Source organism: Numenius arquata, chromosome 2 (genome assembly GCF_964106895.1).
Source record: "Numenius arquata chromosome 2, bNumArq3.hap1.1, whole genome shotgun sequence".
In the NCBI taxonomy this organism is placed as follows: Eukaryota; Metazoa; Chordata; class Aves; order Charadriiformes; family Scolopacidae; genus Numenius; species Numenius arquata.
This window is the reverse complement of record NC_133577.1, coordinates 23,154,568-23,442,925: the sequence shown is the minus strand read 5'-3', so window position 1 is coordinate 23,442,925 and position 288,358 is coordinate 23,154,568. Positions and strand designations below refer to the sequence as shown.

The following is a 288,358-nucleotide window of genomic DNA, read 5'->3' as shown; positions in this document are numbered from 1 at the left end:
CATAATTCAGTCTACATGCCCACTGAGTCCTTGGTCTCTCTCAGGACTGCCAAAGGCGCTAATTACTGCCAGGGTTCTTGTGCAGTGTGCTTGTTCACTAGGACTGCAAATAACATCATTGCCTCTATTCACAGAGATGAAAAAGATTTCTTTAACTCTCTAGAAAGGCAGGATTTGGTGCAGTGATTTGAATAATGATGTTCTATATTGCTTTACTAGTCCTTTCACTCAGTCACAACTATGCAGAGCCAGGAGGTTTCATCATTCACTGAAGAATACTAGCTTTGTAAGTAAAATAAGTTTTTCAAAGCAAGGATAGGGTAACAGTCAGAGCTTCCTAACCCACAAAAAATATGTTTTATTATTGAGTAGACCCTTCTTTAAGGGAACTTAATTTCAAAACATATTCTTTTTTAGTATGTCAGCCATTGCTAAATATGTAAATGGAGCTTTTTGTACTCTTAAAATAGTCAATTTGACAAATGTAGATCAGGCCTATAGGGCTTGGTTTACAAGTACTCAGCTTATGCATTTACATCTATAGTGAAATTTCGTGAAATTTCCAGTGATGGAGAGCCCACACTAAGACAGAACTCCAGGTTCAGTCTTTACTATTAGAAAGATTTTCCCTAATGATCAACATACTCCTCTCACGCTTGTCCACTACATGCATAGTGAACCCTTAGAAAAGTCTGTTCCTCTCTTCATTGCAGCTATCTTCTAAGTGTTTGACAACCATTTCGATGCACCTCACATACCTCTTACTGGTCCAAGGCACGTTCTGACCGCTGTGCTGTTATGGGATACAGAAAGAGCTTTCTATCCCCTCTCTCTCTTTAGCACGTCAATCATCATTTGGTCTTGTCCTTATCTTAGTGCACACAATTATCTTACTCCCTTTTGTTTGCCTGTTTGTTTTTCTCCCTCACCCTCCTGAGCTTTGTGTTCACTAAACTGAACGACTGCAGGGACAGTGGGATCATCATCCTTGGAGATAATCAGAATTTGACTGGAGAAGACCCTGAGCTAATGACAAAACCTTGCTTTAAGCAGGTGATTGGACCAGATGACCTCCAGATGTCCCTTTCAGACTAAATTATTCTGTGATTAATATTTGTGGCTTGGAACATTTAGGATGAACGTCCAGATTAGCCTTTACAAATGTATCAGCTGCTCCACATTAACTGCCAAGCAGCAGATTACATGTAATGTCCTTCTCCTCTCCCCATGACAGATGAATCATTATCTCACTTCAAGTGAAAGGTGTGACACTTTACAAAACCTAGTGCAGTGGCACTTGTTTCTGAACAAGTATGTCCCAAGGTTTAATTGGGTGAGGGAATTACACCTTCTTTTTTCATCATTTGGACCTGGTCACAGTCTCTGCTTCTGATTACCTATTCTGATTGATTGCCGCTGGCTTTTTCCATCTCAGATTTTAAATACATTTTCCTTCCTCCTCACAGAGGCTGCTCTGCTCACAAATATTCATGTATGTAAGCATTCCCACCTACAGTGCTGAACTGGCCTCAGCATTAGCCAGCATGAGTTTTCTCCTCCCTGCTTTGTGCTTTCCAGAGGCTGAGAACACAGCAGGAACGATGGCTCTCACTCTCTTGGGTGACTGAGTCACTGGTTCAACTAAATGAAACTCCATTAATTATGAAAGAGTTGGCAATAAATAAATAAACTCTCATCTGTGAAGATTTGCTTTATTCAGGTTTAACTGTAATCAATTGCTTCTTCAATAACTGTTAAAGGAACAAAATTTCATGTTGCAACAACTATACTGGAGTGCACAGCTTTTTATTGCTGATTGTATTTTAGTGGATGAATATATGAATAATGGGCCTACTATCTGTCTAAGAGCTCTTGTCCCTTGCTCCCCAAATATCATTATTTTAGTTTAAAATCTTCCATATTTTCCCAGTAAATAACATAGCTCAGGATTTTAATGCGCAATCCTCTCTTTTCCCACACATCATGGGTATCGTAATGCAAGAGAGGTGAGTGTTGTGCCAAAGAAAATCTGCATTTCTTTTCCATATTCACCCAGCTGGGACCAATCAACTATTGGTTAGAAAATTAGATTGGGAGTCTTATAGAATATGCTTCACTTTTCTAAATAACTAGAACAGGAATGTATGAAGCTGAGCTTAGCAAAGAACCATCCTTGACTGCTAGCTTTCTGTTTTTACTGTGAGCTATTCACTAATTTTTAGTTCTAAGAGCTGATTAATCATAGAGAATGACATCTCCTGCTGCTAAATTAGGATTAAAGAAAAATATCTCAAAATAAAATTATCTTCTTCACTGTCCTCCTCTCTTTATATGTACCAACAGATCAAAATATCTCTAATTTTTGTTTTGAATTTGTCTTATGCAAGAGATACTTCAAAGAAGTCCCTTTTCCATTGTATTGAAGTCCCAGGAGTGAGAAGATTAATATAGTCTTATACTGCTCAGTAGAGGATAGTTATTTCAAAAATATCTGTGCTAGAGGTTCATTTATCCCAACTTTTCCACTTCTCTCCCTCTTAGGGCCTTTTGTGCAACCACCAAATATTTGAAAAAATTTCCAGAAAAAAAATAATCTCCTAGACCACCTTTTTTTTCATTTTTTTTTTTTTTAAGCTAATACGAGTTTGGAAATATTTGTACATTGGGTCACCTATCAGAGCGAAACTGAAGAATGGCAAAGTTGTCAACACTTTTGAAAGCTATGTATCATCCAGCCACACAGCTTCCATTTTTTCCTTGGTGGGCAGAATCTGTCAAGAATAAGTTATTACTCTGAGAAGAGGGAAGGAAAGTGCTGAATGATGCTGCAGACAGTGGCATTTCATGCTAGTCAAAACCCCAGTATCACATTATTATTTCTGGAGAGGCAGATGAGGTGTGCAGCCTTTTGGGGGACAGCAAGGATGATTTTCCTCCCTTGACTTGCACATTGGCCACCTGATCGTGGGATCTGCATTTCCTGCTTGGATTATACTCAGACTCCAGGGAGGATATTCACAGTGCTGGAGAATGACAATTGGTCCTGACAATTGGTGACATGAGGATAAAGTCCTGGTCTCAAGCTTGAACCATAAGAACTCACATTTGTTATTAAAATAGTTCTTGTCAGAGCTGCTAGGTACATCTTACAGCAAGAACCTCAGAAAAGGTAATTTATTACTGATGTGTTTTTAATAGAACAACTGTCTCTGAGGAAATCATTGATCATTGCGGCTAATGACCAGAACATGATATAGTTTAATTAATAATTTTATTAGCACCAGCTAGCCATCTGAAAAAGAGAATTTCCCTGACCTTCAAAGGGATTTCTAATCCATTTAGAAACTACCTATGGTATAGCTGGACAAAGAAAAGCCAAGTTTCAGGGCTCAGAAAACTTTTAATGAGAACCCATTTGGATTCAAAATGAAAAATCATCATAGAACCATTATATGTAATTCACCATTATTTCTGTGTGCAACTACAGTCAGTGAAACTGGAAGATCCCACCCCCCGCATACAAAGTATATGTATTTGCAAAGGGGAAGAATTACCTCTATGGCCTTTATTTACAATATGTTCTTGCTCTATTGCCTGTCTCATTTTAAGCCTTTAAATAATTTGTTTGCGTATCCCCCTGAACAGACAAAAGAATAAGTACGTGTCACACTGACATTGAGTCAAGCGAGAGAGCAAAACCAGGAGAATAGAAGGATGCCAATAAAAACAAAAGACAACCTGTTGGTCTCAATGTAGAAGGACCTCACTGGAACAGACACGGCTCAAAGATGATCTCATACGTTTACTCATTGCGTAGTTAGCTGGTGGGATGAGCTAATTGGCTGATACTTCCTTTGAGCAGAACAACAAAGATTTGGAGAATGTAAAATTAAAACATTTCAAATGTATTTGGCAAAACAAGGCAACAGGTCGAGGACAATGAGGCAGAGCAGAAGAAACTGGAGATATAAGCTCTGAGGAATACAGAAGTTTAAAGCAAAAGGCAAGACAACAATACACTGGAAAGCAATGGAAATGTTACTTCATACAAGCAGCAGAAATACTGTAAATCCAAGATAATTGCAGGTACATTAAATAAACCAAGAGAGAACAAACATACACCACCTCACATAGACTACTTACAATGGTAATAGTCTCTGCACATGGGACAATGCAAGAACACAATGGATTTATTTATAGGTGTCTACTCTAAATTATAATGGTCCTTATGTAGCCTTAGCTTATTATCTGTCATGCTTTCCCAACTACATTTTTTCCATATTACTATGGTACCTTGAATTCCAGTAGTGTGTTTTGAGAATCGGCTGGAAAGACTACCCCAGGAGAGAGCAGCAGGGTCTACCCAGGGACACCACCTTCTTCCATGCTGCGACTGTGTCCATGGGCAGGCAGCAGCTGCTGTGTATATATTGTATCTATTTCCTTGTTTCCTTTTTACTTTAATATTAATACTTCATTAAAGTAGTTTAGTTCATTCTAAACTTATAAATCTCCTTATCTCTTCCTCTCCTCTCTTTGGGGCAAGGGGAAAGGGCCATCTGTCATTCTGGTTTTGGCCAATTCGGCCGAAACCACGACAAGCCCCTGTGGAGCCAACCAGACCATGCACATCTGCCCTGGCAGGAGCCTACAGAGCTTGGGACAACTCTTTTGCATCTCTCCCATCAGGCTCCAAAATGCAGGCTGACATCCCTTGCAGGCTGCCATCCAAAGCAGCTGCCTAGGCGAAGAGCCAGCTTTCCTATAAGGTGAACTTCAATAGCACTTGATTGTAGGTTCCTTCCATCTCACCACACTTCATACAAAGTAGTGAGAATATGCACATCCTTCTTCTGTTTTCCCAAAACTGTTCGCTATCCTGCTTCCCCACTCCCCCTCAAAATGGCTTGCCCATTTGTACATACAAAGACCAGAGGCAGGGCTGGACGCCTCTTCCTGGGAGCATTAAGTCCCACAGTGCTCAGCAGGGGGAGAGAGAGAAAGAAGAGGTCTTACAATCAGATCAGTAAGAAAAAAAGTTAAAGAAACTACTACAGTCTGGGGATAAAATAGTAAGTTATAAGCAGAAAAGAAGTAATCAAACTGAAAACTCCTCCAAACACAGCCACCTCCTTCAGTGCAGAAAGTCTGGTCAGATAAAGTATTTCAGTTAAATGCATTACGAAGACAGAAAGAGAAAAGGATTCAAATGAGGCACCTTCCCTGACAGGTCTTGCCTTTGACTCACAGATTTGAAATGTATCTTCTGCTCCCTTACTTCTCACAGTTTTCTAGACAGTAAATCTCCCTTTGTTTTTCACCACTGCCCCTGTAGGAGTGTCAGCTAGCACTGTCTTCCACTTTGTCTGATCTTTAATTAGTCTCCTTGTCTGACATATCATTCCTGTCCCTGTGGTTTGGTTTCTTCAGCACAAAAGCAAAATGTGAAGGCCTCTGCTGTGGTGAGCTTAACTCTCTCAGAGGAGTGGGATTTAGACCTCTTTTCCTACCCACTCCAGAGGCTTGCACCAAGGCAGGTAGAAACCTACTGCCCACAGCTGCAGCACTGAAAACCTGGAATGCACGTGATCGTGCTCCTGTGCAACTCAGAAATGTCTGAGATGAGGACAAAAAAAAAATAAATAAAAAGAATAACCACACATGGAGACATCGCAACTGCTGTTGTGTCTCATTATAATATCACTTCTTTGCCTGGGAGGAGTGAGGAGCTGCTCAGAGAAGACCCACAGCAGGAAGCCTTTGGGAAGCATTTGCAAGATGACAACAACCCAAGGATGTTGGCTGGAGCAGATGGTGCTGTGCTTGCCTTCGGTATGTTTCAGCAGATCCTTGGAGGGCAATCGCCCTTTAAAATGATTTGCACAATATGGCCTGGACAGATACTTTCTCCCATTTTCCAGCCAAGAGGCCCTGCGAGGCCAATGAAGAAAGGAAATGAACTTCTTACAAGATTTTTTTAATCACATACTTAGGGCAAGATAAGCCAGGCCTGTGAAGAAGAGGAATCTAAATGAGCACAACAGTGACATCCAGAGGGCAGAGACCTGCAAGCAGGACTTTGCCAAATAGCAATCAGAAAATGAAACAAAAAAACCCCGCTTGAGGTAGGTTTCAAGCCCACTTGACAGTAGGCTTCTCACCCGCACAAGTGCTGCATTATCTACATATCTGACTCCTCGGGAAAGCAAGGAATAGGGGACATTTCTTAGATGTAAAGGACTAACATAGCCCTCCTTCTGTAGGGCAAACGGAGATGCATCTTTCCCCTTCTCTGGAGATTTTCAAGACCCACCTTGATGCAGTCTGAGTAATGTGCTCTCGGCAATCCTGCTTCGGCAGGGGAGTTGGACTAGATGATCGCTAGAGGTCCCTTCCAACTCTGACAATTCCATGATTCCTACAACAAACAGAGCAAGAGTGCACGAGGCACAGCACTACACAAATAGGGTTGTTCCTGGAGTAGTTTCAGCCTTGTGAGGTGACTCAAGAGAGCTGGAGCAGCACTATCAGTCCGTCCAGAATTGCCACCTCTGCTCCAGGTGAACAAACCCCTGCTCTTCTGTCTGCAGCGCTGGGCATGTTGTGAGCTCTTTCTGCAGCTGTGGCTGCCTGAAACGGCATTTTGGTTTCTCCCCAATGCATTAGTGGTCTCTGCGTCTCTCAGTCTCTTAAGCTATTCCCCTGTCTCGCCAATTCCTCTCTCTCCCTCTCTTCTGAATCTGTGATTCTACATGCTTTTAAACAATACAACTCAAAGTTGTACAGAAGCATGTTACTGTTTTTTGCAGTTTTCACCAGGAGTAACTAAGCTTGTTTGTGCTAAGGGAACCTCAAGACCGGGGGATCCCTACCATCATGCACTTAACGCATGGTGTTCCTGCTACTACAGGAGCCAGGATTTCAGACAACTTCTACGTGCAAGACAAAGAACACTGTACATGGGGTAGGTGCGTAGTACATGTTTGACCCATCCAGATCAAACTGGGATGGTATTAGATCAGGCGAGACTTACTGTATATGGCAGCAGGTGAAAAGGTTTGGGTACAGCCCTCCTGCAGGGCAGGCTTGAGCAGGCTGGGTTCCACTTGTCTGCAGGCTTAGCAAGGCTTCTATTTGCTCAGGCAGGAATAGAAATCCCAGAGGGGGAGACCATTATCCTATTTACTGAGTCATGATGATTCACTTAGCATTCAGTTTCCATCAGATACAGCAGCTCCTGGAGTTTTAACTAAATCTGTTTCCATCCTGCTGTGACATCGGTTTCTCATTGGTTTATCCAACTTCCCAGAAACTTCCACTTTCTGAGGCAAGAAAGCAAGTCTGGATGCTTATTTATTTATTGTAGCTACATTTGGATAAGCTTGTTTTAAGTGTAAAGTACAAGGAGACTGGGGGGCAGGGGGAAGCGGTGAGGAAGGGGAGGATAAAGCATGCTGTATGGTTAAAATCTGTAAGAACTACTTGTCTTGTTTAGAAAAGGGCTTTTATGTCATTGAAGGAAATGTTCTAACCCACCACAAAAACAACTTCAATGAAAAAGATCTTGAAAATGCCCTTTTTAAAAAATTCAGCTACCCTAAAGCCTGTAGCCAGTTACAGAAAGGGTCTTCCTGACGAGGGGACCAAACAGACACCTGTAACCCAGAGTTAGTAAAGGGCAAGGGTACGGCTACCACGCAGGTGCCAGAGGCAGCAGAGATGCACAGCGGCTGCAACCCTGACCAACTCCGTGGCAGTAACCAAACAGCTGGGAGAAGAGAGTGTGAAGATTGAGGCTGAAGTAACACAGCCAAGTCTCCCTTACACTGACCTGGATGAAGACATCATGTCAAGGAGAGACTCCTCTCCCTAAAGCCCAGTTTTATAGAAAAACGCATGCCCAGGATCAGCAGGAGACTGCGGCAGAACCGTGGCTCTTTCCCTCCACCTTGAAGGTTGCCTCATGCTCCAGAAGTTCTCAGTGGGCATCTCACTGCTGCCGTGCATCTCAGACAGACACAGGCGTATTCAGAGCACATTACTTGCAAGTGTTTAGGAGGATTTCCACTTTCAGCTGCATACTAAATCCTGCCCCCTTTGAAGTCAATGAAAATTCCCACAGATTTCAGTGGGATTTGGATGTCAATCCATAAATCCATCTCTCCCCCATTCAACTCAGAAAGTATGGTTTGAGCTTGAAGACACAATGAATCATGATTTCTGCTGAGCAAGAAAGACATAACAGTTTAAAAGGATTAAAACGCTATACATCTAAGCTGTGTTCCAGCCACATTCCTTGAAATAGATGCTACTGTCCCACTTCGATATATCCTTTCAGGTTCTCCTTACTCCTGTCTCTGAGGAAGGAGGTTTCCCAGGAACCCTTTAAGCAGTATCAAACATTACCAGCCATAGGAACGAGCTTTCTGAAAATAGTCTATGGTGAGTAGAAGAACTAATTCCAGGAGGAAGCAGGTTAGCACCAATAGCATGTTTCCAAAATACATTTTGGCAGCTTGAGTGACTTGATCTATTTTTCATGGCAAAGCAGCAGCTTTAAAAAGTGACTTTAACCTCTGCTCATACAGCTGGTGTATGCTCCTCAGCAACTATGGATCCTGCAGGCTGTAGTGCTTCAGAGCTGGGACAGACTCACCAGCAGGGATTTAAGGTGTCTGGGTCCTGGCATGGGAACACAAGATTTATGAATAATTCATGAGGGGGGGGGGAAAAACAACAAACCAAACCCAAACACCTATGCCAAAGCTCCCAAGCTTCTTAAAGAAGAGCTGTGATGAGGAAAGTCGTAAGATCAGCAACAGGTTCAGCACTCAGCTCTGCAGCAGGACCTCCAGGCATCGTGTATTTGCTCCAACCTGGTGAAGCACAGGAGATCTGGAGTCTCTTCTGAGAGCTTTCAAGCGTCCCTGTATGCCTGATGAGAGACAGAGGACATACACCTTACTGCTCAGTGAACCTGCATTTTCTTGTGCTGCTGTATCTGTCCATTCCAAAGGGCAGTTGTCTGCAACCGCTCAAGGAAGAAGCGCCTTGCATGAATTAACCTTTTTTTTTTGCTGTGGGGTGTATCAGAACTAGTTCTTTTTTTCAGCCAGCTTTAGTTCCAAATATTCCTCTTCCCTGGTTTTACCACTTTCTGTTTTGTTTATACTCATTCAGAAAAGAAAATTTAGGGAGTGCAACATCCCTTAATTTTGGTAAAGTAGGAGAGATTTTGGTATCTCTTTCTATGGCGAGATTTTCTCTAAAGGGCTACTGCCATGGCTAGTGAGTGGAGGAAGGAAGCAGAGAGAGAAGGTTGTTTGGCAGTTTGCAGGCTGCTGAGTCCTTTCCAAAAATCAGAAGCTGTCTGCTGCAAGGGTCAGCAACTTCCCTGAATGGCAACTGTTCTGGATTTGACTGTAACTAGTAGGAAAGATCTGTGGCAAACTGGATTGGAAAAGCCACTTAAGTGAAAGTAAGTGCCAAACCGGCAAACTTCATGGAGACCAAAGAATGAAGTTGGTTGTTCTGCTCTTATTTGTTGACCCTCAACAAAGCTGATACAACAGCTAAACCAATAAAGAGGGAAGCATAACCACACACTCCATCTAGCTGCACAGGAAACTCTTTAAATAAGATTTTTGAAGTTAAACATAATTAAGCAGAAAATATCAAATACAGGCCATATTAATGACAGCTCTAAAATACACGGGTACTTGGAGACAAATCATGATGGCTAAGTCACAAGAGGAGCTGACAGGGAGAAAAAGCGAGCTGAAATATAATTCAGTAACATTGTAATTTTGAGAGAGAGAGGAATTATGCCCAGAAAAGGATGAATTTATCATATCCTTTTTGCTTTGGTTTTCACAAGAAGAATAGAAGGTAGGCTTTCACAAGAAAGCCAGATACCTATGCATTGTTTAACACCTCCTTTCTTCAGCTGGCCTACATTCCCTCCTCTGATTACCTGAGGTGCTGGATGGCATTCACCCAGGAGTTACTACAAAGACAGCTAACATGCTCTGTGAATAGTCTTAGAAAAACTCTGGAGGATAGGGAAGGTCCCATAGCAATGTTTATAATGCTTGCTCTTCCCATCAAGTTATAGTAAATAAATGCAAAATAAGAAGGTCCTGTAAAATTATGCGTTAGTCACCTTAACTGTGACAGGAGAAAGGCCAAATACAGATCTATTTAAACTACTATATGCTATTGACTTGAGTGATGGATAGCAAATAAGCTTCTAAGGAGTGCAGACCAAAGCTTAATCCTGCCTAGGGGCAGGATTAAAATTCAGAGTGTTTCTCCTATTTATCAAGCTCAATCTCAAATCAACAAACTGGAACTGGTTTCAAGAAGTGCAGAATACCACACCACAGAGGGAAGGAAAGGAGATGACCTGTGCTCAAATGGAGGGGGAGGGCTCCTCTGGGCTGTGAATACAGGGATAATACCATATTAAACTGAAAAGGCAGCAACAAAAATGATGTTGTTAAAAAAAAAGGGTAGATTCATTTTAGGTACGTGAGACAAAGAAAGATCATTTACGAGGTAAGGGAGGTGATTATTCCTCTACTCAGCACTGGATGGGCAGAGACAGTAACGTGTCGGGTCCTGAGGAATGCGCACTTTATGAAATGCGGGGAGAAACAGAAGAGTCTGGATCAAAGGTTCCGTAAGATGACTCGTAAAGAAAGGATGAAAGAGCTGGATTTGTTTAATGTCCAGAGGAAAAGCAAGACAGGAACAGAACAACAGTCTCCAAACATCAAAAGAAATTTTATCAAGAGACACAGCAATCAATAAATTATACTCTGTGCCCACCTGGGAAAGGAAGGCATTTAGTTGAATTTGTTCTTAAATCCATTACTATTGCTGTAAAAACGATAGACATCCGTCAAGGATAATACAGGCAAAGCTAATGGCATCTCAAAGCAGGGCAGCAGGCCTGTTGACATGTCTTTTGGAGACCGATTTCTGTGATTTCAGTAATTTTGATTACATCATTTTATCTGTCCTCGGAACATTATTTCTTCTAAGTGCCCACACTACAACTGCTAATAACAAAAGCAGAGCTCCCTTCCCTTTGAAACAGCTTTTCTTTACTGTATTACTGTGCATAATGACCATATCATCAAGTGTCAGCAGGACTAAAGGTTTTCTGTATTTTAGTTCCCAAGCATTGAAGCAACAGACTTACAGTTGATAAAAGTAGCACAGTTGTTCCTTCTGCTAATGAGGGGGAAGAAAAAGGTCAGCATCAATACAGAGGAGAAAACGCTCAATATGAAGTGCGAGGATAAAAGTAAATGTTAAAGGCAGAAATGTAGATAACCAAAGTTCCTTAGCAACCCAGACTGACAAGCACTACAGAGACATACAGTAGCTCCCCAGGAAAGATGTTTCTGTTTCACTGAAATTCATTAACACCATCTCTATCCAGGCTTAATAGTTAGTTATTTTAGCTTCTTCGCATGAAATTCACATTCACATTCTCTTTTGATTCCTCTATTAATTGAGATATCTATGCAGCCGTATTAAAATATTAAAAACTATTTAACCTGGTGAAGAAGTTACGGTGAATGTAACATAGAACAATCCATCATCGTTTCCTACAGCACAGAGAATCTTGTATGATTTTTGCAGTCCTGCTCCTCAAACTTGTCTTCACTTCCTCCACCCTCTCTCAGTAACTGGATACCCTCTAAACATGACATCTCTCCCTCCTCTCTGAAAATTTGTGGGTTTTCTCCATTGAAAAGAAGAAACCGTTATTTTGAGATAAAGATCAGAGCTGGTAGCTCACAAAGATTTATTCATTCAGACATCAAACATGTGCCAGGAGCCTTAGCTGGATAGGAGGTATTCAGCTGGAGATAGCTTGCTTTTTTGCCTCAAGCACAAGCTCCTTGACACTCAAGAACTTTGCACGACCACAGAGTCTGATTTTCTATGATCAGAGAATCAGACTTCGGTTTGCAGTGCATGTCATCTTCCACAGTGACATACTAGTGATAAAACATCTTCTCTACAAAGACAGACAGGCAGAGAAGAACCCAAAGGGGAAATTTCTTATGTGCTTGGGAATGAAGCAGGAACTGCCAAACCTAGGTCTGTTCTGCTCTGGGAAAGAACAGGCTCGGTGATATTTTGATATTGAACCAATAAAACGTTCAGGATATTGTTGAGCCAAAAGTGAGTTGGGCATGGCTTGGAAAAGGTTCTGAAAGGATTCACTTAACAAGTTCCTGAAGAGAGAGCGCTGGATTGGAAGTAGGAAGGGAGCCACTATGAGTGTGCTGAGCCACACGAGGAGAGAGTAGGGTTCAGTTCATCCCCCTACAAGCACTGAATTTTTCTTGATGGACAGAGTGAGGAGATCAAGGTAGGAAAGAGACCTGGCTTTGCCCCTTACTGACCTCACCAGGCACCCCACATTAAGAGTAAATAACAGTGGGTTTACTACAAAGCCTGCATGGACAGAATCCAATTTTGTGCTGTCAACTATGCTATAAAGAAATGAGCACTGACCTTTAGTCCCATCTCACTGCCACCCCAAATCTGACCTAGATGATTAAAACCAAGAGACACAGTTATGTGTGAGCTGAAGGTCAGAATATAAAAACCATCTATCGGTGGCCAGAAGTCACAGCTTAACAAGTGCCTTGTGATGCTGTTCTCCGAAGAGTTCCTGATACAGGCTGCTGACACTGATCCACTACCAGGAGCATTTCAACACCCTTGACTTGAGGCAGACGTGACTTCTCCAAGCATCAAAAAGAGCAGTGTCATTTCTCAGTTGAGGTTACACCTTCCCCCAGGACTCTCCTTAGCGATTACAATGCAGAACAGTGGCTTACATAGCATAGTGTGGATTTGGCAGGTTACCAAATCCTGTGGAATTAATAGGTTGTTTTTTCAGCTTGATGCTGAAACAGACAATGTGATTGATTGAACCAAAACGCTTCATTTCATGTTTGTATCATGTGCCTCTTCTGCAAGGCAAGTAAGGGTGGATTGGAGAGGGGAAACTAGCAAGAGCTGCTCTGAAAAGTTGGATGTCAAATGTCCAAAGTTACACATGCCAAATCCAGCAACGGACTGTTTAAAATTTTGTCTCCTGCATTTACTTTAGAACTACTTTTTGGGTTGTTTGTTTTGGTTTTTTTTTTTGTTGTTGTTTTTTGTTTGTTTGTTTGTTTTTAACTCTTGTAATTGTTTTGTCATAGAAGACTCCAAATCATCATGTTTGGGGAGGGGGAAGTCTGTGAACTTCATATAACGGGAAACTGTAAGAGAGCTATTTCTTCATTTCCCCACATTAAAGAAAAAAAAACCTACCAATTTTATTAAGTAAAATTATTAAGTTATTAAGTAAAAAGACATGCTTGAGCACATCTCTAGTATTCCCTCATCCTGATTCAAAACATTACTTGATAGAGCAGAAGTAATATTCACTAAAGTCCCAGGGCAACCAGTTCCCACACCACTTGTGTCCTTTGTGCAGCCAACAGTTCCCAGACTACAGGGGATGTCAGCATAATTTCAGAAACATCTGCAATAAACATTGTCATGTTCCAGAACAAAACTACAACCAGGCAACAGTTCTCTTTGAACAGGGGCACATTAAGGGACCTTGAAGTTGTCCTGCACAATGGTCAAGAAGGACTCAGAAGTATAAATAGTTCCAGAACTGGTGAACTTTTTAATCAAATATGACTAATGCAAACTGGTTACAGTAAATATAAAGAGGAGTTGTTGTGTAGGGTGTCCTGCCTGTGTAGTCGTCATCTGCTAGAAGATGTTAAGTTAATGATTGGACTCTGTAATCTTGAAAGTCCCTTCCAACCTAGACGACTCTATGTTTCTAATATGGTCGGTTCCACTTGCGTAATTTCTATTGATGAAATTAAGCCATGTGCACCATGAAATTAAAGCACTGAAATGTCATCTGCTTGTGTTCCTGCAGACTTTAAGTTCTGATTCAACTACACCATTTCAGGAGGAGGCAGCATTTTCAATGTTATCATTATGTCATTCATGAAGAACTATTCAGATATTAAGACTGAAAACAGTTTCACAGCTATAATGGTACAGTCTCTACAAACAAACGCGGGAGGGAAAAAAGTATGTTTGTTATCTGGACAAAAAGGTAGCAACAAGAACATCTAGGTTCCTGCCTCCTCAACTGAGTCATAAGCAAAGGAATCAAATCTTGTTCTTGAAACATTACCTCCAAAAAGAAAAATAAAAGAAACAAACATCACCTCCCACACACCCCATAGGAAGAGAGGTATCAAACTGCAGATCAGAAACTTACAATAAGGAGCACTGGAGGGGGCATTAAATGGAAAGCTCAGAAGCCAGCCACCAAAGTAGATAAGGATTACCTGGGCAGCGGGAGATGGCCGCATCAGCAGGGAACCTTTGTGTCAGGTTATCTCCTCCTGGGAGAAAGGGAGGCCAGTTGTCTCTGCCAACACCAGGAGATGAAGAGGCTCTCTGAAGAATGTGGGAGGGAGCATGCTAGAGTGCAAGCTCAGCTGTTGCTCAGCAGGATGTCCTAAAGTAAGGTGCTGTAACCAACTGTGCATTAAATGCGTGCCATTTCTGCCAGCTTGGTACAAGTCAAGTATTCCACTTGCACCACATCACCACTCCCACTGCTGGCAACAGGAGACAACATCCTGCACAAGTTGCCACGTATGGCTCCAGCTCTGATACCCACTGCCTCCGACACTAACACCTGATGAGACACACACTTTCCTCGCACGCTCCTGTCTCACTGCCAAAGAGCAATCTCATTGCTACATCAGGCGCTTCCCAAGATGGACACAGGCTTCAAGCTAGCCAGGATGTGTGCAGCACTAGGCCAAGAGTCTAAGGCAAGACAACAAAGCATACCACCATGGATGCAGTGGTCTACAAAGGAGAAATCTTAACTCCTAGATGCTTCGCTGTGTGCCTCACCAAACTCAGGGCAGCAAAATGCAGCTGGGCTGTGTCCAGACAGGGCTAATGGAGGCTCTTCTACATTTAGATGCTGGCTGTGCAGGAAGCGAGGAGAATGAAAGAGATATTCATATCTTTCTGAGCACAGTCCTGTGCTTCCAGAAGAGTATTAGAGGTTGTGCTGGGATGCAACACAGTCAGGTAACTGCTGATAAAAATACAAATACCAAGGGTAACAGGACCAGTTTCTCCACACAGGCTCAATACTGTTTAGTAACAACAAACCGAACAATTCATAAAATATACATATATACACACATAGGTCCAGACTGTACGTGGTTATCCTCTTACGCACCACCTCTCTGGGTCAAGATTCTCCTGTTTCTGGCTGCTACGAAACTTCAGCCATCAGAGCACAGAAAGTCTCCTGTAAAAAGTTTCACAGCACCAAGGGCTTTGGAGAGCCTTGGATCCAGGAGAGGCCAAACAAACAAGCTGACCTTCAAGAGAAGCTATTGCAGTGTGCTTTGCGAGGAATTGCAGAGCACCATATTTAGAGGGCTAGCCAACAACCTGTCTTCAACCCCAGAGCAGATAAAGATGATGCAAAGACATGATTTCTGAGTATCCTAGGCACTTAGCATAGCAAAAACAAACAAGCAAACAAAAAACCCCTTTGCCCTGTCACAGAAATTAGATTATTTTGTTTGACAAACTATTTAATTTATTACTATTCCATATTTCAACTGATGTGCTAGCTGAGTCACCACCATGGCTGTCTAAAAGTGCCTATAATACGCAATAAGGAAAAAATGTTGTTTTCAAGAACAACAAAGTATCTGGTTGTATGAGCAGGAGCAAGAGGGTTTTGGTTTTTTCCCCTTCAAAAGTAGTAACATAATTCTTCCATGGCAGGCATTCACTGGGACAAAGTTCTTGAACTCCAGCAAATGGAAGTTAACAGATATATACTTATACTATATTCCTTGATATATCTTGCCTACGTACCTAAAACGTTGTAATACCAGGACAAAAAGAGTTTTCAGGGCCACCAATAAGGCTAAATTATACCAGCATCCATGATTTAAATGGTCGTCCAACAATGCACCTCTGCAGTTACAAACCCTAGGTGCCTAACCTAACCTCTCAGCTAAGGGAAGGCCACACAACAGGAGCAGTCTCCAGGAAAGTAGAGAAATTCAGTTGCTTGGCCTAGATGGGGCAGAGTATCTGGGCTGAGGACATCCTCCAGAACAGACAGTAAATCACAAGATATCCATCGGTGGGAAAAAAGTTGTGAGGAGCTCAACTGACTGGAGCTGTAACACTGAAGGTTGGCCAAGATCTGCTGGTAGATCTGCTTCAGGTGACAAACTGTGGAAGCCAGCAGAGCTCGAGGCACAGTCTGCACAATGCACACCACTTACCAAGAAAGCCACTTCACATTTGCTTTTGCTGTTCTCTTTTGTACACTCCTAACCAGACACTTGTACACACTGGTTAAAACAAGAAGTTATCCCACAAAATGCATAAACACACTGATACTGGTTCAAATGTTGTAGGTTTGTGTCACAGGAACATTGGCAACTCTCAAAGAGACAATGCTGTAAGGCTTTCAATGAAGCTCTGATTGCAGGATCCCACTTTATGCCATCTTACGCCTAGATGGAAGGGACTGATCAAATAACAACAAAGAAAAAAGGACAAGTCTGGAAAAAGCCACTTTTAACATGTTCTTTAATGACTTATGGGTCCATTAGTACAAGCCAAGGAATTCCCCCTGATATGGAGCTTCCTGCTTATCCTACCTGCTTGCTTCGAAGGTATCTTGTTAGGGTTTCACACATCGCTCTACCAAGAATCAAGGAAATGCTTTCCAAAGGAGCTAACAAACATATGAAACGCATAAGGAACCTACACCAATACATGGATCTGCAAGGGTCATGAGAAGAACTTGCATTTTCCCCGCTTTTTGCTGTGTGCTAACGTGAGACAATGCTGCCTGTTACAAGACCAGGTGTTGTTTATCTCAGATTCTGCTGCTCATCCTTCTTCCCCTGCACAAGCTATAGCCAATACCATGGGAGCTAAATGCCATATGGAAGTGATTTCTGTTCTTTATGAGATCCTCTTGAGAAGAAAAGGAATTAGGATGGTTAAAACAACACTTGGAGAGCTTTATGCCTTTCCACTTTACGGTTAATTGATATTCAAAAGACCACATTTGTCTGTAATGCCGATAAAAAAAAAAATAATTGCAGCAATCTAATACCAAAACTAACCTTCTGACTATGATGTGGCACTAGCAGAAATTTAACTTTTCTTTTTAGAAGTTCATGCTAAAGACTCACCTTTTTCATCAGTCCAGAATGCTGTCTCTGAGAGTGCCAGGAGACAGTCTATTTCTGACATCTATTATTGACATCCTAGCAATACATAACAGCATTTACCTTGTAGTTACATACGTATGTACCTATCGGACAGAATGCTGCTTATAAGTTGACTAAGAAGAAATTTATATATTGTTTCTTTAAGACAAGAAGGTGCGATGTCCACATTTCCAGCAGTCACATACGCACTCAATCCATATGAGACAGTGAACTTAACTAATAAGGTGTTTTACAAATCCAAGCACAGCAACTTCTCTTTGTCATGAAAGTGCATGTGGACATAGTGATTTGAATACAGTAACTGTCAAGCTTCCCAATTACAAGTACTGACATACATAATAAAAAGTGATCTCTATCATCTGGTGCACTTGAAGTCAATTACAGAAAATGGTGGCTCCAATTACCGAGTCATAACCTTCAAAACTTGATAGCAACTTTTACCACGGGACAAAAGCAAAGTGTTAGTCAGAAAGGCTAGTATTAATTGCAGCCCTGAGGAACAGATCCGAAAATAAGGGGGGCCTTTTCTGATGGAAGCTGATGGGACATTTGCCATCAGAAGGCAGTGGCTGCAGGTCTTTGGCGGTCCGTAACCAAACACAGCCCATGGCGGGTGCCCCATGGAGGTGCAGCCATATCACCTCCTTGTTACAGGCATTCAGAAAGGTTCCCCTGTCCGGCTCTGGGGGAGCGAATAACTGATCCACTATGGTAAGATCACCTTTTATGAATGCACACCTTCCATCCATCACTTAACGTTGTTCGACTGTCTCCCGCCCCATCTCTCGCAGCTTCTAGGAAATACATTTGGATGAGATGGGTAGGTAGACAGGAATTCACTACTCACTGACAGAATTATCCCCAAATATTTGAATTCAGTCACACAAAGGACTGCAAGTTTTCAGCTATCGCTTTTCAAGACCGAAATTACATGCTGACACAGAATCCTATGGGATAGCTGAAGAAAGTGCTAAAGAAAGCGGCGTCTGTCAGACTTTCATTGCACTGCATCCTCACCAGGGCTCGCTTCTCAAGCCAGCTTTATGAACTGGTGCTGACCGTGTTTAATCCTATGTGCTAGCTGCTCTGCTATACGCTGTAGCACAAGCATTCAATGGGATGGTGCATTTTGGGTAGCATCACACCTTCTTTGTTTCACAGTGAGAGCAGGTATCTGTGTGGGGTCAGCACAAGTGCTGGAGCACAAGGTTAGGAGCGTAAAGACTCCGCCTGTATTCTGCAAGCAGCTTCTGCTCACAAACAAGGGAAGGAAGGGAATACAGGCTGTCCTTGAGGAAGATCTTTACAATCCCTCAAAAGAGCTAGGAAGAAAAATGTCATATGTAAAATATCACCATCCTTGTCTGACATTTCTGGCGAGTCTCACAGGCAAACAGGAAATAATACTGCTACCCAAAACATAATTTTTAAATCGAAGTTGCCAGTTATTGCAGCATTTATCTGGAACCCACCTGTAGCCCTCAAAAGACTATGTTTGCACCAGCTCCTTGACATTATCAACTTGTGTTATTTGCTGCCTCCCGAAATGTCAGCTGCCTAACCTTTCCAGGCTGTTCTTACACTCAGTCTGCTTTTCCAAAACTCATTAAGTATAGCAAAGACCTACAGTCCTCTGTAAATCTTGCAGTCATGCCAAGCTGCAAAGAGAATACTAAGATGTTTGAACCATCTCAGACTTTGTGCACTTCTGATTCCTTGCTGCAAATATCTGTCCTTATTGTTGAGCTGTGAGAAAAGGAATTTTTTTTTTTTTTAAATAGTAGCACTGTCTATATTTACAACTAACCAATTTTTTTTCACAATCAAAAGTACTCGCTAGCTATACAGGAAGACACTCCTCAGCAAAAGTTAGCTCAAGGCTGGTGACTTGGGTTTCCCGATTTCCTCTAAGCTATTGTTTTGTGCCTATTGTTTACATTAATCCCCAGTACAGACCGTCTGGCACATGTCACTGGGCACTCTGCAACTGTCAAAAAAGTTTCAAGACTGCTGCTACATTATCAAACAGGTTGATATTAACAGCAGATGCTAAATACTATATTCCAGATACTGTGCAGTATTAATTTTCTGAAGGGAAAAGACTACAATTAAAATTAAAGTGGATTCCTGCAGTACAATATCCTGCTTTTTGTTGTTGTTGTTGCATAAAGAGTAAGTAAACCAGGGTTTGGTATCAGTTCTCTAGAACTGATTAAAAATAAGCAAAACCCCAACAAAAAAAACCTACCAGCCAGTGAGTTTAGTTACAAAACACTCCTGCGTATTGTAATTGGGGATTATTCTATCAGTAAATTGTCACACATGGGATGGTGAAAGGTTTATAATCAACAGCCTGAGGAAAAAGAAATATATGGTCTTCCTTCCAGCATTAGGAAATGTTATCTTAAAGAGGCAAGGTATAAATTACTTAAGTTTCAGGTTATTTCCACAACTAATGAAATGCAGTTCAAAAGTTATCTCACTTGTCAGTTGTGCATCAACTAATAGACAAGTTACCAGAGAGTTAAGACTTCAAAAATTCGGGCTCTGTTTCATTCCTTTCCATCTCCTTATCTTTCTCATAAAAATATTTAAGAAGAGAAGATGACGACTCAAGGAATTAAGTTCTAGTACCTGAATCCCTCTCTTGTCCTTCATCAGTGGAGCTGGACCACTAATATATTTTGGCTTTCAGTGGATGCAGGTCTCACATTGTGCTTCCAGGTAGATTTTACAGATAATGCAGCACCTTTAATTTTTTTCCTTCACTAGGGACATCAGTCTACAGTCAACAGGCTAAATATAACTAATCCTCTAATGATCAGAGAAAGGCACTTGAGTGCTAGTCAGAATTTGCTTTGTGCTGTCAGAGGAAAGGCAGACCACCGCTGGACATGGGATTAGGGCATCGATTTGCATGGGGGGAGACAGCAGAAGCATCTCACCCTAATCAGCATGATAGTTTGGCCATAACCCTTCCTATAAGCCTCCCAAGAGAAGCTGGGTGTCTGGCTGACCATCTTTTGTTTTCATTTTCTCCAGGGACACCAGTGTGATAATTTGGGGGGTGGGGTGGTGCTTATAAAACCCCACCTGAGGTCTTCAGGGATTGTGCTTGGGCTAAAACTGCTGGTAACCACAGCGTAGTGGCTCTATCAGTGCTCAGCAGCAGATTAAGTGACAGCTGGGTAGCTGGTTGATGGATAGCAAATGCCTAATGAGGCAGTTAAACATCTAATTAAGCACCTCAGAGGAGCTGAGCCCAAGTTTAGCCTAACCCAGCTGATTTTGCCTGGTGGAAGTTCACATTATCAGCCAGTCCAGGATAACAGAGAGGACAGTAACCTCTAGCAGTAGAGGAGAGGCAGAAACATGCAGTGGTCAGCATTTGGAGTAGGGTATGGATATAGGTAGCTCCAGAGAAGGTAGCACCTCTCCACAGCCTCAGCTCAGACCTGCTGGTGCCTTGGCTGTCTCAAACCTAAGTGATTAGACAGGGACCACCTGAGCATTTTCATCAGCTGGGCTGTGGCGAGCAGAAATACTGTCATCAAAGCAGCAAACAAATTTATTTTGCAGACATCTTCAGGCCAGCTTTTAGCTGGTCTTTTAGCCCACAGACCTCCAGAGTCAGTGCCCACAGTGAGCTGAGAGTCCCCACGCTCAGCAGAGCAGCACTGTGGTTTTACCTCCCATTCCCTGCCCTCTCAGAGGGAATAGGCTGTAGCTTAATGAGAACTTCTCAGCAGCCGATAAGGTCCATTAGAAAGTTATTTTTCAGTATGGCTGCCCCCATACAACTTAGATAAGTTTGACTGAGCTGATCCTGAAGGAGTTTGCTCCATAATGAAGGCTTATTCCCCGTGAAAGAGCAGGCTTAAGTCTATTTCCCCCTAATTCCCATTTGTCTAAGCATCAAAGTGATTATGTGTATCATTGAAACAACTCAACATTAGGATTTCATAGATACCATGGCTGCAGTTCAGCCACTCCTAGTAAATTGCAATAACTGGAAACACATGCCACCCTCTGAGAAATAAAAATAATTTTAAAAATAATTACTTTCACCTTCAGGTTTCAATTTTATTGAAAAATCACCTGTGGAGGATTTAAAAATCCACCTTGAATAAAAGCAATTACTACACACAGGCTGTGAATCTTACAAGCTTTGCCCTCCATCTTGACACCACGGAGCTGTGTCTAGCTTTTTAAACTTCACAGCTTATACCTGGCATTTTTCTAGTATTTACCCTACAAGTAAAACAATGAGGTCATTAAGCTCTGGGTCACCTCACAGTGTTTCAATCCATAGGAGGAAAAACTTTATCCTAAAGTTTCAAACAAGACAAAGAAATGAAGAAAAGTGAATTTGAACAGCTTTTCAGCCTGCAGTACTCGGCAACGTTATCCAAGCTGGCTGCCCTATGTCTCAGCCCAAAAGCTTATGCTCCGTACTGAATATACCTTTTCTGCAAGAAGGCATTTCAGAGTGCCTTCCAGTTGCTGGAATGGTGGCACTGGGGAGAAATTCAGCATTCTTGCAAGCTGCAGTCATTCAAAGGTTTTAAGGAAAGGGTATTCTTAACTAAAGAGTGAAGCAGGTGCAGAAGTTCTTGCAGGAGGATGGGGCCCAAGACACAAGGGATCCCCTTCAGAGACCCTAAACTGTTAGATTTCTAAATGCTGCAGGAAGCTCAAAACCCTGCAGCAAAGTAAGCGTGCTGACCTTGTGTGGCATCTCCAGACCTGGAGCCGGGAGACCGTGTTGAGATACAGGGAGGTCGGGCCTGTCCCTGGTCTTGCACAAGAGGCAAGAGCCAGATTTGCCACCACCTCCCTCGTCCACAGGCTTACAGCCACGCGTGGTGTCACTCCCTTTCCAGGGCTGAAACCTGTGCTGGAGACAAGCAAATGCTGTAAGGATTGCAGCCTGATCACAGAGCTGTAGCAAATAAGCAAGTTACTTATTTCTTCCTGTTGTTTCTTTTAACCTGCAGAATTTATGATTTATTTTTATTTTATTTTAGGGTACGCTGTAGTGCAGGGTACACTGTAGTGCTGCCAAGGTGGAGAAAGCAAACTTGTGTTGGGTTTCCTGAGGCTGACCAGCACATATTATGGCAGCTAGAAGGGGTTGGGCAGTAGTAAACACACACATTTTGTATTATAGGTGAAGGGAGAATTCAGCGAACGTATTTTATGAGAAACATCTGCAGGAACCTGATAATAGAAATTATTAAAGTCAATACAGCTGTGGTTTTGTGGGGTTCTTTCCCCCACCCTCCCCAGGCGTGGAGATGTTGCAGCTTTATTAACAGATGTCTTCACAATTTTTAATAATATTCATAATTACTAACTCAGATTCATGGGGCTGCATTTCATGAAATATTTTAATACAGGCAAAAATAACCTCAGAGACTTACCCAGCACTTTGTTGCAATTTATCCTGACAGCTAGAAGATAACATTCAGACTAAAATTCAGCAATAACAGCTGAGATAAAACCAGAGACCTCATGAACCACAGCAAAAAGATTTCCTATCCGCTAATAAAAACTTCGATGGCATCATTAGAGGTAACTAAGATATGGATCATGCCAAAAAAATATTAACATTTGACTATACTTACTATTTCTGTTCTGAAATATAGTTTCCAGGGATGCAGATGCACCTTAACCATTACTATTTCTGAAGAAAAATGTCTTTGGAGAGAAGGAAGACCCTTGTAGAACATCGGGTGGCTCCTGCTCGACATTAGGGGGTGCATGTTCTCTTTTCCTGACTTGGACACAAGTTCGATGCATGACCTGAAGTAACTTCCCTTTGTTCTTTGTTCCCTTTGTTGTTGGTTTCCCCTTACATCCCATGCTATGGCCCCCTGACTGCTTTAGCTACACTCCGCTAGGCTCTTTCCAGCTTTTTGATCTCTCCCTTGAGCTGGCATGGGGAAATTGGTATAAATTTGCACTTAGTAGTCTGTCAGCTGTACCGGGCTATGCAAGAGAATGCAAACTAGACACACTTAACTAGAGCCCAAAAAGTCTGAAGGCCTTTTAGGGAAAGGGCTCATTAAACACGCCTGGTCACTACATTCATTTGCCCCAGGTAGCATCCTCTAACACTCACATAATTAAGCAGATGTGATGAAAATCAGTCCATTTTCCAAGCCTGAAGTTACAAGGACACATGACTTGCTGGTCAACTGTCAGAGCAACAGATCTGAACCTGCACGGGAAAAAGCGTTCTTAAACATGATGCATTGAATTCAGGGCCTGTTTAACAGAGTCTATTTATGATACAATGGGTACATGTATGAGGCACCTATTTCTATGGGCACCTCAATTATTGTTTTGGTCCTTGAATAGGATTTATTCAAGAGGCCCTTTACCAATAGACTCCAAGCACTGTGTTTAGAAATTCCCCTTAGTTTCACTATCAACAAGCCCAGCTTAAAAACAGATGTAGTTATACTAGTTTTGAACAGGAAACTTGCTTAGAGCTAATAAAATGGCAGTGGTTCGTACAGGGCTGAAACAGATTTCCATCACTCACATAATTAGCCGTACTCTGGAGTTTGCGCAAAACACAGATATTTAAGCAGCAGTTTCTATGACTACCATCATTCTGCTCATTATCTCTGAAGGATTAGCCCAGGGATTTTCTTTAATAGGTGCTAAGAAGGGAAAGTCATGATGGCACACTACTACTTGGGGTATGATGGATGTTAGAAGTACAATGAATTATTTTTCAAGAACACTACTTTCAAGACCCTCTGGATGTTTGTGCTTTTGGCTCACGACCTGCCATTTATGAGCCTGCAAGAAGCTTTCCAGAGAGAAAAAAGGGAGCAGAGTCCAGTACTGCAGCCTAAAAATGGTTCAGTACATTGTGTGCCTTCACCTCCCCCAGCCTCACTGCTCCAGCCACAGCACAGACAGGGAAGATCAGCAGACTGAAGACCTGGTATCTAAGACTCTACTTACAAAGAGCTTTAATTTTATTAACTTTTGGGAAGCAGCTGGAGGGGACAGAGGAGATTTCCTTTAAGAGTTAGAGGACCATAAAATGATGAATTTATTTCTACCAATTTTGCTTTTATGTCTGCATCTGTGACAAGAGGGAGTTGGTTCCAAGGCTCCAAGAGGATCATTCTCTGCAGAGCCAACTGAAAAAGGAGCTTCCCCCTCCCTGAGGAAACCCCTGGACTTCAAAGTGTGGTTTCATTCCAAAAATCAGACTGAAAAACAAATATCTTGGAAACTTTCACAAAAAGAGGGAACAATTTTGTTCCAATGTTATTAAAAAGACTAATTGAGCACTTTGTAACTTTGGTTTTGATACTGAATTTTATAAATCAGGACATTGTCCAAACATTCAGAGAAAGTCAACAAACTTACATGAGAAGCCTCCTAGTGCAGTTTTTTCTTGAGTCCTGGGTTTGTGGCCAAAGCACCAGAGAGACCTTAAAAGTATGGGCCAGCACTGAACTGAAGCTGAAGTCTGGGTCAAAACTTGGGTAAGTCTTTGGTTCTCTGCACAGCTGAGCTTGAAGATCTCAGAAGCAGCCCCTCTGTCTTGCCCCAAGGACAGAATCATGGCACCTGGATAATAAGTACTAGGTGCAAAATAGCTCAGGACACAATTGCAGGCTTACTAACCCAAGTAGAAAGAATGACACATTTCTAGATGCTGCTCACCGTATACTGAAACCAAGGCTTACGTGACTTTTACTACTAGCATTGTACAACTGGTAGAATGCCCAAAGGCTTTCAAACAGCTGCTGAAGTCTGAAAGGGAAACTAATGGCATTGCAAAGTGCTGATAAGAAAATTTGGTTCCTTCTCTTCTGTAATATGAGCAGAATTGACAGGAGACTAACTCCCATTAAACTAGTTGCAGCCATTCTGTAGCTGGTTAAACAAACAAAAAAACCCCACCAAACCCAAAACAAACAACAAACAAACAACAAAACCAACACCAAAAAAACCACCACACCACAGACGCCACAAATCCCAGAATATTAGTTAAGATTTTAAGAGTAGTTATATATTTTGGAGAGTTTAGAAGTGCTGCAGGAATTTCATAATGGCTTGAAACATTAAGTTATACCTTACGTAACTGAGCATTAAATACAGCTTTGTAGCACCTACTTCAGTACGATCACAATGGTACCATACTATAACATCATTAAAATCTCATCAGAATGCAGCCCTGTTGTGCTCGAGACTTAACACTCAAGTCTCTGGGGGGAAACGTTTCCTCTTGCTCTCCATACGTCAAGGCAGAAGCGAATTTTTAAGGAAAGTCTCTTTCTTCTTGGTTGTTACCATGCAGAAAACAACAGAGTTTTCTTATGTAAGGGAACCTCTCCCCACTCCCCAAACACTGATAGAAAGATACTGACTGTAATGCAAGGCACCCCAGTCTTCCAAAAGAACATACAAAACAAAGACCTGGTCTCAAATCTTCAGTAACCTAGATGAGTATGTCAGCTGAAAGTTCAGCCATCTCTTAAACTTCCCTGGACCTAGATCTGAAATTGATGCTTACAATAATCAGCTCTGGAGGCCAAGAGATGGCCCTTGCTGCTGCAGGCCCCAGATTTAGCACATGCAGTCGTCCTGGCAGCCACAGGCAGGAGGGCAGCAACGCAGCAGCCGTAGCTCTAAGAACATATAATCCATGGACAAGCAACTGCAACCACACATTCCTAGCTTAAACTTCAGTCCTACACCTCTTTGCTTTTATGTACAGATAATTGTCTTCACACTTATTTCCCAACAGCAGTTCCTGTTATTATTTTCCTTTTTTTTTTTTAAATGTACCTTTAAGAAGCTTAGATCACTGTAAATCCCCCAGCATGGGCAATAAAACGCACTGTAATCTCTCAAACAATTTAAGACAAGTGATGGATGGCAAATGAACCCAGCAGCAGATGAGCCCAGTACCCTGGGTTCCTTTTGTGTCACTGTTAAGCAGATTTGGAGAGGCATCGTGTTCCTCTGGTGGCAGGCTGCATCTCTAACAGGGTAAACTTCAGTGTGCTAATTGGCACAGACTACAAATTGGCTGCTGGTGTGTACCTAAAAGTTCTGGGCAATAAACTGAATTAAGTAAATTTCTGCATAATTCCCAAAGAGATTTGGACTGAAATCCTTAATCACAGTTTTAACAAAAGATCAAGAATTCTGTTTACTGTCATTATCAGTTCACCAGTTCTGTGATGGCTTTTGCCTACAAGTGTTGGGGGTCACTCTTGGTTTGACTTCTGTGGTGCAATATCTAGGCCATGCTTGCATCTAAAGGGAAGGAAAGGCGGAGAAGTCAGAAACACAACAGAAAGAGAGGAGAAGGAAATTCCACGATGCTTTTGCGATGTTTCAGAAAATCCGTCTGTCCGGTGGAAGTGGCAGGAGGGAAAGCACAGGACTGCCTGCTTCTGGGGAGCAAGAGACTCCCTGCTTCTGGGGAGCAAGAGACACATACAGGTTCTGCCAAATGCAGAAGCCGAAATGTCCTTTCGGTGGCTGAGCAGACGGATGATTATAGCTGCAAGTACCACGTTGGCCTTAGCTAAGTCACCTCAGCACTTTGCCCCCACTCACTGTGTCTGCGCGCCCAGCAGATGGACAGACACTCCAGCCATCTGTTTAAGGGCTTCTTCTGGATGCTGTAGAAAGGAACATTTTTGGAAATAAAAACTTCTTCATGAGAGCAATCTCTCCAATTGCCTTTCTACATCCTTTCCTTTCTATAAAGCTGTGCTTTAGAGGAACAGAAACATATATAACCTGACCAAGATCACAAGGCCAAAGCCCCAGTTTCATGACTCTGCTTTGTGTTCTAGCAAAACAGTATGGTTCAGCTCACATTGAATAAACAACACTCGTGGCCTATATGCATACCAGAAAATAGCTAGTTAATTCCCTACATTTTTTTCTTCTTACTCATTAATTCATTTTTTGGGAAAAGATTTAAAGCCTGTTTGGTTTGTATTCTCCTGCAATAAAGCTTGGCTGTCTTGTTTGGAGAAACCTGTTCTCCTGAGTCGCTAACACCATTCAAGACATGCCCTTGGATCTACAGCACTTCAGAGAACATCACTGTAGTACCAGACAGAATACCTGACACTACACATCTCTCTCTTACTCTCTCCTCACACTCCTGCTCTCTCCTTTTATACTGACAGCAGACTATGCAACAGCCTATATATTTGTTTTCCACTACCGATGTTACCATACTCAGAATCTACCGAGAAACGCTTCTTTTTAAGAAACATTTTGCTTTCCCTCAGGCTGGCCTTGGGTTGGAAGGTAACTTGCTCCCCAGCGCGTCGAGGCATTAGCAACTTAGACATGCAACCTCCCCCCCCCCCGCCCCATCCATAGGGGCCCATTTTTCCCCATAAACAGAGAATCTCCTTTCAAGACAGAGAGTCTTAAGACATTATTGGTGACTAATGAATCTTTATCACAATATTCTAGGCAATGCTAGTCCAGATGATGACAAAAAAAGACCCTTTTAACAACAATTTTTGATCCTATTTTCTATATGTTGTAAAATAAAACTCTTACACATCTTTTGTCTTTCAGGAGGAGAAAAGAGATTGTGACAAATTGGAGTCTCTCTGTAATACATCACTGAAAGCTGATAGATTAGTTCCAATACTGATTAGCTCAGTACTAATAAGTGCAATTATTATGTTTTGTATAATCTTCTGGACATCTCTTGGCATCTCTGGGATGACAAGAGAATAGACTTCCTCCTCTTTAGTATAAGCTTATAGATAAGAACAGATGTCATACAGTTTTAAAAAACATTCACTGATAAGAGTAAACTAATCGGAAAGAGACAAAAGACCAAGTTTTCTTGTGTATTTCTTCTTAGTAAAGCACCCCAGGATTAAGACAGACAAGTCAAACAAAGAGTTCAGCAAAAGTCCCTTTTAAGACATCTACCCCTTTCCCTTTTAGCTACAATAAAGATTTGTGTTCATCAGAGAAAGAACCAAAACCATAATGCATGCATTTTTCTTTAAATGCCTTCCTAGAAGCGACCACAAGTCATTTTGAAACCAAAAAGCCACGAGAAGCTGCTAACAGTTGAGCATCTCCTCTCATGGAGCAAGGTTATTCACCATGGGATAACAAAGACCAAGGCCAGGTGAACTGCACAAACACAACACAGCCAGGAACAGAAGAGATGATGTGCACAAATCTAGCTTAAGATGAATAATATAAGCATTTAGAAGGCTGGCAAAAAAACCCCACCAAACCTTTTGGAGAAATGCTGGCCCATACTCATCAGCTATATCAGCTATCAACACCATCCACAGGCAAGTGGCACAGAGAGGGCAGGAGAGGCCACACGTGGTCACTCTGCCAGCAAACACCCAAGCGCTCACCTGTATTGTCTTTGCTGGGGGAGCCCACGCTGGGCAGAGCACGTGGCAGTGCCCAAACACAGCTCCCCCACGCACAGCCCCACTGTGTGAAGCTGCCCCAGCCACGCACCACAGCATGGCTCCCTGCCCCCAGGTTTGGGCTCCCCTTCCGCTGCTGACAGCCCAAACTGGGAAAGGCATCACCGAGTAGTAACCACCACTTTTTACTAGAGACTTGGCCCCCTACCAGGGTCAGCAGTGTGGAAGGAGGGAAGAGTGGGAGGACTAAACTCAAGACTGTACATGCACTTGTTTAGGCTGACAACAAGGTGAAGCGTTTGGGTGGCTGGCTGGAGTGTCTCAGAGGAAAAGTAATTTCGAGCAGTCACAGAGGTGATAGGGAAAAGACTAGATATCTTCCAATAGCTAGTAAACTTTACTCTGATCCTAGTTGAACTGATTTGTTTCCAGACACATCCGCAATTCTGTACACCCTTCCCTTATAAATATTGTCAGTGTTTCCATAGGAAAAAATTCTTAAAGAGGAACCCCTTAAAGAGGTTTAAAAAATTGTTTTTTGAAAGTTCCTCCTACCCTGGAGAAAAAGATTGATTGTCATATCTTGATTTCTCCGCTTTTTAAAAATTTACATTTCAAAGAACAAGCCAGATAGCAAGAACGGAGTCCACAGTAGCATCAGCTTAACTAAAACAATTATTGAATATTCATTTTCCCTCTTCTCCCCACAGAAAGACTGGTACTGCTATAGCAGTTCCGTGATGCGCATGCTGAGGAGAAGAGCTCTGCTGAACTCTAATTTCAAGTGAAAGAGCATCTATCGCATTTCTGTGCTTGTTAGTGTAATTATAATTCAATATTTGCATTGCAATAAAGCCTAAGCAATCCCACTGAGATTCATTCTCCCACACAACATACAAACATGTTGTCATGACCCCAAAAAGGGCTGGATGGTTGCCAGTCCCACCTTGCAGAAGCACACATGATTTAAAAGCTTAGTCTTCAACAATGTTTTTGTCAAGACTGGCGTATCTGCCACTAGCACAAGGTCCTGAACTAGAGAAGGTGAAATGAACAGGAACAAGAGCTTTAATGTGGTTTTTTACTGTGCTCACGCGCAGACTCTGCAATCAGGTCCCTGCAGCGATCAGCTGAAGCCAGCATGGTCCAATACGGAGCACGTGCGGATCCAGGCACCAGGCCAAAGCCCACTCCAGCGGATACAAGCGCACTCATTTCGGCTGGAGAGCACCATCTCTGTGCTCACCAGCAAGCCAGCAACTGCTAATGCTTCTTTCACTCTTCCATGCCCTGTCCTACCTTTCTCTCTCTAGAAATTTCACTTTCTTAATGTTTGATCTTACAGCATTTCTAAAGAGGCAAAACACCAAACCATAAACTGTAACTATTCCTATCCGAGGCCATAAATTAGGAAGGGAGAATAAATAAATAAATTGCCTTATCCTTTGAGGAGATGTCCAGCTCAGAAAATATTATTTGGTACTTTGCAGGCAAATAGTATTTTTCACTTGTTACACTGCTGTAGCAGAAGACCTTTCAGAACTTTAGTTATTTGAAAAGCTGTGGACACGGTGGGTGTTTACACATACTGACACACAGCTTCATGTGCATGTACAAACACATGACTCTGTGTGTGTGTGTGTGTACACAAACATTCACATCCCCTTTTATACTCAAAGGACTGAATGCAGGCGATGAGAGCCCAAAAGAAGCAGCAGAAAAACAAAGTCACAAAAAATCCTCAGCAGGGGATTGCTGGAGGAGTTGCACGGCTGCCCTCATACCTTCTGCTGGGATACATGTAAGACTGGAACTCCTACAGCTCAGTAAATCCCACCAGGTTCAGTGAAGCACAGAAAACCCAGAGACTTTCCAATATCCACAGACCCAAGGACTTACTGGGGACTAGAGATCAAGGACTCCAACCACAGCCCAGCAAGACTGGTACACATACCTTGACCCTCAAGCTGAACGCAGCCCACACTGAGCAACATAATCATCAACTGTGTCAACCCTGCCCACCAGCACAGACCCAGGGGCCAGTAAACCCAACCTTGTTTCAATTAGATTAATTAATTACTACTTTGCAGCACCTTTCCCTCAGCTGGACCCTGCTGTTGCTGGATTACTTCACACTGACTAGAAAGAAAATTTGTGCTGCAAAGAAATCTGCTTGAAAGTATTTGTATTTACGCTGAATAGCAATAGTCAAACAACAAAAAGATTACCTTGCCAGCAGCTGAAGGATTGCACAGCGTTATGCAGGGGTGCTCTCCCATGGTTTGGCTCAGCTGGGAGCACAGGAGAAAAGCACCAGTCCATTTCAGAGATCACAGACTTACTCCCCAGTTAATACTCATATTAGTTCCTGCTGCATTCAGCAAGACCTTTCCAGTTTCAGCTAGTGATGAAATCAGAGTCCTGGAAAAACTCACCTTTATTAGCTGTGTGGCAGTGGGGACAGAGGCTTTGCAAGCCACTTGCTGTTGTTGGTGCCACGGCTCTCCATGAGTCCAGGGCCAAGCCCTGCCCTGGCTCCAGCTGCAGCCATGCCAGGGCTCTGCAGCAGCTTTCGTGATGCAGGAGTACAGGTGGGTTTGCTAGAGAGGAAATGGGGCAGGCTGGAGGCCATCCAAGGACCTAAATATCTTTTCCCTTCTCTGCAAACTGCCTGGGATAAGTCAGGGGCAGCCGTGGGAGCAGCTCAGCTCCCCCTCCCCACTCACTACCTGAAACGACAGCCCCATTTTCAGTCCAGTTTTCAGTTTCCCCATCCGTTGGTCTATCAATGGTGGGCTCAGCACGGTGCTCAGTGTTGGCATCTAGGCCACCACCTGCCTTTTCCTGTGACCGGTGCAGGCTCTTGCAGACACGATGTGACATTAACCCATGAGTGAGTCCAAGTTAGTTGCATCCAGGGGCTGAAGGAGGGGAAGGAGTCAGTTTCTCCTCCTCAAGCTTGACTGCCACATTTTGAGTAACACCTCTCGCACCTGGCTAATTGACTCTCTTTAAATCATTTTTCTATAAATAGAAACATAAATATTTAAATCACTTTTCTATAAATAGAAGTATAAATATAATGCTCTTCTGCTTTGTCATATTGAAATAATATCACCAAGTGGTTTAGAAAACAATAAAATGTGTGCAAATTTGGGGGGGGGGGGAGGTTTGCACCAGGAACACACCCAGGGTGGTTTCTTACATCGGCCTTCGTCATGCACCGTAGAAGTCAGTGACATACTTGCTGCTTCTTAGCACCATTTTAGGGTCAGAGTTTTACTTTGAGCAGGGAAGATTCTAGTTCGCCTCTTGACATCATTTCAATTAGGTTGCGTGGCAGAAGGCACACATTGTATTATTAGACAGCAACATTCCCATTTTAACAAAATAAACCCATCAGTACCTTAAGCAGAAAGTTTGCATCAGGTGACCAGCCTATTCCATTTAATAACACTCACCTTCCCCCTGTAGACCACTAGCTGGCCTCTGGCAGAGGAAGCTTGGGAAGAGCCTTTATCAGTTTTTTTAGTGTAAGGTCTTTTATCACGGGGACAGAGCAGGGGCCTGTTGAAGACAGCTGGCCTAACCTGGCTTGGGACTCTTTGCCTTTAAAGCCTGCTAGTAAAAAGCGGTGATTCTTTAAGCCATAAGGTAGGTAGTCAAAAAGCATGATATCTGAAATCATTCTACAGGAAAAGGAGAGCATTTTAGAAGACAGCAATAAATATATTGTAGAATTACTGGAAAGAGAATCCAAATCTCATGATCATTTAAATGAGCTGTTTCCCATCATTCTGACAGCCACAGAGATACAGGGAAGCAGAAGAAGGTGCTACTGGTCTCTATGTTGTTCCTGTCAGCCATGGGGCTTAACTTGATCTTTTTATTTATTTGCACCTGAAGAAAATCCAATTCTATAATGTTCTCCCTTCCCCTGAGAGGAATAAACTGCATTTTTCCCACGTAGATGGCAATCAAATGTCAATCACAATGACAGCTGCGAGCCCTAGTAGTTCTTAAACAAATTAATTTCATTAATAGCTAATGATTCTCTGTTGTGAAAATGCACCACCACGATTTAGATTCTGCGTATCTGACAGAAGACACAGGCTTTTGAAGTGGTCATGAATACCACTACAAAGAAGCAAGTAGGAGTACCAGTTTCATCTGAACAGAGGTTCTTGTTATAAACGAACTTAATAAAAAATCCAGTGTTGTTTTTGTTCATTTGAGAAACAAACAGCTTTTCTCAGATTTCAGCACTTTGTCAGAATTTGAGTAATGAGTGTTCCTCCTTCATGTCATTTTTTTTTTCTGTTGCATCTGTGGAGACAACTGATCCTTCTACATCTTCTCACACCAGCTACCAGCAGCCCTCCAAAGGTTCCCATTAAGGGCCCTCCAACCTCACAGCGCTCATTGACGGGTCACAGCTGGTGGTTCAGAGTATGTTTCTCTCCAGTTCTCTGCATCAGATGCAGGAGACAACCATACAACCAGTGCACAGCACAGGCACTGTGGCTCGTGCCACGGGGCTGCCTCCACCACAGAGCCCAGTTTTGGAAGCAGGAGGTGGCTCATTCATCTCTCAGTGGCCTTTTCTGTGGCCACATAGCTTGACAAATACCAGAAAGAGATGTGCTTTTGCTGTTACCCAGTTGCATTTGACTTTGCACCTTCTAGCCTCTGCAGCACTGTTTTAGCTGATACAAAGCTCTTCATTTTAGAAAACAACTGCTGGAGGTAGACTGTGGAGCAGCTTGAAGTCCTTAATTTTCTCCCTTCCTCTGAGATAAATAAACTGCATTTTTCCCAAAGAGATGATAATCAAATGTCAAAGCAAGGAAGGACTGATTTGTTATAATCCCAATACAAAATTAAGAAAAAATTAAGAAAAATGTCTTAAAACCTTAATGGTGTCAGACTTCAGGTTTAGAATTAATAGAAAGGGATACATGTTTATGTACCTTATGGTTCCATTTTAAAATTCTCTGTTCCAGGATATTGTGGAGACCAAAAGTATATCTGGGCTCGGAAAAGAGAGCTGCAAGTTTCTTGTGGATGCAAGTCCAGCCATCGGTAATCTTAAACACAGTGGTCAAGAAGTAGTGTCAGGTGCAAACAGGGTAACACTCCTTTTAGAAGTTACCTTGCCCATCCTGCTGCTCTCAGGTAACCATGTAACTCCATGTTTTCCACATACTAGCCTTTTCTTTTAGTCTGCTCTCCTTGAAAAATGTTGCGTCTTTTATCAGGGTCAGGGAGAGCCAGATAAATCTGTGAATCCCAGCAAGTGCTCCATCAAACCTTCAACTTTGCTGCAGCTAATTACCTCGCTCCGGCACTGAGTTCTTATCAAGGCTCTGCATTCCTTTGCAAATAGGGGAAAGGATACGCTGCTATTCCTCTGCACGTCACCCACATCCACCAGCTCTGTGTATCTCACTGCATGCACAGAGGATCTCAGTAGCGAGTGTTGTGGAGATGGTAGTTCTGCCATTTAGAAATGCCACCTCCTCCTTTAGTAATATACCACCAGGGGCTTTACATCACAAGGGAGGTAAGACATAACACTTGCTCGTTGAGCACTGGCCAAGGGCAGCTGGGGGGCACTGGGGCAGCCCCAGCCCTAGGAATCTCCATCAGGTCCCAGCTGGCAGCCTGGGCAGGCACAGCTGATGCCATTCATTTGTTACCGCCTCATACAGTGTTTCTAGGTGCATTGGGAAGAAAAATGTCCTCAGATAACACTGGGCTAAAAATGAACCGATTCTTGCAGTCTGTATCCATTCTTTCGTAAGGACATTTTTTCAAGAAGTCATTAATTTTCTGCCTACTTAGGTCACATGTGTTAAATCATGTGCTCAATATATGCATATTTTAAGTGAAGTGAGAGGAGGTAGCATGGGACAGCAAAGGGAAGAAGAAAGAAAAGAAGTTCATAAAAACCAAACCACTTTATTTACAGTAGCTCTGAAACATTTTTAGAAACTTTTCAAGAGAGCTTAAGTAAAAAAAAAGTGCTACATCAGCGTAAACATGCAAGAGTTACATAACAAGTATTTTTCACTTGATAATTGTGGAAAGGTGCATTTTAATATCTCAAATTAAGACTGTGCTGTGATGCCATGTGAACCTATTACAAGGTGCTTAGGAAAGCCAGACTGCAGGGCTTTAACATTTGCAAAAAAGGAGTCCACAAGAAATGCCCAAAAGAAATCTCTTCCTTAAAATAATATGATTTTCTTCTTCCAGCACATCTTCAATTATCTTAGCACTCAACCATTTCCAAGCCCTTCCTAAAAAAATATCGTTACAGATAAATTTTTAATTAGCTCTCTAAAAAGACTTCTCTATTACAACACAGAAAGTGCTGTAACTTACAAAGAAGCCTTGTAGAAAAGCTGTATTTCTTTTCATGGTCTTCATCTTATGCAGTTAATCACATGCTGCTGAATTAATTCTCCGCATTGTACACCTCTGTAACCTAACCATTAAACCATTTTCCTCTGGTGCACACACACTGCACTCATAACTCTTTGCACACCACTGGCTTTAACTAAACAATCCAGGAATTGTTTTTACACGCATCAGTGAACCACTTCACAAATCTAGTAAGTCTCGGGTCAGGGAAGGTTGGCAGCATCTGCATACTGTGAGAGTGACAAGGCAACGCATAATTTTTGACGTTGCCTCCCACAACAGCACCTGCAGCTCCGAAATGAGCTGAAGGTCTTGGCTCGTGGCTGTGGGCACGGGGAGGCTGCAGGAGGGGGACAGGGTGGTCTTGCCTTGTCGGCAGCATCGACTGCTCACCAGCCGAGCTGCAGGAGGAGCAGGACTCACAGAGGAGATGGAGTGACTCATCCCCACAACAGGCTCGGTCACCAGCTGGCTTTGGGAGTCAGTGCCAGCAGCACCCGGACACCAACAGAAACAAGTTTCAGAAATACTCTTTTCCAAAAGAAAGGAAACTGCTGGAAGTTCAGTAACAGAAAAACCCTTTTGATGTTTTAGAGCTATGTATTTGTGACTAAATTCAGTCAGATGTGACAGATTCCTTAATCGTGTACCAGAGATTCACAGTGAGACCAGATGGTTGAAGGGACAGGCTTTTCCACAAGAAAGGTTGTCAAGCTGTTTGCTTCTTCAGCAGAGAATAAAAATGCTTCATGAGAAGCACCTGTGAGAAAGGAAACTGAAAAACAGAGTTACTACGGAGCAAAGAACCGCAGAAGACACCTCACAAAGTCGGCTGCTAGGAATTCATAAAGAAAAAAAGAGTGTGGAAAACATGGGAGCATGTGTATCTCCAGCATTTGGAAAACACTGGGAAAAAAATAATAATTTTGCACATGTTTGGAAATGTGTAGTGAGACCCACCCAGGGAGTGCACTGAGGCTGTATAGCAGGAGCCAGCATAGGTGGCAGGGCAGACTTCTATTGGGGGCACACTATCTGCAAGAGCAGAAACATCCAGATTAACTTTTTCACAAGAAGCAAATTACATCCAGATGAACCCAGGGTCTGAAAAAAAAAAAAAAATTGAGGAAAAACCAGAAAAACTTCAGATGGATCTGAAGGATCGAATTCCTACTATGGAAATGATTTGATTTTGATTTGAGAAAACAAACAAGCAAACAAAGAAATCACAGCTTAAAGGAAGAGTCTGTTACATCTCTGAGACAAAGAGCTAATATCAGATTTATTTAATTTTTTTAAAGGGTACTTATGTTCTGGATTTGATTTAGAGAATTCATAGAATAAAAAACCCCAAAAAAGCACACACAGTTAATTCTCACATATATTTAATGGGACAGGTGGACTGGGCATAGAAAATTAAATTTTTAGCACTCCACTGCCCAGTAATTCATGTTACCACAAACATCCTTTGTCATTAACCCTACAAATATTTTTAAAAAGCTTATTAACTGCACTTAATAATTAACCGAATTTACCAGCTGCAGCAGAGAGAAGTAGCAAGTCATTAAAGTAAATATTTAGGACTTGAAATGCTTGATAAATTCAATTGCATCCAACTAGCAGGACATTCTAATTGTTACGTTTTAAGCTCAATATTTTTAAACATTTTTGATGGTTCTGGTACATTCCCCCTAGATAAGGAGAGTTCAATATCCACTTCCAATATGCCATATGGGAGCAAATGCTGTTACAGACTACTCTGTGGTTTAATTTCTGTTCCTGGTACTTTTTTCCCCTAGAAGAAAGTATCACAGCTTCCTGAAGGAATACAGGGCAAAGTATCTATTGACAGTGTCTTAAAAAGACAAGAACAGATCTGAATGAAAGGCTACAGGAAGCATTCGACGGGGCTCAAGGAGCGGAACTGAAATTTGAGAGATATCTTGAAGGTCAAATAGTACAAAAAGTACCAAAAGTATTGCCAGGAGAAAGCCTGGAAATAAGATGCTACTAATCCAGAGACACGCAGGCATAGTGAACTCTGGAGGAACATTCATAGTGGTCTTGTCAGCCCATGTTCATCTCCATGTCCTTGTACAGAGAAAAGGAGCTGAAATGTCCTCCCCAGAAGGGACTTCTCTACTTTGAAAGGCTTAAAATGAAGCTATCATCCTTGTATGCTTTTACACCAAAAGACAGAGCAAGTTTTCTACAAACACCTCAAAAAACAACATAAGGCAGAGTGTATGTGCAAGAATATGATGAACTTTGGGTGTGAATGACATATGCCCCCAGAATACTTACTGAAACGGAGTGCTACTGCACACAGGCACAGAGGCATATTCAGTGGAAAGCAGTTCTGGCAAAAAATGGCCATGGCAATGCAGCATGCATACAGAGGAATTACATCTTGAGAAAACTGGCCTTTTTCAACTGTTAGTGTACAGTTTATACATCAGCACTGTATAAACCGCAACATTAGCTGCTGATGGCAGACATGCTCCTAAAAGCACCTGATCAATCTGCTCTTGAGAACCATACAAAAAATGACACAAGGCATGCAACTGCCATGTGTAAGAATTAACTAATCACAGAAACAACGTAGAATGTATTTACAGAAGCAATAACAAGAGACGAGATAGTTGCAGAAAGTCGTTTAAGCTTATTCTCTTGGGTTGCTGTGCAATTATATACCAATCCTATATTACCAATTCAAATTACCATGGCTTTCCGTAATTGCTGGCTTGCTTTTTATGGGCAAGAGAAAAGTGCTGCTAGAGGCACTATAGCCTGACCTGCTTCTAAGGACACAAGAAGGTCACAGCGACATGCAAAACATAAAAGAAAAATAATGTGATCTACTGTATTGGCCAATACTCCATTTTCTCTGTCATCCTATGTAAGACTTCAGCATAGGAAAAATATAAGACAGGCTAGTACCATGGTCTAACAGTAGTACCTGCATCTGCTTTCTTCTAGAAATAAGGATATGGAAGAAGAATCCATTTTCTGGAATATGTCCACAAAATGAAGTAAATTTGAAATTCTTGCAGAAACCCTCAAAGGACTGAAAAGCAATAACAACCAAGAGAGAGAAATAAATGCCTCTGAGAGGAGCCAGGACACACAGTGTACCTGCAAGGCAGAATGAGCACCAATAAGCAGCCTGTGGAGCTGAATGAGTTTTGCAACACAACAGTAACATTAGATAACTTTATGTTGGTAGAATGGAAAGGTAGTAAAGAATATGTATGGTTTCTTCTAGAGGAGCCAAAGGTTAGGAGGCAGACCTGATCCGAACTATTTAGGCCAGGAGATGAAGGCATTGAGAGAAAGGAAGTGGTCTGAGCACTCGGTTTCCTCAAACAGACCCTTGCCAAGTTCTTTTCTCTTATAAACTGTATTTAAAGTCGCCTCCTCGAGCCTTGCTCCCAAACTCATAAAAAAGACATTGAAGTAAATCCACATCTCCTGTATTGCAGACTGGGGCTTCAGCAAGATGACCTCTTTCTCCTTCGCTAAAGACAGATAAGTCTTCACCAAAAGAAATTTATGTGGAAGAGGGTAATTCTGCCATTTTCCGTTTAATAATCCTGTCCATATTTAAAAGCCCTTTACTACCCTTAAGCGATTCTCTTTAAATCACAGGGAAACTAATCAGAAAATTGAGATAATTAAATCTCACTGCATCTCCTCAAGCCATTTTTAATCTCTGGAGGATGCAGCTACAGCTAAAGGAACTTGGTCAAGACTAGAGCTTTGCTCTTTAGGAGGCCCAGTCTGTACTCCATGCTTCTCTGCTTTAACTTTTAAGCTTGCTTCCTGGGATTGCTGCACTAGTTAACGTCATTACCTAATCTTGTATATAGCAATAGTAAAAATAGGTAAGAATGAAGTGCATGGATGCTTCTCAAACTTGTCCCTATGCTGCCCCAGCCATTTCTAGATGATCAGGAGTGTGCAGGAAATCACACTTTTCATTATATTAATTGGTGAATGTCCTGGGGAAGAACTGCAGTCCTGAGTGATGTGCTACAGGAAATCCTGCTTTAGCAGGGGAGTTGGACTAGGTGGTCTCTAGAGGTCCCTTCCAACTCTGACAATTCCGTGATTCCATAATTAAGGAAGAGATAGAAGATTTTACAAAGCACGGGGAGAAGAGAAGGGTCACTTCTTTACTCCAAATGTAACGTATTCCCTTTTATTCCATGCAGCTGCCCTGCTGTGGTTTCATCCACTAACTACCCATTAATTAATAAATGCCTGTATCACCACAAATTTTAACAAATCTTCCAGTTAACCCAAGTCTCAAGAAACGATAGCAGTTGATTTAATTGTAACAGTATACATTGGTGACATCTAGTGGGCACAAGAAACTTAACAACAGTCAAATCATCTGACTAATTCAGCATATGAAAATAATTTTTGACTTGCACTACATCTACAAAATTTTCCCTTCAATCTCTTAAGCTTAATTTCGGCATTGGCATGATATGAAATATACAAATTTTAACCCAAACCTAACATCTTACAGTTTTAAGCTCCTCCAAATATCAAAAATATTTTAGGCATAGCCATCTATTACTTGCCTTCTCTCCTTTTCCACACCAGGACTTCTTGCTGACAAGTCCTCTTGAAGATCTTTTAAAAAGTGCAAGCACTCTACTATATCACAAGTATTTTTAAAATAACAGGCTTTTCGGGAAGAAAAATAGTCTGCAACATTGTCAAAGAGCATTAATTTCTTTGCCATAAAATTATGCTTCTTGCAGGTACTTCCACCTTCTACCTGTAGAAATTAATTCAAGTGGGCCATTTAGATGAGAAATAATAACTGTAAGCAATTGAGCTCATCTTTTGAATGGGTGCTTGTCCCAGGGGATGGGTTTTTGCAAGTATTTTGACTTAACATTTGAGAAAGGAAGCTGCACAGATTCTTTCCTATGCTAGTCCATTATTTTTTTTGGCAAGTGATGAATTGAAGTACCTGTAGAGGACCCATCCTGGTGGCAAAGGCTGTTTCTCTCTCAGGAGTGCTGCCTCCCCAGCTCTGGTTGTTGTCTTCCAGCCTCTCCCCACCTGCTTCCCTTTGGAGAAGAGGAGTCTCTCCAACCAAACTGGCAGACTGAGAAGAAATAGCCATGTGCTGGAAGGAAAATTGGCTCACTTTAACTTGGACAAGAGAGATAGAAAGTCAAGAGCATAAATGATTTCTACCACTTCTTCTCAGGATTCAAGTCTCAGCTTCTTTTTACAGCTACACAGCACTACCAAGACTGCCAGGCTTTTAACCTTAATTATTAGTCTCATATTCCCAGACATCCTGCACAGGACTGAAGCTTTAAGGACGCTAGAGACCTTTATGCAGAGACCAAAAACGCTTAAAGGCACTTTTTAGAACTTTTTGGAGCTACAAGGCTACATCTGTGGCAACGTCATGCTGCTTCTATAATTTTTTTTATGTTTAGGGATTTGTATCTTATACTTCAGTGCACTTCTTCTCAAGAGGATTATTCATAGAGGCACTTTGAAAAGGTTTTAAAAAGGAATTATAGCAGCAAGACAGAAAAAACAGGCCTCTCCTCCTACTTGTAGCCTCAGATCCCCTATTCAAGACAAGGGTAGTGGTATTATACACCCACCACTGTGGCAGAATAGAGTTCCCCTCAGCGATGATCCAGGGAAAGAAGCTGGACCCTTCACCCAGCCACGCGTGCCTCCTATTTCCCTCCATTCCAGAGTCGGGCCCCTGGGTCCCCTGCAGCAGCCACCAAGCCAGAGACATCCCTTTCTTTGCAGTCAGCAGATGGTCTTTCAGCTTCTAGTCTGTATTGTTAGGGCTTTACCCCCTCACATGAGAACTGCATCCAGTCAACCTTCAATTCTTGCCCAGCCAATTTGTTTGCAATATGCTCCCACTCTGTACAATCCCAGGGAAGAGACCCTGAACTAATGCTGCGGAATTTCTCTTTCACGGTCATCCTCCCTCAAACCACAAACGCCCTGGTTCAGCCAGCTGTGATTGCAATGAAGGAAGCATTAAGAAGCTCAGATACAATTATCCCCGGGTAATCCTATGATACCATATGTAGAAGCAGGAAGACAACCCTGCGAGCTTTGAATAACAAATGAAAACAACCATTTTTAAGTCAATTAGTTCTACCACGTTTCTAATGCAATCCTAGTTTACTTAATTATCTCACTTGCAAAGGTGGGTTAATTAATAATCCTGCTGCAATGCTGCATAAACATCATCATGCCTATTATTCATGCTGGGTAAAGGAATTCTGATTTTCTTTAACTGCTTTTGGTTTTGGTACATCATTGTATGCAGTTCTTAATAGATTACTTTCTTGTAAGGGTTCTTATCTTACAGTTAAATGCTCAAATAGTTAATGACCTGGAGCATAAGGTTCAATGTTCTACACTGAAGCTAATCAGCCTGATGATCCTTAATTTTCCAAGTGCAAAGACAACCCTTTTATTCAGCTGATGTTGCTGTTCCCAACTACATCACTGAGCAGTCGAGGAAAATGGCATTGTGCACATTCCCGTGATTACTGGAGAAATAAGGAGTCTAACCAGGCTTGCTAATTGAATAGGTTAAAGTTCAATTTTCCCCCTAATCAGCAGGAACAAGCAGGTGTTGAATATTTATATTTGAATAGAAGACAGCTGCCCTCTTCTGCCATACCCACCATCAGTCCGGAGCAGAGGAAAGAAGAGGCAGCATTTACGTCTGTCTGCTGCCTTGGGTATTAAACGGTGTTGAAAAGATTTATTTTGGTATTTCAATTCTCAGTTAAGGGAAGCAAACACACACACTAACATGCAGTTCTTACAGCTTTAAGTTGGTCAAAAGATCTATTGCTTTCAACTAGTCTTACCCAAAAGGGCACAGCTGATGAGAGGATTAAGAACATGATCAAAACTTCTGAGACTCTGATTTTGGCCCCTGTCCTAACAGAGGTTCCAGTGGTACGGGGCAAGTTACACCTTCCAGTTTTCCCCACCCAGAGAGTTTGGAGACACACTTATGTTGGCTGGCAATCTTTCTCATCTGCACTTCCATGTTTTATTTGTTAGCAAGTTACTTGCCATAGAGGGAGGATGTGTTTGACCTTACTGGTTATACTCCATTGAAATATAGGCATCTTCCATTCAACTTTGTCCACAGGTCTACAAGATGGGAACTGAAAGGTGCGTTCTTTTGGAACTTTTTTTTGCCCACAGTAAAGCCCCAGCATTTCTACATCCCAGCAACTGCAGTTGTCATAATTTGGACAGTCTCCAAGGTTCACCAAGGAGAGTGGCTTAATCTTGATTTCCTCTTTAGTCTCCCAGCAAGCTAATCTACTGCAAAAAGTGCCACTGGGCAAACTTCATCTCCGGTAGCTGGTTTTAAGTTCATGAGTTTGCAAGATATCACTTTTCATTTACTAGTTCTCATCCACTCCTTATGTGATTCAAATTACATCTGAAAGTTGATTATAGTAGGTCTTATGAAAACTAGAACACTTGTCCATCAAAATGAGCACGTGGCATGCCAAAGAGTGAGTAACTGAAGGATCGTTAAATCCAGAAAATCTTAGGCTTCCATGACACCTTCCAAAAGGCATTCATAACATTGTTTAAAATCCTAAGACAAATGTACAAGGCTGAGGGCACAAAGGAATAACAACAGTCATTGCTGAAATGCAATCAGTTGTACCTTGCAATATACTGGTTCAGCTATCAACTCTCTACAGTAGTTCAGGGTAAGAAGAGTAGAATCTGTTTTCATGACCAGTAGGGAATTAAAAATATGCTGGAGTCTGGCCAGGATTTGAATGCTGTGTTTCTACCCTTAAGAAAAGGAGGTTAAGAAATTAGTTTTCAGCATCTTATCCAAAATACGTTCTCTTGAAGTAGAAGATTCCTCTTAGGAATTATTGTGTCTTGTGTGAAAAACACTTGGAGCTTTTGACATCTATCCATATCAAGCTCTTGTGTGATGAACTTTATTTCAAAACATTCCATTAATAGGAAAATCACTTTTATGAAATCCAAGGTGGTACATGAAGCTCAAGTAAATACACGGTGTCCCTTTAGGACACCTCTAGCTTAATAAAGAGGCTTATAATTTCTCAGTGATGGGAAATCTTTGGGATCCCACAAATAAATCAAGGACAAACTGGTTATCAGAAACACACTTTGACAAAAAGTTTTGGCTTTGACAGTTTTGCTTTTTTTTTTGCTTTTTTTTTTTTTTTCAAAAAAAGTGTTATTGAAAAGTCCCAATTCGCTCTGCTTCTAGAAGTAACTAAAAGCAATTTATCATTGAAACAACAGAGACTGGCTGTGATTTCCTGCAGACCCCTGGTTGCCTGTGAATGTCTCGCCATTTGCGTACAAACACGGCAGGCAGGTTACAGCCACAGGAACACTGAAGGCTGCATGCTCAAACATAAAGATAATAAAAAAGGTGACTATTAATCAGTAGAGACTTTGCAGAAAACATCTCAGCTCTTCTAGGTGGTTAGCTTTAAAGGCAGAGAACTGCATTTTCGCTTGTTTAAAGAACTGACTCTTGGCATCACAGGGTGCTGCCATGCAGCTCATCCATCAGCTGCTTTCCCTTGGAATTTGAAGCTGGAGGCTTTAAACCACACATGCTTTCAACCTTACTTCTTACCTTTTACTTCTCATATCTCATGTTCATACCCTTAAAGCATGCAGATACTGTGGTGGTGAATGCTGGTAGCGATGAACCGTTTCTCCCACTAGCTCTGCAATGTACTACTGCACGATCCATATTTTAGGGAGATGAGATTTACAGCATAGCTTTAGGCATTCAATTTCTGTAGCTCCGTTATGAGCCAAGGTTTCCTATACCAGCCTCCAGAGACCCATTCAGAGGTCGCTCTTCTTCCAATTCACAGCAAGTACTTATTTCGGTATACAATGAGATGCCTAAATTGCATCTCATTGTATACAGAAATAACTCTTCTGCTCCCTCATCCTTATGTTTCACATTAATTTATTAAATCCTATCTCCAAGGTAAAGCTGGAGCAGTTCCAAGAGAGAATGCTACTGTGAAAAGCAGCATGAGGAACTCATCCTGACATTTGGGCCAATAAGCTGTAATATTATTCTTCTTTAGGGAATATTTGCATATTTGCTGCCCCCTCATAAATGGGGAGCAATCAGGTAATGCAGCTTTACAAGAGTAGTATTAAGCAGCAGTGGTTGAAATACAGAGTCCTTTTATTCAGACAAAGGAGATTAATTTAGGGTGGAGGAGAACAATGTAACAGTATTTGCTGTATGAAACAGGAAATCAATACCAAGTTTTAATAGTTTTGGCCAATCATTAGAATCTTTAAAAAAAAATGCACTAAACTTTGTGTAATTATTTCCCTAATGTGGCAATTACTGGTTAAAACATTGCAGGCAGTTGTTATTGGAATTATTCCTTACCAAAGTTAAACTTTAACTTGCAAGGAACCTGTGCTTTGAAAGTAAAGTATGTACAGCTGCAGCGTATTCAGTTCCCAGGCTAAGAGTTAGAGCTCCTCTTTGTGTGTAAAGTTAAGGCATTAACTCTGCTGTAGCTGTTGTTTACCCCTGAAACATGGTGCCTTTGATCACAGCTCTCTAAGTGCTTTACAGAAGAGGATGTGCTCATCTTACAGACCAGAGCTACAGTGTAAGCTACAAAGAAGTGAGGTGACTCGCCCAAGCTTCACATGCCAAGCTTCTCCTGGAACCAGGGTCTGACCTCCCGTTTGTACTGCCTGTAGCTACAACTTTCCCACTGAACTCATTCCACTGAAAACTGCAGAAAAGGAAAGCTATTTTAGAAGACGCTGTTCAATGTTAAATTTTTAAGACAAAATATTGTAAGTGTCATAAAGTAAAAAGACAACATACATTTTAATCAAAGGTAAGTTTTCAGAAGCTTACATCCAATTGACCTTTTAAAAATTTGTAGAGCTCCTAAATTACTTGAATTTTGTAACCCCAAATGCAAACTAAACTAGCTGCATTGATCCAAAGCAATTCATAGGCACATTTTTTAAATCTTCCTTGAAACAGCACTGTTAATTATTGTTGAAAGTAGCATGGGAGAGGTCACCAAACTGATAACACCTATATACAGTGGTTTTAACTCTTTGATATCGGACACCTCTGGGGACAAGCTTACCTAGACAAGCTATTAGACAAAGACTCTCCATCTAGCACATTGATTTCTTAACCGAGTGAGGAAGATTTTAAATTAGGATCGAATGAGGCAGTTGACGAAGGCACACAGGAAAATAATAATAAGGCAAACTGGACATGGACCTAAAAATGAGGAGAAACACACTTAATTATAAATATAGTCATAGTAAATCAAGGAGAGAGAAGAGTGGATGAAACTACTCTTAAATGGCTATATAAACCCATAGTAAGGATGAGGAAGAGCTGAAAGTCTTTATACAATGAACAAGATTATGAGTCAATTAGCATAATTTATGAGAATTATCATGACCAGAATACAAATCATGAAAGAAAACGCTTATTAAAAATGGAAAACAGATGGAAACATTGCTTTACTTATCAAAGAGTCATATAGTTGCTCAGTAGTCCAAAATACCGTAAGAACTACAGTTGTTGAAAAAAATCTCTGTGAACTTACTCCAAAAGGGGACACTCCTCAATCTCCCTTCCCCAAACTGACAAAACTAGACTTCAGCACCTGATGGACTTGAGTATAAGCAGAAAAATATAAGGGAAAAATAAGTGAGAAACTTTGGATCAAGGGCATGGCTTCTAACTACTTTAGTGTGAGATAAATGAAATTATAGAAGATCACTGACTTGGGTAAATCCTGAATTCTTTATTGATATCAAATACAAGGCAAAAGCCTGTAGAAAAAGAAGTTTGAAAATGGCAAGAGTACATGGAGACAAAATGAGGTGAAACTGGAAGGAAACCCCAAAATAAGTCATATTATAAATATAGTAGTAACTATATTTATAAAAATATAATAATTTATATATAATATAATTATATATATAATATAAATATTTATAAAATATAATATAAAAAATAAACAAACAAAACCCCACATGAAAAGGGGTGATACAATTCCCAGGAGGCGAAGCCACCGCCTCATTAGTCGATGCCAAGGAATCATGAGTATTATCTGATTTGCATCAGTCTTTTGCAAAAGTGTCAGATGTTGAACGGTTACTAGCACAATTACGACCAACAAGTAAAGGTAAGACTTCAACCTAAGTAGGTAAAAAGCAGTCTAGAGAAAGCTTAGAAAGTGGAAAAAAAATTAGTAATTAGCTGGGCTTGATGAACTTTGTTCTGAAGCCGATCTGATTAGAGCAGTCATTTCCAAGAACCACAGGAAAGCAAAAGACTGGAAAGAACAGATGGTGGTGTTTTGATTTCTTTTGTATGGAGGTGGTACATTATGAACTAGCCAGCTCACCTTCCATTTTCCTTCAAATGTTTGAAAAGACAATCAGGACCCTTTGAAAGCACCTCAAAGATGACAAGTAACAGCTACTATGCGTTCAACAAGACTTAACAAATAAACCTGATTTCTTTTTAAGCCAGGATAACAAGCCTTCTGGCAATGGGAGAAGCAGCAGGTGTATTTTGACCATGACAAGGCATTTAACACTGTCACAGATGATGCCAAGGGCTCAGCTGGAGATGTCTGGACACTGCTTTGCCTCCCTTCCAAATTGTGAATGTAACAGAGAGCGATCCAATTTCTAGGACGTTATTCAGAAGGAAAGCTTGGAGGAACTGTATAGTTTACCCTAGTAAAGAAAAGAATGAGATGGAATATGATAAACCTAGAGACTGTTGGCAATAAGGACAGAAACAATCTGTTCCCTTGTCATCGCAAGTAAGTACTTTTCTCATGTATGAGCCATGTTCTTGGAGCATCAGCCAAGCCAGTGCTGTAAAAAACTCAGTTTACGACACAGTGGAAAAACTTCCACTTAGTCATGTTTGGCAATGCACAACTGTAAAATTATTCTGCAGTGTATTCTACAGGATCAGCCTTTTATTCCTTAACAGACAAGCATCAACAAGTCAGGCAACATATCTGTGAAGGGACTAGTGTAAGGGAATGACACTGGTTACTCTAGAAGGTTTGACAAAAGGAGGCCCCTGGGAAACAGGATAGCCATCTCCGTTAAATCATACTCTAGCTTTCCTCAGAACAAACACTTACCTTAAACTTCCTTTCTGAGCCCACCAGCACATCTAATATTGGAAAAAACACTTAATTGCATCAGCCATTGAATTGCTGTTATGAGAACTGGTGAAGAACAGAAGACCATAAAAGTGATTTTTTTTCTTCCTGATGCTTACACATGCCTGTAAACATGGGAGACCTGCTGCACACTGAGGCGTTTTCACAATAGGGGATCACTGTCAAAAAGAGAAAATGAGCAAACATCTTGGTAGTGCCTCTTACCACAGAACAGAGCTGTTAGATGAAAGCTGATTGATCTATGGGATCGATCCATCCTAAGAAGTATTGAACCAAGACCCTGGGCATAGTTCCAGAAACAGAGAGAAACAGGTTTCAGAGAAACAGATGAAGAAAAAGACCCCGGAAGCACAGCTGCACTTGTGAGAAAGAACAGATTTGAGTCAAGAGTGATGCTTTGCCTACGTCCACTACAGCAGAGAGAAGGCATTTTCCCGCCCCTCGTTGTGGTAACTACACTGATGCGTACACCCTGAACAACATCAGAAGAAATCTGCAGGACGTCTTTTGACATCATCCACAATGTGAAATCAAGGTTCAAGCATACTGTAAATGAAAAAGGGCAATAAATAACTGATCTCTAAAATATAATACAATTGGTCTCCTGTACACTTGTCATATCTGTTACACCATGGTGAACTAATACTTTCCAGTTTTGATCCTCTGAGTTCCTTTCCAAGGAGAAAAGCTAATTGGCCTGCATTACAAGATTTAGATATGGATATATTTCCATATGCAGTATGTGCATCATTAATCTCATTGCTTCGCACGCTCAGTCCTGAATTGCTACTTTTAGTGTACTTTATATTACAATGAAGGCTTTTGTGGATTACAGGATCTCCTGGCTTTTTCACTGTTAGCAGCATGATAAACTTGAATTGGACTATATAGAGAAAAGGAGAAAGAGGAAACAAAACTTTCTTACTTGGGCTTCTTTTCAACTGTAACCCAGCTTCATCCTACCCTAACTTACACAGGTATTCCGAAAAAAATTCACCAGGTGTCAAAAAAAGTAAAATTCAAAACAAGCACTACAATCATTGCAGACAAAAATTGAGGTAATTCTTTTTTTGAAAAGCATTCACTATATATATTCATGCTATATAGACATTTACACAGTGTTTTTTATCAGAGAACTACCGTCAGCAATATCTTTGGGGGAACATATAAGCCAGATGCCCCTATTTGCGTCACATACAGCTAGAAAGGGGGAGCATTGTCTGTTCCTCTTCCTTCAGGACCCTGAAAGTGTTAAAAAGATTGTAAGGTAAAGGGGGAAAAAATACCCTAGGAGCATATTTACAGCTACAAGAGAATCTATCTTTCCTTTTAGTATCTACAAGTACATAATCTGCAAATACTAAGAGCGCCCCTGACTTTCTGGAAGGGATTCAGAACCCTGTTTTTAAAAAAAAAAAAAAAAAAAGTCTCAGGCACACTTTTCTTCTAAATATACTGTGCGATACTCAGTACAGCTGTATTATTATTACTGATATTGATATTAATATATTTTATTATATGGCATATATATATTACATGGCAGCTCTGTAGGCCTGAGAGAAGCATATATTATGTAAAGCCCCCCAAACTTACTGAAGTGATGACAGGTGATGACCCCATGCTACGACCACTCTTAATATGCCTTACATAGTTACCTAGTGTGATGTCACTGTAGACAGTATCTGTTCTTTACATCTTCTAGCTACAGATAATGACAGTGCGGGTTTTCTTCTTAATAGTCTGGTTCTATAAACCAACAGAATTTGCTTAACCAGAGAAGAGCAATCAATAGTTGAAAAACCCCCAAACTTAAAAAACATCTGAAATATATACTTTCAGTGGGTCTACACTGGCTGAGGTACAATAAAGAAAAAAAAAAAAAAAGGGCTTGATACTGATGCTCATAGGCCACATAAATATTTGTTATCTAGCCCGCTTCACTGAAAGCTCTATGCAGGCATGTCTTTATAAGATTGGGCTTACAGCTTTGAACTTTGCTGCACTGATAGAGACTTTGCTGTGTCCTGCAAAGGACATCTCCCACTGTGCAAATGGATACTTCTTCTTCTCCTTACTGAAAGACGGGCTAATGCACCCATGGCATGATGAGGGAAGAGGGAAGTTCACAAAATAAGGTGTTAGAAAATATTACAAAGAAAGTACTGGCTTCATTTGCCTAAAAAAAATCCCAACCAACCAAAAAACCAAAATACCAACACCTCCAAACCAAAAATCCAACAAACTGCCCCCCCCCCCCCCGCCCCCTGCAAAACCCCACAACAGAAGTATGTTATTCCTTACTTGATGCTGAATCAGATGCAGAATGTATTTATAAACACTGGTTGGCCTCCTCTAAGATACCCAGCCAAAATTGTAAAAGCATCAAAAGAACTATTATGGTCACATGAAAGAAAGAACAAGCTTCTACCATATGTTTCTGCCCACATCAATTGCAAGAAATTACAGGAACATTCATGTTACTGTACTGGATAATTAATCTTAAAGTAACAATTACATTCTAATGTTCCAAGAACAGGCGGGCCATAGCCTATAGTTCCTGGTTATTCACCAGAGAACTCCTTCATATGTATTAAGAAGGCATTAAAATATATTTTTCAAGAAGATTCAGGTCACTTTGCAATACAGTAGCTACAAAACATTTATTTTTTAAATAACAACATTTAAATCATCAGGTTTTGTAAAACAGCAGTCAAGTGTTTATCTTAATCTTTGTAGTGTAAGCACCTTCAGTATTATGCTAAAACAATCAACATAAATTATTATTTGGTCAGGCTATTAACCTACATTGAAATAAATATACTTTTAACCAAGACAGATTGCTTAATGCACACCAGGTTCCCATACCTTTACAGAAAGTTTCTCTGGTAGCAAGAGAAATACAGACTGTGAAACCATGATTGCAATATTTTTTTCTTTTTCTGTTTCTAATTTCAGTGAAGACTGGCCTATAATTTTAAACTATAAAAAAAAAATAATTATAAAGCACTATAGACCATAGCTTAAAAAAAACCTGCATCACATAAGAGAAGTATTTGAGATGGCTTACCTAAACTGTTTCAGAATAAGAGGTGGAATACAAACTCCTAAATTAATTACAACGCACCGGGCTGGTCATATCATAAGTCCCACTTTTATGGGAAATTATCCACTGAACAGAAATAGAAATCTTTGTTTAATTACAGGAGAGATAAGCCACTGATAAGTGAAAACAATACCACTCACAATGGGCTTTTTATGCTGACACTATTGATTACAAAACATAGGGTGCAAAATTCAACATTTAAAATTATATAAACCTTAAAAGTACAGAACAGAAGTTTACAAGACAAAATACTTCAGCACCTGAGATTTTCCTGTAGAAAGCCTAACAGACATACTTTCTTCAGAAACACGTAATACAATCAACTCCTTTTCTCTCAGTATTACACAGGAATAATTGATCAAGAAAGAGTTGAAATATACCTAATGCTCCAAAATTCTAATTAAGCCTTGAAGATAAATCTGCTATCAAGCTCTAAGCAAAATTTGATCTATGTGCATTACCTAACTGACTTGACTTTATGAAAACATTTGTATTAAAACTGGAATAGACCTGATCTATTGCAGTGTTCTGATGAAATTAAAGTTTAAAGAAAAGACAAAGAACAGTATGGAACTTGAATCATGTTGACAAAGAAATATGAATACTGAAATCGAAACAGGTTCAAACAAAATGTAATAACTTAATCTGCTATGCAAGCATTTAGTTTTACAGACAACTAGTGGTTATGTCTTTACTTTTGGTAAACTAATACTTTAAGGAAATCCTTTTCTGTTTTCACTTTGAGAGTTGGGAAGTTGCGTTTTCTGTGTTCTGCTCTGTGATTAAGACTTGGTGATTTTCTATGTATCTGTCATCCCCAACGCAGCCACCATACTGCACACCAGTCTTAGAACAGAAACTTTCTTTTTTAATCCCTTGGTTTTGAAACTTTAAGCAACTGTGTATTCTATTCAACAACTGGACTCCCAGACACCAGAGCAAAGGTGAAGAAAACACACTTAAAGGTCTCAATAAAACAGTGTTCTGATGGAAACATAGTAGTTTTATTCTAACATTATCTAATTTTATTTATGAAGACTATTTAAATGTCAAATGATATGCAAAATTGAGACTTCAAATACTGGAGTATGAGGGATATTCCTTTAATTCAAGAAATGCTTTCATCAGGGAAAGTATACTGTGCATTTGGTTTTATTTAATCCCTTAGTGATACTGAAAAAATTAAACTATCAATGTTATCAAGGTTAAGTGTTCCTCTCTCCACAATTAATTACTTGGAATCTTCTGGAACCTTTCTGTCACTGAAAACCAGTCAAGCATAGCTTTTCCTTTAATTCCTATATGTGAATAACTGGGCACTCAGTAGTAACTTTAGGAAGAAAAGCTGCAAAACTATACTGAAAGACTTAATATTAAATTATTGCAGTTTTAAAATTTGAGTGCAGTAAAATGCACCGTTGGCTCACTTAAAACCAAAACCAATCATCCTTAAAATCCATCATCTTTCCTCAATACAAGGTGCAGCAGAGTTTAAAAAACACGAAGGGGGGCAAACCCCTCCACCACAAACAAAAAAATCCCAAACCAAGAATATTGCTTTCAGTGCAGTGTAGTCTTCAAAAGGTTAAGAGTACAAATATTTACGTTCCAGTGTATCCTTACCTACAAAGAATGTTTCACATTATAAAGTATGTCAAATACCTTTAATCCAATCGCAATACTGAAGTGTACCCTCTCAATTTGATACGGTGCCTGAAACCTAAGTGTTTATACAAGCAGTGTAACTTTCTGGAGAAACTAATGCACACAGTTGAAAATTCTCACCAAAAACCAAGGGCAAAGACTGTGAATTCAGCTGCTGGTCCTTAACCAACTTCAGTATCAAATACCAAAAAGTAACCAGCTACTTAACGAGGAGTGAACAGAGCCTCCTACACCAGCACCTTACCTTAAATCCCCTGGCCCCCTCCCTAATTCTACAGGCCACAGAGGCAAGCTGCAGACAACAACTTCTTAGGCAAATCTCTTCTTGATGGAACACGATCTTCCTGGATGTTGTTCATTTTGAGAATGTGCAAAAGTTAAATTTCTAGCAGAACCTCTCAAACCTAAAGAAAACTTCTGTGGCACTGCAGAGGGAAGTGGGCATGTTATTTTAGTTATTAAAAATATACTTATAAAGTTCACCTAGAATACTATTCTGCAGCATTGTGCTTTTAGAGTTACTAGCTGGGATTCCAAAGAACATTTGAAAAAGGCACCTACTACGCTTTCTTAATTAGCTGCCCATTTTAATAATTTTGGTACTATTTGTCACAGTACATCAGAAAACAGCAGCACAAAGCATTAGATGGACAAGAATTTTATATTTGTTCCCCTTTAAAAAGCAAACATTTTCAAAATGAAAGGCACTCACGACAGAAACTCTCTCTCCAGTTCATATATAGATGGCCGACAAGTTTTGCTCTTCATTCTACACAAAGGCACAGTACAGTCTCTGTTTTGACCTTCCACATCGATATCAAGTAATGAGGGCATGTGGCAGTTAGTTCTTTCCTCAGTATCTGGCAAGAAGTTAACATCTGGATCTACATTGCCCTCTAAATATTCAGAGTCTTTAGAGTTTGGCTTAATAATACGTGGAATAATCTGCCATGCATCAATTTTATTTCTTAGAGAAGAAGGTCGAGGCCTTGATATAATATTGACAGTGCTTTGCTTTTCAGTTGAAACACCACTGTGATTGCTTCTTTGTTGAACAGACGGAGAGTGCAGACTTCCAGTAACTGATAGAACTGGTAACGTAGAGACATCATCGGTTGAAGCAAATCCATTAGCTAAGGGAAAGGAAAGGCCAAACAAAAAAAGACAATTTAACTATCTGACTACTTGATTTCTTTGCCATTTGTAAAACTGGGTTGCCATAAATACTAGTGGGTTTTTTCCCAACCAGAAAAATGAAGAGGCTCTTACATTTGTGGGGAATCTTCTAAGAGAGGACCAGCAGTGCTCAAATAACATTTTTGCATCTACACTCTCTCTTAGAGGCCATAACAATTTATTTTACTGCTCCAAGAGAATTCTAGAGAGAAAGCACTAACTACCTAGAAACTGGATGAATGTTAATATTGGAATCTTTTTATCAACAGCTTAACTTAAGGATTCGTGAACTTGTGACATAACTTCTAGCTCAGCAACTACATAATGCATGCTCCTCACATGGTCTCAGTTTATTTCAGCCATGATGCTAATAATGTACGTTTCAAAAAAATCAAGTTCTCATCAACATGAAAAGACCAGGGAAGCCTATTTTTGCCATACCTGAGAAAAATAGATATTGCCTTAAAATAAACCATCTCTTCCCCCTTAAACCTCCCTACTCACATTTCTAACAGGACATTACTCCAAATGCTGGTAGTTTATTCAGGAGGGCCTACCAGCATACACTTATGGTGGCTCAGCTAACACATTAACAGTGTAACAAAAATCTTAGCAACTCATTAATGAATGATTAGTTCCCCTATACTTTCTGTTTCTCTACTTAAAAATTTCCTACATTTTAAGTTCTTAATCACCCACCTGTGGTCTGAAAATTGTTCCCATCGGATAAAGTTCGTCTGTGACCCAACATACTTGACTTTGTCGAGGAATCATTTGGCACATTTTGAGATTCTTGTTTCAGACCAAGATTAAAAGGCTGATTTTTCAATTGTGTAGAAACTGTCTTATGAGCCAGCTGCGACCTTTGTTCTCTCCTACTTTCAGAAGCTTCAGATGAAAAGTCATCAGTGGAACTACATGGACCACAATCACCAAGCACAGTGCTTACAAACGCATCTTCACTGTCAGACTGAAGTAGGCATTTTGTGGAAATGGAGGGCATAGAGAGAAGATTCACAGTATTTGCAGCTGGATTTAGGGATGGAATACTCATTTCCTCTTTCTTGGACTGCAGTCTTGTAGGGCTGGCACTCCTGCGAAATTTTGAAGCACGCTGAAATATTCCATCACGCTTCTTCTTCTCATCTTTAGGCAAGAGTTCATCTGGGCCCTGCGATTTGTTCAGCCTTCTGATATCTAAGCCCAGGGCAACAGATGCAAGGAGGACAGCACACCCATACAGCACTGAATCAGTCTTCTTTTTCTGCAGTGTCCTGCTCAGACTGTTTGTAGGTGTCATTTGAGGAGTACTATTTGTAGAACTAGCAGAGGTTCCTTCTTCAAAGCTCTCATGTTCTACTGTATTCTCTCCCTGATCATCTTTCCAAAGAGGTAGATTAATATAGGCCTGATTCGGCAACTTAATTGGCTTTGGTCTTTTACTGTCCAAACCTTCAGGGAGAAGTTTCTTATCAGTACAGACACCTATAAAACATTACAGTACACTTTAAGATTGCAGTTCGGCTATTTTGCTACTGCATGTCTGCATATGTACACCATTATTTCCTTTCACATGCACAAGTATTAATCTTGAGGTATACTGTATGCCCCCTTTAGATGCAGTCAGAAGCTCAGAGACTCGCATTGTAAGATTCAGAAACACATTCTAACTCTCAACCTCTTCAGGTTCTTTTGATAGTCTTTAAAATAACAGAAGTACCGCTCTGCTACAATTTCATCTTTTTGGTATCTCAAAAGCAAACTCTATTAGAAGCAACTTGCAGATCAATCTTCCTGACTATGTAAGTTAACTGTAAATAAATTATTCCACATCTGAAAGACATATCTTTATTTTAAGGGAGACATAATGTACCTCCCAACCTTCATGCACTCAACACAACTGAAGAGTAGATATTGTCTTTGCGTTTTCCTGTGATATTTGAGGATTTGCAACACTTTGGTAGTGCTTTTCAACTAACATGGAAAATATTTTCGTGTATGGATTACAGTGAAGTAATTTACTATGCAAACTGCCAGATAATATCTGGAACAGATTCTTTACAACTTTTTCAATTAAGCTGTGTTCCAAAATCCAGTGCATTATTAGAAATTTTTCCAATTAATACATTAGGCCATGGTAGTCCAGAGTAAAAAGTAAATTTGACATCTCATATGTAATGACAAATAAAATGGATGGTATAATTTGACTTACATGTGTTGTTTCACTATAAACTACTGAATGTTACAGAATAAACACAAAATCTTTGAAGTTCAAATATGTAAACTTGTATGTAGAGGTTTATTGTTAAGCTAATAAATCTATAAAACTACTATTTGTGAAGCCTTGATTTATACCTCTGCCAGTATATACGAAGATGAAAATGCCTTTTTCCTAGGGAGGAAAAACACCCGCAGCAATGTCCAAGCATTTTACCATTTCCTCTTCCAGCTGGCATAAATCTAGCTGCTGGTATGGAAACCACGTTATATGACAGGTTTTTTTCCTGACACTGGTAACTTTTTTTTTTTGCAGATAAGAGAATCTGTTGTATAGAAAGTGTGTGCAAATTTGAAAATTATTATGAATATTGTACAGTCATAGTACGTTATAGTAGTAGACATAAAAAGCAACATACAGCTATTATGTTCCTTATCCTAAGAGGATTAACTATGCTTTCCCTTGTGATCTATCTGCAAATAAACGTTGCCTAAAGAAATTTAAGATTTGAAATTTACAGATTTTTTTTTTTTCTTGAACATTTAGAAAATAAGTCTCATGTAAAAAACAGGAAACTAATATCTGGGAATACATAAGGGCATACAAGTTTTTAAACAACTAAGCATTTTTTTGAACAACTATGCAGAGCCCACTACCAATAAAAATCATTAATGATCACTTAAATATCAAGACAATCACTGATTTAGATATTTCTTTTTAGAAGAGGATAAAATGTGGTGACTGCAGACCTCATATACAGATCAGCCTGCAACAAGAGTTAAGAAAAAATATCTCTCTGTGGTACGGCTCACACATCATGTGTATTTCTTGGCTGCTAATGGTGGAAATGTAAAGATGTTAACACATTTTTTTATAGATAGGGTTTTTTTGCACAGAAAAATAATTTGTAGCACAAATACTCATCTAATAATCTGCATAATCCTTGAGGAATTAAAGCAATACAATTTATAACAGTGGAGGTAGACAATGCCATTACATGGCAACTTTCACTTTTTCAAAAATAGCTCTTACCTTGGTCCACAAATAGTGAAGCTAAGGGAACACCCTTCTGATTTTTCATTAGAAGTGTTGACCAAGGGTTGCTGCCATCTGAAAGGGGTCTTATTCTGAAATAACAATAGTTATTTTGATATTACAGAGTACACCAGGCTTATATACACTTTGACAGAAAATTACTAAAACACCTTTCGTTTTAAACTATAAACATATAGTACATAAAACTTGAAAACAGTAAAACTTTTCCAAGGCAAAAAAATTGTATGTAATAGCACAGAGTCATATGATTGTAAATTGATGCATGCCTTCTATCAGGTATTCCTTAGATGAAAATTTCAGGCCTAAAAAGAAAGCCAATTGAAAAAGGGCCTCGACTACCCATCAAAAAACTGAAGTTGGTTCAAAACCCGGGCAACAGTTTCACTGTGAATAAATTATTCACAAAGAAATTTTGTGAATATTGGAAATTAATTAAACATAGTGACTTTAAAACCTACAAAAATATCATAAAGCCATTTTCAATAGATGGTCTGGAATCAAGTACTGCCACAGGTAAATAAGCTCTACCAAGAAAAAAAAAGGTGCTATAAATAATTACATATACTGCAAGAAACAAGGAAAAGGATCTTGTTTCAGAAAAACTGCTCATCTCCAGTTTTGAGGAATCAGAAAAAATAATCTGAAAGCAAAGGTGTCCAACTGATTTTCAGAACCCTTTCACCCTGAGTTTGTCAGTGTAAATGATGTCGCTGGTGTGAGCTGTGCTTCAGATACACAAAGTCAGTCTTGCTGACTCATACTGGAAGCGCCTACTGGGGGCCATGCCTGTAGTTCCTCAAGTCAATGTGAGGAAGGGCAAGAAAGAGACAGGTCACAAATGTCTGGTGTGCATTAGTAGCTCAGCATCCCAGTATGTTCCAAGTCTCAAAAAACAGAGGTAAAGGGTAATAGATAGGAGCCAGTAAAACTTTAAGATAAGTAAGTGTATTATTCTCAAGGCTATGTGGGGGAGCTACTCATTATTAATGTAATTCCTAAATTAATTAAAAAGTAGGACCGAGTTTTAGCTTTAACTAGAGACTGCAGAACTTCTCTCACTCGCTATACCTATGTTAGTGATTCAGTTACCAAGAACACTTAGTATTATCAAACAAACAAAATGCAGTAGACATACTTGTCCTTACAATCTGCACGATCCTTTGTTTGAACTGAACTTGGTCCCCACGTACAACCTCTCTTTTTAAAACTTCTCTTCACATCTTCAAACTCTTCTTGGTGATAAGTTGTGCTCCTTCCCCAAGTTCTGTTGCTTTCATCTGAAGTTACTAGAGATTGGATTTAAAAACATAAACAAAAAAAACCCCACAAGTAAATAATATTTCTAAACCCAAAATATTTTGACAGAGGAGAATATTTTCTCCACTGCAAAACCATTTTGACACAGACACACAACGAGCAGTAGACAAAATATTTTTTCTTTTACAAAAACAGGCACGCAAACTACACCAGTCCAAAAAGATGAGCAAGCAAGAAAAATAATTCATGAGCTGACAAGAGACCCAAATTAAAGATAAAGCAGCAAAAAACAAAAAATCATATTGTTCATGCTTCCTTTAACTGAGAACCTTATATTTAGATAATTCAGACAAGTGAGCTAGACTGAGCACTTAAATTCCAATGAAGAAAATGTATGTTGTGAAACAATTGCTATCAAATGAAATACAATATTCCAATTGTGACAATGATTAATATTTTCTTTCTCACTACACCAAAACAAATTATACTTTTAAAGTGCCTAACCTTCATTAAATGCTTAGTCTGTCACTGTCTCAACTGTTACATTAAACAGAACCAGCACCTTTGAAACATAATGAAATCTTGCCTTTTTTCATAACCCCACTGGGAAGTTCATATTCACTTGTGATATCTACATCTTGCTGGTACACATATACACTGTTTCTTCGGCCATTAGCTGTGTGTGTATCTGTTTTGGGAATCACTGAGGAAAAATTAAGAGAATGTAGTAGAGATCTTAGTCAAGTTGATTTCAGAAATTGAACTGTTTCCCTTTTTATATTTTTATCTTTGGGTCATAAAGCCCAGATCTATAAAGGCACTAAGCATCTTTTGATAGTGGGTTTTTACTGTATGGTTTAGAGGATCCTCTTTCTATGACCAGGCTCAAGCAAGTAGATTTTCATATGTAACTAACTGGAAAAGCAGCTTGCTATCAAGGTAGCATGCTTACAGCTATGATGGAGAGACCTTAAAGAAAAAACAACGCAGCCAGTTATAACAGCATGATAAACGAGGTGGCATTTTCACACCCGTGGCTCTTCCGCTCCCATACTGCACAGGAGTACGGTACTTCTCCTCCTGCCTCACCACACACCTTCTCCCCGGCACAGCTTTCTCTCTAGTATGGCACTCTGCCTGCCGCCTTTACACGCACATTTTCAACCACATGCCAGGACCTATGGAATATATATCTTACTGGTTTTCCGCCTCCCTTTAAAACAATGTTCAAAATCAGCAGAATTTGTTCTAATAACAAGATTTACAAATAACTAGATTTTTGTTTTAACTTAAAAAACTTTTAGATTTGGAAGCTAGACTCGCTCATGACAAAGCAATCAAGTAACCAATTTTTAGATATGCCTGTTCAAATCGCCAGTATTTGAGCAAGTCTTATTGAAACAAAGGCACTTTGAAGTTAAATCAAGATAAAACATTATTGTGGGAAAGAGAATTTATTTTGCACAGGTGCGGATGGGCGTGGAAGCTAAATTGTTTCAGCTAGATACTCCTGAGATATCTGATAAGCTGTTAGCTTAAGCCTAGGGATCCAAACTCTGAAACAGAAGTGTACTACTTAAAGGAGAGCCTTTATGTTGTCCTGTATGTTCTCGTCCTACAAATACAAATGCCTGCTCAAACAAAATAAAAAGAAAAGAAAACTCCCTAGCAGCACTTAGCACATACGCAAGGAGTGGCACTGCTCTAGCTTATGTAAGGCTATGCATTTAAAAAAAAACCCCAACCCTCAAGTTTTCAGAATAATGCCAATACCCGACAATTGCTTCATTTCCAAGCACTTCCATACAGAGCAGGAAGAATCAAAGATAAACAAGACTGTCTCATTTTATATGCAATTATGACATTTTACTAAGAAAAACCTTTCTTACCTTTCTGCAGTAAAAAAAAAAGCAACCAACCATAAAAACCCACCACTCAGTTTGAGGTCAGAAAATCTTTATCACCACAGATACTGTATCAGGTAACCTCTGAAAAAGACTTTACGTAATTTTCCTTCCATCTCAAATTTTCATTAAGAAAAGCAAGACAGGGTTTGTCCACCTCTCTCCTTTATCCATAAGATACAGGTAGTAATGGTGTTCACCCAGGAAACTGTATCAGTTACAGTTCAAACAAATAATAAAGTTACTGCCAGAAAAGATACCAGTTCTCCTTTAGACATTAATAATGAAAAGGATTTCGTAAGGCAGAGGTATTCCAAAGGAGATGAGAGATCTGGTTTTTATCCAAACTTTAAATAAAGTTTCAGGCTGGTTTAAAATAAAAATAAAACCAAAATCTCTATACTAGCTACAGAATGGTAAGCAGAAAAAGAAATCCCCATGCATTTTGATTTCCCCTACTCCTTATTTACATCTGATACAGCCAGAGTGTGAAGTAATTTCCTTCAGAGTTGACTACCCTTGCAAAAGAAGATAGTCACCGTCCATAAGCAACAAGCTGGAACAGGTTCCATTGATTTCATACAGAGAGAGAGGCTTAAGGCATTCCACACTGAATATGGATAATTGGACAATCTACTTTGCATAATAGATCAGACAGTCCGAATGCAAGCAGTGAATCCTCTAGGAAATGTTTTCTAACTCTACACATCATTCCCAAACATAAATGTGGGCTTCACTGCAACCGTATGATCCGTTTTCTTCCATATTCATGGTACCTCCACTACAACTTCCCTTCTGCCATCAGTATACATGGAATAATGTAGACTACAAGCATACCCACAATTTTATTTTTGTTTCTTTCTCTTGTTTTCAAAAAACTAAAGCAAGCTTCTTTATTTTCTCTGTTTTCTCCTGGGTTTGTGCTGCTTAAAGCTTGCTTCTGTTTTGTTATAAGCTGAGTTGCTGTCTGATTCTTTAACCTTTCCTTTTTACATGACTCCCTTATTCTCTGAATATTTTTTTTATTGACAGTCCATAACTTATTTCCTTTATCAACTCCAATACCAAATAAAAACTTGTTTTCCATCTTACATGGGTTCTAAATGTGATGCTCTGCCTTTTGCCATTATAAATTTTGAATCTTCATTGTTTTATCCCAGTCAGTTTACAAATGAGTTCCTGAAGTTACTAAGGAAAGATATGATTTAAAGCATTCATAATCATGTTGAATTACTGAAAATCAGTCAGCATTTTAGCAAGATTAGCCCTCCCATCAAAGAACAAGTTGCAAATGTTAGAATGAGTTAAGAGACCTGGAAATCTGTCAGAAATCTGATGCTACTACCAGTGTTTCAGTGAGTATATGGGACAAACAGTCTCTATTGACCAAATGGTGGAGACTTACACTGTATAGCTCGAAGACGAGGAATTATTGTGGGACTACTTGATGGACTAGAGCTGTTACTGTTTAAACTCCTCCTCTTATCCAGATTGGGGGAGGCCTGCACTGTTATTTTGTGCTGGAAATCTGTAAAACAAATCAGTTTTAATGTTCTAATTAAAAACTCTTCAGGACATTATACTTCTGTACTTAAAACAATTAAAACTATATAATGAATTAGACTTGACAGAGAGATGTACATATTAAAAACACTGACAAACTTATTATCTAAATTGTTACATTAAGAGCTAGAGTCAAACAGGCAGAATTTCACACCTTCACAGACACCATATGATAGGTTTGCAGTAACATCAACAAAAGCAGGTATATCCAAGTGGACCCAACAGAGACACATTCACATCACAAGCTGTTGGTTGTCACAGAGGGAAAGAAAAAAATCTCAGTATTTCATCTCAAATCAATCAATATTCACGGCAATCAGATTTGCCTTATGTTTTTAAAATGTAATTCATATGCAATGTAAAAAGCAGCATTAACAAAGAAGTCACATTTATCAACATGTCAGAAAAACAGGACACCAAACGACAGAATTACAAATATTTATAGTAATGTAGTAAAAAAATAACAACAACAAATATTGGCAAGTAGTAAAAAAATTTATGAAATAAAATTTGATGACATGCCCCTCTCTAATCCCCATCATGAGTGCAATTAGATTGTATGCTCGTTTTATAACAGAAGTGTCTCAAGGACAAATTCATCTGGAGGATTCTGGACAACAAAGAGCTAAGTGGTATTCTGAATAAAACTTATCACTTTTTCAAGTTAAATATGAGCAGAACTGGAAACAAAGGACCAATTACTTAGTTTAAGCTTGTGATCCAGCATAAACCAATTTAACATGCTTGTCTTGGAGGCTGTAGTGTGATTTTTATTTTATTTGCTGTTATTATTTTTAAAGTAAGGAAAAACAAGCTTATTTCACTAGTGCTGAAATAGTAACTCTAAATATTATTGCCCTCTGTCTCTTTCCAACTACCAGACAGCTATCATTTGATCAGACCTGTATTAGCACGGTGTTAAGCTCTTACTGCATTAGTAATAAACTGACTGACTTGACCTGGAAGACACTGAAAGGAAGCCCATCGACACCAGAACACTGGGTATCTCTACCGAAGGCTTCTCAACCATTGGCATAACCTTGAATTTCCGTAGTGCCATCTCGTGGCAACATTAAAAAAGCACCACTAAGCCTGTCCCTAACACTAAAAAAACCCTGACTCTCTACAAACACACCTGCTTTGCAAAGGGGCCATTTTAACGTGTTCATGGGTGAATTAAATGCTTGAACATTCAAATTATACCATATCTGTATTCTGAAATAATATCTTCTGTTGCTATTGCAGTGTTTTCTTGCAAGAAGCAAGACATTAAAGATTGTAACTGCTGTGTTGTATTTGTGACACCAAGAAGCACGCAATATGGATCTACTGCACTTGTACCTCCAGCCTTTACAAGCTGCTGTTTTTCTGCAAGGTATTTGCAAGTTTAGGGCAAACAGCGCTAATATTTGATCATGTTAGAAGGTTTTGGGATGTGATAAAAAGGTACTTTTTAATCTGCACAAAAAGAACGATAGCAAAAATCTGAACTTCGAATCAGTCTTAAATTGTGTGGCTCCCATGCTAGTAACCTTTCACTCCAGATAAATGGACTTCTAACTGAAGATTCTTCCAGCTGAAATGAGGACTACTTCATAAGAAAATGATATGTGAAAGTTGTTTCCTTAGGAACAGAAAAACCAAAAGGGGGCTATACAATTCTTACCATACCCTTTCACACTATTAGGGTAGAAGGACCCGGCAATGAATTAAAATGGAAGCCAATACTGAAAACATTAACCACGGAACTGAAGCCTGCATATTTGATCATTACAAACCTGAAGGTAAACTAATTCTGTGTCCATCTTTAAGTTTTAACCGGCTTCTTTTAAATTTGCCCTTCCTCTTCTTTACATTGGGTTTCTCTTGATTTAACTGGAATATCATGATATTCAGCTCACGCTCCAGTACATCGATCTCACGCTCCACTAACTGTTGCTCACGGCGCTTAAGTAATTCTTCTTGGGATTTTTGCTGAAGAGCTGCCCTTGTCAACTCCTCCTCTCGTGATCGAAGCTCCTGAAGATAAAATTCACACAAGTGAAATGAAGTAATAATGTGAAAGTTGTATTAAAGAATATATAGAGTGCACTGTAGGCTGTTTCCTGATCTATTTTCATGATGCACTATATACATGTAACATGACCATACGACCTTCCGACAGTCCTCCATTCTGCATAAGCCAAGATTCTGTATCCAGATGCAATCAAGCATGTTCTTTTAGCCATTTAACTTGAGCCACTTAAGGCAGGTAAGCACTGGCAATGGGGACAAAACATCCAATCAAAGATTATCAGCTTACAGCCTAGCAGAAAACGTGCTCCAAGTACTTCACATCAGAGGCTCTTTCAGAGAATGGGGGCTGCTCATAGTTCACAGCTCCTACGCACTAACATAAAGCCAACAACCTGACAAATACACAAATGAATGCCTTTATCTTAAATTTTCTAATCTCTCCTGTTTTTCAGCCATATATTAAGTAGCACTTTTCTATCTGGGAAAGCAATCAGTATTACACCAGATGAGGATTAGTGTAATAGGATAAACTAAGTAATAAGACAGAAGACAGCTGTTTCTTAATTAAAATCTAGCAGATATCTGTACATCAAACAGCTACTAACCACTGAATTGCACCACATAGACTCTGCAACCATCCATCCCAAAGAATAGCTCTTCTTATTCCTTTAGTCTTTTTTATTTTGGAGAAGGAAAAGCTTTAGTGAGGAAACTAGTTAATTTTTAAGGGTAAATGAATCCCCAAGACTAAACGTAACATTGTCTTAATCCTCAACTTCCAAAATCTGTTAAAATATATCTGAAATTTAACTAGACCTTGCTTCATAGTATAGGGCGTATTATACCTGAAACAGACTTACCCAGAAGGGTTGTAGTCAGTACTGCTAATAAAAGAGACTACAGGAAAAGGAGAAGCTACAATGTGACTGATATTGTATGTTTCTCACTATATAATTTTTTCAGTTTTACATACGATTGTGTAAATTCTACATAGATAAAAATGGAAATTCAATTCAAAATAGAACCAGCATTTGAAATTAAACTATCCTAAAAGTCCTGGATATATAAGAATCTAATTCTTATTTTTGTCACTGCACAATCTTGTAATAGTTTTGGGGTTTTTTTAAGAGCAGATTGCCTATTTCTGCTTATCAGTATCCAGCAATGTTGTATGCCAGCACAATTCCTTATCATGTACAGTGAAAGCAAAAAACAGTAGTAAAGATGTATTAGGAGACACTGCTGAATATCCATCTCTTGTTGTCCTCAAATCCAGGTTCCACAGAGCTCAGTAACAAAAATTGTGGGCCTGTACTGAAAAGGTAGACAGTCTAGAAAAAGTAATAGTGCTTCCTCACTGAGAGATTAAGTATTTACTCTTTTCCAAATAAACTAATTAAAAACAGACTTACTGCAATTAGTTATGCAATGTTTCTACACCACTCTACAATTAAAACACCCATTGTAAGGAAGCTAGGAAAGGATTCTATATTTAAGGTGCTCAAGAACGTTTGTCAAAAGAAGATTGTGATCTCTTGGAGTGGGCGTCACCATCACTCATTTACACCAAGCCCTTGAGGAAATTCCTCCAGCTACATTCCTCTTTTACAGGGCATGAGATGCCATGCAGGGGGGGTTGTTTATTATTATTGTTATTATTGTATAAATACTTCATAGACATTACTTTCTCCCTAGTACCTGACAGTAAAATTGATAATGTGCCAGATTAGATAAACCCGTACATATGAAAACCTTGTCTAAGTCAAAGTTACATGCTTTCATTCTTAAACAAGTTTACCTAATTAGGGCAGATGCCTTTGGAGATGCGTTTACTTTGGCATATGAGAAGTAAATTTCATTTTATCTTTTCCCCTCTCTAACTAAGCTTAACTCACTTTTACACCAAAAACATAACTCTTCTTCCAAAGCTTTGCGCTGATTTACTTAATCCTAAACTTGATTTAATTATATTTTTCCTCAGTAGGAAATCTCATACTGGACTAATGCCTCCAGAAAATAAAAAATAAAAAAACAAACCAAAAACTTGAATGGCAACGCCTGTTGCAATTGCTCCCAGAGTAAAAAGTGGAAAATGGTTGGTTGAGCAGTTGCTGGAGGGGCAGAAAAGAAAGTTATGCAAGCTGTGCCAAGTAAATGCAGTGGCTGGTGACCATATGACAAGAAAAGAAGGAAAATCTCTACTCTCTGTAGAGGAACTATAACCCATCTGAAAAGGAAGAGATGTGACAGCTACAGAGGCACACAGCCCAGCTCCAGCAACCTGTAGGCGCACTGCAGGCAGGGCAGACACTTCACAGACAATACTTATCCAGTATTGTGAACTGAAATGGAAGACGGAAAAGCAGAGGGTGGGAGAAAATAAGATAAGAAGTACATAAGATTATTATTGATGATACTGCAATCTTAGTGGTGATCAATAAATTCTGATACCACATATGCTCTGTAATGTCACACCAATCCCTTGCCAATAGTCCACAAACAGCCATTTGTGACACTTGAGGAGTGAGAGACAAAGGCTACTGACAGTGACTTGCAAGGTGAGAATGTAGTTTTTGATTTTGTCAAAGTTAAGTGACTATGTCCTTTATAAAGATTTCCTCACGAGCCAGTGCATCTCCATTCTCTTCTTCCTCATCTATTACCACTTCATGGAAAAATAACAACAAATATATACTGGACAATAATTATACTGCAAGAAAGACCTGCAAAGAAGGAATCTGTTTCTACTGGAAGCGCTTCTAACAGGGACCCAAGAGGACACCTGGCCTATTACAACTCTTACCTTTATCAAGTTTCTAAAGGAAAACATAAATGTCAGGGTGATTAAAAACTAGTTGAAGGAACTAAAAGAGAGGTCAAAGAGTATTAACAGTGAGCACTCATTTAGCACAAACATACCATGATATGAGAATATGGAAAGAAGATCAGTGACAAGAATCTGGATAATAAACAAGAGAAACTGGATTTTCTTATTCATGAGTACAAGTTTGACCTAATTGATCTTATTAATATTTGGCAAGAAGATTTCCAAAACTGCAATACTGAAAGAGATCAATATTATCAGCCAGTTCAGGGAGAAGTGAGATAAAAACACTATTCCACTTTTGGAAAAGAAGCCACATGATACAGTCACATAACAGGATGAAAAACTTTCATTCACACAGCTCAGGAGAATTTTCAGCAGCAGCTGAAAATTTGCAGTGTTTATAAAGTTTAGCTAAGGGGTAAATAAACTCTGGTTTGTTTGTTCAGTGATGTATTCAAATATCCAGGAAAAAAATAACACATTTTAAAAAGAGCTTACATGCCAAATTTACAGATCTATAACCTGTTTTCTTTGGGGAGACAGGTATGGATATGTTCCTTTTCCACTGCCTGTACTTCTTGAATGAGCCATTTATATGATAACCCTCACTTACTACAATAACATTATGCTTCCTGTCAAACTTAACATTTCACTTCAACTGAAAAACCTCCAGTTATAGTTTCAGCATACACAACTGTTTATTGGGGGTTTTTTTTTAAGGAAGAAAGGGGAAAAGCAACATTGTCTGAAAGTTGAGAAAACCAGTATTCAAACCTTTTTTCTAAAGTACGTTTGCTGCAAGACAGTTAGAGGGTTATCTTAAAATACTGTCCAGAAACTTGTTAATGGAATTTAAGAATAGTACATCCATCAACAAGAACAGGCAAATTAAATTAATAATGTCTTAATGGGAGAGTAAATAATCTCTTCCAAGCAGTTTATCATCTCAAGTGTATCTCCACTACTAAATCAGGTTTTCAGTCTTATAAGCCACAATTCAAAAGTTCAAAACTGCTCTATTACATGAACACACATACACATGTAACCTTCCTTCACTGCCACGCAATTGGAAAAATCAACTTACTTTTTCCTTGGTCCTCAATTCATTGAATATCTGCTGAATTTCCAATTTCCAGTCATCTTGCATGGAATGGAAAGACTCTTGAGGCATTTCAGTCATAACTGCCCCTTCGATGGCAGTAAGCTGTTCAAGAATTAAGGCAAACGATGGTCGGATATGAGGGTCCTGCTCCCAGCATTCTAGAATTTATCAAAATCCCATCAGTTTATAATAGTACATAGAACTTTTTGAAGAACTGCATGAATTTCAAGTTACTTACTACTGTACTTAAAGTTCTAATGTGTTCCCTTTACCTGCAAGGCTTCCCGAGTTCCTTTGCCATTTACAGAAGTGACACCTACCTATCTGTACTCAGAGGACTGTTTTAAACTAATACTCAATTTTTTTTCATCTCTATCTTTAGGAGCTGAAATAGCAAAGCTAACAGTACTGCACAGAAGGGACACATATAAAAGGTAACGAAATTCCTGAAACACAAGGCAATAGCCATTACAAGCAATGTATATTTCTCTTTTAAGTATTTCCAAACCATTTTTGATACTCAGGAAGAAACAAGGAGGGGAAACCGGCGTTTGCAATTCTTCCCCTTGGGATTTTAATCTTGATCTTTTATTGATCTGTAGTGTATAATGCAGTTTATGAAAATCAAAGCAATTTGAATATAAAAGGAAATCAGTAAAACCAGAGCAAAAAATGTACTCTGTCAGTACTGAAGAACTTATGTGGTGCAGTGATACCATATGACTGTTCAACTGTCTGTAATACCAGCAGTGTGCTGTGTAAAGAAAAACAAAATACTTTGTACACCGGACATTATCAAATGGGGTGTTTATTTTGCAACCCCATGACTATTACAGGCAAGGATACATACACCCAAACCACGACTATTTAAATACAAAGGAAGAAACAAAATAGATACCTTTCATTAGTTTTGCAAATGGTTCAGGGCAGGTGGATGGAATGGGCAAAGTAAGCTTATTGACAGCAACTCCATAAGCCACAGCAAGGCCATCAATGCCACGGTAAGGAACTTCTCCTGTAAGCAGTTCCCACAGCAACACTCCATAACTACAAAAGGTAATTTTTTTAACAGTTATTCTTTGCATACTGACACATTGTCTACTCAAGAACAAACAAGTATCTGTCCAACCATGTACTGAAATTCATGAGGATTTTCCATGTCAAAGGTGAATGCCTTTAAGAGTCAGCTCAACTTTAGTCATCTTGCACCTTTCCACTAATAGCGATTAACCAAATTGGATGTGACTCTGACTGGCTCGCACTCCTATTCAAAATGTAGCCTGAAGTCAATCTTATAGAAATGTAAATCTCACTTAAAATCAGAAGTCTGAATGACAGGAACACAAGCAACCTTCTCTCCCCCAAAAAACAACCAAACAAAACAAAAAAAAAGAAAACAGCACCAGAAAAGCCTCAGCTTTGTTTGGAAGTTTGCATTTCTAATCCCCTGTGTGCTTTATAAAGGCCTGTTAACTTTTCACTTCCCATAGAAGATGCAAGAGGATTGAGAAACGATTACACACACAACTAATTTCTCCATACTAGAAAAAAAAGCAACCTCAACACCAAAAAGCCCCACTAAACAAACAACATTGTCTCCAGTGAACAGTGGTGGCATGAAGAGATCTTTTCTCAGCATCAGGTACAGAAATCAAGAATCACAGGAATTCCTATTGCACCAATGTTAATCATAAGAATTTCTGCTATGCTCTCCAGTCTAGAAGAAGAGCTGGGTGTTGCTTTTACCTTCTGTGTGCCCAACGCTTGGCTTGCTCAAATGATCCAAGCCCCTACAAAGGGCTGGGACAGAACACCCATTGCTGTTGGTCTAGAGTTCCTATTCCACCACCACTGAAATGGAGAGTTTTCACAGTCATTTTTGTAGAAGCAGGAATTTTAGAATGTAAGCCTAAAGTGGACTTTATGACTGTGTTTGGTTCCTCCCGCCATCTCTTCCTGCCAGGGAACCACTATCCATAGAACAAGGACACAAAGGACAACCTATTGTTGCTTTTGAATAGTAAAGTGAGCAGGCAAAGGTAAATAAACAGAATACAAAGTATTGCTCTTGCCCTTTCTCTCCAGGTGTGTGAAGAAACTGCCTACAAGTTTTGCAGAACTGGACTGAACTCTCCTACATGAGGAGAAATGCCCACAGCACTGGGAAGGTAAGGGCTATGCACCTCTTCCCTTACTATGTACCCCTTCGTACTAGAAACACCACCTCAACTACAGCAGATGTGACAGGGAGAACACCACACGCTATTGAAGTTTTTCTATCACTCTCTCCTTAATGAGAAAAAGTCATTCAGCATTATACAAGACCTCACAACATCACTTTAATAAATAATAAGACAGTAAACTATGCAGTAAGAACATGAATGTCAGCAGTGTTTTGTTTATCTAAGAAGTTTTGCCTATCATAAAATCTTAGAAAGCTAATGAATTTGTAGTGCTAACAGTTAATCAAAAGCTGAGGAATATGGTCTACTCCTAAAAAAAAAGAGAAAATAGAATTAAAGAAAAAATAAAGTCTTGTGCTTCTTAATAATTTCCTCCCAATTTTTTCCAGTCTAATCTCTGCACTTACTTGTATACTCAAGGGTAAAATAATGAATTCCAGTTTTGTTTTAAACCAGTGGTACTTCTGACAAGAATGAGTACAACACTTCCTGCAGCACATACACTTAATGTGTGATCGAGGAATCCTACTGAACTCTCATCTGTGTGCTTAGAGAAAGTGTAAAAATAATGTCATGCTCTTTCAGCGAGGGTAGATTGTTCTTAACTCAAGGAATTCCCTTGCTCAGACTAGTCTATGCATATTTTAGCATGAACTCTGAAGTTAAGCAGAACATTAATTTAACTAAAAAGAAGTGATCTTTCATAAAAGTTGTGTCATGCTACTAGCTTCAGTTGCATTTACAACTCAAGCCCTTAAACCTAAGTAGCTTTCAACAGTGCCAAGAAGGTGGCTGTAAAATTTTAAACAGACCAACACAGTAATAGCCTGAAAGTGTCTCTTTTAATGAAAGCAGTCTTAGTATCACATATCAAGAGCCAGCGCTGTGGGGGGAAACCTGTGGGGAGGAACCCTAAAGACATTCTAGACCTGCCATGCTGGAGTTTTTGGGAGGTACTAATCTATCATTATCTAAAACAACTACTTATTAACTCTCTTAGCTACAGGAGTAGCTACTTTGTGCATTAAATTTCACCAGCCCACATACAGTTGTCCTACATATACAGTCAGAGCTTCTAAGAAATAGCTTTTTTTAAAAGAGCAAAAGCCATCTTCTTTTCCATCTTCATCAAAAGGCAAAAAATACAGGCATATAGATCATACAATGATCTATAAATTTTTTTAAACCACGAAAACTAGTACACTTTCAAGATGATGTCATTTTAAGTATTTCGATTATTAAAAATTATTGTCCTGTCCTCAAATGTGATTTAAGCCTTACTAGATCTTATTGCAGCAATAACTTGCTGTTTTTACATATTTTTAAAATTGATCAAAATGAAGATATTTAAAGTTCTCAAAGTTTATTTTACTCTACAATTCATCTTCTGAAGCAGAAGTTACTAAGCATGGCTACGTGAATCACTTCAAAATTATATGAACATGTCAGGCAAAAGCAGCTGCTAATTCTGCTGTACAGTAAGTGTTTCCCAGCTCTGTCAAGAGCTTGTGCACTAGAGGCACGCGTTACTGTAAAGACCACTGCTGAAGCTCATCATCATCAGCACTTGGAAATCTGGGCGTATTTGCACTTTCAGACTCCAAACACAAAACCAAGACTGATATACCGCGAAGAAATGTGTGATGATCAATGGAAGCGTAGGGCTGAAAGAGTAGAATTCTCTTTCAAATTCTCAGAATTTGGAAGCATATGCCAAAGAGTAATAAATGCAGTAGTTATAACCCTGGTTTGGGAAGCAGAAGGATACATGCAGGGCCTGGAAAGCACCAGTTCTGCTATCTAGCATGACACCCAGGAACACGCAGCCTGGAAGGCTCTGCACAAAAATACTCCCACTTTTCTGAGCACTGGCTGATTCTGGAAGACTAGCTGCAAGCGTGAGTACTTGAGCAGCCTCAACTGCACCCCCTCCCCCTTTTTTTATTAAAAAAAACCACCTGCAGACTTTTTTTGGAGACTCAGTACTCTGTATGTGTAACTAAAATTTAGAATTTTCCTGAAATATATGGTGTTCTTGTCTTAGAGACCTATACTCAAATTTGTAAACTAAATGCTTTTTAAAACAAAAACCACTCCTATAACCAGGGTATTCGTTATTTGCTTTTCTTTTAAGGAAAGAGAAAAGATAAGCAACAGAATAGATCAAGGTGCAGTAAGCAGAAAATCTTTAGAAGCCAAGAAGGTCTAAACTATATACTGTACAACACAGCCCTTCTACTTAAAAACCTCTCCTGTTAGACGTCCATCATTGAGCTAAATACTTACATTTTTACAAGAGAGGCGTGCAGGAGAGAAGGCGAAGAAGAGAAATACTGTAGGTTCCAAAAATGTAAACTAATGTTGCAGCAGAATATAAAATAATTGCACCAAAGCATACCCCCTCAGATACCTAAAATCACAGCAACAAGACTGGACAGGACCTGTAATTAAGCATGGAATACAGCTGATTAGGGAAACGCCTACACCCAACCTCCACCCCGCAAAAGAAAAAAATGTAAAGAAAAAAGGATGAAAGAATGGAAAAAAAGAATGAAGCCAAGGATGTTTCTCATCTGGGCATCAACTCAGTCTGATGTAAACAAAATGCTGAAAATCAGTTCCAGGCACAAGAAAAATGGGTGTCACAAAACAGCAGTGCAGATACAGAATCATCCTGAGAATACCAAAAGTATTACTTCATGCTGTAGAATATCAGGCATCTAAGCAAAATAGGACCTTATTTAAGAATGATACAACACAGAACATGCATAAGAAGGCATGAAAAAACAGATTAAAGTCCTCCCCTCCTTCCCCAAATAGCTACCTTAGATCCTTCAGCAAGAAAACGTTTCAAAAAGAAAGGAAATGTAGACTTTTCAGGGTGAGGCACAGCAGCTTTTAGAGCCTATTGTGCAATCACTGTTTTTCCTCATTCACAAAACAGAACTAAATTAAAACTAAAGTTTAAATTACCTTTCCACAATACAAGTATCCCACAGTACACCACTCAAAAATGCATCAGTATTGATAGTCATATTATTTATACGATCCACAATAATGTCTTTAATGAGAAATTCACAAATTTAACATAGGGAGTTCCTCACCTTTAAAATTAGAGAGCAAGTTAGAACAATTTTGTGCTGAACGCACTCTCCTCGCTCCAGCTACTGGAAGCAAAATCTTTCTATATCTTTATATAACATAAAAGCTTAGATCTGAGGCTCACTTTTAGGCATGATCACATTCTAGATTCCTAAAAACCAGCACTAATTTAAGTTAGCATTTGCCAAAGTTCTGGTTTGCAGCTTATTTTTATTTATCAGCATATAAGCTAATAATGGATGGTCACATTTCTTTATGCAGAATGAGACTTTTCAGACATTTGATATAAAGTACACATACCAATATGAAATCAATCATATGTTAATGTATCAACAGCATATGGCCGTTCATATTTAGACTCCAGATAAAATACTTAGGTATTTTAATCAACAGATATTTTAAAGGCTTCTCTTAATGAGATCTTGCTTTCTTAAAAAAAAAAAAAATGTAAGTTTTTCCGTAATTTTCCCTCCCCCAATTTGTAAGTCATTAATAACTAAAAGTAGGTCAAATGAAGTAGATGCTGAGAAATTAATATGTTTTTTAAAACACCTACACTTGCCATATGCTGAGGCAATAACCTAGGAAACCACCAATGTAACACAAAAATTCATTCAAAAACCTTGACATAGTTCTACTGAACACGGTCTTCAGCAGACAAACTTCTTACCTCCAAATATCACTTCCTTTAGAAAACATGGAAGACTTGATAACTTCTGGAGCCATCCATGCATAAGTGCCTGCTGCACTCATTTTGGTTGTTCTGTGCCACTCTCTAGCCAGACCAAAGTCTGTAATCTTCAGAGTTTTATTACAAATGTCATCATGTTCCATCTTCTCTAGCAACAAAACTGCAAAAGATTGAGTTTGCAAATTAATGCAATGGGAATCAAAACAAAATATCCAGTCCTGTCATAAATTTCACATAAACTTGTATAGCACAGATAATTGTGTACTTTAAATATTGTGAAAATGTTATTGCAATATTTATAAACATGAAAAAGGCTTTTGATAATTCTAAGCTATTCTAAGCTATAAAAGCAAGAAATGTCTACATTATCATGAGTTCTTTATGCAAGTGTGTGAGTAGATATTAAACTAGCATAAGAAATCCACTGTAAAGAGATGTAAAGCACACAAGTTTAAGAAAGCCCAGAATCCTAACATCCCACAGACAATGACCAGCTGTGAAAAAGGTACTCACATTATGTTAATGTATAAAACTCTTAATACTGCACCCAATCCTGGTTCCTACTCATCTCAGAAAGTATGTAACAGAACTGAAAGTGGCACAACCAGCACATTCAGAGCTACAAGGAATGGTTAATAGACAAGGAGTCTTCCCCCAGGAAAGGAAACAGTTGAGAACACAATCTCTAAGAACACCTACGGAATGAAGAAAGCTATAGGTAACAATTGTTCACAGTTTCTCAACACAAGAAACGGACATCATTGAGCAAAATCAGCAGATAAGAATCAAACACGTGGCAGTTGTTCACACAACACACAGGTCGGTGAACTTTGGAATTCTTGGCATAGTATGTGAATACTATTATTTTACATAAATTCAAAAATCACCTACACAAATTCACAGAAGGCAACTCCATAAAGAGCATTTACATCAAAAAAAGTAGGTTTAAGTTCAAGAAATCCACAGGCCACAAATCAGTACAAGCTGGGAGACTACAAAGCAGGGGACCTAGCTTGGTTTGAGAGTCCCCAAGTGGCAACAGCACACTGGACTTGGATCAAATCCATGTTACGCTATATCCACTGCATCTTCGTGGATGTTAAAGAGTAAATTATCTTTCTTTTGCTGTTGCATCCTACAGTGCATATTCAGTGTCTGACTTGTTCATAACACAATAGTACTGGCACAGTTGTAACACACCTTCACAAAATAGTATTAAAAGAAAAGAGAAGTGAGTTATTGTGTTAGAGCTCACAAGGAGAAAGACAAAAGATTCAAAGGGATCACTATTAACACACCATAATTTTAATTCCATATTCAGTTCCTCTGTCACTGTCTGTTGTAGTTAGCTTTAACTTTCTGTTAGAATGATCTCCTGGGACAAAGATCAGAGGTTAAATTACAAATAAGAACAATCATAAACGCGTGTGTTTTCCAACTGTATGCACAGCAAAATACAGTACAGGGAACCCATTAATAAAAGTGCAGATGAAGAAACACCTTCCCTTACAGAGCAAAAACCAATGACCTTGCATTTGCAATTGCAAGAAATCATTATTACTGGTACGGATTAATTACACTCTTACAAATATGTCAAAAAGGACATAAAATCCAGATTAAAAAAAGAGAACCTCATTCCATTTTCAGTAAGCATCTTAACACAGAGTAGGAGAAATGAAGGTGAAAATGTCATAGATAAACCAGGAGCTCACCAGTCAGCGCCACCAAAACAAGTTAAATTAATGCAAGAGTTTTTATACTTTTATACTTGAATCAAAGACCTATTGTTTGCTATGCCATTTCAAACATGTTCAGCAGAATTCCTGACATTCCTTGTCAGTCAATGTGACCGAAACCAAAAACAGTCAGTCTTGCAAAAGGTAATAACTGGCACGTGGCCAAGTTTCATCCTAGAAAGGGACAACATTTCTTCGCAGTTCAAGCTTCCCTTTCCGGCCAGTAGCCAGGAAAACAGCAATACTATACACAGATTACTTAGCAGCTGGGTAGTAAAAATACTCGGCATAGCTGAGTAGTGCTCTGTAAGCGCAGTTCCCTCGCAGTAGCCTAGCAACCTTTACTATAGCATCCTTCTGCCATTTCCACAGCTTCCTGGCCCTTGCTGGCTGCTAACCTGTGGGAAGTCACTTTTACAACACTTTTACCCTGTTCACTCAGCCCTCCCTTTTTGTTTTTTAAATCCCTTAAATTGCCTTTTCAGACTCTAATACACCTGCAATATTAACAGCCAGTTAAGCACTTTCTGGTTTACTTTAACATTTTTCAGACTATTTCTTTTCCACAAAGAAGAAAGTTCATACTTACATTAGCACTATCATTCTGACAAATGCAGCCTAAAATATTTAAAAGTACAAAGCCTATTTGAAAATAAATTCAAACCTACCAAAAAAAAAAATAATATGGAATTAGATCAGGAATGCAGAAGTACAGGGAAATCATATGTCCACCTCATTTATTTTGACATAAGCAAAATCAGAGACTATGACTATTTCAGAATCCAGTAAAAATCTAAGAGAAGACTAAGTTGGATGTGAGAAGACTACTTCGTGCAAAATAGCCTAAAACTTAATTTTGGACTATTATTCAAACATTCCATGTGCTACAGCCAGAAATAAATGACTAAATATTTTAAGGTTGCATATGTTTCCTACCAGTTACACCATTTTCTACTTAATTCCGAGTTTAACACACCTCCCTTTGTGACTCTATCTTTCTGCAATGAGATCAAGGGGAAAAGAAATCTATTAACATCACAGCAGCAGAGGTTAGGGTGCCTTATACCAGGTGCTCTTTGAAGGTAAGAGACAGCACATGCCCAGAACCATTTACAGCTAGGGAACAAAGGGAAGTTATTGCATGTTATTTTCAATAATTCAATGAAATATAAATCAACAGGTTGAAAATAAAAGCAAAAAATTCTTAAACCAGAGAGAAAAATGAAATAATACAAAAGCTATGTGCTAAAGTGGTATTGAAATCAGTGGATATGATTTTATGCATGTCCAAAAGATTAAAGAAACTTTTGACAATGCAGCAAGCATAGATGAGGATTCTAACAGCATCCCTAACAACAATACTGCTATTTAACCATACAGATGAAAAAAAATGTTGCAGTCAAGTTATCTAAGGTAATTAAAAAGAACATGGAAATCCAGCATTACTCATCCTTGCTCATAGAAGGAAGTAGCTCACAGAATTATGAAATAATTTAGTTTGGAACAGACCTCAGGATGTCCAACCCCTGCCACTCAGAGTAGGACTAGTTTTTTTAAGAAGTGTACATCTACTATGAAACTTTTTAATGAATTTGTAAAGTTATAGCACTATGACAGAATAAAAGTAAACATTATCAATACTCAAAATTACTGTACTCAACTACAGCCATTAATTTAACTTAAATGTAATCTTACAATAGTTTTCAAAGGAAACTAATTAAGGACAGCCATTAGGAACAGTAATTAGGCATAGAAAAAGCAGCAAAATTACAAGAGAGTTACATTACAAACAGCTCATGTCACAGTAATCCCATTTTGTCCTTATAGATGGTTTCTTGAAAAGGGTTAAGGTAGCAGACTGGAACAGATGTGAGTACGTTTTAGGAAGTTTAATCATACAGACTATTGAATAAAGACTAATCAAAGAATTCTGCACAGGAGTTGTATGAAGGAAAATCTTAAGAGACAAATTATCAGGATAAAGAGGTATCACCACTAGGAAGCATGTTTCCTTCACATCCAGATCTGCAGTCAAAGGACAAGGAGCGTTTCAAGAACTGACAGCAAAGTCAGAAGATACTGCCCACTCTGAAGATAACTAGATCATCATACTAGAAAATATGCAAAGTCGAAAGGAATCAATCATAAAACTTACAGCTTTAAAGCAGGGGTGAAGGAAGAAGGCTGGCTATTCTGGCTAACAGAAGGAAAAGCAAAAGAGCAGCTACACACACGCAACCAGCTCATGCACTTCTAAAAGGCACAAGGAAAAGGCTTTTTTAAGTCAAAACAGGGAAGTATAAATAGAGTTGTGCAAAGTGTGAGACTTCATATGAAATACTGGATGACTAGAACTGCACGTGTTCAACAACAGGAACTTAAACTCGAACAGATGCAGAAAATACAAGTGGAATAGTTAGGAACCTGTAATGTGTTTTATTTAGATAAATCGAAAGAGCTTGTCCTTTCTGCTAGGCTAAACAAATGTTGAGAACAGTTATGAGAACAGAAGTTAGCTGTATCTAGAAACAGGATGCAGACCTACAGCACCGGTGCTCTTATCGATAAAGGATTCTCCTAGATGCCCTGGCTGATCCATCTTAGTGGTTTGCTCATGATTAAACTCAGTTCTAGATCTGGAGCTACGAGGGTGGAGAAAGGCTATATCAGATTTCAAGATACTGCCTCTTCTCCCACTCCGCTTTTGGCCCTCTTCTGCAGTGTAAAGCACAGTTTACTCCTCAAAAAAAAGTCACAAGATCCAACATATAATCCTATCAAACCTAATGGTTCCTGAAATAGCAATGCCATTAATCTTTCCTGCTTTGTTTCTGCATTATCATAGTTACAGCTGGAGTCTTTTTCTACTAATCTTATGGCACATTGCAACTATTTTATGGCGTAACAGTATGCAGATAAGATGTTCTGCACTTCTAGAAACTAAAATCTATCACACAGTTTGCCCAAGACTGCAGTGGAACTGGACCTGCTGAGCCAGCTGGTACTTCCCAAGTCCATGTTCCTCTAACGAAACCAAAACCGGCAACATCTCTCTGCCAAACCACTACTGTTCCCATACAAGCTGTTCTCCTTCAGGAAAGGCACAGAATTTAGGCTTGAACAGGAGGCAGAAGTCCCAGTAAAATCCCACTCAAATGCTCCCAGTCCCCCCTCCTTTTCCTATGCCATTCCCTTTCCACCACTCCATCTCAACACACTTTTCCCCAGCAGTAACACTGGCTTTGGGCTATTGAGAGTGAGAAGTAACAGAAGAGCTGCAGCAGCTCAGGTTAAAGATGCATAAAGTGGAACTCCAGGCCTGGTCAGATTTGGAGAAGAGCTGCCTTCTCTGCTCCATTCTCTTTTCTTGTGACCTTGTGTTAAAATTCTATTCGGAAAAAGAAAAAAACAAAAAAAGTGAGAAGCAGAATATGGACAGATAGGCTGTAATTGGTGAAGAAATAACAGAAAAGAGCACATTTAGATAAATCAGATTCCTGGGGTACATGTCCGCCCTATCAAATTCAGACAGGTCCAGAACTCTCCCCCCAGCGCTTTCAGGACTAAGCTGAAAGTCTAGAAGGAACTGAACGAATTTATTTAAATTGCAAGCATTTTGTTTAAAGCATAATTTTAAATAAGAGACTCATATTCTTGCCTCGGTTTCTCTTCCTTTTATTTCTTAAAATTCAGGTAGCTTAAGAAACAGTATTTACAGCAAGCCTGAGGGAATCCTGGACAGACCTTGTTGGCAGCATACTCGGGAAACCTCCACCTAGTACTAAGCTCTTCAATGCTACTCTTTTAATGCAGGTTATTTCCTACAGTCCTGCTTTTCTTTTTGTTACTAAAAATTATAGATTATATTTCTCCAACTTATCTGTCTCAAAGTCCCCAATGAATACAATAATTCAGTTGACAAGCTTCTTGAAATCCAAAGACTTTATGCAGTTAAAATCAGTTTTATTTCATAACACATTCCAGCACTTTCAGGTGACCATTTTCAATTATTAGCCATTTAAACCAATTGAGTAAACAAGGTATTCTGAGAGAAGCCAAGTCAAAGGATTGACTTGGATACCTTTTTAATAGTTTAGATTTACTGAATTCAATCTTTTAATGTTTAAATTAAAAAAAACCCCACATCCTGAAATATTCAAATCCCTTCTATCCCTCCTATCTTCTTTATACCTTCTAGTATACGCTCTTTATAGTCTATATTCTGTTGCTACTAAATATAAAACGTTAAGCAACCATATCTTCTTGAGTTAGTTATTTGCCACCAACTCCTGCTTTCTAGCTTACTTACAATTTGCTAAATAGCTATCATGATTTTTTACAAATATAAGCTATTTAATAGCATAGCTATTTAAGTTACTATGACTATAGGTAAGACTGTCTACGTGCCCACTACATTTACCACCACTGATAAAGTTATTCTTAGAGAATACCAGAAAGAAAAGAAAGATGTTATACTGTACAGCTTTACCTGCCAATAGAGACTGTCCTGACAATGCCGCTACTGTCGTATGTCCCCCCCCCGCACCCAGTCAGTTCCCTCTCCAACTGTTTGCAAGTGAATCTGGTTCCTGTTAATTCACTAAATCAACATGCAACAAAACCAGCAGGGCAACCTTGTATCTTTACCTGAGAACTAAGAGGCAGAAAAAACCACCTTATTAAACACTGCATATCCAGTTAACAAAGCACAGTATCTTGTAAACATTAAAAGACCCACTTCCATTATTTGGAGCTGTTGTTTGGTTCTGACTGTAATTTGAAATTAAAATTTGAACACTGCTTATAGAAGCCATGCCCGGTTTTTAAACTGCAAATTAACTATCATCACAGTGACAACATAAACTGATCAGGACATCTTCAATACACACAAAAGACACATTTGCCTATACAGCACTGCTTCTTCAATACCTTGCTTTTCTCCTACAGGTTCTCAGGATAACAACTCATATCCTCATCTCAGTAGCCAGTATCTGTCAAATTGCAATTATCTCACTAGGTAAGTTTAGAACTCACCATCAGCAAGGGAATTTCATGCTTTAAATGCTGATTACATATGCAGGAGGCATCTCTCTACTTTTTATTAAAGGGATACTGTGCTCCTCTATCATCTACATCTCTTTACAGCAGGCACATAACCATTTCTTAATTTTCAAAGTAAATTGAAAGCAATTCGACAGCTTGTTCTTAAACATATTTGTCGAAAAACTTCTAGCTTAAAAAAAAAAAATCCTACCTCACAGGAGCCAACACATTAAAAAAAAATCCTGAACAAAGTGTTCCCAATTGGAAAGCCAAAACAAGACAAAACTTGAAACAAAAAGTCCTTGACAGCACACATTGACAAATACACACCAATCCCACAAGAAAAGCACATCCCATAGTGGGACACGTGGCACAAGAAACCACCAAAGCATGAGAATGACAGGGAGTCACCTGGCTGTCTGGAGGAAACGAAGGGAAAAGAAGAGAGAGAAAGAGGGATCAGAGATTTCAACAGCTTCAACACACCTTGCATCACCATTTTCTTTTTTTTGCTTTTACTTCTTTAATAACCATTATTAAAGCAACTTTGGGCAAATGGAAACTTGAGAGAAAGCAGCAGTTTTAACAAGTTATTGGCACAGCCTGCAGATGCTGCGAGTTACTTTACTGCCTGCCGTTTGTGCTTCACTTGCTGTTCAGATAGTTCTGTAATGCAAAACAGAAATTTCTATTGTGCCATAAGAGGAAGTACCAGAGGTAACATGCATTTATAATTAGACATTCAAATAATCATCATTTAAACAGTAAATTCTGAAAACTGGGTATTGCATCATAAAAAAAAAGCAGACTGTACACTACATGTTCTCAAGTTTTCTGTTTAATAAAATATTAAGCTTAGTTCTCCTATTGAAATAGTACATTTAAGAAAAGTTACCTCATTCCAGCAATTCCTCCGTAATTTTACAATTACATGAAAATTAGTCAACACTGAAACTTAGCTTTAAAACTCAAAACACTCAGTTATGCAGCACCAGGAACTTCCATACTTATTTGAAACAGCAATTACTTTCTTTTCTGCTTTGTTCTTTGATTGCTATTAGTTTTTAAAAGGCAGCTATGCAATAAAAACAGCGACCAAAATGCAGGCAGATTAGAAAGAAATGCTAAGAATAACTAACAGTTGTTCTGTAGTAACAGTTAGGTGGTAATCAGTCTTTTTTGACTAAGATATTCTTCTAGTTTCAAACTCTACAGAACAAAATGGCTGTGTATCCATTCCTTAAAGAACACCACCTTTGTTATGAAATAGTGATTTATTTATTTTTTAAGGAACTTTTTTCTATTCCTAAAAAAAATAAATAACACAAAGCAAGGCAAACTAAAGCTATTATACTCAAACTGCAGCAGGAGTCTTGGCCAATAGATAATGCATCAGGTACAGTTTCCTCCATCAGAAACTTTCAGAAAACATACTCATCCACTCCCTTATTCCAAATTCAAGACGTGGCCATTCCCTTCAAAACAAAGCAAATCAATATACGCCATGCAACATACAGAATTTACCAGGGCAATGCAGCTGCGGTTTATAGTCTCAAAAATGGCATCCAGGGGCAAGAGCTGAGAGAGGTTACCTTCCTTCGGAAATAAGTTAACTTATCTATCATTAGTCAAAGCACTTTTCCAAGATTTATTTAAAAAAATCCAAGAATATTTCATTCAAACTCGTTTTGGATTTAAATTTTTTTTTTTTTTTTTTAACTAAACAGAACACGACTTGATGCAATTTGATATTTCAAGCCAGTCAGGAGAATAAACGGCTTCTGAATACAGGCAAGTACTTACATAGTTGGCATACTTTTTCTGATCGTAACATATTACACTTGGCAATTACATACTTCCTTGTTGCTTTATTTTTTTCTGATCTATATCAAGGTGCATTTGATGCGTTGAAATTAGAATATTTAATACACAAAAATACCACTTCAAAATTAAAGAAAGTTTAGAAGAGTTTAATATAAATGTATAGATACATAAAAAATTTAAAATGCATTCTACCTTTAAAGGTGACTTATTAACCAAACTGAAGTATAAGGGTGTAGGCCCATGTCACAACCAAGACCATAAGAGCTGGCTATCATTAAAATACTTAACGTTAATCTCCTCTCCAGTTATAGCCCCTCATCCTCACACCTTTTTTCCCCTCGCACTGAGTCTAGCAACTGGTAGTCTTGGGAGACTCAACTAGCCAGATAGTTCAGCAGAAAAAGAAGTCCGCAAATAAAACAGCTTAGAGTAATTTTCTGCTGGATCCCTCAGCTGATTTGACCCAGACCAATTGACCATGCAGCAGAGATGAGTAGATTCCACTCACATGTGGAAGTGGGGAGAACATGTGCCTGGAGATGGGTGAGGAAGCCTCCTCGCACAGCTAGCTGCTAAATGAAGCCATGCATCACCTGCTGTAATAAGTGAGAATTCATTTCAGAATTAATAGATCTAACCCTTTTACATCTAGTTTTAGTCAGGAATGTAAAGATAGAGTCCAGCTTTGCTACTCTTCCCATTATAAAATCACCTTTGATGAAATTTACTACTGAAAAGAACCAGTTGAATAAACCGAAGACAAAAAAAACGTTCTCCATTCCTTTGAAGACGCCTGCTGCTATGAAACCAAACAAACTCTGGTGATAGATGCTTAGTCAAGTTTAGTCATTGAGTTCCCTTAGAATCTCATCAGTTAACACGAAAATCCTTTAATATCATTTCTATGAGGAATTTTAATAGGTTACACTCCATAAAGAATTCTGACTTCGGTTGTCAGTTTCTTTTATATGGAGTATTTGAAAGAGTCTTATTGCTTTAAAACAATTGTTACCAAACAACCTATTTCAAAACAAAGGAGAAAAAACAAACAAACAAACAAAAACCAACCAGATTCAATTCTTGAGCCCACTTTTTTTTTTTTAAATACAAAACTTGGGAGGAAAAAAATAATCGAAATATATTCTGTGGGGTAGAAGGATTCTTGTGTTCCACCTTTGCAGTTTCTCCAGTAGCTGAGGAATAGCCCCCAGGACTGTGCATTTCCAAGAAGTCTAATCTTCTTTAACAGCAAAGGCAAAACACTGATTTTGAAATGAGAACTCTGCAAACTTGGCAGCGCTCTCTTTCTCTTGGGAGGAGAAAATGGAAGGGAAAACCTGCTCTTTCGACTCAATAATTAGTGTAACATTCAGTAATGAGTTAAAAAGTACGTTTTTTTTGCTTTTTACATAATACATGAGGATACAAATGCCATTAGTTTCAGGAAGAACAGTAACATCTAATCCTAACGGAAGAGAAAAATCACAAAGCTGCCTAAACATTTGGAACTAAAATATAACCAGTTCCAAGGGTTAATTTGTCCCATAATAAGCCACAGCAATGAAGCAGTTACTTCTGCATTTTCGAGCAGGAGGGCCGGCTTATCAGCTCCAAGTTAATAGCACACCTGCCAAAACACAGATTTTAGTCACTATGAAGAGAACAAAGCATGATTATGTAGCCAACGCTGGCATGTCTAGGACTGATTTAACTGGAGCTATGACCCCACACACACAAAAAAAAAAGGTTAAACTTGGCAGGAAGCTCCAAGAAGAAAGAATACTTCTGTGGTGACATTATACAAGTATGTAACTTTTCCATCTTACCATATATAACCCATGACTTTAAGATGCAGTAAGTGGGTCAAAATTTAAACATCTACTTACTTTCAGTTGTTGATCCGAGATAAGCTCTCAGTAACATGGTCAAGCAAGGTAAAAATGGTGAAATTAGTTTTAAACTGTCAATCCAGGAATGTACTTTTATGACACCAGTTGTTATTTTGGTACTGCTACTATAGACAGTCAAGTTATTTGGTATTTAATATATATTATCTGTTTTTACGTATATCCTTTTATCCATATTCTTGTTGACTTCAATGCCATAAATTTGCCTCTAACCAAAACCCCAAAGCTCAAAAATAAAAAAAAAACAACCACTGCACTTTTTAGAAGCTATTAGACCTATTACTGAAGGTCACTGGGATGAATTTTAATGCTTTAAATTTTAAGAGAACATCAGAACTAGAAATTCAAGGACAGAAACCACCCGTGCCACAAACACTCCTTGCAAATGTTCATTGTACAAGGCCATCACGTTTCAGAACCTGAAACACTGAAGCATGTTTAGAAGAAAGTTTATACTTAGTGATAAGAAAACTTACAGATTGCAAACAAAAAAACCATTCTCTTCTAAGGTCAAAGAAACCACAAAACAGCAGCCAACGTCCAAATACAGTTCAATGATGTGTTACTTCCCTATTCTTCTGAGGTTGCAGAACATAACGTTGCAACGGAGCTTTTAACATTTGGTAAAAGGGTCCAAAGGCAGGCACTGTGATTGCAGTCCCGGGGGGAGGAGTGTAGGGAGCTGAGCTTTCATGTAACTGAAAAACTCAGTTATATCTCATATTTTTCTAATGCTAGGCTAACACTATCGATGCCCAAATCCCAACTCCATTTTGCATTCTATTTATTTAAGCACAGTATCTCATTTCTTAAGTTTTATAGGCAGCAGTTAAACTTATTTCTCACTGTTTAGGGGAATTAACAAAATTGTGTAAGTATTTTAACAGCTAATGGGAGGTGTTTAGCTGCCTGTTTTCCCATTGACTTCTATGGAAATGGGTTGGTTGCTCAGTGCAATTTTGAGAGGCAGGTAAGTATGTGACCATATCCTTAGGGCATTGGCTTTCTAAAAAAAAAAAAAGAAAAAAAGAAGCCAAGTAATGCTTGAAGTCTTCAAGCATTTCAATTTATACTTTTTCAATTTATACATTTTATACACTTCAATTTATAATGCTACCCCCAAACAGAACTCTTCTTCAGCAAAGATGGTCAGAAAATGTGACATACAGACTAGAAACGGGACTCCTCAAGTTGGACATGAAGAGGTCGCCAGAAACCTTGGTGCAAACAAGCCTCGTGCAGAAACCTGCTAGGGAAGAGTCCAACAAGAAGCAAGAAAAAAGAAAAAAACTTCCCACAGCTGTAAACCAGATCACTTGGTGTCTTACAGTGAGAGAGAGAACAAAGGCAGGGAGAGGAGAAAGACATGAAGAACCAAGTGAGATCCAGAAAAAGATCAAAGTAAGATTATTCTTGAATTAATAATCCTACTTATTAAAGATGCAGAGTCTCAACACCAAATAAGGTGCAACTCTACAGTTGTCAGATGGACATGGTTGGGGAAATATTAAAATCAAAGTCGGTATTAAAAAAGAGTTATAAATAGGGACATTAAAAGTATAAAAAGTGTATTCATGGGTTTTAAATTAATTATACTACTTTTAGCTAGCACTTCAGCCTAGAATCTTGTTTTCAGCATTAAGGACTATATGTAAATATACTTGAGACTTGTTAAATTTGAGGGAATTTGTTCTAAATTAATGAGCATTTTTTTTCACCTGCTAATGTCCAGACTTGAGATACAGAAAACCATCAAATAAATAGCTATTGCAGTTAAGTCTTCATCTACAGATAAAACAACTGTTGAATTTACTCCTCCTCTGAAAACTTGCAGACTGTACAAACAAATATTGTGCTACAGAGTAGTTCACAAAATTTAATTTAACAGATCTTAAAATCACTAAGTTCCTGACTATTAATTTTAAATGCTGGAATACATCCTTCAACTGGAAGTTAGTCTCTGCAACATTTTAGTGCTGCAGCTACTACTTTACTTACTACTTTAGTGCTACTACTGCAGATTGAGACAACTGCAGCAATCACTTACTCCAAATCATTCTTTCTTGAATTCCAGCATCTCTTTCTGAACACGAAATATACATCATATTTATATGCAGCAAGCAAATATATCAAGTGAATATAAAATAGACATGGCACAAACCATTTCCTTTGATGAACTGGAAAAAGATACACTATAGCTCAAGGCTGCTAAGTATTTGCTGCTCCCACAGAATCCAACAGGCCTCCAGGGTCTCTAAAAAAAATAAAATCCCTATCTACATAGTCTGAGCACACATCAAATAATGAAACAAATTACCGGCAGCAATGTTTTATGAAACAAAGTAGAACATTTTCAAGTGACATAACTACATTCGAATGAAAAACTTACTAGAATTCAATGGCATGCTAACTTTTAATAGACCATAACCTTCAAAAGAGATGCTGTTTCCCAAACCGATGGAATTCTGCAATCCAACGATGGTTTGCATGAGGGTGGTTTGATTTTGGGTTGTGGTGGTTTGGTTCTTTTTTTTTTTTTTTAAGAATACTAAGTGGATAAAGTTATTAAAACTAGAGCTCTTTCCTACTATACATTTCCAGATGCTTCAGGATGTATGACCAGTTATTATGTTGTAATGCAGCAGCATTATCTTTACAGCAAAACACAAAGCAGGGCTACTGCCACTCATAGAGATGGGATAGGAAGCTGGTGTACGTGGAACAGTTTCTAGCTTTATGCAATTTAAGTAATTAAGAACAGCGCAAAGCATTTAAGTGCCATGACTTCCTATACAAACACAGCCTGGAAAACTACAGCACAAGAATTTTAAACTGCTAAATAACTTCTGGCCCCACTATTTTATCTGACTGACATTAGTCAAAGCGATACCATGTTCTCAGAGATATGGTTCCTATGTGTTTCATGAAAGTCAGCTGCCTTACAGAAGAGGAACTTCAGTTAGTTCTGCCAGAAAAAAAAAAAAAAAAAAAAAAAAAAAGGTGTTTGCTCCTCTCCAGACCTCAGAGTCCAGCCAGTAGGTGCTTAGCAGCTAGCCAGGCAATACAAGTAATTTCAAACCAGCATACGCAGCCTGCTATGGGAGCCGGCAGGAGTGACCCAGCACTGGAGGTGGGCACCCTGAGACAGCCAGGCTCAGCCCAGCAGGGACACTGGGGATGTGGAAGGAAACAGAAGAGCAGAAGTTCCACGAATGAGAGCACCACCAGGAGAGGGGGATGCAAAAGACACACACTTGTAGAAAAACAGGGGTTTTTTTTTAGTTTTGTTACAATGTAACAGGTGAGCAGTATTTGGCAGGTCCTACTGACAGAAACAATCCCAAATTTCACTGCCATTAAAGGACATCTTGGAACTATATTTTGCAGACAAAGAAAGGTTGCTGAAAAGCCACCTCTCTTCTCCCTCAAAACTACCAAAGACAATTGTAATATAATTTCATTTTTAATTTTCTTGGCAATTGTACATTAGAAAACACTGATTTTTTTTCAAGCATTTCAAGCAACTAAGCAATCCTTACAGCTCTACTTGGTGATGCGGGCGAGTATTCCCTCCTCAAAACAGAGCCAAGAGACAAATTATGCACCCCAGTGATTTCAGAATAAATAAAATCCGTTCAGAAGATGGCAGATAGGCTTAACTCTAGTTTCTTTCTCTTCCTCTCCCCAAACAGCTAGGCTAAAGTTGCTAGGTGATGAAGTTAGAGGGAAAGCAGTTTTTATGAGTTCTTGAAAACTTATCCATCTTATTGTAAAGGTGTTTAACAGCATAACTTGAACAATTCTGCTGCAAATAACCTGTAAGAGCAAAGAACCAGCGATAATTTGTTCTTGCTTTTCTCAAACTCCAGAACACCTTCCCTCAACAAAAGCAACTGATTCAACAGTTCTGTCAAACACCACCACACTTTCTTTTGAGGTTTTAAACCAAATGATTTCTATTTTCTGACTACTTTTCATGAGACTAGTTTGAAGAATGTCACGTTAAAGTGGATTGTCCAATTGCAGTTTCACTGTTCACCGCATGTTTGATTCCTTCAGATTTCAAGTATTGCTCTCATGAGCAGTGTCACATCCATGGCCTTATTCAACAAATCCTTGAAACTCAAGCTGCCCTTGACGATTTCAAAAAGTAACATAAACTCAACACACTTCAGAGAGCTGAGGGCTGCAAAGGCTCCTGGGATGTTGGAGGAGCTGGTGAAAGCCATAGCAAACTGAACCCTGCTCACATATCCATCTACAACAATTGAGTACAGAGTACTTTATCAGTACTCTGTTAGTACACATAATCTGCACAGAATCAACTTTATGCTTTACTTTGTATTCATGGATGGGTCAATGCCGTAAGCAAGATAGTCTGAACTTTCTGTAACATTTCCTACAAGTACGCAAAGCTGCTGCACCAGAGATAAAGTGCACTTTTTTTTTTAAGGCAGAAGTACTGCACAGTCTGAAATCAATCCCAGAAACATAAACCTCTGCTTTCTCCACACTAGGCTTCAGAAAGTAAAAACCTTGCACACTCTATCTGAACATATTCCTAACTTTCTTCAGAATACTAAAAAAAGAATCAGGAAAGGCTGCACCGAGCCCCTAACCAACCACAGGTCTCCTGCCTAATGCGGTGTCCTTGCCCAGAAGAAAGCAATTTGATTCTGCCAGAGCAAAAAAGCTGCCCTTTCAAAGAGTCAGCAAAAGAGCTGAGATATGCTAAAAAGACACACATAAGTATTAGTGTCCATTCTTGTAGATGAATTAATGGGGTTTTATTTTCAGTAAAACTTTTATTTTTCATTATCAGCTGGCACACTTAATCAAGACTAAGTTTGTACTCAGGAGGTACAGTTAAGAATGTTCAAGTATTTTCACAATTTTTAAGATATCTGCTTTTCAGTCAAAGTATCATTTCATTCAGAATTCCCTGGCCACCCACAAAGGTTTGAAAAACTTCAAATTTTCTTTCAAATCTTTTCTTCCTATTTTAAATAAAGTCCACCTCTTAACCCTTAATTTTAGATTAACCTATAAAGCAAATCTAAGAACTGCTTATGAAGAATATATTATCAAAATAGACCATGTTCTATTTCAGATAAACTTCTCACCATGTCACCTGCACAAGCTTTTATAAAGCACCCACAATTTGCAAATCAACATTAGAGGCCATGGTTACTATGTTTCATTTTATCACACATATCTAAGGCTAAAAATGTTCTTTACATCTTTGCTTTGTCTACTTCTGAATAACCTCTAAATATGAAGTTAATTGTACATGGACTCCAAAATTGAAGAAACTCTGCCACCAACAAAACTCAAGAGAGTTACCCCTCACTTCCTTGTTCAGCCCTCACAACCAAGTCTGTTAGTTTTTCTTCCCAATATAGAAAATATTTGCATATCTTTTTATTTCCCTTTTCTTGCTTTGGCGGAAGCAAAAACCTTTTCCCACCTCCTAAAAGGAGCCCAAGGAAACTTGTGCATACAAACCTAGGTGGTCACTTCTCTTAATAAAACTGCTGCTCTCATGGCTCTTCTGTTTGCGGCACTTTCTCTCCAGTTGTGTCAATTTGGCATCAGCAAAACCACAATAGATATGCTGTCCTATAGATCCCAACTCCAAAAAAATGCTTGGAGAGAAATAACACACTTGCCTTTAAGACGTTTGCTTTGCCTATCACCTGCCAACCACAAGCCCAGACATATATCCTTTCTTGATCAAATATACTGGCGGAAGGGACTCCCTTCCCCTCACTGGATAAAATTGGTTCCTGCCTATTTGCTAAGAAGTAGTTTGGTAAGCATTCCATACCACGCCATGTTAAGGGCATTCATTTTTCCAATTTGTTGTCCAAGGAAGAAAAAATTCTTCTTAAGGAAAATAATTAAGGTAGCACAAAACTGATACATTAGTATACTACCTAGAGATGCTTAATGGAGAGCACTGAATCACCACCACTAGCAGTCCATGGAAAGCAGCAAAGAGCGCAGCAATGAGCGATTGAGGAATGGGTGCTCCCGGATCCCTGTCTGCAGCTATCGCCGCTGCTGAACTCCTACTATCCATCGGCCAACCCTGGCAGCTTTCCACTCCCATCGTGTAAGACTGGAAAAAACTGTAGTAAAAGAATGAAGTGAAATCTTCCATGAACAGATGAGTTAACAGAATAGAGGATACTGTCATGAGCTGCAGTCATTTTAAATTCAAGTTGTTGAATTTAATTACTATAGTATATCGTACCACTAGTGCACCATTGTCTTCCAATGCTATCATTTAGTTGAATGATCAAGAGACAATATTCTAGTTAGCATATTCAATACTGTCTTCAAGCGTCACTAAGAAATACGGGTCAGAAAACTAAGTAGCTAAAAAGTTAAGCTAAAAAGTAGTAATGGACGCAGTGAATAGGCACGTATGCTGAGGTTATAATCAAAAGCATATTTTTAAAATGCTCTGCCATTACCCACATACACAGAAATGATAGTGGTAATCAGTGCACAGCAGTCACCATCTCAGCTCTGGCTGATATACTAAACCACAGGGTTATGAATTTATTTCAGATACAGACTTTGCCATTGTCACCTTAGAAGGCTTAGCATGCAGCAATCCACTTTGTCTAAGGAAAGCCCCTAAATACTCAAGGCACAGCAGCTCACTCCAAACAGAGCCACAAACTAGGAGAGTACAAGCTGCGTACAGACAACTTGCTAGAAATCAAGGTGTTGGCAATGACCCTAAAGGTACATTCCAAGAGTTCATCATCTTGCGGTACAAATAGAACCACAAATGTAGCTGAGCTAGGTCCTTTCTTTATCAAACAAATAGTGAAAGTATTCTCAGGAACAGTCCCATGACTAAGCCTTGTCTTAACAACCCATGCATGATGACCTTCAAGACATGCTGCAAAGACCTTTTAAACAAAAGTGTTTCAAACTTGAATGAAGCTTTTTTATTTCTACTGGACTACTTAAGGACTCTAAACTGGAAAAAAAAGAATAACATATTGCTGCACATTTGTCCCATTCAGAACAGAAAGGAAACAGTGTAGAGGTGGCTTCAAACATTTATGGAATACCACTTTCAGGTCACCAATTCAAAACACAGCTATAATAGCAAGTCATAAACACCTCTATTCTGGTAAGCCAGCCTTCCAACACCACAGCTTCCAAAATCTTAGATGCTCTTGTATTGACAGAAGGACCAAAGATCCATTAGACCTGAACTGAGCAACACCCTCACTCTTTTCAGGTAGTTTTGCCCATGCCAATGGCTGAAAGGAAATCTGGCAACTACACCAGGGTCTCTACTGGTTTCAAGCTACTGACATTTCTGTCTCGGTGTTCGCTAAGTGAGTGCATTTCAGCAATGCTAAATCCAGAAACACATACAACTGCTGGGCATTGAAACAGAAGCGACACCCTTATTAGACCTTTCCAAGACACTTGTTTTACTGTAACTTTTAAAAGAAGTTAGGACTATGCAATGCATCCGAGTAAAAGAAGTCTCGTGGATTTGAGATTATGGATTTTATCACTTTTAAGGGATACTTTGCTTTTAAGTGAGCTCTGGCCCGAGAGGACAGGATTTTGCTCTGCCTGCCTTGCAGGGGGAAACCCTCTTCTCCCTACCTTTCCACAACCACTCCGTAATCAGCTCACCCCCACGGCAACTAACCCGCCGCCGGCCCAGCCTTCTGCCATAGGGTGCCCAAGTTGCGACACCCATCTCCCGGTGAACACGGGACTCCCGGCCCGGGCCCGGCCGCCCGTTTCCTGAGCGGACCGCCCCCGCACCGCGGCCACAGCAACGGCCAGCGCCACCGCGCCGGGCCGCCTCAGGCGAGCAGGGCCCGGCGCCGCGCTGTAGCCCGGCCGCGGCAGGCAGAGGGCCCGGGGACCCGCTCGCCGCCGCCTCGCCGCCCGCAGGCCCCTTCTCACCACCCCCGGACGGGACTCACTGTTGCTCGACTTGAGGTCCCGGTGCAGGATGGGGACGATGGCCTCGTCGTGCAGGTAGAGCATGCCGCGGGCGATCTGCACCGCCCAGTTCACCAGGATGTGCGGGGGGATGCGGCGGCCCCCGCGGGCGGCCCCGGCCCCGGGGGCGGCGGCGGCGGCCAGAGCCCTGTTAAGGGAGCCGCCGCGGGCGAACTCCATGACCAGGCAGAGGTTGGGCTCCCGCAGGCAGACCCCGTGCAGGGCGATGATGTTGGGGTGCCTCAGCATGGAGAAGAGCTTGGCCTCCTGCCGCACGCTCTCTGCCGTGGCCGTGATGTCCTCGTCAGGGTCCTGCCGCGCCGCCTTCACGGCCACCTCGCGGCCCCGCCAGGTGGCCCGGTACACCTTCCCGAAGCCCCCCACGCCTATGATCTCCTGCAGTTCCAGGTGCTGGAAGTCGATCTCCGTCAGGCTCCCCGTGGGGTCCTCCCGCCCGCCGCCGCCGCCGCCGCCCCCCGCCGCCCCGCCGCGGGGCTGGCGGGTCACGTAGTTGGCGGGGAAGATGCCGAGGCGGTGGCGGATCTTCCCCGCCCACCAGCCGTCGTCGCCGGACACGGCCGCGTCCTGCGACAGCACCTCCACCACGTCCCCCCGCCGCAGGCTCAGCTCGTCCTCGCCGCTCGCCTCGTAATCGTACAGCGCCGTCCACAGCGGGCACGGACCCCCAGCGCCGGCGGCCGCCGCCGCCCCGGCGCCCGGCAGAGCCATGGCAGCGACCTCAGCCCCAGCGGCCACCAGCCCCGCCGACGCGGGGGCGCCCGCCCAGCCGCATCCTCACCTGCCGCCACCGCCGCCGAGCGGGAGCCGCGGGAGGGGCGGGGGCGCCGGGCAGGGGGAAGGGGCGGGGCCCGGGGAAGGGGCGGGGCCCGCTTGGGCCCCGTCGGTGCCGCCGGGCTCCGGCAGCTAGGGCGCAAGCGCGCGCGGTGAGAGGCGTGGCGGTGCCCCGCGCCCTCCCTCCCGCCTCCACGGCCCGGCCCCGTGGGGATTGGCCGCCGGCCGTCACGTGGGGCGGCGGCGGGAGAAGGGGGGGAGCGGGCAGGCAGGTAGGTGCCCGCGCCCGCCCTCCCACGCGCGCAGACTGGCAGGCTCCGGCCGCCGCGGGGGGAAGGTTAGGGGGCGGGGTGCCGGCGGGCGCTCGGCTGAGGCGCTCGCGACGGTCCCGCCGGCCGGGGGAGCGGGCGGTGTAAGGGCACCGCTGGGCCCACCCCGCCGCTGGTCGCCCTGGCCCCCCGCGGAGCCGGGGAGAGACCACGGTCTCCCAGACGGGCCGCGGACGCTCCGTGCAGGCCGCCCGCCCCGGCCTTTGTCCCGTGGGGTCGGCGGAGCAGGTCGAGGGGTTCGTGCCTCCGCCGGCAGCTTTTCCTTCGTTGTGCGGTGTTGGGGCTTTACCAGAATAAAACCCGAGCGGTTTCTGAAGAAACCAAGCTTCCTCAGATCGTGTTTCCTCTTCCACTCGCCTCCACCGCTCATCGGCTCTTTCCCGTCCTCGCTGCCCCATCCGCGCACGGGCTGAAAGAGTCCCGGCTCCCTGTGGCGCGGTCGCGCAATCCTTTCGTGAGGAGGCTGCCTGGAAATAGCCAACGCTGTGTGTATTCTATTTCTGGATAAAGATTTTCCTGGTTTTAGGTGGAAAAATCGTATCACTTGCTAAACTACAGTAGTCGTTTCGTTGGAAGTTGGGGGGAAGTGCGTGGGCCGGGGACGTGCTCCCCTCACCGCTGTGGGAAGCGTGGTTCACAGAGGAAGGAGATGCGTGTTCATCCTCGGCGCTGATCGCTCTGTGCTGCGGCACCTGCGGTTCCGGACGCGGCTGCTGCCAGCAGGAGCCCTGCGGTGGACAGAAGAGGCTTGGGGAAGGTGTCAAACCGCGCTGCCAGGTAGAGTAACCTGGCGTGATGAATGCCTCTCAGCTTCTCGCACAAAACCCCGCACCCAGAGCACTGTACATCCCCGCATAAACACAGAATTTGCAAGTGTATATCACAGGACTAAGGCTCCAACATAAAGACGGTAATTTAAAAAAAATAAAATTACACTATCCAAAAATCATAAAATGTTGTTTATCCCACAGTCTGTCTATAGTTGTACACACAAGGCAAAAAGAAAATTACGCAGAAAATGACTTACTGAACCGTGTTAACCAGAAAGAAAGAATGCCGAACCAGCATGTCTATCGAGTCTTTTCCCATTTCCTTTAATATAAGAGAATGCCTTGCAGCTATTCAGAGAGATAATTACAAACCTTTTCCTTATCTGCGTATTTGCCTTATTATAAAAGCCATAAAGTATGTTGTAATACAAGCATTCTGCCACACAAATTCCACCTTGAACTTTATCTATTATCTAAAGGAATCTGCAGGAACTAATTAAGTGTGGAATGTTTTGGGTCAGACAAGGTATTGGTTGCAGTATATGAAAAATTTAAATATTTATTTAGAACTATTATTTCAAAATTTGCTCTCTGAAGTACCATTATCCACTACCAGTTGTTCCACTCGGATTATTCTTTGTTCAGTGTTTCTGCAGCACCTAGCGCTCTAGGATCTCGGTATAAAATTGCAGTTCTGGGAGTTCTAGGAGTGCTAATAATGTAAATAAAGTTGCAGAGAACACCGTGAAGCGCCTGTAACTTTTCTGATGGCACCACCTGGTGGAGTTACTGCTGAGAAGAACAGCAGACAGAAGGCAAAGCTTTCAGCTCAGTCTGTCATTGGCATCTCTTGAGAGAAAAGTGGCCCCATTTTTCATCTTTGGCACTCCTGCACCTGTAGGTGTAGAACTGTGCATCTGTGTTGTGTCCAGAACACATATCCTGAGCTGGAAATTACAGGAACCCTTCATTCCTGCAAGTACCTTTATACCAAAAAATGTTTAGTGTCAACATTATCCAAAGATGAGGAAGAGTTGAAAGATTTGAGTGATGAGAGGACCTTAGTAAGACCCAATGTTATATCAACTCCAACGAAGCCTTCATCACCTAGGGCCTCTAAGTAATAACCTACATGAGTTAAAGGTCTCAAAAACAGAATTTGAAGAAGCTTTTCATTTTCATCTTTGCTTATCCACCTCTCTTTTTTTGAAGCTGTGCGTGCCAATCTTTTTAATTGCCAGTATGCATATGGAAAACAACTTCAGTAGTTTCTGAAAAATTAACATTTTTAATTACCACACATCAAAAGTATTATTCATAGCAGCTATTGCACGTGCTTCAGTCATTACATTTGCGTTAACAACTTTGTCATCTTTGAAAAGAATTTGCAAAGGGTAAAATAAAAAAATTTCCACGCAACAAGGTTGAGGTTTAGGTAAGATGGAGTAGCACAGAAGTCACTGCTGGGGCTGTGCCTCCTCCCTCATATGGACCAAGAGACTTTGCCGCTTACCAAGGATGCTCCAAGCAAGTACTTGTGCCCAGTGACTACAGATCCCGTGGCAGACATCTGAGAGTGCCAGCGCCACCGCCATTCCTCCCCTGCTCCCAGCCACGGCTTCGTACTGCTGTATCATCGCTCCCATCGAGCCAACGCAAGCATCCAGCATGGCCACATCACCTGCGACACCAGGAAGGGAGCGGAGATGTGATTCATCGGCTCTGCCATGCATCTTTGGTCTCTCAACCTTTGTCTAAAAAATCCATAAAAAAGCACACCGAAACAGTGTGTATAGTCCATGAAAATGGAGGCAGAGTCAGGAACAATGACAGTAAGGTAAATTGGGTCAAGAAACATGCAAGCTGCTTCCATTTCTTACGTGCACCCTTCACAAAACTAACTGCAGTAGAAGTCTACGCGTGTGGGAAAGTCCCCAGAAGGAGCTGGAGAGACGTACAATTGAAGTTCATAGCTATTTTCTGATGGCGGAGGGTGAGCAGGAGGGAGTGCTGTGCACCGTCAGGTCTGGTGGTCATGGACCAGCCTTCCACGCCTTCCTTCAAGGGGGTCCCATGGGGCTATGCCCTGTATCCTTATGTCTCATCCTTGGCTGCCTTTGGCCTCCATCCTCCATTTTGGCTCTGCTCTCCTCCGCTTCACACACCTGGGCTTCCTCCACCCCTCATCTACCTCTTGACACTGCTAATTTGAGGTCAGCTGCCATGAAATTCTTTAACGCGAGGCAGACTGTGTTTTACTCTAAACTCATTATTGAAGCAAACGGAATGTTTATTACGGAATTCCCCCACCCGCCTGCCCAAAATACAGCTCAAACCAACACAAAAGGGTCAAAACTAAAGCTCGGGCAGAGCTCAAAGCTCAGACACTCCTGATGTATCAGGCAACATAATAACCGGCAATGAAGTCAAGGCGGCGGGGGTGTGACGTGACCGATGAGGGGAGCAGCCCCTCTCCCGCGCGTTTTTCGCACCTGTGAACCACCCCCGCGGCCGCCCGGGGCGGGACGCCGCGCTGACGGACGCCTCCGCGCCAGAACTGTCCTCCGCACCCTCCCCGTGGCCCGGCCCCTCTCCGCCCTGCGGCCTCCCTGCGCTGCCGCTCGCTACCGGCAGCCAGGCGCGGCCCCCCCCCCCCGCCACGGGCCCGGCAGTGGGGGCGGCACCCCCCGCACCGCATCGCGGCGGGGACGAGCGGGACGCCGTGACCGGGGGTGGGGGGGGCGGCCCGTGTCGGTGGCGGCGGAGCTCGGGGTGGGGCGGGCGGGATGCTCGGAGTCGCGGGGCACCATGGGAGAATCCGCGGGCGCCCGGCATGGCGGCGGCGGCGGCGGGCGGCTGAGGGGCGGCGGTGGCGGCGGCGGCGGGGGACGGCCATGGTGTCGCCGGCGGCGCGGCTGGTGGGGCAGGGCGCGTGGGCGGCGCTGACCGGGGGCTGGTACCACGACCCGGAGCAGGGCGCCTTCACCAACAGCTGTCACCTCTATCTGTGGCTCTTCCTGCTGATGCTGCCCATGGCCCTGCATCTGGTGAGAGCCCCACCGGGGCGCGGGGAGAAGGGGGGGGGGATGAGATGGGGGTGTTTGGGGGCAGCCGCCAAATCCAGCCCGGAGGCAGAGGCGGCAAGGCCGTGAGAGGGGGAATACACTGACCTCCAGTGTGTGTGTGTGTGTGTGCTAAAAAATAGGCAAACTGGGTTTTAGGTGAGGGTTTTGTGTCTAAAGGTTAAGGGGGCAAGTACTCCGGGAGCGTTAGTCTGGGGCCGGCTCTTAGCCCCGCTGGGTAGAGAGGGTGAATGTTGGCCTCTGCAAATGCTGAATGACCGTGGGGACGTTTGTTAAAAAAAAAAAAAAAATCCCTATTAGAGACTTCCCTCCCCCCCAAGTCTGCTCTAGCCTTACCTGCTGAGAAGGGTAAATAAATGGAAAAATCCAAATATCACGGAATTAATGTGCCTTGCTGAATGTCACTGGTGAGTCACATGGCTTTTTGTGACATGCAGCTCCCTTTGTGCTGAAATTTAAACATTGCAAATAAATAATTTTAATAACTAGAATTTGTTTGCTAGACTTGAGAATGATTTTCCTTGGAAAGTTGAAACTTTTCCTCTATTTTTCTGTGTTTTCATACCGTGTGAGGAAAAGGTTAAAAGTATAGTTTGCTGGATCATTGCATCTGTTCATTGGTGTGCTCTTCAGTGACTGTAGCTTAATATTGCTTCCACTGGAAACAATTTCCAGCCCTTTGGTTCTCACAGTGACTCAACTAAATTCTGAACTAAGTTACGTAGAATTTTGGGGTGTTTTATTGAATAAAATTTCTAAATAGGTCTCTTCACCCTTCGTGGTCAGACACTGGCCTGATTTTCAAAAGCAAAGAGCGTTCACGAATCCTCTGCAATCCCAGTGAAAAGCAAATGTATTTTTAAAAATCAATTGGTATACTGTGTTTTGTGGCATGGATTGCAGTGAATTCCTGTAGGCATGGCTCATGGAGTTAATGAACCAAGATAATGAGATGCTTTCTTCTGATTGATTGCTTTTTTCTGATTGGTCTGTTGCCTATGCAAACCAGTAAGAGCCTTACACTGTAGAATTGATTGTCAAAGTGGTATGTGTGATTAAAAAGAAAAATAAAAAAAAAAAAGTAAAGGTTAACTTTTTTCCAGTTGATGTAAGTATGTATCTGAAAGAATACGTATTTCCTTGTGGGAAACATCTGAACTAGTAGCATGGAAGAAGGCATGCAGAGTTGTACAAAAAAACACTGGATACAAAGATTCTAGGACAGAGTTAGGGTAAAAGACATTATTTAAAGTGAAGGGGAGAAAACTTATCTCCTGAACTCTTAGGCTTCATCTTTGCCTATCTAGATGGGCTTGCTTTTTCTGCAGACTGGCTGACTTTCTGATGAATCATCTGGTTAAATGCAGGACTTGTGTTCCTGAGCTAATGTATTGCTATGGGAATTCTTTATCCTTGATAAGAATAATGAATTTATTATGCTGGCTGCTTAAGAGTAATGATGTCCTTAAGTATTTGTTTTCTTGCTTTTAAGTGGTTGAGCTTTGTAAACATTATGCAAGACATATTCTTGCTACTTAGAAACTTGAACCTGCTTTTTAACTAAAAGTTTTCTTTGGGGACTCTTATTTATAATACTATATTCAGTGATGGTTGGAGTAATATTTATGTTACACACTTGACACCAATAGTTTCAGATTCAGGTAAAGCAGTCACTGACGTTTCTTGAAATGGCAAAGTCAAAACAACTCAGAGTACTACTCTAAAATTTTCCTTTGCTTGGGATAATCTTAATCACGCTTTTGTCAAAGTCAGACTCTCTGAAACAGTTTGATTTCAATGAAATGGCAAAACTTATCCAACTGTTTTTAGATTTTTCACAGTGCCTCACAGCAGAAACGTGCTGACAGTAGCGTCAGGAAGCTTATAGTATCAAGTTGTGTCTGTTGTGAGGATTGAGGATTTCATTCTCTAGCTTTGTCAGCATAGCTTACTTTCATACTAATAGTTCTGTTATTAGCTTCCCCACCTCTGGAAATGCAGATCTGAATTTCTGTCTCTTCATTTTCTTCTCATTTATCCTTTGTAGTAGTAAATATACAATTAAAAATGTGCATTGGGTATTACTTGAAGCATCATTGCTGTTAAAATCAACTTTCAAAATTGTAATGAGATCTCTTCTAACTTTGGCCCTGTCACCTCTCATAATAGATTGAGAATTAAAGTTATCTTATTCCACCGAGCAGTCCATTGTTCCTAGGTGTTTTGTGCATGAAAATAGTGGTAATCGTTATACGAAGCCACTGGGCTGAATTCCACCCCAGTGAAATACCAGTGAGGCAGAGACGCAACTTTGGGACTGCTTGTACTATAGCTTATTTTACAAGCCACAAGACAATGCGCATCCACGTTTCGGTGAGTCCCCAGAATGGCTTAGTGAGTGTTTCTTCAGCCTTTTGTTGGACAGGAAGCCCTTGAACTTAACAGGGTTGTTACTTCTTATGCATTAGATCTCCAAATCATGCTGTGATAGGAGAAGTACAACATGGCAGTATAAGGGTGTGGGCACATAAATTAGTCAGAGGTAAACTGTAATAAAACTTGCAGCGTGTCAGCTGCTTCCAGTCCCATTTGGCCACACTTTGCCCCACTTTCTCTCCCTGTAAAAGTAAGGATATGTATACCCTCACAAAAGAGAGGTAAGCTATACTGTACTTCCTGTATTTATTGTGTGGTGGGATGCACACTTATACCCCTGGAATTTTATTTGCTACCTACCCATGTTTTATAGTGTGTGATGGACATCTCTTGGTTATTAATTCAGCTAAATTAACATAAAAATATTTTCCTTTGGTTCCAGTGTTGTATCTCCTACCCGTATCTCTGCAAGCCTGTTTGTAGTGGCTGACTGCCTGTTTATTTGGCAGTTCCCTCGTTTGTGTTCTGTAGCACACCAAGACAGTAAGGCTGCAGTGGTGCGGAACCGTCTTGCTTTAGATGCCTCAGGTGCTCAAGCATCAGGTGGGATACGTCTGGGTCTAATCAACTTTAATCATTCAGTCCAATTTACAAGGTGTGGCATTTCGTTCAAAGGTTATATGCCTTCATATTAGGAAGTACATACCTCAGTGACCTCTGCCTTTGTGCTACTCAAATAGCATTAGTAGACATGTGAAGAAAAATTTGGCCATTCCTCTGGGAGTAATCTCTGGGCGGGCAGAAATCCCAAGCAAAGGCCCTCCCTGCATGGGCAGATCAACTCTGTTGCATTGGCAGTAGTAAGTCAGGCCACATTTGGAACATGCCAGCCTGCATTTCTGCCTGTGACCCCACACTGTTCTAGTGCAGGGTACAACAACAGAAGCTATTGGAAAACAAAAAGTACGTTATGGTAGAGTTTTTAATTGGGCAAGAGCAAAGAAAGCTAGAGCTACAGCTTCCACAAAAACTTCTGGGATATCATGAAGCCTGCTTTCTGATGAATTTGTATTTGTGGATGTTTTTTCTTTTCTAGCTTCTAATAAGATGTCAGCTCAACTGAAGCTTTTCCTGTCACTGGGGTGGTATTCAAAAGGTCAGAGAGCTGTGTGGGTTCCTCTCGTTAACGCAGGAGGTGTGCTCCTGTGACCTTGTCCCAGTGGGGTGTATTCTCTCAAAGTTAGTTGAAAGTAGCCAAAGAATTAAGAAGTTATTCAGCAGAGGGCATGGAGAGAGAAGATGAATACACAGACACATGGTGTGATTATAAAACCTTGTTTCCATAGGAAACCAGGCTAATTATAACTATCGTGCATCAAAAGTGAATCTATCATAGAATTCCTCAGTGGTCTATAACTTAATTCCTCCTTAGCTCAGGCAGATTTAATCGTTTTCACCTATTTGTACCTGGGAACACCAACTGCTGTCATATGACACTTGCACCCTTATGCAAGAGGCCTGATTCAGAAAATTGAGGGCTTTCCATTCTCAGCTTCATCTTTCTCCTAATTCCTCATGTGGGCAGGGAGCAAGCTGCTGGCTTATACTACTTAGCTTGCCCAAGATTCAGAATATTAAGGATGCGCTGGCCTTGCCCATCGGCAGGCTTGGGATTGTGAGCATGCACGGCACATATGTAGGGGGAAGCACTGTATGTCTTGGGCAGATGGGCAGGGAGATCACAGACGCACCTCTGGTAGGTCTGGTCACAAGGCAAGGATGAGGACATGCATCCCTCAGCATTTGCTAAAACTGGCCCTTTTTTCCACTTAGAAATCTAGGAGCTTCCTTTGATTCTCTCTTGTAGCATGCTCTATGCACGCATAGACTGCACTACTGGAAGTCTATTTTTGTTGTGTCCTCTTGGTGTTATTCATATAATATTTATTAAGCTTTATGAATATCACCTATAGAGCACTTTTCTAGTGGCTCATTCTGAGCTGTTATTTAATGAGTGGTCAGCCTGTGCTTTTTAGTGTATAGTTGAAGAGATTGCTTGGAAAGTGAACAAATCTCTCTCTTAAATCATTAGAGATAGTTGGCTATCGTTCTTACTGAAACCAAGCAATTTTTAGCTTGTGTTTTGCAAATACATTAGTCATGAAACACAAATTCTTCAAACTTATCCACTAAACCATATACCCTGAAAGCATGGCTGTGCAAACTGATCCTCTTTCTGGCTTGGATTCCCTAAATAACTGAAGGGTATGCTTAGTTTCCGTATATACATACTACCACAAAGTACTCTTAACAGACTAAGCCTCAACTTGTAGAAAGTAATGTCTGTCTTATGGGAGATAATTAGTAGTACCTACGTACTAAATAGCTTCTCCACTTTTGTGCAATGGATTCTTTGTATATGAATCACAATAGTCATAAGAAAGGATTTTCCTGCAAATTTTCACATGTACATTTTGTAGGTATGAAGTCCCATTAAGCCAAAAGCAGCTGCAGAATAGCAACCCTCTTGCTTGTAATAACACAGAAATGATTCAACGTACTCGTTTCGACATCAAGATAAATGCAGTGACTTGTTTTAGAGATGAAGTAAGTGTGCCTCATTCTCTTTACCTGTGTGGTCAGTGTGGATTATTAATGAATCTGAAAAGATTTTTAATCTTTTACATCCAAAGGCTCCTTGACCTGCAGTGCTAATACTTAAAATGATATATTTAGGCCCAAAGTAAAAACCATTCTTAAAAATTAAGTTCAGTGGCCTTTTAGCAAGTCCTGAGCATTGAAAATCTTCCTTCACCCTAAACCCCCTCCCCCAGCCATGCTACAAATTGTGCAGGGATATAGTAATGCTCTGTTTAAAAAACAAAAACCTGGGAAGAGATTAAACTCATTGTGAGACTGCAACTGTGTGACAGCAATAAATAAGGGCGTTCCATGACTATAACGATAAAGGCTTTGGCCCTTCAATTATAATGGCAAATGTCCATTGCTATGATTTGCCCTTTACTATAAGTAAGTATTTACATATAAAAATGTTGTTAGTATGGCATGTCCATGAAAGAACTTTACAGACTATAGTAGAACTGTAATTAATTTTAATGACCAAGAAATATGGTGCTCATTACAGATCAGCAAACAGACAGCTGCAGATTAGCAATTACGAACTTCAGAAAAAGAATTCAAGAGGCTGCTTCTCCAAATGCATTTTATTAATTTGTCTTGACTAGTCCTGATTAATTATTTAAAATTCTTCAGTGGTAAAGAGACTTGGGAACATGTTGCGTGGTGCTAGAAAAAGGAGATCAAACTACAGCATTTTACTGTTAAATCATAACCGAGAAGCGGAGTAAGATGAAAAAATTTTTCAAAAGGGATTTCCTGTTTGTAGATAACTAATGTTTCATTTTGTGTCTGTATTTGTATAAGTTCATAGTTCAGGAAAGGACACAGCTGCGTTGTCCTGGGAATGCAGTATTTTAAGAGGATTTACAATGTTTATCAATTGTGAAATTTTACTGATTTTGTTAAATAATATCCACAGCTAACCAAGAGAAGGATAAATCGTGGAAAATGGTTTGAAATTTGAACAAATCCTTAGACTTTTTTTGTAAGCAGAACTCAAGTATACTGTATGAAGATGTGCTACTTTTTGTTGCAAAACTCAGTAGAGGTACAGCTAATAGACAGTAAGGAATAAAGAGCTTGAAAATGACTTTAAAAATTTTAGTAGCATCTTCTCGAAATAAACTGTTACGATTATGTTTTTTTTATTTCTTTCTGTAGGCTTTTCCAGCAAATGCAGTTACAGTTTTTGTGTACTGCAGCTCGGTGACAGTGTTCTTCACAGTAATAAAGGTGATCAGTTACCGTCTCCACCTTATGTTTGATAAAGGCGAAGTAATTCAACAAAAGATCTCAAGAAAAAATGGAAAGCAATGTAATGATACAGAGGTCCCAAAAGGAAATACAGTTCAGCCCTCAAATCGTAGGTAAGGTTTTCATTGCACGTTGCTGGTACATTCCATAAAATAGATGAGTTTGCACCATGGTCCTGTATAGCAGAAATACCTGCTGACTGTAGGAAAACTCCTTACAGTTGTGTGAGGAATGGCACTTGGAAAAACTTGCTTAGTGCTTTTATTTGCAGTGGCTGCAGCATGCTTGTGGTGAAGCAGGCAGAGCTGCACCTGATTCAGTGGTGGGGGGCAGCAGCTGGGCATGATGAAAGCAGTAGAAAGAGACCTGTTTGGGAGGTTGTAAAAGATGCTGGAGAAAAGACTTGCCCAGAAAACTTCTCCCAGGTTAAGTGCTTGCTCTTTCCTCTTCCTGCTGTGCTTACCTGCTGGGAAGAGGAGAGGAAATGACACACACCTGTTGGTAAAGAAAATGCTTTAATATCACAGCTTTGAAAGCCTGAGCTCATGTTGCCTTTGTGTGCTTGTAGTAACTTCCCTCTCAGATCAAACCTAGATGTGCAAGTTGCTTTTCCCCCTTATGTTTTATTGTGACTGTCTATGATGCTTCTGTGGTTTTGTTCATGAGGAAAGCTAGAACCACTTTCATTTTTTAGTGGTATTTGGGTAGGTGTTTGTAGCCTCTCTACCGATAAGCTCAGTACTATGTCTTTGCTGCAAGTAAACAATCAAAGTCAATAAGGCTTCTTCCAGGTTGAGATGGTATTAAAGGTAAAAATAGTATTGGCTTAAAGACTAGTACTGGCTTTTTCCAGATTTATGATGTGTAGAATATTCCACTGTAAACTTTTCAGTATAAACGGAGACTTCTCTTGCTGGTTTTTCAAGCTTGAGTCATACAAACAAATGAAGCTGGCAAACGGCTTCCAGTGTTCCCAAGAGTTATGACAGATGTGAAAAATGCTGAAACAAGGTACATCCAATAGTGACAGCAGCATAGGAATGTCCAAACAAAACTTAAGCCTGTATAAAAGAACTTACTTTGGGTATTTCTTGGTGCATTCATAGTTACTGCTGCTAGCTCTGTGCAAGCTAAATAGTATCACGATTGTTTGTGTACCTCTCTCCTACTGCTCTGCTGTGTCTTTCCCCGTGCACATCTGTGCTGCACTCCTGGCAGTGACGTTGCTGAGAGTGTCAAGGTCTGCCTGCATAAAGACTCTTCTGAGAAACGCCTCTAATGTGTGTCACTAACCATACAAGGTTTTTAGTTTAGATTGGGTGGTGCCTTTCAGTCTCTATTTCTCATTGGTTCTCACCAGCTCACAAAGCTATTTCCTCTTTACAGATGTCTGATACAGTAATTTAAGAGATTCATTAGTTGTTCTGGGCTGTTTGGAATTTAAACAGAATCTCAGTGTTTTCCTGTTCACTGGCTAATGAAATGAATGCAGACTTTTGTTATCCTGCCTTTATTTTGGCTAAGGATTAGAGGTAGAATCGTTTAAAAATTTAGTGTTAAATCACATAACTATTCCTCCTAGGAGGTCCTAGGCAAAACAGCCCATTATGTAGTACTTGATCAGAGAATAGAGAACTTAGTATTTTGACTAGATGGATGACAGAAGTTTTTAAACAGGCCCTGGTAGTTGGCAGGTTGGTTGAACAAGTTTTTGAAGCCAGCTAACTACAAAAAAAAATTGCAGAAAGGTGACTGAGACTCCCAGGTAAATAATTTTATAGCTTACATACAGCTGTAGGGTTTTAAAAATAAGTTATGTGTGTGGGGAAACCTAACTTCACAAACAAACAGAAAAGCCCAAGCCCACACTTCTTGACATTTTGCTGTCGTGTCAATTTTTTTTTTAACTGAATTTTTGTCATATTGTACCCAAGAAAGAGAACACGTGTTAGTTCTCATTAGTAAACCTTGTCCAAAAATACTTGCTTGTATCCATGGAAAAGCTAGTAGAAAATATGTGTAAAAAGAGTTAGCGGATAGTTGAATGCATCCGCAAAGGAAGTGATCAGCAAGTTGCCTATAACATGTAAAATTAGCAATGGATGTATGTTTGCCTTGACTAAAACCAGAGGAACAACTTATTTTGTGGTCTAATGATTGTAGTAATACACATTATGTATTGCATTTCAACTAGTTGTTTGATGGGAGGCTTGTAAATAAACAGGCAGTTAGATAAGCAATATGTACACTAGGGTGCAGTCAGAGGATGTAAAAGGCAAAAAATGTGAAAAGAGTGTTACATGTCTAATGAGAAGCCCCAAACTGCATTTTGTGCTGATAAATCCATGGGCGTGTCAGGCAGGCTAAATGACATTATACATACACAGGGAGTTTGAAGAGATGTCATATATTTCTCATAGCAATGCACTACTTCCTAAGACACAGAATCATTTTATATTGAGGGATTGTTTATTTATTTATTTATTTATTTTTAGCAAGTTGTCTTGGAAAGGAAAGAGGTGCAAAAGGAGTTACAGTATTTTTTCAGCCTTGTACTTTTAGCATTGGAGGGGAAAAAACGTGCTGTAACTTCTTTGTGCTGTGCTACTTCCTCCTATTCTGTTATTATTCCTCAGCTTCTTCCCCAAGTTCACTGTGATCCTCTGTGGTAAGAAGCATGGCTTTATTTTTCATTTGCTTCCTTTTCAGCGATAGCACCGGGGATAACGGTGTCGTCAGTGAGAGCAACCAAAATGACTCTACCCAAACAATTCACGACAGTTCGAGAGTACAGGCTCTGCACTCGCAGAACTCGCCTGGAGTAATGGTCAGTGTGTGGTTTTCTGTAATAGTGTCTTTACTTCATGTGGTACACAACTTACCACACAGAGTTTTGTATTGCCAGGAACTGATCACATGAAGTGTAGGTCTGCCCTGAGGAGGAAGGGTCGTTCCATAGTTCCGTACATCTACTAGGTATAGCACTGCTGTCAGTCAGCCTTGTCCTAGAGGTTTGGGTTTGCAAAGCTGAAGCTGGTATACATAATTCTGCAATTCTTAGGAGACGTCTGTGTGCTCTATCGGTACCAAATGGCCTTTGCAAATCTTGCCAAGAGAACTAGTTTTCGTGGCTGCTTTGAGAGAAGTCTAATGCAATCTGAGCAGCTTCTCATTGCCTCAGAAGGGATCTGCTCTTGGAGCATTAATAATTTGGTTTTGTATAACTAAACTTATGCTTGTAAAGTGAACCCAACACATCTCTTGAGTATTTAAACAAAGCATAAAAAAAACATTATTTAGGAGATGTCTACATGAGGTTAAAAATACATGTATGTGTATTCCATGACATTGGCTTTCTAAATCAATAGTGTATGAAGTGATGAAGGGGGTGTATGTAGATGTTATTAAAGAAAAAAGTAGGAAATAACCATGAGAAGGTTGAAGAGTTAAGTATCCAAAAATTAAGAAACAGAATGAATGCCGTCTATGTAATCTTAAGCTACTCCCCACGTATACTGTGATAAAATCTTTAATTATGTGATGCCATGCTATTTTTTCTACAGGACTCCTGCCTCATTCAGTGCAGAGGATGGTTAGTGATCTCTGAATAAGTAGCTATTTGATACTTCATTCTGTCTTCATATCCCTCCACTCCCACCCTGTGTCCCTATTTACTGCGAACTGTTCAAATCCTGGTCTGAATCTGAACTATTTCTTCATTTCCTGGAGTGTTTTTACCTTTTTGTAGCATCTGTGTGACTCACAGACATTAATAGCTTTCTTTTATGAGGTAAAATATTTTTCACCTTGTTTCTGTCCTAGTCCCCAGTATTCTGGTATTTGTCCATTCTGCAAACCCATTTCTTCTTGACTCTTGTCCAAGAAGATTTGCCCACTTCCGAATATATAGGTTGGGTCTTGTCAAACCTAGTCTCCTATTCTTGCTGCCCAAATACCACCATGAAATTTTAGGAGATAATTATTTCCTCTTGGTTTTGGTGCCTGTCAGCAAGAAGAGAGCCGCGCTAATTTTTCCCAATAACTTTCTTCCTAGTTATCCACTTAGGCTGTTGAATTTAGACTCTTGAAGTCCAAATTCAAGTATTGTACTGTGGAATGTTGTGTTTAGTTTTGAGCTCCCCAGTCAGTTCCCACAGACATTGACCTGCTGATGAGAATCCAGCAGAGGCCACCAAGAGGACTGAGGTACATGATGTATGAGGACAGACAGACTGGGATGTTTTAGCCTCTGTGAGGCTAAAATCCTTTGTAAGAGTAGAGGAAGACCTTACTTCTGTCTTCAGCTTCCTTCCTATGGAAATATATAGAGAAGATTGAGCACACTCTTAGAGGTACCCAGTGACAGGATAAGAGACAGTGGCTGCAACTTGCAGCCGTGGAAAACTATGATTAGATCAATTGGATTTAAAGGGGTTTTTGGTGTGGTTGTTCTGTTTTGCTATTGGTTGGTTGGTGTGGTTTGGTTTTTTTTTGTTTTTTTTTTCCCCCTACCAAGAGAGTGGTCAAATACTGGAAGAGGTTGTCCAGAGAGGGTGGTAAAATCTCCATCTTTGGAGATATTCAAAGCTCTGCTGGAGATGGCCCTGAGCAACCTGCTCTAACTGTATCTGCTTTGAGTGTGTGTGTATGGCAGAGGGGATTTGGACTAAATGACCTCGAAAGCTTGCTTGCAATCTAAAAGATTCTATGATAATTTAATGGCTCTGTCCTCTAGTTTTCCATTGAGAAATTGTTACCAAGTACTGCAGACCAAACTTTTCATTTTAGTACTTTGGAAACATATAGCTGGAAAAGTAAAACAGATGAACACATTTATTTCTTAATTATTAAAAAAAATAATAATCTGGATTAGGCACTGCAAAATGTTTTTTTAAAAAAAAAAAGCTTAGATTTTTCTTTTTCCCCCTCCCCAAACATCACACACAATTGCAATGGTGCAATTTGGAGCATGACTGTTCTATAACCATCTTCCTCATCCACCCCTTGCATTTGCGCAAGGTACACGTCCAAATTTCAGTGATGTTACCAAAGCAACTTACCAATGCTGTAATTAACCTTTGATTAGATACCTATTACATTGATAGATGTTTTTTCCAGCGGAATTTAATAAATGTCCATGCTAATTTTGTGTGTTTCTTTTTATTTTTAGGACCTGCCAACACGGGAAACTATTGAAGATCTCAGAGGTATCCTGAAGGCTTTATGAATCGCTTTAAACCTTTGTTTAATCATTGCTTGCCACAAAATGAAAGTGGCACAGAGGACCCCGTGGCAGGTTCTTTTGTGCCTCATGTTAGGAGATGAATGGAAAAGCTCGAACAAAATCTCAAGGGGAACAGACTAAGCTTTCTTAGCTATCAGCCAAGCTGTTTAGGATGCAACCTTTTGGTGACAGTGCAAGTAGCTCTCCTCATTTTGACACAGAGAGATTGAAGAGCCTTCCCCCCACATTCTTGGGAAGCTCCGTGCCTCTGGAAAGCATTGAACCAGGAAGCCAATGCTCAGATTACATTTTAAAGCCCTTAAACGTTTTCTGACTGTAGACTCCTGTTGTGATTGTTGACCTTTAGCTCGGTAGTGTATACTCCAGCACACCTTGCTTTGCCTACAGATCCAGTGCTTGAGATGTCTCAATATATCTCAGTTTGTCTCCTTTTTATTAAGGTTGATTGCCATAGCCTGTGGGACCATTTAGGAATTGCACAAAGTGATGTAACAATCTATGGCCACGCTGGCTTATTCTTTCTTTCATCTCTGTCTAAGTGGGGATGATTCTGAAAAACATTTTAGTTTTGATATTAGCTGTTTCTTAAGCTATTATGACTATTTAAATTAAATAGCCATGCTGCTACACCTGTCTTGACATGGAAGGATTCCAGCTTGCTTTTATAGTATCTCACATGTAGCTAACAAAACAGATCCTTGCTTAGGAACTGTTTTTATCAGCTACATCATCTGTGCTTCCTTTGCTCTGCTTTGGATCAGATTTTGCTAGCTAAAGATCATACTTCAATAATGAACAGTGTTCGTGTTTGTGAGACCTAACTCCCAGACGTTTTTTGTTAGGTGTTACGGTATTAGAAGACCAGGCTGCAACACCAGTTTCATCTACCTCACCCTGTATCAAAGCAGATAAATTACCTGTTTCTACAGCCTCTGCTTCAGGTGCTTCCACATCAGCAATAGTGACAAAACCAGCTGCTGTGGAAACACTTTCTGATAATGGAATAAATGAAAAAGGAGGGAACGGACAGCTATATGGGCAGCTTGGATGCCAAGATATTCTTGTGGACAGAGATGTAGCTAAAAACTTCTCCAATATTTCTTCATCACAAGGTGATATTTTAAGGACTGGAATTTCTTCAGAGCCATGGGACAGTGAAAATTCAGTTATTTCAGACCATTTGAGTAATCCTAAAAGCTACAGAAGAGAGAAATTACCAGATGGGTCACCACAGACAGGCTTTATCAGTAATTGCCCACAGTGCAATGCCTTTGCAACCAAAGATCCTGAGCACATGGGAAGTTGCTGCAATGCTGGTAATACCCATGAGGACCTTGATTGCTCAGACAGTGAGACTGCTGTTGCAGTTGTGGACAACTCTCTTCCTGGAGACCAGCTGTGTGAGCCCATTAAAATTGTCATCACAATGAGTACTACATCAAACACCACCCTCAGTGACCTAGCGGGCTCTGTCCACTTAAAGGCTCTGGGAACTGAGAGAACAAGCTCAGCCCTCGAATCTGGTATAGTTACAGCAGGGCGGCCAAGTCAGCAAACCAATGAACAGCTCAGAATCCCCGTTATCACTTTTGACTTGTCTGATGACAGCAAAGATAAGGCTTGCCCAGAAGTTAGTGAAGGTGAAAGAACTCCAGAAAGAAAGGCAGAGTTGTCATCCAACCAATGCTCTGGCTATGAATCGGGTGATGCAGTGAAGGAGCACAGCAACCCAGCAAATACTGCTTTAGAAACTAACACTTGCTCAGATCCAAATAAGGAGACTGCTTCTGAAAATGTGCAGACCGTGGATTTCACTTCTAAGGAGGACCCACAGAACCTCGACCCACAGTCCTGTAGAGCTGCTCATGAAAAGAGGCACGTGCGGGTGCTGAGCGTAGACAGTGGGACAGATGTACTTTTAAGTAAGAATTTCATGGAGGTATCGGACAAAGAAAAGACCTTACCAACTTCTAAATCAGATCTAGAGGCTAAAGAAGGACAGGTGCCCAATGAATCTAACTTTCTAGAGTTTGTCTCCCTTCTGGAATCCATTAATACCTCAAAGATGAAGACATCTAATCAATCCACTGTCAAAATGGAGACAACAAAGGAAAATGGGAACGGGCTTGTTGGAGGTATGATGCATGGTTTACAACTCTTTTTGGAATAAAGAAGTTTTGACTAGTTGCATTATTTATAGCAGCTTAGCCTGAGATCTGCAGCAGGACAAATTCCCAGAGAACTGGGTTTGCTAATAGGGCCAGGGAAGGACTGGGCTTAGTGGGACAGGCTAATTTAGTGGAAGTGTGATAACGTCAGCTGCAGTTCTTTGAATATTTTTATTTTCTTAAGGATTTGCCTCTGTAAAACCTAATGCTAACCTCAGTAGGTGGTATGTATCTATGTATACCGTATGTATCTAGTATTCTGTACTAGAATATATGCATATGTCAGGCCTGAATTGTTGGAATACCAAAAATACCTTAAAAAGATGTGTAATGTGTATAGCTATGGCATTACAGCTGCCCTTTTCCATCGTGCCAGGTGCATGTTGGAAGAGTTGTCTATCTGTGCCTGTAAGTATGTAGAAATCTGAGATTGTCACTGGTGATGATTCAACTTTTAGCTAACGTGTGCACACACAAGCATTCCTAAACTTCCTGCATAGTTGTGGGTTGGTTTATAATTAAAATAAAATGAAAAAAATCATGTATTTGTTCTCAATAGATAAGAGCTCTGATTTTTAGTTCCTTAAAACTAAAATATTTGGGTTTTAAGAAGGAAAGTTTGGTAGTTGTTTCAATGAAAGTATTTTAATGAAAAGTGGTATCTTCCCATGCAAGTTCCCATTTAATCAAAAGGGCTTTTTCTTATAATAAAAATAATCTCGATTGAGTAATTCTAAAACCTATATGCAACCCAATTTACAGCTCTTATATAGAAATATCTGGTTTTAATCAGCATTCTTGTCGCTGTTACCTAACTCTGTGACTGCTTTCTGTTAGGAAGGAATATTGTTTGTAGTGTCTTTAGCAGCTCTCTAGGCAAAAGTAGCAGGACTGTTTCATGAGGATGCGAGATACAGTGCAGTGAAGGCAGGAGCATCCTCAGGGTACTTGCCTGAGGTTACTTACTCAGTGCAATCGGTTTAAAAGATCTGGGCCAAAGTGAAATAAGACAACCCGTATCTTCCCATTCTCCAAAATGTATGGTTTACGTAAACTGTAAGGCTGTTCTAAGGCAGCCTAAGAGGATGCATTCTCAATACCTATTTTGCATGGAAGCTAAGAAACTTAATTGCACTCAGCAGAACAGCTTGGCTCTCTTGTTTTACAATGGTGTCCCTGTCCTTAGACAGGCTCTAGGGAATCTGTACTCCCCTGGCTTGTTGCCACAAGAGCCTGCCATTACATGAAAAACACACAGCTGATTTCAAAGTCTGTCAGCTTTTTTTTTTTCAAAATTTTTTTTTTTCATTCACGTTCACAAACGTGAATTTCATATTGTCATCTTGTTTTAAAAAAAACTGAGTAGATAGTTTTATTTTCTTGATGTCATCTACCTGTAGATTCTCTTTACCTTTCCCTTTGCCTTTCCTAACTCTCTTTCCTCTCACCTGTCCTATTAATTACATTAGACCCATATCTCGTTCCGTCTTTCACTTGTGTCCTTTTTACCTTCCACTTTATATTTCTAATCCCGTGCCTTCTCTCCCCCTGTTCATCCCTTCTCAGTGTAGCTACTCTACGTCCCACCTGTGCAATCTCCTCATTTTCCTTCGTCTTCACTGCTTCTCTCTTGTCTTTCCCTCTGTTTTCCTGGCAATCCACACTGTTGCTTTTCTAGCCTTTTCCACTTTCCTGAGCTTGCCTAAAGGCGTTGCCTCCCCATGGCTTGCATTCACTTCTCCTTTATTTGCCCTCCTCCCCATTCCCATGACAAATTTTTCTCCTCCTGGGCCTGATGCTTCTCCTCTGGCCTCTCTTACCCATCTCTCTCCTGCCTTCTCAGGCTGTTTGTTCTGCAGAGCAGTTTCTGTCCTGCTCTATCGAGTTTATCAGCCTGCCTTGCTGGCTCCAGTCCATAGTCCCTGGTTTCCCAAGATGTGTGCTGGGCCAGCCCTGCTTTCCACCCCAGCCAGCTCAGCCGATGCCCTGCTGGGGCTGGAGAGCCCCGCCAGGTCCCCGGGGTGCAGGGGCTCGGGTCTGGGGTCGCCTCCCTGTGCAGCACAAGCAACAGAACGAGGGTCATGGCAAGCAGATCTTGATCTTTGCTACTCCTCAAACTTAAAAAGGAGTATTTAAACAAGAATTTGACTTTTGTGTGATGTGATTTAGCTGGAAAAGAGAAAAGAGAAAAATTTCAGAGGTGAGTTTTTTGGTTTTTTAAAAATGCAGCTAATCTGCAAAGGGCTTTCAGACACGTACCCTCAGATAATATGAACGGGGAAGATTGCTGCATAGAAGAAAGCAAATGGGTGATCAGAATAAATCAGACTCATAGATTCCACAGTGGCAAAAAAACCCAACAAACCAACACTTTATTAACATGTGTGTAGTTATTATGCTTTAGATTTGGCAAATGAGATTCTTACTGGAATCCAAGATCCTGAGGAAACAGGAGAATTCTGCGCTTCCCTCAAACTAAGCTGGTACTCGAAGTGACCCGAACTGACTGTCCTATTTTCTCAAGTCCATATGTTTGTGAGAGCGTGAAGTTGAGCTGTATACTTGTATAATGAAGTGTCCCTGCTCATTTTTGGCGTGGGCCCAGCAAGTGCCACCCTGGGAAAGGAGCGGGCCAGGAAGGGGGATGCCCTGCAGGAGTGGGGATGGCGGCTGTGGCTCCTGTCACTGCAAGGTGCCTCCTGCACCTCGGGCCCACGCTGTGGGAAAAAGGAGATTCAATCTGAACTCTTTAAGCTAGGACGAGATAGTTCAAAGGCAGTTATTTTTAAGAGGCTTTCTTTTCTAGTCTAGTCAGAATGTGCTGTTTGCTAAAATAAATTACTGTCATTACTGGCGGCTTCCCCACAGTAGGACTGGATTTTAGGAATGAGAAAGACTCTAATTTGTTTACAGCCTTGCAATTACAAATATGCTTTAACAAAATAGCATCTTAGAACAAATCTGAATAAACATTATTCCCACATTAAAGTGGTTGTTAAAAAAAAAGTGTGTGTATGGGGAATACAGAGCAAGTAAAGCAATGCACCAGTTGCTTTGAGGGAGGAGGTTGGTTGTGTTTGTTTTTTGTTCTTTTAACCTTGCAAACCGCCTAATTGGCAAAAGCTAATAATAGATGCCTAGTCCAAATGAGCATGAAGTGCACCACACAAAGGTGTTTATTAGGCAACGTGAGAAACTTGGCAAATTCCTGGAAAGCTGGATATTCAGAGCTGTGTGTAAGAAAGCTGACATTTTGCATAATTTAGAGAATGTGCAGAAATGGGCTCATCAGAGCAGCCTTGCAAGTGAGTGAACGTCATGTGTGGATCTTTGTTATGAGTGCTTCTTCCACACACTTGTGAATTGTGTGGAAACAGAAAATACATCGTCTTGACTATGTAAGCCTTTGCCAGTAAATAGCTCAGCAAAATGCAATACAAGAAAGTTAAAGACTTGCTTAGCACTACTAAGGATGCCAGATTTAATGTTTAAAAAAAGTTGTCTGTAAGGGCTTTTCTGTTGCCACCCCATCTCTTCTGGATCGTGAGAAAGTACCACTGACACTGTTGCTAAAAATGACTTTCAGGCCAGTATCCTTTCAGTTTTAAATCAAACTTGCACTGCCCACGTAATGAAAGCATGTGGAAGGGCAACTGCAAACTTTCTTCAGTCTTTGAGATGCGTAAGGAAAGCTGGGTTTATTGGGCTGTCTTGGGTTCCTCTGACATGCCTGGAGCTGAGTAAGAGCAGCTCTCTATCAGACTTATGCAGGGCAAAGGCTCATGTATGTCCCCTTTGGCACAGCTGATTTGTAATCTAGGACAGGTATGTTATCACCCAGGGAGCGAAGCCCACCTTGGGAGCGGTGGGGACCGGTGCAGGAGAACATAAACCAGGACTGTGTGGCCTGAATTTGGATGTTTTGCAGGCTCTTTTTAGAAAAGGTACTCATCATTCTGGGCAGTGCACTAACCGCAACCTCGAGTGAGTTCTTCTGGATCCCAAGCAATTACCCTTCTCCTATAAAAAACTAAAACATACTCTTGTAGATATTTTTAGACTACTCAGTTTTTTTTTTCTTCTGCATGTGAGAAAGAGGGGTATTGCCTGCCATATAATCATGGGGAAGAGAGATCTTGTGCATTGAGTCACCAGCCCAAATGACAGCCGTGGTGGAAGGCAACAGGAGGGGAGTTTGCTGGCAGGCAGGTAGCACCAAGGACCTCGGCCTTCTCATGGAGCGGCTGTGTGCCATCCCTGACTTATGCCAGAGAAGGACCATGTGGCGTTTCATGCCCCTCTTTGGATGGGGAGCAGAACTTGGTTCTCTAAATGTGATATTTGATGTGTAAGGCTTGACGGGTTGAGATTTTAAAATTTCAGTCGTTAAATCAAAGAGATAATAGTATGTTTGATAAGGTTGACACCTGTAAAGAAACTATGAGGTTATTTCAGAGGACTGTAGTCTGGCATAATTGTTAGGTATAATGCATTACTACTTACCTGAGACTTCAAAAACGTTGATTTTATTCCCAGTTCTGCTACTGGCCTAGGAGATGGTTTTAAACAAGTTACTCGGATGCTTAAGTCTCCCTGTCCTGTAACAGGTACAGTAAGTATCACTAGTTTTTCCTTTTGCTTCAGGATTAATGTGGTAATCCTGATTAATGGATAATCCCATGTGCTTCTTCATGCCCATGTTGAACTTTTATAACAAGTCTTGGACTGTGTCAGGTTCCCTGGGTGCTCACATTGTTTGCTGGGTGACCAGCTTTAGTATCAGATTTTTCTTTTAATGTATTTGTTGCCTAATAGGCAAATATAGGTTGAGAATAAAGTACATAAGCTAGATGTTTCTGCTAAAGCCGTCAGTGAAGAAAGGGTTGGGAATGTCCTTAGGGTATATTCTCCAGAGATATGCATGGGACACTTCACAATTTGTAAAGCTTTTGTTTCCTGTTGGTACAAACACAAGCATAGAGTGGCCAAATAGGCAACAAATATATCTTAAAGTGAAACTTCCTATTGTGGAGTGTAGTGTTGTGGAAGGAAGTAGATTCTGTAGCAGAGCAATTAATGAACAGACGAGACTCAAGCTTAATTAGCTTAATGCTGCTTGACCAGATTTGAAACCAGATGGCATTTGAAATTATGACAACAGTGGCATTTTAACTTAAAGGAGTGAGTTGTGGAGATTGGGATAGGGATATACAAGTAAAAGATGAGGAAAAAATGTCTGGGAGACTCTGGAGAGAGGGCACAAAATAATAAAAATATTTTGGAGAACATACAAGAGCAATAAAATTTCATTCTAATTACCTAATAATAAGGCAACTTTAAAGTTGAGATACACTGACAGTCAGTTATTGCAATTACTATGTGTACAAAGGCTGCTCCATTTCAACTGTAAAACTGTTTTCAGCCTCTTCCCAGTATGGGCTTAAAGGCTTGTCTACAAATATTTGTGATAGCTAAAAACTGTTCCACAAACAAAAAAGTTACATGGCAAAGGAAAAGTTGGTAGTGTAACTGCATTTAACTTACGAACTTGTTTGTCAGTGTTGGGATGTTACATTTTTAAGTAATGTTGCTATGCTGATACAACTCTTTTAGTGCAAATAAAAATGTTTACAGGATGTATCTTATACCCCTATAGGGCATATAAGAAATGTTTATCTTGGTAAGGCCTTCACCAGGATAACTAAAGGATGTATCTTGTGCTCAACAAAAATACAAAAATGATGTACACACCAAAACTTGGTTGTTTGTGCAGGGTTCTTCTGAATCACCCTTCCCCAAGCCTGACTTAGCCACGAATCCTGATAGTTACGCCTCAGAGATGAGTCATGTGGCATATAATTTCCAGATAAATTATGAAGTTACTTACAGAGCCTGGGTCTGAGTCTGGAGCTTCTGCAAGCCCAGCCGTGTGTATGCCAGAAGACATGTGGCTTGGGGTAAGTGGCTGTGGTAGGAGGCTACAGAGGAGGTGCAGGTACACTGCCACATTGTGCTTTTTACTCTTCTCTTGCTCTTGGAGAGGATTTTTCCTCATAACTTGAGCTTTGCCAGCACAATTTGCATGCAAGGAGCATTTGGTGACGTAGAGCCAATTATGTACCGTGGCAGAACACTCCTAGTCTAGACACCTCTGTCTCCATTTAAATACTGAAGGTGTAAGTCACCTGGATGAAAATGAGTAATAATCATGAAAACCAATCATAAACCCATTGTAGCCCACCTTTCCAGTGCTCCAAGTACTCATTACCATGCTGTTGTTTAATTGGCATATAAAGCCTGCAAGAAGCAGTACGTTTATGTTTTTATTATTATGACTCTTTACCACTGCAGGGAAAAGAAGTCTACAAGGCTTGTGGTTTGGAATGGAAAAGAGAGAGGCATTTTCTAAAACCACTAGATAATCAAATTAAAAAAATCTTTTTAATTGTTCCAGCCCTAGAGCTAGTTTTGGGCAATATGGGACCAATTAGATTATTAAAACCACAGTTTCTGATCTCTATCAATTATTCTTACAGCTTGAACAGCCCAAGCCGTTAGGAAGGTGATTTCGATTAGGTGTCTGTAGCTCCATCACCTCCCTCAGGTACAGTTACATCATTAAGGGGATGCTTCAGTAATGCTGCAGTTAAATAAGGCACAGTTTCTGCATAAAATGGAGTTTAAATCTTTAATTAAGAGAGGAAAAAAGTGTATAGTGGTGTCTGCTCCCTTCCCTCTCCCCCCCCCCCCCCCCCCCCCAACTTCCCTAAGTAGAAGAAGGTAGGTCTGGAAATCTATTGAATTTTGTCTCCACGCACAAGAGATACAAAAGATTTCCCTAAACCAAACTTATGCTCTTTGTATTTATTGCACAATAGTCGGGATCCGTGGTCGACATGTGCTACAGAAAGAGAGCAGAAGACTCAGAACATTGGCAGTGTTGCAGCGAGATCTTTTTTTTTTTTTTTTTTTTTTTTTCTCCTCCTTCTCATGGAAGCTGAAGAAACGCTGCTATTCCAAGCGGGGGTTACAGTGTCTTTTTCTTTACTGCCCCTTCCCTCTTGCTTATGGTGCCCTGGTTGGTGAGTGTCTGGGGCCCCAATGGGACTGGTCAGGCTTGGTGCTGCTGCTTGTGCTTCATGTGACGGGCTGAGACCTGCTGGGACGAGATGTGGTGGTACAATTAAAGTTGTTCTTACTCTTCTGGATTTCGCCCCCCTCCTCCCCAAAGTAAATGTGAAGTTTCTGCAGTGAAAACTGGTTATGTGCGAGTGTCTGAGGCTTTAGGGTGTTAGAGGGGTGTGTCCTGTGAATTGAAACTGGTGTAGAGATGTCTTAACTCCCAAAGGTGGGTTTGTTTCTAGAGGTAAGATGTTATTAGATCAGCTGATATAGTTGGAGGAAAACAAGACATGATCTGGAAGGTCTGCATATCCACAAGTTCACTTTCTTCAATTATTTTAGTTGGCATAATAAAAGATATTATGTCTCTGCAAGCCTTGAATCTGTTTTATCCTTAGACTATCTTAGCTATGACACCACTATTTCTTGACTGGTGACTCTTGCAGGTTAGGATGGTAACTGTACTGGTACGAAATATGGTTTAACAAGTCGAATTTTTTATGGGGGGATTTTCTGTGTTTTTTTCTTGGTGATTAAATTTTGAAGGTGTTTGAACCTTCAAAGTGTATTGCAACTATTATAAAGTAAGCAAGCATAAAGCAAGTATTGCAAGAAGTCTGGTAAGTACATTTCAATACATCTTGCTTAGTGCAAGAAGGTGCAAGACTCACTGAGGCATCTTCAAGAAGCGCCACAAAAACCTTTTTTTTTTTTTTTTTCCATTTAAAGCATGTAATTGTGTGACTGCACATAGTAGTGATGAAATCATTTAGTTGCACTTTAGAATCCTAACAGATAATTTTTTTAGTTTACAGTCAAAACACAGTTGCAAAATGTTTCACTGTTCAACATGAATGTTAGTAACTAAAAGAGATTAGTTCTTAAAAGTTGTATGCATATATATAAGTAAATAACATACACGTGGAGAGAGGTAATATATATAATTGGTATTCAAATTTGTATTCAAAGTGGTAGAAGTCAGACAAGTGCATCATGTATATTTTAAAATCTATAGTTCTGTTTTTTCAAAGCAAATGAAAAATCTGTGAAATGGTTGAGCCAGTTTTTCCTTTGTTCTCAATCAGGTGTGCAGCCAGAGGGGAAAAGGGATTAGACAGCTACCTGCTTTCCTGTCCAAGAGCTCTGTTTCCTTTGAAGGTGCTGCTTTGCCTTTTGTAAAAGGGGAACGGGCCAGTGCTTCTGCTTTTCTGCTGCCAGTATACACAGTTTAGGAACAAATTATGGCCCCCAGGGAGGCAGCCTCTTACCATTCTAGGTTAAGGACAGATTGCTTCCCTCTGAAACAATGGGAGAAGCAAAGCAGAAATTCTCTCTAGTTTGTCCTTTGCTTCATGCAGCCTATTCTTGAAACAGCCCATTCACGCAGCCTCGAGTCAGAGTACCTCCTCATCCAGATTTCTGTGGTTGTATTGTTTTAAGTAACTTTAATGTTTTCCATAAAACTAGTAATTACTGCAGTGTGTTAGCTTTTCTCTTTCAGATGGTCTTGTTCAGTAATTAATAAAAGAAACTCTTGACAGTCATCTGTGGAAAGTGGCTCCACTTCACTGCCCTGTTTTCCAGATAGCCAGTCGATGGAGAGAAAAGAAGAAATGGTGGGAACAGAAAAGCACTGTGAGCAACTTCCTAAACAGGAAAGATCAGATGTACAAAGCCAAGATCGTGCTAGTACTAGTCCGGTGCTACCAGAGTCTGCCAAATTTGCAGCACTGTAAGGCCAGTTTACTTTACAATTTTGTACTTCAAAGATATGATGTAAGCTGTTTTGTTTCACTGAGTAGAAATGACATAAACTTTTAATTAACCTCTCTTTCTTTCTGTTTTATTGAGAACAAGAAAAAAGTTCCTCATAGTAGTTTTGAAACATTTTTGTGTCAAGTTACCAGGGCAGCAGGCAAAGGCAGATAATCTACCGGGTAACTTCTCAGCAAGACAGTTCTGTCTTGCAAGTAATAAGCGGACCTGAGGCGTCTGTGCAAGATGAGCTATCTGTGGATGCAATGCACGTGTTCATAGATGAAAATGGTGAGTTTCTGTAGTTGAAATAATTACAATGTGTGAGGAAATTTCTAAAGAAACTTTAGATGCCCTGGGACGATATTTCTCTTGTCTGTTACTGATTAAATGTTTTTCCAAGCGCATGAAAGAAAATGGCTTAGTAATTTGAAGTCAGATCAGCAATAACCGGAGTTTTCAAAAGCCACCAGCGACCATCACAGACCTGAGGCTTATACACTGCATGATGTTTATTTTCCAAACATTGTCCTCAAAAAATGCTGGCTAGGCCAGAAGACTACTTCTGTCTTTGCAGAAGAATCCCTGGCGCTTCCTGCCTGATGAGAAGTTTTGCACTGGCCTGCCTGGGATAAATGTTCCCCTTTTTTACTGTTTGTTCTTCATTTGGCTCAGACTGAACTCTCTCTGATAACATGGTCATTGCTCTTGTTCAGAGTCATGGTCTGCTACCCCTTTCAAGAGAATTAATGAGTGACTTAGTCTTGCCCCATTCCTGTGCTTGGGATGCTGCTGCTCTACAGCTATTCCTGGAGGCTGAAGCTGTAATATACTTGGTGGTGGTTTGTTTGAACTCCATGCGGTGCCCTGTGAGCTACTAGTCCGCACCTCTGAAAGGCAGCTGTCCCAAAAGCTGTGTTTCCCTTAAAGTTGCCTCCAAAACTAGTGTGGAATGAGTGCTCATGGTAGCTGTTCGTGACCCCAGAGAGACTTGGGTTTTCTGCCAGTTTCTCCTGGTGCCATTTGCAGCCCCTGGTGCTCTGTGGGCCTAAAAGCAGCAGCTGCCAGTCAGGCAGATGGCATGACCTGGGTCAGTGAGCAGCGACCCTTCACTTTCTGCTGCTTATGCAAGGAGGAAGTAGCAGTGGCTACACTTCTAGCAGAATTTTCTGCTGCTTTGTACCTCCTGGCCTCACTTTTGTGAACTGAAAGAAAAAAAATCTGGTGATTTCACAGTTTACAGTGAACTTACATTGATAGGTGGGCTTTGCATTTACTTTATGTACCTTTTTAAATTTTCACTGTGACTTCTGTGTTTTGATTGTCTTGAGTTTTCAGTTGTTCAAATATTAATTTGCTTTCTGAATCTAAAGTAAGCCTAGTGCACAGGCTGAAAATGATGCCTGACCTAAAATGTTTTACAAATTTTATAAAACATACAAATGATCATATCACTGAACTATTTTTTTTTTCATTTGTATTTTCTGAAGGGGAAATTCGATCCTGTTATTTAAAGGCTGGCTGTCAGAAGGAAGGAAATTTTCGACATCAGCTATCAAATTGTGATTGTATTTCAAATGCTCAGTAAGTAAGCCCTTATTTTTAGAAATGTTAAAAGTTTTCATTGCTAGAAGCTATGAAACTGATTGTAGCTGTGAAAGATGCGTATGAAGAGAATTACTGGAGAATAAATATGCTCACCTATTCTAGAGACGTCAAAGCATGCATTTTTTTGTTCTCTGCTAAACAGTGATTGGTTTGTAAGAATATTGATAAGGAAAACTGAAAAAGAAAACCAGAACTATGCGGTGTGCTTTCGCTACTTTCTGGGATTAGCCAAAGTCAAGTGTGGCGATTATAAGTAAGACTGTAAATAAAACAAAGTGAGTGGGACCAGTAAGGGTTATCAGTTATTCTCTCAACCTTGTCTTGCTCGCTTCCTGTGCCTGTTGGGTCCTTTGCAGATTTTTAGTGCTGTCAGTATCAGCCAGTGACACTGTTTCCTATGGATTCTAGCAGCAGAGCCTTTCACCTTGCATAAAATCTCTAATGATAATTTGCTGCTCTGAAAAGGTATCTGAACTGTTTTCTTTTTTCAAAGATCTTTTTGGAGTGATCCACGTAAATCCCATATTCATGACTGAGGTTTCCCTACTCTCCTATGTGATCTGTTGTTGCGTATCTGTGAAAAGAATTTTAATTATTCATCAGGGTTTTTTTATTAAATGATTTTGTGGTTTTTATACTGTTGTACAGCATTTGGAAAAGTTGAGTTGGCGTTGAAAAGGGTCATTGTTAAGAGTAAATATTATTGTTCAAGTGTTTGGCTTTCAGTCGAGACTTTTGAACAGCTTGGGACCATGTTAACAGTGTTAGCATTTTGGATAGAATCTTGTTATGAGAGACATGAGAATAATGCTTTTAATAGTCAGTAGGTGAAGAATAAAAAATAATAATAGTTTGAGTTCATCTACAGTAGAGATTTGTGTTTGTAGAGATTTGTGTTTGGCACAGCCACCCCCCCACCCCTCCTAAACAACCTGTTAAGAGTTCAGCTTTGACCTTAAAATCAAACATTTTTCTTTGGGGCTATTTAACTCTTGCAACTCTGTTTCACCTTGCACAGAGTACTCCTCTCCTTCCCCATCATATAACTGTGAACTTGAATGTGTCCTAAATTCAGAAATAGTTTACTGTCCCCTGACATTTATTAGTTAATCTGATTTTTATCAAAAGAACAATCTTCCTTGTCATATAAGTAATCCTTCTGAATCTGTCTTTGCCAGTTTGCTAGATGCTTATGTGATGTCTCTCTACTATGTTAAGTACTGTTTTTTAGTTTGTGGTTTGCAGACCTCCAGGGATGTGAATTATTTTTAAGGAGTCTGCTAAACATTGTTGACAAAAGCAAGTTCAGATAGTCTTTACAGCCGTTTACATCCATTTAATTTCTAAAGATCAGCACCTTTGCCTGTAATCTCAGAGTACAGTGATAGTTCAGACTAGGGAACAAAACAAGGCAGCAAAGACAAGTGGGTTCCCAGGAGTGTTTCTGTATGGGAGTCAATGGGAAGACAGGACATGAGCTTTTGCAAGAACAGAGCAGCATGAAGGAAAGTACAAAGCAGAAGTTCACAGTAAAAACAAGGAAGGAAGACAAGGAAGCATGAAGCGTGCCCAAGTTGGTTTTTGCAAGGGCAGTTTGTAATATGATTAGGCTGAAGAGATTAGTGAGAGCTAGAGAAAACAGAGGGGCAAATCTTCTTTAGTGACAGTTGAGGAATGAGGCATCTTTCCTTTGCCCTTTCTCCCCTCCCCACCTGCAAGCATGCATATCACTTATATCAGATTAGTTTCTTGTCCATGGTTAAAGGTAAGCTAAATAATCACAATTATTAACTAATAACCTTTATATTACTGAAGAAAAAGGCAAATAGAATAAAATAAAGCACACAGCGTAATCAATGATTGCTTCAGTTACAGTCTCTTCTGTCTGTAGAGAGTTCTCAACAGAAATTATTCTCTTGAGGTTGAGCCCTCCTCTGGTAGAGATGTTCAGTGTGTGAGTAGTCCAAACTGACAGGAGATGCTGCTGTTATGAAAGGATATTAGAAGAGAGACATGAAAAGCACCTCCGAGATGTCCTTAGCCCATCTCCCAGCCTATCAAAAATCATGGCATCATAGAATCATTCAGGTTGGAAAAGACCCTTGGGATCATAGAGTCCAACCATCAACGCCACTCTACAAAGTTCTCCCCTACACCATATCCCCCAACACCACATCTAAACAACTCTTAAAGACATTCAGGGATGGTGACTCAGCCACCTCCCTGGGCAGCCTCTTCCAGTGTCTGACCACTCTTTCTGTGAAGAATTTTTTCCTAATGTCCAAACTAAACCTACCCTGTTGCAGCTTGAAGCCATTCCCTCTTGTTCTATCGCTAATTACCTGTGAGAAGAGACCAGCACCAACCTCTCTACAATGTCCTTTCAAGTAGTCTCCCCTCAGCCTCCTCTTCCTCAAACTAAACAGTCCCAGCTCCTTCAATCGCTCTTTATAAGATTTATTCTCCAGGCCCTTCACCAGCTTTGTTGCCCTCCTCTGCACTTGCTCCAGCACCTCGATATCTCTCTTGTATTGAGGTGGTTAACTAAGGAGAAGACAATGTCAGTATTTCTTCATGAGTACCTGAGATGATGCAGAAACAATGGCTTTAGGCTTGGTGTCTGAATCCATTAATGAGCCATCCAAATTAGATTTTATGAGGTCAAAGGATGCAGGAGAAAATAAATGCCTGGACATAAGAGGTGGCATCCTCCTTGAATAGGAGGGATAGGGTTTTGATCTCAGGGAGCCCAGATTTCAGAATCTAGAATAAGCTTACGGAGAACAATTGATAGGTCTGCAGTAGATGTGTATAAGCTCTTAAAACACTTTCCACCAATCATGCTCGCTTTATAGCGTTAGGACTAAGCTGCTTCTAAAGGGAAAATGTCAAACTGAGTTGAGCCAGTGGGGTAACTGTGTGGATGTGCACGGATCGTAGCTTGATGTTCTCCTCTACAAAGTGGAGACTTGGCGCAGGACAGGTGATGGCAAGAGGCCACTTGCTTTGTGGGTATTGCTGGGAGAAGCACCAGGGTGCTGGCTTGCTTGAAGCTGTGACATTGCAGCTGGTAAAGGGGACAGGAATTTTGACTGGGGAGAGTATGAACTCTGGCTAGTTTGTCAAGAATAATGTCTTAAGAATTGGCCATAAATAAATACGTTTTAACTAAGCTATGCAAAACCGGAGAAGGTATTTAAATATTAGTCAAAAGAAGCCAATAAATGAAGCCTTGAGGGAGATTAACTAATGTTTCAGGATCTTAAATTCAAATTATAACTTGCTATTTCTGTCTATTGAGTCCTACTATTGTCTGCTCCAGTAGTAAGGTCTTAATTGGTCCGGCATTTCACAACAGTTTATTAGGACCTGAAATTAACGTAGTATTTCTATGGCCTGTAAACATTTTATCTTATCTTCTTGGTATGGCTTCTGAAATCCATTTCTCACAAATCATGCGAAGTCTTAACAATGCTGCTCTGTCACAGAAGTGATGCTGTGATACAGTTTTTTGTTTGTCACTTTTGCACACTTTCTGCTCTTCCTTTGCTTGTTAAAGGCCTGGGTGGACAACCCGAGAGAATGAAAATGGACTAGAATGTGCCAGAGAAAGCAGATGTCCAAATCTGAAGGAGTCTTGTGCTTTTTTCCTTCAGAGGCTCTTTGACATTGGAAGCAATACTGTTTGAGGGAATTGACTGGATACAAATATCAGCGGTCATCACCTCTTTGTCTCTGCAATGTTGTGAGATGATCTCTCAAGTATTCTCGTTTATCAATGTTAATATATATTCCACTAGATTATAATTTTTCTTTTTGTTTTTTGATTTTTATTGTTTGTATTTTCAACTGTAGTAGTTGGTCTAATAACAAATATTATGTGTACCTGCAGTCCTTGTCCCGGAAATTTTCAGAGCTTCTTAAATGTACCATAAACAGTCACATATTAATAATTAATTTTAAAAATACTAATTTTTAAAATTATCCTTTAATTCTGCCAAAGGTTACAGAGAATTCAAATTGTTTCACATTATCTCTATATTTGTGTCTCAACAAATTGTCTCTCTGTGGTCCAGCAGTCCAGCTTTTAAAATATTTAAAAACTTAAGTTAGCCAAGTTAAATTTAACAGAGGTTTTTATGTTGTAATGATCACGAAAAAAAAGATAATTCCTTTTCCATCTCAACTCTCACTTTGGCAGGTGATACTGAGTTTGATAAGTTATTTAAATGTTGGCAGGTAGCTAATCAATTCCCCAACTGTTGTTCATATAAATACCCTGACCCCACTTTTGTCTGTTATCTTGTCAGCAACACCTCTTACCAGCAGTCTCTGTGGAATGGGTTCCCTGCTGAGCTAATTGCCTCCAAATTTGATACTCCCATTACCTTGCCACCTTCACCTCTAGTTATAAATTGCTTTGACAAGAGAAAGTGTAAACTGCATTCTCAGCTCATGGATTACCTTAGACATTAGTTACAGAAGGACCGTTTGAATCTGTTTTGGAGTGAGAAATTGGAAATAGCTTTCTCATCCTGAACTCCATTCTTCTTAATGCCCCATTGCATTAAGTTCTTTACCAGCTTCTGTCTCTCTTACAGTGAATCCTTAACATTTCTATGCCATGTGGTTTGGGTATGTGCTTGGCTTCTGGGAAGGGAGATAAGGATGAGAGCTCACATTTGTGTAAAACGGGTGCCTCATATAAGCATGAACTGCCTTTTTGTGTGGTTAGTTTGACTTTTCACCAAATGTTCACTGTTTAACATCTTACCTGTATAGAACAGTTGCAATTTCAAGTTAAAATTCTCCCCGTTAGATTGGCCGTAAAAAGTAAATCCCACAATCATTAACGATAACACATCCATAAAAATATGAGGTGTAAGGATGTACAAATTAAAGCATTGCTAGAAATATATAGCTGTTTCCTGGCATCAGGAGAAACAAGTTGGAGTTAATAAATGTCATATAAATAAGGAGGTGTCACTGACACACCTTTTCTGTCTGCTACTCTATGACAGAAAGCAGATGTTTCCCGGGAATGTCTTTACTTACCTTGAATGTCTCTTGTAATTAAATAACTAAGTCAGTTTTGATAAGCAGTCAAACAGATAAATGTGAGCTATCGTGTTATCCAGTTATTTCATGTAAAGTGACTTATAAATTTCAGTGAAAGCCTAAACTCCCAAAATTACAGTAATGGTAATAGTAGGATTAATGATTTTTCCATGATTTGCATGATCCACCCGTATTAGAGAGGCTAATTGAGCCATAAGTTATGGATTAATGCCAATATATAAACTTAACAGCAATCATATATTCTGTGCATACTTGCTGTACCAGGCTAATACATTTTTAAGCATTTAACTGCTTTTCTAAATGTGCTTTCTTTTCATGCTGGATTTCTTGCTTAGAAGGTTGAGCAACCTTAGCGTGTATGTACATACATATTGAAGAAAAATGTGTCAGTATTTGATACCTCTCAGTAATGTAGCTTTCCTCAATATGTGTTTGAAAAACTGCCCTGTCTTTCTTAATGACTTGAATATAAGAGGTGGGTCTATAGGCATATTATCCTTCCTGGTTTTACATCTATAAAAAAATCTGTTCAACTAATGTCGACTGTTGTAATTTCTTTTCCCAAGTATCGAGTACTAAAATAAAATACTGCCTGAATGTATAGCTTACAAAATTTGAATATTTGATCACTCTTTTTGATGATGAGTGAGGCAATCACTTTATAATTCAGCGATAGAGCTCAGAACCCCCTCCTTATCTTCTTTCACAACTTACGTTGCAAAAGATAGAACAAGTAAGCTTAAAATAACCTTAAGGGCACTAATAAAACAGACTTTACTATTTTGATAGTTTCTATGCAGTTTTGCTCCTACCAAGAACGTGTTCCAAATTTTTACTGTGTGTAAAATTGTGGTGTTAGTCATGAAAAGGAATAGTGTTTGGAGAAACCTTGGATACAACATCCAATACCAAAGTGTAATACTTAGCTATAGAGTTGTTAAATAACTGGCTATATTCACATGATAATCCTTGAAATGCTCTAATGATTACACATTCAGATTACTTGTTCTTTCTTTTTTGCTGCTTCAAATAATTTTGCAAATATTCTCAATCGGGAATGAACTATCATGGTACTTTCATGTTACTGTTGGGAGCAGATCACAGGTGTGATAGCATGATGGTACTGTGAAACTTGGATATTTTCCTCCCTGAATTTTACTGATGATCTATCACCGTGGCCCACCCCTGGAAGTGTTCAAGGCCAGGCTGGATGGGACTTAGAGCAACCTGGTCTAGTGGCAGGTGTCCCTGTGTGTGGCAGGGAGGTTGGAACTGGATGATTTTTAAGGTCACTCTTAACCCAAACCATTCGATGATTCTATGATTTTTATTGCAGCATAGCATTTTGCCAGCTCATGTGAACAAATTTAGTTTCAAGAAGGGCCCGGTTTATTTCCAAAAAATAGTTCGCATTTTTCCCATGCTGTTTTGCTCAGGCAAATTGCAATCTGTCTCTGACGTGTTCTTGAGTATTCAGATCTGAGATGAGAACCAGGTCATCAAAGGTCCCTGAAAAGCTCACTCTAGATAATAGTATTTATGGGTGTTTGAGCACTCTTCTCTGCATCCTTGCATTTGTTCCCATTTAAAGCACGGAGCTCTTTGGTGTGTGTGCAGATACATATGTGCTGTGGTTAACTACAATTCAAAAAATACAGAAGATGGTCCACACACAAAATTCTGATGTGGATATATCCTTACCAACCCGGGAATGTTCTCTGTGTTAGCTGAAAAACTGAGGTGTGTGTAGCTACAAGGGAAAATGTTGGGTTTGGGTTTTTTTTTTTTTAATTTATTTTTGTGTGGAGGTTTTTTTCTTAAGTAGAAAAAAAGCTAAGGGCTACGTTTTGAGGCTAGGCCAATTCTGTCTCTCAAATCAAGTATTTGATCTTCTAAAGCCAACTGGAGTTGTGCCCACACAAGCTGTGGAAGCATTTGGCCATTTATCTTTCTTTCAAGAAATTCTCTGGGTTTTAGAGAATGCAATTTATAAGAGTACGGCTGGTATTCTTCAGCCCATTTCCTTCTGTGTTAAATTCCTGAGAAGAAAAACATATTGAAATTCCCAGTTCTGTGCAAGATGCACATTATACATATGCATTGATTTTAAAGGGATAGAGTTGGTGTCCGTTCAGAACAATCCAAATTTTTACCGACAGCAATTCAACTTTCATGCAAAAGCATTTGATTAATTTAAATGCATATTTAGGTTTAAGTGCTGGACCTCTTGTTGCAATTTGTCACTTCATGAGTCTGGCAACAGTCAGCCATAAATTGCATCAGGAGGCTGCTGTGCTGCATATGTCTAATAGAAGCTGGAGTTTAAAATAAATATGTAAGATAGGCCACAGGATTGGATGTATGGCATGCAGCTGAAATATTTGAGAACTGGAGCAGAAAGAATGATTCCCCAGCCCTGAGAAAAAACCCATCTTTCTATCTTAGCTGTAGATTCTCCTTCCTGCCTAAGTGCCACTTTGGCTTTCATGTGAAATCGGTTGTATATGTACACACCTAACTTGCTTTTAAAAATACACTACCTTTTAAAAATCCAATTATTCTAGTTTGAGCCTTCTCCTGCTTTCTTGGTAATCTATCTTTTTAAATTTAATATATATAATTATAATTAAAATAACATATTTTTATGCATGTATAGAATTGTATTTATGTATGTTTTATTATTCCATGTGGTTCATCCATACCAGTATAATTCGTGCATTCGTATTGTACTTTGCATGTTCTGTCTGAGCAATTGATCCTCTAGACTCCTCACTTTTTTAGTTGAGGCTCTGACACTAAAACCAGGCTTCGAAAAAGTTACTTTGAAGTCTAAAATGCTTCATATTACAGGTAGAGAACTCCATTAAGAAAAAAGTTTTCTGCTTAAACTTTTTTGTTTGTTCTAAGAATATTTTTTTTGGGGGGGGAGGTGGGAAAACAGCAAGGCCAATAGGTTAAAAAGAAGTAGTTGCAGCAAACTAAGTACTAACAAGTACTAAGAAAATAATTTAAGTAACCTGGCAGTGTAGCTGTGGAATGCTAGTGTTTCTGGCCCTGGGTAAAAGAGAGAACTTCAGATCAATGAGTTAACTTATTTGATTTACATTCACATGCCTGAATAAGCTGTTTGAGTGCATTATACTATATGAAAGTATCTATTTGAATGCCTTAGCAGTTCTGTATGTCTTCTGCATAAATCCATTAATACTTTAGGATGTTCACCACAGGAAAACTCCCTGAACTTTTAAGGTTTATTCCTCATAGGAGAAAATGGACTTATAAGTAGATATTTTCTTAAATTTATTTTTAGTGTTTCAAAATGCCATTTTAGAATGACAAAATACTGTATCACTAAAACAGCATTGTATTTCTCAGCAAGGTGACCAAAATAACAAAGATCACCCACTGCTCTTGTAATAGGCTGCTGACTTTTAAACGTTTCCTAAAGCTGCTTGGCAGGTTGTGCAGTTCTGCAGCTGAGCATATTTTGAATAATTTGAATTGAATGTGACAAATATTATAGAGTTCCTTTCGGGATTCATTGATTTCAGATGAGCTGGTCACTTGAGTGTAGTGCTGCTTGAACACATAAATGAGCGTGGTGTGTGCACGTGCATGCTGAAAATGATAACGTTTGAATTATAATAAAGCCATCAGTTTTTTTTCTGAAAAGTACTCTTTACAAAAAAACTCGGTAGCATTTTCCTTTCTGCCTTCCTAACTAGCTAGGGACAGGAGGAAACTGTCGTGTTAGCTTGGCCAGTTAAAATCCTTTCCTGTATTTGTAGGGTTTTTAGCCCCTCTCTCACTCTGAACACAGTGCGGGCAAGTCAGTGTTTTCAACAGAATGAAACTCAGAGATTAGAGGGGGCCGTGCTGCCACAGGATGGCAGCAAAACCCTGCTCAGGACCAGGAGTTTCAGTAGTCCTTTAGCTTTTGCGACTGGCTTTTATTCCCTCTCCCCACTCCTTTCATAAGGAGAGCTAAACTGGATGTTTTCGAAGACTCTGGAGATAATGGAACCGTGGGTGCTGTTAATGCATTAATTCCAGTAAAGCTGCATCTTCTCAAAATGCATCCTCTACTTTATTAGCTAGTACATGCTCTTTGTTTTTAAAGTTAGTACATTTATCTTTGCTCTGAAATTTAATAGGCTTACAAATTATCAATTTACATGCTTGTTATCAATAAAAAAAAAATATCCAAATACAGAGAAGTAAGGGTGTACTGAGTGGAGCCCATTCTTACAATGCCTAAGTAAGACGGCGTGCTTAGCTTCCTGCCTTCATACTGCCTGCAACACTACTGGTAACGTGCTCGGCAAGGATTTTCTGTCCATAAGCAGTATCTGACTTAATAAACTTAATATGTACCACTGCTCATTTTGTAGTCCATTGGAAAACTTCAACAGTGATCTTGTACCCTTTTCTGTCTGTTATGTCAGTAAATCAGTACATCCAGCTTTCCCATTCTGTAAACTGGGGTGTTCTACCTTACTATTGTTAGGGGTTATCCTTGCAAGTTAAAATAAATGCCAAAAATCCTCCCCAAATCCTGTTACCTGAGTAGCAAAATGTGAACAAGATTTAAGAGAGATTTCATCTGTTAGCTTGAGTTCCCCTAAGCAGTAATCACTAAGGGAAGTTAAAATATGCATTCTAAATTAACTGTATTCTTTATGAAACTATTAATTTCTTACCAAAAAAGTGGAGATTGTCTCCTCTTCATGTTTTTTCCATGTTTGCTATGATCGTTTGTCACGTAATTATCCAGTATTAATGCTGCTTTCACTTTTGCATATTTCATATGCAAAATTATCCAGTATATATTTTGTAATTATCCGGTATTAATGCTGCTCTCACTTTTGCATATTTCAGTTTTCTTACATACTTTTAAGTTGCTTTTTGGTTTTTTAAGTCTTGCTATTTAGTAGTACAGCTGAGAACTGTAAATCCTCTGCTGCTTTAAAAGGCAATATTCACAAGCAGTGGATTTAATCTCAGTCCTGAATTGTGCAATACTGCGGTCAGATTAATGCTGGCAGCTTTGTAGTGGAGACCTAATGAGCAATGAGTAAAGGCGTAGCAAGAGACCTGTGTGATGAAGTGTAAAAGCAATTGTGGACATGAAATAGCAGGGAGGCCATTTTAGGTGAGAAGGATCAAAGTTACTGAGGTGGTGGTAAGAAGACAGCAGCAATGGCATCCAGTGACGAAGGCACCATGGGGGAGTTATGGGTTGCTCTTGATCCAGTATTTTCAACACTTTGTACCACAAACTACCATTTTGAAAGGGCATTTGGAGTTCCTGATGTGTTTTTAGCACCAGCTGGCTCCTATACAATCGGGTTGCTCAGGTCTCAGTTCAACAAGCACTTTGAATGCACCAGGAACCAATAACTGCCCATTGGATACACAGGAAAGGAGCTTCCCAGCTCTGAACTTCACTCTGGCTCTTCAAATATCACAGCCATAGCTGCCTTGACTTGAATGGTGTTTTAGTGAGTATTACAAATAGCTTTCAGCTATACTATTATCACTGTGGATATTTGTTACAAGCTGTTACGCTTTGTAGTGACCCAGGCAGCTGCCTGAAGCTGTCTAGTGGTTTTGGGCGCATGAGAACCAAGAGGAAGGTGCTTTGTTAGTGTGACTGTTCTGATGCTGTTACAGGGTTCCTTATCCTTTCTCCTATATGCAGGTTAAAATAAAATTTAGCCGAGCCCTACAAAACCACTTTATTAAGTGGGAATTCTTAGTAATTGTGTGGCGTGCCTGTATAATGAGCTTACCTTGAGAGGAGTTCAGACTCAAGGCTAGTTAATCCTTAACAAAGGGGACGACTTTGGCTGGGTTGCATTTGAATGGCTGGGGCCAAATTGTCAGCTGTATAAGGCAACTGTCACAAAATAATTAGAGAGGGAGAAGGAAGATTTTTCCATTGCTGTGTGGTTATACTAAAACATTTTCACTGTTGTATGATTGCTCAACTAGCTTATGTTTACTCAGTGTTCTTACAAAACTGAATTGCGAGCCAAAAACAAATTCCTGACTTTACAACCAGTTATCGGTAGAGGGTGCTATGTATCTTTTGCATTCGATCTGCACAGGTTGTATGTTTATCAAAGATATTTTTAGTTGTTAATTTATTATTCAAAATTTAGTTCAATTATACCTTTGCTTACATTAGTGGTGCAGTTTAATGTAGTAGATCTTGATAACATTAATTTGATTCTGCAAATGAACAGATTTTCTATTTAGCAAGATTCTGTATTATACTGCGATCAGCTCTGTTGTAATGATTTTATGATTAGAGAGTGTTTGCTCCTATTTATATGTGGTAATAAATTTGTGGAATCTAGTTTATAGGCTTACAAAAACACAAACACCACCATCGCGTTTCTTACTGGTATTTGCTGTCAGTGTGATAACGATGTCATCAGACAAGATGTGCAGCTTCTAAGTAGCTGTGCAAGCGATTCAGCATCAGGGGGATAGCAAGTGAATGTCAGAAGGAGGTTGTGTGGAAAATAGGGATCAGGAGGAAAAAAACCAGCAACCATGAGCTGAGGGGAACAGAAAATGAGGAAAGAGTAAGAAGAGATAGAGATGGGGCTGATGAATAAAAGGCAAAGGAGGTAGATGAAAGCCAGATGACTGCTTCTGGTTTTGGAATTGATGCTTTGCTAGCTCTGCCTTCCCAATTTCTTTGCCATAATTGCCTTTTCAGGCCTATGAAGTTTTTGACTTTTTCCCACAGTCAGTGTCCTAGCTGCTTGCGGACTCTTCTGCTGGTTGCTGATAGGTGGAGCTATGATTTTTTTTTTTTTTTTTTTTCTGTAAACAAAAAACAGACTATAGGCTCTCTTGGCTTTTAAGTTATCTTCAAGTCTGGTGGGAGATGATTTGATCTCTTAAGTTTTTTCTTGGAAGAAATCTTATGAGTAAAGGAATTTTGATTTCTGAGAACTGATAGAGCAGAGTACCAGGGGAATGTATTGGCCTATCTGTCTGTCCTTCTGCCATTTCCATTTTTGGGAATGTGGGAAGACAGATGTGGTCCAATCCAGAAATACTCTTGACTCCACTTGGCTTTTGTAGAAAGACAGTTTAAAGATGCAGAAAGTTATTGGAGATTAACACTTCATTTAGGAAGGCGTGAGCAGCCACTGTTCTATTCCTCTGCTGTTTTGGGCAGGAATTCCCAGGGTAGCATTCCTGCATATCTTGGGCTACACTTGCGTTTGTTTTTTTTTTTTCCTGCTGTGAACAGGGAGTCCCAGGATTGCACCCACAATGACAAGGAACAGGACAGCTTATCCTGAGGAAACAAACAAACAACAACAACAAAAAAAATCCATTGCCTTCCTTCAAGCTGGCCACAGTCACACTTGAGTAGGGACCTTCAGAATATGCAAAAAGCATGGCTATCCTCTGTAGTCCTTATATGTGGGAATCTTCCTCCTGGGAGGCATGCCTCTAGACTACCTCCCCTTTCTGCCTGCCTAAATCTGTTGATTGAGGTCCAGGATCTTGGATCTGTTCGTTCTGTATTCTTTTGTTATTGACTGCTGACAAGGTGCCGAACAAGATCCACAAAGCAGATACGTTCTTATGGAGGGCTGCCTTGTGGCTGGGACATCAAGTGGGTTGCGTTGTACCAAGTCCTCATTTCCTAGTACAAGGGAACATGACAGCTGTCCTGACTCTGTGGAGCAGATCGTGCTTCTGCCTGTAGCAGGAGGAGTGGGGAGTGCAGGGGAAGCCATTAGGGTCAGGAAACATGGGGTACTCTCATTTCTGCTCAGCTGATATTTCTGCTGGAGTGGCAGATGGTGAATATCAGATCTGTGATCCAAGACTGATAGCAATCAAGGCCTTCAAAAAACTGAACTACCTGGCTTGGAGACCAGAGGCAGGATGGCTCCTCTGTGGGGCTGCTGGTGTTCCTGTTGGTCCAGGAAGAGCTAGCAAGTCTTGGAGGGGAGAAGGAGAAAGGGTCTGTGCACTTTAAGCTGTTGATGTGGCTCTTCAGCCCTGCTTCGAAGTAATCCAGGCATTGAACCTTATCCCAGCTCAGCACTAGAAACTGTGTCTCAGCGGCCAGTTTTGTGCAGGACAGCCGCAAGGCAACAAGGGTTACGTGACAGGCCTTGGGAATTGGTGCCCAAAGGCAAGGAAGGTTGAGTTCACTAAAATTAATAAGGTGGCTTGGGGACAACCGCAGGGTGTGCAAGATGAGTTTTATTCTCTGCCCTACCGCAGACTTCCTGGCTTGACTGTAGGCGGATCGCTCTAGTTTCCTCCTGCATGTCTTTCCTTTATGGAAAATAAGAGCAATAGGTACTGACTACCTTGCATGAGCACCGAGGTGCTTTTACCTCATGCAGATGTGAAAGTAATAAGAGCCCAAGGCAGGCATCCAGAGGCAGGGGGGTAATGAGCTCAGAGCAGGGCGCCTGATGTATAAACCCCATTTGGAAGAGAATAAGCAAGGAGTATTAAAAATAGATCTCTTTCCCCAAGTAACAATTATTTCATTTCAATATAGTTCTTGCTGAGACGCAGTCAGTCATGTCACGGTAGCACACCAACAGGTATCGCTGCTGTAAGTGCAGAAGCTTTCCTCAAGTACACTGTTTAAGTGCTGTATCCACAACATAAAGCAGGAAACACAGAAAAAAAAAAAATATATATAGCATCTTTCTCGGGGCCCTCCAAAGGTGAGTTTATGCTCAGTATGAGGGATATCTGAGCTAGCCTTATGTGAATTAGCTCATGTATTGCTGTCATCTTGCTAGGGCAGAAGGAAATTCTCGTAGCCTGAATTCTTAGTAGGGTAAATTAATACTCACCAAATTCAGTGCAGGTGAGGCCAGACTAGCTTGGTACATAAGTGAGCTTGTTTGAAAGCTAATCCAGGATCTCTGCAGTAGCTACCCTGCAGTTTTGCTCTGTAGATAGGCAGCTCTTGACCTGAATTATCATCAGTGGGCAGAAAAAGGCACTTCTGAAGTGTGATTCATTGTAGGTGTTCATCTCAGGGTAAGAAAAATTAGGATACAGAAGTATCTGCTTTTCTGTGGTGGATGTAGTAGACCACGTGTATCTAAATTTTGTGTGTTAACTGCTTTGTGGGCCTGGGCTAGATTTCAGGTATGGAGGTGGAAGGCTTCATGTCCTGGAGCCAACCAGTAATGTAATTACAGGCTTCCTCTTGTAATGTTTTAGAAGTACTAGGAAAATACTGTTTTTTTTAAAATGGTCTCTTTCCTTTCTCTTCTCTGTGCGCAGTGAAATACAGTTCAGCTCCTCTAGTACTACCACTTCAGAGAGCCAAGAACCATCTTCCGGAGATCAAGCAGCAAGTGCTCTTCAGCAGCAACTCCTACTGATGGTGGCACGAAGGACCCTTTCAGAAAGCCCACGGGTACATTGTAATATCTCAGTTTCTAGCATTTTGATAAACAAATGCTGCAGGCTTGTTCCTGAGACAGTTTTGTTGATTTTTCTATACTGCTTTGCCCGGTACTGCTCATGTGGGAGAAGATGTATTTTATGTTGATGGATGTAATTCAGCTGCTTTCTACTGACACCGAGTAGTGTCCTAGGGGAGTACTTAAAGACTCCATCACCTAAACAGTTGATCTTCTATCTTCCATCTTATTTCACTTGGAAGAAAGATGACACAGCTGTTAAGATTTTAGACACACCACCAGCTTTTAATAGTATGAAGCATTTACTCCAGATTCATTAGTATCCTAAAACCTCATCTCTGGTTTCGGGGAACCAGACTTCTGGATGGCTGTTGTGGAACATCACAGCCATCTCTTCAATGCAGTTAGTAACAGAAAAATGCCCTCAGAATTTATATGGTAATATGTGGACATACTTGAACTTTACAGTGTTTGGGGTCTGTGACCAATGGCTTAAGGCTGTAATCTGTTTTTACGGTTCCTTTTATAATAACTTTAACCTTCTCTTTTCTTCCATGGCAAATTCTAGCTTGATATTTATGAATAACCTTAAAATGCCAGTTAATTATCTTTCATCTTAGATTTTGCACAGGAACTTCAAGCTAGAAGCAACTTGTTTGAAAGAACTATTTTAAATGAAAAATCAGGAAATTGTCCTGAATTGTGTATTTCAGATTTGGACAGAGACTTCCATGTAACGGCTAAGATGTTTTCCAGATATTTATAATCTTGTAAACTGCCTCTAAATTAGAGAACAATTATCATGCCTTTTTTTTTTTTCTTTTTCCTCTTCCTGGAAAACCACACCATTAAAAAGCGAGGCATATCGCTCAAGATCACATAGCAAGTTTGTAACAAGGCCAGGCAGTAATTTCAGAACTTCCTGGTTTCTGAATTTTCTTTTTATTAAACATGAAATTCTGAGCCTGTGTAAGTCAGAAAAACTTTTGTCATTGATTTCAATGAAGCTAGGGTTTCAGGCTGTCTCTGACACCATATAAATTTATGAAGTGAATTTTTATAAGCCCTTTATGATAGGAGGCACAATTAGACTTAGTGACTTGCTTAGGGCTGGTCAGAGGGTTTCCTAAACACAACTCAAATCCCAAGTATTGCCTCAAGTAATGGACTTCATCCAAACGTTACAGTTCTTCAGGAGCCAAAATGTTTGCTGACGCACTCAGTTAAATACGTGTTAAGCTGTTCTGAGGACTGAACAATCAGATCTTCAGGTGTTTTTAATGGACTCTTTGCCACCATTTTGATATTTTTTTTTAATTTTATTCAGTTATAGTGAGCAATCTAGATTAGATAAGTGAAGTTAATGATTGCAACTGATGGGGTTTCACATTACTTTGTGTTGGAAAATAGGACTCCAGAGAAACAAAACTGTGGCAGCAATAGCAACTGTAGTGTTTTAAAATATATATTTTCTTTAATAATGCCCCCACTCTATTATTAAGCGACTTTTTAAGGTGGTTATAGAGATATTAAAATTTGGAGTACCTAAACTACTTTTACATTTTAAAATCAGCATTGTAAAAGGGTTGTAATCAGTCTCATGGCTTTTAAATTACCTGGAATTGTTCATAAATGAAAGAATGCCAAACAGCCCGGCATCCCCTTGCATGTCGGAACATTCAGAAACATGAATGAGTTACTGTCCTGTGCTGATAGCAGCTGAGCTACATGGCACTGCGTGACTCTGCACTTTTAATCAATTGGAAGCATGAGATAAAATGCATAAACTTTGAATTTCTTTCTCTCAAGCTTAAGCTAGCCTGTTCTACCTCATGTTTCCCAGTAGAATGAGGATATCAGTGGGTTGGTTCCCAGCTGACACGCAGCAATACATTGTCAGATGTAAATTCCATGTAAAATTCCTCTTCCTGGAAAGTGAAGATTAGAAATCATTCCAATAATCTGAGAGAAAATTTAAGAGTTCCTTTGTGCAGGTGGACAGGCTGTTTAAAAAAAACCTGTGTTTTGGTAACACTTACAATTCAAGATGATGATCAATTACTTCACACAGAAATCTCCTTCTCTGACTAGCAAACTTAATCTAACACAAGTAATTCTAATGTAAACGTTGCCTAGAGTTCCATAATAGGATATATTTAATATGTAATGTTGATTAATTATCTTTAACAATGGCAGGGCTAGAAGGAGGTTGAAAACCACTAGACTTTACAGTCTCAAATTCTTCTTGAATGAAAAATAAGCAATTTTCCCTCTCCCCCCATATAATTGATTATTTGTGTACCTTGGAAAGAAATCACTACTTTGCAGAGGTTTTTCTGTTCAGTTGTCTAGCTTTGCAGGCTTGGCTGATGGTCTGTAGATAATCCTCCCTCCCCACAAGTGTTGGTGAAGGAGTGCAGGTGTAGAGTTGGAGATCTGAAATGCTGTAATTCAAACAGACACGAAGAAAAGACCTTGGAATCTGGCAAAAGCAATATTCAAAAGGATGGATTTATGATTGTGACGGAAAGATTAGACAATCTTAAAGTAGTGATGGTTATGCTGTTTGTGCTTGTTGGCAATTATTTTTTCCCTGCTCTTGCTGTTCTTGAGGATGCACACCTGATGTGTTATTAGAAGCGTCTCAGGCTGTGTTCTGAAAGGAGAGTTGATAAGTCATGCCTCTAGGCCTTAAAGCCTAGATTTTTTGGTTAAAAACAAGGATTTGTCTTATGTGTGGGTTTGTGTTGTGCTGAAATTAGTCTGGTGCATGGAAAAAGTCTTCAAAAAAAACAAGCTTTAGACAAGCAGTAGATCGGGATTTAAAAGTAATTATTTTTAAATGAATATTTAGCATTTATGTTTAAAACATATTATCACTGTTGAGCTCCACAATTGATATAGCTTCTGTCTATCTGCAATAATTAAGTTGGTGTGATATTTTTATTTCTAATATGAAATGAAGAAAAGAAATATGCTCCCACCATCCCTTTTAGGAAAAAAATAATCTGCAACTTCATGGAAATTTGGCCTTTTAAAAACCTGTTTTGCTGCAGCCATATGTCAAGTGAAAGAGTGTTTTGTGTATTTCTGGTTTGTTTGTTTTTAAAGCAACCCAGCCAGGACCCTGAGGATTCTTCATGTTCTTCAGCACAGCGGAAACTAAACAGGCAGTTTTACAGATTTATTATATTCCCTGGCAAATGGATTAAAGTCTGGTATGATCGTCTTACCTTGTTGGCGTTGTTGGACAGGTAAGCTTTTTTTAATGCAGCTCTACGTAGTGTTACAATGGGTGGCTCCACGGGTTCACAGGGCAGTGCAGACCACTAGAGAAGGAAAAAGTGAGCGTTGAATTAGTGTCTTATATTCAGGTTGAGTAGACAGATGCTTTGCTTTGCTTTACATTGAAAAAAATGTTTTTCTTCAGGGTTGGATTTGGTGGTTCTTGCTACCCTTCGTCTTCAAGCAGAGGCTTATTTGTGTGAGCACCAAGCCTGTAGAATAGTCTTTAAGTTGACTCTCAGCTGTTGTATCAAAAGGTTCTGAGCATTCTGATGAGAAAATCAGGCTTTTGTGCAAAAATACAGAAGTGGAAGGGTCCCAGTGTATTGTAAATCAAGTACTCTAGTCTTTTTAAAAAAATAAATTAGAGTGATATTCAGGAGGAGATCTTTCAGCTGCTCCCTCGGTTCCAGTTCAGGTTTATTTGTTCAGAGAAAATTTCTTGTCTTGGCATCTCTCCTTTTCCAAGTCCCTCAGTTTCATTTGGCATCGACTCTTCAGGCAATGCCCTTTGCTATTAGACCTCACATGATAATCTGCTGGACTGCTAGGAGTTTCAAACATGTTAGTTTACATACCTAATGGCTGCTGGCTCTCCTGTCTCTGCTTTTGGGTGGGTGCTATGCCATATATGTTAATGAGTTCTACAGCAGAAATTGCAGATGAGTTTTATATGCTGCAGAAATCAGGCTGTGTAGTCAGGGAGCTTGGGTCCAGAGCAGGTACTTGCTTATCTGTGCTGTCTTATCTCTGTGTTTCAATTGCATGGAAAGCATCTGCTGATAAACTCTTTTGTCATAGCTTGAATATTAACAGTATTTTTTATCTCAGCTTCTGTGTTCTAATACAACAGATAACACGAATAAAACAGCGGATGATAAATTTGGTCTTTCGTCTATTCTTTGTTGTCAGACCTATATTTTTCATTAAATTTATTCCCTTATTATAAACTTATTTTATATATATATATATATATAAACTTATTATAAACTTATTTCCACAGTTAAAAGTGATTGGGGTTTGGTTTGTGTTATTTTTTTTCCATTTGCTAGTTTGGTTTGGGTTTTGTTTTGTTTCTGTTTAATAAACATATACTTGCCTACATTCAAATAAGCTCCACTGTGGAATTCTGCTTGGGAAGTGAGATTGGAAGGTGCTGGACTTCAGTGCATATGCTTTTTTTCTATATGTTTCAGCTGTCACTGTGGATAAGGCCTTTGGCATGATGAAGTACTGATAAACATGGAAATGGCAAATGGACCTGCCTTGCTCTAATGAATATATAAATACTTCTCATAACACTTTTATTCACACAGGACAGAAGATGTAAAGGAGAATGTATTTGCTGTCCTTCTAGTAGTTCTTGTTTCACTTCTTGGATTCCTGACTCTGAATCAAGGCTTCTGTAAAGACATTTGGGTTCTGTTGTTCTGTCTTGTGATGGCCAGCTGCCAGTATTCTCTCCTAAAGGTAGGACACAAGTTCATATCCATTTGCTGAACTCTCTAACTTCTATGAAGGCAAAATTCCTGTAAAAAATTTTTTTTTTCTGTTTTGTTTTTAGAGCGTTCAGCCCGATCCTGCCTCACCAATACATGTAAGTCTCAGCCAGTAGAACAAGTCTTTCTCCTTTATTATCACTTGCGTACTGTGAAACAGTTGGCTGTTCGGTGAAACACCAGGTATAAGTAGTTTGCTGTTCTGGGTGATTTATGAAAATGAGCAAGGTTTTGTCTGTGATTTTGAGACTTTGTGCTACGTTTAATTACTTTTAAGCTATTTGAATTTATCACTGCTATTAAAAAAAAAAGTGCTCTTTGAGCTAAAATATGCAGTAAAACTAAATGCATCAGAACTACTTTGCTGAGATTCAATCCTATGCAATTAGATAAGCTTTTTCTTTGCTTTCCTTTAGAAACAGTGTCTGAAAATAGTAGAAGGTCCAGATTAGCACCTCAGTCATCGGTCAGTTGGGGCTTTAAATATCTTTTTTGGTTTTTTTTTTTGAGATTGAGGATTGATTTTTTTTTTTTATTATTTTTTTTTAAATCTGGTATTGCAGACGTATTTCTCAGTAGTATTAGCCCATCAGATTAGCTCACAGCATTTTCCCTTTGTTATAATATGGTCACAATTTCTATGCTTGTGTCCTGAAGAAATGGTCAAATCTGTGGGTGAATGCAGGCTATGAGGATATTTGTGGTTGCCGTTTGTCTGTTGAGTATATGTGAGAAACTGCACTCTGACAGTGACAACCACCTTGCAAGGAACTAGTTCCTTACCCAGGTCTGTCCTCACTATAGGACTGGTTTAGCAGCATCATCCTACAACTGCGACCTGACCCCTCCGCCTGTCACAGTGTCTCAGTGGTTTGATTTGCAGATCTTGGAAGACGTTTCAGTAGTCACAAGGTCCCTCACCTGCTTTTACACTGTTTCTTAGTTGCTCATGTTTCTTAGCTCTTTGAATGTTTTTGATGGCCCCCCTCTCTTCCCTCAGAGTTCAAAGCCAGCATGTTGAAAACTGCGGGTCTGCTGGATTATTTCCTTTTGGCAGGGAGCAATTTCTTTTGTCAGTTTAGAGGCTAGAAATACAGGCTGAACTTGAAATTGAGGTTATTTACAAGTGCATGCTATATGTTTCACTGAGATGGATTTCAGAAGATTCTTAGTTTCTTTTCCACGCCAGTTACTATGCGGGGAACTTATGGTATTGTTGGTTGTAATGCATTCACAGGAAATACCCGTCTGCATAAAAAGTAGGAAAGGGTAACAAACAGTAACATTCATATTGTAGGGTAATACTTTCAATACATTAAAGAAATGTTCCTACCTCAGTAAAAAGTTGGGTTTTGGGGGACTAAAATGATATTATTTGTCAGTTGAACTAGCACATGTCTAGACATAATAATGTGAACTGTAATCAAATAGTTTGCACTTATTCAGACATTAGTAATATGTACATTTGTTTAAAGTGGGTGGCAAGCAGGTTAATCAAAAACTTCATTATAAACCTGTCTAGCCTGTATATATTATAGTATTAAAGACAATGTAGCTAATGAAGCTTAACCAGAACATTTTTTGTGCAGAATCCAGGTTTGCATTTCAGACTCCCACAATCCTGTTACAAGTATTATTCACCATATTGTATTCTGTGTGTTATGTGGCAGGGTAGCAAAGGAACAATAGGTGTATTCCCATCTTCCATATGCTTTCCTAGAACTTAGTTTATCACAAACATTCTTGCAAACTTTTTGGAGCACTGTGCAGACTCCAATGGAAATAAAATTTAGAGAGCTTTTCCAACGGAAATAAAATTTAGAGAGGTTTCCCACAGAGGGTTTTAAAGGTGGAAGGCATTATAGATCAAGTTAAAATAGAAGATTAGCTATTTCTACATTATATCTTTTTAACACAACTGGTATTTGTAAAGGCTTGTTTGAGCTAGTAAGCACCACGAAAAACAAGACAAGGCGGCGAGAAAAGATACTCCATGTACTGTTTCATAATTCATGTGACTACATTAAAATTAAAGACAATAACACCTCTTGATGTTAATGTGAGGATGCAGAACAGCAGAGGGATTAAAGAATGATCAGTACCATGTCCAAGAATGAAAATGCTGATGAGATTTTTCAGTGTGAAACAAACTGAAAAAGACACAGATTTGTACACTGAATTAATTTCTATTCTTGGATCCACAAGTAGCTCCTAATATCTTACATCATCCATGCTTGTCAAGGATGTTCCAAAATTCTTCCCTATCTCCCACATGCAGACTTTTTTACTGTTTGATGTGACTTTGTCATTTCTGGCCTATAACATTTTGAAAGAATCTGCTTTAAAGGGACCATCCAGTGATTCAGAAAGCACAGTGTCCAGGGATGCACAAAGCTTTTGCTCTGAACTGCTTCCGAGTGCCAGTGTATTCACTTCCTGGTGTTGAGCAAGAGCTTGCTGACTAAACCCTATAAAGTCTGGTACAACTTTATCGCAGATAAGTTTTTCTTGCCACATACCACGCTGTGACAGCTATGGTCTCTGAGTTGAACACTGTATTATCTGTATACTGTCATTGTGGTGAGGGATTAATTTCAGTATACAGAGAAGAACCTATCTAACTCAGCTAGTGTTTTGAACTTTATATTCATTTATACTCATTTTATTGAATTGGGATAATAGTTCTGTTTTGATCAGCTTTGGTGTTTAAACGGGAACTTCCTGGGCTCTAGTGCTGCTAGTGCTGGCTACTGGTTGCAGGTTTAGTACTGTCACCTGCCTTATTTTCCTGTCAGCCTGTGCTTTAGCCTTTCCAGTTCTGGTCCCTGGGAGCTGGTGGCCTTTAGTTGCTGTTCACACAATGGTACTTGGTTCTGGGATGGTGAAATTCCAGAACAGCCTCCTCACTGGAGTTGTGAGGAGAAGAAAAAGTCCATCCCAAGTGCGAGTTGTATCAGTTTGTTAACAGCAGAATATAGGTACCAATGACTGCAGGCTATTAAATTGAGAGATCTGAGAAGATCCTTGTCATGTGCATTTCAAGGTTTTAGACAAGTGGGTTTGCTTGCAGAGTTTCTTGATACTGGTTAGAGGCAGCAGCAGACTGGGCAATGAAGGCTGGGTTTGTGGTAAATGGCTATATAGAAGGATCATGAGAACCCGTCTGTAAGTCTCTCGTAAGGCACCTGCATAGCTCAGGATCTAGCTCAGGTTTACAAAGGCATTTGAGCTCTGAAAGACTGCAGTTATACTCATAATAAGATTTACAGAATTGCTTGCATAATTTCATTGTCTCGGTCCCATTACCTGCCAAAGCAGAGAGCAAACTCAGTTGGGTAGCTACCATAGGCAGTTTCATAAATCCCATAAGGCACTTCAGAAGTATTTTTAATCTGTCCGTGTAAGCTGTTCTGTAGAACCAAGCATACACACTTTTCTTTTCTATTAAGCCTTCTGTCTTTTCCCTATTGTATGTCTGCATGCACAAATAAAAAAAATCACGAGATCTTTCTGAAATTTCCCCATCAAAACGCTTTGCAGTCAAAAGTGCTATTTTACCAAATGGAAGTGTTTGTGAAATCATTCTAGGTTTGTTGAAAATCTTCATATTTTTATCAAAATGAGTTGCACCAATGCTGTGTTTGTAGAATATGAATATGTTTCTGAAACGCATTCATGAGAAACAGCCTGAAAAAGTCAGTGATTTTTTTTGGCAGGCTTAAGGGAAAAGAAGAGTTTTCACTGAAACTTTTATCAGTGGAGGAAAAAAATGATTGTTAAACAAACTAGATGTAAAATATAATTGGAATCTTTCTTCATTATTTAAATTATTCTGAAGGAGGATGGAGAGGGGAGTAGTTTCACCAACATGATTTTGGTTTTGTATGTCAAAATTTGATGGGTTTGTCTGGTACAACAAAATGAGCCCTGAATATCTAATACCTTGTCAATAAATTGCACTGCCACGTGCCCAGTTTGGTGAAGGGCTGTCTAGCTTGGCCTGTCAGTGGCAGGCATAAGAGGGCTTCACACTTTCATTTTGTTTCTGAAGCTTTGAAAAGAGGAAATGTACTGTCCATCCCCGGGCTGGGGCTTTCAGGAGGTGATGCACCGTCCCAGTGATCTTCCCTCTTCTTGAAGGTGTCTGCTCTTGGCCTCAAACCAAACCTGTCCCGAATAACCGCCCTCACACAAAGGATGTAAATGACAGTGAAATACAGCGCTAAAAATCACAGCAGTTCCTCTTTCTTGTGTTGCCTGTTGCCCAGATGTGGGGTCTGGAGTCTCATTCAACATCCCAAGCAGTGTGACAGCTGTGCAGCCAGTCTCCTTCCGAGTGCATCGCCGCTCTTGTTTTCCTCCTGTTGATCCGATTAGTAGGCAGGATTTCCTTTCCAGGATTCTGTCTCATTTCCCACCGCCATCTGAAAAATAGGGAAGGTAGTATTTGCTCACATTTTGAAGGCTTATGAAAGCTGCTTCCACAGTTCTAACTAGCATTATTGTTGTTAGCATGGTAAGAGGGATTTCTTTAGAAGTAGGAGTTAAATATGCACTGTAAACTGAATTATGTCAGTGCTCTGCCTGGAACTGAAAGGTGCGTGGAGCTAAACCTCTGGTCTTCTAGTCATCAACTCTTACCCAAGTGCCTTCAAATAATTACCATGCAAAGATAAAACATGGGTTCCGTAATTCCAGAGATAAGACAAGAATGTAACATCACGATAAAATGGTCTGGAGTGCGCATCAGACTATAAATCATTAAGCACTTGTTTAGATGCAGTATTTACTGGTTAATACTTTACTAAGGCACAGCTCGGATAAATGAACTGAGGTTTAAAAACAGCAAGAAAGTAACATTTAAAGTGATTTTTTTGTTGTTTTTAAGTCAGATTTTTATCTTTCTAATTATCCTTTGATTTTTTTCATGGACATATGTCCTACTTGGAGGAAAAAAAAAAAGGGCATTAGTAAAATTGAAACTCTGAATAAGCAGCTAGGATTTTTCAGTCTGACTTGATTCATATTCCATGGATGTGAGGTGCAATAAGCCCGCTAGTTCCCTGCAATCTGCCACCTTGTTAACTGATTGATCCCAAAAGGGAGTACAGATCATTTAATAGCAATGCTAACATATGAGCTTGGCTGGCAGCCAAACAAATACGGCTGCTGTTTCAAATCAGTAAGCAGACTCGAAAAAGAAATGATCTTTCATTGTGCTCACTTAAATTATATTTTACAAATAAGAACAGTTTCATGGCAGCTTTATGCAGGGCAAACTTGAATCCTTGTCACTTTGCTCCTGACTTTTCACACTCAAATCTTTTCACTGAATTTCACTGAATTTTTAGAGTTGGAAGGGACCATAAAGATCATCTAGTCCAACTCCCCTGCTGAAGCAGGATTGCCCATTTTGACTCACCAGTGTCTAAAATGTCTTATTACCCTTAAGCTTGCTACCAGGAGAACTGTTAAGATTTTTCTTAAGGGTCTGTTATTTTCCCTGGTTAACAACCCCACAGCAGTGTTTTGTAGGATTAGTGCAAATCAATCGTGTGAGAGATGTATGAAAGATGTAAGATAAGGATCCTGCCACATATTAATTCCTTTGGATCATCATTTCAAAGTTCTGCGTGAGAGAGAGACCAGAAACTGCTGATGAGTGTCACCCCCTCCAGGAGGGACACTGATTTGCTGTCAAGTGGTTCAAATCAACAAAAAAAATTTAATTGTATTGGTGCTAAAAATCAATCTCCATACCTCAGACTGCACCTAGGAGGTGTTTTCCTATTTTTTTTACTCCCCCAGATGCAATTAAAAATTTTGTATTTCATAAAGTTAAAAAAAAAGCCACGCTACCTGAAGCAGACATTCATTAAAATAAAAGTAATATGGACAAAAATTCTTCTTCTGTTGAAAAGAAAGGTTCAGACAGATTGAGATTTATTTTTTCTCTTTCCACAGAAAATGACTACTTCTGCAATTAGTGTGTTTTGGAAGGTCCAGAAGGTTAGATTTTCAAAAGCATAAATGATTGTTGGAGTTAGTCTTAACTGGTTTTTGTGCATTTGAAGGTCTCCTCTGGAGAAGATAAAATACCTTGTAGCATTTTTATTACTAATTAGTATGTATAAGTCATTAAAACATTTTCTCTTGTCTCCTGACCCCCTCTCCCATTTGATGCAGTGCATTCGGTAAGAGAATCAATGAAAAACTGAAATACTTTTTTCTTTTTTTTTTCTTTCCAGGGGCACAATAAAATCATAACCTACAGCAGACCTGTGTATTTTTGTATATTATGTGGCCTTATTTTGCTGCTAGATGCTGGATCTAAAGACACAAATCCTCCAGTTTATACAATGTATGGCCTGAAGCTCTTTTCACCTAGATCTCTCCAGTCAGCCCGAGACCATGTAATAGGTGAGTCAATATTTTTCCTAGGACTGTAAAAATGAATTAAGCATTAGCTGGGGAAGTCTGTGTTTTCCCATGTTGGCAATCAAATGCATGTTATGGAGGCACAACTCTAAGTCAAATTGATAGAAACATTTGGAATGACTTAAGACAGGCGTTGGGGGGGGGGGACAGCTGGCAACCTTCCCTCCCGTAAAAGGAGTTCTTAATGAAATGAGGCTCGTAGAAAAGTCTCTGTAGAAAAGTAACAGTCACTGATATTATTAAAAAGACATCATCTGTGAAACGCAGTTAATCTTTCTAAGGGTTTGTCTGTGTGGAGCACTTACTGCAGAATAAGCTGAGTTTTAAATTTAATGCTTGGAAGCTAATTAGTCATGCAAAGTCCTCAGACGGACATTCTTCCACTCATGAAGAACATGCGTTTTCTTGGTTTAGTTTAGGTTAATCTTGCTGTCCATGTGATGAGTTAGTGTGGAGCAGCCACTCCGTAGTAGCTCTTCCAACCTGTTTCCTTCTGGAATCGTACCCAGAGGTGGCTGAGGACATTCAGGTATTGCCCCAAACCAGGACTGATGATCCTTTGGCACTAATTTGGAGTGGCCACAGCTGGAAATACCCCATTCTGTCAGGATGCTTCTTCCTGTTACACATTGCAATCTGTAGCTGTGGTGCTGTGTCACACATACAAGTGCTGAGCTGGACTTGGGTCATGGAGTGCAACACTGTTCGGTACGGAGCAGAAAAGTTAAAGTTTACTGCAAAAGCTGTGAAAAGTTCCCAAGAGCATGGTGGACCAAATATGACCTATTGGCTTGTGAATTTAGAACCAGGAAAACCTACTGTGGTAGAGGGAAAAACTTTGTGGTATAGAGTGTATGACCTTTGAGGTCTTTGTTCACATTGTGCTTGCTTTTTGCTGTACTTAAGTCAGGCTATTGCTGCCTGAAAGGCATACTATTTTTAGGAAAGCCTTCTGGTCCTTTGTATGGGTTCATTGACTCCCAATCCTTCTCACCAGAAACAGGGGAATAATGAAGACCTGCATCTCACTTATTTTCATTAGCTTCTTCCATTACTTTCCTATGGTCTCATTAAAGTTTCTTCTTACATCTTATTTTCTCTGCCTGTCAAAGGTGAACAGTAAAAATGCTGATAAATAATTCAACAAGAATCTTAAATGACTCTTGGGATAGAGATAAATGAAAAACTATAGCAACCAGTATAAGAAAAAAAAGTGTGGTTATAAATGTGCTAATTTTGGCTGGCCTCAAAAGAGATGGTGGAGCAGGTTCTTGAAACAGCCTGGAGGGGGTGGGGGAGAGAGGAAATACAGGCTCATCTCCCCATTTGGCGTCTGTTTAATGAGAGAGGGGGAATAAACTATTTCCCTTTTCTTGTCCCCTCTTCTTATGTTGCCAGTTCTGGGAGCTGGCATGTCTGTGGGTGTGTTTGTTCAAGTGATCTTTGGTGTCGTGCTCTGGCAATTCCTTGCTTTGTCTCTATGGGAGCCCCAGCTGCTGGCTGCCATCAATCCTTGCAAGTGTTCATAGTGCAGCTGCTTCCCTAAGCTATGTCAGGATCCTCCAGCATCTTGCTGCTCTTTAAGTACAGGTTTCCTTAGGCACTGAAGGTTTTGGGTAGTATTTGTTTTGGGAGGGAAGTTGGCCCCACTGAATACCAGCGGAGTGTTGCTATTGTTTTGTGGTTTTGCCCATTTGCTCGGTATTTTTGATAAAATTTTACTGTTTTGTCATTGTATGGTGACTTTTTAATTTACATTTTGCTCATAATTTATTGTAGTATTCAGAGTTGATGTGTTGGGAAGTCAAGGGATTTTACTATACGCTAAAAATATCGAGGAAAGGATAAGTTTTCTATTTCAGGTGTTTATTATGGTAAGAAGTGGAAGTGATGGAAATCACAGAAAGGACTTGCCAAGGAACTAGTATGACGCTGCATAGCATCCTATGATAAATGTTTTGAAACAAGGTTATAAAAGAAAATCAGTGGAAATTTGTTAGATATGGAACCTGATTACTGAAGAAATGTGATTTTTAACAGGTCTGATTCTTTGCAAACAATCTATTTAGGATCTGATTCTGTTTTATTTCAAATTGATGGTGGTTCTGTTATTGATTTATGTTAGTTGGGGGATCGTGGCTTTAATTCATTCTAACTATGGTTTTAATCTTGAATTTCTTATTTCATTTGACCTTTTTGCTAGATTAGCATATGCAGTAAGGGCACAGAGCCAACCTCTGGTCACCAGGTGCCACAGGTGGGGTTAGTTGACTAAAGTAGTTCTGTACTTAATGTATGATAGTTTTTGTGATGAAACCATTTAAGCATCAGAGAGGTAAGTGAAATTATTTGGCAGGTATCTCAGAAGAGTAATTATCAGGTGGTGGCAAAACCCTGTGATAGCAAGTCCTGTGCTTGCTACTTTCAGCAATGACTGAGCTTCTGTCAAGGGAAGAAAGCCTCTGTGAATGTTAGCCTCTGCTATGTTCAGGAGGGGAGAACAAGAAGACTTTCTCACTGAAATAATGCGTTTTTTTTTTCCCTGTGAAAAAGCATGTATTATTACATAGCAAATGGACTAGTACTCAGATATATAATTTATTAAAAAAATAATAATATTCTAAACTTCTGAAATGTTTGCAGTGACATTGCCACTGAGTTACCATTCTACATTTCTCAGAAGACCCAAAGTTTCCAAAGTCAAAATTTGTGTTTGCCCTCCTACGCTTCTCTGGTAGCTACTTGTTTAGAGGAAGCCTTCAAACTCCAGTGTTAAATGCCAGCAGCTCACAGGAGCATCTCTTAGTGGTCCAGTTATTTAAGGTGCTGTTCTGTATGGAAATGTGTGATGCTTAAACAAATTCTCTTTGGAATTCATGATGCAATTCTAGCTGATTAATTGGTTACTTTTATTGTCTGTTTCCCACAAGGGAAACTACTGCTCCTAAATTCAATCCTTTTTTAAGTGACAACTGTTTATTTTCCTTTCTGGTGTACTCCTTTGTGCAGGATGAGATAAACAAAGCTACCTTAGCTAAAGAAGTTGTTAGGATTATTCAAGGTATTAATAGAGAGAGGGTTAAGTGAGGACATTGCTGTCCAGCTTTTCCAACCAACTTTTCCTTCCTTGTTTACATTCACCTCTATATATTTTGATGTACTGACAATGTAATGTCTCTGGTCTTGTCCTTCCTTCCCCTGCTCTTATTCAGCTTTTTCTGAAGTTGCTACAGCAAAGGCAGTTGCTTGTACTGTAAGTCAGTAGTCTAAGATGAGTTCTGGCAGTTTTGCAAGTCCTTTGCCTGAGGAACAAGATCTCCTGTGAGTTGCAGCTGTGGGTTTTTGGAACAGTTGATCCCATGGGGAGTCCACATGACCTGCTGGGCAGTTTGCTGTCGTGCCATTGTCTGTCTTTGAGTGGTCCTTGCTTGGCTTGATATGGCTTGGTAGAACATCTGAAAGAAGAGCAGAGCAGAAGAGGAGATTAATAATAGCACTTGCATGTAAAAGATTGAGAAAACAGTGTTTCCTCATGTTCTTACATATGTATAGCTTGTGCCAGAGGCAGGAAGTCGTGATGAAGGATGCATTGTGAATGCAAGTGTACTTAAGTGAGCCTTGTCTGTGTTTAACACTTGAATATGTCATTTTTTTTCTCCTGTGTTTGACTTCCTTGGCAAGATTTACAATACTAGATAGTAGTAGCGTATAATATGATGAAGGTAAAAGCTGTCAGATCAAACTCGGTGTATTGTTTTATTTTAGCACAAGATGCATTAGTAAGAGGAGCTGGGAGTAAAATGTGAAATTAGCATTCAAGAAAGCACAACTCCTATTGTTACCTTCTTAAAATTTGACTGGGGTGGGAAGGGGAATAAGTTGTACTAGTGGTTTGTTTAACTAACTTGCTTTTTATGAGAATGAATAGGAGGAAACTGCAGTCTTCCTAGCATGTAAACTAACAAATGCATACTTGTTTACAAGGAATAGTGGCTGACACATCTCTGTCCTTCACCATGCAGAACGTTCTGGTACTAGTACAACGAAGCAGTAAGAATATGATTAAACATGTGCATGTATCCGTGAAGGTTTACTGTATTGGAGACTTGAGTCAAGTGTTTTTAGATGCTTTGCTAGACAGTTGTGCTTAGCGTTTTCTAGGATGGAGCTAAGAGTATATGGATGGGAAGGAGGAGACTAGCAGGACGATTGCCTGAATTATTACTCCTGCTTTTCCTTGACTGTAAGGCAGCCATTTAAATGAGCACTTCTATTTAGAAAGAGAGTATGTAAAGATGTCAGACTGGGGTTTACCCTTGAGTTTCTTTACTGTTTTTTTGATGTTCTTTCACAAAGTCAAGATCTGTCCTGCTGGAAGCTGGGGAAATATTCTGGGGAAGTTTCACTATAGGTTTGTCCCATTTTTATGTGCTGCTTGAAGTGTCTGCTGTTGATTGCTGGCAGAGGCAGGATACTGCGATAGCCAAGATATTAGGATCTTTGCCATTAAAGTTTTTTTTGTTTGTTTATATTGAATTGTTATACCTGTGCTTGAACCATCTCAGATTCAAGGAGGAAGTTCCAAAGTCTGCAAATTAAAATTTCTGTACTTTTAAATAGAACAAATATAACTTTGAAAATATTTGAGAAGTGGTAAGAAGGCTACATAATGCTATTTTTTTTCTGCACCTGCTTTTATCCAAAATAAATCTTAAATTTAACCTCTGAGCTTTAGTTACTTACATGTGAAGTAGCATAATTTATTTTCAATATATGAGAAGGAAAGTGGAATCTTTGCTGCTAAGGTTAAGTTGTGCTCAGTAATGTAATCTTCATAATTTATTGCAACAATTTTTATTCTGGTAAGATGCATGTTTCTCTGTTCTCTGTACATTGTGAAGCATGAGCGTGTTCTAACATGAATCTTCTTTTTTTTCTTTAGTATTTTTATATTGCTTTCCTGCAATTTCTCTTCTTGGTCTTTTCCCTCAAATCAACACCTTCTGTACATATCTTTTGGAGCAAATAGACATGTTGCTTTTCGGCGGTTCTGGTAAGTAGCCAGTTGCAATCTGAGCTATCCTTTTCTCGGTTTATAACCTTAGATTAGAGTATATTATTGCATGTTTTAAAGCATGTTGCATGTTAAAGCTGAAACAGCTAATGGTGTTCATATAACAGTGGGGTGAATACTAATAAGACCCCCTTGATTAGGTTTCTTTTTTCTTTTGAAAAGTTTTATACAGGTTGTGACCTGTATACAGGCTGCAGAACGTGGTTGACCTCAAAGAGCTCTTTCCTGGTGTGTCCAATGTGACTCTCTATTGTATTTGTAGGAAAAAAAAAAAACTTTTTAAAAAGCTTTCTATTAAAACTATTTTAAAAAAATAAAAATGATAAAATGTTTGCATTGTTCCATAGTAAGGCATGTTCACAGGACATTGGATGTGTGATTATTATTATTTTTTGGGGGTGTTACTTTAGTCAGAGATTAAACAAGGCCCATGAGAGAGGATGTGTGGTTTTTTTTTTATTGGTGGGGGTGGGTTTTGTTTTTCATTATAGCTTAGGTAACAGAGAAGAATGGGATACATCTACACTGTCATCTTAGTTTGGATCAGAAACAAACTTGCTCCTTGTTCCCTCCTACCACATGCTGTTTTGCACCATGGAATGATGGCAGAGTATGCAAACTGGATTCCATTTGGATGAAGCTTGTAAGAAAGGTGCAGTGTAAGAGTGCACTCCAAACCTATTGCACTCCAAACACTAATGAGCATACAGTCTGTGGGACCAGACTAGAGATAGTCTGAGTAAGGCATCTCAAACATGTGTATCAAGGATTTCCTCAGCACTTCTCATTCCACAGACCCACACTTACTGCATCATTCTGCTTGCTACTGTAGACATAGTTTTAACCACGTGCCAAAGGCTAGTACAGATGATAAGGGTGTTCTTTGCTTTTTGTCTCATAAATACCATAGCAGACCTGGAGGAAATAACATGTTGGATAAATTCCGCATCCTATAAATAATGATGATTCCAGTGTATGTTGAACCCTAATTAGGGCATGGTTTTGCAGCCCTTGTGTCTGCATTGTTGAGACTGCTGGACTCCTAATTCTGCCTGACAGCTTTTCCTACCCTGCTTCTTGAAGCTCTCAAAGGAGGTTATAGCAAGAGATCAGCTGGCATCCTTCTCTCTCCCTTCAAGTTCATTCATGTATCTTATATGGTGCAAATAATGGCTGGCCAAGCAAGTTAGGATGCTTTTGGATGATACCAGAGCCTGTGTCTCAGGTGCAAAGGGAAGAAGTAAAATTCCACATGGAATTTGACTAGAAAATTGCCAGTTCTTATAGATTACTTCATTCCTCCTCGGTAGCAACATGAGAAGGCATACTGATATTTTGGCAAAACAATATTCAGTACAAAAAGCCGTAGTGTGGGACCTCAAGTCAATGGAAAACACATGAAGTACAGTGGCATCAGGCTTTCAGTCTTAACTGTAAACAGTTTTATGAGCATATTTGGGGCATTGAAAGGTGTTCTCTCAACTAACAGCTCTGTGATACCTGATTTTAATCTCTATGCCTCTTATGATGCAAGAGGTGTTTCAGTTTTTTCTTTTATTGCACACTCTCATTTCGTAGAAACTAACTAACATGTAATGTCTGTATTTCAGCTGCTGCTGGGCTCGTATCTGCGCTATACAGCATTTCCCGAAGCTTTGTCGTTCTGATTGTCCTATATGCTTTCTGCTTCAGTGCAGTGAAGGTGAGCCAGAAAAACAACACTGCAAAAATTCAGAATTTCAAGCTCAAAATGCATGTAACCTAGGGAGACCAGCACTATTTTGTGCTATGTTGTCACTGTTGTTTATCAAGATAGGCTTTACAAGCCACGTTTCCAGTTCTGCCTGTTAGCTACACTGAACTAGATTGAAATTGTAGTAGAAACACTGGAGTAAACATGAGTCTGACACCTGAGCTTCTTTGCCTCTTATATGTATCAGGTTGAAATGATCCATTGAATTTCCCCTACAAAGACTAATAGCAGCCTTGTCTTAAAAACCTGCAACTCCTATTGACCTGTATAAGCCAGGCTGAACTTGGTCAAAATTTCTAGTAAGGTCCAAAAGGGGGGAGGGGGAAAGGATTTTTGATTTTTTTGTTTTGTTTGTTGTTGTTGCTTCATAACAGCATGCCCAGGAACTTACATGTCCAGCTTAGGCAAACCAGTGGACCATCTAACCCAGTGATGTATCTGCAGCCACAGGGAAATGCAATTTAGGGATTTAATGTAAGCCAGATGACTGTTTACCACTCTTTTCCCTAATATTCCACCAGTATCCACAATTGTTGGATTAGGGATGTTGGAAAGTGGGTCCCTGCTTATTTCATTGGCTATCTGTGGACTTGTCTATGAACTTGCTGAGTCCCTTCCTAAATGCACTGGTCCTGTCTGTCTCTACAACTTTGTGACAGCAAATTCCAGATGTGCAAACTTCATTGGTTTTAAACTGATCTGCTAATTTCACCAAGTCTTCCCTATGCCAAGTTTTGCAGGATTTGTGGAAGAACTGTTCTGCATTCACCTTATCTGCTGCCTTCACAGTTTTGTAGGCATCAGTCGTACCGCCCCCAGCCGTCTTCTCTTTAAACTCCAGAGTCCCAGTCTTTCTAGTGTCTCCCTGTAAAGCAGCTGCTCTCTGAGGAGTAGCTAAGTTAGTCACCCTACTCCTGTGCCTTCTCTTACTCTGTTGTGACCTTCAGATTCGGAGAGAAAGTTGCGTGTGGCACTCAGGATGCGAGTGTGCTGCGGCTCTATGTGCTGGCAAAATGACTCGCTGCCTTGTCCTCGGTACCCTTCACAGTGATGCCCAATGTTGGATATTTTTATTCTGGCAGATGCTGCATTTTGGGCCATATTCAATCTAAAGCTTTTTTTTTTTTTTTTTAATTTAACTTATATGTCCTCCATATTTTTTGTTTTATTTAGAAAATAGCAATGAAATTTTGTCTGTCTTCAAGTCTGCTGTAAAATTCACAGTGCCCACAGCAAGACCGGAATTTCATCTTAGACCTTGTGATAAAACTTGTCCTTTAAGGGACAGTCTTTTGACAGTGTTTCATTACAGGCTAGATGCTGTCAGTGCCCATGCAGGCATGCAGCAGGACGTGCAGCAGTTTACAAGCTGCTTTTGACATCTTGCAGGCATACGTGAGAGGATGTTTTGTGGTGCTACACATGCATAACACACGCAGAGATCCCAATATGAGGTTCTACAACAGCCAAGGATGTATCGTGTCAACACCCAGGCTGGCTATTTATACAGATGAGAGGGGCCATCAGATGCTTCTTTAATGGAATTCTTTAAGGAACATAAGCATTTCTGTAATGGCTTTTAACAATTTTCCACTTAAAATTTTGCATAGGAGCCTTAAATAAAAAAAGGTCAATTATAATGTCTTAATGATCTCTCACAGCTGATCAGAGCTGGCGGTGCACGTGTTTTTAACCACTCCCAAAAGTAAGGTAAAATGTGTAAAGCCACCATTTTATCTTGCCCCTGGGTGGCTTCAGTCCATACACAATAAATTATGACCATTCAGCTGCTGAGCAGTGCTGCGTTAAGACACTTTAAATTACATGTCTTTGAACATGTGGTGTACTCCCAGGGAATCTCCTGTCGCCTGGGTTACCCAGTATATCAGTTATACTGGTTTGGCCTGACCCAGCTCTGTGATGCCAGACAGCTTAACCGCTTCTTATGCAGTTTCCTAAAGCAGCTGGTATTGCCAGTATTCCTGTTACCGTTTTCTGGCTATACTAGTGATTTCAAAGCTGGCACCTGGGATGGAGAAGGTGGCTCTCTGCAAGCATGAACAGAGTGAGAAAAAGATCTGTAACGGGGTGGAGAAACAAAGAAAAAAAAATAATGGAAAGAGCCATTTAAAAGGGAGGAATTGACTTAAGCCACTGTTAAACAGACAAATATCTGTGAAAATGGTAAGTTTTTTCCCCTAAGGTTAGCAGAAGACGATTCAATAGCTGAGGGTAGGGAAGTTGTGTGATGGATATTTTAAAAAATAGTTTTGTAAACAGTATTAAAGAAAAGCCTTTTAAAATATTCTACAGATATTCTACAGACTCCTTTCTTGGCGTAATACTTTAAATTACAGCATGCAGGTGGCTTTGTAGATAAGCAATCTCCTTGTGGATTAGACTTCAAACTGCTTAGAAATATGCTTTTAATGCTACCCTGAAGTTGTATAGTGCCGTGAAAGATTTACAAGATATCTGTTGTAAATTACCAATATTAAGTGCAGACTTTCTGTTCACACAGAAATTACAGTTAATTTGAATTTTTATGGCACAGTTCTTGTGAAGGCACTTCTGAGGAGGTTAATTTAAAGCATGTGAAGATGATTCCACTTGTTTCAGCTCATAATCTGTCTACTGGGGTGCTTGGAATTTCATACATTTTTTTCTTCTAGAAGTTATGAAATAAGCACTTGTGTTAACCCTCCTTGTTCTTCAGTCAGGTCCAGAGACTTTTTTTTTTTTTCCTTTTTGACTGTTGTCTATAAGATTGCAAGAGAATGATTCTGTCAGACTTACTCTTTGATTGGTTGAGGAGTAGGAATTGGCTTAAGTGTAAGAGAAGAATCTGTTCCTGAATAGGGACCACTGTGAAAGGTGGTGTAATACTACTGTAGGAAACTAAAACTGTTCTGATATGTAGTGAGCAACAACTTCTGATTCTGATCAAATGAAGGTTTGGATTTTTTGTGCACTAGAAATTGCAGAGTTTGACTCAAAACTGTTTCATTGAAGTGTTTGTACAATGGTGCAAACAGAAATGACATCTCTTCAACGCTTGCACTTTACAGCTATTCTTTATTTTTTATTTTTATTTTACTCTTTTTGCTTTTAGTCAGTTTCGCAGAACCAGTAGAGCCAAATTTTCAATATGTATGGAGGTAAAAAAAATCATCACAATCAAAAAGATTCAGGGCAGGGAAACATGGTAGACTCTCTGGCACAGGATTTCTGGGTTGCAAAGCTTATTTCTTGGCTGAAATGTAGCATCCTCAAATGTAAACTCTGTTTATTGGCAGAACATCTTACAGCTCAGCAGGTGTAACTAGCAGAGTTCCATTTCCTGAAATAAATTGCAGAGGAGAATGGATCTGTAAATGGTTGTGTGCTTTTTACTGGTGAACAATTGCTAGTATTGAATGCCCAAGGCTGAAGACCCATTCCAGCGGTATCAGGCTTGAGCCTCTCCTTCCTTAAGTGCTTTTTGTGTTGTAATTATTATCTTTCAGGATGAAATAGTCTAGCCTCATTTCTCTGTGTACATTAATTATTCCAAAAGGAAAGAAATTATTCCTGAAGAAGTTCATTAGAAGAATAATTAATTTACCACATGATTTTCTTTTTTATTAAAACAAATAAATGATGTTAATTTTATAGTAGATCTGTGTTCTTAAGTGAGCTTTTCTTGCTCATTTTTAGAACAAAACCTATACATATGTATGTATAATAGTTTGATTTAGTTGTGGTTAAATTTGGAAGTGATTTTACTACAGCAAATTCAGGGCAATCGATCCTTTGCTCTAGAACTCCAACTTTAGAAAAATTAAAGTAAAGATTGAGCAGTTGTTTGGGGTATGTCCACAAAACAGTGTAAGTACTCAAGTTAACTTTCAACGTGTGAATATAAGCTCTGAGAATTGAGATAAATAGGCCTGTGCTGAAATCCTGTGCTTTGTCCAGACTGATTTTGCTGTTGAATTATCTTGTACAAAACCAACTGAGAGTCTCTATGAGAAAGCAACTGTAGTATAGATGTATTATTAGTTTTACATAATAATTGTCATTGATTTTTGTTCAGGTGAGTTGCCTCAGGAAAATAATTATACAGTATTCTCAATTGAGAGTTCATCCTATGATCTGCAGACAAAATTTGATGTGCCCAGTGAGTTCATCTGGCCCTGCCACTCTTTATGAATGACCTTGCAGCATCTTTGCCATCACATGACCAGAAATGTTTCTCTCATGGCTAAGATGCACATATGACCTAAAAGAGGACGAGCAGATCTCTAGTCTTGTGATAACAGCGAATGTGCAGGTTGGATCATGTGGCAGGCTGCTTACATGTCCCTTCACAGGAGTTGATCAGAAACATATGATGTGTTTTGGTGGGTAGCTGCATACGGCTCACCTGGTGGACATAGGGTGACTACACCAAGCTGTGTGGTGACTTGCTGGAGGGAAGGGATGCTATCCAGAGGGACCTGGACAGGCTTGAGAGGTGGGCCCGTGCAAACCTCATGAAGTTCAACCATGCCAAGTGCAAGGTCCTGCACCTGGGTCATGGCAATCCCAAACACAAATACAGGCTGGGCAGAGAATGAGTTGAGAGAAGCCCTGAGGAGAAGGACTTGGAGGTGTTGGTGGATGAGAAGCTCAACAGGACCCAGCAGTGCATGCTGGCAGCCCAGAAAGCCAACTGTATCCTGGGCTGCATCAAAAGAAGTGTGGCCTCAAGGGAGGTGATTCTGCCCCTCTACTCCACTCTGGTGAGACCCTGGAGTACTGCATCCAGCTCTGGAGTCCTCAGCACAGTCCTCACCCGTTGGAACGGGTCCAGCAGAGGGCCAGGAAGATGATCAGAGGGATGGAGCACCTCTTCTGTGAAGACAGGCTGAGAGAGCTGGGGTTGTTCAGCCTGGAGAAGAGAAGGCTCTGGGGAGACCTTACAGCAGCCTTCCAGTATCTGAAGGGAGTCTACAGGAGAACCGGAGAGGGACTCTTTATCAGGGAGTGTAGTGACAGGACAAGGGGTAACGGTTTTAAATCGGAAGAGGGGAGATTTAAATTAGATATTAGGAGGAAATTCTTTACTGTGAGGGTGGTGAGGGACTGGAACAGGTTGCCCAGGGAAGTTGTGGATGCCCCATCCCTGGAAGTGTTTAAGGCCAGGGTGGATGGGGCTTCAAGCAACCTGGTCTAGTGGGAGGTGTCCATGCCCATGGCAGGGGGGTTGGAACTCGATGATCTTTAAGGTCCCGTCCAACTCTAACCGTTCTATGAGACCAAACGTACTTTCCACACAACTAAAATAAAGGACAGTCTGTTGGAAGGCCAGGCACAAACTCAGTGCATGATGAAGAGACTTGTGTTTGAGTTTTGTGACTCAGACACTTGAAGGAGGAACAGGGACATGTTGTTTGGAGGTGAATGAGGAGGAAAGGGGTCCCATTTGCTGTGGCCAAGCAATTGGCTCCTCTCCTCAGAGTACTCCTCAGTAGCTTTGCCCTTGCTTGCTGTTTGTGCAGAGTAGCTGTGGGTCTGCAGTTTATCGAGACCTCCTCTGGTGGTGCTACTTCTGGACTGATCAGGGTTTTGGGTTTTTTTTGTTTAAAGTAGTCAAAAAAGAAAATAGAAAACCCAAAATTGTTCACAGTAGGAGTACAGGGTATTGCATCTAAAATTATAACAGATAATTTCTTCAGAAAACCCCAAAAAACAAAATAGCTGGAATTCCAGGTCTTCATCCATGTGTTTGAGACCTTGAGGACTGTTGGACAGGTCACTGTTCATCGCTGTTGTCAGGCAAAGGATTGTGTTGTGAGTGGAGCGGTTTTCAAGTTGCTGTCTAATGTAGCTGGTAAACAGAAGTTGTTCCCTCTGGTGATGATGTGAAGTCACCTGGATAGATTTTTGTTTTGCAATCATTCTGTCCAAGTGATGATGCAAAGGTAGTTTGGCTACAGGTTTCAGATGCTTTAAAGCTTCTCTTCATACATCTTATCCTATGACACATCCCTGTCATGAGTGATATGACACCAGCTGCTTATCCAGCCTTACGTACAGCAGTACTGTGAACCTTGATTTCAGACAAGAGAGAAGATAAATGTCTTAGCTTCTAAGTGCAAAGACCTGAGTTTCTCCTGCTTGCTTTGGGATATATATATTTTTTTTTAATCTCCCAGGCCTCTGTTTAAAAATATCATCACTCCTTATTCCAGTTCTTTCCAGGTCCTCTATGAACTTTCATTTACTTTTGTTTAATAAAAAGCTCTAAATCCTAAACAAGGTTTTATCACCTCTTTTGGTCATTCCTTGGATTGTTACATCTAATAGCAGCAATTTTTCAGCTTGCTACTTTTTTGAAGGTATTGGGTAACTGAGTTTAGTTTAAAATTATCTGTGTTCACTTCAGCCTTGCTTTATTTCTGGTCTCAGCTTCAGTCCTGTAATCTTGAACAGAAATTGGCAGCTCTAATAGCTACCTTACCTTTGATGTATGAAAGGGTTATCTCTTTTTCCTGGAGGAGGTGTTCTTATTTTCAGATACTACATCTATCAGATTGGAGACACAGGAACTTCTGTGCTGTCTTTTTCACTTGACTAGAATGGCCTGATGTGTTTATTTTTGTCTCATGCTCCATCTGGTTTTTGGTCTGTGCCCAAATATTTAACAGATATTTAAAAAAAAACAAACAGGTATGTCCTCCTACTTTTCCCACAAATATTCAGTCTGGAATTTAGTCATCTTGATATCAGTCTTTAGCATTCCAGAGCATCAGTGTTTTGCTGTGGGGCAGAAGAGCACATCCTCAAAGGCTTCTGGAATCAGTCGGTACTCCTCTTCTGCCTTCTGTTCCAATCAACTGGTTTAGATTTGAAATTTACTCAGAGCCTGTTAATTATTTGTTATCTAGCGCTTTTTTTTGGCTTTTTTTTTTAACTGCTTGAGGAACTTGCGGTCTATCTTAACCAGTCTGAAAAAATTCAGATTTTGGACTTTGGTCAGAAAAATTTTAATGATATGAATGTGTTCGTATGTGGCACAGCTGCCTCCTCTAGCTCTGTGTAAGTGCTTTTTTTTTTTTTTTTTTAAATGAAAGTTAGGTAGTTTCCATTATCTTATACCTGAAGAAGGTATTTTCTGGTAACTTGTTGCTTCAGTGGACAGTTAGTAAAAATTTTGTGTGTATTTTAAACCATTCTCAGCTCACATTGATATAGTTTGGTTTGTTTAATGAGTTTTAAACTCATTTTAAACTCATTAATCAGAATAAAAATGCTTCTTGATTCCTGTTTTCAATGGCACAGGCTTCATCTGTGTACTAATAAATTTGAAATATTTGCCATAGGGTTTTATAATGGGAAAGAATTGCAAGCATAAGTCTCCCTCAGTCTGCTAAGACTGCCCAAATAAATTTCTAAACAGCACTGAATGGGCCCATGCGTATAGACAGAATTCCCAAATGTGTAAGTGACCAAAAATAGACGTATAGGATTATTAGACAGCTTTGTTTCTGCAGCATAAAATACTTCCAGCCCTGTTGGAGGCTTTGAAGACAAGGCTCATCAATTTTATGTACTTTCCAATTAAGAGACCTCTGAGAATTGTCAGATATCACGTGTTTTAGTGAGCGATGTTTGCAGCCATAGTCAGACTTGCACTTTAGTCGTAACTTCAATAGTTATGCTCTTAGTTTCCTTCGTGCATAATATGAACTTGCTGTCCAGAATAACAGAAAAAGTAAATTATGTCTGCAAAATCTGATATGGTCCAGGGTTGCTCTTGTAGGAGTGCGTCACAGTGTAGCAATGTAGAAATCTGCAATTCTTGTTTAGGATAAACTTACCACTATGTGAAAAATGAGTGTCCATGCCCCCTGCCTGAAGTTGTTGCTCATCTTACTCTGTAGCCGAGGAACCCTAGTCAAAGACCGGCACCTTGTTGTGTAAGGTGGTGTGTGCACATGCATGCGTACCCCTGTGTCAGTTCCATCCTTGTGGATTTTAAATTTCAGCAATGAAGATCCAGTCACAGATAAGAGTGTTACTGTATTCTGGTAGATTATCACTTGTCAAGTTTTTGGAGCTCTTCTGGGAAGGTAATATTTTGTTTGCCATGGATGATGGGGAAGATAAGGCTTGTGGACATCTCTCCCCAGAATTTGTCTCTAACCAGTGTAACGTGAGGTCCATGAATAATTCACATTTCCTGGTTGTTAGTGTTTTCTGAAAACGAGTATCCATGGTAAAAAGGTTATAGTTAACTTTGTAGAGTACAAGTTGTTGTTACCATTTTCTCATACCTTTGAGGGTGGGGGGAAGATTCCCTTTTACAGTCTCATTCAGAAAGTTTTTATATGTTCAGAAATAGTATGATAGTATTTCTCTCAATTTACCATCACACACATGGAATGGCTGACTATCAACAGCTGTCCTGCATATTGTTTGATATGAGTAATAGCATAGATCCATGATAAAGCTGGAGATCTGGAAGTAAGGAGAAATACTCCCCCCCTTAAAAAAAAAAAGGTTGAATAATAATGAAATGAGAGAGTGGAAAATTAGATGATATCTATTATTTATAAAGAACAACTGGAGTGTGTCTCCATGTTTAAGAACATGTTTAAGAAAAGAGGGGAAAAAAAAAGAAGGGAGAGAGAGATAGCAAGAATTTCTACTTACCGCAATGGTTCTGCCGTGTTCAGAGCGCTTTTTCTCTGGAGTAGGACGTATGATTTATTTTAGCATATCTTTGAAAGATAAGAGTTTGCTACATGCATTTTTTTTTTAAAGGAAGAAAGAAACAAAAAGGATTAATAATGTAGGACAGAAAACTACTATCACCACTTTTTAAAAATATGTTTGCCTCCCCACATTTACCAGTGGTAAAAGGCTTGTAAGTTCAAAGACACCTTTATCTTCCTTTCTAGTGGGTTGTTTTGGGATTAGGTGATTCTGTGGTTGAAATGGAATACCACCACCCCAACTGCTGGGCCTGTTGTAACTCATCACTTTTTCATCCTTAACCCTGTAAGTCTATTTCACATGTTTTAAAAATGACTATGTGAGTGTCTGCATCAAAGTCAAAACTGTATATGAAAGCCCTACATGTCACCTCAACCAAATGAGGTACAGTAGGAAGCTAAACTCCCTGTCTAGTATGACAGATAATACCAGCTTCCACGACTAAAACCTGTCATTCCTGTTTTCCCACTGAGAAGAATCATTGTTCGATTATCAGCTATATTGGGGTTTTTTCATCTTTTTAATTTAAAGCTCTACCAGGCATCATTAGTGGGGGAGGAAAACAACAAAATGGAGCAGGGTACATGACACTGATGCTGGAGAAATGACACCTTTGTTCATTCTCATCTCTTGTGCAACATCGTGTAGCGTTATTCCAGAAAAGCCTGCTCTGTAGGCATATAGCAAATATCGGTGCCTGTCCTTCCCACCTTCCTGGCTCCCTGATAGCTGGCCTTTGAGGGGACAGTGACACTTTGGAACTGGAGCACAGGCCAGTCACATGCAAGAGATGTGTGTAGTATACAGAAAATATGGAAGTAAAGAGCTCCTGAGACATTAATATGAGGAATCAGACGTGCAGTTTTACAGTGGAAACAGGTCGAAAGATTTGTCAAACTGGCTACTGATACATTTCGTTACCCAGGAATATTTCTGGGCTTTTTACAGTATTTTGCTATTGAAATAAGTTGCAGGGCGAAGGGGCAGCCATGCACTAGAAGCTGCTGGGTGGATCTGTGTACAGTTGTATTGCCCTGGAAATGCTGTGGATATTTGAATGGGCTGTGATTCAGCCATTTTCAAAACATTTTGACTTCAGTTAGTTTTCTTCAGTGTTTTGAAGAATATGAATTTCTTACCTAAGATTAAGCAAGGGAAAAGTTAACCCAAAATATATTTGGCCCTGAAACTGGAAACAACGAAATGAAAAGTGGATTTGGATGGCAAAGTTTAACTTGTCAAACAAATGGTGCTGGATTCTTCCAGTAATACTGTGTAACTCTCTCTTGTTTGTAATGACTGTTTTAAGTAGGATTTTTTGATAGAACTAGATGCTTCTTTCTTTCATCTTTGTGATGTTCAGTAGTATGATTTAGGGGAAGGTGATTCTTGGAATTAAAATTTCACTTCTGTGATACCAGTTCTTAGGATAATGGAAATTTCATTGTTAAATTCCAAAGAAACCTCATGTTGCAGCAGGTAGTTTGTCTTACCCAGGTATTCAGTGCCCCTGAAAGAAATGGATTCTTTCTTAATGTGAATCAGCTTTGCTAAGAAATAATGCATATCCCTGGGCAAAATAAGGTGAATAAAACCATGTTACTCTGTGAAAATACTGATCCTGTACAAGTTGTCAAGTTTTTCAAGTGAAAGACATACTGCAGAAGATGTTTTGTTCGTACAAGCTGAACAAGGCTTAAAGTTTCACAGGTCCTACAAGTATTGTCTCAAAATCTACCCAGAAAGTGCTCTGATGTCAGGATCTGTTAACCTCACATTCACTTGATCAGATAGAAGTTGTGTGGAGGCATCAAACAAGCCTAATAAGAGAAACGGCTACGGGTCTGATCCACTTAGTTTCTCTGTCCTTCACAGCCAAAATGCACGTCCTTTTACAGTCAGGACTCCCAAGTCTGTCTTAGGATCCCTAATTTGTAGCTGAGGAACCCATAGATGAAACTGCTCTCAATAAGTGTTCATAGAATCATAGAATGGTTAAAGTTAGAAGGGACCTTAAAGATCATTTTGTTCCAACTCCGCTGCTGTGGCCAGGGACACCTCCCACTAGACCAGGTTGCTTAAAGCCCCATCCAACCTGGCCTTGAACACTTCCAAGGATGGGGCATCCACAACTTCCTTAAGCCTCATGTTCTTTATCTTATAATTTCTAGCCAATTTTAGCTGTTTAAGTCACCCAGAGACAGTTTCTTGTCTTGGTTATGCCCAGAGTGTGCTGGCGAGTGTGTGAAGTCTCTTCTTCCCCTGCTTGGTGATGTCATGTACAGTGGTGAGAGCTCTTCTTCTCCACTGTGTTATCATCCAGGCAGGGCCTGGATGTAATGTGCAAAGCAGCAGAAAGATTTCAGAGTGAGGTACCAGAACTGTACCCCGCTGCCTGGTTTAGGTGACCTTGGCATTTGTTGGATGCAGTCTGGCCACAGGTCAAGTAACTACATATCAATGTAGAGTTTAGACAAATACAGTGCAGTTCGTTTCACTTGCATCTCGTTTTAATGAGAATTTGCCTCTAGTGTTTCATTAAAGAGGAAAGAAAACCTGCCTTTCATGTGGTTTCCTAGCTAATTGCTGATTGTAGAGGAATTGCATAATACGATCACAAAACATGCTTCTCATCTCAGTCTTTTTCACAATAATAGACTTTGATATGATAATGTTTTTCAGTCCTTGGTAGATGGTGTACAAATCTAGATGCTGTGCATTAAACACCGCATGTATAGCTTAGCCTACTTTAAAAAAAAAAAAAGAAGAAAAAGAAAAAAAGAAAAATAAGAAAATTAAGTTCTGCATTCCTAACTTACAAATACTCTGCTTTCTGTCCTCCTGTTCAGGAACCCTGGGATGCACAACACATTCCAGCACTGTTCTCTGCTTTCTGTGGTCTGCTAGTTGCACTGTCTTATCACCTCAGCAGACAAAGCAGTGACCCATCTGTACTGATGTAAGTTGCCTGCATATCTTATTTATTGATTACTGTGTACGGCACACAACCAAAATGATGCCCGGGTTTCAGAACCACACGGACTGCCTCACGAAAGTACTGTGATGAGGTGGAAGTTCATCGCCCGTGTCTGCCTGGTTGGTATCAGTCCTGTAAATAAATGAAGTGCTGCAGTCAGATTACCAGTAAGGCTGGTGGTCTTTAAACAACACTATCCAAATTCTGTGAAGCAGATTTCACCCTCTGGGAAATTGTGCACTTGCCATGTTGGAGGATAGTGATTTAGTTGAGGGGGCTCTCAGGCTACTGGAGTTGCAGAACGTGCATTGGGTAGCACCATGGCAAGAAGAAAGAAAATTTGATGTACTGGGAAGATGGCTCAATTCCAGCTCTTGCGGAGGGTCACTGTCAGTAGGCTATGCCACTCTGAGATTAACTCCTTCCTTTTCTGCTCTGACATAATCTGCTAAAGGTAGCTGAGGAAAGGTAGTGTGTATTAAGAGCTGCCATTGAGGACAAGGGAGATCCAGGGGAGAAGTCCCCAACATTGTGATCTGTAGGATGAGGTGATGTGAAAGACACACGTAGATCCATAGCTCCGGGGCAACAGACACGAGTTTTCATGTGTGGGAACTGTGCTATATGGCTGTCCAGGGGGCTGTTGGTGACCCACAAGCAGCTGGGATTAAGCAAGCAAACAGGTTTTCTGCAGCCATGCACACCATGCCATCTGGGATTATGCTTCACAGACAGCTCAGTCCTACCCTAGGATAGTGCAGAGGGCCTGTGAAGAAACCCCCTGGGTTCTCCTTTTGATTCATGAGGTGTCTTGTGTGTGTCTTGAGGTGAGCTCTTTAGTGTATGAAGATTGTAGTAGGCATGTGGTAAGTCAGGGTGGTTGGACGCACAGTCCTGTAATGAGAGAGCAGGGGAAAGTGGAGGGCATTTTAGGCCATTCAAGATTATATTTGAGGAGAGAAACTTGAGAAAAGGAGAAGAATTCTGATGAGGAACGAAAAGGTATAGGGCACTAGTAGAAAATTGGCATCCCAGCAAATCTTTTTGAAGAGCTGAGAAATTCCCTCTTTATCATCTGGAAGATTCAGGGAATCTGATACTTATATGTTACTAGGTTCTGATGTGACAAAGCAACAAGAACTGCTTATACCTATTGCCTTTAACTTTATCCAAAGGCTACTGTGTCTGGCACTGATGTCAATTAGACCTGGATCACATTTTGTGTAGCTAGTGTGTAGTTCCAGGACCGTTACAGTATGGAACTTGGGTATGGAAGGAAGTGAAGCTGTGTGCTGTATTAGGGAGATTTGTTTAGCCTTGGAGTAAAATCTACACAGGTAAACAGCAAATCAGTATGGAAGCATGAGCTCTTTCAATTTTGAAGTAATTTAAATGTATTCTTCTCTCCCACTCCCCAGGAAGGACACACCAGTTCATTAACTTCTTCAATAAAACAGAAATTTGTCTTTCTTTAAAACTTGTGTTTTAAGGAAATAACATTAAACCATTAAATCCATTTTCACTTTTAAGTCTAGCTACTGACTTCATAAGATTCTTAATCAAATCTTCAGCAGCTGAAATAGTTGTTAAATATCTTAAGATTCAGAATGTGTACAACAAAATCAAATGTTTATTGTGCAATCATGATAAAAACGTATAATCCTTAAAAAAAAGGTTTAAGATTTTTTTTAAACAGCTCTGAGCTTAATTAAAGGATGTTAAGGAGATTGGAAACAGTATTTAAGGGATAGCCTGTGGCATAAACTTCAAGATGGAGGAGGAGGTAGCACATAAATCTTGAACTGAGAATTAATATACAATCTATACAGAAATAGCTTCTTTGGCCTTTCTAATGTGCATCTAAACAGCTTCCATATTGGTTTCAGCTTAGCTGAAACATTAATAAAGGGCATGAATGGAACAGTACCCTCTCTGCTGATCCCTCTAAATGACTGAGTCACGTTGATTGGACTGCTGAGACTCCTTAACATTTTGATGAAGAAGTTCTACCCTGATCACAGATAGAGCTGGTTTGTGCCAGTCTCCAACCGTACACAGATAAGATAACTACTGCATACATGAGGAAGGAGATCTGAGGCTGTTTGTTTCTCCTCCTCTCTCACGCAGGAATATTCATGTGTTAGACAAGTTCAGAAGTACCCTAACTAGGATTTTTTTTTAACAGATCCCTTATTCAGTGCAAATATGTTCCTCACTTTCTACGTCAACAGTTTGAAGATTCATCAGCAGATCCACTACCAGAAAAGATGAGAGAATCTGTGGTAAGACCTTTTCTTTCATTCCTTTCTGTTCAAAGCTCTTTTCCATCAATTTTCCCTGCTGAAGAACCTCTTAAATACTCTCATTTAGTAATTTAAATATTTAAGTTACTAAAAGCAGAGAAAATGGGAGGATCTCTATCTTGTTCCTTTAAATCCACAGATGGAAACTGAAAGAAGTTCTTCTAGATCTTCTTTCCAGTGAGGAGGGCAGAAGGGGGATTTTGCAGTTTTCCTTTCAGAAGGATTCCTTTGAAGTACTCAGAAACATTGATTCCTTAATCTAATTGATGGGAAATGCACTCTCAGAGCTTGGGGAATGAGGCATCTCATTCTGGTACTCGGAGAGCTAGTGCAGGTTCTCTGCACAGAGTTACAGCCTGGCAATGTGTACAAGGCAGACTGGATTGTTCAACAAGTGTTCAAAAAGGTCAGCAGTCCTGGCAAACTCCCTGTTTACATTGGGGGGACAGGATTTGGTCCACATTAATGAATTAATTAATGAATTAAGCCCTTATTCATTCTTTTTCTAGGGCTAGGAGTTGACTTGGTTTTCAGGACTGCCTTTTTCTGTACCAGGAGGTATTCTTGACTGTATGCCCTCCACCCCAGCCAAGCCAGACAGATCACAGACCAGGCTTGGTACCTAGAGATGGAAGAAGTGTGTGAAACTTGACTAATATGAGAGAGGGAGGTACATGTCTGGTGCCAAGCATTGCTGTCTTGTTCTCTCTTCTTTGCTTGGCAGACTGGTTATTTCCTACTGTCTGGCACATAGCTCTAAGTTTGTGTCAGCTTGTTTCCCACTTCAGCTTAAATATCCAAAGTGACCCATCCTCCTTTTTTGTGTCTTTTTATATTAAAAAAACCTCACTAACTGTTAGCCAGGGGAGCTTGATTTTATAAAGAGTTCATGTGGGAAGATTGTCAAGTTTCCAGAAGTTTTAAGGGGTATTTGACATTTCTTAGAGTCCTGACCTGTCCTGCTTCCTTTCCTGCTTCCCTGTCATATCCCTTCTTCCTGACCACATCCCTAACAGCTCCCTCTAAGCATTTGCAATCTGGGCAATTATTCCGAAATTCCTGAATGCTTGCAGGAGCAAGGAGCGTTCAGAGTGCCTGGAAGACAGACTGCCTTTTTTTGACCCTTAGACATGACCTGAGAGTCTGTAGTGCCTAGTGGTACAGGTTGCTAGTGCGGTAGCTGGCCTGGCCTCCAGATGTCCCTTCGGAGGGATGCATCTCTCCTGTACATCTTGTATCATATTTCCTGGGCATTTTATAAGGTGTTACACAGCCTACATTCAGCACATTATTTGATCCCACACTTTTCTACTGTTCTTTGCTAAGCTGCTGTTTAGCTTGTTATTTTCTAGCATGTGTGATGTTATTTTAAACTGCTTACTCTATAAGGCCTGCGTAAGATTAAGTGATACGTCTATTTCTGATTGCTTGTATTGAGCTACAGTTTCTTGCAAACTAACCTGTTTGCAACAGGGTCACACTGCAGTATGAATGTCCAGCTAGTAGCAGAGTAAAAAATGTAGTATTTATGTTAAAGTTTTGCTATATTCCTGTGGTATTTCTGGTGTGTGGGTTATTGCCACTGTTCATTGTCAGTCCGTTGTTATACATGGGTACTGCATGGCAGATGTAATGGAAAGCTTCTTGTTCCCCCATATTTGTATCCCACTTGTATCTTTGATAGTGCCCTTCTTGGAGCAGCACAGAGTCTGATCTCATCTGTTCACCAGATGGAGCCCTGCCAGGGAACTGAAGCAGTTACCGTGGCTGTCCGCTTATCTAGTGTTATTTCATAGTGCAGAGGGAAACCTTGAGCAAGGCTTCAATATATTGAAAACAACAACAAAACAAACCAACAAAAGAATCAACGAATTAGCACCTAAGGTCCTGGGTGTATTTTCAAAACAGAGTCATGCTGCAGACTGTCGACCTAGTTTTGTGTCAGTAACATGGGCAGGGATCTGATGGCTTATACTAACACAATTACCATGTGGTTCAACTGTGCTTGGGTCCTTGAGCCACTGGGGCGGAAGATGCAGAAGCACAGGGAGGACTGCAGTGGGACTGACCAGACACCGGGCTTCAGTTCTTCACCATATCCCATTCTTGTCATGTTTTGCCAGTGGTTTTTTGCATTTAATTAAATGGGATTCCTGGCACCTTTTGCTCTACAGGATGTACCTGGTTTGGGGATTGGTGCTTTTCTGCTCTGTACATTTGATACTCCATACTGCTGCTGCTTTTAGACAGAAGCTGCTTTCGTTCAGTGTTGCTGGAGCTTGCTAGTTCTTCGCCTTTTTGCCCTTTTTTTTTTTTTTTCCCCTGTCCAGTCTTCCCTCAATCTGTATAAAAACTGTAAGCAAATGTATTTGCTTACAATGTCAATTAGCAGTGATAATTCTCCCACGCTGGGAGATCTCTTGAAGCAAGAGAGGGCAATTCCCGATTAATGAAGGCTTTGTCTAACCCCGATGTTATCTGGTACCTCTGTCTCAATTAAACACTAACCAGTTTGCCAGGAGACTCCCGCTGCTATCTCACAGTGCAGTGCTAACAGAGCAAGTAGGGAAGAACTGAGACGGGAGAAAATGCACGTGCCTCAAGTTTGAGGAGCACAATCAAGGCACAGTCTCTGCTTATTTGCTTCAGCAACAGCAATTGTGTTTAGCTTCCAGAACCTGTGCAAGGGGATCTTCAAACAGTTCAGAAACTGGGTGAAACAGTATGTCGGTATTTGAAGGAGACTTCATGGTGGTTGTTAGTTTTTTCTTCTTGGAGTGGTCCTTTTTAAGGAGCATGTTCCAAATACTCTGCTAGTGGCAAGAGATAGCAGGATGCAACACAACAAGCAACCTTGCCCTGGTCTTTATACAGAAGTATGGTCTACATAACATGCCATTTAAATAAGATCCATTTTAAGCAGAAATCCTGAGGCGTACAGAACCAAATCACCTCCTCAAGGAGCTGAAAGCAAACAAGGTTAATATTGAAAATTAATGTGTTGTATTCTGTAGTGGCTCTGCACTGACGTTAGGAATAATAAATACAGCATCTCTAATGTTTAGTTACGTGACCTTTACTATTTTCATTTGCTTGAATAGCTGTGTAAGAATTGCCAGCTTTGGAAGCCTGAATTATAAAGCAGCTGTGATGGCTAATTGACCATTCAACTTTGAGAATGGAGCTTCCTACCATTATAATTAATTTCTATAGGCATCCACATGGCTGATTACTAGATTAACCAGTGGCCTGAGGGTGCTAATGTGTTACATTCAAACTCAGCTTCCTTCCTGGCCTTTAATACAAACATTTAGATAGCTAGTAAAAGGATTTGTACAAAGCTCCAAAAACATAATTGAAAATAATAATAAAAAAGGGGCCACTATAGTATGTTCTGCTTGTAAAATCTCTGAGGCATCAAATGTAGTGATGTTGGTTTGGGGTTTCTTTCTCCCTTGAGTGTAAAATGGAGAAAAAAGAACATCTGCTTTCAGCCCAAACTGTATCAGTGATTATCTCTCACTGCAGAGATTTTAACTTTGATCAGAGCTTAACTTTTCCACACTGGACCAATGAAGGACTCAAGCATCACATCGTAGGGCTATTCAACATTCAGTTCATAAGTGCTTGGCCTTGTGAATGGAAGACAGTTGGGTCTAAATGCAGGATGGGGAACAGAGTTGCGTCCAAGGTAGGCACGGGCTTTGCAGGAGCTACCTGCCTTCAGCAGGAAGGGTGGAAGCCACAGATCCACCCACAGCAGCCTGTGGGTGGATGCCCAAGGTTTTTTCCTGGAAGGTAGCTCTGAATGCCCCTCATCCCCTCAGAGAGATAACTTCCCAGGGTCAGCCATTTCCTGGGAGCCATGACACGAAACAAAAGCACTGCTGCTTAGCTTTGTTTCAGAAGGAAAAACCCCTGAATGTTGTGAGAAGTTTGAATGTGTCTGCCACATCAAGAAGGAGCTCCTGTGGGGACCGTTGTGCAAGTCAGCAGCTCAGCAGTTAGATTTACATTTTGAAGTAGTTCAATACAAGGCCAAAAGGGCAAGCCTGGGTGTATATGATGCTTTAAACACTTCAGATGTTTCCAGAGTTGGAATGCAATTGTCAAATTTGGGTTTAAATACCTGAGTAATAATTATCGCTTTAAAAACATAGGCCTCTTCCTGTATGTGTTAATTGTTACTGTGTCAAAAGCAGCGAGAGCACCCTAAAAAGAATGCTCAAAGATGGGAAAGGTGGGAAATACCAATCCTGTGCAATATAATCTGTGTAATACATTCTCTTTTGAATGTAGTCTTTTGACCTGGTACAGAATGGAAAGTTAGGATGCCACCTTTTCCCAAAATGTCCATTATTATCACCTCTGCTGATTTTACAACTGAATTCTTAATATTTTTTGTAGTTCTTAAAATGGCAGCTTCTTCAGTCACCCGATTTTGAGAGAAGTAAATCATTTTAATAGTAATCCTTTCTGTTTGTACAGAAGAGCTTGAAAATATGATAAGGGTGTGTTTTTGATCTTACAAGCTTGTTTTAGATTATTGAGGAGCTGGATTCAGCTGCGCAGAAAGTGGTACTTGATCAAGACTTTTCATAATAGGTATTCACAACAGGGCTGAAGTACTGCCACATAAATCCAGCACTGCTTAGCTTTCTTGGATGCTGAATTTTACAAGCTAGATACTGCTACTTTACTTAGATTTTGTATGCAACATCTTTTAAGAAAAAAAAATTGGAAATGTTAAAAAAATATATTTCCATTACATGCATTGGTAATAATTCCCTTATCCATCTTTATCAGGGTTTTGATCACGATTTTTCAGTACTGCTCCACATACTAGAAATGGATACACAGCTTGCTAGTGAAAGACGGTCTGAACCTCTGAACCGAACAGAGAGGACCTGTGGGAACAGGCAGGAATCAAAGGTTTTTTCAGGGAAGAGAAGGCTTTTCCTGTGAGGTTCCTCGTGTTGTGGTTCTCCTGTTGCATACAATGACCATGAAGCAAGGAGCATGACCAGCAAGGCTATGTTTTAAAAAGATGGTCAGAAAGAGTTAGGAAGACGTAACTCTGCTCCTGCACTTTCCCAGCTATAGTCCATGTGGAGTATGGGGCGGTCTGGAGAGGGCACAGCTCTCTGAGGGGAGGGAGCGCTGTGCTTTTGGAGGTACGTGCTCCTGAGCAGCCTGGGAAAGGGAAGGATGGTGGTGAATTCACCTCAAGAATTCAGCTAAACCGGATTAGAGTTTCCTGGGACAAAGCAAAAGTACTTCTTGAGCCTGAAGGCTTTTTAGTCCTACTGAATTTCAAAGGCCTGCTGCAGTAAGTGGAAGTGCTGATGCTTGTGACCTTTTACTAAGAAGCATCTTTCATAACAGGGAGTGATAGGCAGCCTAAGTATAGCGGTTGCTACCGGTTTCCCCTGTAATTTGCAACCCTTCTGTTGTTCACTTGTTCTCCTTTCTTTTTATCTCCCTTATTCATAGGTTTGCTATCCCATCATTATTTTAGTTTTCTTTCTTTTTCTCTGAGGTATATGAAGACCACCTAGATTGCAGCACCAGAAAATTGGATGAGCTTCTAATTCCAACAAAAGTGGTGCATTTCACATGTTGTTTCTAGATACCTTTGAATTAAAGCATAAGTGAGTTTCTAAACCAAGAGCTACAAATAGTTACTCATTTGATAACTTAGCGGCAGTATTGAGTGCTGAACTCAAATGCCCCTCTCATAAATCTAAGATAAGATTTTCATTTATTCACAAAGACGTTTGGGTGACCTCCGAAGTACAATTCAAAGATCACACAGCTCGCAAGCTATCTTGTTTGTTTGTTTACTGAGAATGACATTTTAATCACAAGAAAAACGGGCTGGAAAGACAGTGATATTTTCTAATATTTAGAAACAAAATTACTCCTACCCTGGTTATAGATCTTTATAAAGGCAGATATGTCCTTTCATTATCATTCACTGACACTGGAAAAAGGCCTTGTCTGAAACCCATAAAATCTTGCTGAAATTTGGCTTCGGATACAGAAAATGAGAGAATGGGATATGTCGCTTAAGAATATAATAAATGTATTAACTTCGTGTCTCTGAAGACATTACAGAAAAGCACAAGTAATTTCAGTAATGCAAGAGAAGGTGAATGTGAAGAAATCTTAATGCTTGCAAATAGGAAACGGAACCAGGATTTTGATTCCCAAAAATAAAAAAAAGTCAAAATGTAAAAAAGTTATATTCCTTAAACAGAATCAGACTTAGTATGGAAATGTATTGCTTTCATTTCTCCGATCTTAAAACTACGTTATTTAAAAATATATTTAAAATTAGGCATGATGAATTTAAATGTGATTACTTTGACAAACCTGGAGTATGAAGAAATAATTTTGCAAAGCAGAGTGGAGAAAATACTTCTGTATCAGGGAGTGCTGATTAGCCTTATCACAATGCAGACTGCGAATAATTGAGAACAGAGTTGTTTACTTTGGTTAGAATAGTATTGGCTCGCTAATTTTGTATAAAATAATTATTTTCACAGAAAGAAATCTTGAAATCGGATCTCATTGTCTGCACAGCGGCTGCTGTTCTGTCATTTGCTGTCAGTGCCAGTACTGTATTTCTGTCATTAAGGGTGTGTATCTGTCCTTTTTTTCCCCCTTTTTTTGCTCCCCTAAGGTATTACCTCTTTTTTTGCAAAACCAGAGGGTACTTTAACTGGAAAGAACAGAGATTGTGGGGAGAGAACTTAGTGAAAATGTACTTACTGGTCATGATAACATTTTTTTTCTAATGTGCAAGGCAGTTAGTTTATGGATATTTGATTTATTTTTGTGTTACTTACATGACATCTCTTTCCTTAAGCCTCTGCATATCTGCAGTGCTCTGATGTGGAACCTGGGGGACAGAATGAGTAAGCCTGATCACTTGCCCTTTTCCCTGCAATTAGGGAGGAAAAAATTGTGTGTACAAAATACATATTTCAAATTCCATATCCACCTGTGGAGTCAGAGTTTGAATATAGGAATAAAAATTAATTGCACAAAAATACAATTATAGGAACTGTTAAAAAAAGGTTTTATATAAAGATGTTGTTTGCAAATCATAACTGTGTTTTGTTTTTTTCTCTTTTGGCCCAGCCATTTCTCAGCATTGTCCTGTTTGCTTTAGCATGGACTGTGGGATTTGTAACACATTACGTACTTCCTCAGCTTCGCAAGCATCACCCCTGGCTGTGGATCTCCCACCCCATACTTAAAAGCAAAGAGCACCAGCAACGGGAAGTGAGAGGTTTGTAATAAAATCTTTTCTAAACAATGGATGACTTGCAGCTTGTCTCAGTTTTTTTAAAAAAAAAAAACAACCACCAATTCAGAAGTAACAGAGGAGGGAGAATAAATTATGCTTTACATTTTCTTGTTTTGAATAGCATGCATAGCCCATCAATTCCATTTCCCCTACCCTCCCGCTACCCAATCAACAGCAAATCTGTGAACCTGTAGAAGTCATCTTCTGAGACCACAGCACAGAAGGGCTGAGGCCGCTCAGGCACCTCTGGAGTGTGTGCCCTGCTGAGAGCAGGGTCAGCTAGAGCAAGTTGCTCAGGCCTGTGTCCAGTTTTGAGTATCTTCAAGCATGGAGACTCCACAACCTTTCTGCACAACCCGTTCTAGCATTCGATCATCCTTACAGTAAGAAAGGTTGTTTTGTTTTGGGTTTTTTTCTTATGCCGAAATGGAATTTCAGTTTGTGCCATTTCCTTTTGTCCTGTCACTGGGCACTATTGAGAGCAGTCTGGCTCCATCAACTTTATCCTCCACATCAGGTATTTATACACCAAAATTGCCCCCAATCAGGCATTAATAAGATGTCCCCGAGCCTTTTCTTCTCAAGGCTAAAGCTATCTCAGCTCTCTCAGCCTCTCCTCCTATGTTAAATGCTCCTGTCCCTTAATCATCTTACTGGCCCTAAGTGGCCTTTCACAAACCATCTTCTCATCTGCCTTTTGCTTTTACATTACAGTACTGTTACTTGCTGTGTTGCTTGATGTGTTATAGCTCATGCTTAATACATTGGCGTTTTATATAATTTAAAAACTTAAATGATTGATGAAATTGAGACAGAATTTTTTCTACTTTCTGACATATAACTATATATCATTTGAACAGCATGGGTAGTACAACTTAAAGTTTTGATTTCCATCATAACACTTTTAGAGAAACATTAAAATTGAAAGGAACTGAAATTTTGAAGATTTGTTCTTTCTAATGTCTGTTGGCTTCAGCAGGTAGTGCCCTGATACATGCAAGTATCAGTAAATATTTTAGTGTGTCGAGGTCTGATTTCCTCTTCTGATACACTTATTTCAGCAAGCAGACAGTGTACTTTGAGAAGCACAGCTTTCCGCCCCCCCCAGCTCTCATCTTGCCTTTGCTACCAACCAAAAGCTTGCTTGTCATTTTTTGATGGATCCTGTGCCTTAATCATTCTCAATATATGTTCCTGAGGTGTTTGAAGACAGCCTTGTCAGAACACAGTCTGCTGAGGGACTTTAGTCTGTTCTTCAACTAGACAACAAAAGAATTCCGATCACTTTCTGCAAAACCATGCATTAAGGATTTAAATCTTTTTTTAAAAAAAATCATGTCTTTCAAAATGATTACTTTCCAAACCAGGCTTTGGTATGAAAAAAAGTACCAAAGAGACTTGATTGAAGGTTGTCTTTTAACTTTTACTGCAATACACCAAGTGTAGTAGAAATATAAATCTCATTAAGGATCATGCCCAACTGAACACACTGTTCAGGGTTTCCTCTCCCTGATAATCAGTAATTCTGATGAAGACCCAAGTTTTATTGTTTGTTACATCACTTAGTCATAAAAGACTACTGTAGCATTTCTTTCGCTTGTCCTGATTAAGTCTGTCTTCATTTGTCAGAAAACATTGTTTTCCTAAATGCAATGACTCAGCTTTTGAAAAGGTTGAGGGGAGAGATCTGCCAGACTGATCTCCACAGATGGGTTTCTTTCTGCTTTGCAATCAGCTGCATTTCCCATGCTACCTGCTGCAGGCAACAGGCTCTTTTTTTCCTTCTTTTGCAGTCCTCATTTTATATGTGGTCCATTTCCACACTTTGGGGCTCAAGTATTATTGCAATGTATCTGCTGTATTAGAAAACATGAGTAAAAACCCCAATATTTGTATTTCAGTCCCTTAGGCTGCTGCAGAGGCTTTTTATTATGTTCTGAGATGAGACAGGCTGAGGAAGAAGTGGTGTAATCCCTTTGATAGATACGTCTGACAGACTGTCTTCTTTCTTTTACCCTTTAAGAAAAATGTAGGAGCCGAACTTAAAGGTTCCCTGTTTGTATAGAAAGAGAAACTTGGAAAAGGACAGTATTCTGTATTTGTCAGGTGTGGACAATCAAAGGGCAAGTACACAAAACAAGATGTCTGGGGAGCTTTTTTTTATAGAATTTGATTTTCAGCTTCCTAATTTTTGACAAGTGTAGTGCTATGGGGAGACAGATGATTGCTTGCAATTAGATGAGCGGCTAGTAATGGCAATTCCACAAGTTATTCCTGGCTTTGTTTCATAGACTCTGGATGAGCTGTTCAAACTTTCCGACCTTCCACAGAATAGCAATTATCAGACCAGTTCTCATGATGCCCGTATGAGATAACTCCTTACTTGTCATTGTTTTGCCTGACTGCAGGAAGAAAGGCTGAGTTCAAAATGTGTGAGCTTATGGTAGAATAGATGTGTTGAAAGTAGTGCAGGACTGAGTGAGAAAGAAACCCTGAAACACTAGAGACTATTTTTTTCTTCTCTTTTCTCCCCACAACTGCTTTTATACCCCACAGATTCATGTAACCCATTTTCAAATCACCTGTATCTTTCCCTAGCCCTGTCTGAATGTGAACTCTTTTTTTCTGTCTGCATTGTCTGTACACGCATGTCTCTGCTCCTGCAGCTGCCTTCTTTTTGGTCTACTTGGTATGCACATCTCTTTATTCAAGCTTGAGTTCTTACACAGAGCTCAGATTTGGGCAGCTGGATGAAGTTCTTGAATGGAGCTCTTTCCTGGTTTCAGCTGGGATACAGTTAATTTTCTTTCTAGTGATGGCTGTGTTTCAGATTTAGTATGAAAGGAATGTCAATAATGCATATTGTTTTAGTTGTTGCTAAGTGATATTTGTACTATTCAAGGACTTTTTTCATTTTCCCATAGAAGCTGAGAAAGAGCATAGACAGAGCAACGGAATATTCTGTACAACAGACATTGTGCTCAGTATATAAATGGGGGTTGGCTGGGGGGTGGTAATCCACGATGGCTGCTCAGGTCGGGCACTGGGCAACCAGTTCATTGGGCAGTGAGAGTGACTTGTGTTGTATTATGTTATCTTGTATATTCTTTTACCATTATTGTTGTTGTTATTTTTCTGTTATTGTTCAATTAAACTGTCTTTACCTCAACCCACAAGGTTTTGTTTTGTTTTGTTTTTTCCCTTTCCCCTTCTTTTCGCCCTCTTCTCCCTGTCCTTCTGGGGAAAGGGGGAGCACTGCATGAGCACCTATGTGTTTCTAGCTGCCATCTGGGGTTAAACCACGACAAGCTCTGAGAGCAATTTTAAGTTCAGGAGGAGGAGAGAGGAATGGAGAATAACAGCTAGGTTTCAAAATGGACGTTTCACTGTGTGTATGAACTTCTAGGAGGTGGCCTTAAGGTAATACGAGGAGGAAATATTTTTACGTTATAACAAGAAACAGAAGTTGGTCATATTTTCTGAAGGCAGATTTTTGCAAGAGCATTACCTTAGCTTAAGATAGCAGCAAAGCATGACTTAAAGCTAATTTGGAAGGCTTGCTCTTAGATCTTTCTCTTTAAGCCTATAGAATATATAACTGTGCCTGTAGAACATACAAATCTGTTGATTCAGCATGTCTTCTTTGCCTGCCATTGAAAAGGTGTGTGTGGGAGGGTGGGCTGTGTATATATAATTATTTTCATTTCTGCAGGAAAGAGTATTGGAGATTGAGTAGCTGGCATTGTTATTTCTGAATCAATACCAAGTTCTGCCTTTTTGCGTTCACTGTTTTTCCAATAACCTTGTCTAGCTGAGCTCAGTTGAGAATAAAGACGTTATTTTTGTCCATACACAGGTGCTTCTGCACTCAGTTCACCTAAGTTCTTACAGCAGTTGAATTGCACAGAGCATTCAGTTCTTGTTTAATACTCGTATTAAGCACTGTGATGTTAGTTAGAAAGGTCTACTGCAATAAAAAAGATATTCTTTGCTGGTGAATGTTGTGACCCTGGCAGATACTTTTTACAATGGCTGTTTAGGTGTTCTGAGAAACATCTAGGACACTTTCTAGCTCCTATTAATTCTTCATTCTTCAGATCTCAAAGGATGTCTCATTTATCAGTGAGGTCAGTGATACTTTGCAGTCTAATGAACAGTGTTTTGCCACAATAAGACGGGGAAGGACAGACACAGAGTTCAAATGAAGTTCCCTAGGTCATCCACTAGGTCAGTGCCAGAGCTGGAGAGGGTCTCTCCAGTGTCTTTTCATCACTAAAAGTGCTATTTGATATAGTGGCTAGTAATTGGATTATGTAGAATCTACCATATAGCATGTACCATCTCCTGTTGTTTCTGAGTGTTTCTCATGAGTGCAGTTATAAGCAGCAGAACAGATACTCTCTAAATTCAGAGAACAAAATTATTTCTCTATTGCAAAAGAATTATGAATTTCATTGTTTCATAAATTACTTGGTTGATTATATTTATTAATGTGAGCTAACTCATTTCTTCTATGATATTGCAAGATAATGAAATAGTGAAAATGCAGATAATTTGATGAAATTATCTGTTATCTGAATTTCTATTTCAGATGCTGCTCATTTGATGTGGTTTGAAAGGCTCTATGTGTGGCTTCAGTGCTTTGAGAAATATGTTTTGTATCCAGCTATAATACTGAATGCCCTCACCATTGATGCTTTCTCAATTAGTAAATACAAGAAGCTTGGTACACAGTAAGTAGATTATAACTCAAAGCATGTGATTAGTAAAATATTTGGTTTTAGACTAAAGGCTGAGAAATGAAATTTGTTTCTTAAATAAGTCTGTTTGCTTGTCACAGTCTGCTTTCATGCATTATTAGTTCAGTATACAATAATCATTAGCTTTGCTAAAAGAAAAAAGCAAAACTACCTTAGCACATGTAAGACATGACTGCAGTGAGAGAGAGAAATTAAAATATTAAAGAGCTATATATAGATATATATGGAATGTCTAAATGTCAATTAAAAGCCAGACACACTATACCAGGCTTCAGGTGTTTGATGGGCATAAACGGTGGGGTAACTAGAATTAATCAGATGAAAATGAGAAATCTAGGCTGGATATCAAGAAATATTTCCTAACTGAGGATTTTGTAAGACTACAGTATAGTCTCCCAAAGGAGTTATCAGAAGCTTCACCACATAAGTCTTTTAAGGCAAGACTGAATAAAATATTTAACAGTGTAGAATGGTGGGTAGTCCTGCATTAAGCGTAGTTTGAGAAAGGCTGGGACACAAGTTTTTCCAAAGTCTGATGTCTCTGATATTAAGCAGAACTGGCGATGCTGATCCATGGTCTCACAGTATGATCCTTGCAGACAGCCTTTTATGGTAAATATTTTGGTCAGTGACTTGCCTACTGCAGATATTCAGCAGGCTTAGTGACTGCAGTATCCCCAGTGAGCAGAGTTTCTGCAGTCTTTTTATCAGAATGACAGTGATGCAGATGATAAAAACAAAGAAACAGCCTGTGTTCAGGAAGGAACGTTCCAGTAGTAGGGAAAACTGCCAGGGGTAGGGTGGGTGGCTAGAATTCCTCAGTATTAATAATAATTTAGATTCTTAACTTTAAATATTAGATAAAGGAACTTTGCTGTAAAAAAAGTATTTTATTTTTTTATTATTATTATTCTCTCTCGAAGAGCAACACAGCTTTAGGGACTACACAATTATAAGGAAAAGGTGGTCCTTGCTTTTAGAGGCTGAAACTAGGACTACGGTGTTAGTCAAATTTTCTGCATATTCTTCCCAGACAACGACTTTTCCAGAGAGACTCTTGCCAGTCCCTCAGAGATAGCCTGTGTAGTTCCCCAATGACCTTTTTACCCCAAGCACTTGGGAGATGCTAAGGCCAAGGTCCTTCAGGAGTTTAGGTGTATTGTCCAGGGTGAAACTGATTTCACATTCATCCCTCTATTTGGTTCTGCAAGGCTGGGAGAACGAAAAAGTAGTCAAAATGTCATTTGTCACTGGTTAGCAGATGTGACTGAACATCTGCACAGAGCAAATATGTAGGGTTGGGAAGGTGTTATTTTTACATAGTCATTCCTCCAAGCTAGATTGCACTTTAAAGTAGCACCTTCCTTAAGTGTTCAGAAGTAGTGAGTCAGTCCCCCAGAAATCTTGAGATTAAAGAAAGTAATTACATTTGTCTGCCTCTGATTGTTTGGCCTGTAGGGGAGTACCATCACAATCCTTTCCTTCCCCATCCCTTTTATGTCTGTGTAATCACCTTGGATTTAAAGCCTGTGTTTTCTCCTTTTTCTTATAACTGAGGTCTATCCATAACACTCCCAGTGTCCCTTCTTCTCTGGCACTCCTCTTTAATATGCTTCCCCTACAGCTTCCATGGAAATGCCACGAGCAAAAACATTCATCTTCAGATCCTACCTCTTCCTCCTCAACTCTAAGCCTGTGAAGGCTTCCTGGGTTCTCCTTGCTCCTTCCAGATACAGTGTTACCGAGTGTTATACTTTCTGTGCTTTAATACATAAATATCCATTTTCTGTTGGAACATTCCTTAGTTATTTGCTGCCTGAGCATCAGACCGCACTGTACCTTAGAGAAGGGAAGGCGGCACTCTCCTGCTCTGTGTCTGAAAGTCTCTGAGGTGGTACGTTTTGCATGATTTAATTTGGGAGTTTTTTTTCTCGATTTGAATGTCTTTTTTAAAGAAGCTTCATCTTGGCTTTGTGATTTAAAGGACTGAAGCGGTTTGCTTCTTGAGGAGGCAGAACAGCTCCTTCACAGTCGGGTGTTTGCTTGAGCTTTCCAGACCCTGATGTGCTGGTTATTAATGGGACCCATGCTGACAAGCTGAAAAGCCTGCCCGTGTTACCTGCCACACAGGCTTCAGAAATAAGCCCCTCTTCTCTCTCTCTTGCTTTCTCTCTGCTGGGAGTTAAGGCCCCAGGAAAAGCATCTTGTGTGGCAATATCTTTAAAGAAAAAAGATAATGAGCAAATTATTTTCTGTTACCCCTGAGAGCATTATTTTATAAAATGTCATTTTTTTGGTGAAATTTTCCGCATGTTAACAGATCCAGTAAGGAAAAAGTCCTCCTTTTGCTCTACTATCTGTAAGTTTTCCGTGTGAAAATTCCTCCATGTTGCGAGAATTTTCTTCTTCCTGAAGAATGTGAGATCCAACCGGTTCATACAGGACACACTGGGATGGTTTCAGAATCTATTTAGCTTAGTCACTAGGCTTTCCATTCAGAAATCTGAGGCAAATTGAAAAGAACAGCTTTGACGAGGTGAGAGAAATAAGGTCAGCTTGGCATTTCATTTCAACAGTGACATCCTGGTGATCCTTTGAAATGACCTGCACTCAAAGTTGCATCTGCATTATGGAAGATACACAATAATGAATAAATGCCACATAAAATAAAATCAACCTGGAAATGTACAGACTTATGAGCCTTGCTAGGATGATGAAAACCTGTTTAGAGCTTTCTGGCCTGCCAAGTCATGGTAGCAGGTATTCTTCTGGTTCACAGCAGGATGGAGGAGAACCTTCCATGCATTTTGCAAGTACCTGGCCTACTTCGAGTCACTCATTATGCATTGAAGTCCCCATCTATTTTCACCAGCACCAAAAAATACAGTGCATCTCTCAAAGTGAATGTGCTTAATTTTTACTTAAGAGAAGTCACCTGGCTCTCGATTAACAGGGAGTTACTTGTACATATCTATTAGGTTTGGGTTGTCTTTTCAGGAATAGATCCAGTATGGTTCTTGGGCTTCAACGTGCAAAACTGCAATCCAAATACAGCTGTTCAACTGCCAGAAAACTCTCAGGGTACCTAATATCACTAAATACTTCTGAATTTGACTTGGTGGTTCGCTAGGAGGCTTGAGAGATACTTCTGAACATGCCCAGAGCTTTCTGAATAAATCACTTGTCTGTTACCTCATCCTGCTAGAACGCAGAAATCTAAAGTTTTTAAGCTGAGAACTCTTTGTGCAGCATCCCCAGTAAGTGATTGGGATTGAGTTCACAAAATACTGCTTTGATTTCCTTCCTTTTAAAAAACCTTGATGGAGAAGGTGGTGATGTCGGTTTCATTTAACAAGAGTCCAACCATTAAACACTTGCCAGAAAAGTAGAGGTTATGGGAAGTTTGCTCTTGAGTCCCCCTGCTTTTGTGGTAAAGAAATTTTTATAGGAGTGGAGAATCATGTGTTCCAATTCCTGCTCCTGACCCTGTTCCCATGTGTTTTAGTGGTTGATGGATAAAATGCAGAACCAGACAAGTGTTCGTGTTCTGGAGCCCATCTCAGGGCAATGCCCATCTACCAAACTGATCTAAAAATTAAGGTGTCTGAGATCTTTCTAGGATCTAACCCTTGGAACAGGCTATATTATCAAGAGATCAAAATTGCTGTCCAAGCAAGACCATCTTTCTGATTCTGTAAAGTATCTTAAAAACAAAATTTAAAATGTTAACAACCTAAAGTCTCTAAGTTCATATATATATATCCAGAGACTGAAGCTGTTCTTTAAATTCAAGGGCTGCCAACATGTTATTTCCATCTTTCTGTCTCATGTAATTGTATTTCCTTTTCTTACACAGAAAACTGTGTAGTTTTCTGGAGAGTTAAAAGGGGAATGGTATGTTCTTGGAGATATAGTAGCAATCACTTTAATTTTTAAAGATTGGACTTCTTGTTTTTCCTGTGTGGTCGCTTACTGTTTAGAGTTCTCATCTTACTCTCAGTCTCTGGAATATAATAAAGGAGAGTAAAATGCAGACTGCATGCATTTTACAACACAGAGATGCAACACACAATTGATGAAGGAATTACTATACAGAATAGTCAGCTTTCCAATCAAGAACAATGATAAGAATTTCAAGCACTTCACATCTATGGGTGTTTCTATCCAGAATTTTGGCATTGTTTAATGAAATTAAGAGAATGATTGTAAATTCTGTGCTCAAATGAAATTTCTACTAATAAAAAAACTGGAGTGGGTTCAAGACTTTTTTTCAAATTACAGTATGATTAATGGACATACCAAGATGTTTCTGAAACTGAAATTTTATTTTAAGAGCTCTATAAAAATATCCTTTCTAGATTCTTGGTTTTAAATCGTCAATACTACTGTTTTTAGTACAGAGGTCTGTCTTACAGATTACAAGTCTATGATGATAAGGGAAAAATACAAAGTTGCACGTGGGTCAGATAAATGTGATTATTAAAAGAACATAGAATAAACATATCAGAAATCAATAAGATGTGTACATTTAGATACACATAGCAATCTGAAATACATCTGGTACAGCTATTTATATTTAAGAGGTTCATTATGCTTTATGACTTTGATTTTATTTTTTTTTGTTTTCCTTTCTTACAGCTGTGATATTATCCTGATAACAGTTGCTGGGATGAAACTCCTCCGTTCCTCATTCTGTAATCCTATTAATCAATTTGTTACTTTGAGCTTTACTGTAATCTTCTTCCGATTTGACTACAGAGACATTTCAGAAAATTTCTTGTTGGATTTCTTCATGATGTCCATCGTGTTTCATAAGGCAAGTTTTATAGCTCCTGTTATGTCTTGGAAAATAAATGTTAAATGTTGTCTCTGGTTTTGTGCAATGTTTTGCATTTATTTTTTGCTCACATGTTGCTATAGAAAGTTCAGAATTCTTGTTTTCCAGAGGAGAATCCTCAATGATTTGGAAAGAGCCTCTTGGGTCATTAGTGCAGGGCTGCCCTCCAGATCAATTGCCTGGTGTTTTTATCTAGGTTTCCTTTGAATGCCTCTAGTGTTTGACTCAACAACTTCCTTTGGGAAATTATTCCATTATCTTATCATCCCCATGATAACAAATGTTTTCCTAATGTCAGCCTTAACATTTTTCTTTTCCTATTTTCAGTCTGTTTTCCTTGTGATGCTGCCCTTAACCTTAACCTGAGAGCTCCTTCTGCTCTTTTACATCGTTAACTCTTGAAGTGTGCTCTACTTGAATCTACTTTAAAAAAACCCCACCTTTCTGCATCAGTCACATCAGATCCTGTCTTGATTTTCTATCTATGCTGTTTCAATGAAAGAAGCAGGTTTAACTGATACCTTGATAAAAGATGATAAAGTATTGAAAACTTGCTAAAAGCTTTTACCGGTTCTCTTGTATTTTGATTTATTTTTAAACTTGTTGGTCCCCGATTGCCGTAACATATGATACAGTTATGGGGTAACTCTGGTGAGATGTTTGGTTTTGTTGTTGGCTGTTTGTTTTTTTTTTTTTTGTCAGGCTTGTTTGCTTGGTTTCTTTTTCTAAAATATTCCTCCTATGTGTGTGAGTATGACTCAGCTAGCACCACAATTTCTGAGAGGAGAAAGACATGGAAGTTTCAGGCTTCCTAAGGAAAGGCTCAGTTCATTGGCATTACTGGGAGTTCCCAGTTATTCAAGCAAAGAGTGAAGCAGAAGTTAAATGCTTTTCCTGCTTTATTTCTGTGCTGCTGTAAGGGAGGAGGGAAAGGGAAGAATTACAACAATTCACTGAGGGACCTTGGGCTCTTTCTTTTCTCTGAAATTTTGGACCACACTCCAGTAGGAGGTTCACCTGCTTCAAGCTTTCAACCCACAGACTTGTTCTGCTTTCTCTCTGCTGGGGTGAAGAGGCAAGGGTCAGGGAGGGAGGGCAGAAGAAAAGGAGCAGAAGAGATAAAAAGCCCTGCTTTAAAAAGAACCCTTGTGCCATGCTCTGTCAGCCTAAAATAGGGTTAGAGTAATTTCTTAAGCTTCTCACCTTGGAGTGAAAGACGAGCAGTGGAAGTGATGCAGAGGTTGGTAGCATTGTGGCAGTTCTCAGTATTTGTTGGATTGCTACGTTCCCTAGAGTAAGGAGTGCATTTCTGTCTCCAGAGAGGATTGTCAGTCGTGTGCATCAGTGGAACTCCCACGTCTGGATAATGACTTATTTAGTCTTAAAACTCATTCTCCAAGCACCTCTTTACAGGATCAAAAAATTAGCACCCCAGAATTGAAAATCTCACTATTCATTAATTCTTTTGAAAATGCTGACCTTGTGAGCATATCACAAAATACTGCTGTAGATTATTGCATATTTTTGGGAGAGGGAGAGATATAAAGGCTTTTCAGTGGTGCTTTTTGGGAGGTAGTTGGGTAGTTTAAAGTTACTGTTTACAGTAGAAAGACTAGTGATAGCAATACAAATGAACTAATGGAGAATGCATACCAAATTATGCAGAGGTGTTTGCTAGAATAACTACTGCTCTACTAGGCTGAAAGCTTATACTACAAGTTTTGAAAATGTAGTTTTAGCATTGATCTGCCATCTTCTTCCATATCTGATAATATTTGGAATTTTGCAGGTCATTAGTTCATCAAGTGGACTTGTCCTTGTTCCATATTAAAAAATTGAAATTAAATAGTTGAATTATTTATATTACAAAAGTACATGCACAGTTACACAATGATCATTAAAGCCAGTCTGAAAAATAGCATTCTGGATGATAGCAATTAAACCCCTATTAATCTCAAATCATAAAGGGCATAAGTTTTCTTTACCCTAATTAAGGTCTGAGCTTTTATTAGCCCAATATTGTGGAACTTTAGTAAAGGATATGATCACTTGAGGATAAAGATAACGTGTGTTTATTCCATACTACATGCCCTAAGCAAGCTGCACCCATCTCTGTTCCTAAAAGCTTTACTGGTCTTCGCTGGTTCTGTCTACCTGTAGTTCAGTAATTTTCGTGTTTGTAAATATTTTTAAAAAGCAAAACAAAAGCTGAAATAGTTCCTCTTACCTTCACCTTTGGCTATGCAGAACTTACTATGTGGTCATGGCTGATTCCTGCTTACTCGTTGAAAGCGTCAATTTACCACCATCTGAATTAGGGAACACTAGAAGCGCTGTGCCTTAGTCATAGTGATGGAAATTTTTAAGCATGGTTATCCCACAAAAAAAATATTTGCATGCTCTCAAAGCACTGTGGTAGTAAGCATTTATTTTCTTCTTCCAGGCACTGGGAAAGGATGCATCTAAATTCAACAGACATTCATAACTGCACTAGTGGCTCTTGAAGCAGATTATGTTGAATAAAACTTTGCTAATAATGTTGGGTATACTATTTCTGAATATCTCATTGATTGTGCTTCCCTCCTTTTCCCCATTGTGCTGTTGATTTAATGTAATTTAGTCAAATCAGAAGCTCCAAATGAGCACATTGCTCCCTGAACAAGTTGAGGCACAGAAGTCCGAATTGCTGCTTACAGATTTTTATCTCTGTTTGCAAATAGCCAGGCCACCCACACTGGGGTAACACAGAGAATAAGAGAGTCTATTCAGTTCTGTTCCTGAGGATTTTTTTTTAATCAACCTGGATTTCTTGGTCTTTTTAACATCACAGGACTTATTAATGTGCCACGGTTAATTCACTTCTTTTTAAAAATCATTAGCTGTTTACATTTTCCACATTTTTATGGAATAATTCCACAAGTTGTGGAATATAAAAACTTAATGCTAAAAGCTGATTAGGCATATGCAGAGTGTGCTGTTTTGTCTTTCAAATTGCCGTGGGAAGAGAGCAAGATAAACATTTAACGAAGACTTTCTCATTTATTTTTAAGAATGATTGCAGCTTTCAATTCAAGTGGAACAGAACTTCTCCATCTTTCTTATGCTAAGACTTTCCATGTAGCCAGCTCAGTTTGTCTCCTTGGCTACAGTCTGGGATTCTTCTGTCCAAAACTCCTGTTGTCTATACTCTTTAAACCAGAGCTGAGTGTCTTTTTAAAATTATATGATTGCTCATTCAAAAATTGTAGGTGTAATGCTTTACAGGAAGTCAAACTGGATAATCAAGACAATCTTCCTGGTATTACATGACTCTGTGTAAACTTTTCAAATAAGCCAGTTGTTCTCCCTGGACTTTTCGGGAGATGGTGTCAGTGAAAAGGTTAATAAGAATGTTAGTGTTCGTTGAAAATGGAAACCCACAAATAACTGAGAACATATTCTTCAGAGGCACAGCACAGATGGAATATATAACAGGACATAGGAGATTTCTTCCTAGTCTTCTAACAGTAGGAAACACTTTAAGACTTTTTCTGGAATAGGGTAAAAAATGTAGGAATATCAACCAGTTTGGAGGCATGGAAAGAATAAACTATTTCGGAATGATGAAAAGATGGACCTTTCTTCCACCCTTCTGATGTCTACTGACAATACTTAACTGAGGTAAACCTAATGTGTGAAACACGTACATGAGAGGGAGAGTGGATGGATGGTTGAGTGCATGTCATAGCTCATATAGTCCGTCTTTCTTCAGTGCGATTAAAAAAAAAAAAAAAGAAAAAGAAAAGAAAAAGAGGAATGTGCCCAGCACTGCCCTTCCTGGCAAATGTGCGAGCTGCTTTTAAAGAATGCCTAGAATAACAACTGTTCAAGTCAAGAATGAACATGCATTGTTAAGTGTGAAGTAGAAACTAATGCAAATTGTTCAAATAGTGAGGATATCAGTTTGGAACTGGCTGAGTGTTAACAAAGTTGCTCAGGGCAAGCCTCATCCTCGGCTCTTCTGGTTCTCTTCAAGATGCGGCTTTTCATTTCATCCAGTGCCATCAGCATCCTCTAAATCTTGCTGGTGGAGGGGGGTCATAATGTCTTCCTGAGCTGCTTTTGGAACCTCGAGTGGTGTTGATGTTGAGCTGAAGGAGCAAAGAGAGCAAAAAAAACCAACTTGGTAGTGCAAATGTGGAGGATTCTGACTGTAGTATGCTCTTGGCTACTGAAAAAAAAACCCTGATGACTTGGGTTCAGGGTCCAACCAGCAGCATGTTGGAGATTCCTGTATGCCAAACTGCGTAAACCAGTTCTTTCAGTTTCTAGCAACTTTTTCAACTGAGAAATGATACCTGGCTTTGGAATATTTGCCAAATCTGTGTAGCTTCCTTTAAGCCCTAAATAAAGAGCCACCTCTAGCTTACACAGTCATCTACTATGCAGATCCTGATGAGAATGGTAAGTCCCAGTGTTGTTAACTCCCTAATGTATAGGACTACAACTTCTTATCTCTCTGTGTCTTGTATGTTACTGGCAGGCAATTTAATGGCCTCTTAATTTGTGTGTGTGGATGAACTAATTAGCAATACTAAAATATGAAATCACCTTATATTTTCTTATAGTCAAGTCCTCTGAGGGTTCTGAATTTGTCTTCATGCATAAGGCAAAATAATCAAAGAACCAGAGCTTGTTAAATTTGCCTTCATTAACACTGAATTCATTTGCCTAAGTACTCTTACCCCTGCTGAGCTCACTTAAGAATACAATTTCCCTCTCTGATATTTTTTCTTCTTTTCCAGAATACATTTTCTAGCTAATAAGGAATCTGCATTCTTTATTTTTTATAAGAATTTTTCTCTTTCTGTATACTTCTTTCTGCCGTAGTATCCCATGTCACACATTTATGAAAGATGATCTTTATGTCAAAGTAACTCCAGCTAAGACAGCCAGTTTGTAACAACCTGCCAGACCTGTGCTGATCAGGCTTAACTTTCAACATCCACAACACAATCGCTTGGACAGGAAAGAAATTATGCATGTCATCTTATTTTCCTTCATTTTATAAGAAAGTGCTACCAAGTGCATTGACCTTCTTGGTGCTTTGTTGAAGTCAAGTAATTAACCTATTGGATCTTTTTATTGCCTTTGTGGCAATAAAACTCTTGGCTAGTTGGCATGTCCCATTGATTGATTTAGGTGCTGCTTATAAGTAAAAAGCCTCACTCTTTTTCCTGTCCCCTTCTCATTTTTCATCCTTCTCTAAATCTGATGTCTCACTTCAAAGCTTCTGGCACTAAGTTGTTAATGCATATTTTAATCCATTTCTTGCCATTCATGCATACTGAAATCCAATGTCTTAATCAGCTGCACCCTCTTGGCTCACAGCTGTTTCCTCAACTTTTGATATCTGGCATATAAACTCTGTTAAGACACTTTCTGCTGAGTAAAATACCCAAGGCTACATCTGATATTTGACAGGATAATCCCAGTGGTATTTTCCATAGACTCCTTAACTCTCTTGGGCACTGTACAGTTCATGTTTCCTTTTAATATTGGAGAAATGATTTAATTGATTTTTTTTCATTCAGCCTTCCATTGCTGACCTCCTTGTCAGACTTCATTCCTGACACTATTCCCAAATCGCATTTTCTCTTTCTTTGTGGTTTTTCCTTTAGGATGGGACAAATGCAGTCAGGGGTTCAGGGAGATGTGCACCCACTCCCTGGGTTCAGTCTAGCTCGCTACGCACTGAGGACTATATTCATGTACTTTCATGGTGATAGAGACGTGTTCTGTATCTGTAGATGCAGGCACTGAAAGAGAAATCTTGAATATCTAGTGCTTCAGCACACAACTTACTCTCTGTGGTTTTTTTGTCCACTTCTCATAAAGAAAACTTCTGAGACCATACAGTCTTGGCAGGAGCCATGCCTGTGAAGGCTTCACTGAAGAGGCCGGATCAGTGCAGCTCCCTGCTGATTTATTTCACTTGTCTGGCCCTCTGCAAATTAAGCTGATTAGCTCGGATCTTGTCCTTTTTGCCTACCTCGTGAGATATGGGAGTCTTTCTTACAGTACCACAGACCCCTTCCCTGGGCTCTTGCTGTCAGCCAACAATGTTGGAAGAAGCAGCCTCTGCCATGAGCAGATCCAGGGCTGTTAGGTTTCATCATCATCTTATTGTCATAATCCTCATCATACTTCCTTCTGCCTGATGGCTAACATTTAACTTCAAATGTAATGCTTCCGAGGCTTGTTACTCAAACTGTTTAAAACATACCTGTTTTGTACTCGATGTGCTGAACCCTGTGTTTCAGGAACGTATTCCTCCAAGGTTTGATATCAGAGCCTTGGACTGATTGTATTTTGATCCTCTTATATATGTTGCATTAGACAATGATCTTGAAATCCCACAATATCAAGGCTTCAAATGTCTTGTAAGCAGATGCACATAAAGACAGCCTGGAAAGTATTTGTTGTAGATTCAAACATAGTGCTGTTGTAATGTCATAATGACTTAAGACATAAGCATGAAAAAAGCTTTAATATTTCCAGTAAGTCTTTTTTTGTAGGATTTTGTAGGTGAAGTTTGTTTTAAAAGACATTAAATAAAAACCGGGAAGTAAGTCAAAGATTTGCAAAGCAAAGCCATGAACTAGAATAAAATTATTCCACTTAAGTTTAATTTCATATTCCTAAACACATACATACTCACAACTTTTCCCTCTTAATGTATCTTAATTTTTATTGACATACACAAAACCAGAAATTACCAGTAGGTATTAGAATTTACTTCCAAGGATTGGAGCCAGCAATTGACCAGAACTAGCTTAATGTGAAAAACTAAATACCCACCTAGCATCTGAGTGTCTGACTTCAAATCTGTCTCAAGTTATTAGGATCTAATCTCATTCCTATCTAAACAGGAATATAAAGAAATACCTGTTCAAAGTGGGAAATAATTGCTTTCTGCATTTAACTTTTTTGATCTCTATCAATTTTGTGTTGCATGTAGAGCATATAGCCATATGCATGACAGTTATTTTTGTTTAAAACCAATTTGTACATACACTTTTTCTAAAATACAGCAAAATTCAAGTTTAGCAAAAAAATGTTAATGTTTATGCATTATTTAGTCCCAGTATTGCCAAGGAGTCTCCCCACACAGAATCTCAACAGATGTTAAACAGATAAAGAGGCTGCCAAAAGCTGAAAGCATTGCGTAGTGTCCCTCTCACATTCAGTTTCATTTAAATTCAGGTGCTAATCTCTGCCTAGTTTACTGAAATCTACCAAACTGAGAAAATGAGATCATGTTTTAGCGATGTTTCAGGCTCCTAAATTTTTTTTTTAATATATGTTAACCAATTTCCATTAACTTCTAGTTCGTAATGTTACTTAAATTTGTTTAAGTATAACCAGATTTAAAAGAAATCATGAAAAGATAAGTCTTTGCCTTTGCTTTGTTTATAGATATATAGAATACTAGCTTATGTACCAGACTTCTGTAGAGGCTTCAGAACTCAGAGAGGACTTTAAGGATGATTAAGGTGATAAAATGTTGTGTGTCCACATAAAATAAATACGAAAGATGCATGTTCTGCACTTTCACTTGACAGTAGTGGGAATGTGCTGGTTTAAATTCACTGAATATACTGATAATTTAAACTCTTTATCAAAGACTTAAAAACTGTTTACTGTGCAAAACTGTCACATGAGTAATGATATCTAAGAATACTGGAACTTTATGTCCCCTAAATAATATATCATTTTTCTGCTTAGTGAACTGTAGAAAACTTTGAAGATCTAAGACAGTTTAATAAAAATATTCTTGTGTAAATAATCCTAAACTGAGAGGGAGAAGTCTTAATGAAAAATTAATCTTTGCATGTATGTGTTTAAGGAAATCATTATAAAGAGATGGTTAAAACTCAGCACAGGATTTTTTCTTATTTTTTTTTTTTTCCACTGTCACTTTAGATGGGAAGGTTCCCCCTTTGTATGTAGCACTGTTAAAAATACACCTCACACCCTCAGGAGCAAGTTATTGTCTTCATTCAAAGAAAACTTTGCTGAGGATAAATTGTGTATTTCACAGAATTGTATTTCACAGAATCACAGAAGGGCTGAGAGATCCTATCAGGTCCCATGGAAGTGTTTTTGTCTAGTTTATTTAAATGTACCCTTAATTAATCCTTCAATACTTAGGGTATCTCCATTTCTCCATGCTTTCCCACAGGTCTCAGGGGCCTGCAGCTCCTGAAGTCTTACAGTAAAGACCAAGGCAAGAAAGCATTGAGTACCTTGACTTTCTCCATGTCCTTTGTCACCAGGTCCCCTGCCTCATTCAGCTGCGGGTGCGTGTTTTCCCCAGTCTGTCTTTTGCTGCTGATACAGCTGTAGGAGTCCTTCCTGTTGCCTTTCACTTTCCTCGCCAGGTTCAACTCCAGATAGGCTTTGTCTTTCCTATTTCTATTCCCTTTCTAATCCTAATTGTTTCTGACAATTTAAAAAAGATGTTGAAAGTTTTCCTCTTAAGCTAGTGTCTTATGATTATTGAAGACTGAAACGCAGTTAGTTGTAGTTGAAACAAGAGAACGACTGTTTCTGAATATCACCTTCCTTCTCTTTATGAAGGCAATTTTTAGCAGCTTCAGTTTCTTTCTGAGAAAAGCAATAGAGCTTTGTGAATCTTTCGAGTTCCTTTGTCAGATATAGGAGAAAGTATGTACTAAATCATGTAAAACTGATAAGGAACAATATTTTTTACAGCAAAAATATAAAGCCAAGTCCTCCCTTCCTAAATCTCTATATTGTAGTTGCTAGGTGACATCATCTTTAACAAGCACAGTTAGATATGTAAAATGCTAATGGCACGCTACCCTTAAGGTGTTTTGCAAAATGCGCCCGAGAAGCTATAATTTAAGAGGTAATAGAGGCACTTGACAACTCTTAATGAAAGCAGCACCTTGAAAATCACACGTTTCCAGGCCTTTAGGTGCAGTGTCATAAGGCTCTCAAAAACCAAGAGAGGTTCATAAGAGCGCTCTTCTTAGGTTCATGTTTTTGCAAATGGAAATGAGTTCCATTGCCTGTCTTGTAGAAACATTAGCTGAGAGGCAGGTGTTGAAAGAAGCAAGTTCAAGCAGTGGTGAATGTAGAAGTAGTAGGACTTGTTAGAAGTAACATGGAACTCAGGCTCCATGGCCTGTTTTGCAAGAATGTGTAAATACTAAAGAATGATTAAAACAACGTAATGGAACAAGAAGCCAGAAGGGTCTCCTCCTGGATTTGGTTTCCAAGCAAATGCAAAACCTGAATTTTATTTGAGGCTTGAAAACCTTTTGGTGAACCCTGAGCTTTGACCACAGCTGGGGTGATTTATGGCTTTGTGATTTCAATCTGTAACAGGCAGAACTTTGCTGGGTTGTGCTGCAGTTTTGAATTTTTGAGGTTTCAGATGTGAGTCATTAGGTTTTTTAGCCCTTGACTTAAATCTTTTAGCAGATACAATTTTTCTCCCAGCTTTTCATTCAGACATTTCAGATAAATAAAAACTAAGCAAAAAAAAAAAAAGAAGCAACCCCAAAGCTTGCTAACCAGGGTTCAAATAAATAAGTCAGTTCTAGTTTCAGTTCAGTTTTACTTTCCTACTTTGTCTAATGTAGTTTTCAAGTCACATATAGTATTTCTGAGAGAAAACCAAGTTGACAAGGTCTGAATTTCTCATACTTGAACTAAGTAGGGATAACTAGGCTGTGCCTTGAAGACATCATAACAGCTTGTTTTTATCAGGGACTTGCTGGTTTTAAATAGTATAGAATCATAGAATGGTTAGAGTTGGAAGGGACCTTAAAGATCATCGAGTTCCAACCCCCCTGCCATGGGCATGGACACCTCCCACTAGACCAGGTTGCTCGAAGCCCCATCCACCCTGGCCTTAAACACTTCCAGGGATGGGGCATCCACAACTTTCCTGGGCAACCTGTTCCAGTGCTTCACCACCCTCACAGTAAAGAATTTCCTCCTAATATCTAATTTGAATCTTCCCTCTTCCCAATTTAAAACCATTACCCCTTGTCCTGTCACTACATTTCCTGACAAAGAGTCCCTCTCTGGCTCTCCTGTAGGCTCCCTTCAGATATTGGAAGGCTGCTATGAAGTCTCCCCGGAGCCTTCTCTTCTCCAGGCTGAACAACCCCAGCTCTCTCAGCCTGTCTTCACAGAAGAGGTGCTCCATCCCTCTGATCATCTTCCTGGCCCTCCGCTGGACCCGTTCCAGCAGGAGGTCCATGTCCTTCCTGTGTTGAGGACTCCAAAGCTGGACACAGTATTCCAGGTGGGGTCTCACGAGCGCAGAGTAGAGGGGTAGAATCACCTCCTGCAACCTGCTGGCCACGCTTCTCTTGATGCAGCCCAGGATGCAGTTGGCTTTCTGGGCTGCCAGTGCACATTGCTGGCTCCTGTTGAGCTTCTCATCCACCAACACCTCCAAGTCTTTCTCCTCAGGGCTGCTCTCTAGCCATTCTCCGCCCAGCCTGTATTTGTGTCTGGGATTGCCATGACCCAGGTCCAGGACGCTGCACTTGGCCTGGTTGAACTTCATGCGGTTTGCACGAGCCCAGCTCTCAAGCCTGTCCAGGTCCCTCTGGATGGCATCCCTTCCCTCCAGCGTGTTGACCGCGCCACCGAGCTTGGTGTTGTTGGCAAACTTGCTGAGAGTGCACTCTATCCCACTGTCCATGTCTCCGAAAAAGATGTTGAACAGCACTGGTCCCAGTACCGACCCCTGAGGAACTCCACTCGTCACTGGCTGCCAATTGGACATTGATCCATTGACCACAACCCTTTGAGTGCAGCCATTCATCCAGTTCCTTATCCACCGAGTGGTCCATCCGTCGAACCCATGACTTTCCAATTTTGAGACCAGGATGTCGTGCGGGACAGTATCAAACACTTTGCATAAGTCCAGGTAGATGACGTCTGTTGCTCTGCCCTCGTCCACCAAGCCTGTGGCAGTATTGTAAAAGGCCACCAAATTTGTCAGGCACGATTTGCCCTTGGTGAAGCCATGCTGGCTGTCTCCAATCACCTCTTTATTTTCCATGTGCCTTAGCAGAGATTCCAGGAGGATCTGCTCCATGATCTTGCCAGGCACAGAGGTGAGGCTGACTGGCCTATAGTTCCCTGGGTCTTCCTTTTTTCCTTTTTTGAATATTGGGGTTATGTTCCCCTTTTTCCAGTCAGCGGGAACTTTGCCAGATTGCCACAATTTCTCAAATATGATGGAAAGTGGCTTAGCAACTTCATCCGCCAGCTCCCTCAGGACCCGTGGGTGGATTTCATCAGGTCCCATGGACTTAGGCACTTTCAGGTTCCTTAAGAGGTCTCAAACCTGATCTTCTCCTACTGTGGGCAGTTCTTCATTTGCAGAGCCCTTGTTTTTGCCTTCCGTGACTTGGGCAGTGTGGTTAGAGCCTTTGCCAGTGAAGAATGAGGGAAAAAAGTTGTTCAGTAGCTCAGCCTTATCCATATCCTGGGAGGCCAGGTCTCCCGTTTCCTTCTGGAGAGGGCCCACAACTTCCCTAGTTTTGCCTTTATCCCTGACATATCTGTAGAAGTTTTTCTTATTGTTTTTGATGTCCCTGGCTAGATTCAGTTCTGCCTGGGCTTTCGCTTGCCTGATCTGGTTCCTGGCCACTCGGACAGTTTCTTTATATTCTGCCCATTCTACCCGTCCCTGCTTCCACCCTCTATAGGCCTCCTTTTTGGTCTTGAGCTTGTCCAGCAGTTCCTTGTTCATCCACACAGGCCTGCTGGCTATTTTGCCTGACTTCTTCTTTTTTGGGATGCACCTCTCCTGAGCTTGGAGGAGGCGATCCTTGAATGCCAACAAGCTTTCTTGGGTCCCTCTCCCGTCCAGTTCTTTCTCCCACGCTACCCTGCCAATCAGATCTCTCAGGAGACCAAAGCCTGCTCTTCTGAAGTCCAGGGTAGCGAGCTTGCTGCACACTCTCCTCGCTTTCCTATGAATCTTGAATTCTACCATTTCGTGGTAACTGCAGCCAAGGCTACCATTGAACTTGACATTCCCCGCCAGCCCCTCCTTGTTGGTGTGCAAAGTTAACATAATCTGTATTTTGCATATTGCTCCTAATTTGAGTCATGCCAAAGCATGGAAAGCATGTGAAACACTGCTTGCATCTCAACTGGAAGGTTTATCAGTTATAACTGGAGTTAGCATGACACAGCAGCTGCTTCTGCCATCCTTTGGTAGCACAAAGACCAAATCACATTAATGCTGTCAGTCATTCTTATCTCCCTCCCAATTCAATTGCAGTTACTTACAACAATTCCTAGAGAAGCTCAATGAAACATCTTGTAAGAGAGTTGCTGATGTAGATATAGATGACCAAGTGTTCCTTTGGGGGTGGCAACTTAAGGACAGATGAAGCGTGTGCATCCTCTCTGACTGCCAGTGTACTAGTAAATGAAGAGTGCCTAGGACCATGCTCTGTCCCTGAGGCCAGCTGTCAGGGGGAAGCTTGTGGCCATGCTAATAAACTCTCCCAGTCTCTATGCACGGTGGAGGTATGGAACTGCCACCTGGAAATGGACCATGAAAGGCTTTCATTCGAAAGGATGCCTGGGGATGCCTGGAAGAGGGTTATCTTGGGCAGACCAAAACATTCCCAGGGACCTTTCTAACAATTTGACAACATAGACAATACCAGTGCCTGGGAACATTCCCTGGAAGCATTTCATATACAAGTATTGACATAGCCTCAGTGTCTTTCAGGATGTTGGCAATGTCTTGTTTTTCATGAACTCAGAAAATTGACTCTATGAAGTACAACATATATTTACTATATAAGCATGAAATATTGCATATACTCCTGTTTCACTGTCAACTTGTGTGTGTATTGAGCACTAATGTCTATTGATGGCCAAATCTTTCTTGACAGTTTGTCAGGAATCTGCTCCGCAAAATGAATCTGATGGCCTGATGCAGACGAGACGCAAGATCTGTTTTGGCCTGATGCTGTCAGCCTGAGCTGACAAAAAAAAAAAAAAAAAAAAAAAAAAAAAGAGTATTCTGGGGAATAAGTATACATCATACTTGAATCAGAAACTGCTAGCAAAATTAAATTCAGTGTGTTTTTCAATTTGTACCACAGAACAATAAAAATTCATATTAATGCAATGTTTTTATGGTAGGATGGTTTGATCTTCAAAATGCAGCTACCATTCATGGTTAATGCCAAGCATATGCTTACATAGTGATGTCTTCTCCCATTGATTCAACAAATGAAAATGTTGTGTTCTTAAGAAATAAGTCTGATTTCCATGTACAGATCCACACATTTAGCTCATTGAGCTTCCTTTGTTCGCTATATCTGCTTTCTTCTGGAGTCTTTTCTCCTGTAACCATCTGACTGGCAGTGTGGTATATTCAGTGAATATTAGAACCTGTCTTCCTAATATCTACTTAAAGCAGACATACTTTTGAAGAAAGGTTATCTGAGAGCTACTTCAATATTGTGGTTAAAACCATAGCTCACTGCAAGTTTGAATTTCAAATGAAGAATATACTTCTGTGCCTTATTAAAGTAAGGCTTTAATGCCCATGAAAATTAATAATACAGTATAATATATCTCACGTTCATTCCAGGACGCAGTTCTAAGAAATGTCATTTTCAGATATTAGTAATAATATTACTTCAGTGCCTAAAAATTCACCATGTTTTTCTTTTCTTTTTTTTTTTTTTTTTTTTTTTTTCCAGCTGTGGGACCTACTGCAGAAGTTGCAGTTCATCATGACATACATTGCTCCCTGGCAGATTGCCTGGGGATCCTCGTTCCATGTTTTTGCTCAGCTCTTCGCAATACCTCATATCCTTTATAAATTTGTTATTCTTTACTCTTAAAGACTTCTTCATGTATGTGATTTATTTACAGTGTTTGAACAAGGTGCAAAATTCCTAGTTAACTTATTTTAAAATCTGAAATCAGATCTCCTGAGACATCTCTTGAATCATACAGTTTTTTCTCTTTCTTGGCTGCATGGGATCTGAAACTGGGAAACTGAACCTCTGACTGAAACTGGTCTGTTTATGCCTGCTCACTTCCCATCGAGCCACGTTCTGCAGATCAGTTACTTCCACAGTCCTTAGCACTGACTTCTGATGCATCTGGAAAGAAACATTGTGAGTGACGTATTAGGTCCAACTTGGGTGGACTTGTATGTGTGCAGAAGTTAGTTTGGTAAAGTGCTGGGCTTATGGCTGACTGAGTTTTACCGTATTGGTTACTTTCTCAGTTGCTCTAGTTGGTACCTAAGATACAAAATCATTTCAAATGAGTCAATTTCTCTTGGAGCTGTCCAGATTTATCTTTTTTTTTTTCCATTTCAGAAGCAGCTGGATTATAACATTTTAATGTGCGTTTTTCAATGTGGTGCATTCTCCTTTTTAACATTTCCACTCTGTTTTGTGAGTAACAATGTATGTTCATCAGCACCAAGGCAGTCCTTCGGAAACAGTCTGGTTTAGTGCCGTTTTCAGGGCTGTGAACATTAGTTTTGTGGGTATGGAGAGTAAAACACAGAGTTCAGTAACCCCAAATGTCTGTAGGGTTAAAAAAATATATATTGGATTTTTGGAACAAAAATTTTTCAGCTTAAAGCCCAATTCAATTAGAAACTCGATTTAATACTGGAAAATGATAAAAAATTAAATAAAACACTTTTACTGAACAAATTTAACTTTATTGACATCTAAAACATTTTCAGAGACTAACTGTTCATTTCTTCCTTCCCTCCCAATCAAAGTTGTGGAAGAAGATTGACAAAGTGGTTTTAGTTCAGACCTACTGAAGAGTTTACTTTCTACTGTTTGTTAGATATATGCACTTAAGCCTTTGTCCCTTTCATCCCACAGTGGTATTTTTCTCCTCTTGAGTGATTTCTTCCTTCTGCTCTTTTCTGTGATATATTGAATCATATCCAGCATTGGTTAACTATGCTTACGTTTCAAGATAGGAAGTATAAATGAGAGCCTTGAACAGAGGCAATTGCAGAGAGAGTAACAACCTGAGGGAAAGCTTTAGATTGTCTATATACAAAAGGAAAGCATTATAAAAATTGTGATCTGTTTGAGCACTCTGAGTGATTTGTAGCAAATTACTACAGAACTCCACAACAAAAAAATATTTTCATCTCTGTTGTAAGTATGAATTGCAGAAGTGTATATAAGGTTATTTAGTAAAACATTTAAGAACTAAGATTACATTTCAATGAGTTTCTTTGGTCACAAATATTTTGTGCAGTGATAACTTTACTCTTTGTAAGAGTACCAATTAAGCTTTGCAAAATGGAAAGCAGTAACTAAGCAGGATTTAGTTTATTTACAGTTATTACTAAAGTGGTCCAGACTAGCTTTCTATTATTTATATTGATAATATCCTTCGTAAATGCAAATCTGTCGTTTAAGGCAATGTTACAATTAAGATACTAGTTAAATGCACAAGTTACTATTCCCACAACAACAATAACTTTGCCTTTTTGCATGGTGTTTTTATTTGTTGTTACCATAACCCTGCAAACAGTACTGATGAATGCATGTTGCAGTTTACAGAGGCACTAAGCCTGCCAGGAGCTCTTTGCGGAGTTTAATTATTTGTGGTTCTTAATTGCCTAAATCACTTCTGCAAATGGGACATAAATTCTTAAATTTTGAAGTGCCTCTGGGAGCCTTAGCCATAGACCTCAGCGATATGGCAAGTTCTGCATGCTTTAATGCATTTGATTCCTGTGTGCAGAGCACGATGAGCAACACGTGGAGCTTTGCCTGGTGGAAGTTGTAGAGCCTCCACTATTAGAGATCTTCAGGAATTTAGACAAAGATCTGTCAGTAGATGTATAGGTTTAGCTGATACTTCCTTGTCGCTGCTAGATGAACTAGGTGACCCCTCAAAGTCCCTCCTAATCCTGAAAAACAAGGAACAGGAGTGGGCTTCTGGTTTGAGGAGACATCTGCAACTTCACTTACCAGTACTTAAATGAATAAGAAAAGGTTAAGTGTTTATAATTATCAGTGTACTAAGAAATTCAGTGTACTTAGCAGTCAAAGGAGGATTTTACGCAATAAATCAATGGTGAGATTTGGAAAGAAAGGATTTGTAGTTCAGATTATCCTGTTTATGAGAGCTTCTGCTTTGGCTGTGTCAGGGTTATAGCTCTAACGTCAGAAAAGGAAGCCCTGTGATGCTTGGTTCTCCCATCTTCTAAGTGATTGTGTGCTTGAAAGTGACAAAATGTTTTTGGTGCATAGAAATTGCAATTAGAAATGTGGGGTTTGGGAAACAGGATTTGCACTGGCCTTATTGAATAGGTTTGTGTTAAAAGAAGGGGATGGAAGACTTTGAAAGTGTCAGTCTTTCAGTTACTTATTTTGAAACTGATTGGAATTTAAACAGATTTTTGAATTACAAGAATTAATCCTCAAAATAGAATGTTTGATTTAATGTTGAAGTATTTTTAGTTATTTCTTCTCAAAATTCGATTTTGGCCATATTAAAAAAATAATACATATCTATTAGTCACAAAGAAACAAGTTCAGCTTCTTCACTGTATAACCCAACAAAAATGGTACACAGGAAAACTGGCTTGGAACACAGAATAAGAAAGCATGCCTGTAAGTTTTTGGCACTTGTTTTTTTATCTTCCATTTAAACATAATTAAAGCATTGATATATATATATATATATATATGTGTGTGTATAAAAATCTAATAAAAAGAAATCAGGTACTATCAAATAAAAAACCCCTGATGACAGATAATTGCCCACTGTACACATCACCTGCTTATGTAAGGGAGTTGGGTGCTGTTACTTGCTCTCATGACATGCTTACATATGTGAAATACCTTATTAAAATAACTCTTCACAAGTCAACAGGGAAATGTCTTCCAATGCACATATAGTAGAGCATTATGTCTTTTTGCAAAAATAAAACTGTTGCTACTGATTATGTCTTAGACACAAACAGTTCACAGTGGAGTCCTAAATGTCTTAACTCATGATGGTGGCAATTTCTAAATCAATCATGACATTAGAACTCCTCTTGGAAAACTTGATTTGCTGTCCTTATCTGTCCTTCTTGGTCTCTTTTTGTCTCTTCAGCTCCCATGCCTCCTTCCCTTATCTGACACGTGTAAATACTTGTTCATCTTTCACAGCCAATGCTGGTTATGACTACAGTGTAATGTGACAGTTTAACTTTTTTGATGCACTTGCTTCCTGCTCTGTGCTCTCGGTTGCTTTATGAACTTTAGACTCTTGAGGGCAGCTCATTTTGCAAGCTCACTAATGCACAAAGACACCGTTCCAGGCCACTCTCTTTTAATAAGTTTGAGGGATTTGAGAGAGATCTTTTGGCAAATATTTGGTTTTATATTTTGCAAATTGCTTTGAAAGCATGGCTAGCTAGCCTTTTTATGGAAATACTGTACCACAAATAATGCTATATGTGTTAAAACGATTTTTGTGAAGTCTCAAAATCTGTGGGGGACACATACAGGATATTATTATAAGAGGATAAGCTGAAAGACTGTGGTTATTATGTGATTTGACCTGAATTTTAGTTTGAGATGCACTTGAGTGTTGTGCTTTGATAGTCAGTCACTCCTTAGTCCATGACTTCATTATGTGGCACCTTCCTCCCAAGAGAGATGTAAGCCTAACGTTTAATTTGCTTGGGTTTTTTAATCATGTTTCTTTTAACTTGTATGTTTTTCAGTATCTTTGTCCATCTCCTAACTTGCTTTCCAGCAATGCTGAACATGAATTTACATTTGAAGTAAGCTATGGATTCAGGCATTCATTACGATGTTTGTGTGTGATATTTACTATTCCCCTGTCTTCACCTTCTCCTTTCATATATATTTCAAAAAGTATGAGATGCTGAACACTTTCTACCTTTCTGTCAGCATGGAATATTAAATTGTCAGTAAAAATTAACACGAAAGCGTGATTTTAAGCCAGCGGGCTGGATTACAGAGGCACAGTTGTATCTCCACATACTAGGTCATTCCAAAAATAAGCAGAATCACAGAATGAAATACTGGACACATTGGGAGCAAGACTCCAGTGCAGAGAACCGAGAATTTCCAAGAAAATGAAGTTTGGGGGATTTTTGTGTTTTGAACTCTGTCAGATTCTGGAAAGGCACTTTGTGATATAGAAGGTACACTGAGGTAGCTGGAAAAGGGCACTTACTGTTCTGCCTAAGCTCAGGGTCCATCCTGAGGCAGAGATTAGACAGGGTCACCCTGCTAATAACATACTCTGTTCAAACATGTCACCTCCATTACAACTGTGTAACATTGAAGAGCCACCAATTCCATGCTGGTAATTGGCAATTTGGCACTGCCTGCCTTGCTTTCCTTACCTTACCATCTCTTTGGTAAAATAAATAACAACAAAAAGGCAAAAATAAATAGTTCAAAGAGCTGCCTCAACAATGGTTTTAAAGTGTGAAGAAATCATTTGTGTTACCTTAACTTGCAATTTTCAGACTCTGCTATGCTTTTTTTTCAAACTCTGGCCACTTCAGTCTTTTCTACACCACTGAGTCCGTTTCTTGGCAGCGTCATCTTTATCGCATCATACGCAAGACCGATCAAGTTCTGGGAGAAAAACTACAAGTAAGACTATGCAAAAATTTTCTACACTTGTTATTTGTAAAGGTTTTGCTCTCATTAGTTTCATTTTTGGAGGTGTTTTTCTTTCTGAACATAATCCTTAAATTGTTGTAGAGCATGAGAGTTTAATCTTTGAATCTTGATTCTGATGTTTTACTATTTCATGATTATTTGGTTATTTCTGAAAATGTATTTAAACAATTGTCGGTAGGTTACAGATGAGGTGTCATGTTGCATTTGTTGTACAAACATACAGTAACGAACCTGTGAAACTGTGAAATCAGTAAAACTTCCAGTTGTCAGCCTTTTTTGTCTTGCTAGCTAGTGTTAGCAACTAAATCTGTGAAGCCTTTGGCACTAGAAGTCAGGCTACGTTAATATATTTTATACTAGCCTGATTAAATGCCACCGTTTGGGATGTGGCAGGTAACTCTCATAGTGAAGTGATGATGAGTGTGCATTGTCTCTACTTGCTACATCTGATCTCGGAATTTGACTTAAGAATTGGTTGGTTTTGTCAGATTTTAGCTGCCATTCATTCAGCTTGACAAGGACGGAAAGGTAGAATATTGAAAAGGTTTAATAAAGACTTCTTCTGCTCCTTCCACCCAGTAAGATTTGAAAGCTCTTGGTAACTGGGATCTGAATGGGCTTCCAACAAAAGCCCTGGAAACAGGGGAACACTTCTCTTTCCAGATGGAGGTAGTTTTTGCAAGGGATGAATAGCGGCCTGCAACATTAGGGGTTGGATTCAGTGACTAAAGGGAGTCCTTTGGGTCCTGTGCTCTGGGCAAAGCGTGAGCTCTTCACCACCTACTAACATGTAACCAGGCTCGGGGTAACTTACTGCAGCTGCAGAACAGCAGTTTGAGGCACAAGGTGAAACTTGTGTTGGCCAAATCAGGACCTGGCTGGACCAGTGCGAAGCGCTATACACTTACCACACTTCTTGTGTCAGTGTATCTGAGCATCTCAAGAGAATTCAAAAATAGAAATTACAGTGACAGATTTTTCCACCTTTGAGGGGAAGGGGTCTGATTAGTTTGAAGAGTTTTATTTTTGTTTGATTTTGACTTGTGTTGGTGAGCAAATATGTACTCATCTATGAAGAAATTACTCAGACAATGCCAAGTCATATAAAGAGGCTTTGCATTTGCTTCTGAATATAATGAGATTTGTGGAAACCTTTTGAGGGGAGCTGAGTTTTATACGCTGGGGCCAGACCTTAACAAAATTGTCTCCCACTCATCTTTTTTTTGGGTCAGCACATTGATTATTTTGTAGGAGTGAAGTTGAGGGGAGTCATGGAAAGGCAGGAAGCTACCACAAATGCGACAGCCAGCTTTACATTATTTGGACAGAAACTGAATGATAGTAAGCACGAAGTGGAAATTTTAACATCTGCTACATTTTACCTCAGCCAGACCATTTTGAAGGCATGAGGCTTCTTTTCTAGGTACCAATTAGGCAATCAAGCTCTGTTGTAGGCACATCACTTCCATGTAGCTAGGTTAGTGTAGAATCTGGAGGTTATTGCAGATGAAACAAAGGGGACCATTTTCATTTGCGTTTGGTTTGTCTAAGGCTTTTGGGACGAGATGAACAGAAATGGTACTTGATGCTTAGTGCTTAAATGGGGCATGTGTGTCTTGTTTTCATCAGTACTTATCACCTTTGACTCCCACTAAAGGAAGTGAAGTAGTCGGTCCTAATCATTTTTGAAATCAGGGCTAATTATTTTACCCATGAACTGTAAAACCCCAAGTGCAAAAACCCTACCCCTTTTAATACTTTAAACCACAACCACTTGTCCTTTCAAAATAAGCAGTAACTACAACCTTATCTTCAACATGAGTGCTTAAGGTGGACTCTTTGTGAAAAAATCATGCTTTGTTGTTTGTTAGAAATTCTAGTGTATTTTTTATGATCTTCTCACTTTAAACATAAAACCAAAACCTTGCCCCTCAAAAATCTTTCAGAAGTAGAAAACAGTCTTGTAGAAAACTCAGTCATCAAAGTGAAATAAATGTTTGCCTGAACCTGTGGCATCCCACGATATGCACAGGTAATGATGACTCCTAAATTTGTATTCATTTTGTCTCTGGCACTTCTGATTCTCCTTTGCCTCACTTCCACTTCAGTATTTCATTGCTCACATGAAGAACTGATGAGAGCGAGTGAGCATTGGACTGGAAAACTCCTGGGTAATTAAAGGGACACAGTGAAAAGACAGGAAAAAGTAAGGGAAGGGAATAATTTTGTATTAAGAATAGGGTAATTTTCTACAAAGTATTTTAAAATAATTGAATGAAGTGAGATGGTCTTGCCTTGCTGCTTTAAATCTTGACCCTTCAACATCTAAAAATTCAAAAGGATGGCATAATTGCTTTCATTCAGAGCTGTGGAATTAAATAGGATCGGGAACTTGAGCCGGATGGAAAGCTGTTCTGGCTCCTGCACTGACCCGTCTTTGGGCTGCAGTGCCCTATGGCTAGACGTGCACTGAGCACATCAGGTGCAGTAAGACAAAAGAGGACGAACAGATGGGGAACTTAGTGGTTAGATTTCCTTTTTGAAGTGCATTGACAGTTTTGCCAAGTTCAGCTCGGTATTCATGGAAAGTCACAAGTTCACCGCGGTGCAGTCTGAGAGACGCTCATACGAAGAAGCAGCCCTGGCAGATTTTTCTATTTCCATTCTCATTGCCTGTTGACAGGAACTTTTGCCCAGGGAAAAACTACCTGCGGTGTGCTTTATATAGCTTTTTTGTTTTGCCTACTTTGCATAATCATTTCCAAACACTTCGTTGCTCTATTGATGACTACATTAAATTATCACATTCATATTAGCTACACAAAACTCATTTACGTTTATATGAGGTTAGTGGTAGTCAATTCCATGGTTATATTTTTTATAATTTAACCTCTTAATTGGACTCACTGAACACAATTTTGACAAGCAATCTAGATATCAAAATATCATGGTTTTGTTTTTCTTCCAAGTCACAAATTGTGTTGCTTTCTTAGAGTGTAATTTCTGTTCATCAGCGTATGCACACTTCACTGCTGTCAAGCAAACTTCATTTTTTCTTTGTTTCACTTAAGGAAGACTTATTTTTGTATCTCATTTGGGCCAACAGTGAGAAATTAGATGAGGAAAAACCATCTGGTTAATTTTCTGTAAAGTGAATCCAAAGTTGAAGCTTTGGATGTTAGCAAGTAGAGAGTATCATGTTTATTAATTGAGCTGAGCTATTAGGCCAGTAGGCCAAGCGGTGAGCAACTGCTCCATCTGTTCCTTAAAGTGTTTATTTGGTTGTCTCTACCTGGTGTTTTCTGAGTGCACATCTTGCATTTCCAGTGTTTCTTTTAGTCCCACTTTTTCTGCTGGCTAAAGAGGAGTTTGATTCCTCAGGTTTCTGACCGGGCATCTGCCACTCTAGATGACGTCTTGGAGCTGAAAGTCTTAGAGAATTAAGATGATGGCTTGTTTGTTTTTTCAAGGAGATGGAGGAACTCAAGCGGGTAAAAAAAAAAGATTCATAGATTCGTTTTGACAGTAAGCAAACTGTGAAATTCCTAGCAAGCTCTTCAAAATTCAGGAATCATACTGTGCCTGTTTGTGCTCTTGCAGTGTGTGCACAGAGCATGGGTGTTCTTCCCTGCAGTCAGCAGATGCGGTTTGTTTATAGTGTGCACTTTGGCATGCACTGTGAGCAGAGCCTAATACACCAATACATCAGTGAGGTCAGGGATCTTCTGGGGAGAAAGGGAAGGGTGACTTTAAGAGGAAAGAAAGAAGGCAATAAGGAAGGTGATTAAGAAAGAACAACTTCTTATGCAACCACTTTTTTACAGGTTTTGCTGCCATTGTTGTTGGAGAGAGAGGTGTGTAAAATCAGAAAGCTGGTCTGCTGCTCATGAGCTGGTTCTCTCGTAGGAGTCCAGCTAGGAGACATTTTCCCTTTTTTTAAAGGAGGAAAGAAAAGAAGTAAAAAAAAAAAAAAAAAGTTTGATGCAACACTGGCTTTGTCCTGCCATTAGCCTGAGTCCTGTTCCCAGTTTGAAGAGTCCTGTTTTAGTCTTTATTTTCACAGCTGTTGGAATGATTAGGCTGTAGATGTCAAGAGAGAAAAGGAAATAGCAGTAAATCTTGTTTAACGTATAGGCACTTTAAAGCATAAAGTGTTTGTTCAAATGCTGTTGTTCTATTCCTCTGTTTTGCTTTTTTTCTTAAGTACTTTGTCACGCTGCAGCCTGACGCTGTCCCCCTCCTCCCTTCCTCTTATCTTGCTTTGTATCTTGGATGAGGCAATGGACAGAACGGACTAGGAAGTTTACTTTCATTCCCCAGTGGGCCTGGCCGCTGGATCACATCAAGCCGCCTGTTCTCTGCTGCAGCTGTGACTTGTCCCCACAAATAGCAAACTGCCACCAGGAATCTGGAGATTTCGCTGCCTACAAGCCGCTTGTCTCTCTCCTGCTCCTTGTTTCTATTCTTTCTTGGTCATCTGGTTCAGTGCCTATTTTTGGGTAAGGCACAGCTTGCACTTGCTTTGAAGGGTCTCAAGTGAATTGCTATGTGGTGTAACTGAATTAGTTAGGTGTCTCTAAAGAGGCTGTGATTAAATTACCAGTTATCTTAGGATGGCATTACTGGATGCCTCTCTGTGTGTGAGAATGCATGAGCAAACCTTTCTTCTCTCCATCTTTTTCAAAAGGGTGTTATCGTTCCAGTCGCTGTGGTTTGGAAAATAGGCACCTGTAAGGTTAATACAGCTGGGAACAGAGGGTGAGGAAAACCTGCCCTGTCTCACATCTAGTGCAGCTGGCGTTTTCTTTTTTCCTACCCGCTCACTTAACCTGCCCACCATGGGCAGTCTGCAGGTGGAATGGGAAGAGTTTTCCTAGTGTAGACGTAATTAGGTTTGACCCCACATTCTGCACGTTCGTGGGAGAATGAGTTGTGAAATGTACCCGTCTGCTCCCTCCCTTTTTCCTGTAAAAGAACAGGCCTTCCACTTCCAAACGCTTATTTTTTAACACGCCCTAGGGCATCTGGTTTCCCTGTGAGCCTGCTCATCTGTTACAGTTGCTAAACCCCCTGCTCTGAATACAAAACATCATTCAACCATAACTGTCCATCTGCACGTTCAGACCTTTCAGGTTCTCCTTTTTAGGGCTGAATTTCTTTTTTTAGTCTTTTCTTATTATGTTGTTTGATTTTTCACGTGTTTTTAGACCTCCATAGTGGTGATGTTTACAGAGAAACAACTGTAGCAGATGTTTATAGTTCAGTAATGCCTTGGACACTGATTTACAATGAATACTTTAAAGAAAGGTACATTAACCTCTGAAGTCAACAGTTATAGCATAACCTAAGCATAGGAGAATTTTTTTTTCCCTTAATCAACAGGAGTGAGTTTGCCCCATTTCCTCAAACCACTTCAGAAATGTTAGGTTCTGACTACTGTCACTGCCTGTTGTCCTTACTTAAGGTTCAAACTTTTCTGAGTGCTTCCAGCCACCTGGCATGAAAGCCACGTTGCAGCCATGAGTTTTACTGTTCATTGCAGTCATTTTAGTTTCTTCTGAACTGTTTCTCTTTCTCTGCTAATTTTTATGTTTGTTTCTTGTTGCTTCTATTTCTATACTGTTTTTTTATGAACTGATCAGAAAGAAGCACTGTATTCCGGTTGTGTGACTTCATTGTAGAGTATACTGAGGTTCTGGGTCCTTTGTTATCAGCTATTACGCAGTTTTATGAATGCTAGCCCCTTTGATGACTGTTGCTCTTTTAAGAGAGGTTTTCACTGTGTTGGCCTCAGGGCTCCCCCAGGCTTTTATTGAGTGTTAATAATTTAGAACTCAGCAAAATAGTATAAATAAGTATCAGTGTATAGATAAAACCAAAATGGGTGCTTGTTAGTGCTTGGGATTTACAAGCCAAAACAAGGAGGACCAACAAATGAACGGGTTTTAGTCCGAATTTTTGGCGTGTTGTCTTCAAATCGGAAGGGCTGCCCGATGCCACTCACAAAGCATGTGGAATTTGATGAGAGTTTTTCTGGAGACTTCGAAGGGATGTAGATCCTTGAGCATCCAGCCTAGACTGGCACTGAGAGATACTTAGGCCTGGCTTGGGTGCCCTTGGGTACAGCTCACTGGAGTGGCACTCCCTGGCTGGCAGTAATGCAAAAGCTGAAACGTTAGCAAGTTGCTGCTATTTTTCCTTTGTTACTCTTCTCTTATTACTGACAGATTTCCCAATAAAGATAATTTGGGGGGGAACAAAATGTTTCTCTGTTGAAACAGTGAGTATAAAGTGGTCTTTGGGAAGTTGTGCCCTATTCTCCAGGTGCATGTGTGGCCGTGGTTCTAGCACTGGGGGAGAGAATAGAGAAACCTTTGAAGAACAGGGAACATCTTTGTATTTCAGCCTTAGTTCTTCATGAGCCCTCTGAAATTGCATGTTATTCGTTAGACTCACTCATCTGTCTTCTCAAGTCCCTTCCCTGTCTCCTCCCTGCTGTAGTGCCTATCTACCATACATCTTCACGTTGCACACCACCAGTACTGCCCGTGGACTTGTACCTGCAACACTTGCCTGGTTTGGGACTCTTTAATCGCTTTCAGCAGGTGTGTAGGGCTTTGTGGAGTGACGAAGCCACAGCATTCAGGTGTGGGAGGTGTTGCTGCAGGTAAAGCCTCAGGCTAAAAGAAATTAGAAATTACATTCCCCTCAGTGTCTTGAACTGTGGTCTCCCCTGGAGTCAGTGACTCTGTGTACATGTGTGCCCCATTGGCCACGTGCTGTAGCACAGAGGTACGTACATCTCCTCACCAACGCAGCCCTCACCTCATCACTTGACTCTCTGTGTGGAGTCACACTGAACTGGGAAAACGTGAGGGCTGTCTGGGAAAGGATGAGCAAGGAAAGCCAGCCACCTTTAATCACGTAGCTCTGGTATTAAAATAAGTGTTTTCTGAGTTGCCAAGAGTTTCACACTCAAGGGAGGCTATACAAAATTCAAAGTTGTATTTTAACTGTTTGGCAGTATCTTTTTAACTGGTAACATCTCCTCTTCTCAAATTTTGCCCCTGGCAGTCAATAAAACAAATTGAGGCTAATTGAATAGGAGCCATATGTGTGATAATTAATTGGGAGTGCATTCTGATTCAGTGCTCTGTAGTTCCCTGCCGAGTTAAAGACGCATTCACAACTCCAATTCACTGAATCATTCTAAGAGGATAGAATAAAGACAGAAGGGAGGCATCAGAGAGGGAATGCATGCTGAGGCCAGGCAGGAACGCAAGCGGAGATCAAAACCACAAGCGGGATAAATGAAAAGGGAAAGGGATGGGCAAAACAGGAAAAGGCATCAGTGAAAAATCAGAGAGGATAATGCAACAGACATTGATAAGCAGGAACTCAGGCATATAGAGGAAAAGAAATCATGAGCGTGACAGAAAAGGACTTTTAAAGATATTTGGAAAGGAAGGCAGCAACAGGACGTAAGAGAAATGTCAGAATAGACTTATAAATCAGACATAGGAAGCATGTAATATTTTAAGCCTTGTGTGGATATACAGTGGCACTAAAATTTTATAAACTGTTCATCTAATGCTTAGCTTCCAAATTATGTAAATCTAATGAGATCATGTAAACTCATGAAATTTCTGTCACATCCAGTATTGGAAGCCTGTTGAAATGGATTGACTGAATTTCCATAAGTGTTCTCAGCAAGCATTCATCCCATTCACTTGGATAATGTAGATCACCTCCTGTTTTTAGATTTAACTGAATCAAACATTCGGTTTGATTCAGCTGAGGTTCAGAGCACTAAACTCAAACCTTCTCGTCGAGAAGATGCTTACTCAAGCAACTTTTGTCAAGATGTGAAGACGGGGGAAAGCTGATATCACAGAGGAGATGTTCAGCAAGTGTAACTGTTCTAACTGAGGTGATACGTAGGTTGCGTACAAATAGCAGCAGAGAATAATTCATGCTACAGCTTGCTCAAGTCCTGGTTATCTCCTGATGTATAAGGGTATTTACTGCACCCAAATTTTCTCAGGGCTTATAAGAGCAAAATGTACAATGTCTCTCACTTTTTGGAAGCAATGCAAAATGCAGAATTATGTGACCATTGCCACTGAGAATTGCTTCTGAAGCTTTGTGCTAGTTGGGACTAGGTAAATACTGGATGAATGCTAGAGGGATTTTTATTTTTTTTTAATCCTTTGACTAGGAGTGTTTGCTCTCAAAATACCAGAGATTTTTTTCAGTCTGAAGAGTACTGTAGAGACTACCATAATGACTGTTGTAAATGATTAACGCTCTCAACAGTCCTTGCAATGTAAAAACCCAGAGGTATTAAAAGTTATCCATGTTTTAGATTGGATTTTGTACAACTGCACAGTAGCAGTAAAATTTTGCTTGTTCTTCAGTGTAGTATCACTGATGTTGCACTCACAGGTTTTACTGCACTGGAATGGCTTGGTTAGCTTCCGTTTTGCCTCCCTCCTTCTGGTGAGAAATATGTACATGAAAAACCCTATAGTGAACTAAAGCAGTATTTCTGATGCAGGCTTTCTTTTTAAGACATCATTCACCAGTCTTTGTCTTATTCTTATATTTCTTCATACTTTCTTGCCATCTCTACCTCCTAATTTTTTTTTAAGCAGTCATCTTGAATCTAAAAGTGCCATTAAAATATCTCAAGTATATACTATTTTAATATTGCACACTGAAAAAGCATAAGAGCACTTTGTTATCAGCAATAAAGAATATTAAGAATGAATTCTGAAATGCCTTTCTTGTCCTTTGCTTCTTTTATAATGTTTAAACAGTATGCGCATCTCTGTGGGGACTAAAGGAGGGTAAACCTCATTTGCTGAAGCAGCTCCCAGCCTTTTGGTGATACTTTTTTGCTGTCTGATCTCACTTTCTTTTTCCGGTGAAAACCTCACCAGGACATTTCTCATCACCTCCTTTCTGCTCTTCAGGTCCCTACAGTTTCTCAGGCTTTGGCCACTTCACTCATGGGCCCATTTGCAAGTGCAGAGCCCAAGTGAATGCAGAGCTCCTTACCCAGAGCTGGGCACAGCATAGCACCTTTCCTATAATGTTTGCATTGGCTCACGAAGGGAAAACTGGAAAAATAGCACTCACCTGCACTATTTCAGATGCATGTTTTTGTGTGTAATTAACACATCTGCTTTTAAATTAAAAGTACCTCCATGAATTGTGGACAGTGAGGTATAGCTGGGATGCAAGGTCCTGGGCCAAGCCCCATCCTTACAGGAATGTCAGGGTCCCAGCCCTTGTTCAGTGACACAAGAGTGCTGTGCAGCTGGCATAATCCTTCCACTTATAAAGCTTCTTGTATTACTCAGTATAAAATATCTGAAGATAGTGACTTAATGCCTTCTAAAAGAAAAAATATACTCAGACAAGGGAAAAGAAGTAGCAAAGTAGGCAAATAAGACAAAAGTGGGGATATGGATGACATTTTGGTAAAGCGTCAGTGAATATTTTAAAGTACACAGATGCTTTAATGACCTGGCTTACAAATAAGAGGTGAACCCCCCAGCTAAACCTTTGAATGTCAGAGCACTTAGGTGGGCTCTTTAATCCATGTTTGGGCACTTGGCTTTTGATCTCAAATTCACACCTTTCATTTGCATCCCTACTGCTGCAGGAGCACAAAAATCTCATCTCAGGAAAGGCTTCAGAGTATGCCAAATAAACATGTTCAGTAGCATATCTCAGCAAATGACTGCAATTCTGATTTTTACACCTACTTAAAAAAAACAAACAACCCCCTCAAATAAAAAAAAAAAAAAAAAACCAAAAAAACCCAAAAAAACCCCAACCCAACCACCAAACAACACCAAAAAGAAAAACCCAAAACAAAACCAAGAAGCTCTCTGACTGAATTATAAAAACCTTTTTAAGAAAGTAAAGAGACCCTAAGAACAAGAAACATTATTGATAATAAGATTTTCCTATGTTTTAAAAGGATCCTTCAATAGCACTGTCTTTAACAACCAGAACTTTTTATACTTTAGCCCTCCCCCAGTTTCCTAGTGTGCAATCAAAGCCACTTTTTATTATTGTTAGATGAAACACTGGAGCGGTCAGGGAAGGAGGGGAGGAAGAAAGCATGAAAAATAAAAATCAGAGTGAGTGATGAGGAAGGAGAAGCTGCTTTCGTTTTTTAAGAGATCTTTCTTTATTAACATGAGTTAAACCTATGGCATGTCTTCCATGCAGCTGCCCAGAAAACCTGGGCATGGTTATGCACGAAGGGGCTGTCAGCCTTTGCTGTTATAATCACACTGAAATCATTCTGCGTTTTAGATGAAATGGATTTAAAACTACTTGGGCGTCCTCACACTTCCAATTAGTACCATCGGTTTTGCCTCTGGTGTCCTTCAAATATTCATGGATGCCTGCTTATCCTGCCATCTCCTCATTCTCCCTCCTGCCTCCCTGTCGGAGCCTTCTACTACTACTGTGTTTTTAATGCTAAGCCTTCCGTTTATAGTGCCAGCAGCGTAAAACATTCACATGGAAACGTTGAGGATTTTTTTTTTTTTTTTCTTCAGACTCCCATGAATAATCATAGGGCTGCAGCATAGCAAAGTTTCTCTCTGTTAGATTTGCCTGTTAGATGTCATGGAAAGCCAGATTAAAATTCATTGGACACAGACAAAGAAAAACTTTGGATCTACCCTAGAAAGGCATCTCTTGCATCCCCCAGAGGGGAACTGCTTTTCTTTGTTTTATTCTCTTTCAAAGTAGAGATCCCCTCCTTCACAGCAGGAATCCTGGAAATCTTGAATTTGTGTTTTGGGGCAAAACCCAGCAACAGCAAGGCAGATAGAACAGCTACAATTTTATTTTCATTTTCTGGAAATTAGCACAGCAATGATCTTTTTTTTAGATTTTTTTTTTTTTTTCCTCCTCCTCAATTTGCCTGATTCTCACCATCTGCTGTATGTTCCCCTGGCTGCCTGAATCCCCCTCAGTCTTTTTTCTACCTTTCTAAGGAAATTGGGAGAGTAAAGCCGGAGAAGGAAGTCTTTCCAGGTTGAAAAATGAGGCAGTATTTTTGGACAAGGGAAGTATAGGAAGCGACTTCATCCTTTTGCAAAGGGAAGTGATAGCTATAGTGGCATGAACAGTGCTGTGCAAACCAGTGGATTATCTCGGTGTTTATGTAAATGCTGGATTAAAAGAGCATGAGGTAGATATTTCAGGAACTAAGCAGGATGTTGACTTTAAAATTGCTGAAGGCTTAGCTGAAGACACGATCACTTGATCTCTAGGGCAAGTGCAGAAGGACTTGCACTCGATTTGCATAGAATAATGCAATTCAGGAAGAAATCCAATTACTCAGCTAATTATCACCTTGGATGAGTGGTAACAACTAAATTTAAAGCAAGAGGCCACGGGAGGAAAGCCCAAATCACCCACTAGTCCCAGAAGTTCACTTTGAGAGGTCCTAGTTGACAGCAAAAAGCCCAGGAGTAAAGGCACTACTGGTTTGATTGTTAGGCACGGTGTATTATAGTTTAATGCTATGCAAATTCCCGTTGTCTTCAAGAAGGTACAAACATAACTTTGGTTACAAATAATTGCGGAAGATTTTTAAAATCCCAAATGAATTACCTGACTGAATTTATTCCACTAAATTGAATTTCAGGACAGAAGTTTACTTTACAAACTGCCTATATTACCCTCTAGTCTTAAAAAAGCTTCAAAATAACGGTATAAAGATTTGAGTTTTTCTGGTAGTGGCTGAAGAGGTAAATCCTTTCTTGGCTCATGTCCTGAAGTCCATGTTTTAGCTGCTTAAGCAATCGTTACTGTGCTTGGAACAGAGGATAAAGCCGTAACGGAGCCTGGTTTTGAGCGCACTGTTCCGTTTCCTTCCCTTCTTCCCAGTCAGGCTGCATTATCTGTCTCGGAGTGTCCTGAAGCACTCGTGATTTTGCCTGATTGTTTCATGTATCTTTCTCTCAAAGGAAAAAAAAAAAAAAGAGAAAGAAATGGAGTCAGAGCTGCATGCTGGGCAAAAGGATTCCTACTTATTATAGATTAGAATTTTCTGAAGTATTGCTTGATTTGTATGGGTCTCAATATGCCTAAAGAACAGAAATGCTTTACAGGTTGGTAAAAAATTGGGGTAAAGAATAGTATTGGCTTGTACCTCATACTGCCACACTGATTTCAGAGACACTGAAAGTTAATAAGGAGTCTCATATCTTAAAACATATGCATTTGGAAATCAGCAGTGTTTCTCTGCTGAGAATAGAAAATTGATTGAATTCTATAACCTAATCTTTATGCTTACTCTTACATATGTTGCAATTTCAGGTGGATGTATATCAGGGTAGAAGAATTCTGGCAACCTTTTTAAAGTAAAATCATACTTTATATTCTGAACTGCTTAGAAGCCCCCCCCCTTGCCATTTTCTGTTGCATAGGAAGTGAAAATTGCAGTTACAATAAGCTGAGCCAACCAGAGGCACGAAGATAAATAGTACATCAAATAAAATGTTAATCTATGTAGATAACATACTAATATTAATTACAAATAATTCTAATTAAGACTCATATTCTCTCCAGCTGTATTTCTTGCAAAGTAAAGAACATGCCTTTTTAAAGCAAAAATCAGTTTCTGGTAGGGAGTAGAAGTAAAGCAATTCTGTTCCTCTTCTGTCTACTGCATGGAAGCCTGTGTGCAATTTTTCTGTTGGGCTTCGGGGGAGGCTTTAGAGGGTGGATGAAAAGACTTCTAACATTAGGGACATCAATGGCATCCTTCTCCCAGTTGGCTTCAGCATGAGCTTATAGCTTTGGCTCAGAAACTTGCAACCTTTTAAATAACTTATATATTGACACACAAAATCCTGGGAGCCAATACTGTGATGAGAACATATGGGTCCCAGAGACTCTCTGCTGTGCTTCAAAGACAACATTACACTGGGTTTACACTATCCTTTTCCAGTGTTATTTAAGCTGTTTGAAAGCCTCCCTTATAACTTATACGCTCTTTGCAGGAGTCTTCCTTGGGGCATGTCTAACTTCTCATAGTGAGCAGCTAAATTAGGGCTTTCTAAATTGACTGGCCAACCATCAGCCCCTTCAAAATCTCCACTGTGCTCCACCCTAATGAGGCAGACCCCAGCCAGTCCCACCTGGCCATGCTGTCCTCATCACAGTTTGACAAAGGACATGATGGGGACCATGTCCGGGTGTCTCACTTGGTTCCCGTGCCAGGAGGAATGGTGCCTTTCCACTTTTCCTCTGCGTGGCGGGCTGGTGAACAGATGAGACTCACCGCTGTCACATGTAACCTTAATGCTGACTGTGGTTTAGGGCAAACAGCTTTGTCTTTCCCTATTTTCTGTTTTAGCCCCATTTTCCAAGGATTGTTAATATTTATGTATCTGATTGATAAGCCTTCTGCTAAAGCTTGTAACTGAGGGCAAAACTTTTGAGACAATATTCTTAATGAAGTGTTTTGAAGTCCTTAATCACCTCTGCCAGAGCCAGTATTTCAGGGAAATTTATATTTACTGTAGCATTTCTGTTAGCCAGGCTTTCACTGGTACCCTGAAGGCTTGGGAGATGATTTGGACTTCTGGTGTTGAATATCCCTAGTCATCACAACACGCATTCCCTTCTGTCGGGCACATGCTTGCCCACAGTGATTCAAACGTTCCTTATTTTTCAGGCTTTGTTAGTGTCTTTTGTTACAGGTAGGAATAAAAGTTCAGTCCAATGTACTTTTTAGTTGCTTTCTGTTCTGTGACCATTTTTCTCGTGATATTCCACTGTTACAATGAAAATACTGAGTAGGGAATGTATAATTCATAATGGAGACAGAGTTACTGCCTGTAAGGAATAAGACTGTGTAGTTTACTCTTTTTCCAGTTATAAGAATGACCAGAGGCTCTCTCATTGCTTCTTAGCTAAATATGAAACTAAGTGATTTTTTTGTTGTTTTTCCATAGATGTTATACACCCACAGAAATATTTTCACACAAAGAAAACCCCTTGAGTCCAGCTGTTTCCCTAAAGGCTTAGATGGGAAAAGAGAGTAATTTAATATTTTCTATTCACTGTTTTGGTGGCACCTGACTGATACGCTTCTGGAACCAGTTCAGTTATTTAAAGTATGTAGTGTTGTGTATTATCACAGATACCAAATTCTGAACGGACTCTGCCCCACAAGAAGGCAAACAGGGAAGGAAGAGTTTGAGAAAAAGGAGGAGGGGACACAGGCACTTTTGTTTTGTGTGTTGATATGCTACAATGTCAATACCAATGCTGAACTGAAATAACTATATATGCCTACTTGGAGTAAACTGATGAACAGATTCGAGTGTGAACTGCATAATGATATAAACACAGAATGTGAAGATCAGTTAAAAAGAAAATACAAATGTATTTTGGGGATACTCTTATTTTTTAAAAAAAGAATTGTCTGTACAACATGTCTTTGTTTCCAGCACCAAAAGATCGGACCATTCCAACACCAGACTGGCAACTCAGATCGAAAAGGATGCAGGTATGGTCTGGGAGTTTGGGCGTTTCACTTGATTTGCAAAATGTGATATATTTACACAGTTGATGCTTTGCTTTGGAAGCTACAGAGATGCAAAGGTTTTAAATGTTATGCTGTGTGAACAAACCAGAGTGTTTTAAAGCATAGCAGAGCATCAGTTTAAGCCATATGACTTGATAAGTAAATTCACTCTTCAGTGACCTGTAGCTGATCAGAGAGCTGCTGGGCTGTGAATTGCTTGGTTAATTGTAAGGTTGCTGTTTGTGGGGAGTATGCAGGAGACACCCTAGCCAGGCTCAAAGGTTGGCCGTGGTGAGGAACAGGTTTTGGAAAAAAGCAGCAGATTAAACGTGCCTCTGCTGCTGAGTAGTTTGGGCTGACAGGTATCTCCTCAGAGATACCTGGAGAGAAACCTTTTGGGGAAAGGGAGAAAGGGAAATCGGAAAATTTGCAGGAGAGGGTTAAAGAAAGATGTAGGAAAGATGGTGTGCTTCTCCTCTGGGTATTGGTCTGTTAAACGAGCTCCAATCCCTGGCAACATAAAGTGCCTTCCTGGGCTGCACCGGGTGGTTCCTGTGAGAGTGGAAAGCGAGACATTTTTTGGCAAGTCAGTGGACACGGAGAGCGTGTGATACCTCAGCTGATGCTCTTCAGCAGCAGCAGGACAGAGCCCTTTCCAGGGGAAACCGATATCAGTGTTTTGTGCCAAATTCCAGTCCCAGTGAGAAGCCAGGGTTTCATGCGCAGGTTTCTCCTGCTTTAGAGCTCTGCAGCTGATTTTATTTTACCACTGAGGTGTCAGAGGCTTGTGTTGTGGAGGTATAAGTTTACATTGTAATTAGTGTTGATATATTTTTATCCTCCCACCTTTTTATTCTTATCCATTATATCAGTAGTATGCACAGATATGTATAAGGACCTGGGGGTGTTGGTGGACAGCCGGCTTAACATGAGCCAGCAGTGTGCCCAGGTGGCCAAAAAAGCCAACGGCATCCTGGCCTGTGTCAGGAATAGCGTGGCCAGCAGGAGTAGGGAAGTGATGGTGCCTCTGTACTCGGCCCTGGTGAGGCCTCACCTCGAGTGCTGTGTTCAGTTTTGGGCCCCTCACTACAGGAAGGACATTGAGCTGCTGGAGCGTGTCCAGAGGAGAGCCACCAAGCTGGCGAGGGGTCTAGAGAACAAGTCATATGAGGAGAGGCTGAGGGAACCAGGCATGTTTAGTTTGGAGAAGAGGAGGCTGAGGGGAGACCTCATTGCCCTCTACAACTACCTGAAAGGAGGGTGTAGAGAGGTGGCTGTTGGCCTCTTCTCCCAAGGGAACAGTGACAGGACCAGAGGAAATGGTCTGAAGTTGGGGCAGGGGAGGTTTAGATTAGATATTAGGAATAATTACTTTACTGAGAGAGTGGTCAGGCACTGGAACAGCCTGCCCAGGGAGGTGGTGGAGTCGCCATCCCTGGAGGTATTTAAGAAACATGTAGACATGGCACTTCAGGGCATGCTCTAGTGCCCGAGATTGTTGGTTTGTGTCTGTTTGTGGGTGGGGTGGGGTGTGGTTGTGGGTGTTTGTTTTGGTTTGGTTTTGGTGTTGGTGTTCTGGGATTTTTTGAGTGTGTGTGGGTTTTTTTGGGTTTTTTGTTTGGGTTTTTTTTTTTTGTTGGTTGGACTCGATGATCTCAAAGGTCCCATCCAACCAAAAATATTCTGTGATTCTGTAATCTTCAAGCAGAAGTGGGTGTAATCCAGAGTGTCCAAGAAAGCAAGAGATGTATTAGCAGTTTGAGGCATATATAGTGCTCTTTCATTATTTATCATCTTAAGGCAGGGAGCTAAGATATTTCCCAAGGCCATTCTGTCATCTGATAGCAATAACCTTAACATTATTATATATGCTAATAAGTTAATTATGTTTTAAAACCCATAGCTCAAGCAAAACGTTCGTGTTGTGTGTGTGCTTAAACGATTCATTTTATGACTCATTTAGATTTTGACTGAATGTACTCCAGAAGGTGTATAGTTGATTATGTCTGTAAGTGCATATGCGCCTGCATGTACATACGTTCTAGGTCTGGATGCATAATGGCCATGGTGATGAAAAGCTGTGTAGTAACACACCCACTCCTCCTCTTGTATTGAGGAGCAATTTGTAGGGGAAACTATAGTCTGTCATCGTCTGGGGTTTTTCTCCATGTTAGATTTTCTCCCAAATATGCACATACATAAATACGCATGTGTTCCTGTATGTATGTATCCATATATGCTACCACATATACAAATACACCTACAAGATGTTGGCTTGTACATGTATATCTAGTCATGAACTAGCATTTTAAAAGTATTAAGGGTGCGACATTGATGCAGTATAAAAATAAAAGCAGTTCTCATGTGAAGCATATATATTATGTAAAACAGTACAAGCATAAGACAACATCATGTTGAATTATGTGGCACTGTGCTAGCATTTATGAAAGATTCATTCCCTTTCGTGGATCACCGCCATTAAGTGCTGATTTTAATCCAGTTAAATGCCATAGACCTTTATAGGATGAGACTTTTAGACTGTAATGAGGTGTTATTCACCTGGACAGTTGGTCCAAGTGATGTGTAACTGGACAACTGATACTATGTTTAGAGAAGTGATAGCAGTTCTAGTGGTGAATGAACCTCGTTTCCTTCTTTCTCAATATACTAGGTGTACTCTGATAAAATATCTGTCCTCATATTAAGTACCCACAGATACTTCATGGACAAAGCCTTGAAAAATACCTGGATGACTAAAAGAAATAAACCCCAACAAAATTACTGGAAGCTATGTGTCCAAATTTTTTAAAAATCTCAGTAATAATATTCAGATTTAAGTTTATGTACTGAAATAATGATGATTTCTGGTTTCTTGTAATTAAGGACTGTATGTTGACATTAACGTAGCATTGCAGAAACTTGCAGCAGAGACAAAAAAATCTTGCTGTTATAAAACATGAAGGAGGTGATATGGTTCAGACCAAGACATATGTTACCACTGATTTGATGTTCTATTTACAAGATTGTTCATATTAAACAAAAGTTTCAGACTTCATTCTCTTATGGGCTAAAAACCACCTAGGAAATACAATTTGGATAGAGTATCAAGAAGTTACTATCCAGCTAGAGGAAGAGGCTTTATGCAGGAATAAAAAAGAACATAGGATTTTACACAGAATTGCTTAGTGTATTATAAATTTTATTTTTTACAAATGTGTGCTGCTCTGGTTGTAGGAAATGATGACAATAATCTCAACTCCATTTTTTATGAGCATTTGACAAGATCTCTGCAGGAGTCTCTTTGTGGAGATTTGATTCTGGGCCGCTGGGGAAACTACAACACAGGAGACTGTTTTATTCTGGCATCAGATTATTTAAATGCCTTTGTGCACTTGATCGAAATTGGAAATGGCCTTGTCACCTTTCAGCTCAGAGGGCTGGAATTTCGAGGTAAGGATTCCTGATAATTTAAATAACAACAAAAACAGCAACAAAATCTTTCTGACTTTCTTAATCTATCACAACTCTATAGTAGGATATAGAATTTAAGAACTTTTCTCTCTCTTTTTACAGATATTTGTGTGTCTAAGGCTCTGTACTACTTTGTATCATTATTTAAATGACAGTGTTTTGCAACCTAAATGTTAAGAAATTTGGAGTCGTGTTCTGGAGTATCATAAAACTTTCAGAAAAAGGCACTGAGTTATTTACTTGGTTCACAGATCTTTTATGTTATGCTTAGTTATGTTTTCAGATTATTTTTTTCCTTGTATAACCATGAAAACCAAAGTTGTTCTTAAGATTGTTCAACCCCCAAAACTGCTCTCTGAAGAAATGCCAAATATCATAACACTCCCCCCATGGAAAATATCCTGTGTTGGATCATGGAAGATGCCAGTGCTGATACGGTCTCTGTCACAGTCGAATAGGAAAGGAAAAGCAAGTGTATCAGGGCTTCATATTTCTCTCACGTGGGAAGTGCAGACTTCAGTTGAGGGAGGGACCTCACTTTCTTCCTATTCAGTATATTCCTCTGTCAGGACACTCCTCTTTAAGGATGGCGACTACATCCCCTTCCTAGGTGGTGTGGCTTTGTGAGGCCAGTTGCTCATAGCATCACGCTCCTGTCGTTCTGTCTGTTGCTGTCCCTAAAATAGGAAGAAAAGGAAAATAGAACCACAAAACTTTTAAAAAGTTTCTAAATTTTGCTCGTGCTAAACGTTGGCTGCCTGTGTTTGTTGCTTGGGTTGGTAACCTCTCAAAGATACCCCTTTGCAATTGCAGGTGATGGGAGTTTTGAAGTCCCAGAATAAGCAGCTTCCCAGGCTCCAGGGCTGAGCATCTAATGGGCAACCTGTAGAGGAGTGTATATTCAAGGCGACTTTTCAACAAGGTTGAAAATGAGAAAATAAAAGACAGACTGGCTCTTTGAATGCACTTAGGTGTGGGAGGATTAGACTAGGAAATAACATGTGGGCTCAAGCCTTGACTCTGTGACAGACTCCCTGCAGGATGTTGAACAGGTTGTGGTAAATGCTTGAAGTTCACTTTCATTCCTATATGGTGGGGACGAAGATAACACTCCTGTATTTTAAGAGAAGTTATATAGGAAACAGTAAATACCTGAAATAGATTGATATTGTAGTACCTGAAGAGATACCTATTCAGTACAAAAGCAAATTGTAAGAAAAAGCAACTGGAAAGGAAGAGAAAGAATTTGTTTATCAGACTTATAATTTATTATTGTTCCTGATGATTATGATGCTGTATGTGTGGCTTTCTTCAACTTCAAAGTAATCTGTGCAAGTATTATCTTCTCCTTGTGTGCCCTCAAGGTAAGCAGTGGTAGTGCTGTGTCAAAGATAGGTACTGAGGCTAAGTACACTATAAAGTCCACAGGTGGAAGGCTTTTTTTTTGGTAGATTTGGAATTTGCTGTTTCTGCTAATTCAGGCCTGAAAAATGCAGTTTTATGTTGTTCTGCAAGAACAGTTAAATACTGTGGCAGTTCAAATCTCTTAGTTACAGTACCAGTGGTTTCACAGGCTTGTAAATCTCTGAGATAACAGTTCTGGGTTTTTTTTAAACACAGTTGTAGGCAGCCTGTCATTTTTGGTTCCTCTTGAGTTGCTCACCGTTATAATCCTTTATGGAAACTCTGTGAAGTCAAAAGCTAATTCATTCATTTCTGCAGATCTGAAAAGAAAAGTGACTTCCAGGAGGGATTTACATGTGTTAAAGAAGAGACGTATCTTGGACAATGTTGATATTTTGCTCAGATTTGTTGGGATTTTGAGTAAGCAGGACCATGTTCATTTCTGTTATCTTGCATTCTAATTTCAGAAATTTTCTTTGCTGATCATCCTTTTGTGTTAAAATAGTTCACTGAAGGATTTGAAACAAACAGAAGAAAGAAATCTCATTTTCATGCTTAAATTACATGAGTTTCGTGAGTGTTTTTTTTTCTTTAAGCAGTTGCCACCTACTGCTGGGTCCCTCTCTATCATCACCATCCCCAGGCAGTTCAAGAAAAGAAAAACTTGGAAACAGAGATGAAAAAATACGAGAGGATCCTCAAACCATGTGCTAGCTGGATAAAAAGATCAGAGGTCTGGCAGATGGGCATACTGAACTGGAAATTGAATGGTGAACAACTGGATAGTTTTGCTGCAAAGTGGTTTGGGAAGACTTCGTTTGACTTTGGGCCAGGACAGTTCATTACCAGACAAGTGCCATTTTGCATTTGGTTCTGAGAGCAAAGCTCAAAAATTGCAGTGTGCCACCTGTCAAGGCTGACCCGAAGGCAGAAGCTGCGGAAGGGGACATGCCAAGGGCTGTCCCAAGGGAGCTCTGTGAAAGCTGAGACTGAGCTGAAACTCTTCCTTGGAAGGTTTTCTTTGCTCCTTCCTTTGAGCAGGGTCACTGCGGGCAGGGGCAGGAAGATGGAGCAGGCTGCCCATAAACAGCACCAAGAGCCATCTCCTGTGTGGACTAAGCACATTCTTCCCCATTTCAAATCTGCAAATGGCAGATGTGGGGCACAACTGAACACAGCAGGATATTTTTCTGCATAAGTAGGAAGAGTGTGTGCAAGTGCCCTGGAAGAACCTGGTGGTTTATGAAGTCAAAGAGGCAGTTGTTAAGCACTAGGCTCATTTCCTCTGCTTTGGTCATCTTACATTCCTATTTTTAGTTGTCTGGTCATGCACTGTTTTTCACATTGGACAATGAAAGAAATCAGGGTCCTGAGTGGTTTCCCACAAGGAGGAAAAAAAGGCTAGAGAAGGAACTTGAAATCTGTAATTTCTGAGCTCTGGCTGCTTGACTTCAATTACAAACAAGTAATTTTAATTGAGGGCCCTAAAAATCTGCTGTTCCTTAAATAGGAAGTATGTGTTTGCTTTGGAAATGAATGAAGCACAACAGTGTTCTCTGTGTCTGTGACTGTTCTCTGTTTATGAGTAAACAAAAATCAATATTTGCATTGTGGAGCTCTGGATTTTCCTGCGGGTGTTTCTCATTGTGGTAGCTGAAGAGCTGTGCTGGCAATACTGCCACAGCAGGGCCCAAAGAAGAGATCATAGAGTCTTCTGAATTTAAGTATACTGTGGGCAGGAGGTACTGCCTCCCAGTTTGCAGTGCAGCCTAATTGATAGTTGGCATTATAAATGACTGGTCCAGATGCCTTTCTAACTGTATGTAATAGAAGCATTTGGCTCAGCTTTTAAATGAAAAAAAAAAATCCAACAACCCAACCACCAAACCCCTGCAGGCAGAGTAAGAAGATACAGACTGAGCAAACTGAAAGAAGAGAGTCCACAGAGCTGGGATTCCTCTCATCCATCTTTAGTCCAGTTCCAGTTAAGCACTTTGTATGAATTAGTTCTTCACCCTCCCTTTGTAGGGGCAGAGAGGGGATGTGCCCCCATCGTGTCATTCACCCTGTGTGTAAAGCAGTGGGGAGCCTCAATACCTGTAGGCATTGAGAGGAGATGCCCAACAACTCCTTTACTGAAAACAAAGAGAGGGTATTAACGAACTCAGGCTAAGTGAAAATTTTCAGGTAGCTGCATGTTGGTGTGATGGAATCAAGCCCTTCGGTAACTTTACTCTCAGCGGTATGCTAAAAGCAGCCTGCCAGAAGAAATACATAATGTATTATTTAATTTGAAAGGAAGAGACAGGGGAAAACCCACAATCGGGGAACAAGCAGAAAGGATGTCAAAATATCTAGCTCCCATGAGTTCCCTGTAGAACAAGGAAGACTTAAAATATTTTCCTGTTTATTCTGTGTCTCTACAAAATGTCTGTTGAAGAATATCCAGTTAGGCATTACATGTGCAGAAGTTGTTTATGCATGGTGTTGCTGAAATCTTGAGGAGCTGTTTTCTAACTCCTGCCCAGTATTCTTCAATCATGTAATTAACTTCTAAACCTCTGCTGTGATTTCTTTGTTACTGCATGTTGCATGTGCAGTATTCATGCTTCTCTCGGAACTTCATCAGATGAGTCAAGAAAAGAAGCACAGAGCAGACACACATGTAATTGTACATAGTGGAGGGCAGTTGTGACAGGAGGATGGGATCGCCCGTGGGGCTCTCGGTGTGTTAGCTAGCTTATTTCCCACACAAAATGGTGTACGAATACAGTCAGTTTAGGGTATAAACTTCAGGCACAATAATGATGTCTAAGAAATAAGGCCAGTTACTCATTTCTGCAGTGTATGTTGTATAGTTTTATTACAGTAGCAAGTACGTTACCAGTGTAAGGAATATTTATTGCTGTTTGATTTTTGTGTCTGAAGGCTCTGTAGCACTAGCAAGAATCATTCTTTAGTTAAAGAGTGCTTGCAGCTTTCACTTCTTGCTTTTACAAATCACCTCTTGCTGTTGGGAAATAAAAGAGTCTACCTTCATGTCTTTCCTGAGACCACACTTGAGGTATGTTCAGTGTATGCACCAAACCATCAAAAGGTACTGATAAATTACAAGGAGTTCAGAGAAAAGCAGCCATTTTAACCTTCTCTCCAAAGAGATGTGTTAAAAAACCGAAAGTACATTGTTTGTGGGAAAGAACAAAGGCTGAGAGGCACAATGCTCAGAAAAATTAGAGGCATGAACAGAAAGGATGCAAAAGGCTTTCCTTAATCTTGGTGATTTAATTGGGAAGAATGGCATGAAACAGGGAAGGGGATACTTTATGTTGAATGCATGAAATCTGTGATGTACAAGCCTTTCTAGGTGTACAATGATGCTCCAACGGTGGAAGCCATCTATGAATTTCAAATAGGCTTAGAATAGTTTTTGTAATGCAGACTAGAATAAATAGTTGATGTCGTTTTTTCCCTTTCCTGCCTTCCACAACTTTATATGTATGTATGGGTGCACTGGAGAAGATTTCTGGAAGGAAGGAAGGAAAATGCTGTTAGGTGCACTGCAGCCTTTTTATTGAGAAAATGTCTTTGCCAGAAAGAAAATGCCGTGTCTTGCATTGCAGTCCAAAAGAGGTGACATGGGAGGTTTTCGTGGTATTTGGTAGCTGCGAGTTTAACAACCAACATCCTTAGAGAATGCTTTCTTCCACCTGGGCTTCCATAATGTGTCTCTGTGGACCAAGAAAAGGAAAGGTTTCTGAGGAGAGGGGATGCCTGTTATTAGAACAACTGATCTGCTTGGAAAACCAGACTGTTTTTCAGGCATACAAGCACCTGAAGCAGCTGAAAACAAAACCACAGCTTTATAACTAACAGCTTTGATGTTTGAGGAATTGATATTGGTTTTCAAGTCCTCAGATTTTTTTTTGAAACAACCTGAGACTATCAGAGCCTATGATTTGCTGTTCTTAATCTCAATTCCATGAAGAAAAGAGCAGGAAGGAGCCAAAACAGTTGTTGGTTTCCAGAATGTGTTCAGTTCTGGGGTTCATGAGTTTCCATGTGGGAGCTCAGTTCACTCCTTTTTGAAGTATTTGTTTTTCTGTGTTTTTAGAACTATAGTTGATGTTTGTTTCAGGAGAGGATGGCCTTTCAATGCCTGTAATTATGCTCTTTGTGCTTCTTTTGGGTGATGACTTGCTGCTTATTAAACTGCTATCCTGAGGAGAAAATAATTGTGTTGGGTGAGAATAAGCCTTATCCATCAGAATTGGGGAATGCTCAGATTTGCAGCAGAGCTTGGTGGAGCTGATTGAGATATTTCCATTGTAATGCCTTTATTTGTAAAAGATGGATATGCGTGATTTTGCCCTACAAATCCTGAGCAACCAGGCATTTTTTTGGAGTCATCCGTGAAGAGACCTCTGAATGGCCTACACAAGGAGTTACCCTGAGCTTCATGGCTCCCCTCTCTGTATCTGGCTCCATCTTTCAGACTTAACACCTAGTTAAACCCACTAGTCCAAAACTGGTTGTTGGCTTCACAGAGTTTAAAGATTGAAGTGCCTAGTGCAGGAGAGTGACTTCGGATCTTCTTAATCCCTGTGGGTGGGGTTAGTGCATGAGCCCTATAAACCCTTTCTATGTACATTTGCACCCTAGTTGCTTATTATATGTCAGCAATCCCTAGTGCTCAAGCTATCGCTACCTTCAGCCACAATAATTAGTCCCCATTCTGGATATGTTGTTAAACTGAAGTCTTTTATGGAAATTAAAACTGCTTCTACAAGTGTGTGATTGTGTTACAGGATTGCTTTTCTGGCCCTTCAGAACTGAAAAATGCTTTTCTTTTCACTCACTGAGTTTTCAAAATTAAATTCAAAAGCACACTTTGATTTCAGCCTTAAATTCTGGAAGGGTGGGTGGTCATTAATTTAGGTGTATTTTATGTGTCCTCTTGAAGCGAGATTATAGTCCAGTTTAAATTTTTTTATTTCCGTTTAGGTCAGGTCACTTTGGCAGAGTCCGTCCTCAAATCCTGATGCGTCAGGAAAATAGAAAGAGCTCCAAGTTCTCACCCTGGTTTTCTCCTGAGCTCACATAGCTTGACCTTGCTTTATTCAGCTGCCACACGTTTTAGCACTGATGGATTTTTGGCAGCCATCCAGTGTTAGATATCTTACAAATGAATCAGTCTCATCTGTACTAGCAGGGGTCACAGTGAATGACTAAGCTTGAGTGAAGAGGAAAAGCTTATTTTCTTCCTACTGCAGAAAGAAATGTAAAAAAAAAAGTTTTCCCTCAGATTTTAAAATGACTAATTACCAGTGAAAACATTTTCCTGTATTTTAATATTTAATGGTACTACACTTAATTATATTGCAGAACTGAAGTGCATGCTCTGCTCCCTGCTCTTTGGTTTTATGAATAATTCTCTGAGTTGCTTGAACTTGATGATTTTTTGAGAAGTGATATAAAAATTTTCATTTTAATCATCAGTGTATAACATATACAAAACATTTTAGGGTCACCCTTCTGAAAAAGATGCACACAAATGCTTAACTTAATTTACTGTGACTTGTCCCTTTTGCCTCAATGCATAAAGCTGAACACATGGTCTTAGTCGTTCCAGTACCAGTGTCTCGAGTAATGAACCAAAAAGGATTGATGTAGGCACTGGTGAAATGAAATTTCTCAGTAACATGCAAATCTGTGGCATTGAAGTCCAGCCAGTGCATTATGGATTAAAGTAAGGCTCAATTAAAGAAGAGAGAAAATTACTGGCAGTCTTTCTAGAACTGATTGCAAGAATTGAGGGGGGAACCAACATGTACTTGAGCATCAAGCCCCCATTTTGTCTGTGCAGACTTAGGTCCTTGTGCTAGATGTCATTTGGAAATACTAATCAGCAGCATGATGACAGGAATAGGGATTTGGCGTTTTATCAGAGCACTGGCCGTGGCTCAGATGACACCTCTAAACTTAACAGGGATATCCCAGAGGCTCTGCAAGCAGTCAAGACACCAAATCCCTGAGGTGATAGTACCCAAATCCATCAAACAGCTTTTGTTAAGCCAAGTGCATGTTTGCCAGATGTTGACAGAACACAGCCTTGATTACATTCCTTGGAATAAATCTACAAAATGACCGCATGAGCTCCTTTGGTTGGTTCCCAGAGCTTTTGTAATAACATGATACCAGTTCGCATGTCTGTCACTCTCCAAGTTCAACGTTGATTGCGTCCACTGCAGTATAATTTTAACTTTAGTTGATTAAAATTACCTAGCAAAGATGACTTTGAGACATTTTTGCCTGTCAAATTAGATGAGAATGCAAATAATTGTTCTGGCTGCTTCTTCTGTTTGTTATGCATGTGATGACAGCTTCCCTCAAACATTGAGGGTCTCTTGAATTCACCTATTATTTGCCTTGCCAGCCTCTTTAATGTCTATATTTTACAAAATATATGGCTTAAGAAAAAGAGTAATTACAGAGTCTCCAGTAATAATATTTTGTATTTATTAATATAGATAATACTGAAAGCACATAGAAACAGCCAGCATTCCATAGGAACGAAATGTGATATTTCCATACCAAAAGAAAAAAATAATTATTTAAGAATAGAGTTACACAGACTGAGCAAAACCACCTTTAATTCCCTTAGTTGTAAGGGGATCGGTGGCAGTTGTTTATTAGGCTTGTGTTTTTCATCACTTATAAACATTTGGCAATACTTAATTTAGCACCTGTGATGAAGATGTATCTTCTCTTAAATTCAGTTTAATGCTGACAGACCTTTAAACTTTCAAAAATAAATATAACAGTAATAGCAACAGCACCGGCTTGGTGTAGTTATTTTACTCTTTCCAAGCTATGTACAAAGGGGTATGCCTTTGCCTGCTTCAGTTTGAGTACAATGTCTTTTGACTTGACTTCAGAAAAGCATCCACTGACCCAGAGCAGTTGCTGCTTTTTTGCTGTTGAGCAATAAGTGTTAATTCATGTAGAAATCTGTGAAATATGAAGCAGAAGCAGTCCAGTTTATGTCCAGTCCAACTGGAAATGTCAGCTTGATAGGTCATGTTTTGGACTTTGTGGCAGTCTTGACAGGAAAGATGTTTATATCTGGGTTACTTGAAGACGTTTAATAATTTGTCATATTGTATATCCCTGAAGTCCAAGGAGGATTACATATCAGTGTGTGAACAACACAGTGTGAGTTTTCACTTACAGAAAACTGAATGGAGGACACTGGAATGCACCGGATCATTTTCTCCCCTATCTCTTAGGGCTACGGTTTCATTTTTTCTCACATATTTCCTTTAGATCTTTGTATTCATCTTTTTTCTTGTATGTTTTTGCTTCCTGCATACATTTTAAAAGGTGTATGGGCAAAAAAGAGAAGGTGATAACCAGTACTTTAACATATTTTGTTATATTTTGAAAGGCTTTCTTGGTGTGGAGAGAGGAATATTCTGGGTGCTACTTCTGTTGGCAGAAACTAAAGGTCCTCAGGTTGTTGACCAGACATTTGTGATGGGACCAGGATAGTCAGTCGAGAGCACAGCAACTGTCATGAACAATCCACAGAAAGGCTTTTGCAATGCTACCTTGCTCCAGGCTCTTTTTTGGGGTGCTGGCAAACTGCGGGGGTTTGGACCAGACACTGTGTTCTTTCATAGTCCAACGTTCAGATGATGAACATAGCCAGCTTCTTCTCCCATTTACAGTGACACAACAGAACAGGCCTGTTGGTCCTGGCAGGGGGCGTTCATAGCTGTTGATCTGCAGCACGGTGTCTAGCACTTTCCTTTCCTGTCGAGACTGTTTGGAAGCTGATGGAGCCAGCTCTCTCGTGGGGTGATACTGAACCATTGGCGGAAGGCCCATGTGAGACATATGTGTAACTTGCATCATAGAAGATGGCCTTGAAAGACTGGTTTATGTACAAATTCAGTGGAGAGTAAGTTCAGCAACAGCCCACAGAGAGTACATTTTAAAAAGATCCATGCATCAAGAACATACATATTTGGAGAACGGTGCGGGGAGCACATGGGTGTCCCCCTTGGTTTTGATTTGTAGTGCCTTACGTGGTGTAGAAACCACATCTTCATAGATAGCAAATCTCGAAGGGCTCAGCTTGACCCTCTAGCGTGCACAGCACAAGCCAGAAATGCAGACTTTGTAGAGCAGATATATTATTGTTTCTGCTTCTGCCTCATGACTTCTTTTTAAGTTAACATCTCTTTTTCAGGAAGATTTTCTCTATTTTGATCTAAAGTCTGTGTAATAGGCGAATTAGAGAGTTGTTCTGTCTTCATGATATATTGCCACTAGTGCTATTCATTAGAGATGTTTGATCCGGAGTAGCTTTTACTCCGGTGGGAGAGAGAACAACCCGTTGCATGTTATTTTTGGAACCTGCTTTCCAAGATAGTTTGCTAAATCCCAGATTTTCTAAGTTCTCTGACACACTGTAAAATCTTTGTTTGCATCCTGTGTGTTATTTGAAGAAGCAGAGTGAGACTTGGATCAATTTGCTTAATGTGCCTGGTGGAGTGAGGCTCTTTAGTGGTGTTTCCTGGTGAGTTTTTATTAAGACAGAAGCTGTGGTCTGTAGGTTAGCTCAGCTTAGAACCAAATGCCTAGAATGTTAGATCTTTTTAGCTTTTATAGGTGATAGTAAATGAATAATGTACAGCTCTTTATTTTCTGTTGCGCATGGATCAAGTGGCACATCTAATTTGTTGCCGTAGCTCACTCTGTTACTTCTTTGTTGAGTGTGTAGAGCCTTCAATTGTACTTTTTCAGCTTGGAAGAAGTCCTTTGTTTCTTCATCCCCCAATAACTGGCAGCATACTCTCTTTTTCTCACTGCCAAGGGACATATTGCCAGCAGAGAGAAGTGGAAGCTATAACAGAAGGAGATGAAGACAATGAAGGCTGCTGCTGTTGCAAGCCTGGGCACTTGCCTCACTTGTTATCATGTAATGCAGCCTTTAACCTCCGATGGCTGACATGGGAAATAACACGAACCCAGTACATCCTGGAAGGATATAGCATCATTGATAACAACGCTGCAACAATGCTGCAAGTGTTCGATCTGCGGAGGATACTCATCAGATACTATATAAAGGTAAACTCTTTCGTAAAGCTGACTATATTCCTAGGCAGGTTTGTCAAAAAGAGTGAAAGCTGGCTGTGTATTAGAAATAGCGTTTGAGGTTTTTGGCTTTGTATTTATTCATTTGCACTGCCAGCAGTCAGACTGAGTTGATTTTAGATAGGGATAATTAATTTGTATCTCCCTTTGCTACATTTGATTCTGACCACTTATGCTTACAGTTAGTACAGAAAATTGCTGGCATGCTTAAGCAGAAATCAAGAAGGTGTGTTAACATCCTCTAGAGATAAAGTCAGAGGAAGCATTCTCACAAAGCAAAACTTCACTGACAGTTTGTTATTTCTTCTTGACTTGGCCTTTCCACTGTTTTTTCTGGCAAAAAGAAAAAAAAAAAAAAAAGATCAACAAGCATAAAGTTCTTGGGAAATCTCTGAAGAGCTGTTTCTCAAATATACTTTTTTAGTAGTACAAACCCTCTTCTTACCTGCTGTTTTACATACATATAACACATTCAAAGTTGTTTTATTCCATTGATTAAACAGCAATTCATTTACATCACTTCTGTATTTGCACTGTTATTAAGATCACAATGACCACACAGATAATTAATTTGTCAAAATAATTGAACCTGATAGTCTAACAAGATATCTTTATACTCTGCCAAAGCCTCTTCAGTCCAGCAAATGAAAAAATCGCTGAACTTTATTTTCTTCTGCTGAAGCAACAAGAACCAAATGCTGCCTCCTGTGCCATTAGTAGTGCCACAAGCCCACTCAGTAAAGCTCCCAACCATCCCTGGCATCTCCTTCCTACTTACATCACTGCAATTGTAAATATCCTGTCAACCTTAGAGAGAGACTTGTGTAGTAAATAAATTAATCACCTATTTTGCAAGTAAGCCAAGGCACTGAAAACAAGATCATTGCCTCACAATACTGCTTTGATCATGCGGTCGATTACTTCGTAAAATGCAGACTGGGATTTCATAAATAATTTTACAGGCACTAGGGCCTGGTAACCAACCTGCTTTGTTTAATTAACTAATTAGAAACAAAACTGCATGTGAGCATGATTTTTTCATTTTAGAAGTGGGGTTTGTGGCTATAAATTGAATTGGTTTTAAGCAATGTATCTAAACTAAAAACCCAACCCTTTTTTAAACTGAAATGAGTATGTTGCTACAATTGCTTCACTTTACTTTCAAAGATAACCTGAATTATCTGAACATAAACTGATGCAAGCTGATCTGTGACTCAGCTTTTGATGGTGAATGAGACTGAAAAATATCCCAGTCTAAGCTGCAATCAAATCAGCAGCTTATTAGTTTACAGCAGTGAAGAATGAGGAATGCTGTGGCTCCACCTCCAGTGTATGCAGATTTTATTATGTTCGCCACCTCTGGCTTTGAAGCTGTGAAAATTGAATCTCTTCTGGTTGGATTTAGTTGAGCCAGTACTATAACACTGCATTTACAGGTCTTCATTCTTAGAAAGGTGTCAGTCCTTTAATCTAATTCCCTTCTTGGGGAAGGATGAACAGAAGATGATAATAACCTGTTGGCAGCCTCGCTATTAGCCTGGGCTTGGGCTCCCTTCAGCGAAGGGAGAACACGCTCAGGAGATGCCTTCTTTAGAATGACACTTCCCAAAAGAAAGCTTTATGAGATTTTCTTCTCCTGTTCTTCAAGTTATTAGTTTCTTCCATAAACAGAAGCTTTGATAAGATTTGGTAGAATTCTTAGTACAGCCTCGGAAGGTGAGAAGACTATATTACGTATCAGATCAGCTATCATCCTGTTTGCTTAGTACTTACCTGCAGATAAAAAATAACAGAAACAGAGGTGAGAATTCGTTCCTTCCCCAGCTTGCTCTTATGGGGGAATCTTGAGCTGTAATGACCCTGTGCAATTTCACTGTGAACATTTTAATGGCAAAGGGAAGTAATTCTAAGAACTCTAGTTAATGCAGTATTCAGGTCACATAGATCACAAACTCAGAAAACACTTAGACTGGAGTTTTGGCAGCAACTCTGCTTCCATTGCACTGAGCATTTGGAGTGCTTCTAGTTTAGTCTTTGTAGCTCATAATATTGTAAATATTTACCATTTTATTTCTGAATTGCCATATTACTGAGGATGTACTTGTGCACAAAATGTATCTAGGAGGAGCTACTAAGAGCAGAATTTAATTAGGTGACAGAAGTTTTTGCTGTTTCTGATTGCGAGTCTTATTTTTTCCCCAGCTGAGTCTGCATCTTTGTAAACACAGGTGAGAATAATAAAAAAAGCAAGCTGTATTTTGAAGATCAACGGAGAAGACGTATGCTTTGTTTCAATTCTCCTTTCCTTCAAGAATAATTACCATATTGGTCTTTTAAACAATGAGTTGCACTGAGCATCTTATTCCTAACGTATTTATTTAATTTGCAGTTTTATTGACAGTCTAGAAAGGCCCATATTTCTTTTTATAAAAGGATTTTTCTTCTCCACAAAAAAAAGTGGGTCAGCTTCTGTAGCCCTTCTGCGTATATTTTGAAATCATTTCCTGCCCAACTACTGTGATATTTTTCCCTTGTGCCTCCTCTGTGTCGTCTAAACATATTCTTATTTAAGTGTCTTTTAGTATTCAAGAAGTCTGCATTTGCTGAGTGCTGTGTTTTCAGCTCTATTGTTTCTGCATGAATCTTTTTTAAAAGAGTGTATTGTTCTCTACGTGCCAAGAAATTAAGTGTCATTCCTTAGTCTCTATCTGTCTGACACGTCTTTTTCCTCTAGAGCTTAATTCTCCTCCTGCTTGTGTATTTTTGTACAATTTGAAAGATAAACTGTGGAGGGTACCTGTGATTTTTAAAAGGGCTGGTGGTCCTTCTGTCCTTTTTAATCCATCATATTTTCCTTTTATACATTCATTTGCTTTAATAATATTTCCATTGCATGGGTAAAGTAGAACTGCATCATCTTCAGTCATGTTCAGTTGCCTCTCGTTTGCTTTCGAATTCAATTCTAAATTAATATCTTTTATTAAAACAAAAATTATAATCATTAAACATTATAATGGGACTTTCCAGCTGATGCCACTTTCCTTTGCAGCACTGGAACTTCTCCTTAAGTTTCATATTCTTGTGAAAATGTGTTTTAAATTTGGTTTGGATAGATTATTTTATTTTATTCTATTTTATTCTATTCTATTTTATTTTATTTATTATCTTAATGGCTTCAGACACAGCGATTAGACTTAACCTTAGAAACCCAGGTACAGATATATGAGTCTTGCTGCTTGCTAATGTTTCTGCATTTGGCAAAAGAGCTCCTGCTGAATGCTGCTCCTCCTTCAGTGCTTTAAAAGCAAACTCAGTTACACCAGTCATCAGCTTCTTAACCCAACATAATCCATTATTCTTTACTGGCCTATTGACAAATAACAAAAATAGTGATGCTACTAAATGAAGAGAGAAAACAGCAATTAAAACAGGGATAGTCAGACTTGTGTTGTGCACATTGTCAAATCTCACCTTTGTGGTTAAATCATGGTGGAACTATTTTGTTAAAGAATTAGGAAAGCTTCATCCCTGGAAAATAGGAAGTCCGTGGAGGGATGAGAGTCCTATTTTGAGCATGTGACCACCTATTACTGTTTTTTCAAAATATGCCTGAACTTTTATTGATATCACCTTCTTGGTGATACACTCTAGAACCCCACTAATAATCAGTAATTAACGTGTTTGAATGCCAGAACTCTGTATCCTTATCATAGTCTGTTGTTTGTATTCATTTGCCTATAAAGCAGAAAGTTATTTAAAAAAGGCTTCTTTTTCTGTTGTTTGCTACTTAGATATCAATTCTTATCCTCTTTCAAACTTGGAACAGTTTTGCGAAGCAATGATGCCAAGCAGTAAAAAATGGGAAAAATATGTACCATTATGGGTAGTTCGTGTGGTCCTATTTGATTAATTTTCTTCTGTGTAAAATATATCTGCTTTAATCAGAGATAGAGTTACTAACATTTGCACATTTTATCAACAGAGTATAATATACTTCACAGCAAGTTCTCCCAAAATCCTTGACTGGATAAAAGATGAATCCATGCAAAAGATACTGCAGCCTTATGCAAAGTGGCATTATATTGAACGTGACCTTGCAATGTTTAACATTAACATAGACGAAGATTATGTTCCGTGTCTCCAAGGAATAACAAGAGCTAGTTTCTGTAGTGTTTACCTGGACTGGATTCAGTTCTGTGCCAGAAAAAGGGTGGAGGTAAGCTTGCTTTTATTTTTTTTTTAGTAGTAGTAGTATTTTTAATTCTTGGGATAGGAATTAAATGATGCATTGGTACTCTTTTGTTTTCTCAGGATTAATACAATAAAATTTGTTTCATTTAAGCTGTCAGATTTAACATAAAAGGAAAATGGATGTTTTGTGGAATAGAAAAAACATGTGTTGGAGACTACCCTTGTGCAAAACCTGAGTTTTAAGGAGGGTTAGTCTTTGAATACAGAACCAATTCCTTACTGTGCACACTTCCAACATGTTAATTTCATAATCTCTAAAAAAGCATGGATCTAGGTGTTTGCAGAAGTAATGCTGGAGCAGGCTCTGTTCAAGGAATGTCATCATCACTCCAGCATTGCCCAGGCTTGGGTACGTTTGCCAAACACTGATGATGTTTTTGTGCCCTTTCCAAACATTTGCCTGTGTTTGGGTACAGTCTCCAATGGTAGGGAAGTACATAACAAACTCCCTGCCAGTATAGGTCACTTTCTGAGAGCTCCTAATTCAAAGGTGAACCATGCCACAAAACCGTGTGAAGTTACCTGGAAGCTCTAGAAGGTCAAGGGCAGGTTTACAGCTACGTATTCACATGCTTCAAGCCACTAAGATTACTGATGGTCAGCAGTCATTTGTCAGAAATGCATTACTGTATTTCCATGGAATACTCAGAATAGCCCAGAGGGAGAATACAGTTTCAAACAAGCATATTCCCTTGTTTTAATTTTCTGATTATTGCTGATAATGGCAAAAAATGAGAAGTTTATGTTTCCTGGCCACCATGCACTGGAACTCGTGTATTTTTCATTCGGGATCACTGATTGCACATCCCATTTGCTACCACTGACCTTAGCTGGCGTAACATCGCTGAACCTTAACATTTCTTCTCTGCTTTCATTCCTTCTGATGTCTCTAACACTGAACACCATTCCACCAGTTCCTCTGCATATCGTTACACTGATGCTGTTTTCATTGAAGTGTCCTCTGAGCCTTCCCCACCATCTCCTCCTATGGGGAATAATCACAGAATCTTCTTGGTTGGAAGGGACCTTTGAGATCATCGAGTCCAACCAACAAACACACCACACCACCCCACCCCCCCAAAAAAAAAAACCAACAACCCCCCCCCCCGCCCCAAAAAAACAAAAACAAAACAAAACACCCAAAAAAACCCCAAAACCACAAACCAGCACCAAAACCAAAACAAAACAAACACCCACAACCACACCCCACCCACAAACAGACGCAAACCAACAATCTCGGGCACTAGAGCATGCCCTGAAGTGCCATGTCTACACGTTTCTTAAATACCTCCAGGGATGGTGACTCCACCACCTCCCTGGGCAGGCTGTTCCAGTGCCTGACCACTCTCTCAGTAAAGTAATTATTCCTAATATCTAATCTAAACCTCCCCTGCCCCAACTTCAGACCATTTCCTCTGGTCCTGTCACTATTCCCTTGGGAGAAGAGGCCAACAGCCACCTCTCTACACCCTCCTTTCAGGTAGTTGTAGAGGGCAATGAGGTGTCCCTTCAGCCTCCTCTTCTCCAAACTAAACAATCCCGGTTCCCTCAGCCTCTCCTCATATGACTTGTTCTCTAGACCCCTCACCAGCTTGGTGGCTCTCTTTTCATGTTTCATCTCTTCTCTTTCCCATCTCCATGTCTCAGCTCTCAAGTTCTGTCACACAAAGAATTGCACGGTGCACAGAAAGCTGCTCTTAAATGACGCTTTTTCACTTGTTATGTGGCAGAGGCTTTCAAAACGAACCATAGATTTGGGGATGCCAAATAGACTTGAAACTTACCAGAGTTAGACTTACAAGGACAAACGAGTGCCTGCGCTAGTGTACCCACACACACATTTATATATTTTTTACATCTTTTTCTTTTACCTCTCTTCTTGTAATCCACTAACTGTATAGAGGTAAAGTTCATGTAGAAGATGAGATGGAAAAAAAGCTTTGCTGTACACATAGCCCTGAAAATCAGTGTATTTTATAGAAGGAGCTACATTCTCCGTTATGATTGGCTTCAGTTTTAGAGTCAAAGAAAGCTGTAAGAAACCACCCGTTGCACAGACAAATATAATAGTCTGGATCCTCCTAAGGATTCCCATTCAGAAGGGGTTGTTTCAGTTTTCCCTCCTGCTTGGTAGCAAGGTTTTCTTTGCAAAAAATTCAGTAAAGAAACCTGCCTGAGCTAGTAAATGTCAATTAAATATTTTGACTGCTTGTTAACGTGTGAGGTCAGTGTCATCAATGGTATACAAATTAGGTGTATAATGCTATTCACTAAAAGTGTGCTCCCCCAAATTTTTCCAAATACATTGTTGTTCTGGAATCCGTGGAGGAGTTTCATATGCATTGTGTCCCATGAAAAGGGGCTTCGCTGCCTCTAGTTGAGGTTTTTCTCAGCAATAAGGAATCTGCTCTGTTTTAGAATGTCAGATCTGGAAAAACAAAGAACAAAACCCCGACTATCACCAAACCCACCCAAGACTGAAATGCTGTGTTTGTAACCAGTGGGCAAAATAAGCTTGTGCTTTGCAGAAAGCCTCTGATGGCAACGATCGTCCTTCTTGTTCTGTTTAATTGGAAAGAATATTTTTGTGTGCAGGTCCAGCTACAAGCAAATTTTGAGTGTTACGATTTATAGTACTGCAGTGCTCTTAGAGATGATACTTGCACCTGGAATAACAAGCTGTTCTTAAAACCTTGTAGCACCTGGACAGCGATGAGGATTCTCCTCTCGTGACGCTTTCCTTTGCCTTGTGTATACTGGGTCGAAGAGCATTGGGAACTGCAGCTCACAATATGGCCATCAGGTAATTTTTAGGAATCCTTTTTCCTCATTTTAAAGCAAAGACCTGTTTGTCTTTTTTTCACTTAATGTGGAATCTCAGCATAATATTAGATCAAGGGGAAGTCTCCTTCCTCCATAAAATAATTTGATTTCTGCCGCTCCTGGACATCTTTTACTTTGGTAGTTTGCTTAATAACTAATGTCAGTCTTTATTTCATGGCCCAAAGCAAAATTTTGCATTGAAAGAATAGGTACCAATGGTTCTTGCTTGTGTTCATGCCCGGCCTGGCTACTGTAATGCTGGCTTCCTCCAGAAGGGGAAGAAACTGCTAAGTACTTTGACATCTAGTTAGCTAAATAATAATAAATCCGTAAGCATGCTCTGTTCCTCAGGGCTGTATTCCATGTTCCTTATACCATTTCATTCTGGTGACCGAGGAAGGGAGAGCCTCGCATCTCTTGAGACTGCAGCTTTTTCTGTTCTCAGTCCACTTTATTCATGCAAAACTCTTCTTCCTAGAAAGTCTCGTTAATTAAAATATGCTTGGTTTAAGTTTATTTCTGGATGTGCTCTTCACCTTATGGATTTCCTTAGGGATTCTTCCATTTTCACTAGGGGTTTTGAGTTGTTTGGGTTTTATAAAGTACCATTTATGCTGTTCTAGGTGTTCAGCCCGAGTAATTAATTTTATAGATAAGGCATTTTATTAATGAAATAATCTTTACTTTATTATAAAGACTTTATTATAAAGACTAACATCTCTCCTAACTTTAGATTTTTATTAGGTGTATTTGAACTCTCGGTGTTGACAAGAGTTTAGTAACAGCGGAGAAGATAAGTAAATACACAGTCTCTAAGTGACCTTGCTGTATTGGCACGAAACTGTGATTAAAGGCCTCTCTCAACATGGTCCTTAGAGAGGATTTGTCATACTAACAAGCAAACAAAGACAGCATGTGCAATTTTGATTGCATTTTCTAAGATAAAACAGTCCTTTAAATATTCATTCTAGCTCTGTTATCTGCCGAGTCATTTGTAACATCTGGTTTTATGTCTTCTTCTCTGTCAGCCACACAAAATGTTCATGGCCCACACACCTTATTCCTTGGTGTGCTGCTTCTTCCTGCTTTCTAAAGTGGCTTTTGTCATCTCTTTTCTACTAGTCTTTGCACATTCCCTTCCTGTAGTAATTTTCTTCTGGGTTGAGTTTCCTCTCCCTTCATTTCTATGCACTCGAATTAGTGTGATGTTTAGCAAGTCATCGACATTTCTAAAATTGCACTGTTTTTTCTTTATAATCCAAATTTAGAGTTTGGGAACATGATGGAAAAGTTGATGTGCATTTGTGACTTTTTTTTTTTTAAGAAAAGATTAAAGTGGATTTGATCTGGGGCTGCAAAAGGTATGTCACAGCGATACTAGAAATGCATCTAAAAATATCACAAAAGCTTCCTAAAAATGTCATCACATTGCATGTACTTTCCATATGATCTTAAAATCCTCATTACAATGTTTTGGCACTAGTACAGATACAACAACGTCACCTATTTTTATTGGCTTACACGGTCAGTAACTAATGGAAGGAGATAATATTATCAGAGCCTTTCCAAAGCTTATCATGGAAAGTATGAATGCTGAGAGTAATTATTTTCAAAGTCTTATGTAAAGATTTGAATAATAATTGCAGGAGTCAGCTACACCATGTCATTTTAAAATCTGGAAAATTACCAATGAACCACATTAGTTTCTCTCTTTTGATGAGTGGATGCTCCATACTCAAAAATATTTTTCCTGGGGAGAAAAAGTCTGTAGAAGGGGAAAAAATGCAGTAGTCACATGCACCGCACAGCTCTACCCCTGTTTTTCTGTATCCATTCTGTATAATCCTGTATCTTTAAGTACTGATTTTCTTTTTATTAAGAAAGCGCTCTAGGGCAGTATTGAATCATTGTACTTTTTAAATGTATTTTGTGACATAAGAGGGATTAAGTGGAAGCTTCTGTCAGTATCTTTTTCAGTGCTACTTCACAAAAGCTTTCCCTAGAAAAGTTTCACTGTGAAAAACTGTGTCACTTACGCACCTGGATAAATACCTTTTCAACTGTCAGAAAGATTTTTGGGGAAAAAAAAATGAATCTGAGTAGCACAATCCAAGTTAAAAATTGCTACAGCTACAAAACATGACTTTAGCTTGGTGAAGTAGAAGTCTTTTTGTCTTAAAGAATTTATATATTTATATATATTTATTTTAATTCACAAAAACAATTTAGTAGACATTATTAACGAAGGAACAAGGTGAGTATGCTACCCCCTGACATCAAGACCTTTATCAACAAAAATCCCCCAAATACATTTACTTCAGCACAGAGAGCAGTTCTTACCATACTTACTGTGTTTACTGCTTCACACAAATCTTCACAACTTATTTAGACACAAAGAAGCAGTAAGTCAGCGAGACTCCAATAGGAATACAGTCATACGGCTTGCCGGGGGGAAGGAGACTGTGTGGAACAGAGCATGGAACGCTGCTGAGGCTAGAAGGATTAACTTTAGGCTCTGAAGGCAGATCTCCCTCCCCTCTCTCTGTGTTTGATGGAGATACAGCAGCTTTTATGGAGGGTGATTTAGAGTGTTATTGCTGATCCTCGCTCTGAGCTCTGAGGCTGCTGCAGGTCTGCAGTTAGTCAGATGGGGAAGAAGTACTGAAGGTCCTCAGAAGCTGGAGGAATCACTTATTAGGTGATGTTTCACAGTCCTTTTCCTTGAAAAGGTGTCGTGATATTTTGGGGACATTTTGGAGCCTACTGGTGCTGAAGAGGGTTTTAGTTTTCTGCAGAGATGGTGTCATAACAGGCAATCCCACTGCCAGCTACGTGCAGGAGGGGGACGTACTGCTTGTAGGGTTGTTGGAAGCTGGCTCACTTTGTAAGAGATCAGGGTTCCTAACACATGCGGTTAGGAGCCCTGTTAGCTCCTAACACTTGAATGCTGGACCACAAAATCTTAGATTATTTAGGTTGCTCTGGTAGGCACTGAGAAATGACCTTGAACTTCATCTCAGGACTTTCTATTAATTCTGACTGCGAAGCGTCTTGTATACAGCATTGCTAGAGGCTTCGTGATGAGTTTGAGATGTAATGGCCAGATAAGAATTGTAGTTGTCTCCTCCTCACGCTTATTTCTGTGAAGTATTTCAGGTATAGAATCATAGAATGGTTAGAGTTGGAAGGGACCTTAAAGATCATCGAGTTCCAACCCCCCTGCCATGGGCAGGGACACCTCCACTAGACCAGGTTGCTCAAAGCCCCATCCAGCCTGGCCTTAAACGCTTCCAGGGATGGGGCATCCACAACTTTCCTGGGCAACCTGTTCCAGTGCTTCACCACCCTCACAGTAAAGAATTTCCTCCTAATATCTAATTTGAATCTTTCCTCTTCCCAATTTAAAACCATTACCCCTTGTGCTGTCACTACATTTCCTGACAAAGAGTCCCTCTCCGACTCCAACATGTCCAACACGAGCACACTAGCCAAGAATCTGTGCTCTGTGGTCCATGGTTTGTTCTCAGGCGTAACTGTGCAGGTAGTAGGAGACTTTCTCGGGTCTAAGCCTAGCCCTTGCTGTGTCTAGAGGAGTGACAGTCACCCAACTGCTGCACAGAAATGGTAATGCAAAGGTAATGTTACACTGAGCTGTGCACTACAGAATTGAGATTTGAGTTTACATTGTGTATGTAAACTATCAATTTGCAGTCATTTACACATGATTTTGTCTAATCTATTAATCAGTAAATGTCACCAAGATTTTAAATGCTCTTATATAATGTATGTAAATAATTATTCAGTGTACCTGTTCATGTAAATGTCAGTAGCAACCCAACATTAACACTAGATTACACAATAAAGGCATTCATTAAGAAGGCAGATCATTGCTATGCAAATCACTTGCTCTTTTAAACTGTCATTAGGAGGCATCCTGCACAAAATGCAATTTGAAGAATGACATGACATTACCATTCATTTATTCAAATATGAGTGATATGTTTAGGTATGCATTTGTAAAAAATTACTTAATAATCCTATTCAGCCACTAGACCTACCAATAAAGAAACGTTTAGTATATGTTTCAAATTTGGAAAAATATAAAAATCTCTTCATAAAGCATCTCTCATCAGATACTTGCAACACTACCAAGCCTGGATGCTCAGGTCCCCTCAGCTCCTTCTGGGCGTTGTCGCTCAGCATGGACAGAGGGTCACTCCAAGGAACGGCTCTGCCCAGAGGAACCTCTGCTCACACTGAAGCCTGGGGAAGCAGCTGGCACCACTTGCTCCATCCCTCCTGGCCACCACATTGCCCTGCCCAGCATCTGAGGGGACAGAGGTGTAGGGCACGGGACATGGTGTCACAGTGCTGCCGGTGATGCTGCATTGGGAGTGGGAGTTCAAGCAGACAGTGCATCTCTATGTCTGCCAGAGCTGAGCAGAAGCAGGGGAGAAACGTTTGACCCTTAGCTCACAACCACTATCATCTAAAATATCAAATTCAGAAGGGCTAGCATTGAAAATACTTCATTCAGGTGAGCTACAACATTCAGGTCATTACCAGCTCACAGGCAAGTTAACATTGGGAAAGGTCTATAAACTGCAGCCAGAAAATGGGTTTTGGTGTGCAAAATACACACAGATATGTTCACTAGCTCATTAGTCTTCATCCCTACTGTTTGCAGTCTTGCATCAAATGCTTTTAGTTTCAGCTGTTGGAGCACCGTAAGGAGTGCAGTCGGAGGCAGTATTTGCTTTGGCTCTGTTGCCTTCCCTCTGGTATTTGTGGTGCTACTTAATCCTCTCCTTTCTGCACGTTCGAGGGGCCGACGTTCCCACACACCTACTAGTCTTGTTCTAAAATAGCTCACAGTTGTGACAGCAGCTTTTTGGGTTCTTAGCTCAGAGGATTAGAAATGTTGCCAGAAATAGTAGTTATGTCTCTTCCTCATGAATGCCATTTCTTTGGCATGTTCATTTGCCTTAACTAGTTTTTAAAATATTTTGAATGAGCCTCTAACTACAGCAGATTACTAATTGAAGTAGGTTAAAACTGGGCCAAGAAAGCAGCAACAACCTTGAGTCAGGCCTGAGATCAAAGCTGTTGGCTTTACAGCTTCCTTATAGTCTCATTAGCGTCTTCAGGAGAGAGCATAACAATGGGAAGAATAACAGCAGCTGTATCTTATGTGGATTAAGGGCTGCGTATTAGAGAAGTAATGGCGTGAGATAGTGTCACGTTATAGGCGGAATGTACCCCAAAGCCTCATTACGATTGGCAGGAGAATAAAAGATGTCCCTGGTTTTGTGAATATAGCAATCTCCTCCAGACCTCTCTGGTGGAAAATACGTTACATAAAATAATTGACTCTCAGCCTCTCACAACTACTGCCACCACTGCTTTGCTCCTTGCACCAGTCATTTTTGTTCTTAAAAAATGCTGGTTAGAGAACTTATTGTGCAGAGGGCTGAGAAATGGCTGAGTCTTCCCTAACTAAGCACAGTGAGAGCTGTACGTGCTTCCCTCCGCTCCCTCTGCTGATGCTCAGCTGCGGTTTGCATAGCTGTCCGAAGCCTGGCCTTGCTTTCAGCAGATGCTGCTGTTCGCAGCAGCGGCTTTAGCATGTGCTGATGCTTATAAGGCACTTTGATGTAAACGCAAACTCTTTGTCTGGTCTGGTGTTCAGATTTGGCTTTGGGAGCCTCTAATGATGTAAAAACCAGTTCTCTCTCCTGCCTGCTCCTCCCTTCATCCCAGCCAGCTCTTCTGGTGTTATGTGGGGGAAAACTATACTACAGATCATCATCAGGTGCAGAGTTCAGGGTAGATTTTACAGTTTCATCCTGGGAAGAATATTTAGATACAGAAGTCTCTTTTCCAGGCAAGGATTCAGCTGTTTATGCTGGATATTTGTTGAGTGGGTGGGCAAGTGAAAAGACCCTTCCTGATTTCAAGCCATTTCAAAGGAGGTGATAGTCATATATTTCATCACACTGGCTGCACCCACCATTCCCCCCCGCAGCTGGCTTATTCTGGTGCTTTCCTAGCTATTAAGCAGGATTTGGATATATTATGATTTTCTAAACTGTGGAGATGGTTGATTGAAAGTCAGTGAGGATCAGGACCCTCTCCTTGAAGACACATAACTCCCATTGAAGTCAGTGCTTCAATGTTTTGAAGATCTGAGTGTAAGCGCCAGTCTCACACAGGCGTGTTTTAATACCTAATTTAGTACTAATAAATGCAAATCAGTTAAGAATTCACAAGAGCTTCCCCATACTCTTCATGTTCCCAGCAGCGACAGCAGCCCTGCCTCCCCCAACTGGCCTTGGTCATCCCACTGATTAGTTGATTTGTATTACTCGGTGCTTTCGCGGAGAAAATCGGTATCCAGCTGTTCTTCTGGTAACAACATATATATCTTTCCATTTTAATTTCTGAAACATGCTACCCACCAAGGGCAAAATTAGAATGTGTCTGAGCTGAAGCTAGGCCAAGCAGTCTCCCAGTCTCTCTTCTCCCTCTCTCAGAGAAAAGAAAAAATTTAAAAGACTTTTTCTCTTTTCCTAAAATAATTAAGAAAGCTCGATTATGTGGAAAGATTATGCATTCTCTGGAGAAAGCCTGAGCAGTAATGAAAACTGCTAACATCTTAATGCAGCTTCCCCTCAGAGCCTTTACAATCTGTAAAATCAACTGTTGTAAGAGTGAGTAAAATCTTGGCAGGTAGATGAAACCATGTCCTGTGGGTTTGCAAGAGATGCCTGTTTTTAACAGATGGTTCTGTTTTCCTCAATTTCAAGATCACTTCTTCAGAGCAGGGTTAGGACGGCAGTCCTAACATCAGCATTATACAAGTGGCTGTGGTGTCGTCGGGGGAAGCTCGTGATTCGGGGTGCAGGCTGGAGCTGAAGGCTGGTTGTTTCCCCTCACAAAGCTCTCGTGCAACCATTTTCTAACAACCACTCAATTTTGTATCTTTTACAGAATCACAGAATATTTTTGGTTGGATGGGACCTTTGAGATCATCGAGTCCAACCAACAAAAAAACCCCCAAACAAACAACAACAACAAAAAAACCACCAAAAACCCAAACCAAACCAAAAAAACCCCACAAAATCCCAGAACACCAACAGCAAAACCAAACCAAACACCCACAACCACACCCCACCCCACCCCACCCACAAACAGACACAAACCAACAATCTCGGGCACTAGAGCATGCCCTGAAGTGTCATGTCTACTTAAATACCTCCAGGGATGGCGACTCCACCACCTCCCTGGGCAGGCTGTTCCAGTGCCTGACCACTCTCTCAGTAAAGTAATTATTCCTAATATCTAATCTAAACCTCCCCTGCCCCAACTTCAGACCATTTCCTCTGGTCCTGTCACTATTCCCTTGGGAGAAGAGGCCAACACCCCCCTCTCTACACCCTCCTTTCAGGTAGTTGTAGAGGGCAATGAGGTGTCCCCTCAGCCTCCTCTTCTCCAAACTAAACATGCCTGGTTCCCTCAGCCTCTCCTCATATGACTTGTTCTCTAGACCCCTCACCAGCTTGGTGGCTCTCCTCTGGACACGCTCCAGCAGCTCAATGTCCTTCCTGTAGTGAGGGGCCCAGAACTGAACACAGCACTTGAGGTGCTGTACAGAGGCACCATCACTTCCCTATTCCTGCTGGCCACGCTATTCCTGATACAGGCCAGGATGTCGTTGGCTTTCTTGACCACCTGGGCACACTGCTGGCTCATGTTAAGCCGGCTGTCCACCAACACCCCCAGGTCCTTTTCTGCTGGGCAGCTTTCCAGCCACTCTTCCCCAAGCCTGTAGCGTTGCCTGGGGTTGTTGTGACCGAAATGCAGGACCTGGCACTTGGCCTTATTAAACCTCATCTCATTGGCCTTGGCCCATTGATCCAACCTGTTACTTCTTGCTTAAATCTTAGGTCCAGGCAAACCGTCATCCAAGGTCAGGCAGAAGTGGTTACATCTAGTTTCTTATGTTAGAAAAAAGAAGCCCAGTGAATATTTGCTTTAGGGCTGATTGTTTCAGTGTGAAATGCCTGCTGGTTGGTTCATGCTTTCACTGGGTTTGCTGAACAGTTCCTGAAACTTAGTATTCTTCTTGGTACATCGGTTTAATGTTTACCTCTGGGTTTGAGTTTCATGACAAAAGTCTCAGATTTGCTGAAAATACTTTATAGCTTTTTTTTTTTTTTTTTTTTTTAAATTTTTACTTTGCAAGGAGAGCTGCTAAGAGTAACAGGGCCAATCAATAAACTTTCCAATAAGGGGGCAGTTTCTGTTGCCTGCACGGGGTTGCAGAGCAGCTGCCACTCTCTGACCTGGTATCTTTGTCACAGCCGCAGAGGCACCCGGAGGCACCCTGTGACCCAGCCACCCATCCTTAGGACATCCTCTGTTCCAGGTGCCACGCTTGTTTTGTGGCCAGTCCAGAAAAACCTTCTGGAAAACCTTGGCAAGACGGGAATGACTTCTGGGAGTGACTGCCACCTTTCTCTTACAGCTTGGACTCTTTTCTGTATGGGCTCCACGCACTGTTCAAAGGAGACTTTCGGATAGCAGCAAAAGATGAGTGGGTCTTTGCAGACATGGATCTATTGCATAAGGTTGTTGCCCCAGCAATCCGAATGTCCCTGAAGCTACACCAGGTAGGGTCTTTCTTTAATTTTGATTTTTAACTTTTACTACTGCATCTGTTTTCTTAGGGAAACACGGGGAACCTTAGAAACTGTCCAAAGGAGGAAAAAAAAAAAGAGCAGGAAATGCAGTACTTGTTGCCTTGTTGTAAGAAACTTCCTTAACCAACATGGAAAAGCTTGGCATTTATTTTGCATTCACTTGGTCTTTTCTGTGCCCTCTTAGCTGCCCATTTGAAACCATTCATGTTAGAGAGCTTGACCCTACTTTTTTCATCAAAACAAAACTAACAGTCGTGTCATGTTTTACTTGCGGGGATACTATAAAGATGGTTTCTAAACTGAAAAGAAGATACATTGATGGGACCAATTTCACTGTTAATTTATGAGTCCTTTTGTGAATAGCGATGCACATATGTTAAAAGACACAGCTGAGACAGAGTGGTTTGAAGGCTTAGTGTCACCGCTGTTTGCTTGATTATGTCAGGCTGTTTCTGACCCCATTCTCTTTTCAGTTGTAAAAATCTGGCACACCTCCACTGAAGTTGCTCCAATTTCTTCAGGTCATCCCCTGTATAGCTTGGAGTTGATTTTGTTCTTCCTCTGGCACATTATGATTTAGTATCATAAGCTTTTATCATGCATGATATTTATAATTGTTCTGAATGTAACTGAAGTGGAACTGCTGTGAATTAGTATCTGAGAATTTGACACAGTAATTTTATGAATGTTATCGCTGGCCGTGTTGCTGCGTGACAGCTAAAGTAGTAACACAATATTGTGGTATCTGCTGATGGACTCCCAGTCTCTGCTTTCGTTGGTGGGGTTTTGTGAATAAAAATAAAGATTTCCACAAGAACTGTGGAGTGCCCCAGGTGATCCTGATCTCCCTCCAGCTTACCCAAAAGCCCTGCCTTCCATGGTTTCCCACTTTATAAAAAGAAAGTGGATAAGCTGACACGCTCCAAGTGTCTTTGTCTGGTGGAGACATGAGATCAGAACAGGTTACAGCAAAACAAAAATCGTAGCTTTCTATGTTACTGTTAAATGAATTGTTCTGCCTCCCCAAAGACACACTGTATCAAATGGCAAGTCGCTTGGGGGGTCAGCTGGTAACTGTTTGAAAAACAGGATTTTGTTTATTGTTAATCGTTTTTGTGTTTTCACAAACATACCTGACCTTTTCAATACTTTTTCCTGTACTGCCAGGACCAGTTCACCTGCCCAGATGAGTACGAGGACCCAGCAGTTCTGTATGAAGCGATCCAATCTTTTGAAGAAAAGGTTGTGATTTGTCACGAAGGGGACCCAGCCTGGCGCAGCGCTGTACTCTCCAACAGAGAGGAGCTGCTAACCCTGAGACACGTGGTAGATGAAGGAGCAGATGAATATAAAGTTATCATGCTCCACAAAAGCTACTTGAGCTTCAAGGTTATCAAGGTACATATACAATCTTTCTAATATTGCAGTAATTTAGGGCTGTGACAACTAGTAGTATTTCTGAGTAATCTGGCCAAACGGAGAGGTTGGTTGTAGTTATCGGAGTAGGGACTGGAGGTTAAAAGAGCTCTTCAGTTGACTTCCATTTTGGACCCATATATTTCTGTATGTGAAATAACATTCCAGTAGCTAAAAAGTTCGTAAAATCTCTTGGTGCAAAGACATGAGGTGTTTGCACACACAGCTACTGCTGTTGTACCTAGATTGCATAGTTCTGCACCTTTAGTACCGAACATTTTCACATGATCCACATGTTTTTAACCTTCCTGTAGGTCAACAAGGAATGTGTCAGAGGGCTTTGGGCTGGGCAGCAGCAGGAACTGATTTTCTTACGCAATCGCAACCCGGAGAGAGGAAGCATCCAGAACAATAAACAGGTCTTGCGGAACTTAATTAATTCTTCGTGTGATCAGCCACTGGGATATCCAATGTACGTTTCCCCTTTAACCACCTCGTACCTTGGGACGCACAGCCAACTGAGGAACATTTGGGGGGGACCTGTCAGTTTGGACAACATTAAAAAGTGGTTCAGATCCAAATGGTTAAGGTAGGTGTTAAATTTTGGCTATGCAGATAGCCCGCAGTCTCGGTTCCACTGTATTTTCTATTAAAAGAGAGTAGTTCCATACTATTATCTATGAGTAAAAAATTGATTGCAAATAACTCAGAATATAACACAATAGCCCTACAGATATAGCAGAAAGCAAATTTGTTAACTCATTGATGGCTTTTAAGTAAAGCTTTCTATGTGTTTAACAAGATTCATTACCAAATCACTTAGCACTACAGACATTTCCCTTATTCTAGGGAATTCTACTGTTTATGCCTTGTAAATAAGGGTATCTTTTCTGTAACTCAGTGACATGTCAGAACATGAGTAAATTTATTGGTGGGTTATGGTGGGTTATGCTCCAAAGCTTTGGCAGTAGAGATGATCATCCCTAAGTCATTGTTCTTGACCAGAACACATCTGAAAATGTACTTACTATCCATCCAACCTGCCTGACTTCCCCTAGGCATGCATGATCAGTTTCTAACACATTCCATCTCTCATTCCTACACGCACTTCTCCTGCAGCAGTAACTCACTCTTGTCTCATTCCCTCCCCTTGCCCTGTCAACAGTCTGGCTGAGGAGAGGCAGAGGACCATGGAGAAACTACGGGAGGCAGCTTGCATGCTCAGGCCTATGCTAAAATACCAAGATTAAATCTAGCGGCTTAATATGCTAGTTTCCTACCTAACTCATTCCCACTAACTTTCCTCCAACCCATTCCCCTTCTTTGCTACTTGGTTACCTCGTGCCAAAGTTGATCTTTAGAGACCACTGTAACATTACATAAAGAGTCCTAAGGTCTTGGAGGGCTCCAAAGCTACTTAACACAGACAAGAAAAGATTTGGTTTGCATCATATACAGTTTTGTTCCAAGTAAGGTTACCACATCATCTTTGTCATCTCATAAAATGCCAAAAGACCTACAGATGTATGAGACCACAATTACACGCTTTGAGGGCATCTAATAAGATTTTCATGCATAATAAATGGCTGACCATGCATGTGTTCCCACAAACAGAATGCGGAAGGACTGCCATGCAGCTCACCACGAGAGAGGTAACGTTGAAGAGGCGGATAGTGGAGGGGGGTCTTCATCTAGCAGCAATTCCACGGGCAATTCAAGCCAGTGCAGTAGCTCACAACCCACCAGAGATGGAACCCCTCAGTTACAAGCTTCATCTCAAGAGGTCCACCAGCGTGCAGGTATTTGCGCAATTTACTTGTCTTTTTCTGTGGTCTTCTCCTGAGGGGCTGTGTAGGCAGATGCTTTTGGGGCATGCTCATAACCAGTGGAAAACTAATTTTAGAAAGAGAGAGCTTTGTCTTTTCTAATGACCAAGCACGTGTGGGAGATGGCTTCCTGATAGCGTTCCGGGTATTTACTGGGAGGGTATAAGACAAATGTGATTCACCAAAGGTTCCACTGTCAAACTCCTTTATGTGTAATTTTTAGATTAGGAGGTGCCACTACCAGTGCCAGAATGAGAAATGCAGACGGGAGGGAGTCTGCGTGTGCGATGTAGGGAGCCCGTACCAGAACGAACCTGTGCTTATTGTTGGCTGGAACAGCAGAAGTGAAACTATGCAAAAATCTTAATTATCTTGGAAGGACCATGACGATTTATTCGAGGAATTGGTTTGGCTGTTCATCAGTGCATTTGGAGAACAAACAAATAGGAAATAACTTCTTATGTCTATACAGCAGTTACCAGGAGAAAATTAAAAGTTGCCAATCGTTCTGTCAACTAACAGCTGAGCCCTTCTCATGTTAGATTACGGATTCAAAAGTACTTCAGACATATTCGCAAGGTAGAACTACCAGCCTTCACATTGGAAATATACATGAACTTTGGCAGTGGGTCACTGTGAGACCTATCACTGTGGGATCAGGACTTGTAATGTAAAGCAAATTAACTCAATCTTTCAACAAGCTGTGGTATCACTGTATAAATTAAAGCAGAGAACTAGAGGGGTATGAAACTTGTTTGTTTCCCGTTAGACAATTTTGACCTATCATTACAGATAATGGACAGGACTGGAGAAAATCTTGCCCTGAATATAAATCATGTTGTAAGAATAAAATAACTGCTGCTTTTAATTGAGTCTAACGTTAGAAGAATCCCCACGTGCATACTCATAACTTGACACTGCAGTAATCAGAATGGCAAACTTAATTGTAAAATAATGATCCTGAGCATGCCATACAAGAATGAAAGTTAATTGCGAGTTGTTTAAAAGAATGTATTGGGTGCCCGGAAAACCACAATCAAGAGAGAAGGTCACACTTAGTTAAGAAAAGCAAGCTGGCTTTGAGGTAAAATGAAGAAATGCACAACAAATGCAAGGAAGTAGAAAATAGCAAATGCAAATGAGTATTCAGTCCTGAGAGACCGCTGATAAGAGAGAGAATGAAACAAGGAGAAGTTTCTGGCTAGCATCATTAGGGACAAAAAGACAAAAGTGGGTTTTAAAAGAATATTAAAAGCAAAAGAAATCTGAACAGCCATCTCCATCCGTCACTATATAGAAAAACAGAGTTGCCAATAACATAGAAATGAGAAAAGAAATGCCTGGTTTGTATTGGGAAAAATGCAGATGATCTATTTCTATGATCTGATCATGAAGTAGTTCCTTCCATCCTAACAGCTACAAAGAACATGAAAGAAGGGCTATCAAAGCTATATGCTTAATTGAGCAAATCCAAACGACTCTCATTCAAGAAGGTTTTTAAGGGAGCTGGTTACAAAGCAAGCTCTGTTTGATCTTCAGTAAGTACCGGGACACTAAGGCGATACCGGAGGACTGGGAAAGAATTTATGCTATGCCTGTTGATAAAAAAAGCAGAATGGAGAGGGTGACCTGGGTAGCGCTCATCTGTCAACCTGACGTTGGTTCAGGACACTGTTGGCCAAGCGCGCACAGTCCTACTGCCCTCATTTAAGAAGGGCAATTTTAATATGGAGGGAGTTCAAAGAAGAGCCAAAAAATGATCAAAGATCAGGAAAATACATCCTGTAGTGAAAGATTAAGAGCTTTCAAACAATCTGTATTGTAAAAGATGCTTTGATCATAGTCTATAAGTACTTACCTGGGCAACAAAAGGTGACCAAAGACAGCTGATTCGAGGAGACGTGGATACAACAAAGCTAAACAAGTTCAGATTTGAAATCAAGTGCACATTTTTAACAGTGAGAGTAAATAAATAATGAAACAAGTGACTAAGGGTTAAGATGGATTCTCCATGATTGGAGATATTGGATGCATTTCTTAAAAATAATTGTAGTAATTAGTAATATCACACAGGAATTAATTCCAGGAAGTTCTATGGCCCATGCTATTTAGCACAGCAGACTAGATGATCACAGCAATCCCTTCTAGACTCATAATCTATGAATCAAGTGCATTTAATGTTTTCATAATTCATATTTCATTTTGCAGCCTGGTGCCACTGAGTCTGCAAAATGCAATGAAAGCCCTATATAAAAGTGTGACCAAAATCGGGAGCATTGGAAACGTGTGGGGTTCTCCCCCAAAGTGTCCTTATTTCATGATGCAGTTTATAGAACAGCCTTTGTTTCCTAAGTGTTTTCAGGAACAGAGTTATTTATGTGTAGACGCGGGTGGTCTCCTGTCCAATGCTCTAACCACTGCCTTTGGGATGAATACAGAATACTTTTGGACAGGGGTCAGCTTGGCAGTTTAAATCACAAACAGATGTTTGGCCAGATTAGCCCCTGCACAAACTAACACACCACAGCCCCTCTGTTCTTAATTCCAGTCCCTTCTTTTTTATTTAAAAAGGCTAACGTATTAAAATAACCATCAGATGCAGAAACCAAAGCACTTAAACAAAACCCTGGAGTCCGAAGAACCTGAATCCCTGCGGGGGCCAGACGCGTGGCAGCCAGGCCTGACCCCCATCACAGCGCGTGCCCTCCCTATTGGTCACGTCCGAAGGGCCAAGGACGCTGGCGACGTGGCACACAGGAGCCACATGCATCTGGCCCGTTGCTCTCAAGGGGAGATCGTGGGGCTTTTATTGCAGAGGATGCTGCTTTGCATGCCAGCTTGGGGAAATGATTTTTTTTATTGTTTGGAGTATAAAAGTAGAACTAGAGAGAGATTGTAAGTGGGATGGGAAAGTGTCCAGTGCTTGCCAAACCAACTAGGTTTTAGTCCAGCTAAAGAGCTCCAGTTGGTTGTGGCCCAGCTCTGTCACCTGACTCTCTGCCAAGTTACCTAAATTCTCTTTGCTCCTGAAAAAATGGGGCTAATGATACCAGCCTCTGGAAAGCAGGTCTGGAGATGTAAAACCAGTGTATTTCAACTATATAATGTCAACAATTTGGATGTGAAATTTTGCATTACTGGAACTCTCATGAATTCAGAAAAATCATGTTTCTGGAAGACATTGTGGGATTTATTCCTTTATGCCTGCAAAATTTCACTATCTGGAGGAGTTTCAGTGCTTCCCTCACCTCCATTATTCAGGTATTGGGGAAAAAAACAAAGAAAAAAAAATTACCAACAACCTGGAAATGGCTGCCAGCAAAACTTGTTTCTGCGTTGATGGCTCTCAACAGATTTTCTGGCATCAACTCTCTACCCTACAGCCATAGCTAGGAAACCAAACTGCCAGCTGGTGTTAATGTTTGGAGTTTCCTGGAAAGCAAAAAAGCCAAGCAGGCGCTTTTGTGCCTGGGTATTTGCTGCGTAAGCCTGGCCTGGAGCCTCTCTGCACAAAACAGCAAACTCTTTGGGGGCCCGTGGCACAGGCCAGCCCGCGGTGTGCCATTTGGAGGTGCCTGGGTGCGAGCAGGTATCCGGTGGGTTCACAGGCCAGTAAGTTCATTTATTTTTCATTCTATGCCTATTTAACTATGCAAGCATAAGAAATACAGAAATTATTTGTTTGAACGACGTAAGGTGTTGATATAAATGTTAAAATGGGGGTGTATATGTACAGGAAGATAGAATTTGTCTAGACATGTCAAAATAGCTTATCTGACCTACTCTCTGTATCCAACAGTGGCTGCACCGAGACACTTCACAGAATGGGGCAAGAGCCTTATGTGGGTCTCATTCAGACCTCCAATAGACTACCCTAACTAGAGGTGTTCACATCTTTTTAGTCTGTGATATACTGTAAATATTACTCTTGGAACTCAGATATAGTTTAATATTAGTCTTAAAAACTGTCTTGTGGCTTGAATGCTGTAGTTTTCCACTTGGCTGAATTCTCAATTTCTCTTTCCCCATACCCAGGAATAATTCTTTTTAATCTTTTTAATTGTTTTAACTCCCAGGGGTTTTCTTGTTTTATTTTTGCATTGAATTATACCAAGCCATTTAAGGTGGATATTTATCCCCTACTTTAGTGTGGTTGTCAAAGGGGAACGGAGGTACAGCAACATGACGCTCAGTCACTCACTGGGCAGGTTAAAATGTACATGGCAGAATAGGGGTCAGCCTAGGAAGTACTTTCCTTGGGGCATCTTATTTTCCTCTCTTTTGGCTCAGTGCAGAACCACTGCAGCTACTCTGACTAAAAGCCAGAACCCTTGTAGCAGAAAGCACAGAACAGTTCATGGGTTTAGCAATTTGTTATTTCTGTTATTCTTGGGATTCTTATGCTGATAAAACCAGTAATAATATGCCAATAGTAATATGTACACACGGGACACTGTCAATAGCATGGTGTTCATCGGGATGCCACTTACTTACTTAAATTTATTAATCTTTCTTTTAAAGGCAGGAGAAAACCCAGGAGTCAGTCCATCCAGGCGCACACTGCTTTAAACCAAAGGCCCCCTGCTTCAGGTCACTCTGGACCAATTGTAGAAAGCCGCCAGCCTTTCATCCAAACATCTACATCTGCCCATGAAATTGCCCAAAGGCTTTCTAGCAGTCAGCTGTCATTTCACAACTCGGCAACATCTGTGTTTTCCCAGTCCCCTGCTGCTCCTGGTGCTGGGCAGCTGACTGTGCAGGACCGAGCTGCGGCAATGCTTAGGTCCAGCCTGGCCTCTTCCACCAGCTCAACTCTCAGCCTGCTCTTCGGCAAGAGAAGTTTTTCAAGCGCTTTGGTGATTTCTGGGCTCTCAGCTGCAGACGGAGGTAACACCAGTGACACCCAGTCCTCCAGCAGTATGAATATTGCCATGGGTCCATCTGCCAGAGCAGCAAGTCAAGCAGCTCGGGTAAGGCTGCAGCCAGAACGGCAGCACTAAGTGTGAGCTACTTCTGCTGCTCTCCTGGCGGGTTCTTCAACCGTCCTCACCACCGTTTGGTTTCTGCCTTCTCACTGGTCAGAAAACAGTCTTCCAAAACAATGTCAGGATTTTGGTATTTGTTTTGGATTTTGCTGCATCACAATGAAAATGAGACTGTTTAATATTAGTGTGTTTATGGGAGTGATGTATTTGTAAGTAATTGGCCGTTAGCTGTTAAGCACGCACCTGAAATTGCAAACTGAGGCAAAGTCTCTCTTCCTTTCACTCAGACCAGGGACTTGGATCTCCGTTTTCTGCAGCCCAGGTGATGAGTACCGTCATAAGCAGACTAAATAGCTCCTTCCTTGCTTGCTTACACAGGACTTAATTATTTGTACAAAGAGGAACAGTTTCCACTGAACCTTGTTCTGTCCCTCTCTCTGACCAGAAATCCAATCCCGGACCTGAAAACCTTGTTGCTGAAAGGGTTAGTTAAAGGAAAGCTGTAGGAAATATTTCCCAAAGGAAACCTGCGTGCCCTGTGATTCACTGTTTTCTAACAGCAAAGCAGTGCACAGAAAGAACTTCCAGCCCTCTTCCCAGTAGGGTTCCGGTTCTATTCCCATCTTCCCTGGAAAATTCAATGCACATAGTGGTGTTACTGTTTTATTGTCTACTTAAGTATATTTATTTAACTTTGGTTACCATCAGTTGCTTTCCTGAATTTTGAAACTTTCACCTCAGCTCTACGGAGCAGTAATGTGAGAAGATGGATTAGAGATAAAGGGCAACGGCAACTAGAAGTTGAGTGACAACATAATCGCGACTGACTTTCACATTTGCCCTATAAAAATGGAAACCAAATTGGCAATGAGAAAATTGTGGATATGAAAGTCCAAAACACTTTCCTGCTACTATCATTCTGAACTGCGTAGAACTTCCCTAATTTTCAAAGAATTCTCCAAACCCCAAGTCAAAAAAGCTCCTTAGCCTGTGTGTATTTTGCTCTCAACCCAAAAATACCGTGTATGGTACAGCTCCCTGGAGTTTTGCCATGAACTTCAACAGAAGTTGACTGAATGTTACTCATCTGGGTCCAATCCTGCTTTATTACTCTAATGAGCATTAATAATATTTCTACATGTACAGCTGAACATATCAGATGACGAGACATAATTCCAACTCTCAAGAGTTTACAGCCTAGTTTGCAAGAACTCAGTCAGTCTGTAATACTGAGTACTAATGGTAGGATTCACCTTCTCTAACTGTAAGCCATCTGAAATTTGGGCATGAAGTCTCAGCAGAGAGTTGGTGTGGCCTCTGTACTCGGTGGAGAAGACAATCCACTTCATCCTTACAGCTGTCGGGAGGAAACCTTCCCCTGGGACACCGGTATCTCTCTGCCAACCATTGCCATCCTAGATGATGCACTGGGGCTACACGGTTAAATTTAGATGAAGTGAGTCCTGGCCAAAGTAACTGCTCAGAGTCCAGGTGCCTATCTGAAAGCGGTAGGGAGGAAGTATTTTATTTAAATGTTAACATAGCCCAGGTCTGGAAAGTTTTCATACTAATGGACTCCTTACAAAGGGGCGACACTGCGCATAACACTTTCAGACTGATAATTGCATTCCAGTTTTGATGAAAAGGTTTCTTTGTAAGTTGGATTTAAAATCTGGTGTATATAGCAAGCCCCAGAGCAACCCCATTTAACTTCTAAGAAGTCAGCCCTGCTTGGAGCAGCGGTTTGGGCTGGATAACCTCCAGAAGTCCTTTTCAGTCCAAATTACTTTACAGCTCTCTATACATGTACGTCTGTGGTACTAAACCTCTAGCTCCTGGTCTGCTTTTCTTTCCAAATTCATGTGTTCGACAAAGTGTGACAAGTACCTCTTCAGAAGTCCCTTGTGAATAATGCATGTTAAGAATCCCATGCAGTTTCACGGAATGACATTCCTAAATCCATTTTTAACTTTTTTCACCTCACTTCAAAAACTAGCTGAAGTGTTACTGAGAAATTCCCTAAACCAGCTGACTTTTTCTTTCTTTCTTTCCAGCAACTCACTGAGACCTGCGAAGCAAGCGATGGTACAGAACCTAGACGGCAGCGAGAGGCAGGTCATGCCCATGCCATGTTCATGAGTCGGAACCTGGAGTGCAGGAGGGCCAGCCAAGAAGATATGGCCCTGGAAGACACCGCTTCTCAGCAGAGCCTGTCTGAGGAGCAGTAAGGAGTGCTCCCAGCGTAAGGGCCACGCGCTTCATAGAATTACATAAAGACAGAGTTAGGTCAGGGAGCTGCACATGGGTTTAGGTTCTTTCAAATGTAACAAGCAACCTCCAAATGTTTATTTTTCTAACTTTTACACAAGAACACTACGGGGCAGATGTTCTTCAGCTAAAGGCCTTGGCATGGGTAGGAAGATGTCCTAAAAAAACACACAGTGCCACTTCATCTCAGGTTCTTGTAAATCCTACAACAATGACCACAACCTGTTTAATGTTCCTTCCCCTGGAACAGTTGGAATCACAGATGAATACAGTGGGAAATATTAATACAACTCAGTGAAAAGCACACAAGACATCTCTTTCCTGCCACAACTAAACAGCTGATTGCATGCAAACTAATTGGCATTTGATATATAATATATAGCAAAAGGCAGCTTTGAACAGAAACAATGGATACGTAAAAGGACAGTACAACATGTACTGTAACATTAGAGCTAAATCTGGTAATTTTTTTTTTTTTCCAACAGCAAATCTCTTATTTTAACATGTTTATGCAGGTGACAGTTCTCAATAGCAACACGGCATCACAGATCGATATACTGCATGCAGCCATATTGAAATATTGTGCCAATGAGCCATGCTACATAGATTAACAAAAGGCAAATGTGAGAAAAGAAAGCATCCAGTGCATGGAAAGCCTTCAAAGCATACGGTGCACCTTATTTGCAAAGAAAGCAGCTTTGCGTAAACATCTGCTCTTAGGCATTATCTTGTGCTCCTGTTTGGTTTACAGCAGTATTTCTCAAATTCCAGGGAACAGCCCCCTTGAGAGTTGCAAAAGGCCCAGGGGACTCCTCCTGAAGGACAGGAGAGTGCAAAGCAGGCTGTTAAATCTTGTCTGGAAGTGTTTGTCTTAGGAAGGGAACAGCTAAATGCCTTTAATTGCTGGACACAGCTCAGTGTCCATAAACACTTGTAGCCAGTAATTACAGATCATTCCGATTTCACTCCCCCAGAGAAACTGAGCTGCTGCCAACTTAATAGTGGCATAAAGACAGATGATGCAAAAAGGGAGGCCACGCTTTCACAAAGTTTAAGAAACACTGATTTACAGGAATGCATGACTACTTCAGAAGCCAAAAGGCTACAACAAATCCTCTACTATAGAGTCTAAACACACATGCGCGTGCTCTCCTCATTCTTTTTTTTTTTAATTAAAAAAATTGCAGCTATCAGTGTCTTGCTGTTCCTCTTTACTGTAACTACCATAGATTGTTTCTAATTCTCAACACGATGATGTGCAGCCAGGCTGTCTTGTCCCAATTAACAAGAAAGATTTAGCAAGAGACGCTGTAGCTAAGTCTCATTACTGTTAGGCGATACGCAGTTGCGTTCTGAGCTTCCTACTGTGCCACACTTAAGATTATAAGTAGTACCAACTAAATAACACCTAGTGAAAATAAAATGATCCAAGTATGGTTTGTGTGGCAGCAGTTTTTGGGTTTTCTTTTTTTATTTGGAGTTGGTTTCACTTGCTTTCTGCCTTATGAAATTGAGAAAGCTCTTGTTTTTCTTTCACTTCAGATCTTGATGAATCGATTATTTATAAAGCTCAGCACAACCTGGGCCAAATTCTGCTTATGCTCACAAGGGCAAAAGCAGAGCATTCATGTACAGCCCCCTAAGACAATATGGTCATCAGTGCAGTTTAGGCCCTGCTAACTTCTCCTCCAGCATCCAGGTGGGATGTGGAAGAGGAAATTGAATTCAGCTGCTCCCTTCTGACCATTCCTGGCAGATTGCACCTCTCCTCCCACCACCGTGCTCATGAAGTGCTTCATTACAATTGAAGGATGGAGGCCATACAGGTAGGTAGAGAGCCCTTACTAACAGCCACCAGCCCCATTTCTGCCTTGGGGGCTTTTGCATGGCAGTCTAAGATAAACCATCATCCGTGCATCACATCCTAAACCCTGCCTTGCGTGGGGGCAGGGCAAACAAGCTGCTGCAGAAAGCACTAAAAACTTTCCCCTGTTCAGTTAGACTCACTTAGGCCTCCAGTTTTCACATCTTTAACTTGTTTGAATTAATTTCCATCAAAAACAAGTAACTAACTCCAGTAGTCCCAATCAACTTAAAGTATTCTACGTATCCAACTCAGGCACACTGAACCGGACTGGGAAACAGCTGCACAAATCCTTCCAGCGGCAAGCTGCTGCAGCTGCTGAGTGCGGAGCGAGGCCCAGCACCACCACCTTCCCCCAGCACCACATCTGTAAGACTCTACCATCTCCATGGCCTCCGGTACCGCACCCGGAGATAATGCAGCTGCCTCACAGTTCCTCACCTGGTTCAGGCCACCAGCCCCTGGAGCACAACTCCTTGTGGACAGCAGCGTGACAGGAAGCCCAGCCTTTTGCTGCACAGGGGAACTGCCAGGAAAGGCGCGTCCTGTCTCCTTTGTCGAGGTACAGCGCACAAGCAGGGAGGAACAGGAGTCGAGAGACAATTAAAAAATCAGTTCCTTTTCACAGCCACATCTTAGTTTTTATTTTGCCTTAAAGTTGTTACTGTAGCATAGTGGGTTGAAAAAAATGAGGAATGACCGTTAATATTTATAGAGACAAAAAAATAAATGGAAGATGACAGCACAAACTCCCCCATGTTACATTTCTCCATAATTTTGCTGAGAGTCTGTTGTTATAAGACTACTGCTGTATGCAGTGGTTTCAAATATGGGCCAGTCCTACAGAATAATCAGACATAAGGGTTAGAAATGAAACCTGGAACTAGATATAAGGTTGCATTGATAAAGCACATCTTAGACACCCCCCCCCCATATTTGCATGAGGTAGACCCGATGACTCTGGACATGACAGAAGATGCATTTAAAGCTCTGATGCACACAAAGCTAACAAATAGGTACCTCACCTTTACACGGGGCCTAACTTCAACAGTAAGCTGCTCAGAACAGCCTTGCACAGCACCAAAAGGCAGCCAAGTCCTTAGGAGTGCTACTCTCAGCACCACTGCCTACAGACACATAAAGACTCTACCCATACTTTTATTCCTGGAAGACCTAAGTGGCTCGATACAGAACCTTACACATGAGGTGCTACAGAGATGGAAGATGGAGGTACCTGTGACACCTCAGGAACCCCACTAGTTGGGCAGTTTTGGGCTCTGAATGAAAAGCAGACCCAACTTTCACTGCTGTGGCAGTTGGCTGTGGCACTGGTGACAGATTTCACAGTGCATAATGCCGTTGTTAAAACTTGGCCCTGAAGTTGCTCAGGCTAAAGAGTTTGCCTACACTACACGTCTGATCTCTTACCACAGCTGTGGTGCAGGAAGGATGGCCACCACCAACACAAAACACTTTTATATGCAGTTCCATTTTGAGTCAGTTTTGAAGAGTCAGGTGCTGTGCTTCAGTTTTTCCAGAGCTGCAGAGGCCACAGCAGGAGCTGAAGGCAGAAGCCCGCCCGATGCTCGTTCAGCCAGCCCAGAACGTTCTTGCTTCTGTATCCTGAGAGCAGTGACACCCTTGTCTCACTAGCAGGCTGGACGTATCGTTTGAGGAAATCAAGCACTCAATCCACAAGAGCATTTGGTACATGATGTTCTTTCATAGAAATGTCAGAAGGGATGAAAAGATGGAGGCCCTATCTGCTCCCCCAGCTTAACCCCAGAAAACATCACCGTTGCTGAAAAGAAACACCAGGAGTGATTTTATCCACATCGGCTCAGTGAGGCTCTCACAACCAGAGAGGAACACATACAGTACAGAAGGAGGATAATGAGTATATGGTAAAATAAGCACAAACAGTACTTCAGCCCTTGCATTAAACGTGGGATACTTACACCCTCTCCCATTTTGTTTTCCTAAACTTTCTTTTCACTAATAGGCTCTTGTTTACATCATGCAGTAAAAGCCAGGTGCTACACTCCTAAGGGTGAAGCACGGTCTGAAAATCTGGTAAAGATTTTTAGTAACATTTTACCAAAGCCAATCCCAGGCTGGTGAACTGCTCCCATTCCTCAGGTAGGCTGGCGAGCCCCCAGCCTGGCCCTCAGCCCACCTGTTTCCCACCACAGCAAGCAAGTAGGAAACAGTGACGGACGCCGCGTACAAAGGTTGTTTCCATTCATCTCAAAATACAAATGCTGGAGTTCCTGCTGCTCCCTCCATTGGAAGTGTCATACAAACTTCTGTTGCAAGGAACCGGAGTTCTCATCAAAAAGTCTCACCTCATTCCCAGAGACAGAAAATCTTGGCATTCACTGCATTTAACACAAATGTTAACAAAAAGAACTTTGCAGCGTCAGTCTTTTCCCCTCTCAACAATATGGCCAGGTATTCTTAATATCTATGAATTACATTCTGAAACCATTCAGCTTTTAGGAGTCTCTGCGATGTCATCCACAGCTTTTTTTAAAAGCTATTTATTAGAATAAAGCAAGAAATGTCATCTGCATTTGGCTCCAACCCACCTACTGACCACTCTGCTCTTGCTGGGGAATTTAAGTTAAAGATGAGCTGAATTTTGTGCACTTCATTTTAGAAGATCAGAATTACCAGTGAAATTCTCCAGCATGTAATAATCATCTTCTCATCAATGCGTATTTTTTAACTACCCAATTATTGCCATATTTAGATTACTCCCTGGATTGGGACTGGTATTTAATTACAGTGTTTCACCAGTGCTTGTACATCCTTAAATCCGCAAGACAGACACACTACTTATAATTAACTTTGCAGTAGGTCCAGTGTTAAAGACTCAGCTCTCTCTTTCAGCCTTCTCAGAGTTTTACAAGTCAAAATCGTCTAATGCATGATAAATAATGCAGGCCCTGTTTATTCCACGCTGTGCGCAATTTTATGTTGGAATTACAAGCCTCCTTGCCAAAAACATCCTCAATTCTCGGGCTTCGGAGAGTAATTGGGACCTCATATTCTCCCCTTTTTTGCACCAATTAAAACCTGCAGGTGCACTAATGTTGTCATCTGGAATCTTGCTGGTACATCATGAGGTTATTTTCACCAAATGTGTGCTATTAGTAAAATCGGCCCATCAGGGGATTTGTGAACGCTGTTTGTTGTTACAGTGCTCTCGAGGCCTTCCAAATATTTTACTAGTGCAAGACCAGAAAATAAATTTTTACCTCTAAAGTAAACACAGGGTGTCATAAAAACTAACTTCAGTTGGAAATACTACTTTCTCACTCACTTGATGTCTATTTGAAACAGGTGAATCATTTCTTCAGGACTGTCTCAGATTTAAAGGCCAGCCATAACTGTTAAGGTCATCTCGGATCTCCTGCTGAACACAGATCACAAAGTTTCTCTTTATTTCTCTTGAAAAGCACTCTGTAGCTCAGAGAGAAGATGGGCTTAAAGAAAGAACAACAAATTAAAGACTCGCCAATCTTGAGACAGGTAGCAGAAAGCAAGAGCCACTAACATCGGTAGCAAAAATACCCTTTGATTTAAAAGGGCTGATACTTCTCAGTTCCAGTGAAAGAAAAATGCACCTCCATTTTGGAAGTTTTTCCAGTCACTAACTACCCTCACTACTAAAGGTCTTCCTTGCACCATGAAACAATGGCTTTCAAGCACCATAAGCACACTGGTCAAAAGTTTCCCCAAACTTGTTATGATTCTTTTTCCTTTTTTTCCAGTCTATTAAATGACAGGACTATAGTAGGCATCACGGCATTATATGCAGGGCAACATATCTACTCTTATGAGGAATAGATACCACTTAAAAGCAATGAAACTCCCAACAATACTGACTGAACTGGAATTTGGAAAACTGAACTCTGCCATCACTCCTGAAGTAACTCCCCTCCCCAGACTCTAGAGAGAAGTGTCAAATATCTCTATTTTATTTAGCTTTCAAGGTCAGTCCCCATTTAAGACTCGGCTACAGAATGGTTGCGTAAAGGATCGTCAGGGTACAAGGCCATGGCATCCTTTAACTGCCTGCTGTTTCCAGGGCACCTGGAAAAATGCCTCTCCCCATCCAGCCCCCTACAGCTTTGGGTGTCAGTTTTACAGAAATAAATAACTCAAATGATATTTGAAAATGCTTTTAGTTTGCTCATTTTAACAGTTGTTGAACTGAACAAAAAACAAAATAAGAAATGACTGAATTCTTAACAGCTTTTTACAGCCAGCGATGACTATAAATCACACAATGAATGAGTGTGCACCTGGGAGGGAATTCTGTTCTCACAACATGCAAAACTGATTAAGTGGTAGCACTTTTCCTGAACACATTTGCACACCTCATAGGGAAACACATTGTCTAATACTCTCAAACACTTCTTATTTCACCATCAACCACGTACAGAATCGAATAAGGAAAAAAAAAACAACGAAACAAAAAATACCACTAAACATAACATTGTAAAACCCATATAGACAAATGCAGTGTTAAGTCAATCCTGACTTAATAAACTCTGCGTGAAAAACATAAGTCAAGATTTGATTGAACTTCATGAACTTGAAGATTTTTATATGTGTATATATTTTTTGAAGGGGGTGCGAGGCAGGATTGCCATCAGAAACTTGAAAATAAACCCAAAATGCAGCCCTCTTATCCACTAGTGTCTGGGCCACTTAGGAGAGGTTACAGTTGGTTATTTTTCTTCCTGAAGTGGAATTCTGTAAATGTCACTTGGGACTAAAGGAAATTTCCTTGAAATTCTAGATAACCCCCTTCTTACACTGCAGCTGGGGATAGGGGTGTCTGGGGGTAGGGAGAGAGCATCTGCTTATTCCTTCTACCTCGTGACCCGTTAGCCCCCACGCTGAGACACACCTGGGCACACCTACACTGGGTCACCGACAGCAAAAATACTTCTACGTAAACCAGGCAGAGCACACAGACATTTTGGGCAGGGTTCTGCTCTGTTACACCAGGGCTAGATGCCAGATAGATACTGCATTGCTTTCTGGGCAGAACAGTCCACACCACACTCTGACAGACTAATATCTCAAACAGATTTGACAGTTAATTGCTTTTCCATGGTGCAACTAGGATCAGAGTAGACCATCTAACTTTCAAACACCCAGATTAGAACCGCACGGTAACTACGCAGCTGTCCAATTTTTTTTCATAGATTAGCTTGTGAACTGAATATACAAGAATCCTGCCCTCTCATTTTCACATTTTAGAGTACTACCAGCTTTACCTTGCTTACCCTGAAGGCTGCAGGAAAGCCTCCAGGGGCTAAAGCAGGAAGGACAGACTCAAAAACATCCGCAAAATGTTGTAATGTTTTGTTAAAATAAAAGCTTTAGCATTTACAGGCAAGAAAAGGTCTTCATTTTCTGCAAGATTCCACAGCTGCCAAGATGTCTTGCAAAATGCTGTTTCTGTTTTCCTTACTCACCTAGAGAAAGAGAAATTAAAACGGATGTAATTTGATGAATAACTTCTGTATCAGTGTTTACTTCAAAAATAAACAAAGCAGAAATTCAAATGCATTTCTTTCTCAGTGGAGGAATGTTGAGTGTCAAACACCTGCCGCCTTCTGCTACCGAGAACACAGTGAGCTAAACCCACAAACCTGCATATGTAATTGAATATTCAGTGATCTTTTTGATCTAATTACCCATGGTATTTTGCAGTATTATTCAGGGCTTGAATAACTAACAAGAATCACTCGAAGAACCAGCATGTACTTTTGTCATTACTAGAAATCCTTTTCAATTACCAAATATAATTTTCCTACTATAAAGTGGAGTTCTTATGCCTTCAGTACTTCAAAGGATTGTATTTATTAGGATGACAGACCTAGTCAAAAACATCTGCAATGATAAAAATTACAACAGGCTTAGCAGCACAATTCTGTATTCTGAGAAAGCTTAGCATTGCAGGACAGAAACACCTTCACGAAGAAGTAAGACTACTTGAAAAAGCTGGGGAGCTTTTATAGCGCACTGACGTATGCCTTTGGTTGACCAGTCCATGGAAATACTGGATTTCAAGACTAGTGCATGTGAAAATCCACATAGCCCAGTGTCCTGTCTTTTGCTGGGCCCATCTGCATTGCAGCTCGTGCAGATTACTGTAAACTGCCAAGCGAACGCCAGCACTTGCTGGTCAGCTCAGTTCCCAGGTGCAGCAAAGACAGAGCACAGAGCTGGAGGGGGGGCAAGGAAGATAGGGGGGTGTAAATTACTCCTTCTTGAGAGACTGGGTCCTGATAGAGAGCCCAGCGACCCACAGCACCATGCATTACTAACTCAGACGAAACCTGGGGAGATGGCTGGGGTGGTGAAAGAGTTAAGAAGCAATTGTGAAGTGTCAGCAAAAGCCGCATTTTAAAAAGCCTAAGAAATTTCCCCCACTGTTCAGATCCCTGCAGAGAGGGCAGGAAGAAATCAGACAAAGACAGATGAGCCAAAAAAAAAAAAGGACGTCCATATTTTTAACAAAGTTTGAGAAACGCTGTTTGACAAGGAAGGAGACACCACACTATGCATGGCATAAAACTCTCCACCAGCAAGGTTTCACTGCATTCCCTGTAGCTGCATTTAAGAGCTGAGCACAAGGGCTTGTATCCCTTCCAGTACTACAGTCAATACTGAACAGGAGAAAGTATTACTAATATTATTATTATTTTTAAATAAGTGACATTCCTACCTAAAGAATTTGGCCCTAAATGTCTCGGGCTATTTAGTCACAGTCATCCTATTCAAATGCTGGAAGCCAACAATGCAAAACCTAGAGACAGTGGTCTCAACTACACCACTTGAACTCAAGAGAGCAGATCAACGTGGGACTGATGAAAAAGTGACATGAAAAAAAAAGAAGAGGAATGAAAGGGAAGATCTGCCTGAAAGTGGTGTTGTTTATAGAGTATCATTCCAGGCCTATTATAAGATAAACAGAAAACCCCACAATAATAAAGAGAGCAAGACAACAAAGAATAGAATTGCTCTTCAGTAAGGCTATTGAAAGACCCCAAGGTAAACAAGGTACAGAGCACAGATCAGCCAAACTCTAAATCTCACAGCAAGTGCCCTGATATCCTGACTTTCAAAGGACCTTCTGAACATTTAATAGCTCTTCCCACTGTCTCACAGCCAACAAAAACAATACTACATTTTATCTATCCCTGTTCTATACCTACATCCCAGAAGTCCAGTGAGAGCAGCAGAGAGAAAGTGCCAAGCGCTGGGAAATTTTCACAACTGTTTTTACAAAGGCTAGTTGATAGATATAAGTCTCCTCTTAAGATCTGGAGACATTCTGTGCAGGCAGCTTTCCCAGAGAGAACTAATCTCCCAGTATCTGTACTGAATGTATAAACAGATGGGTAGATTTTTAGACAGCGAGTTGAAAATAACTGTAGACGCTGCTTACACTAGGTAATTTGGAGGAAACTACCACCTAGAATCCAAGCAAGCAACAGCAGAGGACAAAAGCTTTCTTCCCCTAATTGTTAATGTACTGTCAAGGAAACCCCTGTCGTACAGTCTGTTTAAATGGAACCTTTTCTTCTTCTGATTCATTTAACTATTTATTTTCTGTCTTAAAAGGCATATGCAACCTCACTTCACTAATGGTTTCATGGAAAAAAAACTAATAGATGGGAAAATGGGAGAAAATGAATATGTGCCAGCTGCTAAGGATAATCTGATCCTATTTATGACACTGTGTCTGCAAAACTACACAGGCCTGGGCAGTACAAAAAGAGCCTCTGTAGTTTCACTGGAAAGTTTCGTTCTCAGGAAACTGGAATTGGGCAACAATGGAAAGAAATGTGTTAAATATCAGAGCTCCTATCGCGAAGTGCTCTAAACATAATAAATTCAACATTTGGGACCAAATCCTCAACTGGTTTTAGGGCATCTGGGCCCATTTGCACCAACTGAATATGCTTTCAAGACAGAAGGGACTGTAAACCTCCAAACAGCTGTCTCTGTGCACTTAGCGTCCAACATCAGAACAGTCCTTCTGACGCTAAAGAGAAGGATGAGAAAACTCTGCTGAGTAACTTGTATGCAGCCCAACTCCATATTAAGTGACAAAGCAGGCAGAACTTTTTTGGAAGGTAGCCACCTACTTCTGCACACTTCCAGGCACCATAAAAGTTAGTAAGAAATTACTGACCATGAGCTATTAGGGCACTCCAGGTTCTCCCCATACCACAGCCCTTGGAGAGCATAGTTGGGGATCCAGTATTTACTTCAGCCAGTAACACCTCTGACTCCCCACGGGCAGGGTCTGTTCCTACTCATGCACACGTTTTAACTAGCTGGGAAAGAGCATGTAGTGTGTCACTGGAGCAAGCGAGACAGATGCTCTCCTGCACAACACTTCAGCATAGCAGGTCTCCGCCACCTGGGAACTATTGCAGTCCCTCACACATTTCACACCCATGCTTTTGGCTAACGGATTCACCAGAGAACCCTATTTAAACAAAAAAACCTGCACATCCTAATCTCAGCAGCATAAACAGGATGGCTCACTTTTTTTAGTAAAGATTTTTTTAGCTAGGGAAAACATCGCACCACTGAAATTTACAGGAAGCTGCCTGTAGTCAGTACTTGAGAGAAAGATGTATCGGCAGCCTGATACAGCCAACAACCCAGGGCTGAGTGGGACGTGCCCTCAGAACATCACCTGATAAAAAGAGACAGCGGAAGCCTCAAAAGCTTCCTTGAAAAGCCAAATGCTGTTTTCTAGCGCTTTGTTTCCTCCCCTGAGAGGACCAAATCTACATTCTTGCCTTGCCATAACTGCAGCCTAAGCACTGAATGTCCGTTACTTTCAGCGAGGCATTCTCCATTCCCTCTTCCCCTGTCCCACCACTGTAAAGCAGGTCATATAAAATTCACATTCACGTGCATCCCTGTTCAGTAGCTTGACAACTAACACATCAACTTGTCACTGGGAAACCTGGGGGTTTATCTCTGAAAGGAATGGCAGGAGTTGAATGCTTATGTGAGGAAAGGAATCTTCTCTTGTCTTGGCTCCTAGGATTGCTTCAGCACTTAATTAAACAGGCATTTAATTTAAAAAACAGAAATTGAAGATGCTGATGGGACCACCAACTAAAAAAAAGCTGAGGAACTTTTTTGAGCACTGCAGTCTTATTAATCTCATTTTGAAGAGGAAAAAAGAAGATGGAGGCGTTGCTTTCTCTGCAGTAATTAAGATCATTCAGTATAGTGTTTTTTCCTTCCTCGTTCACTTGGATGAAAACAAGAAAGCATTCTCACTGCATGAGAAGGCATCAGACGTGCACCTGATAAAGAACAGGCTGCAAGAATATACTGCTCTACAGCATATAAACATCCCTGGCATTACAGGGGTAAAGTCCCACTTACTGAATTTATAATTTCTAGAGATGTGCAGTTCAGTTTTGGATCTATAGCTTTATTCTCTACTACAAATAGCACACACTGAGCAGAAAAATAAGTCAAAGGAGCAGGAGCTGCATTTAGCTCGTTTCTGTGAAGCATCCAGGACACTTACAGATGTTAAGGAAACCTAACACAGGTGTTCCTGTGAACAGACTATGTTTTGAAGTGGTAAGTGTTTGAGAACCTCCCTGTAACTGATCAGAAATGCACTTTGAGGCTTTAATATTCTGCGAATTACGTCTGTAAAAATAACATAATGAATTCCAAAATTGGTTCACTGACTCCAGAGAAAGCACACTCCATTTACAAGTGTCTTTCTTCTAGAAATCATTTCTGCAAACTCCACTGCTGCCTTTTTTTTCTTGAATACGATTACTGGTAATATTTCTGCAAGCCAGTCTGAAAAAAATTGTTTTAAAATCTGACTGTACTATAAAAGATTTAACTCTTAGGAATAATGAATACTTATATGGCAATAATACTACAGCAAGAAAACCTTTTAAAACAACTATATCGTTACTTCTACAGCCTCTCACAAGCAAAGCCAGCTGTGTGAGACTGCTACAGTAACTGCCAACTGTGATTTTTTTTTTAATAAGGTGAACACCTGCCCATTAAGAATGAAATGGAAACTAAAAAACTTATTTTGTGCAGGCTACCCACAGCTATCAATTGGTAGCAACAGTTTTTAAACAGAACCAAATAGAAACCAGCAACCTAGAACAGAAGGCTCTTTAAGGATGTTTAATATTACTCACATTGAACACTTTAACATCTTTCCTACTTCTTATTTCTTCAACAAGATCCAGTGGCTTTCCCTTAGGTATAGGAATAGTTCCAAGTACCATGGTCCCTGAGCCAGTCAGCGTCTGCCGAACAGCTTGAATAAAAGCCTGGCTGAAGAGTTCCATTTTACCAATCTCATCTATGACGCAAATTTTTTTCTCTGCATCACTGCCATGGTTTACCTGTGGAAAAGTACATCAAGAGACTGTAAACAACACAGAACCAAGCAACCGAAATTTCTATGCTAACAAAAGAAATACCTCCAAAATAAATCAATTCAATTGTAATGCTGGGGAAAGTGGAAGAATCAAAGCTGCTACTGATAACTGACAGACTCATAAATCTATCACTTCCGTTCCAGCATGGATTTTTGCGAAGACTAGAATATATGTACAGCATGAATACTAACTACAATAGGAAATATCCATAATACCAGTTTTCCTTCAAAACAAAATTCTCACAATAGTCCCATATGAGCTATTTGACAAGAACTCCACTTAGCCCACTAGCAGCTCTCAATCAATCTGAGGGACACCATTTTTTCAAAACTTTACTTTTCCCATCAAACTGTACATTTAGAATAGATCAATACTCACACAACACAAGTATTTTAAAAAAAATGCATTAAATCTAGATTTGGAAGTTTGTCCTTTTGTAGCTGGGTCAAGGGAGGGTCAAAACTAGCACTTCTCACGGAACAACAAGCTTCTTCAAAGCTACCTCAATAACAAGCAAGCTGTTTCTAAGCCTCTCTCACATCAGAACAGTCATCTTCCATTTCTTTGTCGAGATATACCTTATTCTATAATCCCCCTCGATTATGGGACAGGCACCATAATAAAGACTAACCACATTTGAGGTTTGCTTACTGTGCCGAACAGTACCATGCTGCAGACTGGTGTAAGCAGCAGGGAAGCCTAGGAGACAACAAGGGTGATTGACACTGAGGGAAAAGCAACTCAGAAAGCAGAGGAACTATTCAACAGAAAAGGAAGTGCACTGCCTATCCTCTCCTGGTAAAAGGAACAGAGAACTGTACTCCATTATTTACAGAAGTGAGGAGGAAATCAATTCAAGTTAAAACATCACTGTAGATGCACAAATATACACCAATACCAGCCATATTATACAGAACCTAAAAAAAAAAGAAAAAAAAATTGAAATGTTTTCCCTTGTGAAGGCAAAGTATTTGCTTCCGGGAAAGTGGAAGAACTGTATAACACGCATCCTAAAACCTTTTCAAGCTAAGTCCCTGCTGAGTAGCTGTTTTATCTAAAATCCTTTCATAGATCAGTGAGCTAAAAAGCCAATAACAGTCACTCGGTCACACATTGAGAAACAGGGTGTTTTGTTTGAAAAAAATGCTCAGTCCTGCCTGGCAAAGTTTCCAGAAGCAGAGAGACCGTCCATTGTAGGATCTACCCCTGTTCTTACTGGAGTCAGCAAGATCCAAGCCTTAAGGCTCTTAAGAGCTGAAGCTGTCCTCAAGACCACCTTGGCACATGCCCACTCCTCGCTGCTCTCTGGTCAAACCAGACCATACCTATGAGTCTCCTGTTTCAGGTCTATGATCTTTCTCACTCTCCTCCTCTCCCATTTTGTGCCACCTACACACATGACCACATTCCCACAAAACCGATTAACAGCACTTTCAATGAGAACAGGGTCATGCACTGTCCGACCCTGCTGGCTGCTTTTCTTCTTTCCACTCTCCCGTAGTTGCAGAAAGCGAAATAACCAGAAAAATTCAACACTAACACCATTCTAGCAAGATCTCTCCTGGACTTCACTTTAATGCGGCAGTAAAATGATTCCAAGTACTGTGCTGGCTTAACGATGCCTTTTTTATTAAACTATCCTTCTATGTACTAACAGAATAAATCAATTTAGAGTGAAATTAAACATTAAAAAAAATTGTCCCATTTTATTCATATTTCCTTTCTCCCTTGCGCCTGTCTTTGCTTCCCTACTCTTAGACTTTAATGTTCCTTGACAAAAACAAGAATCGGATCCTCAATCGTGTATTTGCTCCTTGCACTTCCTTGTCTTTTTGTTCTTTCGAAGTTCATTAAGAAGTCCCTTCTTCCTTGGCTGCTTGAGCTTTGGCAGTGTAGAAAAATCACAATATGATTCTTTTTAGTAGTACAGCTCAGCAGCTACTGCACACTGTTTGTGATATGTTATTGCCGAAATCAGATCTGTTCTTGTCTAATTTTGGAGAGGGGGAAGGCTGGAGTGAGAGAGAGGAAGGAGAAGGAAAAAGGGAGATAATCACAATATCGCTTACACCAGTTGTAACAGAATGTTAGAAGAAGGATAGGAAAAAGATTGTGTGGAAAGCCTTTTCACAATCAGAGCACTCCTCGTGCAGCAGGCTAAATCCCAAATTATCAAACTGCTATTATCAGTGAAAACCTACCAGTCTCCAGGTACAGTGGTAATCAAAAATAACCACCGGATTCAAGAAACAAAAGCTTCTACTGAAAGATGGGAATCAAAGAAAGAGGGAATAAAAGGCTGCCAAGAAGAGGTGCACCAGCAAAAACGTTTTTCTTGGAGCCACTGATACCACTCAGTTCTGCGTGGTAAGCCACTCCTCCATTTTGTTTGCTTTTCAATATGCAAGATGGTGGCATGGAAAGAAACTTCCTCTCGGCTGTTTCTCAGGTCAAGGAGAGCCAGCTCATAGGATGATGTCAGATCAAGAATGAGAAGGAACTGCAATCTCTCAAACACCACAATAAGCACAAGAGAACAAGCCAAATTTTCCCCTCCAGCTTCCTGATCTTAAAGTCAATCAGAATCAGCAAAACCCAAGATACAGCCCATTTATTAATATCAAAAATTAGTGCTCTAGCAGGGCCTTCCAATAACGCTGATTACCATAAAGCATCCATTTTTCAGCAGCTTTCATAGAATACTCACGTTTCTCAGCATAGGTAGAACCAACTGCTCAAATGAAACAAGGTCTACAACATACTGTCCAACTCGATATTCACGTCTTGAAGTAGAAGAATCGGAACTAAATTTAAAAAAGAGGTATTTTAAATGCACAATTCCTTCTACGTAATGAGTTCAGTGAGAATTCACTGCAGTCATTTCAAGTAGATTTATCAGAATTTATCCTAGTAAGTCAAATCCCCTTAATTCCTCTAAGAAAACAACTCTGAACCATGCATTCATATTGCAGATAGCATACTTTAAGACAATAAATATACCATAAGCTACCGACACAACTACGTAAGCTCAAATTTGAAGACTGTACAGAAGGGTAATGGGATCCCAAAGCCAGCAGGTATATTTACACTGAAATTAAAACATGTCTGCAGTTCAGATCTTTGAATTTGGTAATGTGACACTACAGACAGCATCACAGCAGTGGCCCAAATCTCAGGGCTGCAAAACCCTTAAACAATCTCAGAAAAACACTCAAGATAGTTTGCGTGTGCCGCACCACAATATCCTAGGTGAACCTTCTTTATTAGCAGCATGCAAATTATTTAGTCAGATCAACTATGTCTGAATGAGGTGCCAACATCACACCTGGATCTAGACTAAGTTTTGCACAAAGTGTGAAAAGCTAAGTCTAGTGAAACAGGAGAGACTGTGAGCCCCTCTGCACTTCAGAGGCCCCACTCTTAGTGGGGCTCTGAAACCCTCTTTTTCTTAAAATTCACATGGGTTTTGTGGGCCATTCAGTGGCTCTTTAAAACAATGTTATATGCAACTTCCCTTTTCTTTTCCACTTCTGTCCCCATAAATTACCTGGTGGAAACAAAAACAACTTCCTACCTGCCTACAATAAGCTACTGACTGTATCCCAAAGAGACTCAGCCTCATGATAAAAGGGTCGGCAGTGCTTCCTCTCTATCTGGTGTAAAATAAGCAGCAAAAGAGAACACCCTTCACAGGCACACTTTCAATATTTCACTATGCAACACAGACACTGTCTATGTACCCTGTCAGCCAGGTCACACAGTCTCGTTCTTAAAGAACCTGACCATGAAAGCCATATGTGTGCTGGAAATCACCTTCTGGAGGAGCATTTAACATGCCGACAGACTGCAGCAGAAGCATAAAACTGTAGAGCTGTTAAAACCTCAGTACCTGACTCTAGATAAAGGTCCTCGTTTTCCAGACAAAGTGACAACATCAAATCCTGTTCTCCTGCCACCTTCTCTAACTTCCTCTGTGTAAAATCCATCAATGGGAATGCCCGAGGATTTTAGAACTTGAGTGGCTTTCTGGATTAAAGTAGTCTTTCCAACCCCTAAAAATAAAGAGGAAACAAAAAGGACACAGGATTAATCTTCTTCTCCACTAATAGCTCATTTTTAAACACCACAGTAATGATTCAGTTTAGCAGGAACATTCATTACTTTTTAAATTTGCAAATTGTTGGGTTTTTTAAATGGTAGGAAAGAGCAGAAGCACCTTTTAAGGTTCATTTTGTACAGACATTGAAATGTTTTATTAACCTTTAAGAGGCACGTCTACAGTGAAGTCACAACAGAATGGTAAAAATATCCCAGGCTACCACAAAATTTGTTTGCTTAGTGCACAGGCAGGCCACAAAGCTTGCCCCAGGGCAGATAAATACAGAAGAGCCATACTGTTACACCACTGATACCCGACCTAACTGGAAGACTAATGAATCTCCCTTTCTACCACTGCCATTCACTACTTTTTAAGAACAGAGCTGAGTTCATCCCCCTGTTAGATCATAAGGTCAAAATCGACTGCTATTACCAGGAGCCTAACTGGTACAGAGGACACACTACTTCTATTGATGTCCTAGAAATCGGAAGCATTCAGTGCCCCTCAGATATCAGGTCCTACATCACAAAAAGTATTTCCAACAACAGAAATATGCTTCTTACTGTCATTGAAGCAAGAGAGGTTTTGACTAGATACAGGGAAAAGCTTGATCGAGGACAATCAAGCCCTGGAGCAGGATGCCCAGAGAGGCTGCACGGCCTTCACATCCCTTGAGATTTTCAAGACTGACTGGATAAATCCTTGAGCAACCTGGTCTGGCCTCATAGCTGACCTTCCTTTACACCTCCTGAAGTCCCTTCTCAAATTATTTGTCCTGTGATCCTATAATCCATTTTCTTACCCTAAGACAGATCCTTAAAACCCTCACCACCTGATGTCTCCTAGCACAGTTTGATGTACTTTCTACAACGTGAACATTGGCCACGTTCCAGACATCCTCTCAGTACCCACAAAGGAGCTATTTCTTCTCCTTTGCCATTGTACAAGTACATCCCTTGACAATCTCCTTTTAAGCTCAACTTTATTGCCTCTCACAAAATTTACTGTTATCACTTCATTTTTAATCACTGTTGTCAAAAAATCAGAAGATAGAAAATAACCTGCAGAATAAACCCTTAAATTCCTAGAGACAAGGAATATAGACCAAACGTGAAATGCCTAAAGATGCCAACAGAAATAAATTCAACATACATATACCAAATTCCTTCCTTAGATTTTAAGCACATTTAGAAACTACTTTCTTAACAGTCAATATCAACGGCAAAATATTCTGTAGCTTCAAGGGCATCTAGTCAAACTATTAAGCAAACTTTTCAAAACTGAAGCCAAGGGGATTCCTGGCATTTAAACAATAAAATGACAAATGTGGCACCATCAATATCTACCATCTTTCCAGGGCCTTGTCTCTATAAGTGAATTTATACTAATTTGGCTAAGTAGATTTGCTATCTCTAATTTGGTTACCTTCATTCAGTAAATTTCCAAAGAAAGCTAAGTCAAACTCAAAGTAAGTTTAAGAAAGCTTAAACTTATACATTTAGCTAATCAAAAGAGTATACTCAATTTCAGCTAAATGAACAGAGACAAGGCCTAAGCAGGCTGAACCTCTGCATCTCCTGGAGGGCTGCCTTCATTTGGTGGATGGAAAGACAGAATGAAGTCTGTGGAAGGTATTGCTATCTCAGCCTAGCAGTAGCATTTTAAACTAACTCCAGACAAGACAGGTATCTGCAAAAGGTTTCCAAAAAAAAAGAAAATTACTCCCAGTTTTACTTCCAGACCACAAACAAAAGCTTTGCAAATGCAATAACTGGTTTATTTCTTTATCAACCTTATAGTTTGATGCTAATACTCTACACCACTCTACCTCCACAATAATCAGACTCCCCTACCATGATAAACTACTCCATTGCTTCAATCATGGCCTGCCCATCTGGGTTACCAATTATTACCTATAACTGAACATTACTTTGGTTGGAAGCGCTAAATCACTACAATTAAGTTACAGAAAAGACGAGCGCTCAGAAATTAGTAATGGCTGCAGTTTAACTGAAGCAGGATTTGTTGTCCAGGAGGTTGTTTCCCCCCCAGTATTGAACTGCAGAGCAGGAGCCAGGGACAAAGCAGCAGCATCTGGAAAAGTACATGACATAGAACTGGACAGAGAGCTCAAAGGGACCTTCATTAGCAACAGATTAATGAAGACAGCAGCTCTGGCCTCAACAGGGGACACTCGGGGAGGGGAGCAGCTACAGGCCTGGACGCCGGCAGCCGCGGTCACCTCGCAGGCAGCCGCCGCGCCCGGCTGCGGCAGAAGGCGCTCCTGGGGCTCCCTCAGGCCCTGGGCCGGCGCTGGGGCCCGCCACCGGCTGCCCTTCCCTGGTCCGAAGCACTTCACGGCTCCGTCGGCCCCGCGCAGGGCGGCTGCCTAGGCCAGCCCGGGCCGGGCCCCTGCAGCCGCACCGCCTCCCCTCGCTCCACTCCCCAGGCTCCTCCTGCCTCCGTTACCTGGGGGTCCCGTGAGGAAAACGTGCTTGGACATGGCGGGGGACCGCGCTCCGCCCTCTCCCCCACCCGCCGCGGCCCGGCTGGCGGAAGCGCGACACCGCCCCCTCGCTCCGCCCCTGCCCCGGTGGCCCTTCCCCGCACCGGCCCCGCACCAGCCCCGCCTTCTGTCCGCGGGGAAGCGCGGAGTTCTGCTGCCGCTGCTGGCACCCCTCGTAGCGGCGCCCCGGGAGGTGCCCCCCCGCGAAGCCCTGCTCCGGCGGTGCCTGACATGGCGGCTCTCGCGGCCTCGCATCGCAGCGGCCGACGCGCCATTGGAATTGGCCCGGTCCCGAAAGCGTGTCGGGCGGTGGCAGCTGAGGGGAGCCCAGCCTCTCCCGTGGCAACGCCTGAGCGGGGATGACTCTAAAGGCGCCCCGGGCAGGCGGTATCTGGCGACGGGCCGATGTTCTTCCCGCCCCGGCGGCCAGAGGGCTCGGGCGGTGGCCGCCGAGGGACGGGGGCCCTTCCCGGCCTGTGGCGGCCTCGGCGGCGCGGCCCAGGGTTGGGCTGCTGCCGTGATATTTCCCAGAAGATGGACATTATTTAAGGTTAGGGGAGAGGGGAAAGAAACAATTTTCATAAATGTGGGTCAGCATTTCTTTGTCCAGTCGGCTTGACCTATTTTAATTTCTGAATATGTTAAGAAAGCTCTCCCTGGAGTTTTTCACTTGTTTCCATAAACAATGTGCTCCAGAATGCAGCAAGCCAGTCAAAAGGCAAACAGGTTGTTCAATACCTGGGTGCAGACAGCAAATGTAACTAGGGGATTAATATACTGCCAGGGGTTGTTACAAATCTGAGTGAATTGTGTCATAAATGGAAAGGTTTGGCAGGTTTAACAAAGACACTGACACGTCTGTCCGCATCCCAATGCGCCTGTGGTCTCCTTATTTGTTTAGACTCGGGCAATGGAGTGTTGTAAGAGATCAGGGAAAAGGATTTTTGAGTGGAGGGCTGCACAGGCAGAAGTCTGGGTGAGGCAGTGGCCTGGCACCCCGGCGTGTTGATCCCTGCCTGGCCATAACACCAAAATGGTTACCCAGAAATACTGAGCTTTGACAGGGATACATCCTGGTTGTTGCTTGCGTCAGCTAGAATGGTTCTCTTCAGGTTCAGCACACTTCTGTCTGGCTTCCGTCTTCAGTAATTTCACAAGGATTTAAAGGTTTTTCATCATTTTCACAAAGATAATTAGTATCTTTTTCAGCCAGATGAATTGTGTGGATCAGCAGGTAGAGTGTAGTTCACAATAGACAGATATTCCCATAAATTTAACAAAATGTTTTTGATGTGTACATCGCATGTGGCCAGTCTTCCTTGGATTAGCAGGATGAAGAGCAACACTCTAGCGATTCTGCATCTTTAAATATACAATACTTTCAGGTCAGCTAGGAGCAGGGTCTGTGTAGGACAGTGGATCATCGAAAAGAGTGATGGATGCAATCAGCTGTTATATTGCATAGTAAGAGTGCCTTGTACCCCTGCACTCCTGGCTTCTGAGGAAAGCAAAAATCTTCTTTAATCTCTAGTTATGCTCCAGTTAAGGGTCAGTACTCTTGTGAGGTAGAAATTATCATTACTGCTTTCAGAAGAAGAAATTGCAACAAAGAGATATTAAGAGCTGGGGTTAATAAGTTAAGCACTTGGTCCCTCGGGTGGCATGCAGAACCAGAGCTGACACCTAGGATCCCAAGACAGTACAGAGGGAAAGGAAGGTGTCTCGCAGAGGTGATCAGAACTAGTATAGCTTGCCAGTAGGAAGTGTGGGGAGGGTGCTTAGAAACAGTCCTTACCCCTAAATCTGGTGCAATGTTTCAGGATGGTAGAGGATTATTTCTATTTAGCTGGGATTTATAAACCAGAACCTTTTACAGCTGCTCTGTAATTGCAGGTGAAGCACTTCTGCTTTATGTAATAGGCTACCATTTAGTCAGGTAGCAGGAAACTTACCCTCTTCAACTGCAGCCTCAAGTTAAGGGAGTAGAAATCTATATTGTCCATTTGTCAGGAAAGTATCCTTAAAACCAAATTCATAGGCTGTTCCTATTAAGACTGGGACACGGCACAGCCACAAATTCAAGCTGATTGGGCCAGACAGAGCACAGTTAAGATGTTAATGTAGAGGAAGGAAGGTCCAATTTCTGCTCTCAACAGCATTGTACAGTCACTGGATTACACATGGTCAGCTCACTGGGTATACTACATCTGATCAGTACATTTCTGTTTGACGTAAAATTTAGGGAGTCATCCACAGCAAAATTTTAAGTGTTGCTTATGAGCAGACCAGGGCCTGTTTGTATCATAGTTTAAAACATAATAAGACATCTTTGCCTTAATTACTTCACTGGATCTGGCCAGAGGTCATTTCAGAGAGGAGATCATAACTCCGAATTCTTGTTTGCCTATTCTTTGCTTTCACCGATGACCACATTTTGTTAATTTATCTTTCTGTTAAACATAATGACTTTTGTTCCTCATTTCGCATGAGCAGTGTGGAACATGTTTCATGCTTAAATACTTAATTAAAAAAACTTGACAATTCTGGCATGCCTCTTGGGGGGTAGGCGAGTAGAGGGGTAACAAAGACAGCTTCCAATGTCATCTAAAATAAAAACTGCATTTTCAGAGTTTACATTCCAGTGCTTTGTTTTGTGTTTTTTTTCAGGAGCAATGAAATCGTGATGTTAACTTATGGCTTCCTGCGCGTGTTTGTCAGGCATCTTTAATCTAAAGAAAGAACCACAGAAAAGAACTGCATATTTACTAGACTATTAATACAAGAACAACGTGTTGTAACTGGCTATTTCACCCTTGCCCTGAACTTCATGCTCAGAGCTTACTCTGATTGATTTTACAGGTAGGTTTTCTATATAATATTAAACTACTTCAGTCTATTGGCTGGTCGCCCAGGCAGGCCACATGAAGAGACCCAGACAATGTTGTTTTGTTCGACATAAGAGTTTTACTAGGTTTCATAAATCAACCTTTCATTTTCAGAAGTGCATGTGGAGAATTGTAGGGTTATCACTACTGTTTGACAGAACCCTTGATTTCTGATACCATAGTCTAAGACCCATTTCACCTTGTTTTCAGATACAGGACTCTGACAGTTATTTCACTGTGTGGCTAAGACCTTGGTCTTGCAAACTGATGTATTAGTAAAGCAGTTGCAGCATTACAGTTGCAGGGCTTAAATTAGTTAGCGTTCCACTTTGATTTCCATTGTAATTTGTACCATAAAACGTTCTCTCCTTCTGGATGCTCTGTCTAGGTTGAAGCCATTTAAATGCACCAAAACCAGGAAGCAGTTATGCTAGTTGTACTTTTGTAGAGGTTTGCTGTTAAGAAGACCTTGTATTTGCTAAATGAATTGGGAGTTTTATGTATATTTCCTCAAAGAATCACTATTTAGGTTTGTTCCCTTTGATATATTTATTCTATAATCTAGTGACTGCATAGAACTTGCAGGTTGTTCAAGAAGCATGAGCTGCAGTGTACAAGTTGTCTTCTCTGTAGCTGTGTGCTGTAACCACCAGTCTTTGGAGTCAGCCTATGTGCTCTCCTGAACGTGGGATCTTTGCATTCTTGGCTGGAGATGGTTAGCTGAACTAAGTAGAAACAGCACATACCCTAGCAGCGTCGGTAGCTCTAAAAGAAAATAGAAAACATGAGGTTTACTCCTTTTAGGATGAGAGAAAAACCCAGCTTTTCCTCTTTCAATATTGGTAGCTTAATTAGTAGTCATTTATTCCTAAAAAGTTGCAAACTAAAAATATTTTCCTGTCCAACCACCTGGGCTCTGGTCTTGCTAGGTGAGGGATAGTTAAATTCAACTTATGCTGAATTGAAGTGTATGGTTGGGTGAGGCAATGAAAGAAGTATTTACAAAAGTCTGGTGCCTGGAAAAGACCCCTCTGGAGTATCAGGGACAGGTTGTGATTCCAAGTGACCTGTGGAGACCTTGGAAGGAGCTGCCAGTCATTGTTGCAAACTGTTAGCTAAGCCTGGGGCAGCCTGCATTTACTGCTGGATGTTCACTAGAAAACACTTGGATAGAGTCCTAGACCTTTATGTTGAATGGGGTAAAATTAATTATCTGGAAGTTTCCAGATGAGTGGCAAAGAAAAGAGGTCATTTATGATATTTGTGGTATTTCATGGTTGTATCATGATTATATCATGGTACCGTCTCCATTTGCTGGCACTTAGACCCCTCACTCCCTCCAGTCTCTTGAGTTCCTGCTGTAACTTACGGTCTGACTCCAGTTGCTGGCACTTAGACACACAATGGCACACAGAATAGAGGGTCCCCTCACTAAGAAAACACTTTAAAATGGTTCTTAGGAAGAAGACAAGACAGGCTGCACTGATCAGGTGCAGGGCATGGACAGATAAGACTGATGATCAGCAAACTGTCTACATAAAACTGGCCCCTTTTATCCCTCTATTTTTCCATGCTTGTTCCTCCCCAAACCACCTTGATCTCTCCTTTTCCCCACCTTTGGTTCATCCTCTGAACATCCTGTAAGTCTGGTACAATCCCAAAATGCTCTTCCCTTACATTCTGTAGTGAGTCCCGTATCTCTGCAGGCAGTAATCTCCCTCAGTCTATAAGGTGTTCTGTAGAGGTTTTCCTTTGACTCATCTTTACGGATTCCACACTCTGGCTGGGACAGCTCTGGAGAAGCTGAGGCAGGTGCCTCTGATGAGGTTATTGGGCTTCCCCTGCCTGCCACCATGCCTCTGTGCTCCTTTGTGTATGTGGAGACAAGCCTTTAATCACAACCAAACAGATGAGGTGAGCAGACAAGCTTTTTTTCTGCCCTCACAAAGCATTTCAGGAGGCAATAACAGTCTGTCCCACTTCTTGCTGGGTAAAATGACTTTGGTCTTTCATAAATGAGCAAAAGGATCCAATGTCCTGCCCCACTGGCTGGATCTGCAGGTACTGCAATTCTTTGCTGCCTGTCATTCCAGTTTGGTTGCAAAACTATACTAAGCCGGGTTTGCTGTGACTCTGCATATTTACAATGCATTGCATTGTTTTCCCCCACATCTGTCATTTTATTGCTAGCCTTTCTGTATCCTGAAGTACTTCTGTAAGTCTTGCCGTTCAGTTTTGTTTTCTTTTATCCTGAATAATTTAGCACCAGCAGCAAGCCTTGTGGCTTTACTGTCCACTCTTCTCTATACAATTTGTGACGAAGTTGAATAAAATAGCCCTAGTGTAGATCCAGATGGACATCCAGTGATGAACTTCATTGTGAAAAGTGTCCATTTACCCCTACATTTTCTTTCTTGTATTTTATGCAATTATTTATCTGTAATAAGATTATTCCATGGCAATTTGGCTCTTCAAAAACCTTAGGTGAGTGGCCTTTTCAAAGGCCTTTGGAAACCCAAATGGCCTTTGTCATTCAGATTATCTATTTCCACGTGCCCCAACAAAATCCAAGAGATCTGTGAAACATGACTGGTTTCTTGCCAGGGCGGGCACCACATTCTTGTAGTAAGTCTCCAGACACGGGCATGTCAATAGGTTGATTCTTGCTGGCAATGAGGAAAAGCAAATTATCCACCTGGCCCCTCAGCTTCAAGAATTTAATTTCTCAGACACTTAGTGTCCCATTTGTTTTTTAAATTAGTTATTAGTTTCAAAAGGTATTAAGTCTGAAGAAGTGGAGAGACAGCATAACTACAAAATCCAATTTCCATAAAACAGGAAGTTTGCGATTTTGCCAGCCTCACTCACACTAGTGATACCTTGAAATTATTTTAGTTGGATTTTATTATCCAGTAAGATACTAATCAGCATAAATGAAGTTGACAGGAGGATCCGTAAGTTGTTTTCTTGTTCTTTTGTATATTCGATTTGGGTTAAAGCTTTTGATCACTCAGGGTCAGCAGAGACCATTATGCACATCTACTCGTATCTGTATTATAACAGGTGCCATGAAATATTACCCACTTATTCTGAGTGAAGCCTAATACATTATGGCTGTTTAAGGGTTTATCTTTTAAAAAGCTATCCAAGTGGGAAGCTGAGGAATCCACCAACACATTTAAATAAAATATTCCAGTAGTTAATTACCTTCATTTAAAATTTGCATTTTTCTTCCTGTTCAGATTTTTCTAGCTTTCTTTTTGAGCCAGTGAATCTTGTTATGTCTTTGTCTGTTTAATTAAAGAAATTGGATGCTGTTCTACTAATCTGATACTATATGTGCTTACATTTCTGTCCATATAAAGATATGCCTGTCCGTTTCTCTTGTTCCATCTTCCCCCTCACCCTAGTTGTTAGTTTAAGAGAGATCCTGTACCCCTGCTCTTGTTAGAAGAACAGACGCATTTTCCCAAGAAAATTCAGTCACTGGTAGTTACTTTTCTATTTCTTCTTCTTCTAACAAGAAAAGAACAAAGGAAAGAAATTCTGCTTGCTAAATAAATTCCTCTCGGTGCCACCTGTGGTTTTGCCCAGCCACAGTGAGGAAAGTCACAGAGGGTAAACAAACAGTCTCTCCTGTGCTAAAATCTATAGAAACTCTGGCATGGCTGTCAATCATTTCTTGCCTGATGTGAAAAACAAAACTCTGTTTCAGCATTAGCAGTTAATGGTATTGAAACTGCTGAATAGCCAATTCAGTTCAATATTACTGGGAAAAAAAAACCTAATTTGAGCAATCAGATGGATGAAATTCATTTTTTAAATGATAAAACCATCTTCATGGTTACCATTTGCTTTAGTTACTATTTTTTATCATGTGTTTTTTAGCTTAGCTGCATTTGTCATGTTACTGGTAATGTAGTTATGTTTAATTTCTCCTATAAACCCTTGTAGAGGGCTGTGTATAATTCTGTTTCTGTCATTATAAATTCTGATTCGTGAGTTTAGATTGTTGTTGTGAAGTCTTGGTTGCTAGGAACAGTGGTTTGCCTTCTTGCCAGGAACTGAGGATTTGTTTTCTTCCCAGAAGAAAAGCTTGTTATTTACTTGTTTGTAAAACGTGCTTTGTCTGCATGATGGATATTTGGACCCATTTGTAGGTTAGGTCGTTTTTAAGTAAAAATCCTTTGTGAGTGAAGCAAGTGGATCAACACCAAGTGGGTAGAAATATCATAGTAAGGCAATACATTTAACATTTAAAATTTAATAAAGGATGGATCCCTGCCCTATGACCCTGTGTCAGAGATTGGCCATCATCCTGCAAGCACTTTGGTTTGTATTCAGTCTTGCCACTGTTAGTTGTCATAACAGATCCTTGGACTAGCAATATCATGGCCTGTTCTGTGGGGTGGTGGAAGGCTCCTTCCTTCCAATTTCATTTGAAATACCTACTTCTGCACTGGGAAACTTTCCCCCATTTAGTATTACTCCTATTCCATAGGGACAAAAATCTAAATCTGTGTTAACCTGGAATTAAGCTTAATTATTGGAAAGTACATTTTGGAAAGTAACATCTAAAGATCACCTGAGCAGTCTGGTGTCAAAAGTAAAGCTGACTGCTCTGACTTGTTAAGCTAATGGGAGATGATGTGACAAAAGCCCTTTTTTTAATTAGGGAAACTATGAAAGGAAGAAAACATGGGGCTGGGGGGAACAGTTAAGGCTCAGGAAGATGCTCTCTTTTCCCTCAGTCATAAGTCTCCTGACCCACGTTCTTAATGGTTCTGTGATTATTTACCCAGATTGTGTGCTAGACAAGTGCTGTGCTGAAAGAATAGCAAGGACGGTTCCGTCTGTGCTCTTGTCCCGAGTCCTTAACCCGAGGGCCAGGCCTTTATAGGTAGGTAGGTAGGTAGATTGGTTGGTTGGTTGCAAGGATATAACCCTGGGTAACGTTGTTGTGGCTTTGCTTCCCCCTTTGTGAGTGAATATGGAACACTGTCCCCTCTTGGAACTGAGTTAAAGGAGCTCAGACTGTGTTTGGGCTTTTGCCACCTCCTTATTCTACCATGAAGTCGGTTGTCCTGTGACAAAGTGAGTTCAGTCACCGCTTCATGCACTGCCAGGACCCTGGCCTCATCCCATATGGGTTCCCACAAAGCCTCACTGCGCCCTGCCAAGTGCAAATTTACCCCAGCCTTAATTACAATGTTGCAGTCAATACCATTTTCATGTTGCCTTTCTTACGTTGCAGGAGTCTTGAGCTTGTTCCTGTTATCTCCATGGGTAATGCTGTTCTTTTCCACCCTTATGGGAAAAAACCAACTTATTTAAGTAAGGATAATGGGACTAAGTTAGAAACAAATGGAGTTAAAGAGGGTAGTTGGCCCTAGTGAGAATTATCCTAATGCATTTAAAGTATAAATGTTGTTCTATAAATGCTTTTGTTCACGTTATTCGATTTAAAATCCTTCTTGTTTTACATTGAGTGCAATTAAAAAGACAGTAATTACCCTATATTATATGTAACATAACTATTTAAAGTTTTGGAAACAGCTCTGTCAGGCTCAGCTGGCTGGCTGCTAATGTTTTAGAGAGCAATCTGCATGAGTATACATTGAGAGAATCTACGTGACAGCCAGAAGGTCCAATGGAGATTTAAAAGCAAAAGTTCGATGACTAATACCATGATACATTTCGGAAGTTTCTCTGTTAATCTCAGTGTCCTGACTAGAATGTGATTTTGCTTATTTATATTCTGTTGTGTTTTGTTTGTTTTTTTTTCAAATTCCCTACTATGTTTTGTATTTGACTGTTGTAGCACTTGGCACTGCGTGTCCTAATCCATTTTGGTTGTGATGTAGCAATTTGCAGAGCACATTTTCCTCCAGAGGTGTAAACAGCGTTTCACTGTGTAAGTTGGCAGAAGGGAGGACAGTTATTCCCATGGTATGCATACAGCCCATAAATGAACCCATCTGAATGAAAGATGCTCTGTAAGTTTAAGATCATTATCAAGACTGTTATAAAAACCTGAATGGTGCTTGGAGAGTCTTAAATATACTTCTGACATTCTTTCCTTCCTGCTTGTGCTCGTTCTTCAGTGCTTTTTGTGCTCTTCTTTAATCCTAGTGTTTTGGGTTTTTACTTAAAGAGAATAAGTTGAGAATCCTGGCTCCCGCAGTAACCATTATTCTACACAAGCTGGTCCCAGAGCCTTTCCAGTAGGTGCAATTAGCTCTTATATAACCTGCGTCAATCAAAACCGCATGCAAAGAATATACCTCTATTTGAAGTACTTCTTAAGTCTGGTATATAGTTTCTCAAGGGATGGAATGATATTTAGGCATTGTGCCTAGTAAAAATGATACTAAATGTCCTCTGAGAATACCAGTCACTGATGTCTCAAATTATGATGATCAACAGTAAGCCAAGTTCTGGCATATAGCCAAGTCTTAGGGGAAGCACTAGTACTGCACAGACACACACATACATATACATCCTGCATGTTGTCCTGCTACTAACTTCTTATGTTGTCTCCTGACTCCTATTTGTCCTCTTCTGCATTTTTTTTTTATTTTTATTGCTGTTTTTTTTTGCTGCTTCCTGCCACATAACTAAAGCTGCTGGAAACCCATTCCTTCCTGGCAAATGGAATCAAAACAAAATCTGGGCTTCACCTCAGACTCAAACTGCCTGCTTCAAGGGCTGGAAACTCTGGGTGATTGCAATTAAAATCCTGTCAGCGTGAGAGAGAGCAGGCTGGCTGTTGCCCCTGTCCTTACAAGCCTGAGCCCCTGTGTCCTCCAAATAGCCTGATACACTGCTGATCTTGGAAGGGAAGGGGCTCTTTAGAGCACAAGTGTGCTCTCTCCCCCTTCTCACCTGCACTGGTTCAGATCTCGTAGTTTCGGCAAGACCCACTGATCTCAATAAATGAAATGGTCTTCAGGTCCTATTATGTCATCCATGTTTTCTGCTTCCACTATTTTCTTCCAAGGTTTTATTTATAACTCTAGCTGGAGGCAAAACCTGACAGTTGGATAATTGTGGATATTTTGGGCTTAACATTGCATGTTGTTTCTGCTTTTCTTTCAAGTGTTATTCATTATAAAATCCTTTGTACTTTACATTTCTTTCCTTCAAAGTCCTATATGCAATTTACTCAGATTAATATAATTGGTGTGAGCCTGCTCTGGTGGAACAGGTAGAAAGTCGATACTGCAGTTTCACAGATAGTAACAGAATAACATAGTCGCACAGCTTGGGAGGTGAGCGGGCTTTTAGTCATGTGCTTTTAACTGTAGGGCTGGTAACAGTGACTCTATGATCTCTTAGGAAAAAGATGTCATGTTTAACTTGGCTCTTGCCTTTATCTTGTGTACTCAGTTTCAAAAAAATGAAATTTCAATGGTCTTCAATGCTCTTATGGTGTTTTGTTGTAATTGTCACAGTTTTCTTTGTTGTTATGTGGTTCTTAAGTGGGCTGCTTCTATTATGTATTTTATACCCCAAGAAGGGATTGCATGTCCAAAAGCTTATTCAAGTGTTTTAAAAAGCTATGCTTGTTGGTCTAATAAAAGAAGTTACATTGACCTACAAGTTTTGTCTTGTCCTTCAACTGTAGAATTCTTTACATATTTTGTGTTCCCTGAATGCTGAACAGGGAGTTTCAAACTGGGCTGTAAAGTTTTTATTAAATGCACAACGATGAAAGATGTGTTAGTAGTCAGAATCTGGCAGCTGGTTTTAAGTTTCAGACCTAAGTTTTGTTGAAAGGACAAGGTAGGGCAGTCTTTCTGGTGATAAAGAGAACATCTTTTTATCCAGTTTCATCTTCAGTTACAATAATTTTGGACCTTACACACTAGTAAAGTCGGAAAAAAAGGAAAGATAAGAAAAACAAAACGTAAAGTAAATAGCATTCTTGTTCCTGCAGACTGTAAGCTGGTGATGATGGACAAACCTTCAGAGATTCAGTCCAAATGAGCATCCAACACTTCAGATTGTTATCAGATACATACATGAACCACTCAAATCCTGGGAGATAGCTTACATAGGTTTATCATCCTTTGCTGTTAAACTGAAATAGCGTGAGGGCAACTTTCTTCGTTACATCTCACCATATTTTGTATCAGAATAGAAATGAGAAGCAAACTGTCTGAACTCTGGGAGGTTTCTTTAACACACTGGCCTGCATTTCAGTTTAGAGACACTGAGAAAAGATAGAGATTTCCTGTTTATTCAAGTTATTTTGCCTTTTCCCACTAAATACATTGGCTCGAACAAAAATCCATAATTTAAATACCTGACTGTGTTTATATATGCATGTATTTTACATTATTTACACACACATCTATGTTATAAAAGAATGCTCAGAGACACAATAACAAGCATTTCCAGTATACTTATTTCCACTTGTGCATAAAGATCAGCCAAATGTTAACATTACCAC

At 40.3% G+C, this 288,358-nt stretch overlaps 3 protein-coding genes across 4 annotated transcripts; 1 reads left to right on the top strand and 2 right to left on the bottom strand.

Annotated features, from left to right (window-relative positions):
- Window positions 1–52,939: 52,939 nt before the first annotated feature.
- On the bottom strand, window positions 52,940–92,557 carry MAP3K21 (mitogen-activated protein kinase kinase kinase 21). The gene is made up of 11 exons (XM_074168489.1): window positions 91,810–92,557; window positions 73,306–73,486; window positions 68,249–68,397; window positions 67,333–67,508; window positions 63,184–63,424; window positions 61,248–61,370; window positions 58,525–58,641; window positions 57,817–57,967; window positions 56,658–56,752; window positions 54,107–54,892; window positions 52,940–53,364 (listed from the first exon to the last, which is right to left on the bottom strand). Exons 1-11 carry the CDS (start codon window positions 92,555–92,557, stop codon window positions 52,940–52,942), a joined length of 3,192 nt encoding a protein of 1,063 aa, XP_074024590.1.
- A 4,056-nt stretch (window positions 92,558–96,613) lies between these two features.
- On the top strand, window positions 96,614–258,025 carry PCNX2 (pecanex 2). The gene is made up of 34 exons (XM_074168043.1): window positions 96,614–96,766; window positions 102,980–103,185; window positions 105,782–105,899; window positions 108,243–108,279; window positions 109,160–110,452; window positions 119,192–119,339; window positions 119,508–119,653; window positions 120,853–120,946; window positions 135,344–135,479; window positions 138,598–138,740; window positions 140,088–140,241; window positions 140,336–140,368; window positions 146,519–146,690; window positions 151,651–151,761; window positions 153,393–153,484; window positions 165,127–165,236; window positions 167,440–167,536; window positions 174,106–174,198; window positions 174,704–174,854; window positions 179,464–179,605; window positions 184,271–184,448; window positions 198,239–198,349; window positions 203,031–203,158; window positions 217,684–217,742; window positions 220,995–221,210; window positions 231,514–231,767; window positions 235,777–236,010; window positions 238,745–238,848; window positions 247,396–247,540; window positions 248,738–248,968; window positions 249,301–249,575; window positions 250,601–250,785; window positions 255,334–255,782; window positions 257,852–258,025. The coding sequence occupies exons 1-34, from the start codon at window positions 96,614–96,616 to the stop codon at window positions 258,023–258,025; spliced, it is 6,372 nt and encodes a 2,123-aa protein (XP_074024144.1).
- Window positions 258,026–260,553: 2,528 nt separating this feature from the next.
- Window positions 260,554–277,087, bottom strand: NTPCR (nucleoside-triphosphatase, cancer-related). Of its 2 annotated transcripts, XM_074168359.1 has the most exons (5): window positions 276,982–277,087; window positions 274,303–274,465; window positions 273,121–273,217; window positions 270,168–270,377; window positions 260,554–265,424 (listed from the first exon to the last, which is right to left on the bottom strand). In XM_074168359.1, the coding sequence occupies exons 1-5, from the start codon at window positions 277,013–277,015 to the stop codon at window positions 265,356–265,358; spliced, it is 573 nt and encodes a 190-aa protein (XP_074024460.1). In that variant the 5' UTR covers window positions 277,016–277,087; the 3' UTR covers window positions 260,554–265,355. The 2 variants fall into 2 exon arrangements, with proteins under 2 accessions (XP_074024460.1, XP_074024461.1); XM_074168360.1 differs by lacking the exon at window positions 270,168–270,377 and having other exon boundaries at window positions 265,356–265,424; window positions 276,982–277,015.
- Window positions 277,088–288,358: the final 11,271 nt, after the last annotated feature.

Bases quoted from the DNA above. Each gene is read 5' to 3' on its own strand.
- NTPCR (XM_074168359.1), bottom strand. From the start codon at position 277,015: ATGTCCAAGCACGTTTTCCTCACGGGACCCCCAG. The intron at 274,466-276,981 runs GTAACGGAGGCA...CTTTATTTTTAG, and splicing joins TTTCCTCACGGGACCCCCAG to GGGTTGGAAAGACTACTTTA. The intron at 270,378-273,120 runs GTGAGTATTCTA...ACTTTTCCACAG, and splicing joins TTCTACCTATGCTGAGAAAC to GTAAACCATGGCAGTGATGC.
- MAP3K21 (XM_074168489.1), bottom strand. From the start codon at position 92,557: ATGGCTCTGCCGGGCGCCGGGGCGGCGGCGGCCGCCGGCGCTGGGGGT. The intron at 73,487-91,809 runs GTGAGTCCCGTC...AATCTTTTGCAG, and splicing joins GGACCTCAAGTCGAGCAACA to TTTTGTTGCTAGAGAAGATG. The intron at 53,365-54,106 runs GTGGGTGATTAA...CCTTTCCCTTAG, and splicing joins GAACAATTTTCAGACCACAG to CTAATGGATTTGCTTCAACC.
- PCNX2 (XM_074168043.1), top strand. From the start codon at position 96,614: ATGGTGTCGCCGGCGGCGCGGCTGGTGGGGCAGGGCGCGTGGGCGGCG. The intron at 146,691-151,650 runs GTGAGTCAATAT...TTTTTTCTTTAG, and splicing joins AGCCCGAGACCATGTAATAG to TATTTTTATATTGCTTTCCT. The intron at 167,537-174,105 runs GTAAGACCTTTT...TTATTTTCACAG, and splicing joins AAAAGATGAGAGAATCTGTG to AAAGAAATCTTGAAATCGGA.